We start from the raw sequence: 288358 nt of genomic DNA on the forward strand, positions 1-288358 counted from the left end.
ATAGGATGAATGCTTTGGTTTCACTTTTATATACTAGAATAATTCTTGCTTCCAGAACATCAGAATGCAGTAGAGTGGCCAGAGAAAAGAAAGTTCTTCTGACCTCTTTCAGACCATGGCATCTACAGTTTTCACTTAAATGGTTGATCAGAAAAGCTTACCTACTAAGCACTCTTCTGGTCAAACAAGCCTGTGACTTGACAATCATTAGCAAATGATAGGCTGCATATACACTGACACCTTCATGATAAGAGCTATAATATCAGATAGAGAATATAGGGTAATTCTATGGACATCTCCCAAATCATGATAATAGGGTCCTAAACCATTACAGCAGTTCTTTATTAAACTCTGTTCTATTCCTAGTCTTTAATGTAAATGATAGTTTTCACTGTGCTGGCAATAGGTTCTGTTTAATGCTTCTTGTATGCAAAAAATATTTTAGCCCACGTAGCCTCTTATCCACAACTCATACTTTAGAAGGTTATTTCTTTGGTAAGATGCCTGTAATTTAGTGGAAGTAATAACAGGCTGTGTGCATTTTTCTGGATTTTTAAAATTCTAATTTAAGCGATAAGCAATTTATGCGATACCTTGAGGTTCCTTCACATATTGGAATTGAGAGGAGAAATGGAAGGAAAATGACAAATCTTTTCGATTTTCTTTTTTTTTTTCTATCCTTGTTTATGATTTTTCACTCATCAACTATTTCTCAACATGTGGTTTTCAAGAAGCAGGGTTTGATTAATGAACTGTCAGATACAGAGGATGTCATGAGAATTTTGGTGTTTATTGTTTGCAGCATTTAAATTAGCCATGGTGTTTTCAATATTCCTTATTTTTTATTTACTATATCTGCTATCCTGTTGATAGTAAATATGGTTTTATAGTAAATATCAATACATAGTAAAATTTTGATCTTTAGATATCTGCAGGAAGTTGATATTTATACGAAAATTATACCAGTTATTCAGATTTTCATTTTGATGGAAATCAATCCTTCCCTCCCCTCCCCTCCCCTCTTTCATTCTTTTTTCTTTCTTTCCTTTTTCCTGTCTTTCTTTCTTTCCTTTTTCCTGTCTTTCTTTCTTTCCTTTCTTTCCTTTCTTTCCTTTCTTTTCTTTCTTTTCTTTCTTTCTTTCCTTTCTTTCCTTTCTTTCCTTTCTTTCCTTTCTTTCTTTCTTTCCTTCCTTCCTTCCTTCCTTCCTTCCTTCCTTCCTTCCTTCCTTCCTTCCTGCCTTCCTGCCTTCCTGCCTTCCTGCCTTCCTGCCTTCCTGCCTTCCTTCCTGCCTTCCTTCCTGCCTTCCTTCCTGCCTTCCTTCCTGCCTTCCTGCCTTCCTTCCTGCCTTCCTTCCTGCCTTCCTTCCTTCCTTCCTTCCTGCCTTCCTTCCTGCCTTCCTTCCTTCCTGCCTTCCTGCCTTCCTTCCTGCCTTCCTGCCTTCCTGCCTTCCTTCCGTCCTTCCTTCTTGCCTGCCTGACTACCAAAACGCTAATGCTTTCAGAGACATAGACGCTTCGGTACCAGGCCTAAGGGCACCAAAATTATAGCCCTAGGGAAATGGACATTTATCAAAACCTGGCTAGAATTACATTTTTGGGAATATCAGCAGGTCAAATAGAAGTTCAGTTGTTAATCTTTTATTTTGTAATTCCTTACTCTGGTCATCTGAAAACCTGTATAACAGACCTCTGTTTTGTCATGCATTCCATATAGAAAGCATGCCTCAGTTTAACTTAGCTGGGAACAGCTCTGATGACAGCCACTAAAATAGGATGTTTCTGTGGAGCTTTTATGCCGAATTTATGATTCCTTATTGATGTAATTAGTGGATATTGTATATATGATTTCCTTGATGTACTTACGACATCTCTATGTGCTTGAGTCTTGAGCCCTATAGGACTGTAGAGAGATTTTTCACTTCTGACGCATCCCACTTGAATGTCAATCTTTGCGTTATACTTCTTATGCTAGCTGCTCTACCTGCCCTTGAGTGCATCTTGTATTAATAGAACTTGTGTAAAAGGAGGGGAAGAATGGAGCATGTATTTGATTTAGACTATGGGATTGTCTTTCTTTTGCATTGCATCCTTGAATAAATTAGGGTATCTTCCAAGTAATGAGATGTCTTGCTTATTATTGAAGAGCTTTTCTTCCCCCACCCATGTTAAAAATGACTTCCACATTTTTACTCTGCTGCCTTGTTGCGATACTGTTTGTCAGAATGTGTTGTGCTGTTTGACAAGGGGTGTGCTATTCTCACAATACATAAGCGCTTTAATCTAACTATGCCATGGTAAATGCTTGTGATTCAAGAACCTGGGTGACAACCACTCCTGTATTGTGTAGAGGTATTTGGAAATCTTCCCAGTGACTTTTCAGCGAACACTTAATATGATTCATAATGCTCTGGGCTAGAATCACAGATCTGAAAGAGACCTACTACATCATCACTTCTATTTTCATATGAGACCAGGTTCTATTCCCTCAACAGAGGATGCATCGCGCATTAGATTCACACTACATTTGCTCTCCAACAACTTTCCAAGCCTGACAGGAAAAACGCCATCCTCAGAGTTCTTTAAAAAGCATAAAAAGAAACAAGAAGTCAAGGTGCTGTGTCCCTCTATTTTAAAAATCCTGTGCAGATTTTTGTGTTACACTTTCAGTGGTGTTTTCAACAGCTATTTAACTATATTATCTGTACGGAGACATCTATGTAGGTATGCAGCATGTGAGCCCTATACAGGAGCATACCCTGATGTATGGGTATGTCTGAGCAGATAAAATTGCAGAGTATTTCTCTGGAACTTACTACTGTGACTTACAGGGGGGGGAATAGAGCAGAGAAAAATTATCTATTTCTTCATTAATCTAGCTGTTTCTTGGGTACAGAAAATATATCACAAATACTTTTTTTTTCAATTTCTTGTACTACCTTTCTTTGGTCAGGATAGATCACACTGAATTCACATTCTGTCATCTGTGGGGAGTTGCTGCAATAAATTCAGTTCTACAACTTAAATCCTTTCTTTTTTTTTTCTTACTCTCTTCCCTTCTCCATCCCTTCCCTCCCTTCTCAGGCAGCCAAGGGCAGTTTCCACTTACACAGAACGTCACGGTTGTTGAAGGGGGAACAGCAAATTTGACCTGCAGGGTCGATCAAAATGATAACACCTCCCTCCAGTGGTCAAATCCAGCTCAACAGACACTGTACTTCGATGACAAGAAAGGTAAATTATTTCATGAACTCATGATTCTGCATCAATTTTCTAAGAAAGAAATGTTTAAAACCATTTCCCTTTAATATTTTAAAATGAAAATATTTACTAGGAATGTATTTTTTCAGCTATAATTATGATATAATGTTTTTGGAGGGAGGTTCACTGAAGTACTCTCTTGCGTATAAAATTGTATTTTATTATTAAAGGAAAATAATAATAATTGAAATTCTTGTTGCAAGCTAATTTGGAAAACATTGTTGGAAAAATCTCAGAAGAACATTTATGGGTGGTGAGAGGCTGGCAAGGGAAGAAGTAGTCCATAAACCTTGTGACTAGCTTTTATGTGTGTGTTTGTGTCTATATATGTGTGTATATATATATATATATATATATATGAAATACATACTTTTTAGATATATATATGTAGAGAATCCCACTATTTGCTTCAAGTGCACTGCAGTTTGGTTGTTAGTGCAATATGCAGTTGCCGTGTAGGTGTTCATAACAGCTAATAAACCCGATCATTTTTAGTACCCTGATTTTTCCAATTATACCACGCACAGATTTTTTTTTTATTTTAGTTAAATTAGAGGGGAAGAAAGACAGGAGAATGGCTATTCTTTTAAAAAGAAGGGCATTGTCACTGCAGTAGGATGTATTTCTGGGACATTTATCTTAATCTGAAATGAAAAAGCGTTACATGTTACATATGAGGAATAAATTCATCACGTGGCTTCAAAAATGCAAAAGCTTTGGTGTTGATTTCAGTGGTACAGAAGTTCAACACTATTTTATACTTAATTCTACTGCTTGAATTGATTCTGAAAAGTGTTACATACTGTAGAACATATTTTAACAAGTGCAGGTTTTCCTCTGCTTAAAATTAAAGAAGTGCTGTCCAGATGCTTTGCTGAATGATTACAGACTTTAAAACACCTTGTAGAACTGTAAATGCTTTGTGGATCTCTGCACTTCAATAAAAGTAGATTCTAAAACCTGTCATTTTATACCTGCAGAAGCTGCAATCAAAATATGTTTTTTTGCTATTAATATAATAGCTGAATAGAATCTCTTGATGGTATTGAAGTGGTTCCTTTCTCTTTTATCTAATTTCCTGTAGCGTGTAATCATTTGATTTGCAATTTCTTTGAAATCATAAGTACCATTTGAATGTAGGATTGAAGATGAGAGGTTTAGAAGGTGCAAACTTTTGAGCTGTAAGTCTAGTCCTGTAACCATTACTCATATGGACCCCTTTATTTCAGCTGTAATTGTTAGTGATTTGGGATGGGTAAATAATGTTTGCAAAACTAGAAGCAGAGAGAACTTGTCTGTTGATAGAGCACATCAATACTCACAAAATCTATATCTGTTATAAAATAAGTGACATTTTAAAGGATGCTGAGAAGGATATGGCAGGACTGCAAATAGATTAATTTGAACTTTGTAGCCATTTTGGTATGAATTGAATTTTCTGTGTGCTTTAGCTAAATCTGTACTTTTACAATGAATAATTGAAGTTTGTATTACTTTTTAATATAATGAATTGAAGCAACAGAATATGAATGGCATGCAGCATAGCAAGTGCTTGGAAGCAATTTATATTCCCCACAGGAAACGTGAGGAGCTGAAGTGTGTAAATTTAAAGGACTGCACTCTTTATTGAACTTCTAGCTTGTCCCAATACTCGGAGGAATATTTGATGATTCATTTTACGGAGGGATTACTGTGCATCTGTTAGACAGGACAAGGTTGATGTGGTCAGGAAAAACTTCAGGCCCTTCAATCAGATACTCGGTCCTTCTTATGTTGGCAAAGCTTTGCGTTCTGTGTGACATTTCCAGACCTGTGTGTACTGAGGGGAGCGAGCAGTACATCCAAGTCCTACATGGAAAACGTTCTGCCGTTTCTGAAAATGAAGTTACAGCTTTCATTGGCAATTTTTTCTGCATGTATATGTATGTGTTCTTATAAGTAAGAAAGAGATTTTTCCTTTACATGCTTTTGATGCTTGCATTATTGAGCCAAAATGAAGAGACATATTTATGGCTCTAATATCTTGATGGTTTTCTCAGTAAATTATGGCAAGCACAACCATAAAGGCTTCCTCTTTTTTTATTTTGTTCCTTTCCCACTTCTCCAGCCAGGCATACAATTTGGCTATAAAAAGCAGCTTTCTGATAGATCCAGTCATTACATTTAATTTATTGAGAGCAGTGCCTCAGCCAGAGTCTTTTCAAACCTGTCTCTTAATGTTAGCCAAAACCAACCTTCAGATCTTACTTCTCCCTTCAACACCATGAAAATTGCTGTTTAATAGCTAGGTTTCTCAAACCCCGAAAATTCATGAAAACTGTTGAGAAGGTGTAGGGTACACAATGGTGTAGGGCTAAGTTCTGTGTAGGAAACAGAACCTTAGAAGACAAGCACCACCAATAGCCTTTATATCCATCAGAGCTGAGTAACTGTGGGTGTTACCATGTTCAGAACTAAATCAAATTTGCACACCTTTAATTTTAGTTCTCTTCAGTAAATTATTTTCTATATATGTACTCGTAAGAATGACACACATAGGAATGACAATATATTTCTTTTATGTCTGGAAGCATAACAAATTTTCAGGAAACCTTTCTATTTGATTGCTCTATATTTTAGTAGTTATGAAAGAATCAGGTAGTAAAATGAAGGAATCCAGGTAAGTATCAAAAGAGGGTCCAAACTGTGGCAGAAGATGAGGGAGATGACAGCTGTGAGCATATGGCAGAACAGATGCCACAAATAGAGTAAATTGTCCATGCAGTGAAAAGCCCTCTGCCACTAGATTGTCCTTGGTGGGACCCCTCTCATGTTCACACTTCTTTCTCAAGCAGATTGGTTCCCCTGCCTTGCAAAAACGTTTTCTGACGGAAATAGAACTTGCAGTGGGCCAGGAAAAAAAAAAAAGAGTTGCTTGGTCACATGGAAGTAAATTCTGCTTCCCAGTCCCATGCCTTTCAACAAGGGGTTTATTAGTCTCCATTTTATTCAAAATGGATGACATACATTGTGAAAAGCATGTTCACGTCATTTTGCTTTCTTCTGAACTGTGATGCAGTTGTTGACATTGAAGCTAGGAGTCATATTCTCCCTTTTTCTGTTTTAAGATATTCTATATAAGTATGGAAATATAATGAGCCAGATACTCTAATACCAAAGCTACATGAAAATTATTCTTCTGGTTCTCCTCACATACTACCATGGCCACGTGTTTTTAAGTACAGATTTTGCTCAGTTAGGAGGATTCTGAGGCTGGTAGAGTACACTTCCTCCCCAACCCTCCCAGCAATTTAATATTTATTTAATACTTATGAAGGAGAGAAGGACTGTTTTTAACTCGAGACATTTTTGACACCTGGCCTATACAGTCTTGCATTGATACAGATAGAAAATGAGTTTTGTTTCAGAAAAGGCAATACTATTAATTGAGTGAATATGAAACCACAGTTCAGAGATTCTTTCCAGGTCTTCGTCACTTGAAGCGTTTGATTTGTTTTTTGTAAGAAATCTAGACCTAAGATGTGTTTATGGTGATGGGAATTGGGGGAGGAAAGAAATCCTATTTTCCTATAGGAAAACAAATTATACCTTTATTTTATTAGCTAAGCGAGGTAAAAAAGTTGCTTCCCTCCAGCTCTTATTTTGACACTCTAAAATGTATTAAACCTGGAACTAACTTTTTCTTCATTATTATTTTAACACACAGTAGCTAAAATATGTGAAAAAACAAATGTTCAATCTTGTGGATTTGGTGTCGTTGATGACCTGTCTCCTTCAGCATACTATCTCTCTGTTGTCCTTTCTGGTACTTCTTTTTTTCTGGTTCCTCTACCTTGTAGCTTCAAGGATGTTGTGTATGAATTTGATTTTTAACTTTTCCTCTTTCATTTGAAGCACAAAATCTTTACTGGATGGTGAAAAATAGATAGTCTAGTTGCATAAATGGATAAGTGATCTTAAATTTTAATAAGCTTAACAACCTTACCAAGACCTCCCTCGGTTTCCCACCCCCGAGACAGAATTTTAAAGATTGTGTCTTCCTGGAAAATATGAATTCACAGCTCACCCTAAGCAAGTTCAGATTCTTTGGAAAAAAATGCAAATTGCATGCTGCACGTGAAACGAGTTTTTCCCTACACAATTTTCAATTAAAATGAGTAATTGCCATAGAAACCTCCATATCACTTTATGCACCCAAGTACCTATAATTATATAGCTGCCTTTGGAAGAAGCACAATGTGCAACATGTAGAACTGGCAGATATGTTTTTAAATTAATATAGGTTATTTTGTCTTCACTGGTGGTACTTCTTAAGGATTTGGAGTGGGCAATAAACACAGAGAGACATAAATATGAATGCAGGTGTATAACAAAGAGATTGTAGCATGGAAACACAGAGATGGTTGATAAAGAGAAGACTGAAAAGAACCTTCATTCAGCTTGCTGTAGCAGCTGTATTCTCATATTCCCTTTCGGCAGGGAATATAGATACATACGGAGCAGGATATTGAGTTATAAAGGAGACATGTACAACTGAATGATGGCTGTTGGTGTCCAAGGTGTTTAATCTCATCAATATAAAAATGTGCAATCAGACTTTAAAAGGAAGAGAAAAGGTACCTGGTGTGTACATACCTAACAGTTTTGCTCGGTCAGGCAAGTGTAAGTGTAATATCCCTGCTCTTCACCTTAACAGGGGAGTTTGCAGGTCTGTTGATAGTAAAACAAGTGCTTTGTTGACATTGATCACGATAAGTTTGCCACAAACTGACGCACCAGATTTTGTCGAGACATGTGCCTGATGCTAATCATAGATTGGGTACGTGTCCCTCGTGCTTTCATCAAGCAGTAGCACTTTCATGTCTTACTAAAAAATCAGAAAGCATATTCCAACCTCAGGATTATTCATCCCTCAGCAGCAGAATATGTTTCTTTAGATGACCTTTGATTTTTTACATGTAAGAGTACTTGGCATTTATGTAACTACCTATCATCTTAAAAGCTTTCAAAGATAGTGGTGCACTAGGCAAGGGTTATGAGAGGGCACTGTACTTGCAAAGCTCCCAAGAGCTTCCCTGATAGGCACAATGCCTCAGGTGAGCTTGTGGAAACATGTTTGGGTATAGGAGCTGCCCATAAGGTTCTGCATTTGCTCCCTCTTGGGGGAGGCACTGCTACATTAGAACTTGTGGGTAAATTTAGAGACAGGATGTGTCTCTAATCAAAACGTCATGCCTTTTGGCGTGCCTCGCTGTACTACCAGCTCCATGAAAAAAACTCGTAAACTTTCTCACTATAAAGATATTTAGAGGGAGACTCTGAAATTCACAGTGCACGAGATATGGGATTTTAGTTACAGTGTCAGATATGTCAGTTTAGGAGGATTCATTAGTGCAGAGAACTTTAATTCTTAACCATAACACTGTCAAAACTAAACAGTGATAGAATTGCCATACAAAAGGCGGGCACTTTCAGGCATGGAAGTCGTCTCTCTGATGTTGTAGACATACAACTTCTTCCTAGCTAGCTGTGTTTACCCTTTGACTTGTTTTGTGGAAGCCAGACTCAGAATATTGAATTTAGGTATAAACCGGTTTTACTCCATTCTGTTGTGATTCAGCCTCAGAATCTAATCTACATAAACAAGCAGAGGCACTTGTGGGTTACAAAAATCATTTGAGAATATTTCTGGTTGGGGGGAAATGGTGAACTTCCTTCCTGTAGGACCTTTAATGATTCTAGTAAGCAGTTGAATTTAAAGTGTAGGTGTACATGTAGACAAAAAGTCCTCAGGCAGAAGGAATAGGCTTGTACAAATGGAAGTCAGAGAAGCAAAGAAAATAATGTTTCTTTTTGCAATAGAAAGGAAAATAGAAAATACATGCTTTAGATTAGTTATGCAGACAGGAAGGCAGACAGGCTGTATTGTTCGGAGGACTGAGAGCGTTAGCATTTAAGTAATGTGAAATCGAGTGGCAATGATGAATAGACTTATGTCTCCACCTTCACATGCTCTGTTTCCTATTACATAATTGAGTGGAGATGGTATCGGACAGTAGATGATGACCAAGCTTAACGCCATCCTAGGATACACATATAAATTAGAAATTCACTGTTACTTAAAGTTTAATAGACCCTTTCAATGAGATAATGCCTTGTAGTAAACCTATGACGTAGCATGAATAGCAATGGGAAAAATGCAGGAAAACTATACAGACAAATACTGAAGTATGACTTTACAGCTGGCAAAGTTGGGGGGAAGGTATACAGAAGGACAGGATTTTCTTTTTTTTTTCCTCCCTGAGCTGAATAGCAATAGCTTGTAAATGCCTTATAACATTTGAGAGGTTTCTACCATTTAAAGAAAAAATTGTAGGAGATAGAAATCTGTTTTTCATAGAGAGCTTTCCATTGTGATCTTTTAGAATAGTCCTTCCAAGATCTGTAGTTAAGTTTAATTTTTTATGTCGATCAGATCTGTTGATTTCACAGTTACGCTACACGACTATCAGTAGCTGTCTGGCCAGCTCTTATCTTTCCTTGAGGCCCGTGGTATGACATATAGGGGTAGATAACCTGGGTTAAGTCTTTCAGCTACAATTTTGTTTGTTACTATTGGGTTCTTATGCTCACTCACTGCACTGCAGTGGGGTGGGGGAGAGAATCAGACTCATGGGTCAAGATTAAGACAGTTTAATAAGTGATGGGGGAAAAAAAAAGTGATGGAAGGGCAATCACTCACCCCCTCCCACCAGCAGACTGATGCCCAGCCAGTCTCCGAGCAATCCCTACTTGGGGAAAAGAACTCCTAAGCTGTATTGCTGAGCAAAGCACCATATGGTATACAATACCCCTTTGGTCAGTTGGGGTCAGCTGTCCTGAATGTGCCCCTCCCAACCTCTTGACCACCCCCAGCCCACTCACTGGGTGTGCAGAACGAGAAACAGGAAAGGCCTTGACACTGTGCAAGCACTGCTCAGCCACAGCCAGTGCAGTGGTTTGTTATGCACACTGTTTTGGTCTTGTGTCCAAAACACAGCAACATATGGGCTGCTATGAAGAAAATTAGTACCATCCCATGCAGACCCAGTACACCTTACCTCTGAGCCATGGGTAGGAAATGAGCTTAAATGGTTTTGGATAGTAGTTCCTTTGTGCTTGGAGGAAAAGAAGAAGTTGTCTTAGAGCTTTCAGGATCAAGGAGTATCTCACTTGATCCTTAAAAACCAGGGTTTCAAAAACAGGTTTGCCACTTTTGAAAGCTGAAATGGTTGTGTTCTTGCATTTTAAAAAAAAAGATAACATGATAAAAGACAGCAGGAGTCTGTTTAAAATATCTTGACAGTTATTGTCTGTATGAATATGAAAATTACATTTTAAAAATGTATTACAATGCATTAGAATATTATTTCATTGCAATAAATTAGTAGAACTACTCCCACTTACAGCATTTATTTTTTCATTTCTTAGCAGTATTAAGGGAGTAAATGAGCATATTGTAGAGATGGTTAGAAAGTGTAGGAGTTTGCATTATATTGTGCTGAAGTGTGGGTACGTGCAGAAATTAAGTTTGCCAGCACTCAAGCTAAATGGAGAATGAAGCTGATACATTGGAATATAATGAAGTGAAGCAGTAGTTGTGATGACACTGCTAAGATTACTCTGTTACGAAGTTTCACGGTACTCAGGCTGGTGGCTATTTTTGTTTTAAATGGCAAAGAATCATCTAAGGAGTGAGAAATCTTTTGGGAGGTGGTGGGGATGAGCTGCAAAAAAAAAGGTGGAAAGAAATTTTATAAACCTGCCCTCTCTGCACTAGTTGTTTGCGTGGATGAGCAAAACTTCCTGGGGTTTCTGAAGAAAATGGACCTTTTACATTAAATTCTGAACCCGTTGTTTTCTTTCAGACAACTCTTAGAGCAAATGATAGTGAGGAACCATTTGAGTGCAGAGAAGGGCAAGTGGGAGAATATGATGATAGGCAGTACAGTCAGGAGCAGTAGAGCTCAACATTGTACATCATCAGGAACATGAAGGTAGTCAGAGAAAGACATTTTCTTTTTAATCAGGAACACAGTGAACAGTGTTCCTTAGGGACAGTGAAGATTGGTTTTTTTTCAAGAAACTAGATGACAGGCAACAGTGCTGATGGTTCTATCACAGCGTATTCAGTACAGTAGAGTCATAGGTATAAGAGAATTACCAGATGGATCAGAACCTGAATGTCATATAAGTGATTGTTAGATCCAAGAAAACTTAACTTTGGAGAACAGAAAGAACAGACTTTGCAAAGAATAGCTGAAATTTGCAGAGCTGGTGAAAATTATGCTTCTGAAAGGAAAACAGCAGCAGTGGAAAAAGTTGAAGTGCAAATATTTGGCATATCAGATGGCATATATAAATGGCATATCAGGTTATAAAGAAAAAGGCGATGCTTTAGGATAAAAGCATAAGAATATTTATAATTAAGAGGGAAAGGCAGTCACAGAACATTAGGATACTCTCAGGACAGAAAGATGTGAAATATTGCATATAGAAATAAGAAAAAATCCACACCATAAGTACAGTCATGACTTTGCATCTGGATGACAAAAATGTGACAAGGGCAAACCAGAAATCCCTGGAAACATGAGAATATCTGTATGGCACAGTGCCATGAAGAGATACCTGAGCTAGCCCTTAAGCTAGCTAAGATGTTGCTGGCAGGTCTGTCCAGCTTCCACAAGGTTTCAGCTGACCTAATTCGCTTGGAGAAAAGAAGAACCTTTTTAGCATTATTTATAAACATGGATGTAGCTTAACACATTTAAAATCTAAGGTTCTGCAACACACTGGCTAGTGATACTGGAAACAATCAATCAAAAGCTGACTTTCAAACAGAAACTGAAATTGAATGCAACATCATCACAGCAGCCCTAGACTAACAGCAGGTGGTACAGTCACTGCCATTCCAGCTGCTTTTAGAAGGGTTAAGGTGGAGATTAACTATCAGTTAGTAAATGCTGGAGGAATAAAAACACAGCAGGTCAAGGAGAAATGTAGTTCAGAAGAATGATTCAACAACATATTTTTAGAGAATTACCCAACTGGATGGAAAACAACTCCGGAGGATATGTATGAAGGACAGTGACTACTGTTTAGGAAAATAGTAAAGGAATAGGAAAAGCCCCTTCTATCAGCATGATACAGAATTCCCAGTCTGGATTAACTAGACGTGAGACAACTGGATTCCAAACTGCCCCAAAAGCCAGTTTGGTTACATAGTTGTACCTGTGGACTTCAGCCCTCTGCCTTCTGAAAATTACAGCTTGTCTGAGAAGACGGAGGCTTGCCAGATTGTGTGAGCGTTTCAACATTGCTCAGTCAAACATAGTAGAGAAGTCCCAAAGCTACCTGTGATCCATGATGGCAAGTCTCCACAATGTTGTATTAGCAGGGCTTAAGAGTTTATTGGCTAGAGGAGATAAACTCTTTCTTGGGTTAGAGCTGACTATCATACAGTGAGTGTGACTGTGTCTGCATCATGCTTTCCTTCCCTTCTACTTTCACGCTTGGCAAGGGTGGAGACAGCTTGGGTCTTTTTTCACTGGTAGCACGGATTTGCTTTCCTTTAACCTAAAAATGGAGAAGATACTACTAAAGGGTCACTTTCAGCTGCTCTGTATACTACTGGAAGATTTAATGGTAAAAGACTGGATTTCTTAATGTTTAAAGAATATAGTAAAGCAGAATACCATTTTTCTTTTAAATAATCAGCCTAAAAAAATAAGCCTTTTTTGACTGGCACCATGCGGTAAAAAGAAATGAAATGAGAAATCCTAGTTTTGTTTAGGATCAAGAGCTACTTGTGAAAATGCCTAAAACATCAGAAAAATTATTAAAAATATGTATAATGTATCTACTGAAACAAATTTGTAAAAGATGTGTATTAAATCTAACTGAAATTTTTAATACCTCCTGTATATTACAGTCACACCTTATCATATGAATATAAATCCCACTATATCATCAAAACCAGAATACCTTATTTAAATTTCCATTGGCAGTGGGAAACAAGTTAAAGACAAATTATACCAGATCGAACATCAGATGTTATGGACCCAATCCAAAAGCTAGATGATTAGTTTATAGGAGGATCACAGGCAAGTGAGGATTTTAATATATCCAGAGATTTAAATAAAGGCAGTAAATGTACTGTTTCATAGTGCCTGGACCTGAAAATATTACTATTTTCAATTTTTGAGATGGAAGTGAAGGATCTACCATTATTAGAAGTGCTCATCTCTCTGCTCCCTTTCTGGTAGAAACTTGTTTAAGGAGCTTCCCTTCATGATTGTTTCAGCACAGAAAGTGTAACAAATCATCATGTCCTGGATCTTTAAGGATCTGTGTGCAGAAAAGTAATTGCTGATGAGCTGCTGATACGGGGTGAAAAGCCTCAATAACTCAGTGAGAGACTGTGTGATGTTCTGCTGTGAGCCAAAGAAAATAACTTAAAATTGAACAGAAATGAGAACTGCATCAGCCTGAATGGGATTACTTTCAGAGGTATGTACTCTGGGTAAAAGGAGCTTGAGGAAAAACAAAAACCGAAAAGCAATTGTGTAAATGGAGAAGAAAAAAAACCACCACAAAGCAGTAGCACACAAAGAGTTCAAGGCATGTTAACAGATGTTTAAAAAAAAAATTAAATAAAACCACGCCTGTAACAGCTAATCTAGAATAACTGACTGGTAATTACTGTGATCTGTATATTAATTGTCAAATATTAATAAGTTTTTAGAATGCTGCTTAAAGAATATGTAATAATTACGAGACTGGGAAGAAAAATAAAGCTTTTGAAATGTAAAAGAAAACCAAGATGTAAGTTCAGTATATAGACTCTAACAGAAGTGTTTTTTGAAAGAACAAGATGGATGTGAATTTCCATCATGGAGTCTGAGGAGCAAAAAAGCATTTTTTGTATGTGGCAGCCATAGTAAGACTGGGGCTGCATCCCAAATGGCTTCCAGTTCAGTGAGATATGGACAGACTGTTGGAATGAATATTATCTTTCCTTGCTTGAACCTCAACTTCGTTTTTGAAGCAAAGGCCCGTTGATCAGTCTGATCAAACATTTTAAATGTAACCTGTCACAAGCTATTATTATTTTATTTCTATCTGTAGCTTTATTGTCCAGTAGCAGCCCAAGAGAATAATACCATGCAACTACACTGACAGCTCAAATGCATGTTAAATGGAAGCACAAACAGCTTAAATAGAATTTCTCATTATCTAAAATAACATTTAGAGGAAAAAATAGAATGCCATCTTTCTAGATCGTTCTTCCCATACAGATTATCTGGTCGTGGTTCAGTTTACACCAGTGAACAAAAGCTTGGTTTCTAAAACATGTATCACAATGTACAATCTTGGCACGTGTGTATTCATTTTTTTTTTCATACAGGGCATATTTTCCCTTCTGATATTCTTCAGATTTTTTAGTCAGTTTTGCAGCCTAAAAATAAAGTGGGTGTCACCTGTATTTTTCCCATCTTGAATGAAATTATCATGTGTCTCAGTGCACATCCCATGGTTGTGCTGCTCACTAACACAGAGAAAAAAACCTGTCTGAATTGAACCATGTTGAATGAATATGCCAAACTTGATTGGACTTGAATGAAACTATATGTAATATGGGTAAGTATTACACAGAACTAGTACTTATAATACTCGTAAACAATACAAATAAATGCTGATAAGACTTAAAATCTGTCTTATTCAGAGGAAGAAAAAATTTCAATGACTTGCAAAGCAATTTGTACCATGTGAACATGGAGGTAGAATAGTACCCTTAAATCCTTTTACCTCAGTTACCGATAGAATAAGTTGTGTCAACCACTAAAATGGTAGAAAATGAACAGTTACACTGTTTATACAAGAACCAAACAGTTTTGGTTTTCCTTCCTGTTTGAGCAATTAAGTAATGAGCAAACTTTAAAATTGTTATGATATTAAAAACATATATGAATAATTCAATCTCTTCATTCTCAAAGGTTGCGAAGAAGAATCACGGAACAGTCGCATTCCATTTCTTTTAACAGCATGATAGAAAGTTTTTGTACACAATTAATGCAATGATTAACCATGACAGGGTATGAGAAGTAAAGAATTGCCTCTGTTGAGTTGAACCATGGGGAATTTCTGGAAGATTTACAATTGTATTGGCTCATTGCTTAATCAGATGGCAGAAAGATGTTCTCAGTGTGTATTCCTTTCTTTAATGAAAGAGGCGATTAACCCGGGCCAAATGCTATCTTTAGAGACTTTTTTTCCTCCAACTACCTAGCAAAATTTTATTTAATCCCTATTTTAGTACTCTAAAGATGCACAGTATGTTCTGCTGGTGTACTTGATAAAAGACATTTTTGATATTTTTTAATTTTTAAAGAATAAAAGTTTATCATAGTCACGTCTTGTGAGAAAACCAGAAGAGGCTTGAAGACAGTGCAAGTACTCTGACAGCTGAGCTCTTGGCAAATCTAGTAGCAACACTTTAAATGCTCCTGCCTCCTGTTGTCTGTCCTGCCCCACTGCCAGATGTTAGTTAAAGGCGTTGTGAGAGCAGCAGCAGAAGGGAATTTGCTCTTTGCCCATATAGGAAAATTTGCAGCTGGTTTCCTTCTGATTCTGCTCCTTTGTTCTGATTCTGTTATGGGAGTGGTAATTGCTAGTGCTGGGAGTAGAGTCCAAAGCTGTTTCTTAAACCACCATTGCTAATTCCATCAAAGTACTTATGCCACAACTCTTAAAACTGGTACAGAATAACTCTCCTCTGCAATCCTCTGGTCTGCCTGGGGAACTCTTCTGACAGTTCTGATCCACTGGAAAAGTAGAAATGTCAACTTAAAAAGTCAGACTTGGATCTGCATTAGTCAGAGCTTTCTTAGCAACTGACTCACACATACTGAATTTTCTCCCTGTGCAGATAAGCCAGGATTGTGAATGTGTGTTTTTTTCAGACCTGTGGAAGGCTTTAGTTTCCCCATATTAACATTAAAAAAAAAATTGCTTATCTTTTTTTTTCCTCGCAATGCACGGTGCTTTGATGCTGCCTGGTCAGTTTTTTGCATTTCATATGGCCACCTTTCCGCAGGTGAGCATCTGTTATCGTGGGGCTGGGGCATAGCCGTGGAGGGGAGGGCTTATTCCTTTGTTGCACTGTCCAGTTTCATACTGGAATTGTTCTTCCACTCAACTGGAAGGATCACTATAGAGCTGAGGCAAGTAGGAGCCTTGAAATCATGCAGCCTCCTGTTCCTCTGAGTCAGGAGGCCGAGCACAATCTGTCATGCTCTCACTGGAATCCCTGATCACTAGTTCTGAGTAAAGCGTCTGAGAAACTTCATGGGTTCCAGTTCCTTGTAGCTGCCAAGGACCTTCCCTATGCGTTTTGCATGTAAATTTGTTGCTCACCAGTTGTGGCACAAATTACGTTATAAACAAAATATCAAGGCTTCAGGTGAACGACACATGCCTGATCTTTCACCCTGAATTAACGTCTGTGAAAAGGGAACACCTTTCACAGTGAAGAACAGAAAATATTTGAAAAAAAGTACCAGACTGCTGTACCTTCACCTTCTGTAACAGACATCCTTAGTTGTCAAGATGTCTTGCCTTTATTTGTCTTTCAAGCACAGCTATGTATTCATGACCTGCAAGCTTCTTCACTGAAGCTATCAAGCATTAATGAGGAAAACTTAATATCTTTTTTAAAGCTATCGTACTTCAGAGCTTAACTGGAGTGAGATCTGGACTTGCTATTTTGAAGGAAACATCACCATTTAAATAGTTGTCTTTTCAAAATATATCAAGTATCAAACTTGATTGGGGAGAAGGAGAAATTGCCTGGTGTTACCAAAAACTGTTTTTAAAATTTTAAACAAAATATTTATTTGGTTCAGCTTTGTATATATAAAATGGAAACTTGTTCTAAAATGAAAATACTTCATTTCCATCCAATCACCACAATTAATTTTTCTTTTAAAACAGAAAGTAGAAAATGAGGCATTACTGTGTCAATTAGTGTATTTTTCAATCAATAATATGCTTTTGTCAGCTTGTGGTTTTTAATTAGTTTTGTGTAGAACACATCAGCCAATCTGCACAGGTTACTGATAAAGCATCATTCATTTTTTTGTCTCTATTCACTGACTTCAAATTGAAAACTAAATTTAATATAGAGTTTGGTTTTATTGCCTTACTTCACACACTCATGACAGTTGTGGTATGTTGGAGCAGCGGAAAGGTCCACTTCAGGAATCAGGTTAATATGTGTAAGAATTGAACTAAATTGAACTAAAACTCTGAATTTCAGGCGCTCAGGGAATAGGAGCAAGGCATGCACCTTGGCACCACAGAGCAAAATGCCACCAGAACAATCCGTTTCTTAGAATGGCTCTTCCACGCAAGCATTACCTTACTATCAGAGCAACATCCAGTTCTTGCAGAGGGGGAGGTCCAGCCTCTGGGTTTGTGAGCTGTGAGCTCAGTTCCCTGCTCCATTGCAGGTCTGTTGAGGGCTCGGGCACACCTGTGAATGCCTGTCTGTAGATTGTGAAGGGATAGCTTTACAAGGTAATGTGTGGCTAAATATCATTACTTTATGTTGTGAAAACGTCTGACAGTAGTATAGCTGGGTCATTTCAGTTTCCTTTTGTGTCATTTTCTGGTGGAATTCATTCCTAGTAGAAGGAGAAACAGAAAAGATGGCTGCTGCTTCTTCACTGGAACATCTTAAGGTTTCTCCTGCTTACTTTCGGAAAGAAAGTACCAATAGTGACAAAGAAAGGTACACTTTGCAAGTTCTTTAACAATTTCTTTCGTTGTTCATTAAAAATTAGGATCTTGGACACAACTGTTCTCTAAAATAGGAGAGTAAAATAAGAAGATATATCTTTGTTTTGATGCTCTGCTTTTTTGCTGAACTCTTCTACTCCTACCTCCTGTGGAAATTAAAACTATAATATAAAACATGTTGTGGCTTTGTGTAAAATAGGTCACTTTAGTAATGTTAGACTTTCAAAATCCAGCTTAGTTTGAGTATTGAACTTACAAAGGAGTTGTGCATACTTTTACCCATTTATAGTGTGCTAAGCAGAAAGACATATTTTATCCAGTCTTGCAAACTATGTCCTTGCTTCATTACATTATTCTCTGTCTGACTGTATTCCAGTTAAGGTGATGTAAGAAGAGTTCATTGTAAAGATATTTCTTTCTATTCTGTCTCTGCTACTCGAGCCGGAGTTCATCGCCACAAGATGATGCAGTGCCACATCAACACACAATGCCAAGGCTCCCAATGACAGTCATAAACGCTTTCCTATCATGTTATGTTTGAACCACTTCTTTTGAGAGCCTATAGAGGAATTCAGAAAAGCTAATGCAACTCAGGTCAGCTTGTGCTATTTCCCAGATTTTTAAGCCTGGATGAGCTTGGACTCATCCTCCAGATCGATGTGTCCTAAAGTATATATCATTTCTTTTTCAAAAATGAGAGGATTTACTGTCCAAAAAATGTCAGCCTTGCTGCTGAAGAATTTAAGAGGTGCAGTTCATCTGTGTTTAACAAAATGTGCTGGCAATGATATTGTCAATTTGTAATGAAGTAAGCTAAGGGGTCTGTATACAATCTATCAGTGTATTGCAGCTTCTTGAGAGGATGGTTTTCACACTGGTCAGTAATAAACCCATTTTGCTGGAAAAAATCACACCCCTGTTAATATAGATTATCTCTTTCAGATTGTGACAGAATCTTCCCCTTTCTCCTAAGACAGTGTAATAGCCTACATCTATGTTTATTTTCTCAAACGTGGGAGAGAGTAGCAAAGGGAAAAAACAAAGGCAGTGATATGAAAATGTCCTTATTTGTTTTATGTGCTTTGTAACAATTTGGAAAAAGATATTCAGGCAGTCATATTTTGTAGCGAGTTCCTATTTGTTCTTCTAATTACCAACAATAAACAGATTGTTTTTATGTCAAACTAATCAAGGCACAGTAGATCAGAATTGTCCTTCAAGATGTAATAGAGGCGATAAGGACTAATTTCTTATTTTAAAATGTTGAAATTACTCTCCTTGTCTGAGAGCAGTATGTCACCCAACCATCTCCCCATTACCACTGTTTAACTTATGATAAAAAGGGCCTTGCATCTCACTATACGGGCATGACATGAAGGAGACCTATTAGTAAAGATTTAATAGGCCTGGAATAGAGGGTAATAGAAATTGAATTGGTGTAATTTATGTGGCACTGGCAACACTACGATCTGAGAATCTTCAAAAGCTTTCCCTTCTGCAGTGGTTTGAAATGAGCAGGTGTTTTCAAGTCATGTTCCTGCAAGGTGTGAACTGTCTGTGTGGTTTTTTCAGGCTTGTTCTGGAATTTTGTGATTGTGTGTATTTAATCTGAAATGTTAGAAGAAAACCCATTTTTAGCCAGTATTTCTAGTGAGTAGTAGCCTATGTGATTGCACCATCGGTTAACTCACATTCTTTTCTTCCAAATTCTCACTCATTAATATTTGAATCTGTTGTCCAGTTCCAACCTGTTCGACAGAAAGTGTATCAAATATGTATAAATTCATGGGTATTAGGAGTAGGAAAAATGTGATCTAATTTTTTTCTGCTACTGGGAGAAAGGCAGGTAGAATTTTGTTCTCCAATCGAAGAGGCAGAGACTGACCAGGCAGCTGAGATAGGAGAGTGAGGCAGGTATTCAACAAATGCAGAGCCCCAGGCCATGAGGATAAGTCCCATTTGTTTCTTACCCAGTAGGGAAGGATGGAGAAAGAATCTGAGAATTTTTGTAAAAGGGACAAATTAATTACTGTGGAATAAACGGGTCAGGTATAACTTTTTGGGAGTTCAGCGTTCAGTAGCTCTTTGCTGAACAACTAACTAAAAAATCATGAATAGCTAGCACTTTTAAAACTTTTCCATGTGTTCAAGAAATAAAATTGTAACAGGTTGAACTCCAGGCTTGGTCCTAAGTATAAATACATCACAGTAATTGCTTAATAGTCAGGTCTTGTCCATAACAGGCCAAATCATGACCTAGCGTAGCAGATAGAATTCTGTCCACCTCTGTAACATTTACTTGCTTATGTAAGGAGTGAATTTGGCCCCGTGATTCTAGGTGTGATGAAGTTCTGCACCAGGCTGCAGAAGTCTATAATACGCAAACATGAATATGCTCTTTTTTACTGGCGCTTGAGTAGAACTTGATTGCTCTGCTGTTGAAGTGAACACAACCAAGTGCTCACTGCAAGCCAGTGCTCATTGCCAAGGTAAAAAGGAGTTTAAAGCCTTGGCTCACTATAAAGAAGACAAAATGAAGAAGAAAACTTTTGTTCAGAAATTTTAAGCAATTTCAGGACAGACTTGGAAAAAAATTATCCATTAAATATCCATGTTAATGATGTAAACTGTCTGTGCAAGTAAAATGGCTATTTTGACCATGTAAGGGTGAGCACTTTTATAAAACAAAAGTAGAGCTGAAAGACTGGGCGAGTAAAGAGGATCTCTCCCACTGCTAAAAATTCCTTGGGGGTAAAAATGTAGTAAAGAAGAAAATCAACACCATTAAACAGACTAACTTACTATTTCATGCTTAAACACAATGCCAGGTTTATGAAAACGTGGAGTAATGTGATGTGGAAATCTTCCTTAGGCATGTCCAGATTGCAGCGCTTCAGAACTGAATAATGGGCTTCAGCAGTCATTTTTTGATGTACTGTGCACCAGAGACAGGTAGGCGTTTTTATTAGAACAGGAAGTGGAACTTAAAAGCATAAAAATGAATTATGGAAAACTTCTCAGCTGAAGAGTTTGTCTTTGCGAGATTAAAATAACAAAACGAATCTGATAGTTTGCTTGGGATCTGTGCTACATTTGGCTATGGTATCATGTTTTATAAGATAGGCTTTTATTTGTTCAATGCGCGAATGGAAGCCTTGTGATGGTGGTTTAATAGGATGATGATAATGTTGGAGATTGACTTTGAAGAATTCCCCGAATTGGTTTTAAACCATGATTCCAGAATAAAGGTGCTGGAAGTTGGGTATTTTAGATGAGATTAACTGGGAACCTGACTGTGACCCTACAGGAGTTACAAGATGGATTTTTAGTTAAACCGTAAGCTTTTAACGTACTTTAGAATCATTTGACAAAAAGTACTTATATGTTCATTTTCATTATACCCCTTATGAACATCTATTTTTTTCTGAATTATTTTTATAAATCTGAGACCATGATATAAAAGATGTATAACTACATAGGGGAAATACAAGCACCTTATGCTCACTGCAGACAGCCACACTTCACCACCAAGACTTTCTAGAAGAAAAGAATTTTTGGCAGTTGGCCATACTTTAAATGGTGCTTGACATCAGGAATTTAGTTTTGCATCCTAATCCTAAAACTGAAATGGGCTCCTAGATGTTAATTACTTGCCCTAGGCGCTGAGGCAATGAGTTTCAAGCTAGGATGAAAACACCAGGACTCTCTGGCTTGTAAGTACCCTGTTAGACAAGGTAGTTTCCTAAATGTCAAATATTAGTTTGTAGAAGTAACTGATATGACAGTAATAGAGCATTATTTTTGATTGATGATTCATATTTGTTTATATGCAAGTCCTAGGAATTGCTTATAAAGTTTCTGTATTAAGACCCTTTTTTTCACAGGCAGTTTAACACAGCATGTCAGTACTTTTGTCTTTTGAGGTAATGACTTGAATCTTATTCTGTAAGTGTCACCCAGAGAATAATTATCTTTGCGTTACCATTCAAAAACAGAGTTTGGTTGATTTCTTTTAACTTGACAGCCATGTTTCTTTGGTTCAATAAATGTTATCAGGCATTCTTTGGCTGCTCCTATTGCATCAACTTTAATTAGTTTTTGATTGCCATTAATTTCACAGCTTTTTCTCCTTAATAAATTGCATCAAAAATGCTTTTGTTTTTTGTTGCATCAAGTTTAATTAGTTTTGTGCTTTGCTTACTCTACTTTGCTTGCTCTTTTTAAAGGTACTCCCCCACAGCTTCTTCCTCTGAATATACCTCTGAGTCACCGATTCTGATGTTGATGATTAAAGGAAATTATAGAATCTCTGATTGTTGAACCTGTCTCTCTCCAGAACTGTGAGAGTGCTCCTGTCTTACCAGGGTACACTAGTGAATGTGGTGCATGATAGGAAGGTCACCAATGGGCTTTGCATAATGGTGTAATTTACAGTGCATTTTTGCAGTACATCAGGAGCAGAATTCTTCAATTCTGATCTAAACAAAGAGATGCTGCAAACTTTAGATGGAGCATTTCTTCCAAGCAACTCAGAACAAAAGCAATGTCATCAAAATTAAATTCTGTTTCCTTGGTAATGTGCAAGTGAACTGCTTGGCTAACTTGTGAAATTGGTAGGCCCATGCCATTATTTTTAAAATATAATCAAGTACTTTTGGCAGGCGACGTTTTGTGACAACCAGCAATTCCCACCCTAACAATCTAGTCCTGAGTAACTTAAGTTCAAATACATAGACTTGGAATTAGACCCTTGACGTTCTCTAGCTTTCCTGACTCGCTACTTTATCGGTAAAGTTTGGTTCTTTCCAAACTCCATTTAACCTATTCTGTGGTGGAAAGATGTCTTTTTAATCTTACTTCTGGCATCATCTGGAAGTCTCTGTACTCCTTGTTACTATCTTCACCTTTCCATGGTTTCACTGAAGATTTCTGTAGGACTCAAGATTTTGAGTAATGAGTGTCAGAAAGGTCCTTGAATAACATCAGGAGGTGAGATCTCAGGATGCTGCTTCTCTCTGTAGAAGAAGGTGGGGATTTCAAAGAGACAAAGGAAGCAGCAGCCATATCTTGGAAAAGAACTGAGGAATAAGAAGGAACATAAATGGCTTCAAAGGAGCTCAGAAGAACATCTAAAAGAACACCACAGGACAAGAAAAGAGATTGTCTTGGTTCACTTTCAAGTACATTAAGTTTCAGTAGCAGAATGACTTCTCAGAAAGATGCCGTGGGGGTAGAAACTGGCTTGGGGGAAACTGGTAATTACAGAAAAAGAATTTTATGCTTAAGGCACTGGGTTAGGATTTGTGAAATGTGGTTTTAATTTCTCTTTCTGTCAAAGGCTTCTTATGTAACCTTTGGTAAATAAGATGAAGAATCGTTTTCAAAAATACTTGGGTACTGAAAGAGGAGAGATATCTAAGCAAGTTAAATGTTTAAGAAAGACTTAAGCAAGACCATGAAATAGTATTTAATGAATTAGAGATGTCTCAAATTGGATAGAGGCACACCTTTTTTGCTAGAAAGCTCACAAGATGGGTAGATTTCTACTTCTATTCATGTCCTGAGCTACCTCAGCTACAGCAACTAAGCCCTACTAGTATCCAAGGCAAGGTTTAAGTTCTTTGAGTAACCATCCTCTCTCTCTCTCTCTCTCTCTCTCTCTCTCTCTCTCTCTCACACACACACACACACACACACACACATAAACAAAGAAGATGCTTGCAGGAGGTATTCATGTCTCACCCATTAGTGGGGGCAATGGTAGTGTTTAGCCATATTTCTGTAACATTTCCCTTGTTCAAACATTAAATTAACATTAAAAAAAATCCTACCTCAATGACTTAATATTCAATGCCATCTTCAGTCTAAAAGACTCCAAATGTACATTTTTACTTTCTCAGATAAGATCCTTGACCGTCAGGTAAAAGCTTTTGAGGGCCTTGATCACTTCTTTAAGGAAAAATAACAAGTGCTCTTGCATCTGTCCATTATAAAGCTGTGGTACAGAGAGAATGAATGTTCAGGGTTTTTCATAAGCTTTTATGTGTTTTCAGCATGCGGGTGGGGGTTAGATAGACATTTAGGAACCCTTACCTTTCTGGATGTCTAGGGAGACAGTCTTCAGATGTGGTTTCCTTTTTAGCAAATAAGCATTTTTCTCAGCTTCTGGATGCTGCCTATGGCTTGGAGGATCTAACTTTTCCCTTCTTCTGTCTCTTTGTTACCTTATATACTTATTACACCCTTGAAGGCAGGATCTCTTCCTCTTTGTTAGTGTACAGTGGCTCTAAATTAAAGATGTGGTTTTGGGTATTTGTATAACAAACAGAGCAAATAGTAATTGTTATTTTCCTAGCAGTGCACTTTGAGGCTGCTTTGCTTTATTCAAGTGGAAAGTGTGTAGTATTTTGGATAACCTATAGCAAATTTAATAATACTGGTTTGCTTCGCTATCAAGGTTCTTTCAGAGTTTCTGTAGCTACAGTCAGAAAAGATACATACTTTATTCCACAAATGAAGCTTTACAAGTAACCTTTTTTTTTTCCTTGTGAATTTATGAGTTTCCATCATAGTCTTTCCCTTAGCAACACCACATATAAAATTATTGCCTATGTAACAAATTGCTGACTTATTCTGAACAATATCTACCTTTTCCTAAGACCCAATATTTAAAGTGTAAAACTGCTATTCTGGAAGTCATACTATTACTGTAAAATTTCGTTAGCTTCTTGTAGCTTCCAGAGTCAAAGAGCATTTTGTATCGGACATCTGTCTTAGAAATGAACGGATTGTTCACAGTAGCTTTCAATATATGTCTAGCAATACTGCTATGAATCAAGTGAGGAGGTAATCCAATGTGTGGGAGTGACCTCCACGGTGCTTGATAGCAATGTAAGTTCTTCCAGAGTTAGCTGACAAGTAGCTGTAGGAAAAAAATTGACAATAAATCTCTAAATAACAGAGTAAAAAATAATAATAAAAAAAAAATAAAGAGCGTGCTGTACTCTGTGTTTAAAGTTCTTTCTCAGAATTCTAATTCAAGGTTGCTAGTGCCTAATGTGTCCTGATGCCACATAGGCATTTCTTAGTGCCTGTTTCTCTATCACAGCCTATTTGAAATGTGATCACTTTCCATCAGTAAGATTTCCAGGCTCAGTCAGGCACTTTTCGCTTATTTTCTACTTTTTTCCCCTTCCTTGTTAAATAGGCTCTTGGGCCCCACGACCAGACACAGCATGCTGTCTTTTTCTCAGAAGTGTTTTGGCTGTGTTGCACAAATTCTCTTTTGTTAATGAAATTGAGTTCAATTATTTGTAGCAATTGTAATGCAGCCGTTTGATGTTATTAATTGCAGTGCTTCCTGTGAGTTTGCAATGTATGTTAAAGGTCACAGCTGCTTGCATATCAGAGATTATTCTTCTTTATATACATATTGGACCAGTGTTCCCTTTTTGCAAAGGCACTGTAGATTTGACTATAAGGAAATATTTTCCCAAGGCAAAAAGAAATTTGCAGATCACATGCAAGGAAACTAGTTACAGGATAAACTGCTGTTTGATGGATACAAATCGAGCAGTAGTTGAATGCTCAAGGTGTATATTTTATAATTGGGGATTATTATTTATGATGTATTCCCCAAAAACCAAACAGGGTAAAAAGTGAAAGGGCAGTGGTCTAGGGAGTTTTCTTGTTTGTCTTACTTGAAAGATGCACATGCAGTTACAAACTTCTTTGATCTAATGTTCCATTTTGGGAAAAGATATTTAGAGGTTAAGGAATAGTTGGTTCAAGAGTACAAGTAGTTGTCTGGACCTTCAAATCAGCTCAGTGCAGTACAGACAAGACAGCAAATGAAATCTGGTGTGTTCCACATATTTGGAAGCCAGCGCTAGGGTCTGTCTAGATTGTGGTGTACCCCCACTAGTTAAGGTGTGGGAATGTTCCTAAAGTCTTAAGTCAAGCCCAAAGCCTGCCTGCCTGTCCTCTTACAGCCATATGCCTGTATGGAACAAGTAGTCCCTGTGCTAAGGGACAGAGTAAGAGCAAGCTGCTGCTTCCTTCCTTCTCTAGGATTCATCTGAAGCTTTGTGCTTGGGGATGCTTATGTTGAAGACTAAATAATTCTGGATTGCAGTGCAAGTGCAGACCTGCCTTCAGATTGCTGTGCAGATCTATGTTGCAGTCGTTAATAATTGCAATGAGTATAAAAAAAGAAGGTAGCACCTGAAGTATAGCATGACGATTGATGTCAGAGGACCATTCTCTTTAGTGTCCATGCAACTGTTGTTCCTCTTCCGGTGGCAGCAGCAGTAGGTGGATAAGCTTGGATGTAGTTAGACCTGTTTGACATGTCTTTCATCCCAGTCTTGTTAACTGATTAATATCGTAAAATCCAGCAGCATGTTAAGTCTAGAAGGAATCAGACTGATGTCTTGTCTGACAAGTAATGTGGAACTATAATAAGTGATACACTAAAATATATAGCAACCTAAGCATTGCTTTAAGACGTCTTCTTTATTCTCAGTATCCAATACAATTAAAACACTACTCAGATAAAACTAAATAAAATAACATTCTTCACAAACACTTAAAATTGTGATCCCTGAAATACAAAACCATAACTTAGAAACCTAGCTTTATGGTACTTTTAATTCTAAAATTTTCATGTTGTCTGGCCAACACTAAGTTTAAAGGCTTTCATGTGAAGCTTTGCACTGAGGACTCAATTCCAACAATTCATCATTAACTAATGATAAAAGGCAGGAGGAGAGTGAGTAATGCTTATTATATAATTTCAAATATGCATCTGAAAGAGCTCATCAGTAGTTGGTTTTCTAGGTTTTTTCCAGCATGCTTTTGAGATGGGTAGTAATTTGAGATAAGAAATACTCAAAGAAACTGTAAATACAGTGTCAAAAGTATTTACACAAACAAAGATGTGCTTATTTTCCTGAAGGCTGTTTCTGGGGGTTATAGAGGCATACTTTTTTTTTTATTTTGACCGGTCATAATGTGTGGAGTTTACTTTTCCCCCTCCACTTCTAAGCCTTGGCATTACTCATATTTCTTGTACAAACAGGATCAGAAAGGTTTTCTTGGTTTTTATTTGTAATAGAAAGTTTGGCCTTTTTTATTACTTTCACTATTGACACTTGATGTGTTCTTGTCTCTGCAAATACTGCTGAAATAGCTGTTGTCATCCATTCTGTGATAAGTTTTGGCTGGACAGGTGCTTTAGGGTCAAATGATAGCTCATTCAGCCAAAACTGTGGTAGCAGCAATTGTCAGCCTCAGGCCAGTTCTTTAGTTTATATTTTCAGGGCTGCAATCTGTGATTACTTGTAGTTTTAAACTTTCACGAAACATCAATGCTGAAGTGCTGCTCCTTCTTAAATGAAATTAAAAAAAAAGTATTTTAAAAAAGCTCTGGTGGTATCCTTCGTCTAATCCAGTACATGTTAGATGTTAGCTGTATGCTCAGGGATGCAGAGTGTAAAGGAAATGGATAAATGCTTGTACTCCACGGTGTTTCATAGATGAATCTGATATGGTATAATGTAGCTATGTCCATGATCAGGAACCAATTAAACCTCAGGGAGTTCCAAGATGTCAGGGTTTTGTGCTGACTTGAACACCTGGTATTTTCAGCTGCTGTTTATGGGATTCATCCGTGGAAATTTAGTCTATAGGAGATGACACTTCAGTAAACCCAAACATATGTTGTGTGTTTCCTTCTTATGTTGACAAATTCCCTTTTTCATCTGGTAAGGAACTTTGTAGATTTTGATTTTAAGAGGACTTCAAATAAGATAAAGGAAACAAGAAGATTTGGATACATGGGGCAGCCAGAAGCAGAAAGAGGCGGCATTCATGCTTCGTTAAGTTTGCTGCATCAGCATGGATGACAACAGCAGTGTCTGTCATTGAAAAGTATGCCAGTTCTCATTGAAAAAGTAATGAAGTAGAGCAGGCTTTTTTTAAAAGTTCTCTTCTTCAACAGTTTCAATATTTGGTCCTCCTACTAAATGTCAGCAGGACCTAGAGGAATTGCTTCTACTACTGTTACTTCAAATGAATCAAGTCTTTAAAGAGGATTGTGCTCTTGGTTTTGGCTTGAAGAGTAATATGGGCTGATTGGAGGTGCTAGAATGCAGTATGCATAAAATAATCCCCAACATTTACTACAACAAAAAAAGTTTATTAAACTTCAGATTAACCTACTCACTTCATTCTTATCTGTGGTTCCTTTTCAGTATGTGTTTTCCTTTTTTTTTTTTTTTTCATTGTATGTTGTCTTGTGTGCTGCCACAATGAAAAGTACCATCTCTAATAACAGTGATAATTAAAACAAACTGTGAAAAGGAGAAATGTCCTACAAGCTGCTGCTGTAAGTAGATTGTGACCTTGTTAAACTCCACAAGTAAAAGCTGCAAGTAACAAGGGTTTCTGTCTCTAGATGTGTTAATCATGGGAAGAGTTTCTTTCCTAAGTGGTTTAGAGAAGCTCACCTGTCTTTTTAACTCAACTTTACAATATTCTTAAACTGACAGTAACATTTGGTTACCTTTAAATATGTGATAATTAAAACTTCATGTAGGCTTATGCCTTCAGCTACATCTTACATGTCCAGATTATTGTCATATTTGCAGTCTACTCTGATGCATAGTAGCAGTGTTCAGAATTTGTTTTCTTTTCTAATGTTCTTGCTGCCATTTTTCATTCTATCAGCCCTTCATGAAAATGAAAGGCTATCACACAACAGTTTTTTCTTTCACCTGTCCAAGACTGGTAGGTGTTGAACTGTCTCAAATTTGGAAGTTAATTGGAATTGAGAATTCAGAGTATTGCTTAAGGTGTACACCACAATGCAGGACTCAGGTCCAGTCTTTTCCTGAGCTCACAAACTATTTAATTGCAATCTTTTCCTCTTCTGCCACGGAAAACAGTCACCTGAATGTGAAAACCCTTATTGCCTTATGTTTCATAGTCATTGTAAAGTCCCTGTGACCAGTTATTAAGTGTACCATACAGGTCATACTAGATACTATCTTTAAATAATGTTATTTCAAAAATATATTATTTATTCATTTATTGTATGGTGTATTCATTTTAATAACTTAAATAATCTCAATATTTTTAATGTATTTTACAAAATCAAGAGTTGATGATTATAGAAAAGGAAAAGCCCCAAATGACACTGTAGGTGCTTCAAAAATTTAAGTTTAAATTCCAGTTTTAAAACAATTCTTTGGACAGGCTCATCAGGTAGTTGCAAGGAAGCTGTATCCACCAAACTCAACAGGACTGCGTTTGTACCCTAGTCCTGAGAACTTAAATTATAAGATGCTGGCCCATTTTCAATTACAGTTCTTGAATTCTGAATTTCTCTCTATTGTCAGCTCAAAGAAGGACAGAAAATACTAAAGTTTGTGCACTTTTCACTCTCAACTCTTTTTTTTTAGGAAAAATATTGAAAGAAACTTCATCTTTGTCTCTTATCTGTGTCCCCTTACAGAACACTTATTCACGTTGTGTACCAACAGTTTAGATATAATAAGGCTTTTCTTGTCTAGGGAGTGAGTCACTGTTGTAATTGTCCAATAAGTCATATAAACAGAATAATATTTTTACATTCATTAATATTTTAACTGAATAAAAGCTTCATCATGAGATGGACCATTTTCTTTTCTTACGATATGCATTTCCTTAAGATTTGTTACTGAAGCTTACTAAAGCAGATACGAGAAAGTAATATAATTCACAAAGGATATTTGAGAAGTTTACCACTCAAATTTGAATTTGTTATTATAATATTGCTTAGCTTTACTGAATGTTGTTTATCGTTTGTTCCACTTTTATTAAGTTATTTTGTCATAAATGTGGTGACTGTTGTCACTTTCAAGATTAATATGCACTAAAAGTAGGACAATCTCTACTATAGTGACATAAGACTATTGCCCTGGGACTATGAAGGATTTTGTGACTCACTTATAATCTTTGGGTAGGTTTTTTTTTTTCTGGAATTTTAATTTAATTTCAAGTTTATGTGCCCATTTGCATATTCTTACAGTGATAATAAGATATCATCCGTATGAGTAAATGTTTGCATGATGTGCCTAGAAAGACTGACACAGCTGGCTTAGACCTTGTCCTCTGCTATTAAATAGCTGTCAAAACATCATCTTCCCAGCTAACTGAGATTAAAAATGAAGGCTTTTCCATAGCTTCATTCTTTCCATTGTATGAGTAGCACTAATCTACCTCAGTTGAAAATACTAGCCCCTGAAGCACTCAGGAACAATGACTTTAATTTTTGTACGGACTTAAAAAAATTATGTGTGTCAATAAAACCTACATGACTCATTATGACTTTAAAAACTGGCAGCCATTGTATTAATGGAAATTTTTCCTTCTACATACAGATAAAATAGGAACATTTTATATTTGTTCCTCCTCATTTTAGTACTCTGCACCCTCATTTGTCCTTTGTACAGAAATTAAGTGTGCTTCTAATATATGGCTGTGTAAAACTTACACAAAAAAATTCCAGTTGGACTATACATAGATTCAGGTATTCTGCCTTCTTAATAAAGGCTTAATAAAGCCTTAAAATACTCAAACAGTCCAGTATTTATTTCAAATGCAAAAAGAGCTCTCCTGCCTCCTTTCCAAAGATAGCTCTGCAAATATCTTGATGCTTTTGTCTATTTTTTAAAAAGTCCCCACAATGCTGATTAACAGGAGAGTGAAAGATAAGAAGTAAAGGAGCATTGCCAAAATGAAGGCACCAGCTGAGTGGCGCCACGTCCTGTGCAAAGGGACTGTTGCAGCATGTTCTCAAAGTCAGCAATTTAGTCAAAGGCAAGGACAACTGCAGAATTAAAAGCCAAGCATGGAAAGCATTTTCCCTTTGTTTTTGTTTGTTGCACTGAGCAGTTTCCACTTTAAGCATTTCTGCATATCCCAACCTCACGTGGAAAGACACACTGTATCAGCTGTCTGCATCCCAGGCAACTTAGACCTGTGTGGCTCAAAACTGCATCTTATCTCCTGTCTGGAGATTAGCAAACAGCCAAGGAGAGCCCAGAACAGTTACGTACAATTTTGTCAGTATGTTCTTCCCTCAGGGTGTGAGGCAACATGGTATGTGTTGTAGTAATCTGGATTAGGATTTTCCAAGTAAATCAACTAATAATTTATTCTGAATGAGCGTGATGCTGGTGCCTCTTTAACCTACTTCTAAAATGTATGTCTCAAATCTTTGAAGTGTAATTTTAGAATAGCTTGTTGTCAATAAGAAAATTTGGCAAAACTCTATACTGCACAAGAATAAGTAAAAAATATCCCTTTATATTGTTTCTCCACAAACTCTTTGACTATAATCTTCAAGAATAAGAGGCTGCTAGCTCCCTCCATTCAATGAGCAGGTGCAATCCTTGTGACATTACCCAGGTGCTCTTCGGAGGGTACATCAGTTACCTCAGTTTTGCCTGCCTGGAGCTACAAGACAGGAGCCATACCTTCAGGCCCTGTTCCAAAGAACAGGTAAGGCACTTTGCAGCAGTGTTTAAACTAGGCGAGATATTAAGGGTTTACTGAATGCTGTGCATGTAAAATGCCACTGCCCTCATTTCTCACTCACTTTCCGTAGGGAAATATAGATATATTGATTGATAGGTACATTGAATGAGAACAGGGCTCTGTATGAGAGAGCACCTGAGGTAGAAAGTATTTGTGTAAAATTGCCTTCTCATTGCCTCAGAGAAATAAGCCATTAAATGGTAGCCAACTGAAGTTGTAATTGATAAACAGCTTAGCTGGTGAGCTCTCCTAATCTGTGTGAAACAAAGCAGTATGAGAGAGCGCATGCCTTTTATTTATTTCAGAAGCCTATCTGCAGTAGTTATTCCAATTTTTATAAAGCCTAAGGAGAAAATGACGAGCGCACATACTCACAGTTTTTTCCTTGTCACAGTTGTTAATAGCAAAAATAGGAGCCAGGGTATTTATAAATACACAAAGGTCTCATACTTTGTAATTCTCAGGGCAGTAAAGCAGTGTGGTTATACAGCTTGTGGGAGACAACAGTAGCAAGTCTTCCAAAGATTTTGCATCAATGGAGTGTTACGCATCCCTGGGCCTTGGGCCATACCTAGGGAAAGGTTTTGAGAAAAGGACCAAACATCCAAATTACTTGCTAAAGAGAAGCTATGAAAGTGACTGTGAACTTCATCCCAACCACCATGGTCTTCCCCAACAAACTGTTCATTTAGAGTACTGGTACGAAAGGGGATTTCTCATATAGAAATTACATTTGGGGAAAACAAAAAGAATTCGTTCTTTCTTCTCCCACCTTGTAGAGCACTTCATACAAAAGAATGAGGAGATGCTAACATATGCATCAAATGTCACCTCTATTTCAATCCTCCCCTCTGCTTGATACATAATACTTATCATTATAGAAACCATTAGGGAAAGAGTTGAATGTATTGAGATGGACCTTTTCATCTTCTTTCATTTGGCAGTATGAAGCATGAATGCTTGATGCCCAAGTGTGTCATTCATTTGGCAGTTTTTGCTGACAGAATGGATCAAAACTGTTTCTTCACGAAAGGATTTTAGAGGACAGCAGTTCATCCAGTGTTCTGTGATTCCAGTGTTTACTTTAGTTGCACCTGGGTCTGCCCCTCATTCCTGCATTTTTTTAATAGGTGCTTGTAATAGCCCAAAGTCTGATGCAGGTTGCTGTGACCATATTCTGTATGACCTGAGGCAGCTACATGTTTCATCTGAGAGAATGACTAAGTGTTGATTCTGAACCCCACCTTATTGTCATGGATTATACCATTAGTCTGGTGATGTCTTTAAGAGCCTTAGGCACAAGGAAAAGGTGTAGTATATTGAGTAAATTTCTTTGATGATCTTAGGCAAACTGTGGCATAAGCTGGGGCTAGACAAAGGCAAAAACATATGTCATTATCAGACAGGCTTGATGAGACTGAAGACTTTGCCCACACAAATTTAACATTTTGATATTCAGATAAAAGATAATTAATCTCTTTCTTCACTGAAGGTTACCTCCTTTCTGGTTCAAGATTGTTCTTTTCTTTTGGATATAGTTTCCTAGTATTTTATTCTGTTTAATTTTGGAAGTTACCCACAAAGCATCATCTGCCATTTTTGTACAGAGACTATTCTGTTGTCAAACTCACTTATTTTTAGGAAAGCTTCTATTCTTATTTAGGCTAAAGATGTAGTTCGTCCAAGAAAATGGTTCTCATTTTAGGTACGGTTAGCTAAAATAAAGAACGGGGTTATAGATACACATATAGTTACAGTGAAAGAGATATTATCAGCTGGTCATTTCATACCATCTCAGTGTCATCAGCCAAAAAGAAATCCATTATCACACATAATGTCTTGTGTGTTGTGGACTTAGGAAAACAGACCAAAGGATCAGCTGAAAATGCATCACTTTGCCAGAGGGCCTGCTGAGCCCCTTAATCCTTATACGACTGCGGATACAAGCAAACATTTTAAGGGAATGAATATGAATTAAGTGTTTATTTTTACTCTAATAGAGGAAGTCTAATTTATTTCTGATTAAGTTATGCCTTATTGAGTCAATGATAACTATCTGATATGATTGGCGCAGAACATTTCAAAGATAGTGTGTTATGATGCAAGACCTTATTTTCATATACTCAATATGTTCCAGTAAATTGAAGGTCTCATTTGTTAATAAGAGTGTCACAAATATAAAAAAAGATGCTGGGGGTTATTTATGGCTTTGTTGCAGAGAATGCTTTTTGTCTTGTTTGTAATGTACTAAAACTTCATGAAGAAACAAAAAGAACAATTTCACAGAACCTGCTGTTTTCAGGACATAATATAATTGCATAACAATCACAGAAGAGGAAAAAGTGATGAGATTACTATAATAAGTATCATCAGAAATAGGACACTTGTCAATTCTCCTAACATTTTGAGAGTATCTTAAAACAGACTGGAAAAAAAAAAAAGTTAAATATAAGAGAAAACTGGGACTTTACCTCCTGCAGTTATTTTGCACTCTAATCTAACTATGGATTCATAGCATTAAGAAAATAATTATGATTAGAAAAACAGGTAATAGTTGAGAACCTGTAGTCAAACAATGAAAGCAAATGCTTCTGTAAACTGATTTATGAACCATTTTTTTTTCCATTATTTGCTACATTGAATATGGATTGTAGAATTGTACCTCTGAGACGGTGTTATCAAAAAACCCCTGCTACTTTATATATAAGTACGAAATCACAGCCAGACATAAATGAATTATTTGACACTTCTTTTCATGTCTACATGAGGTCAGTTCCATGTACACAGGTTTGGTACCTGTACAAAATGGACAGCTTAGAAAAGAAATATATTTGGAGGGGGAAGGAAGGGCAGGATGAAAACAGTAGCAAGAAAAGGTTCATTAAAATACCTGCCACAAAATGATTTACTCCTGTTCTAATTGCCAAATAGGTAATTGCTGGCTTTTGCAAATTCTGAAAGTGAAGTTATTTTAGGAAACAATTTTTTTAAGTAATAGAATCTGAAGCTCCATAAAGAGGAAATTCAACATTAGTGCGGGTCTACCATTTACATGCTTTTACTTGGAGCAGGAGATTGGCCATCTTCCCCTACTGTGACATCACTATGTCTGCATCTTGCACAGGCAGCATGGCTCTGAATCCATTGCTCCGTAACCTTCCTATGTCATGCAAGAATAAATTTGATTAACATCTGAAAGCATGCACTTTAAATTCCAGCTGGTCGGTTGGTTGTTAAAGAGTATTTCCATTAATTTTTATTTTCAATGTAAGTATTGGAGTAAAAGGAGAAAGAGCATGTGAAAGTATGAAGGGAAAGAGACAGGGGATCTGAGATATGTGAAGAACAGAGGTGATGTGTTCTTCAAATGTGTTTAATGCAAGTGTCTCAGCATACAGAGTAATTTGCTATTTAGTTCCTTTAATGTTATCTTATCTCTTCACGTGTCTGTCGCTCTAGTGTGTTCAAATAGCCGTTTACAATTTATTTAGGAGAGTGTGTAAGCTATGGCCATTGTTGTGTTTGGTACAACCGTACAAAAAAGTTTACAAACCTTGTAAAGAAGAGCAAAAAAAAAAAAGGCTAATGAAATAATACTCAATATAATTATATATTGGAAACACAATTGAGTAACTACCTTGTTACTACAGAAAAAAAAAAGGGGGGGGACTGAACCCAAATTAGGGCTGATTCCTTCCCCTTCTAAATTCAGGCATTCTCCTTAGAACGCATGGTAGCTTCGCTCCTGCTATGTGCTTCACCACACTATAACAATACAGAGACATGAAAGAAGATAAAATGAAAGCAAAATAAATAAAAGAAGAATATAATAGAGAGACAACATAAAAATCAGATTAATAAAACTCTGTAAAACAAAGTGCATTTATGAAGTACAATGATGTAAGAAAGGAAAAGAGAATGAAAACATGAGACAGGAAAATCGTATGTGGAATGGAATCTTGAAACAACAGAAATAATCATAAAACTTTTAGGGCTTGATTTATCAAATCTGAAATGATGTGCAAGCCACAAAGAGCAAAGTAAAAGAAGCAGCATCATTATTCAAGGAGAAAGTAGCTCAAAAGAATTTGAGCGGCATAAATTGGATTGGAATAGAACAGGACTACACAAAGATTATTGGTGAAGAATTTTATGTCACTAACTTCCTATTTGATGAAAGTACTGTAGTCTAGTATACCTCTGAGATGTGTTTTGAAGAATATTTTTGGCAAAATCAGTGCTACTGATACTTAATGTGAACTGTGGAAGTCATGTTATTAACTTCAAGAAAACAAGTTGCTTTGGGTATATCTACAAGTACTTGAGGGTTTTTTATGTATTTATATACTCATCTGAGAGACTGCATGTCTACCATGCCTTACATTTTGGAAGATAATGTTGTGTTTACTATCAGTTTTCTCTCCTAAGCATACACTGTCTTCCTCAGTGGCCCTGCAAATTTGCATCACACAGGTCTCCGTCTTGGATACAAACAGGTTAGATGTTGCAAATTCTCTTTGTCCATCAGATAATCTAATTACAATTCATTGATACAGTTCCCCTATCCTAACATCAGTAAAAATGATGCCATCTTATTAGTATGTTTTTCACTTCCTTTTGGCTCGAGAAAGGAGAACACAGTCTTGGCAGTTAAATGAAGGGCTACGTAGGCTCCCATAACTATCATTTCTAAGTAAACAGCTACATGGCCTGTGTCTGCTTCTCTGTGAGCTAGGCTACCTTAGGATAAGAAAGGGAAAACCACATACAAAGCTACCTGCCACAGTGTTGATATAATCAGGGATCTGCTACAAGTCCTTGAGAATATGTTTGCTGAAATACCACGTTCTCCTCTTTGGAGCAGGAGGTGAGTGAAGGTGTCCCTCTCAGTCAAACTGTGACGCGCTTGGACCAAAGGCTACCACAGGCAGGAATTGCCTCATAATTGATGGCAGCGCGGCTTCCTGCTGATTAAGATGCTTCTCAGCATGAATAATAGTGACAGATGGTGTCTTGACTGAAAAAGTATTTTACTGTAAATCTGTAGTGTCAGTTTTAGAGGGCTTTTACTGATCCTACTCTTCCACCAGATCTAATAGTGAGAAGTAAAAAGACATCTGTGAAAACAACACTAATTCTACAATTGATACAATAGGTAACTGGCCTATTCCTGGCAGAAGTTTTGTAAAACACAACAGTGTCTGAGCTACGGTATAGCAGCAATCAGCTCTGTCTGCTCATGCCAGGTCAATATGAGACCTGTCTGCTATTTCACAGAACAATTTCCTTTCCCCTTTTAAAAGTAATTAAGTTCTCTGTGATGAATATTTTCTGTGTTGACCAATCTTTTATGGTGCATTGATTCTGGTTGTCTGATTAGCAAAACCATCACCTTACAATGAAAAATAGAAAATAATTTCTGTTTTATTTTTTCTGCTTATGGACTTAAGAGCCACTTTTTATTCTATGCTGTAAAAACTTGTTCAAAGAACTTCAAGTCCCAATATGATTTGCAGAGATAATGAGCATAGGAAAACTACTTAAGTCTAGAATAAATATTGCAATAGATGAATGCTACAGACTGATCAAATATTTAGGCAATAAATGGTCCTGTAAGTTGTTACTGTGAATTCTGATGCATTCTTGCTAGTCCTACTGGACAAATTATTATTATCCACTTTGTAATGGCATAGTACAGTATCTGAAGGATAAAAGGTTTCCTTAATATGAAGATTACACCTTATTAATTACAAGAATAAAACAATTCTCTGTTTTGTTGGGGTTTTTTCAGCAATCAATGTGCCAGTAAAATCAGGTTCAACTCAGTAGATATGAAAAACATGGATATTTCCCATAGTCAATTTCAGCATTGCTGTGCTAGGGGAAAAAAAAAAAAACCAAACAAAAAACCCCAAAAACCCCAAAAAACCAACACAAAACCTAGCAAGCAATCTTGAAAAGTATCTGTATCTCAGTCAGTAGGCAGAGAGACTGACTGAGACATGGAGCCAAGCAAAGCACTGTGCGGAAATACCATAGGTCCCCAGAGTGGTGTAGCCACATCACTGTGCTTACCTTACTGCTGCTGAGCCCTGCTAATGCAGCTAGACTGCTTTCAGATACCTCTGCACTATGCCATTAGTTGCATGCCAGGTCTGATAATTCCTTTTTTGTTGTAATTCCGTGGCTCTACAATGTCCACCACAGAATCACCTTTTGTGGTAACTATACTGCTATTCCTTATTATAATGCGTGCTTTGTGGCACTTTACTTGAGACTATTCAAAAGGTCATTATAAAGAAGTACATTTGCACATAGAAGCACATGTTCATTGTGTATTATATCCTGTTTCCACTGAACTTCTGGATACAGCTTAGCCTACCTTATTTTTTAGTCCAGCCTCATACAATGGCATTCAGCTGTGTTCAGTGACATTCCACATTTGCAGTGAGCGTCCTCCATGCCTATCCATAGGGGATCATGAGATGGTACGTGCTTTGGCCAGGCAACAAAGAAAGTCTGTAGTATTAAACTGCTTCTCAGGTGATGTGCCTCCAAAGTCACCCCCATCTCATCATATCAGGGATTTCACATGCCATGTATGCTCAAACTAAGAAGTAAACCCTTCTCTGAGGCTGTGTGTCTACAAATTTTGTTGTTGCTATGGTGGGGGAGCAGAGGATGGCTGTTTCACAGAGTACAGCTGGGTTGCTCAGATTTTACAACACTGTGCAAATCTGTGGCAGTTGCAGTATTTGCCTATATTCAGGCATGGACCATTGAAAAATGGGATATGGATGTCTAGATTTTCCCCAAGGAACTCTAGGCTGTGGAAACTACTTTCAATTTTCATTAGAAAAAGTACAGGTTCACTAATCCTTAAAATATGCTAAGTTGTATTTTGTCTTCTATCTTTGTATTTTGACCTGTGAGAAAATAAGATGTAGAGTTCTGAGATGTTTATGGTGCTGTGATATTTTTTTTTCCTACTTTGAGTGTGGAATTGCTAAAACATAGGATGTGTGGTGGGTTGACTCTGGCTGGGTGCCAGGTGCCCACCAAGCTCCTCTATCACTCCCCTCCTCAACTGGACAGGGGAGAGAAAATACAACGAAAGGCTCATGGGTCAAGATAAGGACAGGGAGAGATCATTCAGCAGTTACTGTCATGGGCAAAATAGACTCAACTGGGGGAAATTAATTTATTACCAATCAAATTAAAGAATAATGAGAAATAAAACTAAATCTTAAAAACACCTTCCCTCCACCCCTCCCTTCTTCCTGGGCTTAACTTTACTGCTGAATTCTCTACCTCCTCCCTACCCAGTGACACAGAGGATGGGGAATGGGGGTTGTGTCAGTTCATCACACATTGTCGCTGCCGCTCCTTCCTCCTCAGGGGGAGGACTCCTCACATGCTTCCCCTGCTCCAGCGTGGGGTCCCTCCCATGGAAGACAGTTCTCCACAAACACCTCCAACGTGGGTCCTTCGCATGGGCTACAGTTCTTCATGAACTGCTCTAGCATGGGTCCGTTCCAGGAGTCACAAGTCCTGCCAGCAAACGTGCTCCAGCGTGGGCTCCTCTCTCTCCACGGGGCAGCAAGACCTGCCAGGAGCCTGCTCCAGCACAGGCTTCCCACAGGGTCACAGCCTTCTTCAGGCATCCACCTGCTCTGGTGTGGGGTCCTCCATGGGCTAAAGGTGGATAGCTGCTCCACCACGGACCTCCATGGGCTGCAGGGGCACAGCCTGCCTCACCATGGTCTTCACCATGGGCTGCAGGGGAATCTCTGCCCTGGCGCCTGGAGCACCTCCTCCCCCTCCTTCTTCACTGACCTTGGTGTCTGCAGAGTGGTTTCTCTCACATATTCTGCTCTCTCCTGCTGCAGTTTGTTGCCCAGGTCTTTTTTCCTGCTTCTTAAACATGTTATCTCAGAGGCACTACCACTGCCGCTGATGGGCTTGGCCTGGGCCAGCAGCAGGTCTGTCTTGGAGCTGGCTGGCATTGGCTGTATTGGACATGGGGGAAGCTTCTCTTCTCAATACCAGTGAGCTATTCTCTTCCTGGAGGGCTATTCTCTTCCCAGTACCAGTGTTTGTTTCAAGGTGTTGCATGTGGCTGTGTGAGGATAATTTCCATTTACTATCGTAACATTTTTAAGGATGTTACTTTAGCAAAGCACTTAAAATTTTGAGGTAGAAACTTAACTGATCCAATGTCATCTGAGAATCTGTTTACCGCAAGGAATGTATTGGAGCAGGAATTACATCTGAGCAGTTCTGACTGAGTGCTTCCCTTCATTGTTACTTTGGTCAAGATCACATTTTTTCATAGTCGGAATAAAGCTACTTTGACAGGAGGCTGACATCAGGGTGTAAAGAACATAGTGCTTTCAGGCTATCTTGTAATATTTTTAGGCTGCCCTTGAAATCACAAATTTGTCTAAATGCTTTCATTTCGCTGTTGCTGAGTTTCACTACGGAGTGTGGCACAGAGAGAGGAGTAATGACATGGTATTGTGGCTGTATATTTAAATGACAGTCAATGTATCATGTTACTGCTTTAAATGCATCAGACTGAAATGATACAGTGTTGTCAGATTATTTTTATTATAGTATGAACAATAGCAAGAAGTCACTATTTTCTGGGGAAAAAAAAAGTTCAGGCAAAATAAGGGCAGATCTTCATATTAAAATGCAATGGTTTCTATATAAAATTTCTAGGGATGTGCTTGTAAGAGGTACTGGTCTCTTTAAGAAGGCTAAGGGCTGTACTGCAACAGGAAGAAGCAGTTCAGCTAATGCACACTTCAGCAAATAAACCTCCCCTCTATTCCACTCAGGTATTTCATTCACATATTTTACTCTTATCCTGGCCCAGGGAAGACAAGATGGCTGAAACATTGGCAGATTCCTGCGCCTGAAATAACAGTAAAATACTCTGTTATCACCACAAACATGCAAATGGAGTACAGGGCAAGGGGATAGAGGAAGAGTTACTTGCTTCTAAGTTTACTGGCTAGACAGGTTTGCTATGTTACTGAAGTAATAAGGCATGATAGGGTGTACATTTCGGAGCTTTGGGGGGATTCAGTTACTGATACGTGATGCCAAAGACAAATAACTTCAACAGCTGGAATAATGTGCCTGTAGCACAGTGGTGCACACTGACACGTCTCATTATAATATATATAACTGAGTTGTAATGCAGTTGTTATACAGGAAAGAGAGGGGAGTTTTCTGATTATCCTTCACCTTATGAATTGTTGTGCCTCCATTGGTCAGTGTTAAATATACTGCCAAAGCACAACCTTAAAGCAAAGTGATTTGCTGAAACTTGAAAAATATATTTGTCATCAGTCAAAGTCACTGACATAAGGGAGAGGAGGGTGCACTTATTTGCAGTCAGTAAGGAGATCAGAACTGAAGCTTCAGTCTCAAACGCCATAGTAGCAAGCATGTGGACATACAGCAGTGGGACTTAAAAGCATAGTGAAATGCCTGTTCAGTTCAGCTGTTCCAGTCAAAGACTTTTTCTCTGTCCATATTGCTGCTGCCCCAGCACTCAGCAACTGAGAGGTGAATACAGCTGTTAAAACTCAGCTAATTTGTATTTCTGTGTCAATAAAGGAATGTTTTCCAGTCCACTCTGGAATGAGAACTGAATCCCCACCTTTCTCAGGTGCCTTGCCTTTCACAGAATCACCCTAATAACACTTTGCAGCAAGCGTTAGATGAAAGGAAAAGTCACTGTCACCATGTGGGGTTAGAAATCATAGGCTCAGTGAGCTAAAGTGACTCAGACAAGGTCAAACAACAAACCAGGATCCAAAGCAGAGGCAGATCTTGTGTTTCTCAGGAGTACATTCAGTGCTTTGCAGGGGAGCAGGGGGAAACACACATACTGTTCCTCAGTATTGTGCCTCTCAGTGTTAGTTTCTGTGTGAGAGGAAGAGTGACTCAGGAACAAAATGCCCTTCTTATTATTGTGTGTATTTGCTTTTAGAAGAGAACATATCTCTTGGAAGTTACAAAGGTGGACCTTGCTAGCACAGGCCAGTGCAGCCCCTCCAGTGAAAGGAATGAATTTCAAGACAGTGTGGCTCTATAGGGTTCCTTCTTCAATTGTGTGTGGTTCTTGAGTAGTAAAGCAGAATATTTTGAGTTTTACTGGTATTGCATCCTCACACGCACACACGTTTATTTAGGGGAAGATTTTGAAAATGCTGTCTCCTGTATTTTTAACAACACATACTTCCCCATTGAATTGTTCTGCAGAACTCTGAAAGATACTTGGGTCATTTTAGAGTATTCTTTACCAGCTCTTTCCTGCAGACTAATTGGGGCAATAATCAAATAAGTCACTTGTTTTCAGCAACACTTCACTGTATGGGCTGTTCGTTGTTCTTTTCTTTGTAGTTTTACCTGCCTTACAAGATTTATGTGCTAAAATTAAATGATGCTGCTTTAGTCTTGCACTCTACAGAGACTTGTATGATCTTCCATTTTTGGTAGCTAGGCGCTGATGTGGCAGGATGTATTTAGGCTTTGCTTTCTGAGACAGCTGAAAATAGAAATGCTTGATAATATTCTACTATTCACCATGATTCACCTTGATAACACCCAAGGAGTTATGCAAAACTTAGTTTTGTTTTCAGCTAAGTTGGACATTTGCCCAGAAGCCTATACCATTAATAAATTACTAGAGCACTGCAATATCAGCAATTATAACTACTAATCATGAATTTAAACAAGCAATGATAGCTTTAAAAAAGTTAAATCAAAAGTTTCTGAAAGATCACGAAGGCAATGCAGAAGGCAATAACAAATAAGCCACCCCTAAAACCATCAATACATTTTTCAAACACAGTGCGAACTGTATGCCTAGGACTGTGCCCATGTCTGTTCTGTCAGTCACCAACCTCCTTTTATTAGTCTTAGATAGAAGATAAACAACAAGACTGACAGCTTTGTGTCCTTTGGCATTTTTGTGTCACCATCACAGAGTAAGAGGGTATTATGTCATCGCTCAAGCCTGTCAGGTTTAGTTTAGTCTGCTGTTTGTCTTAACAATTGTTTTCCTCATTTTTTCCTGAGTTGATACACAAACCATGTATAGATTGTATATTGTTGATGTTACCAGAATCCATTTTTCAGACAAGAGATGCTTTTAACTTCAACTGTGGAAATGTCACCCTTTTTCTGCTGTACACCAAAATAGAAATTAGAAAAATAAACATCTTCCTCACTTAGTCAGACCTATACAGAACTTTTCATACCTCACACATTCAAGCATCAATTACATTAATATTGCAATTAATGAGAACTTTGAAATGTTTAAAAAAAAAAAGCTGTGTATAGGTAAGTTCATTCTGTATACCTTTCTTGGGGAATCTGTATAGACTTTGGCACTGTGCATTGGTAACTAGTGCCCAGTACCTAACTTTAATAATATCGTTTATTGTATCATGCAATAAAAAAGAATCTTACCTGATGTTTGGCTTTTGAAAACAATCAAGTAGATGTGGTGGGAGGTTGAAGAGTCAACACTTGGCTTTTGTTAGTGACTTTGTAACGCATGGTCATTGAATGAGAACTACAGTTTTTCCTCACTACGGACGCAATAGACAGGTTCCACAAAAAGGCACATGTAGCTGTAGGAAATGTCTGCCTCAAATTGCATGTTCAAGTTCTCTGATATATGTCTGGAAAGAGCAAGACAAATTAAGAGTGGAGTTCTCCAAAGACAGCAAGCTGAAGCAGGGAATAGAGCCTGGACAAGCAACTTCAGCGTAAAGGGAGATATTTAGTGCTTCTTGGGATTCTCCACTTCTTTCTAAAAGGTGGTATTTAAACCAGGTCACATCTTCATCACACTGAAACAAAGACACAAATGGAAGAAGAGACTGCTTGGTCTAGCCAGTAGCCAGGTAGTTAGAGCAGTCACTGCTAATGGGATGGGTGAGGAAGGGTCAAGGTTTTTAACTGCCACAGTCCCTAATACAAACCAGTAACAAGACCTTTGCTCTACCAGCCTTCTCAGGCAGTGTCCTAACCATCTGGCCACTGCGCTTGCCTAACGGGCTTTGCTCGCACCTTCGCTTACTGAAGCTATTCCCCTGCAAATATTCACGGTAGGAAGCATAAAAAAGATGAGTCAGTGGGTAGGAAAATAATGCTCAAGTCTTTGCTTCAATTAATATGTATTTATATTTATATGTCTGTAGTGTGTATTCATACAAAGTAGGACAGTTTCAAAGGAGACCTTTAATGGCAAATGCCTAAAAGTCTGGTGGCGATGGCATGCAGATGGTCAAGTGAGTTGGAAATTCTGGGGTCTACGCCTTCTGAGCAGGGTGCTCTAACCAGAATTTTGGGGGTGACAGCGTATAGGCAGCTTTTGGAGAATCACAGTTTGCCTGCATCTGTTGTACAAGGGGAGATCTAGCAAGTAACCCTGAGAACGTTTAGTGGGTGAGCTCATGCATAAGATAAGTGGAGGAGCACCTTGTTTATTAATTGCCCTGATGCAGACACAGGATCTACCCTCCATTCTCATGTAGTTAAATGACCCAGGAGAATTCAGGCAGTTGCCCTTAGGTTCTTGTACATCCTGAGAGGCTTGAGCTCAGCAACTCAGCTAGGTACCTGTCATTGCATAACTGAAGGATTTCAACGGTCTTCCTTAGGCACAGGGTTTCATGTTTCTGATGTTTGCTATAGTTTTATGTGATAAGTTCACCCACAACTAGAGCTAGATACTGTTCCTTAATAAATTGACAGAAATATCAGAAACCAAATAACGGTGCAGAGTGCCAGTGAGCTTCCCGAGTGTTGTAGTGGCTTTTTGACATGTCTGTCTCGGCTGCCAAATTTATTCCAGTAGAGATCACCTTACAAGATGACACTTGATTTACATTATCTGATTTGTTCTGTAATGGGGGAGATCAGAGTCAAGTCTTTGATTTCATTTTCCCAGGGAACAATATATCTTTAATTTTAAAATGGATGATCAGCAGCTACATTCACAGAATAACTCAGGATATCGCTTTGGCTACCGCAATTCACATTGCAGAGTGGTGTAATCATCATTCCCATCCTACTTCGTCTGTCACAGTCAGTAGTGTTTCATCTAGGCTCATCTGTCTGTCTTGGATCCAGATAGACACGCTGGGGCCATATCCTCCAGTAGGTTCACAGTCCTCCCCCCTGCTTCCCCTTTCTCTGCATTTAAGCAGTCTTCAAGTAACTTCATCTTCTGAAGTGGTATTGAGGGAGACAAAGGCGCTTTTTTTCCCCTTTTTGGCTTTAATCCACTTAATGTTTTATTTCTGTTAGTAGTTGGTAGTTTTCTGCGTTAGAACTGCTTGATTGTTCTTTTTTGTTTTTCTTTTTTCTGTTGGTGGTGGCGGTGGGGGATTGTTTTATTTTGTTTTAATCTATCACTGTTCAGTGATACTTTCCAGGATTTAACTAGAGAAAACTAAGTTTCGAATTTAGGAAACACTAGAGAAAGTATCAGCTCTGGGAATTTTTCTACAAAATTATTGTGTTTTGAGTTGTTTTTATAAATATTTTTAATTCAGGGTCAGTAAGTGCTGTATGATTTGATTTTTTTTTTTTCCTTAATCTCAGAATGGACCTCCTAGAAATAAAGTAATCCAGTATGATTCTTGTCTATCAAGCATAGAGGGTTCAAAAACGTACTCAATAAGTCAACATTTGCAGGTACTTCATGACTGCACCTTTAATAACTGGATTATAGAGCTCATTTTTTTTGTCTAGTAGGGATTTTCTTAAATAGATTTCTTTGGCTCCAGCTGAATCCTCATAACACCATGGGATTGCTGGTCTGAGGAGGAAACATTTTAAATTTCTAGCTAGCAGTAGCATCCTTTCTCAATGAGGAAGTTAACCCTAGGTACAGAGGTAATTTATTGAGCTTTTCAATAACCCTGAAGATCTAAGTTGACAGAGCTTCTAAAACTCAGTTGTTATTATTTCTGACTATGATACTGTAATTCAGTGTTGATGCAAAAGTTTTTTTGGCAGGCTCAAGCTTGTGGTATCTTACAAGTAGCAAAAGCAGCTGAGAACAGATCACAACCACCTAGAACATGATCCTGGAGCATGCAAGAACTTGTCCGTACATACTCACTGCAAATGTCTGGCAGGCTCCCTTCTCTCCAGCTCCTCCTTTTCTGTTGTTCTAATTGAAAACATTTTCACTGATGCAATCAAGGGTTTTTAAATTCTTTATTGTTCTGGGAAAAGATGCTCATGGGAGGGCCTACTCAAAACAGCACTCATTTCCAGAAGAGATCACATTAATCTGTCAACATTTTAACAATACCAGGTAAGACTTATCTCTACGGATGGATAGTCCTCAAACAGTTGTCTTCAGCACAGTTCAGCAGAGCACTATTCAGGATATCAGTTGTTAATTATAAGGAAAAAAACCTTAAAAGCCAAAAAGGAGGAGAGCAATGCTTGAAAACTTAGTTTGGTTTTATTTTTCTGATGTATTCTGATGGAGGTAAAAACTGTATGAATCAGGGAATCATAGAATAATAGAATAGCTGAGATTGGAAGGGACCTCTGAAGACCGTGTAGTCCAACCACCCTGCTCAAGATGGGTCAGCCAGAACAGGTTGCCCCAGACTGTGTCCAGACAGGTTTTGAATAACTTTAAGGATCAAGACTCTACAAACTCTCTGAGCAACCCGTGCAGGTGTCTCACCACCTTTACAGTAAAATTTTTTTTTTCTATACTTAAGTTGAATTTTCTGCATTTCAATTTGCACGCCTTGGCCTGTCAGCATGCACTGCTGAGAAGTGCCTGGCTCCATCTTCTCTACTCCCTTCATCGAGTATTTATAAACATTGATGAGAACCCCCTAAGCCTTCACCTCTCCAGGATGAACAGTCCCAGTACTTTCGGCCTTTCCTTGTATGATACACATTCTAGTCCTTTAATCACCTTTGTGGCCCTTTGTTGTACTCGCTCCAGTATGTCCCTGTCTCTCTTGTACTAGGTGAGCCCAGAACTGTACACAGTAGTTCAGGTGTAGTCTCACCAGTGCTGAGCAGAGGGAAGGATCGCCTCCTTGGACCTACTGGCAGCGTTCTTCCCAATACAGTTCAGGATGCCAATAAGTGTAAAGTAATTTAAATTTGCGGTTGCTACATTTTTGCACTTCTGTTACAGACAAGATAAAGGGTACTTTGGAGTTTATATTTGGAAATATAAAGAAATAAATGAATTTTATGTAGTATTCCCTTTTAAAGAGTTACTAATCAGTATTCCTGATGTATATTTCGTACGCAATTGGTTTAGCCCATTCTTATTTTCTAATTTCTTTCAGCGGCCTCATTCTCATAGAGAAATTATCTGTCACACAGAGGAAACAAAATTGTTTACTACAGAAAATGAGAAAAGTTTTACTAAGAGGGATGCCAACAGAGTTCTTCATCAATTAAAGATTGATAGGGAGAAGAGGAAGAGACTAGATGGAGGAACAAGTGGAGTCAAAGACCACTTATTCCAAGGACTGGTGACACCCATATATGTGTGCAGTCAGGAAAGATTTCAAAGAAAAGGAAGGAAGATGATGCGTAAGAGGAATAAAAAATGAGGAAAGGATTGAATCAGTGAGGCAGGACAAATATTGTCTGTTGTAAGATAAACATGTATTGAGTATACTAAGGAAAAGAGAAAAGAAATTAAGTGTAAAATTTAATTCAGTAAGTTTTGGTTGAAGAGTTTGGAGAACCGTGATTAAAGAAGGGCAAGAGGAGGATCTGAGGAAAGCATCAAACTTGGCAAACAGAGTTTGCAAGCAAAATGGAAAACAGAAGAAAAAAGAACATGGTAGTGTTGAAATATCATTGTGTGCCAGAGGAAGTGGATTTGATATCTGGAATTTCTCCAGAACTGTTGAGTCTACGAGGAGTTGAGTAAGATGGGAAAGAAGATTCAGGTATATAGACAAGAAGTCCATTTTTCTAAGTATTTTTTAAAATGGAGGTCTTAAATTTTGTGCCTGGAGAAGAGGAAAAAGTAGTTGAATGCTAGGTAAAAAGGAGTTAAATTAATCAGCTCTGAAGTGACGAGAGCAGAGAGAAGGAGGAATCAAGGACACAGTATAATTAAAAATGGGATATTATAACTTAGATACCAAAAACATTCATGTATCCAGTGTTGCAGATTGTTACTGCAGCACTCTTTATTACATCTGATGCTGTGAACATATTATCATCCAAATGTGCAATTAATGTCCTTTGACGGGCACTTTGTCGACAAGCCCAAGGAACAGAACAGTAACATTCCCTGCCCTGAAGGCCAAATACCTCCTTTGCTTGTACCATGTCTCAGGCACCTTGTGAAGCAGAAGTGGAAGTCACTCTTGATCCAATATATACAATTCAGTAGTACACAGTAAATTCAGAAGTACTTCTTAGACTGTATCTCTAGTGCTTAAGTGATTTACAGTCTGTTAAAAATAGCCACAAAAAGTAGTCAACATTGGAACAACTCCTTACAATTTTTAAATACTCAGTTCTTCCTTTTGTATGACAATCATGATATGAAAATCTAGTCTTCAAAAGTAATAAACTGAAGACTGGTTAGTTACAGTGATTTCTTAGTGATTCTTCAAACTACACCAGTTAAGAAAAGTGCAGTATGAGAATGAATATTATTAATCACCTGTTGCAAGTGTGAAGGGTAAGTAGCATTCTCTATCTATGTAGCTGTAAATGGTAGCTACTCTATATATTTGCTTTTCAAATTAATGTCTTAAATCCTTTACCTACTGCTACAATTTGAACTGCAGAAGGAAGCAACTAGAAGAATATTTTTCCCCAACTCTTAAAAAAGCAATGCCTGCAATAAATGTTTAACTGAAAAAGCCAGGATACATTCAGCTGTTTTTTGTCTAGACACATATCATAAGCATGGAGAAGTTTCTTCTGGTATACTCAAATATATCTGGTGTATGGGAATGACCCTGAAAATGTCAGATATTGGGAATAAATGCTGCCAATGGTAGCCTGATTCCCCGTGTCTATTACTGTCAGTATCTACTGTTTGTTAAATAACACATTTATTCATAGTACAGTTTTTATTCAGTGCAGCTGTTCTATGTCAAAGATTTGTTTTATTTTTCCACATGATATTCCGTAGTACTTTGTGAATATGTCTGGCAACCACTCTGGACTCCAAATACTGTATTGCTGCACTTGTGAAGTCACCACGTTCTTGGAATGTAGCTGCACAAGAACTGTATTTTCATTGACTACAAAGGGGAGAGTCAGGCAGCCTCTTCTGAGGGACTCAAATCCAAAGCCTTCACGAGAGAGGAAGTCACTTAGGGAAAGCTGAAGAAGATTAATCTTTGTGAATATCCACCAAAGGTTTTTTAGTTGGTGTTTCAGGATTGGTCTCATTCCTGAATTTTGTGTTACGGAGATTCTTTACCCAAAACACATCTAGAATCACAACATCAGAGAATGTTTCACATTGGAATGGACCTCTGATGGTCATCTAGTCCAACTTTCTTCTCCAACTATGTCCAGTTAGAGCAGATTCCTCAGAAAAATAGAGGTCTAGCAAGTTCTGCTGCTAATTTTTTCTTTTGAATTTGAAGTTCATGATTTGCTGCTTCTTCATGCTAAACAATCCCAAGTCTCTCAGCCTCCCGTTGTATGAGAGATGCTCCAATCCCTTAATTATCTGTTTCCATCACCTTTTCTCACTGAGAATTTCCTTTGTAGCACACCTGCATCTGGAAAACTACGCCAAATCCTACAAAAGGGGAAGCATCTGTGTACTTGTGGTTCAGAGGCAGATTGTCTGCTGCTAGGCTATCATAAAACTTCAAAGGGCTCTATCATAAAAGATGTTAAAATGACCAAAGAGCTTTCTGAGAATCCTCTCTGAAATTACACTAGACTCCTCTCAGATCTCTCCTGATACTTTGTTCCATATTTCAGTTCCCTCAGTAGTGAGATCTGTGAGTCATCACTAACACCATTAATATCTTCAGTATTGACATACACATTAGTATTTGACTCTACATTGGTACTGGAATCAATTGCTAGATTGATTGCAGGGACACTCATCAATCATTGATGATTTCTTTGCTGTTTTGTTCAGGTTCTGTAATATTTTCAAGGCAGTGACCTGTTCTTAATTAGCCTCTGGAGGAAGCTATCTTGCTCCACTGACTGTAGCCAGAGTTTAAGGAGTCTGACTTCTTAGTACAGTTAGAACAAATGAGTATTCCTACTGCATGTCCAGCTAATATAGCTTTCTGCTACAGGAAGAACAATGTTAATTTATGTATCTACATGAATAATCAAGAAGGACAGAAAGAACAGGGGCATCTCATAGCTGTTCTCACTTAGAGAGAGATCTTGCTTAGATCATTAGTAAGTGAGGAAGTCCCTCCAAATTCTGCTGAGATAATATGTTTGAACAGGACTGCAATCTTTAGAAATTAGAAGACTGTGAATTGCCAAGAAATACAAAGCAATACCATAAACTTGACTTTACCATGAGTATTATTTATTCATGCCACTAAAAACATTTTCAGTATGATGGGATCATTGAGTTTAGCTAGTGAATGAGCAGAACCATAATGTCACCATCTACAAGGCTAGAGAAATACAGGTATAATTCAGTTCTGTAGCTTCCTTAAGACATAGTCAGCCGCATACACGTACGAAAAACCTTGCACATGGGCAGGTTTGAGGAGAAACTGGATTTCCAGTGGTACCAGAAGTGTAAAATTTGGCCAAGTTGTTCTGTGTTCCCTACCCTTTAGGATTCCTTGCATCCAAAGCTGACTAAAGCCACTGCATGAGGGCCGCCAGCAGTCACTGTAAAGGGCTGTCTCTTGAAGAGGAAAAAGTGACTATACTGTAACTGATGCTCTTTAAAACACATAGATTGTCTTGGTAGAGCTCTCTACTGTTTGGCTAGACAGTTTTTAATACCTAAACAAGCTTAACTCTGCCTCGGTCAGCAGTCATTTAAGTCCTGTTAACACAATGATAAGTGTCAACTTCAGTAGCACAAGGAGAAATTGCCTGATATTGTCTTCACAGAAGAACAAACTTGGAAATCTGTGTGCCTTTGTTCTAGTTTGCAAGAGGATTAGTATTTATTTATCCCTTCTACTTCAATAATGTCATTATCTAATATTTCTCACTTACAATGAACTCTCATTTAGCATGAAACATACTGGTTTGTGTTTTCAGTATTACCGTCAAAATTATACCAAAAAAAAAAAAAAATTGTATTTCTGACTTCTATTAGTATTTTCTTAGATAGTTGTGGACTGTTATTACAGCTCTCCATTGTATTATTTTCATTTTTGTTGTATTACTTATGCAGTATTCCGTCAGTAGACCTTCAGAAATTATCTTCCCAACTGAGAGCTTGTTTCTGTCTCTAATTTACAATATATGACACAGTATGATATATGCAGTTTTGGAATACTGTAGCATTATTTTATCCTTTTACCATAATTGCCAGGATCAGTACAACCCAGAATAGGATTCATCTTTTTAGAGTGGTGCTGCATTTGAACATATAGTTAAATAATTTCCTCTGTAATCCTCAGGGCTTCTTTCCTGCATTACTGCTTTCAAAATATCAGTCTCCAACTTGGTTTATAAGATTACCACATACTTTTATCTATTGAATCTAATTTATTTTAATTCTGTCCATCTCTAACCTTGCCAGATCATTTTGCAATTTTAATTTTTGCGGCTGCATATTTAGCAGTATGATTTTTAAAGATTTTCTAGCCTACCGTGCTGTGGCACATGTCCAGTTGCATTAGTATAATAAGAAATCTTGTAATTCCCCATTGCAGAAGGAACCAGATGAGCAGACCTTGTAAGACAACGTTTCATCCTGACTAATGTGATTTTTGTTTTATTTTCTGGAGGTACAGTTAAACATTATTCCAATGCAATAAAAGAATAAAGCATCTTCATAGTTCAAAACCTGTATGTTTTGGAAGGATTTGAAACTTAAATTTCTTATGTGTAAGTCAGGCAGCCTTCAGACCTTCTAAGACAATAAATACCATCCTTATGATTCTCGAAAGACAAGCAGAACATACGTGCAGTGCCTCTAATACCAGAAGCAGGCATTATAAACAGCCTAGAAGGCAAGTTCTTCTCTTTTTGTATATGCCATAATTCTGGAACTCTCTGAAAAAGAGAGAAACTGAAGACAATATAGAAGATGATTGTGAGAGAAAATGTAGCTCAGTGCAGAAAATCTGGCATGCAGGAAAGTTTTATCGTTTTTATTCCATTCATGAAGAGCATGTAATTGTTTTGGCCTTTTGTCAGTTGGCAGCAGTTGGAGAAACCCGCTTAGCAGTTGTGTTCAAGATCATAAGTCGTTGTAAGTCGCCTTAAACTGTTTTTATTTTACCCAGGTTGCGGGAAATGGAGAATTGTTATTGTTTCACTGAAGAACTTACCTTGCTGTTTGGATTTTCCTCATAAACATCTTAAGGCTGTTCTTTAAATACAGCCTGATAAATAATAGGTAATGTTTTACAGACAGGTTCTGGGTCCCCAGTGCTTTGGCCTTTTCAAGGCAGTAAGCAAACACAGAGAAAATGCCTCTGTTAGTGAGACTGTCAGCACCTCTTCTAATGAAGGGAGTTTGCTGTATCCTTGACATATGCGTTATCGAACGTGCAAAAAATCTGAAAAATGTAAAAAGGAGAAAGCAGCTTGCTGTTGAATATTGTTCTCTAAATAAGCTAATCAAATATTTCAGCAGTATTTCTCAGCTGAAAACAATCTAGTCTTTTCTTATTAGATTGCATGAAGTGGAAAATGACCGGATGATTAGAGGTAGAAGTATATTCCTCTTGACCCCGTTGTTTCTTCCTTTTGATTATCAAATACTTTAGAAGGGTTCAGTAAGAAATAGAAATGCACTGGAATGAAGGTAAAACTAATCTCCAAGGATTATTATGTTGTTCTTCCATTTCAAAAAACTTACTTGATGCCTTCGATGAAACTCAGTGGTGCCCTGAATTCATTAAGTACATGAATAGGTTGGAAAATCCAGTGAAGTTAAAGTATCCAGAGCATCTGAGTGACACAGAACTGTGAAAGACCTTGTTTCGAATGTCTGTTTGAACTCATCTGAGCTACTAATCAGTTTCCTAATGGGCAAAAAATCATCATGTTCCACAGCCAATTAACCAAAGATCTGTCCACAGTATTGTGACCTTCAGTTTGTTTTTTTTTATTTCAGCTGATTTTACTTAGAAATGATGGCACCCGTAAAGGACTCCAATGGTACATACGTCAGCCAATCTAATAGGTTGTATAGAAACTTCTAATATGTTACCAAGTGCTTCTCCCTCTACTTTAGCATTACCTGTGAAAGTAAACGCAATTTCAAGGTTTCTGTCCCAGTACTGAAATCTGCTATGACTCTAAACTGTTTAAGAGATCATCTGTCTTTCTGACCTTTGAACTCGGAAATCATGACCAGCTAGTAATAAAAGCAAAAGTGGTAGTTTCACAAACACAATTCTATGGAGTTCATTTCCAGTGAAAGGTAAAAATGGCCTCACCACATGCAGAAATAGAAAACATGGATTGCTAAATATCCACACTGCCACCCTAGCCTTGTACCCCTCCTTGTATGAAAGTAATCAAACTGCATGACTGGAAATGAAAGACAAAGGAAAAGGATTTTCTTTCCACATACAAATAATTGAGAATTTTTAAAATATTAAGGGTTCATATACTATGCAAGTACCTACTAGATAGGTTAGGCATCAACAGAATAACTGTTTATCGGTTGGAAATGGCAAACTGTTAATACAGCAACAGACTAATAAGTACGTGAATTTTTAACAATTGTAATATTTTGAAAAGAAGTATGAAGGCTTAGAAGTCTAAACACAGAATAACAATAATAGTTTGGGGTTTTCCATTTACTCCGCTTCTGTCTCTTTTTTTTCTTTCCCTGGTGCTGGTGGTGGTGGTCTGTGGCCTGACGGATTTTGATGTACAACTGTAAGTGAGTGCTGTAGATCATCCCTATAGGCATCTTGGTATATTGAATTCATTAGGAACAAAGCAAAAGGCCTTCTCAAGTATATCTAAGTATATCCGGAAACACAATATAAATCCCTTTAAATCTGTTTCAGATTTGATGATGGTACTGCATTCAGAAAGTTGGAATCCCAAAATCAGAGGGATTGTTTCAGTTTCATAAGTATTAAATTTCTGGAGTTTAGCACGACCTGTAGAGTATTGGAAATCTTTCTGGTTCCGATTAATGGTTACATTATTCCCATGACAGAGGGAACGGCTCTAACACAAGGAAGAAAATTTTGTTGAGTGGATCCCAGGATGGCAGCATATGTCAAGTTAGTATTGTCAAAACATCTCCAGATTACTCTGGAGGATTTGAGGGTTTTGTTGTTTGGTTTTTCCCCATTCTTCAAATATGCAACTCAAAATACTAGTAAGATGTAGTTATTCTAGAGAAATAAGGTTAGAGATGCTGCTCTCTAGCTGCTACATCCAACAGGTCCAACTGCCTTTTCCGCCCAGTATGAAATGAGGATTTATTTTTTCCCTGACAGTGTGAATTTCTAAGTTTCTTTTCTCTCTTTGATGTAATTCCTATTCCAGGACTTGGCTACATGACTGCATGTGATCATATCTTATTATTTGCAAAAAATAAGTATACAGTTTTTTGTGATTGTGAACAAGGAGACCAGTTTATTGCAGCTGTCATCAGTCTCAACAACTGCTTATTAATGCAACTGAAATACATGACTGTATCCTTTACTGATAATAACCTAAAGTATGCAAATTAACAAGCTTGCTTGTTTCTGTGTCAGAAAACATTCTGAAAGAAAATCTTTTCCACAAAAAAAAAAAAAGAGAATGACAGGTAAAATAAATGAAGTGTGTCTGCTCAGGAACAGGTATTTTATGCATAATTATTTCACACCTTACAAATTAACTACCTCATATGTGCCTGGGAATTACAGAGAACGGAAATAATGTACTTAAGGCATATTGGAATTTGCTATGCAATTACATTTCTTGTTGCACTTTATATTTATTTTAAGCTCTTGCAACATAAGAATCCAGGAAGGAGACATCAGTGGTGGTATACTTTGTTACTGTTTTGGCATAGGTCTATTTCCCAGAAGTCAAATACATATTCAGCTTATTTACCCTTTTTCTAGGATCTCTGTATCATGCAAACATGTAGGTGTGGAAAGTATTGATAAGGTAATGGTTCAGGAATGTAGGTGAAAGTCCCCAGGAAGAGGCCAAAAAGGTCTGTTTGGCTTATAACAAAGTGAAGGTGAAAAAAGAGTGAGCTTCCAGAAGAGGTTCTGAAAGAGCAGGCGGAGGTAGGAGCAAGGCTGCGAAACCATGCAAGTCAAGAGAGGACGGAGCTTGTAGAGTCTTTAAGGACAAAGCTTTCTCTTCTGTGCTCACCTGGGCTGTCTAGTCACTACTGGAATGCAATAAACAGTATTCAGAAACTGCCCTTGGAATCCTAACGGAGCTATTAGTATAATATTCTTGAAAAGTGGAGGACTACATACAGTCACCTGAGTGCAATACAGCAACTGTATTTTAGTATGAGACACTTTAAAAAGAAGCTTGGTGTTTCCTGTTAACTTTTGTGGGGAGCGAGAAATATTTACTGCTGTTTGTATTGAACAATGCATGGGCATTTCATTATACAGGAAATCCATTTATTAGTGTGTACCAAACTCCAGATTCATGCAAAATGTCCCCATATGTGTCTACTTTTTGGTTTCAGCTGTTAATTAAATAAGAGGGAACAGTTTGTGTTTTACTTTATGGTACTTTATTTAAGCTGCTATGGTAAGGCCTTGAGCTGGCTTGAACCTTGTGGTAAAATTGCCCTGTTTGGGGCAATTCTCACTTCAAAGAGCCAGCAATCAAAAACCTTACAGAAAGCTTTTGAAGCTCATGTACTTTAAACAGAGAATAATAAACTAGATGAGATTGCTCTTTAAACAAGTAGAACACAGATCTGCTGAAAGAGATGGAGTACAGAGTATTGTAAATAAATCTCCTTCCCATCCACTAGCTCCTTGAGGAGTATGTCCTCTCCTTCAAGCTTTTCCTTGCCAGTTGATACCTTTCAGTAGCTGGCTTCTGTTCAAGTCCCACGGGCTTCTTTGCCACATCAACAAGACTTGGAAAGGGTTTACGCTCTCCTGCACGTGAGACCCCTTCTCCACTCACTCTCCGTGCTGGGAGATTGCTAGCTGGCTAGAAGTACTCCTGGCTTCTCCAACTGTTCATTTGCTATCCAAGGGAGCAGTCACCCCCTCCCAGAGCATTCCCCCTGCCCCAGAGTGTGGGAGCCAGGACGAGACAGGTAGGCAGCCACTTTTTCTCTGATCCAACTTCACCCTTTTAGCAAAATATGCATAACATGGAAAAAAAACAGTTCTGGCATCCATCACAGCTATCAATTTTGTAAGAGGAATTGGTGTCTTTCTAAACAGATATAGATAAGGATATAGACATAGATGTAGGAATAAAGTTCAAAAATCAGATTCTAAAAAGACTTCACGTAAGTGCTAGCCTTGTCTAAGTGATAGCAGTAGAGTGTTCTCATTGGTTTGCTCTCAGATCTGCATAGACGGGAAAGCTTATAGATATTTAGGTTGGAAATTGATGGCACAGGTAATTAATTGCATTTAGATTTATCACTTAGAAAAATGCTTCTGACAAACAGCTTTCTAGCAAAGGAGTATTATGTCAGTGCTATTTGCAGCATTTTTCGCAAAGGCTCTGTGTTGGTATTTCCATTACAAAACTCTTTCTTTCTGTTCTTTCAATAAAAATTCACTCCAGGCTGAAACATGGGACATCTTAGCTCAGCTCTTGATCAGTGGTTGTTTTTACCAGGTTTTTAGAAAATTGACCGAGCTGAGGTTTCTATGTTGTACAAAGGTTAAAACCAGTGTGGAGGGGAGGAAATGAGGGAGGGGAGCAGCAGGAATATAGTTGATGCAGGTGGTTTATATTTCAATTGGGTTTCTGTCTACCAGTAGGATCGAAATGGTGTTCTGTTGGCATCATCTCTACACCATTTGTGCTTTAGTGGAATTCATTACAGTTCTTTTTAGTGCATGAAATGCTGCGCATTGCCCCATGTATAGGAAATATTTCAACAGCTACATAAATCCTTATCACCAGGCAGTAGCGATTGAAAATTATAACAAAATAAAATACAATGTAAGATGATAAAGTGCATTTTTTTTATTTTTTTTTTTTTTAAATCTGATTAAGGGGAGGCAAAAATCACCACTTTCAAGTTATGGGGTTCTGAGGGGTTTTTTTTTGTATTTCCTATGTTGTTCGGCAAATTATATATATTGGTGTATGATAATCAAACCATTCGGAAACGCTGGGTCATTTTGAAATTTTTTTTTTTTTTTTTTGAAAGGTCAGTAGTGTGAAATAGACTGCCATTCTTATGTCTGCTCAGTTTGCATCTGACTAGAATTGAAAAGCTGAGAAATATATTCTGAATCCCCATCTACTTCCTCAAAGATAGCAGCAGCCTCACTGTTGTGAGGACTTTTGGCTAGTAAAGCCAGTCATCAGCTTTGCCTGCTGTTCTGGGTTGGTAGAAGCTTGCTTCTATGCACTATTTGTTTTCTTGAGCTTGTTTTTCTTGGCCGTTATGTCAGTGTATTGGTATATACACAGCTTTTCATGTTGTGGCTTTTGTTTTCCCTACCCGTTTGCTTTAATATTTCACCTGTTTTCCATCATTATATGCATTTTATATCATATAGTAGTGCATAATTATTTATTTCTTGCTGTGGCTGGCCAGAAGATGTCTCAGTTATGTTTGGAATGTGTCCATTACACACAGTCTCAGTCACTTCGATATGCCTTGGAGCAGTTCATGGCCTGCTTGCATGTTAGGTCTACTTAAACTGTCACCTTTCAGTCATCAGACCTGCAGAGAATAAGCTTTAGCTGGCCAACCCAGTAAATTCAGCTTGAGATCACTGTAAAGAAACCTGAATGGTAGCCTTAGAAGACAACAAATTTAAGTGACATTTTTGCTGAATCTTCATTGTAGCTGCTTATTTTGGTGTAAATCTTCCTGTATTGACAGCACTTGGAGAGCCTTGCAGTGGGACAGATTCATCTAGATTTAGTGATTTTATCATTGGAAGATATAAATGTTAGGAGAAATAAATCTAAGAGTCTTTGGGGACTTTAGAAAGACGTAGGTGAGAACAGCATTAGGGACTTGAACATCTTAGTTCTTCTCACAAATTGAAGTGTAGCTCTCCCAGTAATTACAATAGTCCCATTTTACTTTTGACTTTCAGAGGCTTACTGTAAAAACACACTCGCTGAAGATTCAAATACTGTCAGGTCAAAGATTTGAATCTAGAAGTATACAGCAAAACTTTCTAGTTACAGAGGCTTTTTTTATTGTTTGCTTAGGAGAATTACAGTGTTTACTTACTTATGATACTAGTATTTCTATGCTGTGGAAAGGCTTGATTAATATATGTACATTCCTGAAACAGCTTTGTTGCAGAGAAATGCAACGTTTGGGAATGTTTTGACTGTTTTTCAATAGAAAATGAGGGTTAATCTAAATATAGGCTTTAAAATATCCAAAATTTTAAAGGATTAGCTAAAGTGACATTTTGAATTTGAGTAAATCTACCTGCTCCTCTTCCCTCAGTGGTTTCAGGCAAACAAAATTTTGTTAGGAAGAATTTTCTGATAGAAGATCAAAATTTTAGTCATAATCAAAAAAGTGAAGCCACTATACTGAATTACCTTAAATCTTTAAATGTATCATATATGCGTGTAGAAGTGGAAGTTTCAATATATTCATAATAAGAAATTCCCTTACAGCATTCAAGAAATCTGATATGAGTATTAATGGACATGAGAAGAATCTGTAGGCAAGCTATGCAATGCTAGGCTTCTTAGTTGAATAATTTCTTAGTAGACAAAATGGAATTCACAGTATTCACCCACATTTGTAAATACATGAAAAAGAAAATGATTTTAGGAAGGAGTTATTTTAGACACTGAACAAAGCTGTTTGGGGGCAGAAGTCAAACTCAGTGTTGTTTTTTTCAGAGGGAGATAAAAGGTAACTGAAGTCCCTTAGTTTGCCGGTTTGTATACATGTCAGTACTCTATTCGGAAACTTGCTGAAACTCTTGTACTTTATTCCACAGAGAAAACAAACTACTGTGCATAAAGACAACTGTGTCCATATGCCTGTCTTCTAGGGCATGATTTCACAGGGCTACTTCACAGAGCCTCTTGTATAACATACCACACTTTGTTCATGTGCTGTTTCCTACCTTGTAACATGAATTTTTGTTTTTCAGCTCTGAGGGACAACAGAATTGAGCTGGTCCGAGCTTCATGGCATGAACTGAGTATCAGTGTCAGTGATGTGTCTCTGTCGGATGAAGGGCAGTACACCTGCTCTTTATTTACTATGCCTGTCAAAACTTCCAAGGCTTTTCTTACCGTTCTCGGTAAGTATAAATAGCTGAGCATAAAGAAGCAAGTGTTAAACTTCTCAGGCTTTGAAAATTATGATAAGAATGAACTTTTCTAAAGCTTGGCAGAAGATACATGTAAATGTCTGATCTTGTTTCCCTGAAGTTTATTGTTTCATATTGCTGTGCTGAAAAATAACATGCCTCTTACTGTTTGCGCTGTAGCAGGATAATGAATTAGGGAGCACACAAATACCACGGTATGAGTGCTCCATAGAATGGACATAACCTCTACATACCAAGCACCAGAAGTGCAAAGGAGGTGCATGTGTTCATCACCTAACAATGTATTGCATAGGGCAAAGGGGAGAAAATCAGAAAGCATGAAATCAAAAAGGGCTTTAGAGCTTTAACGGTTTTCCTTAGCTGTACATTTTCTTGGCTCATTCTGCTTTCTTTTTTTTTTTTTTTGTCTCTAAAGTGCATATTTTCACTGGGTTTGCTGCTTCTTTTATGCTTTATCCTCTAAATGCTCTGCTGTTTTCCCCAAAGGTTATAGATACACATAGAAAAGCAATAGATTTTGAGAGATGCCCAGGAAATAAAGTTTCTGCTCGAAGCTTTATATGATTCTATGAATGTCAGTAGCCCAATCAGCTGAAATTGCTATAGTTCATTGAAACACACCTGCATACCTAAGAGGTTATATGATTTTAGAGATTGATTTTTATTCTTTTCTCCTTTTCCTGTCCCTGAACTTGACTCTTTCTTTCTTTTGTTTTATTTTTATATGTAGACAGGCAGACAGTTGAATTTAATAGGACTAATGTAAGATGTTCTCTGTGCCAGTAATATTCACATTAATCCAGCCAGGGAATTGGTTTTGTGCGTAGGATATGAAATACTTCTCCCTTTCAGTCCCTGTGAGACTGTTTTACAAAAATCTTCACAAGTTTGTCATTAAGGACAAAAAATACTCATTCAAAGCAGAATATTCCGGAATAACAACTGCATATGGTTAACCTTCTTTTCTGTAGAGAGGCGTCTCATGATCTAAACAATAGGTGAGTAGACCAGTTCAACCTTTTAAAAGGCAGGAAGAAATGCAAAGGTGTTACAAAACCAAACAAAAAACCCCATCTATATAATATTTATTAACCAAAGTAACTTGATCTTTCACAGTTTTAGTTTTACCTTCATTTTGGGGGAGGGTTTACAAAATTTTCCCAGCATCAGCTACTTACCTTCCAAGAAAGCGAGCTGCAAGGTTCAAGATGCCTGTCTTTTTTCATTTTGTATTTGTAATTTTCTATTTCAAAGTAACATTTTAAACTCTTGGAACACCTTCCATCTGAGAAGGGCTGTTTTCCATTGAAATATATTACATCTTTTAATGAGATGAGCTATCCTTTTATGTACTAATAATCTCTTCATTGACTGCTCTGTTATGGATTAGAAGATTTAAGTGTCAAAGTATTATAGTAGACACCATTTTCTGTCCTGAAAGAGAGGAGTAGATTTATTACAGAAATGTACTGTACGCTATATACTGTGCTTTGGTTTTTATGTACATAATCTGTCATTTTGGAAAAGAGATGTAAATAAACCAAATTGTGAAATACAGGGCACAGGATCAATTACTGTGACTAATCCCTTTATCTAACCACAAATATAAATGCTTCAAAGCACTGCAGATGCAAGTTATAACAATGACATTTTCAGAGATTTTAAAATTATGGTCATCAGAGTCACTTTGAAATAAGTTATTCTTGTGTTTTCAGAAGCTAAATGGATTTATATATGTACTGATCAGATTTTTCCCAATTCTCATCATGTGGGTTTTTTTTTAAATCTTCCATGGTTCATTGAAAAACAACTATTTTGAAATTTAATATTATGTGTATAGTATGTCATGATCATACAAGCTCCTTCAAAGAACTTGGATTCAGCTGAAGAATTCTCTGTAGCACATGGAATCGTGGTTATACCTATTGGTTTTTTGGTTATGTGTTCTCTGAAGATAAAGTAACTCCTGTATTTCTTTTCATCCTCCCTTTTTCCCTGGATTTTGTATTAAAATCTTTATAACTTCCGCTTAAACATCTGTTCTGAACTTACATCAGTTCAGCTTTTTGTTGCCAGTTACATTTTATTTTCACAGCTAACTTCTAATATACTTCGTCATCCTGCTTGCTGTGCAGTCCAGTTTAAACCTTATAATAACAATTCAGACTAGACTTGCATGCAGAATATACATAGTTTTTAAAATGTAATCTGTTTCCCTTAGAAAACTAGATAATTTCTGTTTTCTTTAATTCTTTAGAATCAATTACAGTTCAGATTGACAGTTTATTTGCAATAGCAAAGAGGATTCACCAACAAGACTAGGAACTAATTATTCAGTTTCCAGAATTTAGAGCATATGAAGAAGTGAACTTTAAGTTGGTTATATATTCATGTCAGCAGTAGCTGACACTATCAGAGACATTTTGCTTGTTTGCTTGTTAGGTGTTCCTGAGAAGCCACAAATTACTGGATTTACCTCACCAGTTATGGAGGGAGAGAGGATGCAGCTGACATGCAAAACATCTGGTAGTAAACCAGCAGCTGATATCAGATGGTTCAAGAACGACAAAGAAGTTAAAGGTATTTAAAAGGACTTTGATATGATTTGATCTAATTGTCAAAACTATACATTATTTAGAAACAAAACTTTTAATGCATGTTTGTAAAGGTTCTCATATTTAATTGTGAAATGAATCGGTGATAGTAGTAGATAAGAAATTGATTGTAAGTCACTGGAGTGGTCATATAACCATCCTTTTATTTTTTTCTTTGAATGGTAAAAACTGATGTTTTGAGTTGCTCTGCGCACTGTTCAGCATAATAAACTCGATCGTAATGTTTCGTAGAGAAACAAGTTTTGGATTATTGTTATCACAGCCATACTACTCACCCCAGATATTTTACCTTTTCGTTTCTTTTTGCCCTTCTAATATGGCATATGTCTGATTTGCTCAATTGCCAGTTTTATGTTACACTCCTGTAAGTGACATGACTGGGTGAGGCAGAACCATCTGGAGAAGAGACAGGAGATTGCGCTTCCAGTAGGAGAGCTACAGAGCCTGCTCTGGTGAGGAAGAGTCAGAATGTAGCAATTGATGGATCTCAGTTGAGAAAGTGGGAATCTCCAGCTGAGGCTGTGGTGAGGAGCAAAGAGAAGATAGGCTTTAAAGGGGATGAATAGACCTTCCCAGGAACTGGGGGCAGTTGGACAAAATCTACTGTAACTGAAAAGTCACTGGGTGAATAAAACTGAAGCTAAAAGCAAGGATTTGCCTTTGAGAATGCAGTGAGATAGGAAAGAGTTGCATAAAAACACTCTTTGTTTCTTTTCCGTCTTCTCTTTCACTTTATATGTTCTTTATTTAAAACTGAGTTTTCTAGTCCATATTCTCATAAATACTGGGATATTTTAAAATCCTTTTTTGGTAAATGGGTAGAGTGACCTTCCTATAACAGAAGTGTTAGTCACATCTACCACAGCCAATTGACGTGCCCATTGTAGAGCAGATAAATAAAAAGGATAAGGTATTGGTATTTATTCATGTCACCTCTATTCATTCTGCTCTAAGACCAGATCGATAAATGATTCAAAATCCACCCTTTCTGTGTAGCTTTTTTTTAAAAAACCCAAATTTTATCTGCTTTGTCTCATATTTGTCTGATATTGTGAATTTTGTTAGCTCAATAAACTGCCTCAAGCAAGGTTACAGCATTAATTGCAGAATCCATTAATCTTGCTTTACTGTTCTTCTCTACCATTGTGTTCAATGTACACAACCTGAGCTGTGATATAAAACTGGTAAATAAAGGAGATTGCAGTTGATTGTCTGAGGAACCCAGTCCATTCTAGAAGCATCTTTAGATTTCTGATGAAAATCAGAACAGTGTTGAAGGAGACAGGAATTTTAGGCTGGAATCATTTGAAAAGTGTTGGAGCACTTTTAACAAGGACAGAAAACGAGGGAACAGGGAACCATTCTTTTCAGCCACTGGGACATTTAAGGAAATTGCTGAAAGAAAAGTAGCGCCTCATCAAAGGTAATTAGAAAGAAGAATTTAACAGTGCAGCTAACACACAAGGCACAGCATAGATTCTGTCGTCCAGAAAAGATGGCAGGATGAATATATATATTCAAGACATGTAATGATTGAAAATCATTCTAAGCAATGCCAGGACTTTAAGAGAACCACTGATACAGTTGGCCTAACAGCAAGGCAATACATCTGAAAAGATGTTATTTTTAAAATTGTGTTTGAAAATCTGGTGTAGTAACTTTGCCTTTCTTTTGGCTGACTTGTAATTGAAGCCAAGCAAGCAATTTGGTGATTTGACTCTAACTAATTTGCTGTCCTCAACATTTCCTGAAGGGATGGATTTTTTTAAAAGGGGATGAGGAAGGAACAAAGATGTGTGAAAAAGAACAGTAAAAGGGAAAAAAAAACCAACCAAAAAACAATAGAAATGAAGAGAAATTACTGAGCACATTCATTACAGTTTAGTTTTCTAGGTCTTCTGAAGAGCACATTGCCATTTCAGAAAGGTTAGAAATAAAATAACCTAACCAGTTTGCAGTGGCATCAGCAGAAGTTACATTAGCTTTGTGCACTGTAAAAGGTGAAATGATAAATCTGAGAAAATAGATATGAAATTATATGCTAATGCAGGTGACATTAAAGGTTAGGAGTTCGTCTGTCTAGCACCAGTAAATCCAATTGTGTTATAGTGTATTATACATGGTGCAAGAGAATATAAATGATACATTGAGTTCAGAGTTGCACCAAAGGGGAGGAAGCCATTCTAAAATTGTAGCTCTGTTGCTGTTACTCAAAAAAGGAGTCATCATCTGGTGGAGGAATACTGTTTGATAGAGTAAGCATTAGTAATGAGGGAGACTGAATGTGAAGCACTGAGGACCATACATTTTCCTTTAGTGCTCTGTCTCTCATACAGGCACCAAATTAACAAAGAAATCTGAAGTTTAGCATTCTGATGACATTTCTGGAAGTTTATTAAGAGCAAAAATATTGGAGAAGCTAAAAAAGTAATTTTTGTAAAAAAAAATATTTTTTTTTGGGCAAAATTTGTTACATGCTATTTCAACAATACTACTTTAATAATTATTTTTGAGTTTCAGGAATGTTTTTATTGGATTTTCTTTTTTTTTTTGCCTAGCAAATTTGGACTTCAAAAATAAGTAAGATAATATCAGTTCATTTTGTTGCGGCAGATTAAGACATTTTGAATTAGTTTATATATTTTTAGTATATGCAAATAATTCAGAGAGGCACTGAACATTTTGTCTTGATAAAACTCTAAAATGAAGATGACATTTTTTTGGATAACAAGGCCATTTCATGCCAGAACTGGATTTTAAATGTAAAGAAAAATTATATTTGCCTTGTAAAAACAGCAAAACTGTCTTTTTTAAAAAAGATTATTGTTTCTATGTGGATGTTACAAGCATGTGCTTTTATAAATAGTAGAAAATGAACAATAAATGACAGATATTCTATCATTTCTACTTATTATTTTCACTGTCAAACGTCTATACTTACATCTATATACAGTGTGTGTATATATATACATATCTATACATATATCTATACTGCTGAATAGAGGAGAAAAAATACTTCCCTTGACTTGCTGCTTGTGCTATTATTAATGCAGGGCAGTTGGTTTTAGCTTTCAACCCTGTAAAGGCACACTCTTGACTACTGTTCAACCCGTCCTCGTGACCCAGTTCCTCCTCTCTAAAGCTATTTTCTATTTAGTCGTCACTCAACCTGTTTCGTTACAGTGTTTTCCAGAGGAAGTGCCTCTGTAATGGATTTTTTTTAAAACCATTTTTCAAGGGGGTATTTAGGAGAGACAGGAGTAGCAAGAAAATAAATGAAATAATGGACTACAGTAGACATTTTTAAAAATTGTAAAATCCCTGGGTAAATATTCTGAATGCTCGCATATGGTAACATACCCAGTACCTTATCTCCACTGCTCTTACATCCAGGAGGGCTTTCTTTCAGTTAGCATATATTAGAGTCACACCTTCATTTTGCTGTGAAGAAACATCTAAGAAGATACAGCTGATAAAGTGGACAAGCTAAGTGTTTCCATTGATGAGGATGTCAACAGTTTATAGAGTAGTATCACCATCCTTTTTACAGAGGTAATTAACTCTAGAGTTCATAGAATCATAGAATCATTTTGGTTGGAAAAGACCTAAAGAAAGGCCACTAAACATCCATTTAGGAAATTAACTGCTTTTGTTTTGCTAAATGATTAAGCATCCAAAACCTCTCACCGAAATTAAAATTGTTGATGTTTTCAGGAGCTGTCTGTCCTCCACCTGAAGTCAGAAGGCAAAGGGATGTGTACATTACTTATAAGCAGAAGGCTATCTATATAGGCGCTTGTTATTAAATTTGGAAGCCTAACACTGGGAACAAAATCTTATGTGTTTGCTTTAAATATTAGTGAAGACATTTGTTCTTTGATTATAATAACTTTGCTTTAGCCCTGGTCAATATTTCTCCCACCTACTGATCCCTAAATATTAATAGTCACCATGGCAGAAATAGAAGTCTCTTAAACCTTAGCAACCCACAAGCAGAAAAGTGCTTGCATGCAAGAAATAATTATTTCTTAGGGAAAAATGGAAATCATTTACCTACGTGGTTTCTCCATCTGTCTGTAGACAATGAAAAAGAGCACCTTTCTGATTCCAGAGGTATTTTTAATCTAAAAAGATGTAGCTTAAGCCATTTAAGATTGCTTTCTAAAATTGATATTTCATGGAAATTTTATTTAGGTCATCTTCTCTAATGGGATTTATTACAATTTGTAAAACTGAAACCTCCCAATTTATTTTTTTTTTAGGACACAGGGACATATGCAAGCCCAGTGCAATTTAATATATATGTTTAAAGCTTTTATTGTAACAAATCAATATAACAAGCTTACTAATTTGCTGAAATAAATTAAAATCAAAAAGTATTACAAGTAGTTGGGAACCAAGTAAAACAATTCTGAAGTACATGTAAGATCTCATGTTGCATTAAAACTTCTTAAAGTAAATTCTGGGTCTTTTGGATCGTCAGTTCTGATCTAACATGTATGTCCTACAACAAAACTTTCTGAATTTGAACCTTAATCTTGAGCTGAGTTGAATACTTCTTAAGCATAGCCGTAGGCCCCCTGCCCTGTAGTATCTGGGTGGAAAACTGTCAAAGAGATTTTTGACTGAATCCGCACAAAAGCAGTAGGCCAATTTAGTATGATATAAAGCAGTGAGAGGAAGGTGTCTTTGAAGTAACTTTCTTTCCAGTCTTCTTGGGACTTGTCTGTAGATTCCAGTAAGTATTGTGACATGCTCTATTTACAGTTGTTCGTCACCATTGATAGCTATACTTTGGTTTAGTTTAGTTCATAAATTAGCATGATTCTAGCTAAACAACAGAATAAGCAATGACTAAAGTAAGCACAGGATTAATGTGACTACACATATGCGACCCTTCGTTTGCATGGCTTCGGTAATATCCACATATTGCAATATTGTGAAAGATTATAAGCATGTACTTAGAAAATTTAATATTTAGTGACACTGTGAAAACTTAAGGGAAGAGAGGGTGGGAGTAGACCACATTTTTTTTCTAATGAACTGAAGAGAAAATTTGTATCAAATTTGACCCTAAACATGTAAGAGATAATGATGAAAGGAATTTCTGTTTGAGTGCAGTAGCATGTAACCAATTTTAAAATTTTCTTATCCAATATATTTCTACTCTGACAATCGGAGCAAACTGAGGAATAACTACAGTCTAATTACTTTTCTTTTAAAGCGATCAATTCAGATCAACAAGTGTGATAGCTAATTTAGCTGTCTAATCGTGGACTACTTTTCCTAAAAATATTGAAGAGAAAATTGTTTGTTTATTCTTTCTTTCAGATGTTAAATATTTAAAAGAAGAAGATGCAAATCGTAAAACATTCACAGTCAGCAGCACACTGGATTTCCTAGCAGATCGCAATGATGATGGTGCAGTTGTAAGTTGCAGAGTAGATCATGAGTCCCTAAACTCTACACCTCAGATAGCAATGCAGGTTCTAGAAATACACTGTAAGTAACACATGTTATATATATTTGTTTCTATAGTTTTGTTTTGTTTCAGAATTTCTGTTGTGGGAAAATTATAAAAATCTTTGGTATTGTGTGGGTAGATAACGTCTTTCTTTTAGCCAGCTTCTCTGTTGTGATTTTGGTTGGTTGGTTGGTGGGGATTTTTGTTTCTTTTACAGCAGTTAACTAAAAAGTTTAATGAGAGCTTTACCAGTGAAAACACTATGGGACTGAGTTCCTGGTTTACTTTGAGAAATGGTGGAGAGGAAACGAATTTGTCTTTTTTGTGTATCATTGTAGCAATGTGAAAGAGTTAAAAATCATGATCATAGTAATTCACAATTTTCCTTTAAAGTATCTAGAAACTTGAAACAAGGGCATGAAGGAGCAAAGTTCGCAGCAGACTGCCTCAATAACTTTGAATCCTGCTAATGAAACTCTGTGTTATGCTGTTAATAACAAGTCCAGGAGGAACAGCTCTTTAAAATTTATTTTTAGGCCTTGTGTATACAGGACGTTACTCTAGATAATCCGAACTTCAGTTGGTTTGTGTCTCTATATATTGGCTTATGTTTTCAAAGAAGATTTCCGGAAATGTGATGTTTTCCACAGTGCATTGTTTCAAAGTTGGATGAACCTGCCTGTGTATCTGTGTGCCATACTCTCAAGTCATGTTGTCCTTTGAATCAGGGTTTTTTTCACTTATAAACTGTGAGACACTCAGGAGAACACCTTTTCACCATCAGATGACATTTTCATATTCACTTGTGTTATACCGACCATTCTTCAGGGTACAGCTGTTTGGATTTGTGCAGAATACCTTGTACTTCTGATTGGCAGCAAAAACAGCCATCTGCAAAATATTGTCAGATCAGGTGAAGGGGAGAAACCATTCATTAATATGTTGCTAGGGTAGGTGTAATCAACTTGTTATAAAGAAGACAAGTTTGTCCGTGAAGCAGATAGGCTTCTGGTCACTCACTGCAGCTAGTTCCTGAGGTACCATGTCAAGAACTGCTGGCATATATAACTTATTTCTAAACAGGCTTATTTCTATAAGCATCTAAGACTCCAAGCACATGTAAAATGCAGTAATGGCAAAAGCACTCCATGCATAGAAGCTGACAGCATTGCTCATAATGCCAACTGCAAAAAAGTCTGAAAATGAGGAGGATGTGGATTAGTATCCAGAAGTAATATGTACTGAAATAACTGTTTTCTGAAACATTCTACCCATCATTTTGCTGAGGGAGATCAAAGCCTTTCTTCACCAAATGGTATTAAACACTTGCCTCCCCTAACATGTTCAAATGGCATCTGTCCTTAACAGCGTTATTTCATTGAATTCTAAATCCCACAACCGTCAGCCACTGAGCTGGCCCATGCCTTCACTTCCAAATTGCTTGCACTTCCTTCAGTGCCCTGCTCAAGATGTTGGCATTACAGCAGATAAACCAAATTGAATGGAACAGTGGATACAGAAATAGGACAGCTGTGTGAGGTTTATACTGAGTCACAGTGGCTACAATGTTATGTGATTCAGGGTAAAGGCCAGGTTCTGGTTTGCATGAGCATCACAACATCATAAGGCAAAGAAGCCTTTCTGTGGCCTCTCATATATAAAGCTTCTTGAATATTTGTTGTTTCCTTCCAATTTGCATCCTAGGTAGCAAGACACTACTTGCTAAATAGCAGTGGGGTGCATCTTCTTCTGTGCCTGTTGCATCAGGTTTTGAACAAAATCCTTTGCTCTCTTCTGTAGATTCATTGAAGTTCTCTAACAAGGACAAACTGCACCGGGCGTTTACAATTACTGATGTGCTTTATGTGTATTGCCCCCTCAGACTGCCAACTTATCAAAAGCCACAATGCACAAGTAATTATTCGCTATCATTCACTGCTTGCTCCATTAATTTTCCACCAATCAATTTAATACTCTCCAGCACTTGTATAGAGTCATTATACATGGAAAGATAAGTGAGAAATGTGCCAAAAGAAGCTCAAGTTTAGAGAGGGTGGAAATACCATTTAAAGCCATGGAGAAAGCCATATTTTATTATTGATGACAAGGAGACTAAGAACAGGCTATTATTGTCCTTGTCCTTAACACCTACATCTCCATGGTCAACATACTCAGAAGTCTCATGCTGGGCAAGTTTCTAAAGGAAATTTTACAAAAAGAGGAGATTCAGGGATGTGGTTCAGCAGAGAGCCTTGAATGAAAAAAAGAGGAGAAGGATGATTTACTAGAGCAATCCCAAAGACTCTGGATGGAGTATACCGCACTGGAACTGGGATGCTTGATTTTATTCTTCTGGTATTGCTTACCGTCATTGTGGGTATTACTGCAGTCACTGGAAGCTGCTGATTTTTTTCCATCAATCCGTAAGACTTCGATCCATAAGACTCCTATTTGTATTAATGAGAGGTGTGCTTACAGGACCCAATGTGAGCTGACCCAATATATCCTCAATGCCACCTGACAGCAGTTCAAAAATAGTGCTGACAAAACAGATGAATTGTGGGACCCCATGAGAAAAGTCAGGAGAATTTGTAGGCTCTGAAATCACAACCAAGTAGTGTGGCATTGCCCCATAGGGCACTTGTTCTGAATGTCCTAGGGGTATTTCAGATGAGTAGAGAGCTATAGGGGAATGATAAGCAACTACCTTAAAATGGTCAAACAGAACATCCCAGATGAGCATCAGTTTGGCAGAGAACAGATGCACAATGATTGGGCACCAGCCACTAGAACTGCACATGATTTTAAGCACCTTCCTGAAATCTGAAGAATTTTGTCTGGTACATGGATGCTTCTTAAGAATTACCAATGTATCATAGAATCATAGAATCATTTTGGTTGGAAAAGACCTTTAAGACCATCATCACAGGTTAGACTAAAAGGGTAATAATAAATCATCTAGCCATTTCTGTCCTGTATAATTATACTCGAAAGTAAAAACTCTTCTTTGTTTCAAGCAACTAGCCCCTGACAATGGACAAGACATTTGTGGCTTCATCAAAACAAAAAAGCAAAGAAAAGGAAAAAACCAGAACAGTAGGAATTACAGGATTGTGTTTGCATCCAGTGGATGATAGGTAGAGAGAAATGAAAGCAACGCAATAGTTGGAATGACAGTTCTTTATTTATGCCTAGTGAAAGATAGAACAAAATTACATCTGTCCTAGACGATGAGACTATATGAAACAGATATTTGCAATGAGTCCATGGAGAGATGTAGATAGAGGTGCTTATGAGTCCACACAGCTGCTTTTATCATCAGCTTTAATAGGAAGTAAACTTAACAAAACGAAAGCCAGTAATGCCATGAGCAGCGATATCAACACAGAATATACTTTATTCCCTCTTCTCCCCCCTACACAATTCTTAACTTTTATTAGTGTGATAGAGCAATCAAATCAGCTTTCCCCAGTAGTATTACAGTACATTAAATGAAGGCAAGGACTAAACTTTTAAGATAAAAAAGTTTTTATTTTCTTTTAATATATATATATATGTGTGTATGTAATAGAAATAATGTCAGAGTCCTGCTGCTGCTCTTTTCTTGTTTGTTTTTTTTTTTCTTTTATGGTTAGACACAGAAGTAGAGATTACCTATGTTATTTATAGCTTGACCAAAAGAAGGATATCTTGAAGGAGACCAAGATCACTCCTTATTTTCACAGGGCTTTTCAAATTAATTTTGCACACTTCAAATATTAAAATAATAGGGATGCAGACTTCAAATATTAAAATAATGGGGTAAGCATACAGTATCTCACTCCAGACTGTGGGATAATTAGCTCCTCCAATCTTTTGATCTTTATTTATCACAAATTTATGTTATGTCTCACTTGTGCTTAATCCTGTTCATCCGTATGTCATGCTCTGTGCACTGCAGAGCAGCCCAATTGCCCAAGTCTTTCTGTCGTGCGGAAAGAGTTGGCTGTAAATTAGTTTCTGCTTGGCTAGCAGAGGTTTGTGGTAGCATGACACTGCGTGCTGAGTTTATTTTTCCTCTGACCGTTACTGTCAACAGTAAACCTAAAATAGACTTGTATCCCCCATGGCTTTGCTCTGAAGTTTGCTTGTCAGCCTAGCTGCCACTGATTATTAGGGAGTGCTTCTTGTAAGTGATAAATACAAATCCCAAAGGGATATTTCATTTCATTGTTTACTTCTGCGTTGAAACTAAACCAAGAATGCATTCTTTGTTCCTGTATTAAAGAATCACAGGTGCAGTACTTCAATTTTGAAAGCTGCTCAGTATGATATTTAAGAGATTGTATACTGTAGGTCCTCATGCACACTCCTGGAAAGACATTTTGAGGGCAAGCACAACTTCTGGTCCACATCTAGGAAGTGAGTGAATTCCGCTCATCCCTCCTCAACATCTCAGACACATGTTGTTTCTGAAAAGCAGCATCTTCACTTTCCTCCAGGTCTTATCTGAGCAGCCAACGTAGCCAACACGTTGCTTCCTACTGAACACAGTGCCATAATATTACGCAGTGGTAATTACCTTACTTTAGCAAAGATTCTCTGACTACAGTAAATTACCCAGCAGACCTCAGTAAAAATTAATTGTGTAAGTCTGCCCCAGAGGCTGCTTTTGAAGCTTTAAAGTAAAATCAAATCATTTGAACTTCAAACCTAATCATCGTGATTCTAAAATGGCAGCTGTGATGTGATCCCTGCTAAAGGACTCAGTGAAATTTTTCTCAAAAGCTGACCACGCTCCCAAATGACAGCACTAATAAGCTAAATATGTGTTATGTAAAGAACTGTCTAGAGAGGCAATTTTGAGTAAATTCTGTATTGGCAGACACAGATGTGCAGTGAATTGTCGGTCTGACAAGTCTATAGCCATCAGCTAACTTGCTTCTACAGGCTATTCCAACAACGTTTGTGTAATAGGCTGTTTCTTCATTTGTGGGTTGTTATTAGATTCTCTGGCAATGAACATCTGAACTTGACTTTAGAATTAGGTTGCTGTTCCAAGAGAATGTTGGAATTATTGTCCGGGAAATAAACTTATTGATTTTGAATTAAGTAAACAAAACTCCTCGAATGCAGCAGACTACAGATAGGCAAGTCAGCAGCGCACTTGTGCAGCCATGTAGAAAATAGTGCGCATCTGTGTGCATGTGTGTGCGTGTGTGTCTAACAGCAGCATACTACTGTGATTTCGGATGTATTAACAAATGGAGGTTTCTCTGACAACAGGATGGGTTTAGAATTTCTGCTAGTGTAAGGTAGAGTAATTTTATCAAAGAGCTACATAACCTGATGCTCACTAAGAGAGTTTAGAGTAATTTTTACTTGGCTGGTTTCAAGTTTTTGTTGGAACACAGTTTCTACAATTACACATTCTGGACAGAAATAAGTGAAAATATATGAAATATTTTATATATATATATATATGTGTGTATGTGTTTGAATATATGAATATGTGAAAATATATTAAATATAGTATATATTATAATATACATTCCTATGGTACTACATGAAAAAAGGCATTATTAAAAAAAGGCAAGAAAAGGGTCTTGCATGGTTGACTGTTAGACCTTTGGTCTGTGAAGAATGCCTAAAACACTTACACTTTCACATCAGAAAACTATTTAGAGGGTGGAAAAATGACTTCCTTAAATCTTAATGTTTAATTCTAATTAATTAGTTACATTTTAAATACGTTAGGTGGCTGTTTGGTGTGACAGTCTCAACCATGGACTTTCTGTCTTTTTGTAGCTCAAAAGGGGCAGATGTGTGCCCATGCAAAAGCACACAAAATTAGGAACCCCTTAGCTATGATAAAGTATGAGGGGGGAGGGACAGTTTTCCCTATTGCTTGCATATGGTCCTTCTGTATTGTAAATGGGTAAAACGTGTCACATTCATTTTCTTTCAACTGTGTGGCTGAGACAGACCATTTGTCTTTTTGGAGCTGTTCAACTAAGACATGAAGATTTTAATTTTCGTTTTACTTTAGTTATTTTCCCCAGTTTCGTGCTTAAAAAACTTCTGTGCTTTTCCAGTTTGGCATGAGTTACCTCCTTTTCTCCTTGTCCTCAGGATTATGTCTTCTATTTTTTTTTTCATTATTTTTTATGCTTTAGGAACAAAGGCACATTTCCCTTTTTTGGAAGCAGCTCGTACTGTCTAGGCAGAGAACATTTTTCCAAAGTGAAGAAAATATAAGAGTTAAAAGACATTTCCTTCACTGATGCTGATGTTCTTTGGTTTCTGATCAGTCAACAGCATTATTGGTTATTCTCATTTGCTTCTGACCATCTCTTCATTATGCTGTCTGACAGTCGCAGACACACTGGCTAAAAGTAAAATCTGGGACTATTTGGCGTGATTACACGCTGCCTCAGTCTTTGAATGGACAGTCTGAGAAGAGATACATCCCCAGAGTCAGGAAATGGTTTACTAACTAGGATAATGAAGTGTCACAGCCTTCCAATTTTTCACTTATTTTTTTAACAGGGCCCCAAAGTGCTGAGCCAGCTCAAATAAATACTGTAGACTGTATGTTGAGTCGGGAGTGAAAATAGCTGGAGTGTTTGTTGAGAACTGAAACTTGCTTTGGCTTTACCATGAGAGAAAATGTTTGTCTGGCTGTATCTTTAGTCGATAAGCTTAAGCACACAATTCTCCTACAACTTCTGACACAGTGAAAAGACCTGGATTTTCTTAGGGCCATAAAAGAAAGAACTCATTTGAGATTTGCACATCCAGGGCTTTGCAGTTCTGTAGTCCAAATTAGCACAATTTGATTTATTGCTATAACCATTTTATCTTAGAATAATTCGAGGTTTTGAGAACTGTGATACCTCAGAGACCTCCGGAATTTGTGGAAGGTGGCCAATATCTCAAGCTTAAGCCTTCTTTCAAGACTAACATAATGGCACAGATGCAGTGGCACATTCACATTTAGGCTACGTGTTCTTTTTTTGAGGAAACAGACTGCTGTCATCATCGTACAGCTACTTAGACCCAACCTTTTGGAAGTCACTAAGTCATTCTCAGACTGTCAACTCTTATCAGTCCTGCTAAGCATACCTGACACAGCCAGGTATGAATAACAGGCCACAAGAGGGAAACCAGAACAATTTTTTTTTTGCTTGAGTGATTTGTCAGGACTGTGGGTGCTGTAAGAACTCTGTCTTTGCTTCAGACACCAAAGAGTGCTGGGTTTTGCTCCAGCACTGGCCAGTCCCAGGGATCTTCCTTTACATGTGTCCTTTATCCTTAGCAATGAAGTTGCTACGTCCCATCCTGAGTAAATGAAGGGCAGTAGCTGGTTAGTGTAAGATACCACTCAGGATCTTGATCACTGGGCTTGGCTATACCAATATTGTTTTCAGGATGTATTCCGTCTCTACAGAACAAGAGGCCTGGACCTCGGGTTCTTAGATCTCAGCTTTTCAAGTGGATTTTTCTATCTGACTTTCACCTCACAACTTAGATGGTCTTATTGATTAAAGCCACTTTTTGTTCCTTAAAAAGCAAGAGGGCTGTGTTTTCTGTGGGATGTGCAGATAGGACCTGGGTCTCTCAGAGAACTTCCCTCTCTGATCATAGACAATTTCTGTAAGCATAAGAAAGCAGGTATTACCTTCAATTCAGTAAAAAACTGCCAGCTGTTTAAATCCTTTAGAAGCTCATGAGGAGAAGCTAGAAGTTTTCATAAATGGCTACCTGAGTCTGACAGAGAGGGTACCATCTCTTGCAACTAATGCTCCCAGCCTTTAGATGTCAACTATCCGAGTGGTGTTCCTGCTTTTCTCTTTCCATGAAAATGTTCTGCTAGACTGCTGTGACCTTGAGAAAGAGACAATTTCAAGATCTTCCAGTTGACTCCCTGTTATATTGTGACACAAGTTTACCCTTTATATGCATTCAGGTTGCCACCCAGGACTCACCTGTGTCGAGATACTCTTCTGGTGTTTCACCCAAACAGTTGTGTTTTGGTGGGGTCCTTTTTATCCCTGAATCACAATGTGAATGTTAATATGGACAATAAATAGATCTCAATGTTATTTCAATACTTTGGGGACCAGCTTTCCATTCTGTCTCCCTTAAAGAAGGGATATTTCCATATTTACCAGTGTAAGATGCAGTTAAAAATTGTAATAACAAGAATGCAAATTAAAAGATACAGCTTCAGTACATGTACACCTCTTCATATTGAATGAAAAGTAAGACGTTATTCTGTTTAATTATTTAGCTCAATAATTATATAAACACCGTGTTAATAAGTAAAATTATCTTGTTTAAGCTTTTCATATCACTGAATGCTTGAAACAAATGAAACATAAAGGATGGTTACTGTAAACAGTAAAGAATAATATCTGCGAACATGAAAGTTCAGTGCCACAATTTGCATGTTTAAATGAGATCAATTAGGTTAATGATGGATGAAAATAAGAAATCCATGATTTAAATGCAAAATAATTCAAAAACTTGTAGGTCCATTTACTGCCAAACTTTCATCTTTCAAAGGGGATATCTAGTTCAAAGGGTTAATGTACAATCCTGACCTTTCCCATCTGGAGGCTTATGTTCAAATACGGTTTACAAGTGAAATATAATCTAATATAATTTATTTCTCTCTAAAATGTTTTGTAGGAAAATCCACAGAGTGGCTTGTCTACTCTGCATAGAAACTTGAAAACATGGTGTGGGCAGGTTATTCCATTTGCTTGTGTTTAAAAGAGGACTCAAGATGGTTTCAAAGGAAGTTTGGGAGGAAAAGTTTAATAATGTTAAAAATTGGATGTTCAGGAAATAAACATAAAATAAATATAATTCTATTTCCGAGGAGTAAGCCTTTAGGCATAGGAAAGAGACAACCTGTGTTAAAAGGACTGAAAAGATGGAGGAAATGGAGCACAGTGAGGTCATCCCTGAACCTGTTCCAAATACCTGTTTGAACCACACCCTGCTTTGCCATGAGGAGATGCTAGCTTCGGCCAGGGTGTTGTCCCACAAGCTGGGTCTGGTACCTGGTGTGTGATAAGCCAATCGTACACACAAGGCTGAGATATTTATTAATTTCAAATCTGTGCAGAGAAGGGTGCTAGGTGGAAATTCCACAAAGCCAGCACCCCCTCCTTCTTTAGCCTTACAGTTTATATACGCTTTTACAGTTACATAACTTAATTACTATGCATGTTGAGGGGATATCTATTGTTATGCTGTTTACTCTAAAACGAAAATATAAACTAAATTAATTAGCTTACACATGTTCAAGGGTTTTTTTCCTGGAAAACTGTTTTTCACTGCTTAATCACCCTCACTGAGATCACATATATCAGTATAAACAAGCGAGACCATCTTGTGGTGTCTTCTGGGGTAGGATGTTCCTCTTTTACCAGTTTTCTGTGTTCTTATTCAAGGGCGTAATCATTAGTAAGGCCTGCATTGCTGATAGACCACCTGATCCATCGGAAAAAACAATGGGCCCTGAGTCTTGTGAAAAACAGGGCCAAAAAAGAAGGGAAAAAAAATCCATTGCTTGCTGTACATCAAGTGCGGTGATGTTTCTGAATTAATGAGCACTGGTGGGCTAACAACTGTTTTCTCTGTGGAGGGGAAGCTGGGGATACAACCTTAAAGACGTTGCTGTAAGCTTTTGAGGTTGCATGGTTAATTTGGTCACGACTGGGCACGTACCATTGTCATCAGTAGAAATCCCCACAGTGAATCAGTCAAGCCACTGAAGGATATTCTTAGGAGGACATAAGAAAGACAACAAGTTAGTTCATCTACCTGAAAAGACCAGAAGACTAGTGTAATGGTGTAAAAAAGGCAGTGCAGCTGATTCCCTGCAATAATAAACCTTTCTCTACATTAGGAGGTAGGTTCCAGAAATAGACAGCCCAGCAGCAGTATCCCCAAGACTGAGTGGCTGACTAATTCTTGAAGCTCCTAATCTGACTAACAGTTACTATAAAAAGGATTAAAAAAATAATTTCTCTGCATTGTATTTGATAAGGCGAATGCCTACATGGATACAATGTGAATATGTTAGATAACCTATGTTAGAGGTATGTAGTGGAACATTGACTGTGCAGAATAACTAGAAAGTGAGTTTTTAAATATACTTGTTATATAACTACTTTATATTGTAACTAACAGGACAATAAAGACTGACTGGCTGAATGACAGCCCAGTGTCTGAGACGTTCCACATCAGGTCCCAGTTGGAGCAAGAATTTTTCTTCACCAAGATCCATTAAGCAACATGCTGCCTTCAAAAATATGCTTAAAATATCTTTTTTTTTCCCTAGCCTAGACTTGGTGTTATTTCAAATGGGACCATCTTGAAAGGAGACTGAAAATTACAGAATCTGTATAGCTCACACCCAGGCTACAACTCTGGTCACCTTCAGCAAGGCAGCCTAATGACAGAAGGACAGAGCTGTTCCAGGCCTTCCCTACAGGACAGTTTGGGGGGCTGTTCATTTCCAAAACTAAAGACTAGCAAGCAGATGAGACAATTTGGAGGAAAACATATATAGAGATTGTTAGTAGGACCTCCCAAGGAATAGCAGTTTGCCCTTCGTGAGGGGGTGGAATATATTTATAAGAAACAAGTCAAATTTTCACGCCCTGATACTACTGCGTAGTTATTTTTATACAGATTAAACTTTTATAGTGTCCGATATCTGATATGAATGTCAGAGAAAGGCTTGAAGGGATATTTGGGTATGCTGAGCATCCAGAGCTCTTATTTAGTCCTTCCACGGTTTTGCATGTGCTGCAACTCTCAAGATAATTTAAGTCAGACATAACAGAAAACTGAAGGCCTTAAGCAAAAGAAACTGAGGATGCATAAGATAAAGTTACACTGAAAGGTCATGCAATGACTCAGAGTTAGGCATTTCTTGATAACGTATGTGATTTAGGCAGAAGTCTTTTTTTTTCCCCTTGCTTTTTTTCTTTACTTCTCTTAGGTGACGTGGCAAAATAAGATAAAATATAAAAAAGTTGGAGAGAGCCCAGTGTAAGGTAACGGGGATGTTAAATGGAACAGAGAGGTTTACATATCTGCAGAGACTGGCAAAATGGTGATTGCTTAGTCTGAAGAAGTGGCATGACAGAAATAATTAAACAAGATAAAAGTTGGAAAACTAAGCTTCGTCACTTGCATTCACTGAAGAAAACAGAACCAAGTTGCCAAAGAAAGTATTATTTCTACCATATCATTCATGTGTGTATGGGACTTAATGGATAACTAAGACACCAGTGACCCATTCTGCAAAACCGTGTAAAGGGGAATAGCTGTATCTGGTGCTAACTACCTTCATGAAGTGGCACACATTTAGAACTGTGGTGACAGTGCCACTCTGTCTACTACTTAATTCAGCAGGATCTACCAATATATCCAACACTATGCTCACATTTTTCTCTGCCAGTTTTAGGACCAAGCACAAACTAGGTAAGAATGATCAATGAATGCAGTACATGACAAAGGAAGGGTAAGGTTTTAACACATTTTAAATGGAGCAGATTTTCACCTTCCAAAACCCCAAGTCATACATTATGTACTACCATATTTTAATTACTTTTTTTCTATTTAGCAATTGTGGTGAAGGAGTCTGGTATGACTGACAGGTGAGATGTTGAAACAGGTACTGTGAATATTTTTAACAAAGTACCAGATAATCAGTGTTCACGGAATTAGTAACATAAAGGGTTTCCTGCGAGGTTGGTGCTTGAATTCAGGCACTCATGAATTATGAGTGTCAGGAGGGAATATTTCACTGATCGAGCTTTCTTTTTGCCCACATTAGCATTTGGCTTGTTGTTCTGCATCCAGTAGAGTGTTTTTACACTCTTCTGGTACAGTCATCCCTTTTTATTTCTTCAACAAGCATTGTTTTAAACGAAATGGAAAGAGATGAGATAAAGGATGACATAATAGTCATCAAAGAATCTCAGATAACAAAGGGACCATGCTGTTTCTGGTCCTGCTTGACTGTAAAGTAGTTTTTAAAGGAGTGTAAAAAAAAAGATACAGGAGTGTCCATGCAGATATGGCACAAAGCATTCATTGTTATCAAAGCTAAGTAGTTAAAAAATTATTATAAAGCTTAATTTTACAGTACTGTTGAATACATTTATTGAAATAAAGTACCATTGCCATGACACAATCAGTTGATCTAGATAGTCTCACCCACAAATACTACTAATAAAATAATTTGTCAAATACATAATACTGAGTTTTTCTCTCGTGTGTTTAAGCAATGAGTCATTCATTATATTCTGAAGCAGAGCATCAAACCTAACTGTATCTCCTGGGATGATTTGATGAAGTTTACCAATGCAGACTTGCTTTGCGAGTGCTTATTCAAAGCAATAGGGCACAGGCAGAAGCCATGCTACTTGTCATTTACAAAAGCAGCCCGATTTTGAGGAATGCTGATTCACAGCTGTAGGATGCATGCAGCTATTAAAAATGGTGAGCACTTTCACAGAGCTGATTAGAGCACTCCTCTCTCTTCTTTCAGATCTCATTTGGGATATCCAATTTGATGTTTATTTTTGCACATACTAGAGTGGTTTGTCCTTGGAATTTACTTTAAAAGTCTTTTTTTTTCTAAGCCTAATTATATAGGTTTTTTAGAAATAGGAATAAAATCATGTTGGAATACAGAATTTTCATGGAATTTTGTAGTTACTATCCATATATGAAAATTATGATCTTCTCATGGTTTCTGAAAAAAAAAAAAAAAAAGGTAATTTAATCTGTTCTATGCTTACTCTGTTCTATGCTTACTCCAGTGCTAATTAATCTGGAAAGTAGATACATCATCATTTTCAGAGGTATCTGCTTATTTTATCTTTGCATCTGGAAATGATGGAAAGGTTCCAAGGAAAGAAGAGAGGAAAAGCACGATGAAAAATGTAGAAGGCTGTGACATAAATAGATTTCACAAACATGTTTTTTGAAAAAAAACAGGCAAAACCAGGTAGAAAATAAATGAATTAGTCTCTCAGGAAATACTTTAAAAACCTTATCATCTGGCAGTCATTTATTACCAGGTAGCAATAATCTTTTATTATCTGACTGTTAGATTTTTATAACATTTTTTAAAATTATAGCACGAGAACTGTTGTTGTTCACTGCCATAGTAAAATATCAGAGAAATTTATGGAAGCTTTTCAATATTCGGAAGGTTTGTAGTCATAAAATAAAACTATGAAGTAAAGACATGCTGTTGGTAGCTCATAATTTAGCTAAACCTGTAAGAAGAAAAGTGCGTTGTAATGAATCAATGATACTCTGGTACAAAGAGGAAATGGTGGTTAGCGTGCAAAAAATTAAACAACCAGGTAAATAAATAAATAATTTTAAAATGGCAGAGTAAACCTGAGTATTATAGATCCAGGCAGGAGATGCTGCTGCACACAGTTAAATGAGAGATGTTTGGGAACAGTCAGTGGGCAACAGCGGGAAATGGGCAACAGCAGGAAGGTCAGGGGCTGGTACTTTCTATCCCTTTTTGGTGACAAAGGAAAATTTGTGAGTTTTCCTGGGCAGTGGCAATTGAAATGATAACCCTCAGTGAAAGAAACCTACCTATTCATCTGATGAGGATAGTAATATTATGATCCACTGCTCTTGGGACTCTTGTTAGAAATAATGCAGCAGGTTATGACAAGAGAAGAGTGCAGTGAGCCTCACCAACCAACCAAAGCAGAATTTCATATATTGCAACCTGTTTGCTGAGAAGATGAGAATCCTCCTATTGTTCCTAGAATTCCCAGCAAAATTTCCTCTAAAGGAGAGAAACCTCATTCCAGTGCATCTGCCAAATTGTCTGGTAGCCATGCCATGATTGTTATACCATAGGTAGGGCCTACATATTTTGTTCTGTGGGCTGCCTGGAGTTTGAGTGACTGTTTTCCGAACTGGCAAGTAATTGGTAAGACATGTTCCTTGTGTTGCTTAGGGTCCGTGAAGGTGAAACCTGGCGTTCATGGGAAGCTCACTGATCACAGTGGGAAGAATTGCTATGTCACATAAGCACAGCTCTCTTCCTGAATGGATCCGATGCCATATTTCATATTACTGGATCCAATGCAAAATCGCATTGTTAAACAAAGCCTTTTTTTACTAGCAGTACTTTTAAGGCTTTTTAAATCAGTATGCGTAGTCACAAAAGGTAATTAAAAACATCTAGTCATCATCCTAAAAGATTAAATAAGAAGGCAGTATCAGTGGTTTTTAGGAGGGATTTAAATAACACTTGTAGCACATCCTGATGTATTATGAGCACTCGCTTCCTCTGACAAACCCAGCAAGTGATGTGTTCTCCCCTCCCTGTATTGCTGTCTTTCCTATTACTGTTAACATAATTTAAGCTCAAACAGTAATTCCAACAAGGATCACAGACTTCATTACAACAAACTCAGCTTCTTACTGCAGGTGGAGAGATGTTCATAACGTAAACTACCGAGAGAGAATCACCTTCAAAGAAAACATGCATCAGAATCAAAGTATTTCAGTGGAGGCTTAGGGTCAAATGATGTTAATGAGCTGTTTTCAATTATTTAGAACATGGGTAGGGACAGGATTGTGTTTACCTTGATTTTGAAATAGGCACTTGACACTTTGGTTACATGGAAACTAATCAGATGGGAGAGCATTGTTTTGGAGGTTTAATAATGTTTGTTGTAATATTATATTGTATAGAGGTGTACATTTTTATTCGCAACAGGCAAACATATAGGAACAGCTGTGCCTCCCTTTCTTTCTACTTTTTTCACTAGGTCTAGCTCTTTTGGTACTAGCTTGAACTTGGAAGACTAAGTGGGACATTGTGAAAAACAAAAAAAAGCACAGAATCCCTCATGTTTTAAGAATTAGATATTTAGACAGCATATATCACACTGATGTGTGCCACACACAGAGGAAAGAATCTCACCGATGGATTTTTCTGTTTGAACCCCAAAGACTCATGAACTAAAATTACTCACGAGATTAATCTTTCTCTATACACCTTATGTATATTGAACCTTATATATTACTGTCACCAAATGGGACATTTTTTCTGTGCCAGGTCTTTTAATATCCTACAGACCAGAAAAAAATACATTCTCTGATCAAGGGACAACAGTGGAAGTGAAGAGAAATGTGATTTCTTCTTGACACTATCACCCGTTTCCTTAGAATGATGTGAACCAACCTTCTCAAAACAATAATTTGAGACCGATAGTTCCTTATGTACTGATTGTTACTTAAACAGGAAATAACTTGGTTTGTAATTATTATTGGACTGCTTTGATCATGACAAAAACATGGTAGACAGGTACAAAGAGAAGATCCAAACATTTTGCAAAATGACTGTATAGCATGCAAAGCCAGGAATGAATACTACAGGAGATTGTCATTGAAATTTTGTAGAACTCACATCTTCTGTTATGCCATTTTACTTTGAGAAGTAGAAGTTACAGACTTCATGCAATAAACACATTCAAAAACCCAAAGACTTGAAGGGGTACTGCACTTCATGTGACATAATAATAATGTGCAAATACAAATGTTCTGGTTGAATATATATCTGTTACCAGTTTGGAAAAGGTCTTCTTAAATTTGGGCTGGTATTAGTAAAATATCTAATACCTGATTCTGGCATTGTTGTTTCATTTAGTTATTTTTAATTATTTTTAAAAATGTTTAAAATTGTTTAAACATTAAAAATGTTGCCATCTTTGGCAAATAAGGATACTCTGAGGGCACCAGCTCAAAGGCATTTGAAAACATGTCAGTAAAATTTGTACATTTGTACATCCCAAGAACGGATGTACCAAAGACAGTTGATGCTAAGCATTGACAGAACTTTGAATTAAGCATCCTAGGAAATGTGTAGGGAATATTAAAGTTTTATAGGGTTTTCTTTTTATGAATATCCTAACTGGCTTTAGAAACCTCTTTTAAATGTAAGGATGAATGGTATATTCCATGTTATGTTGGCACTAATATAAATAGGGACAGTTTGCACAGTACTGAGTTACTTGTGGAGTTCTAATTCATGATGTGGAACGGGTTAAGAATTTTCTAATACCTGTTCTTTTTCAATGTGTCAGAAAATCCTGATTTATCCAAACTATCACATAGGTAGGGAAAAAGCTTTTTCAGATTCAAAGTGAAACCTTAGTTCAAAACCTGAGTGGAAGGGGAGACTTAGAATACCTGGTAGACCTCTGCTGTTTCATGGGAGGTCAGCACACAAGTCCTTGCACTCTTTGAATTAGACCAAACAAGCAGTTACTCCACAGACTCTGAAGGGCTGAATGTTCTGATCCCTGAATTACTGTCAAAAAAGTATTTTGCTGGATCTGATCTACTTAGTGTGAATACTTCAGTACTCAATGGAGTAAGGAACCTGTTTTTCTCATAGACTGCTGCATGAGCTGTAATAACATGTCAAAAGAACTAGTCTTGGTGGGCTGATTACCACTTCTCATAAAAATCAAATTTCCTGTAAGTGAGGGAGTATAGAAATGGCTTCGTCAGACTTGTGGTAGAGCAGGCCTCTCAAATGTAGAGTGCTGAAGTACGGGACCCTTCTTCAGGGATTAATAAAACTGTCTCTATAAGTGAAAAGAAGGAGGTATTCTTGTTCCATTCTGCTTCCTGAACCTTTAGCCACATTGGAAGATATTTGGGGTGCTGAGTTTGATTTTCATAGCAAGTTATTGCATTTATTTTTTTAAAAAAATATCTATAATTCAGCAGAGAACTTGAAAATTAGGAGCCCTCACTTGGATCTCTATATTTGATACAATATTCCTTTGGAAGTTTCTGCACAGGATAGCTGCTAAGACTTTTACTGTTAATCCTTTCAGTGGAAGCCCAACGAAGGCTAAGATTTGAGCAACATAGAGATTTACATTTTAACAAAATGTGCACAGAAATCTAGTGGGAAGTACCGTTTATATTACAGCTAAACATATACATATATATCAGTTTTCTGGAGAAAAGACTGGTGCATGCACCTTTGGATTGTCAGCACTATTTGACTTCTAAGGACTATGAGATCACTAATATTTCTACTCCTAAATACTGTACAACTTCCAATAGTCATTTCTTGAAAGTCTTAACAAAAGGTATGTAGTCCACCCACCCTAACATCTGCCCAAGAAAGGAGGTGATCGTATGTTCTGTTTCTAGGATTATAATTACATTAACTGAAGATGATTACAATAGGGAGAGATTATTTGGTAAGGTAACGTGATGCTATCATAACATCATCATAATGTCACCCTTTTGTCTCACAAAATGATTTTTCTTCTGAATTCTGGTTATTCCCACACACCTTTTGCTGATGAACACTCTAGGATGCTTAGGGGTCATACTTTGATTTAGTACTCAATCAGTAGCTGGGAGTTCTGTGAAAAGGTATCCCCAGAAGCTCTGGTAGTTCAGCAAGCTAAGGACTGAAGGAACCAAGGACTTCTGAAGTTACACAGGAAAAAAAAGGCCAAATTACTTTTTTACTATCTTGGCACTAAGCAGCAGCGAGTAGAGATACATTTTCTGATTCTGTTGGTGACCTACTTTCTGATCTTAAGCAAATTTGTTTACTTTTATGAGTTCAGTTTCTGCTTTTACGCTGCGGTTTTCAAGGGTTTACACATATAGTTTAATATAGCTTATCATATGAGAGTCTTCCAGCAGCTCCCATGTGCTTACTTTATATAAGGGAATTTATTTGAAGAAATTTGTATGAAGATATTTAATCCTGCATGTGACCTTATAAGGACTTGGCAATAAAATAATATAAATACATAATGAGATCTTTCTTACTTTAAGCAATGTAAAAATAGCAAATGCATTTTGGAAAAAAAAAACCCAAACTTTTTAGCATTGAAGACCTGATTAACGGCAAAAGTCTGATGACTGATAAGAAACACATTTATTTTGAAATAGCTTCAAAGAGATTAAATCAATCAGTAAAGCAGTTCCACAAGGTATTAATGTTGCCATTAGTTATTGCTAAGAGTACAACAAAAATCTTGTGAAGTGTTTAATTTCTTTATATATCAGATAACATTCATTAGCAGTGTAAACTGAAATCAATTTTCCACACATATTCGCTGATTTTGTATGTTGCTGAATAAAGATGGTATTGTCTGATCAAAAATAGATAAATCTTCCCAAAGCTTTGAAATGGCTTCCCTGGCCTTGTGCAATGAGATATACCCAATTCCTAGAAAGACGGATGAAATAGAATCACTCAGTGCAACTTTTGCCTTTGGTGTACTGAAACAGGAAAGGATATATTAAAAAACCCCTGCCATAGTTTTAGTTGGTAACCTCTGCAAAGCTGTTATTTCCAGCAAAAAGGCAGATTCTTGGCACATGGAGGAGTGGAAAATGTCTTGCTATGTGTCTAAAGACATGTTTGAGTCTCAGTTCAGAGTGGTGCTGGCAATCAATTGCAGCTCATTAAGTACCTCATCACTCAAGCTAAAGACTGGAGGGCCAAACAGCTCTCACGCTGTTGGAGATGCATGTAAATAAATAAGTCACTGGGTATGGAAACTAGTGTGTTTTACTGTGAAGGCTTGCTGTATTACCTACACTTACATAAACCACTGTGTTTGGGTTTTTTTTTTAATTGGATTTTCCCAATGCTTATTCTTTGTGGAGTTTTTGTCATTTCTGTAATGTCCTTAGAGCTCAGGATAAGGGCATATTTGTAGGTATTGTAACAAAATATTAGTCACCAGTCCCTTGTTTATAAGAATTCTGCTTGAAATACTGATGTACAGTATTTTATTACCATTAAATTGCTGAGCCAAATCCTAAAAAAAGGTGGAAATTGTTAAAGTTCTGGTAAGTTTAACTGATGAAAATTGCTATACTTCTACTGACTTTAGAGGAGGAGCAACAGAAGATGTGACCCACAATAAAACCCTTGATTCTGCTCCTTTGGTTTGTTTTGGTTGTAAAAGTAGAGATTTTTTGGACATAGCTACATTCTGTATAACAAGCTGATGAGAATATCTGAAAATAAATCAACCTCTCTTACTGTATTAATGTTCTTGGTATGGTTTTCTGTCTTTAGACTTTGTTTTCTAGTGGCAGTGGTATTTGCTGAAGATTGGGTGATGTTCCAGTTGTTATGATTAATACTTCTGAGCGTGATAGGTTAAAGCTCACAGTAGTGCCTCTCAGGAGGTAGTGTTTTGTAACAGCATTTTGTGTTCTGGAAAAATATCAGTCAGCAGGGTTTTATTATCTTTGTTAAAATAACATATTTAGGTTAGTTTTGATGCAATTATTCTAGAGATTTCTTATTTTAAATATTGATGTGAATGTGAAAGTGGAGGACAAGTTTGTCTTAAAAGTTTTTCCCTTATAAGTGTACACTTTAATTCTGGAAAGAAGTCAAGCACAGCATGAAAATAAAGTAAAACAAAACAATAACACTGAGAATGAAGCACTCAGAATATCAACTACTTTTTGAAAAAGACTGTTAATAAAATACAAAAATTGTCAATTGTAAGCTGCCCTAAAAGCTATAAATTGAATTAATCTCTGTGTTTCCTGTTTTAAAGAAACAAGTAGTTACTGTACAAGTCAATTAGTAGGGAAAACCACAAGGGAATATATTTCCTACAGTACTTTATTGTGCATTATAAAGTGAAACATAAGACTTTTCTTAATATGTGTTAGTAAACTCTGTTTAGAAGTACATTGAGAACAGAGAGCTGTCTGGGGCATTAGATAAAATAGGAATGGGAACTTCAGTTTGGGGGAAACAGCACCGCATTGATCCATGCAAATGAAATCTTCATTGTCTGAAGTCCCCTCTTCTATTATATGTGGGTCATTTACAGTGATGTGTAAAATGCTTATCATTTCCTAAATATTTAAGCCAGTAATGCTAGCTGGATGGACCTTTAATTTCTTTCTTCACCTGTGGCTATCATGGTTATTTCCATCAAAGTTTAGCTCCTTTTCATATTTCTCTGGAAACCTCTTGATCTCATTGCATTAGTTGTCTCCCTCCCTCGGTTAAATTTTTCATGTATTCCTATCTGATACTAATTTGTTCCTCTGGTTCAGTGTATAGTCAAGAGAGTAATTTATTCATCTTCAGTAGCACCACTGAAATCACAGAAGTGCTTGATGCCCTGATTTATTAAGGCACTTGAGGTCAGTGCCTTAAGCATGTGCTAAAAATGAAGCAAATGCCAGCACGACCTCCAAAGGATTAGTCACCTGCATAATGGTTTGCAGGGTCCTCAAAAATATGAACTTGTGGAACAGATTTGCTACTGGTGTAAGGTTAGTGCAGCTGTACTGAAAGCTAAATGATGCTGACAATGCTTTCGGTGGAATTATGACAAGTCTACACGAAGCCTTTCCCTCTTCTTGTCTTGTGCCATGCTGATACATTATGATATGCCAAAAATAAAAATCAAAGTGAGAAAAATGCTTCCAACATTTTTAATTGTTCATATGCCATTTAGCATTCAACAGGACTATTAGCATCTCAATAAGAAATTATATTGTTGCAGCATATCATTTTTTCCATTTGATTTTGTAGGGTCATACTGTCATGCTCTTTCACATTTGCTTGATAATAGGGTATCTGTGGTGTCATTGCTAATGAAAACAGGAATTGCAAATTGCATGAGACAAAACCTAGATACCCTAGATTTGCCGGTTAAAGTGTTTCTTGTGCCATAGATGAAGACCTGTGTTTTGTATTAGGAAACTGTAGAGGAAAAAGGAATTTATATTTTCCTTTTGAGTCTAAAAATTTTCCTCACTATGACTATGAACCCTTTTTTCCTTTTACTCAGGAAAAAACTGTTTGTATAGCAGTGTTTCTTTCTTTATGGTCTTTTTTGTTCCTTATAAGAGGTGCCCCTCTAACTCATGTAAAATATTTTGATTATGAGAATATACCCTTGCAAACCAGCTGGAAAATTTTTTTGAAGTTAAAGATCTACTTAAAATGTTTGATTCTGCATGAATTCACAGGAGCTATACTGTGTATCTTTTTGCAATTAAAATGATAAAGTTAATTCCAATCTAAAGGAATAAAATTTTAAAATTTTCAAGACAGATTAACAACTTTATATAGTGCTTTTTGCAGATATTTAAAACGTTCTCTTTTTAATTTTTGTTTTTTAAAAAAAAGAATGTTCTGTTTTAGGGGCAGCATTATTGCATTTCAGAAATAATATCCTGTAAAATGCCTGTAACAAGGTATTTTATCTGAAAGCCCATTGTAACTTTCTTATTATGAGTTTCAAGCTTCTGCAACAATAAAAATGTTCTTATTCAAATGTATATTATTGCATTCATTCCTCTAATAGCAACATCCCATCATATCAACCTATAAATAGACAAAGAAACAATTGCACAGAGTACTTGTTATTCATCCTCAATATTTTTTATTTTGTTATAAGATACCAGGCTTTGGAATACTCATATGGAGTATTTGCATTGAATACAGAAAGAAAAAAGTTATTTCCTCTACATATATAAGTGCTTTCTATTTGCATTTCCTTGGGGTGTAAAAAATTACTGGTTTAGTTCCATTGGCCATTTTTATTGCCTTCCTGAAGACAATGAAAATTGCACAAGTCTCCGTATAAAAGCATCTCTAAGTCTAAGTGGAATCTGTGGAATAGACTTTTGTAAATAGGGAAGAATGTACTCATAGATAATTAATCTTTTGTGTGTATATCAACAAGATGTCTATTTTTTTTCTTCCTAGATACACCTTTAGTTAAAATCATTTCTTCCAATTCATGGCCTGAAGAAGGACAATCTATAATTTTGACTTGTGAATCCAAAGGAAAACCAGTGTAAGTGATTTAACAAGTAATATGTTTTTGTTATTTTCCTTATTCTGCTGTGATTGCAGTCTTCAGCTGCAGAAATCTGCTGGTTTTGTCTCGTCCCAGGGTGTAAAGTAATCTCTGGTATAGAAAACCCCTTGAAGCCTGTCTTCATTAAGTGTCTGTAGAGGACTGGTCTTTTACTTTGTCATCTATTTTAGTTTTGAGCAAGAATTCCAGCTGTGAGATTTTTTTTTTTTTTTTCAGTCAGGTATATGAACCTGAAAGGAGTGCAGGCTTAATCAGTCACTGTTTACATCATTGAACTGATGATAGAAGAGAAAATGTCTTATGAAAATCTTCCTACATCAACTAGCCTCAGAGAAAATATATTGAACTTTCTGGATGCTTTGGCTGTCATTTACAGGGAAATTTGAAGTTTAATGATATGTGCAAGTTGGCTGCCTGTTTCTACCAGAATTTGAAAAGATGTAGCCTACTTTAAGAATATAAATTGTTTTACTTGGAAATTAACATCTCTACCATCAGTATTTTTTAAAGGCAGATCTGCAGAGATTAACTCTTGCACAGAATCTACTATTTAAATAAACTTCACTCTTTAAAACAGTACCTTCTCAGATGAGCTGTTATAGATTTACCCATAAAGATACAGAAATAATCCAGTTACTTAATAGTAAGCTAATATGAATCAAGTTTCTTAAATATTGACCTTCTGCTCAAAAGATTAATACATAGTGTTATATGGAGTGGTGATGCACAGCTTTAGAATGGTCTTGAAGATGATAGTGCAGTAATATTTTGGTTCTAGAAAAGGTGCAAATTATATGCCCAAAATCACGTCTCTTAGGGCTGAATTTCTCCCTGGTATAACTTTAGTGACTTTATGGAATTGCTTGGTGTAGGAACCTGAAGTCAGATTTAGGTCAAGTCAGGCATTTAAGTCCAAAATTTCTATTTTGAAAAGCTCTTCTGAGTTTAGTCTGGTGTCATTTAAACTCCGTAAGTACTTTTCATTTTTATACTATATGCCTGTATCATTTTAAAGCATATCCTCCATCCAAATCTTGACTGGGCTGAGCAACTCAGCACCTAGATCATGCTTTTACCCTGCTTTGGACCAGAACACTGGAGGTCCGTACAATTAGTCTTACATGGTGCTCAATGCAATTGGTTTTCTGTGTATCTGTGCACTTCTGAAGTAATACCTTTCTGAGATAGACACCTCCATAGGTAACTCACAAAAATCAGTTGAAAGCCATCTCTTGCTTTTATAACATACTTGAAGGACAAGGAATTGTTCATTTACCTTATAGCCTTTGAGCGTTCCCCTAGATATCAGGAGGTACAGAGTAAGTTTCCCCATTATTTTCAAATTCAGCAGAATTTAAGCATAAGTGCTTAATTTTAGGAAAGAGGTCAGCCCTGATTGCCCCAAGCATGCTGTCGGCTAGGTGATATTTAGGATTTTCCCTAGCTCAGTGTTTTGCTCATGACTAAACAGGCCACAGCTGCATGCCGAGTGCTCTGTTTGGCACACAGACTTCAGGCATCCTAGCCCCAGGCGCTTGATTTTCACTATTCATCTAACATTCGCTGTAGGGATAAAGACTAGAAGTAAGGCAGTCATTACGTGGTTTTATATTTTTAATTACCTCTTGTTTGTTGGGAGGAGGCAGTTTGGACTTTCACTTTTGGAGAATTTAAATAATAAGAAAGTTTGGAGGTTATGGATTGATTTCTTCTTTTTAGTTTTGTGAGATAGACAGCTGGATGATTTGACAGATGGATGTATAATGGGTATGTGGGGAGGAAGGAGGAATACGTGTATAATACCAACTAGGGGTTCTAGTCTTTCAATGATTTCACCTGCCTCTGACTATTACAAGGAGCCATGATGTTTTTCAGCTTCTGAGTGTATGGGAATCATTTCAACTGTCTTTAAACATCTGCACAGTAGGTATTTACATCTGAGCTGCTCACTTAGGCTTCCCTTTGCATTCAGTGGAAGGATTTAGGCACTATTATGACATGACTGGTCTCCTCTACATTAGACAATTACAGAAGAAAGAGCCAGACTGGATCATACCTCTGCTACTTTCTCTCCACTGACTACATGGAGTTTAGACAGTTAATTCAGTCAGATATCTACCTCTGTATTTTGGGATGCCAAATATAGATGTCTAAATACAGACATTTCTATCAAATTTTATATCCATGTTTAAGTTTGGTCAGATGCACCTTGATTTTTGTCTACAGCTTATAACCGCATTTTCATAATCTTTTCTGAAAATGGGCTAACATTTTTTTCACGTGCCAGAGATGTTAGACTCTTAAAAAATTAGATAATTAATCCTCTCAGATATTAGATTTTCCCCCAGACCTCTATATTTGTTAGTCATTTCTGAAGACAGTAAAAAACTATGAAAGTGGTATGGTTTAGCTTGACTTACACAATATTTTCTATTTAGTACATGTAATACTGTACATATACTTTATATGTTACCATGAGGAGTCACTAGTTAAAACATAATAATTAAAATGGAGCTTCAGTTGAGGGGTTTACTGATTATTAATTTTTTTTAGATAAAACTCAGTTGCATCCTTAATGGATTCAAATGCAAAAATGGAATCAAATGCAAACCTTACATGTGGTTTTTAAAGGGCAGCCAAATAAAAACTCCAGACCACAGAATTATCAAAGCAGGACACCTGTATGTTGTAGCCTTTGGGGCACAAATATTTTGCCAATAAATGCACCTCTAATTGTCCATGCCACAAGAAGTGCCAACATCAGCTGCTCCATATTGCTGCATTAGGTCAGTCTTTCACGGCGCAGAGCCAGTAATAAATAGGCATCCTCCTGGGAACAGTTTGCAGTTGCTTAGCATGAGAAACAGTAATGTCATGCTCCCAGCCTACATTATGATTACCGTCTGGCTTGGAGAGAGAGAGAAATCAGAGAGGTCCACAGAGCCCAAATGTGTCAGTGTCACAAGATAAGCAATGAACTGTAGGCTTCATGGAGAGCTAAGAGCCAAGCATGGTCCTTCGTAGCCATTTACACACCATGGGTTAATTTCTATACACTGTCAACTTTATGTCACAGTTACAACAGTCTCTTCTGTTCCCTATAGGCAGCAGTGAATCATATCAGTAAATGAACACTTACTTATAGGCACATTTCTCTTGTATCCCAGAGCAATTTTCACAAGCTTCAAAATGACATTAGAGATGAAAATGGAGAAAGAATGAAGCCAGGTTGTGGCTGTGGTGACATTCATGACACTGGTAGCTGCTGTAGAGTATTTCTTTCCCAAAAGGGAAAAGCAGAATGAGGCTAAAGCTAGAATGTACTTACCCTGTCTTAGATCTCATCACCAAGCCTCTCCTTGAAAGGATTCTCTCCCTCAAACTGTGTGCATCACGGATACCCAGATATTGTGTTTGAAATCTATAGCACAGTCCTAAGGAAAAGCCCTCTCTAACTTACAGTCTTGTAGCAGGGAATGGGAAGGAAGTCTTGCTCAGACCAACACCTCGGGGAAATCAGCTGCCCTCTGCATCTTCTGCTAAAACAGCATCCACCAGAGATATAGCAGTGACATGAGGAACAACTGTTTACTAGGTGTTAGAAGTGGAGAACTAAGGCCCTGCTAAGGATTCATAGTTTAGGGTATAAGATTTGGCTTGACCAGTCGATAGCCATGACTTTGGACAAGAGAAAAAATGGCCTCAGACACGTGGATGAGTGGAGGTAGGCTGCCCGAGAGGTGCTGGGGAGGTTACTGCAAGAGCCATCAGCCCTGGGTTTGCCCCTAGGGGCTCTGATGGCACATGTGTCATGACACCAATCCCATGCACTGGGATGACATACTGACCACATTGAGTCAGAATGGGAGTGGCAAGATGGTGAGGGAAGGAGGCTTCCTCATACATTGCATTCCAAAAGACCTGCCTCTTGCTTCCATACACAATTCTGGCTAAAATTATTGTTGCTAGGATCTAGAATCAGAGCTTGAGTATTCTCTTATGGTTATACACCTCTGGATCTGATGATGTTCTGATCCAGTTCATGTAGCACTGGCGGCACCAGTTAGAAACAACAGTGGAAGTATTTGGAATGGTGTATGCGTAACAATACAACATTTTCAATTAAAATTTTCATTGGTGGAAAGGAAAAAAGAGGAACTATGTTAATCAGTTTACCACAGAGATTGTTTTTAAACAGACTTTATAAACATAACTGACTATAGAAACATACCCTATTATCTGTAATATTTTAAGAGAAGTAGAGATAGCATTGGTGAGGATTGTTTTCTGATCAATGCCTAGTTGGTAGACCAAATTTAAGAGTTTTCTTTTGGAAAAATTCTAGTAGGTATGCTTCTGTCAGCTTAGTCTTTTCCTGTGAAGACTCAGTTGCTGGTTTGTTCACCCTATTGACAATTTAAAAATACTGACATGCATTTTTTTTTTTTTTTTAATTATAGGTAAAAAAGTATTTAGACATTTCTCTGCATAACTTAGGTCAAGACATGCTGTAGCTGACATCACCATTCAACAGCATTCCTCTTTTGGAGATACTATTGTATAGTTTCAAACGAAATTGAAGCTAATCTCTTGTCTTTCCAATCCTTAGGGCTATTTTGTCTGTTCCAATATTTTTGGCTGGATCCCAGGACAGTTGTCAGGCTATAAATTTTTAGTAAATGAACTTGCCTAATACATCTGTAAGGTGTCAGTGGCTCTTTGTAATTTATTTCTTTTTTAGCATAATATAGTTTTACCTAGGCTTTGTTTTCCAAAGAAGAAGATGTATTTAAGCTTCAGAAATCATAGACATCCTTTTCATGAACTCGTATGCGATGTCTAGACTTTTCTGAAGTCATATTGCCTGACAGCATTTTGTATATTTTAAAATATGCAAAAGACAGCTGTAAAAAATAAAAACCAAGGGACAAAATGATCATTTACAGTTGCCTGTGCTTACAAAAGGTTTTAAAAGCCAATGTTTTCTTCTTGCACATTGTAGCTTCTACATACTGTTGTGTCTTAACAATATATTCTAGTGACTGAAAACTGACCCAAAAGTGAACTTGGAAACTGCCCCATAATGAAAAAAAGGCTCAATATTTAATATTCTTACTTAGCGCTCTCACCAAAGCATGCATGAAATATGGGGGTTTTTTAAGTCAGTGTCATTTCAGCAGAAAGGATGTCAAAATATAATGGAATAATTAGGGCACAGGAAACAGAGAGAGTTGGCTGTCTCCTGTGTGCTTTAGAAAAATGTCTTTCCATTCCATGCAGCTAAGGGGAATCATAGTATAGTTGGTTGACTAATGTAAAGAGAATATTGCCCTTTCTTGAAATAAATAGGAAAGATTTTTATTTCAGGAGAACACTTGTACATGTGTCCTTCATTGGAATAACATTATTCATAAGGTCACAAAAAAGTTATAGAGAAAAGCACCACCGGTAAGAAACACTAATGTTATATGTACCCAGTAATAGAATGTATAGTCAAACATTTTAATATCAGAAAAACTGATCACTTTTAATAATGAGGGCACAAATAATACAAGCTACTGTAAACTATGTGTATGGTATCACCACAGAACGGTCTGTCTTAGGTGAGAAACATTTTGCAAAGGCTGATGGAAACAAATGCTGATGATAACAGAAAAATATACCACACCATTCTGTCAGTGCCCCCAGCGAGTGGCTGTTTCATTTGGGAAGGACCTGAGAGGGCTCTAGGTGAAAAGAGAAATCTTAGTGAAGAGAGTTAACTGGGATTCAGTAACCCAAAAGCGGCGGAGCCTGGACTCATACTGGCTCATGTTTAGTCTGCTGTCAGCCAGGACCCCTAGGTCCTTCTTAGCTTAGGTGTTAGATTTTGCATCTGTCCTTGCCGAATTTCCCTGCCTTCCATGAGGGACCTGTTGGCCTGTTCCTCCAGCCTGCAGAGGCCCCCCTGCATAGTGGCCTTCCCCTCAAGTATACTCAGAACAGACAAAGTTTGGTGTAAACAACCAACTTAATGAGAGCACATTCCACCACCTCAGCCAGGTCTTTGATACTAAGCAGTTAAACAGGACAGGGCTCAGGATAGAAACCTGAAGAAATCTGCTTGTAAGCAACAAGCAGGTAGAGTATCCCTTCAGCTCAATCAGTGGTCCGGCCAGTTTTTCACCCACTGAGTAGTACACATGTCCAGGACAAAGGTAACATCCCAGCCTAGATACAAAGAATACCATTGGAGACAGACTGAAGACTTGCTAAAGTCAAGGTAGACAACATACAGAGTCTTCCTCAGCTACAGATGCTGTCGTTTCTTCAGAGTTTTCACATATTTGGTACTTAGAAAATTACAGAAACATTTATTTCATGAATCTTTTTGTCACAAGCTCAAGGATAAAACACATTATAAAGAAAAGAGTAGTAAATCTCTTCATTGCTGTGAATAGTTAGTTCACACTAATTCGAAGTGGAAAGACCTCTGAACCTAAGGAAGGTATCTTGAGAAATGCTAGAAGGGACACATTTGGATTTCCTAATTTTCATTATACAATCAGAAACATCATTATACTTTGCTTCCTGAAAACTATGGCATTATGGGCAGGCTATAGCCTTTGAAGCAGATTCCTGACTCCTTCAGTGGAATAGTAATTATGAACGGTAGCTATGAATGATCGGTATGACTCAGGTCTTATTAGATGCATGCCCTCAGAACACAGAATTAAAATAATTTCTTCATAGGTGTTCATATGTTTCTTCCCCCTAGTATCTAAGAACTTGGCAAATATTTAAATGTTTATTTTTATCACACTGTGGACAATTAGGGTATTCAATTGCCTGAAATTTACAGCTGGGAACTGAAGCTGAAAAAAATCCTAAAATCAAAATTGACAAATAGATCATGTATATTTATGTCTAACATTGAACCCAGTCCCCATTTTCCCAAGAGCATTTGACGTGACCTAGCACCACACTCAGAAGATAGCTCATCATTGGTTTGGATTGTAACAGTGAGTTCTTAGTGCATTTACAAATCTACGCTCAAGAGTCTGAAATCAGAAACTAGTGGAGAAAATTGCGGAAACCCACTTGACATTCAGCTGTTAACATTTTGGTGTAGTAGTTTGCCAATATTGCTTTGAAACTACATCATAATGCCAGGTTTAGATTCTGAATCATTAGTCTAACAGCCAGCTTTTTGTCCATGTACAATACTGTCTTTCCTACTTTAACATGTTACACTTCCCAGCTTCTCTAGCAGGTGAGATGGAGGTTCTGTAAGAAATTATCTCATTTTCTGCATAAATTTTATTCATTGTAGAATACTGTCTGGATTGTGCCATGAATACCTAGCAGCCTAGAAAGGAGTGCTAGTATCAACTCCACCTGTATGAATTATCATAATGAATCTGGAAAAGCACACGTTTCTGTGTTTATAAATCACCTTGCAGAATGAATCCACAGCCCAAGATGAATGCTCAAGCAGTATCAATAAATATTAATGATTTGGAAAATTGGATGAATTTGTCCATATCCAGGATGAAATATTATTCAAGCAAAATATGAATGTTGTATCAAAGTATTTCTCCCTTAAGCTTCATAGATATTTGTTCATATGAAATCCTGAATTGTAAGAGTCTATTGCCTGGTTTCTCTGGAAAGGACTGCCTACAACTGAAATTAAGCACGTGAAAAGAAAGAGGGAGAGTTAAATACTGGAGTTCCACTGTTTTATGTGGACAATCTTTGTCTTAGCAGAAAGGTGGATGGTTTTGAATTTTATCATAACTGCTATGCATTTAACAAACTGGGAGTCTCCCTGGCGTCCTTCGCCTTGATCCCAGAACTAGCATTGACCTTTAATACCTCCCAGTAGCTGAAGTGTCTGTTTTTATCAGACTTAGGCTTTCTGAGTGCTCTGAATTTACAGTTAAGTTTCCAGGAGCACATGTCACACACAGCTTTGGGTAAGATTCTGTATGAATGAATGCTTATGTATGTAAGACAAAGTATTGTATCTGTGGGTGTAGACCTGGACAAAGGTAAGAACCCCTCGTCACAGTTCTCAGCTCTGCGTTCCTCATCGCTGGGGAATAGCTCTCAGGGTAGCTCAGGCTCTCCTATTCCTGTCTTCTGCCTCACTCCCTGTCCTTTACAACTAGTCTTTCGTTAAATTTGGCTTGTTCAGCAATTAGATAGAGCCTATCTCCTACACATACAGAAAGTATCTCTGTCCTGTCTGTCTCTTCTGCCTTGTTCTAGTGTATTGAAAAGTTTCTTTTTTGTCTTATTTTAAACAGTGTTTTTTCATCTTGGTATCTGTACCCTATTCAGGCTCTTTCTGTATTTTTTTCTGTTTGGAGAAGTGTGAACTTCCATTTCTCCAAGAGGAACTGATTAATTTGAGTACGTGATTGTTAACTCGAGCACAACCCACTGTTAACTTGATCTGATGGGATATAATCCGTGTCAGCTAATGTTAATCACTCTGTATCCCATGGTTGTTGTCAACCACATAGAAATGTCTTACCATCGACCAGACTTGTAAGTGAAGTATCTAGATTCTCCACCCATGTAGGCAGCAGTGTATATATAAAGGAAGCTTTATCAGTATTAAACACTACGTTTCAAGCTCTTTCAGTCAGGAAGGTAAAGAGAAAATACATCATGTGCAACATAGACTGATCACATAGCATGTGACAGAAGTTTTGCAGATTGGAATGTACATAACGGGTAACAAAGGCGAACTTTTTCAGTATCCAAGTTCTATGCCCAGTTTATTTTTAAAACAATTCTAGTTAATAGTCACTGATGCCAGCCCAAGTCTCTGTTGAAGCCAAACTTGGCCACAGTTGGCAGTAGTTTGTCATCGTTGCTGTAATTATTTTCTTTGGATAGTTGACCAATTTTTAAATTATTGTTATTTTGAAGGAGTACATTGTAATGATATCTCCTGCCTTGATTTAGTAGGCATCTGTTATATGCTGTGTTGAATGAGTGCTCATTTTCAGTAAAATGTTCTAAAATCTTATGAAGAATACTATATGAATTGTAGAAAAAATCTGCCTAGTGAAACTTTGCAGATAGGTAGTTTGTCTTTGCCAGAAAAAGCCAATTATTTTAAAGGATTATGTAAATATTCAGCTTGTAACCTTCTACACCAGTATTTCATTGACATTACACCTCCACTGTGGAATTATGCCGTGATGTAGTAGGTAACGTATTAAGAAGCAGGTAACATTTTTGCTGAGGTACAGCATGTATATTTAATAGATTAAATTTCAGTTTGTGTTAAACATCCTGGCCGTCTGGGAGGCTGTATCTTCTTTTTGCAGCTGAGACCTTCTATGGGTTTTTTTTCTTTTTTTTCCAGTATTTTGCAGGAAGTAGGGAAATTGGTGTTATAAAAAGTATGACACAAAAAGAAACAGGTGGGAGCATTAGTGCCTGTCTGAAAATTACTTTACAATAAAACTTCCTACAGTGCTTAAGAACTTCCCTTTATTGTTCTATAAAATGATCACATTAACTAATAGACTCAATTCAATAATGGCTTCTCCTCTTCTTTAAGTGTCCCTTTTCTGCAGTGTTTATACATAAAATGGTGCAGAAAGTACAGTGGGAAAAACAACTAAATGCAGCACTTTTAGTGCTCAATAAATCCATTTTGCACGTTTATGGCTTTCAAAATAATTCTTTTTCTTGCTTTCAGGTAAGAACACATTCTAAAATAAAGAAAGTCCATGGAATAGAATAGTAGATAAGATTGAAATACAGCATGGGTAATTCTAATTGAGTACTGGACTGGAAGCTAAAACATGAGGCGAAAAAAAAAAGGGTTAGGAGAGAATATGGTGCTCAATCTTTTAGATACTTCAGTTTCTATAGGTAAGGGATTAGCTACACTTACAGGTAAAATTACAGCAGTCTTGAATCAACCATTAGAACACAAGAAAACACATTAGTATAACTCCTTCAGTGCAAATCATGCTCATGATGTTTACTCTGATACACAATTAGAGAAACAAAATTTGTTCCCTGTGCAGCAGATGTGATCTTGGAACACCCAGTGTCATGGAGAACACCAGCTCATGTCATATCTGCATTTTTACCCAACATCTATAGCAGCATAGTACCCTGAGAACATGTACATGCTGTAAGGTAGCAGGGTAAAACACCATCCTTCTAAAGAAAAAGAAGTGCGCATTTGAAGAACAGCATAAAGAGGGCATCTTTAAATCAAATTAGGATTTTATATTTTTTTTAATTTCTTCTTTGTATTGTCTTTTCATTCAAAAACTGATATATCCTGTTCTGAAGACATAACCTCTCTTTTTGAAGTTGGACACTGCTTTTGGAATTGCTACTTTTTCCCCTATTGAGAATAGTTTGTATTGTTCCTTTCTCCATTGTTACTTTACCTTTTTCAGTTCGTTACTTTCAATACAAAAATGACCTTTATTTTTCACCCTTCCCTAGCTTTCTGGGACTATGTTAGACATATTTTTTCTTAGATTATAATTATCTTCTTTTTTTTCCTCCTATTTTTAAAGTACCCAAAACAGGGAGAAGCAGCTTTCTGTGGCTTGGTCTATTATACATCAATTCTATACATTTACTATGATCTTAAACTCTTGGTTTGCAGAACTCAAGCTCAGAGTGTAACCTATTTTGAAATCACTGAATCACTATGGAGGCGTAGGTATTGGCCTGTTCATCAGTCACTGAAAAGTTGAGCCTCATGTATGAGTAACGTGCAAAAGAGGTGCAGAAAATGAAGACTGGAAGAAAGGGTTTAGTTGACAAACTCAAATGTGACCATCTGCTAGACTGTCCTTCTCCAGAATTATGAATTCTCGGTCAGTGTGCAAATTTTAAAAGGGGTTATGAATGGAGTGAGTATGGGAGGACAACAAGTCAGTCAGGTCTGTTGGAACGTCTGTCTTATCTGTGAAAAGTGAAGCCACAAGTCAGTTGCGGGGTTTTTTTTTAAGCGAGCACTGAAGCCTATCCCTGCACTGTTCTCACCTAACACAGCACTAGCACTCATGCTGCACTTGCACCAGAGACACCCATTCAGTAAATCCAGTGCTTGCTTACATAATTTTCTAAAACTGTATTGGCAATTTTTCTTTCCTCACAAATCTGCGACTCATAGTCTCTATTGGCAACAGTTCTCTTTGCTACAGGACAACCCAAGAGAACTGTTTTGAAAGGTGATGAAATTGTTCCACTGCGCAGCAAAGAGATTTTGCCCCATCACTGAATAGGCAGTGAGACCTGTTTGCAAACCCATTGAATTCTTCCAACCCGTACCTTCTATGATTCTATGAATTGCCCGGTGTTATGTGCATGTATTATTGGTCTTTTTTTCAGTGTTCTTTTGAAGAAGCTCTTTGCTCTCCTTTCCCTAGTTGTAACTGGAAAAATCACTTGATCACAGTTGTTCTTGGTTGCTCTGAGAGAGTACTACTCTGACATATATTTTGAACAATTATGCCAAACAGGTGGCGTATTTACAAAATGTATGGTATTTGTACGGATGGAAGGAAGTGCGTATCTCTCCACGCAAAGAACTTTGTGGCATTAGCCCAGCCAATTAAGCCGCCTGCTAAGGGCTGGAAAACAAAGGTTGGAAAAATATTTTAAAAACCTTTTTAGGTGTGAAAATGTAAGCTTAACACTACTCTGGTGTGTGAGCATAGCCCCAGAACAAATGGAGATGGCAAGGTAAGTGGGACTGTGGTTCTGACAGGCATGGCAGGAAACGGGTAAGAGGAGTAAATTAACACCATTTATTATTCGTGTAAATTGCAAATTATTCATTGTTCATTTTAGATAGTCTGTCTTTCTATTGCAAGGAAAATCTTTGAGATTTCTCAGACCTATGTTTGGCCAGTTAAAATGAAATTTCCAGATTCAAGGCTTAGTATATTGAGTACCACTGTAAAGTATTTCCAAAACTTGTAAGACCTGAGGAAAGACTGAGTATGTGATTCGTAGTCTTGCACAGGAGAGCAAAAGCTGCTGCCTGGAAGGATACAGAACTGCAAAGAGAACTGCTAAGAAACTTCTATAGCTGTTTGCCTTGTTTGTCCCTCATTTAAGAACCTGCTATAAGCAGCTGAGGGGCTGAGCAGCCATGCCAGGGCTCTTAATGGTGGATAACCCAGTCATGGAATGATCTAACTGGGAGACCATGGTGAGTCTACTGGGTTTTGTCTGATGGGGCTCTGAATCGAAGATTTCATCACAGGTGTGTGTGTTGAGCCACATGCATAGCTGGTTTTGTGCATTATGCAGCAGAGGCTTGAGGGAACAGTGTTGTACAAAGGTTGAACAGCACAGGTTATTAATTACCAAAATAATACAAACAAGATGAGAGTATTTAGTGTTTATACATTGGAAAACAGAAAAAATGGCTACTACTTAGTGAAGGACCCTGTAACTTTCTCCTGTGCATCTCCTTCCATGCTTACCGGGAGTTACCCTGTGCCCACCTGTGGTGGGCTGACCACGGCTCGCTGCCAGCTGCCCACCCAACCACTCTCGTGCTTATCCTCCTCAACAGGACATGGATCAAGATAAGGACAGGGAGGTCACTTACCAGTTACTGTCATGGGCAAAACAGACTTGGCTCAGGGAAAATCAGTTTCATTTATTGCCTGTTAAAATAGAGTTGGGCGGTGAGAAACAGACAAAAACTGAAAACGCCTTCCCCCCACACACACCTTTCTCCCAGGCTCCCCTTTGCTCCTTCATTCCCAGCTCCTCTCTCTCCCCCCTCCAGGGGCTGGGGAATGGAGGCTGTGGTCAGTCCGTAACAGCTCCTCTCTGCCACCCCTTCCCCCTCACACCTGCTCCACCACAGTCTCTCCAGGGGCTGCAGGGGAACCCCTGCTCCGACACCTGGATCACCTCTTCCTTCTCCTAGGGCCATTTCTCGCCCTTTCCCCTCACCCGCCACCGCCAGGCAGCGCTTTGCCCGCTCTCCCTCCCTCGCTCCAACTCCCCCCGGCTACCCCCGAGGCGCCGCCATCGTGGCTGCGGGGCTCGGCCGCGCCCTGCGGGGGTCGGTCGGAGCCGGCTGGAACCGGCTGTGTCCGGCCCGGGGCAGCCCCGGCCGCTCCCCGCAGAGGCCGCCCCGCTGCCAGCCCCCGCTGCCAGCCCCGGGCACCCGCACCCCGTACAGCATCTGGGTGAGCCTGGGGACAGGGAGCTCCATCCTTGCTGAGGGCTGCTGCGCCGTCGCGGTGGTGCACAAGATTTCTGTAATGAACTTTACAGCGTGGATCTGCTTCTTAAAACACAAGGCAGGTTTCCGTAGATAGAGACATGGGTTGTTGTTGTCGTTGTTTTGTTTGTATGCTGCTCAGAAACACGGCATTGGTCAAATTGTAAAGATTTTAGCCAGGACTAAGAGGTGCTGGTGGGGCGGCCGGTGGCACCCCCGCGGCGGGAGCGGGAGGCCCAGCCGTGCCTGCGCGGGGCTCAGCCCAGATCTAGGCCAGCTGAGGGGCGCGGGGCAGTCTGGCTCCTCAGGGGACCCTAGGAGGGGGGTAAGTGGGAGACAGGTCAGTGTTTCTACTCACTATTACTATTTAATTGTGATTTTTTTTTTTAGGGGCTTTTTACTTTCTATTGCTCCCCAATATTCCTAGCCTATCATCTTACCTCATATATACAATTTCCAGAATGCTTCAGAGTCAGGTTGTCCCAGGGAGTGACCGTCTGAGGGAGCTCTGAGCACCGACTATGTTCGTCTCGTTCTTTAAAATGTATTTACTTGCAGTTTGCACCTGGAGGCAAAAAACAAAGTCTAGACAATTATATGGTAATCAACATCAAAAAGGGGAACTACATAAAAATGAAGAATCTTGTTAAAAATAAGCTAAAAGGGGCAGCTAAGAGAATTTAATCTTTCCAGGCAGCCTGATGTTAGAAAAATTAAAAAAGAGTTTAAACCACAGGGTCAGTCCGTATCACCTAGTAGAAATACTTGAGAAGGGAAAATTTGTGAGGCTAAACAGAATAGAAAGCAAAGTAATAAAAATGGCAAAGGCACAGTTTGAAGAGCTGAAGTTGTTTTCCAAAGAGATGATCCTTAGATTTTGGCAGATTAAGTATGAAAATGCAGTAAGCCAAACTACCAAAAAAAAAGAAAAGAAAATAAGAAAAAATGTTTGAGGAGCAACTAGCAAAGGGAATTGGAAGTAATAGTTACTTTTTCTTGAAATATGTCGGGAAGTGTGCCAGTACATTTCTAGGATAAACTGAGGATCAAGATATAAGGGAAGCCAGATGAAATTTGCTACATCATCTTTACTGTGGAAGAAACTGGGTATATTACAGACTGATAACCTTTTTTTCTGAGGTGCTCACCAGCAAGATTATCTTAAATGGGCTGTGGAGCAGGTTATGGAACAAATGGACAAAATGAGCAGTAACAAGCCCGCAGGACCAGATGGTTTCACCCCAGCATTTGAAGGGAATTCAGGGATGAGACTGATTAATTATGAACAGTGACAGGAAACTTCATAATTAAAACCACCTTGCTAGCTTGGGACAACAGGGCTTCAGGAGAGATCCCAGAATGTGCAAGTCTGTAGAACTGACATCTGGGCTTCATGGATAGTAAAAAGTGTAGAAAGGACTAGAATTAGCAGCCATCTGAATAAAACCAAACTTTTGGGGGGGGGGGGGGGGGGAATCCCTTTTACAGAGGGGAAACTCATATCTTATGAACGTATTGGAGTTCCTTGAAGGGCATAAAAATATACCTTGTTGTGGCCTATTTGATACAGAAGGGAAATAGTACAGATGTTTCCAAAACTGTAAATGGCAAAGAGAGAGTTGTTAGGGACTGTTGGTTCATTCTCTCTTTGAATAGAAATGTTGAAGTGTAAATTAAGCTAGTAAAAACCAGTTTTGTTGCAAAGCAAGGAGGTCATTTTTCGTACAATGACTTGTAAACTTTGGGAATTTGTTGTCAATGGATATGGCAGGTGGTAAAAATTCGTGGTAATTGACGGGAAAACTGCATAAGTGCATGGAAAGGAAAATCCTTAAGGTCTACAGAATATTTTTAAACTGTGCTTGGTGTCAGAAATGCCCAAGACTGTTGTAGGTCGGAGGAGTGCTGAGGGAGGTAACATCTGTGCTTGGCCTGTTCCCTAGACATCTGCTTATCCCTCGTGTTGGAGATAAGCCACTGGGCTAGCTGAACTTTTACTTGATCCAGTACAGCTGGTTCTGTGCTGTTAAGCGTTGAACATAGACTGTGTGGCTTGCTAGGACTAAATGCTAATGGATCTGGATCCCACTGAAAGCTTGAGGATATCTCCTTTACAGTGCTAAAGTTATTACTGTGAAGGTACTAATGAATAATTTTCTGTGTGAGGTAAGTTTGTTTTTGAACTAAAGCACTCCCCTCTGTGTGGAGATAATGATACATTTGGGAGAAGAAAAGGAAACTCTTGTAAGTAAATGTTTGTCTCCTTTTTTTTTCCTTTATTGTATTACTGTTTCATAAGTTATTTTTAGATGTAAAAGAAATTGATGCAGACCACGGTAGAGGACTTAGCTCTGAAATATAAATAATCATAAGTTCCCAGTGTATTCTTATTAAGATTTCATTATATTATCTTGAATGCGTGAGGCATTTTATTATTTGTGATGAGCTGACAGAGTGTTCTTCAACATCAGATTTTTTGGCACTGGTGAAAAAAAAATAAAGTACAAAAATTTTATGGTGTATTTCCATTCCTTTGGTGCTCCTATAACTGTTATAAATATCAACAAAGATTTGGTTACTTGTTGAGAAGAACCCATGATTCAACTAAAGATCTTAGAAATGTCATTGTTATGGCTAGTTATTAAGGGTATCTTGTCTGGTTAAAAGAGGATGTTCTGCTATGTCTCCCAGACTTCATGATGTTCTCACATGCGTTGAAAGTCAAGGAGTGCATACCTTGGTTAATGAGCGTTGGTACTGAAGACTTCGTATAGTCCTTGCTTGTCATTCAAGTTGCAGCACTGGTACTTTTATCAGCTCTCTGGGTGTTGTCACTGCACCTCAAATGCATGAAGAAGTTTTAGTTTAATGAGGCTTCTCCTTGACTGTGCCTTACATCAACAGCAAATTATTTTAAACAAGTAGTATTTGGACAAGCAAGTAACTGTGAATGGGATTTTCAACTGTTTACTTAATGGAAAAAGCGGAAGTGAATCAGCCACTCTTCATTTTCCTCTTTGATTCTTGTGCCAGCAAGCATTTGACCTTAGCTCAGAAAATGCAGCTGGTGTTTCTTAGATGGGATTTCATAGCTTATTGTAAAAAACAGAGACTGGGCTTTTTATGAGTGTTGGGACACAGCTCTTACGAAAATAATACCCGATAATATGAAAATGTAAAACATTTCAAACAAGTGGTGGTGAAGCTCTTTTTCTGCTATTTTTCTGTTATTTCTGATAAATCAGTATTTTCCGCAGCTTTTGTTGCCCTGGCTGGGGATGCAGTACGCTTGTAAACTTCTATGAAGAAACACAATGTTATAAACAGATCTGAAGACGTGCTGGTTGAGAAGATGTTATTTTCCTCTGTTCTGTGAAATGCACAGTAACTAAGGTGTGCACATCCTATCATTATGCTTTGCTGCTGCTTTCCTATCCCCAGCAGTACTTCATTAACATTAGGAGCATAGTTCTTGGTTAATCCCGGTAATTTTCAGCAGCCATTCTGATGCATCCACTTGAACACCATATTATCTTAATACTGCTGACATTTGCGTGTCTTTGAAATACATTTTTTTGAGATATTGTCCATTTAATCCACTGCAGTTTCTATCGTTCTTTGTTCTTATAGTCATGCTTTACTTACAGCTGATGAAAAAGAATAATCTGCTAATTTCTCAATAGCTCTTAAAGGTTAAGAAGGAATCAACAAGGTGTAAACAGCAGTATAAGAAGCCCAAAGATTTAGCTGTTTGAACACAGACTACATAATAAGAAACCTATAGAACTAGAATTATAGTGAAACCAGGCCATTAAGATTACTATGTTTAATTAACGATTTTTCATGTGAGTGAAATTCTTACATGCCATTTATCATCTCAGCTGTAGTCTGACAGGAAAGAAAAAGCCCCTAGGAACAGCAATAAAATATTTAAGCAAGGTGTGACAATTGTTCTTTATATTCACTTATCTGTATATAGTTTCTCCTCTCCTTCCCCTTTCCCCCCCTGCCACCCCCCGCCCCGCTGGCTCTTACCTGAAAGTGTAGGTCTTAGCTTATGAGGCTGAAAGGAAGGGGATTTGTCTTTCTAATTTGCACATCAATATGTGGCACCGATCCCAGGCAGAACAGGGGAAGGGCATGTGTTACTGACGTGCTCCAGTACTGATCCAGAGTACTTCCAGCTCCGGAATTTAAAAGGAGCTTTCAGGGCATCACTGTTTCTCTGCTTCCTCTTTTACCCATTCCCCTGATGGGAGTAACACCGCTGCAGCCCTGAGTGGCCCTCGCTTTTTTCCCTGTGTGAGATGACCTGGCCGTCGGTCTGAAGCTCGGGCCCTGCTGACTTTCCATGCTCAGGATGAGGCGGTGGCTTCACCGAGTCTGCCTCCCCACTGTGCCTGCAGCAATAAGGGAGAGGCACTTTATGGAGAAGGTCTCCCCCCCTTCACTTTCTTGCACAATCTCCTAAAAGCAAGGCTGTCACTTGCCCTTAATTACTGATATGTTGTTAGGGATATCTTACCCATTGCCTGCGAGAGCTGTTAAACGACCGCATGGCGGATAATACATTGTGCATCTACCTGAACAGCAAGTTGTTGTGCAGTCTGTCCATATCAGGCCTTCGATACAAGACTTGTGATACAAAAGCAGCATTTTTGCTGCTTTATAGAAATTGGAAAACACCTTATCTAATCTGTGGTCAAGTCCAGCCCGACCTGCGGATATTCTCTGGAAAGTATTACCTAGTACTTTGTCCTTGAGCTAGTGTCAGTTAGCTGATGGTGGCAGTCACTTCTGCAAGGCCTCCATTCCCCAGAAAGTAAGGCAGGTTTTATGACATAAGATTTTTTAATGTACTTTTTCTCTTTCTTGCTGCTGTACTGGCTTACACCTCTCCTGCCGCCTTTTTAGCCTCAGGAATCTTTTTGGAAAAGATGTTGTGCTTCTGTGGAGGACTTTTTTTTCCTGGTTAAAATTTAAAAGAAATATAAATTATTTAAAATCTGGCAAGAGAAAATGAACAGTATAGCCATACATACATACCATTGTTTTCTGCAGATGGAAGATTTTAAAGTGCACTTTTTATGAAAGCTGTTCACAAGCTGTAGAGGTTATACTGTTTTCTCTGAACTTAACATGTTTTGAGCCTTAGACTTTAAAATACGTATGAAAAAGTGTGCCTGGTGCAGAAATATCTGAAGACTTGAGAAAGAATAAAGGAGTAGAAATGTCCAATCTGTTGTTTGGGAAGTTGGTCAGGTTCAGCGAATGCAAAGAATTGGATGAGGGATGAAATGAAACACCAAAAGTTTGAAAGTAGATGGAGGATATGACAAAAGTGGGAGAGATTTAGGCACAATGGAAAAACAGAAGATGAGGTTATAGAATGGGCACTATACAGACCAGGTAGCTGAAGGCACTTACTGTTCTCTGCTGTGAAAGCCCATTAAAATTAGCACATGTGCAGTGCTCCCACTCTCTGACTGAGGAAGTAGCAGAGGCAGATGCCCAAGAAAAGGGGTGAAGAAAAATCAACAACCCCTTAGAAATCATGTACTGGTTTTAATCCTAATTTTTATCAAGAAGATGGAGGGCATAAGAACAAGGTTCTTCTCTTCTTTTTTCACTGTGAACATTCGTGTATATCCAAGATGGAGGCAGAGCTGCAGTGCAAGAGACACAGATGTGCAACAGCTTTTTTCTCCCTTTTTCTTTTTTCTCCCTTTTTCTTTTTTCTCCCTTTTTCTTTTTTCTCCCTTTTTCTTTTTTCTCCCTTTTTCTTTTTTCTCCCTTTTTCTTTTTTCTCCCTTTTTCTTTTTTCTCTCCTTTTCTTTTTTCTCCCCTTTTCCTTTTTTCTCACTTTTTTCTTTTTTTCTTTTTAAGACTGGCCTAAAAAGACTACTAGCAGTGCCTAATCAGTGTGTGAATAAAAGTTGCTGTAGAATGGAAACTGGCAGCCTCCTCGTACAAATTGTGTACATATGCAGTATATACATCATACATACATCTAGTGTCAAGTGCAACCATTTCTATGGTATTAGTTTGACTGTTCAGGAAGAATCCAATTTTAAATTTTAAGAGCTCAACCCACGACTACAGTTGTATCAAAATATTGGCAGGGCCTAGTAAGTGTAAGGAAAATTGTGGTCAGTTTGAAATATCAAGGGGAAAAAATGAAGAAAATAAATCTGTTAGTGAAGACAGTGAGATTTTTTCTTGAAGAAAATTAGCCACAAGATCTACCACTTAATCTGATGAAGAAGAAGTTCCATTAGAGAAATTAGCAAGTAGGTTGGATACCAGTAATAATAACAACAATAAAACACTTAAAGACTGTAGGAAATTTTACAAGTCATCTGAAGAGTTCAGCTCCTCCCCCCCTCCCCTCCCCCCAAAAAAAAACAAAAAAGAAAAACTTGAAAATAATTTTGGATAAAAAACAAGTGGTTTTTCTATAGAGTGTCAGGCTTGGAAGAGAACTGGATGTGTATTTGGAAAAATATTCAGTACCGCAATAAATTGGTTTAAAAGTAGAACCGGAATGAAGAAATTAAGGATTTCTGAGGTCTTAGGATGAAACTCAAACATGAGAGTAATATTAATCAAAAGAATAAAAACAGAAGTATTTTTTAATTCTTTTTAATATACCAGTAGTAAAACTAGAGTTTCTTAAAAGAATATTATTTGGATTTATTTTCTTGTTTTAAAGCATAAACTTGGAAACGGAGTCTGAAATCTCTCAGAGATTTCGTTGCACCAAAATAAGACTGGCAATCAGTAAGCAATTAAACATTCTTAAAACAGCTATAAAAACTGAAATACATTTTGCACTTCCATGAGAGTTAAAAATATTTTGCTACAGCTTATCCTGAAAGACAGATGTCTGAAACTACACTAGGCTGAAAAGATTGAATATTTAGAATACTTCATAGGTTGGCCTGCTCTAGAACTTGCTATTAGAAAATATAGTTTATGTATTGGAATGGCATAAAGTATTACATTTTTGCATTACTACAAAAATGGTAGCTGAATCAGGCAACTGTCTTATAAACTGAAGGACTTTTGTTCTTAGTGATATTGATGGTCAAAGTGGATTTAAATACAATTCCGAGTTTAATGCTTTAAGAGCAGGAGGTGTTCTGCATGTAGTCTGTCATTAAGTACTGCCAAAAAGTATGTTAAGTGAAAGCTTAATATTCCTTTTTAAGGAGTAATTCACTGATCAATGGACAAAATATCATTATTCATATTAATCAGAAAGGACTCCACTCCAGAATGTATACTACATTTGGATGGCTAGGATTTTATTGCATTTTCATATTTTAATGTTGTGGCATGTAAGTTCTAGACTCAGGTAATAAAGCATACAATATGGTGCAAGACCTTCTGGAACAGTTTCTCGATATGGCATATTCAAGGGAGAATGTTTTGCAGAAATGATAGTTGCTAAAGATAGAAAAAAAGTAGAAGATAGAAAGATTAATTAAAAACACAGGCTGAATAATTTAAATAGTCAGCATGGTCTGTAAGCCTTAAGCAATAGCAGATGCCTGTCAATCCTGATCTGTCTTTACACACTGGCACACAGTTAAGACCTTTTGTCAATAGTTCAGGAGTTTGTAGTTAATTTCCATTTAAGAATAATCAAGCTCTTTAAGACATAAAATCTGAATTTATCTCTACAGGAGATTCATGTGATTTGTAGAGGCTACGAACTTTGCAAAAAGGTTTCTAGTTCTTATGTAAATTAAAGATAATAGGGTTTCTTATATTAATCAGAAAAAAAATGCAGCCCTTTCAATTCATAGGGTACAATTCAGCAAATAAATTGGTATATAGATTTGAAGTTATTAATAGCAATCAGAGAAGCTGGCTTTCTGAGTGTCTCTGGAAACCTTCCACTATTAGAACAAGATTTAGCTGTCTGTCACAATGGAAAGGTAAATGAGGATTTCCTGATGCCTCTGATAGTGGTATTGACCTATGTGATAGTGGGCTGTAAGGGAAGTAGGAGCTCTGCAGCCAGAACTGCCTTCTAGCATGTCTGTTTGGGCTTGCCCATTAAGTCAAGCTTCACCTTATGCTGATTAGCTTCTAAAAAGAGGGGAGGGGAAATGATCAAGAAAGTTGAGAAATACAATATAGATCATATTTCTCCTCTAGATCAAGAGGACAGTCTTGCTTAGAATGACTTTTTTTTTTTTTCCTAGTTTATTATGACCGCATAGAGGAACTTTTAAAGAGGTCTGCTTCAGAGCTTACTGAAAAGTTCTTTAAAGACAGGTGACATTTGTAAGAGGTTAGCATGTTATTTTTATGGCATGCAATGGCACTTTCACTGCAAGGTGAGTTTAATGACTCTAAGGAGATCCCTTCTGATAGAGGAGAGCAGATAAGATGTTCAGATAAAAACCTTAAAAGAAGTGAATAGCATTATGGGCAGCACTGCTGAAACTGGCAAAACAAAACAGGTAATCTGAATGATTATAGTGGTTTTTTTAGAAATCTTGATAACAAGAACAGTTTTTAAGAAGATATATTTTTAGGTCAATGTTTTCGTGACTTTGCATAGCTAGAGGTACTTGGGGCGATAAATGGCGTTAGCAACCAACTGCGCACAGTTTGGTTTCATGTCTCACTGCATTTATTCTGAGTTGGCCATTTGCATACCATTGTATTGGGGGCATAAGAAATCACTTAAATAAGTAACTGTGTTATCACATACCGTAGTGATGGGTTCCCATGTATTCCACTAGTGAGAAAATGTGCTGAATTAACATTAGTTTTGATGTGTTGCCCAATATCACCACAAAGCTTTTTCTGACATTGACCCGTCAGTCATATTGCACATTTGTGAGCTCTCTGATTTTTCATTTCCTTCAAAGCTGAAGAGCTGGCAGTACTTGCACAACCAAACTGATCCTGACAAAACACTGCTTCTCCAACACACACAGAGTGACTATTGATAATAATTCTCTGAACTGTTTCTGTTTTTTTTTTACTTTTAATGTGGATTGTGGGAAGACAGTGGATCACCCACAGCTGTGAGCACAGGGATTTGGTGGCCTCTTTTTTCCTCCTGCATTAAACTTGCTTTAGGGAGGATGGTACTTCGTGAACAACCTTTGGGGTCTCCCCCACATCTGCCTTCCTGTTGCAATGGATTTTGAGTTTATTTAAATGAAATTCTGGACTACATCCCTGTGGCATCTCCCTCACAAAAGTTTGGGGTTTTTTGGAGACAATCTTTTTGTCCATCTCTAGCTTCCCTGCTGCTTACAATAGTAGCGTACAGGGGTATTTCTGATGCAACTCACTGATAATCTATCTTCTGATTTCACTTAAGTTCCCTTGATGATCTGTCTCATAACTATGAGAAAGCCAATCTCCAAAATATTATTCACAGCAGGGTTTTTTATACTTTTTTTTGGAAGATTGTGAATAATACTGGAATTAGGAAAGAAACTTCATATATAAATGTGTATATCTATGGATTATGCACTTTTCAGCGTATTTGGGTGATATTGCCTTGCCTTCTTGAAAATTGCTAATATAAAGGAAACATTTAAGGGAGAGGAAATGAGAAATGCACAGAAAGCAAAGGGAAAAACTACAGGTAAATAGTTTCAAAGAGGTTAACATTATATTGGGTTGGTGATCAATTGGGAAAAAGCTATCCGGACAGAGACCAACAGCGTTAGAGAGCTGTGTTAAAGATACTAGAGGATAAAGGGAACTGGGTTATCAGTCTAACGAGGGAGGTACAGAAGCAAAGAGATTTATGGCATAAAGAGAACAGTTGGATTCTTACAGGCAAAGGTGGGTATTAACTGACCTGAAAGGAGCCTTAAAATCTGCTGCGAGGAAAGGTTAGATTGTAGGTAGTGGGAAATATGAATACAAAAAATTACTTTTACCACTTAGCAATCTGTATCTGTGGGTAAAAGAATAAATACCTTTGCTTTGAAAAGACTCTTCCTGAGTCACTTTAATCAGTTGCTGTCACAGGCTGCTGAGGGATAAGGACTTTCAGCTGCAAATGTAGTCTGTCGTATCAACATGGTTAGCAACTGTAATCCAGTGAGCCAATCTGAAGGTGAGAGGACTGCCTGATTCATCCAAAGGAAGCTATAGGCAGGGAGGCCTGTCACCCAAGTGCATTAGTGATGGACAAAAGAAAGGTTTTGTCTGTATCCAGGACAGAAGGTAAGGGATGAAGGGGTTTGCATGCGTGCGTTTGTTTGTTTTCTTCTCTTTTCTACTATCTCTCTTTTTTTTTAATTTCTTGGTGTTCTTTTATTTTTTTGTAAATGATGAATACTAACACCATTTGAGATTCCTGTCACCTTTTTATCATTTAAACAACTTTTTCAAATCCATAATACCCTATAACTCTCTTTAACATTTTTTGTTGTTCCTGTTGTCTTTATAGCTGTTAATTCCTATTGAATTTTTGGGATATAAAAAGTAGAAACCTGTACTTTGTTGCCACATAATTTTTAATGTATGTTGGTAATTTAATTCTTAACCATTTTAATAAAATATTGGGATAGGGCATCATAAATATTCTTAGGCTACATTATGTCTGATGAGATACTTAAAAGAGGAATGTAGCGACAAATATAATAGTCAATTCCGTTGTTCAAAGCTTCCTTCTTAAAAAAAAATCTTCATTAAAGTTACTTAGGATATTCTTGACTAATTCTTCTGGGAAGAACACTCTATGAAGGTTACTCAGGCTTTGCAGAACTAAAAAGGTCTTATCTCATGAAAACCATCTATCCAAGCCTTTTATGAAAGGCTAGTGACTGTGGATATTGATGTTTTTGATAGATGAAATGCTCCCAAACCAGCTCATCCTAATATGACTCATCAGACTGAGACTTTATATAAACAAGAGGTTCCCTCAGGATTTAAACTTTCAACTGGATGATTAACTGACAAAGCTAAAAATCTAGATTCTCTGTACAGAGAAACTGAGTTTGAAATTAATGAAGCAATCATTCCCTTAGATGGTTTTTAACATTGCACCAGGATTTCAAGAAAAAATGCTCTGATAAATGCGGTGCTACTTTTTCCATTACTCATTTGAGCATATCCACTAGATTATGTTTTTATGGACTTTAGAGACTGCAAGCATGCCCCTGTTTGGAGAAGTAAAAGGCATTGTTCAAGAAGGCCATACTCAAAATGACGAATTTACTTGTCTTGGTAGTGTTCCACAAATCCTTCTTCTATCTTTCTTGGGTTTGCCCACATTGTCTACAGAATTTTGACAAGATGCTTAGATACTCAGATGGATGATTGTATCCTCAGTGAGAATGAGTATGTAAAAAGCTGGCGCTGGTTTGTTTGGGTTTTTTTCGTTGTTCTGGGAGGTTTTTGAGTGTGATCTTATGGAAATTAAAAGGTTATCCTGTGTTAGTATTATGGGCCAGTAAGTTATCTGAGTGTTTTTTACTAAGATCTCAGGGAAGAGCAGTTTGTATATGACCTTTCTGTACACAAAAATCAGAAAAGGGCAACAAAAATTAATAGAGCCAGGAACTTTCAGGTGAAAATGGATTACATTGCTTAAATTCACTTTCTTCAGAAAGTAGATATATGTATCATTTTTAAGTGAAGGTGAAGTTACGTATAATAGTTAGATAGAAAGATATTGCTAGAAAGGAGGATTATAGGAAAACACTGAAACATCACAGTCCTTTGGTTAAGGATGGAGAAGGGGATGGAAAATAATGAACTTGATTTGAAGTGCTACTGTGTAACTTTAAAGGCCTAGATTATCAAAAATATTAATGTGGACTTAAATATTAATTGTTGACTTACACAAGCACTTGTTGAAAAGGTAAGTCTGTGTCCAACTGTCCTTTTCTAATCAGATCTGACTGGTTTTTAAAACTTTTTTTTTTTTTTTTCAACGCATGCCAGTTCTCCCTTAGCTTTCTCTCTGACTTATTTTGGAAGAAAAGGTTTCTTTGCCCCAGGATTAGAAAGTAATTTTGTTTTATTTACAAATTCTTTAAAAGTTACTTGAAAGAAAGCTCCTCTTCCACAACATAAAACATGAGTAATTCTGCAACATGATACCAGTTTTTTGATATCCTTGTTGCAGTCCCATTTCAGTTTGACTGGGAAAGCATACCAAATTCTGTTGCCTTTTATGGCAAGTTTGGAGGCTAACATGAAGACAGTTAATACCATTTATTTATGCCAAAACCCAGTTCCCTTTTCTAAGTCAGTTACTGAGAGCTTCTGGGCATTTCTACTAGGATTAAACATAAATTATACCAAAATCTACGCCCATTTAGCAGCTCTTCAAAAACATTGTAGAGTTCAAATTTCTTTGGGGAGGCTGGCAGAGAAGTCATTGGTCATAATTAAGGATTTGTAGTATGCTTGTGATTAGTATCTCTGGCTTCTTTCAGTTTAACACAGTCCTGATAGTGCCACTGTGGGCAGCTGCGTTCAAAGCCAAATCAGTAAAAGCAATACTTAGTAGCCAAAGAAATAGCATGGGCTGTCACTATTGAGCTGTGTCTTTGCAAAAATTCTTCAGTACAGCATGCTTAATTTGTTTGGTTTTGTTTTAAAAGGTGTCACACTGGGAGCAAATTAGAATAGGTAAGCCAGAGGCAGAGCTGTGTTTTGGGGAAGACAACAGCATCTCGGTGCTTCAGCTCTGCTACCTCCCTCAACCCAGTCAAGGGTCCCAGTGGTAGCACAGCTCGTTTCCACTTAACCACTTCTACATGGGTCGGATTAAACTAGTTATGTAGAAAACTCTCTCTTCCAAGATAGGGAAGAAGGGAGGATGGACTTTGGCTGCATCGGTACTAGCAGGCTGCATGCTCCTGTTAGGACAGAGCAGGTCATCGATCTGTTTGTGCCATGAAATGTGTGAAGTTGTAACATGGAATTGCATTAGTGGCTGCAGTGCTCATTCTGACTTTGTAGCTATTGTGCTCCAAGAAAGATGTTTTCAGGATTGTCTGAGAAAAGTAGGGATTAAACTGGTAAGTGATTTAACTTGAAGTAAGCACAAATGCAAGGCACAGGCATACCCTGTTTGTTCCAGTCCGCGCAATAATAGATAGCATTATAAGAACTCTTTAGTATGTGAAGAAAAGCTGAAATTTTGCAATGTGTGCACGATGGAGAAAAATGTGCGGTATTAGGACTGTACAAATTTGCTGCATGTTTTAGAATGTCAAACCTAAATATCCCCAGGTTGAGCTAGAAGCCTTTCAAAACGTTGGGTAAGAGAAAGAACCTCTGTCTGGATCTGCACCCATGAGCATGTTTCAACAGGATAAACTATAGGGAGTTCACCCTCCTATGTGTCTTGTGTCACAGAAGGAAAGCTTCCTCATCAGTTTTTCAGCTGTGTTTGTGCTTTGGACAATGAAGGTACTAAAGCAATTATCAGGGAATAGCCAATATGCACTAAATTTATGGTTCCTTTACTTTTTTTTTTGGTGATTTTTTTTTTTTTTTCCCTGATAATAGTCTGAGAAAGTATCAAATTCAAACAGAGAAAGAGGGAGAGAGAGAGAGAGAGGCAGGCCTGTGAAGTACAAGGCTATCATAACTTATAACAAGCTTATAATATGCAGAAGCATTACTTACCATATCCTGCAATATTCATTGCCACTGCTAGGAGATCAGTGTAAGACCGATAAAAGTAAATAAAGTTTTGCACAGCAGGTAGGGAACTTCCAGAAGTTATTGCCACAGGAGACTGGGTTGACAGACAGTATGAGCAGATTCAAAAAGATATTGGAGACATTCATAGGCAACAGGTCTAAATACTAAGTAGATACAAAAGAGAACAAGAGATGTGCCCTCCATCGTCCCCGCTAGAATGATTATGGATGCTGGCAGAGTACCGGGGGAATGGACCACAGAAAATGGCCACACTCACATGCTCCCCTTGTCGCTGACCACAGCAGCCTGCTGGCCTGGGTGCGTGAGCATGTCTTATGTTCTTAGCTCGCTTCTGCCTAACTAATGAATCGTTTAGACCAGAATGTCTCAAAGCTTCCCAGCAGTGCAGGCAAAATTTAATTTTGTGGCTGTGATGGAATTGCTGCTTTAGGCACCATCCTCCCTGAGAGTGGTGAGATGGAGTGAGAGCTGAGCCCGGCCACCGTGATGTGTTGACCGTGGGCCGGCTGCCCAGGAATTGCACTGCTGCTGCCTCTAAGCCAGCACAGGATGGCTTAATATTAACTGTTAATTACCAGCTTCCCCAGCACCCAGAGTATGCAGATCTGCCTCTCTCCAAGCCGTGATTTTCTGCCAGCCATCATTCTGCAACCATAGCTAAGCAGTCTGTGTAAGACTAGAGTTGGTATATTACAATATGACAAAGCTCCCTGAATAATTTATTTCTAAGGCTCCATTTCTTACTTACTTGTTATCCTATGGGTTTTCCCCTAGGATACGCAGTCTAATTTCAATTTAAAATGTGAGTACCATAAATTACCACTGCACAGAAGTTGCTTTAACATGCCATTTATGAAGGTAATGGTGCACATTGTAGCAGAAGTGTTTCAGAGTTTCCACTCCTGGGATTACAGATTCACAGTAAGCTGGTAAATGGGGAACAATGAGGAGTTTGCTAGAAAATTGAACAAATCCACCTTAACGTATCAAAGCAAATCGCACCTTAATGTTGTGAACTCTGAAGGGCAATGTTTCTGCAACAGCATGGACACGTAGATTCCCTGCTCACATTAAGCAGAAAGGAAGTGTGTGTATTGCATTAGATACCAGTTCCTGAAAGTGCACTTAGGAAAAGTATTAAGACATATTTATGGTAAGGTATACCATACAGTTCTTAATCTTTGTTTTAAAATTATGTGAATCTTGTTTTGTTCCCGGAGTATATGATTTTCGAAGAAAATCATAACTTCAGAGAATAGCCAGTCTAGGTAACAAGTTCAACAACAATTTAACAAAGTGTCATCCAAATATTACTAAAATGTGTATAAATCTCTGTTACCTTTCAAGAGAAACATAAGCTATAGTATTTTTACATTAAAAAGAAATTTAACTTATATAGCACTAAATGCATTTCAGAAAAACTCGCTTTGTTTACATGTCTTGCCTAACTTAAAAAAAAATCATGTCATTGCAGTCATTAGGACTATTTTTCTGTGCATGAGGCCACATTTTGGCAAAATGTCTCTCCATAGGTATTTAGGTTTAATTCTTATTCTTAACACTTCTTATATTTAATAGGCTTTGAACACCTGCTTAAATTACTGAAATTAAGTATTTCTTGAGTAAGACTAGCAACTAATTTGGCATCTGCTGATTTTATAACAGCATTTTGTATTTTATTAATTAGTCATACAACTGCATACTTCGATAGGAAAATATAATGTAGCATTCTCCTACCAAATAAATGTGCAAATCTAGAACTGCTTCTGACTGAAATTACTTAAGTAGCATACCCCAAAAAAAAGGATTGATTTTTGGGTTATAGTATACAAAGCTACCAGATACAAGTAATGTAGTGGCCTGTATATATCTTGCTTTACTGAACAGTGTCTAAGGACCTGAGATGCTCTGTCTGTGAGGTAGTCAGGATTCCTTAAGCCAGCTGTTCATTCCCAGTCAAGGACCTGTCTTTTTGGTGATTTCCCTCATGTAAATTTGCAAATAGATCTTGTTACGTATAAGCAAAGACTGCATACCAGTAATAAATACATCCTGCTGTCTGTTAGGCATATCTCATGAACTGTGGAGCTTCATGAGAGTTTTTAGGAAGGACTAAGATATCACTTGCCGATGGGAAGATACATGTGAATCTGCCAGATGGTCAGTTCCCTTCTCTGCAGTGCCCTTAACTTGCCTAGGGGGTTATCGCTGTCAGTGCTCTTCCTTTGGCCTGTTTGATGTGAGTTCATGAGGCACAAGAGCAGAGGTTTTACAAAAGAAGAAAATTCAGGATTTTAAGTCAAATCTTATATTGCTTGTGATAACATGTGTAACAAGCAGTTATTTGAGGGAAGGATGCAGAAAGGGTGGAAAAAGGGATGGGCTGTGACACAATGCAGCAGCAGAAACAAATTTAGATTGTGTTTAAGATGTGCTACTTTGAGACTAATATGCCTGGTTCTTGAAAACCACTCAGCGCATGCAAGTGCACTTGTGAATGGCCTAAAGAATTTTAGAATCCATTTACGTCAGCCTGCCTCCGTGATTTCTGATGCCTCTCAGCCACACAGGACCGTATTGCTCATGACACAAGCAGAAAGCCTTTTTCACTTAGATGGCCAAGCATCTTGTCAAACTGTAGATCCTGAAACCTTGCAAGAACTATTTTTTAATTTAGGAAAGATCTTGGCCACTACCATTCTGTATACTTTATTTCTCTTCTTTTCCCTGCTTGTTCTTTCACTTTATGTAGTATTTCCCATACGGGATGGTGAGGTTGTAATAGTGACAGTTCATTATATCCAGTAACTTAAATAATCATTGAATAATCTTTGATGACAGGTTACTATTCATGAGTTGCTGATGCTACTGTTTGTGATGTATATGTTGCATATACATGCTTCGTGTATCTAACTAAATGCGTTGCTTTGGATCCAACAGGCCAGAACCAGTACTGTGGACAAAGGACGGTGGAGAACTACCAGATCCAGAGAGAATGGTTGTCAACGGCAGGGTTCTAAGCATCAGCTTCCTAAACAAAACAGACAATGGCACATACCGATGTGAAGCAAAAAATCCTATTGGCCGAAACAGCACAGAATATGTCCTGATAGTACATGGTGAGTGTGTTCTCGTTAGTTTTTTGGTGCACATTATGCATATGTAGCGTTTCAAGAAAATACAATTGGTTGCTTATGATAATTGCTGAAAGAATAGCATTAAAAAGCTGGAAGTATAATTGCACTTCTATTGATGTTATCATCTAGTTGTGGGGAGTGTGTTTACTTCCTTTTATCACCTCTCTTCATACAGTTTAAACGAAGCTTATGTTGTAAACTTTTTGCACCCGTAAAAATGTTTTGCGGTATGTCGGTACAGTTTTATAAATACCTGCCTCCGGCACATGATGTTCAGATAAAGCTGGTTACAAGATGTCTTGGTTTGAAAAGACAGGTGTCTGTGGAGGAAGGCAGGAGCCTCCCTTGAAATGGAAAGTGCAACCCCCTTCCCTCCAAATTATTATAATTTTGAAATTAACAGGCCTTCAGGCAAAGATATGGGGAATAGGAATAACAGTTCTTTACTAACATATATATATATATATATAACACAAGGCAGGGAAAAACAAACGACCCACTGGTTTACACTGACAGAGTCAGGAATACAACCTGACACCCTGTTAGGGTGGCAGTAGCAGTCCGATAAGATGCTGGCTGCAGTCCTCCTGAAGTGATGGGTGTAGTTCTGTGGAAGCAGCAATCGGGTAAAAGAGTCTGGTCTTCCTCCGAAGGTCCAGTGGTCGGCAGGTAGCTCTTGTCCTCTGGAACTCCAGTGGGGGGAAAAGCTCCTCTGGGAATCCAGTGGAAGAAAGGCTGCTAGGGTGTTCAAAATCTCCGTTTTTATTTGGCATGGACTGCTTGGCTCCTTCCCCCCCCCTCCCCGGGCGGAGCATCTCACAATGGGATGGGGAGTCGTGAGGCAGTTCCTTGATGGGCCATTAACAGGAGATAGCCCAGGAGCGAGTTACCGATGGGTCAGGCGATAAGGCATTGTTGTGCCCAGTAACAGGAGATAGTCCAGAGGGGGGAGGCAGGGAGCACCGCCCCACCTGGTCTCAACAGCTCCTGAAGATGGTAATAGAATTTTTTTTTTTTTTTTTTTTTTTTTTGGTTCCTTTTGGCACATTTTACACTGTAACCCAGGACACAAGAGGATATATGAAGGGAAATATGGAAATACCAGACAGATGAGTGTTTGGGGGTTTTTTGTTTAGTTTTTTTATAGACTACCAAAGACAGGACATCAGATACTTTTGTTCACACAAGTTATAGCCTGCTACTGAGAAAATTCAGCTCATAGAAGTTAGCTGATCATCATTTGGCCTATTGTTGCAGTCAATCCTCAAAAATATGCCACGTCCTAAATTCATGATGCTTCTTCTAGTAAAATTAAAAAATAAGAAAATTCACATAAAATTACAGTTTGTTTTCCTTAATTAATTAGGCAACAGTATGTCTCACATGAAAAGAATAGCTGGCTTTTACATTAATAATGAAATAGATTGATACAGTTTGGGTACAGGAGAAATTATAATACAAAGTTAGCATTTGCCGTTGATATAGTTTTTCAGTATGGATCTAGCAGTCTCAAAGCATAATGTTCTCTTATCACAGATATGTATGTGATAATTCCTGGAAGACTGAGTTCTGTAATTTGAATTTTAACCTAAGTGAATATACAGGCAAAAGCTCCACTGTAGTTCATGACGGTACTTTTTCTTTTCTCTAGTTTTTTAAAAAATGCAACTTCTTATAACTATGATGAAATAAAATTAAACAGTCTAATATAAATTATAGTCTGTAAATGGACATGCAAATGATAGAGATTTTATTTGCTTATGATGAATTCAGATATAATGATTGTACGTTTCTTTGGTGTTTGTAAGGTCTCAAAAACATTTTTCATTAAAGGTTTAACCTGCCTTTAGGTATTTGGCAGAAAACTTCTAATAAATGCTACTTTCAGCTTTCAGTAATGAGCTGGTTTTTGGCACTGTTGATGAAATGTCGTTTGTCAAAAGAACCCCATAGATTACTTTTCATTTTTTTTCAAAGTTCCCTATTAGTTTATGTGCGATTAGTGGCACAAGTAAGGAGGAGGTCTTTGCATGAGGAACACAGAGCCTGTACTGTTGCGTGAGTATTTCTGTATTAACATAAAAGCTGAACCATCTAAGCTCTACTTGCATTGATTAATACAAGAAAAGAAAAATGTCTTTTACAACCCAGAGGTGGTACTGTATTGGTTGTTGGCTGCAGGCACAGAGTGCACTGCCTTTGATGAGGTACTGGCTCCTGTGCTTACCAAAGTTTGAAGCTCCTGGCGTTTGTGTTTTCTGCCCAACTTATTTATGTGAGTATTTCTGAAAACATAGCCTTTTATAATGGTAGATTTTTCTGTCTGTGGTGACTTCACAATATACCTCTATCAAAGAATATTTCACGATTTCCTGTGTGCCTTTCGCATAATGCCATGCCCCCTGTTGATCTGATTATCTTGCAACAGTTTCATTGCAGTCTGTAAAATCATTCATTATCAGGAAGACATTCTGTTATGTTTGGCAGCGCATTAGACATGTTATCAGGTTTAGCTTGCACATTGCTGACCTTTTCTGTTATGAGTACCAGAGTTTCCCTAATTGCATTTCTGCAATTCCAGTGTTAGAACTGGAGAAGGTAAATGTCAGGTGCTTCTGAGGTTTCTGAAACAATGAGAGTAATGTGACAGAGTATGTGATGATGTTTACTGCTTAACAACTTACTGCATTTCAGAGTTGTTAAGTTTATTTTAAGTACAGAAGAGACTAACACAATTATTTTATCAAGTGTAGCACGATCAGTTATATAGATCCATTTAAGCAATGTCTTATCCCCTCTTTAGCTCATTATATTCACAAATGTCTCTAGTGAAACATAATCCTCCCCAAATTATAGAATATTCTCTCTTTCTCTCTCTCTCTCTCTCTCTCTGGGGGCTAGCAAACCTACTTTTTACCATTTTCTGAGATGCATTCATCCACTTAATAGAGGATGTATTTTTTTTTTTCCCCCTATATCTACCTAAATATACCTGGGAGCACCTTTTGATTGCTCCTCCCTCCGCCTGTGCCTAATGCGTTGATATAATTTTTTTGTCCTACTCCTTTGTTAGAGCTGATTTATCATGTAAGTATGCCTTCTTACCTTGAATGTTAGGTTTCCAAAACCAAGAAGATGCCAGGTTTAACATAAGGGGAGGTACATTCACAAAGATGTGGGAGAGGAGAGGGAAGGAATCTGCATGAGGAAAGAATCTCTTCACAAGAGATTCTCTTAAATTGCAGGTCAAGGAAGTAAGGTCTAGGAAAAGTGACCTACCAGATCTATAAGGAGTAAGGCGTAAGTGCCCTGAGTGCTAGCAGCCACTGCCTTAATGAAGGCACTCAAAGTCCACCTCCACAGTTGTTAAACAGCTAATAGTTTTTCTAGAAAACACTCGAACCCAGAGGAGTTGAAGTGATGGAAAGAAAGAATAATAATCACATGCCCAATTTTAGAGAGATACTAAGGCTGATTCAGTTTTTCCAGGTGAGCTTGTGTGAGAAGGCAGAAGACATTAATGGAAGGTATCCTCTGCAGAGGCAGAGGAGTGCAACCTGATTCACGGCTTTGCTTTGCTTTTCTTTTCCACACTCTGATTTCCCCTCCATTTTTTTTTTCCTTTTATCACTTCTGCTTCAACAGATTTTTTTGTCTTTCTCTTTATTAAGGTTGTAAAATTTTCATCTGGCTTCTATTCCTTCCCACCCCCACCCCCCCATGAAATCCCCCTCTCAGTGGGACTCAATCTACTAATTCTCTCAATTTCTGAAGTTATCCTCCTAACTCGGAGGAGATTTAGACAGCTTTAGCATAGAGAGAAGCTTGCCTAAAAATGGAAGGTATAGTTTATCATAATTAGAGATTAAGGGCAAGCAAAGTATTTATATATATAAATTGTACAAACCAAGCAGGCATTGTCTCATGCCTTTAACTGAACCAACCTAGACACAAAATTATACAGCAAAGTAGTATTTTTTCCACTGTAAATGGTGATGAGGTAATACTGTTTTGATGTTAAGTGGTGGCAGTGGAAATAAATATTGCTATAAGGAGATGAATGGCAATCTAATATAATTAGCATCTGATAACAAAAAGTCTTTTTAGAATTGTAGTCTAATCAAAGAAATCAGACTTCAGGAAAGTGAATATATTTGAATCAGGTAGAAGGCATGGGCTATTAAATATGCTCATGCTGCTTTGCTGAATCAATACGGCTGCTACTTTCATTTTTCTTAACTTTTATTATTAATAATAAACGTCAAGAAAACACTTCATGAAGCAGGAAGGTGGGCACAAAGTCAGAGTTTATAGGCAGCAGTACAAAGGCAAGACATGTAGTTTGCTCAAACATTTGTCTCATAGTAACAAAGGCACAAGCTTTAATGCCTGTAGCTGTTGTCATTTCTGTATTCTAATTGGTGAGCTTAGTGCTTTAGAAGTGCACATTCTGGCTAGATATATTACACCCTTTCTTTGGTAATGGCCTCCAGGCAATTTTCACTCTCTTCCAATTTATTAAGAATTTTTGTTTACCTTTGTCCAAATACTAGTCATTAATCATCAGTAAACAGAGCTAACTGTCAAACTTATGATGCTCAACCCAAAAACATAGATTCTACTTGCAAAGCTTAGGTAATAACTGCATTGATTTAGCTGGAGCTGAGAAAGGAGGTGGTCCATCATAATCAAACTGAAGACATAGCTGTTATGTATATAGCAGTAGTTCATAACGTCTGGAAGTCACTGCTGAAGACTTAGTTCAACATCACATTGAGTGGGTGATAGCAGTCCATGTCATTGGGAAATCTTCTTAATGGCAACAGCAGCATCTGATAATTTGCAGACCCATTTGAAATAAGGTACGTTGGTGAAATACCCTGATTTGCCAATCTAAAGGCATGCATTCAACTGATGGAAATATTCAGAGCTATAATGTGTCATGTATCAATTATCTATCAAAGCAATGTGGAAATTAACATGAATCAGCAGCTGTGGATGGTAAAGGCAGTTCTTACTGCCACAATTATACATATGGTAGAAAGCAATTGAGTCAGTAACTCAGAATCTGGAGAATAAAAAGGGGTATAAAGTATTCCCTTGACTTCAGCCCCTGAATTATTTTGTATTTTGTTCTTGGGCAAGCTATTTTTTGCAAATAAAGGTGTCTGAAAGACCAAGTTACATCCTCGTTAATATTTTGAAATGTATTTTCAAACAGAAGATCTCCTACAGTGTGTAAGACCAAAGGTCCCACTGCACCTTTCCTTTGGACTATAATGTATTTATCTTCCACCTGCTTGTCCAGTCCCATTTCAAAACATTTATCATCTTGGCCTTCACAATAACCTGTGACAACAAGTTTCTGAACTGAATTATGTGCTTTGAGGGAAAAGTATTCTCTTCTGTTTGTTTAAGCCTGCTGCCTGATCTCTTCAATTCCCAACTTTCCAATCTATTTGGCCTCTTTTGTTGTTTCCGCTGTAACAATGCAGTTAAAACCACTTTTATTTTCATACTGCTTCCCTTCAATAGATTCTCAAATATTTCCACCTCATTCTCAATTTCTTACTAATTATGATCTTAGACTCTGCATTTCTTGGATTCCTGTCCCTTGTATCGCTCTCCTTCTTTCATGGTCTCTTTTTCAGCATTTTCTTCATTTTTTTGTCTAGTGGTAAATCTCTGTGATTGACTGTTTTCCATATCTGGAACAACACTATGCCAAATTTGCACCAGGTGCCCTAGTTTATTAACTCCTGCCTCCAGGTACATTTATAGAGGTTCACTTTCTGTAGCCACCCATAATTCTAGCACTGTGTACTTTTACTTCTAGACAGGTTTCTTTTTAAATTGGTAGAAACTCTTTGGAATCCAAAACACAACTGAAATGAAACAAACTCCATTACCTCTATCTAGATTCCTTTATCTTTGTTCGTTTGCCCACTGTCACATTTTTATGATGTTTCATTTCTTTTGTGATGCTCTAAAAGGAGCCCCTCTCCTTCCTTTATTTCTGTAACTCCTTCTCAAAAGCCTTCCTTCCCCCCAAACCACCTCTGTTGTTGTTTTTCTGTTTTCCCTTTCCCAGACTGTGCATGCATGCATACCCCCCCACAAACAAACAAACAAATAAGAGGTATAGCAACTCATCCAGGAAGAGATTTTTTATTTTTATTTTTTTTTTTGCATCTTTATATCTTTTTAAATCTACAGAAGCCGAGGTGTGTAGGAGTAAGGTTTCACTGTGGAAGGCCTAAGAAAGTAATTCATTATAACACTATGTTAAAGGTAGCATTATAAACACACAGAATTTCATTCACATGTTATTCTACGAAGCATAGCCTTTCAAATTGTGTTGAAATATTTTAATTTTGCATATACATCAACATTCTAAAGTGACATAAGGTATTAAATCATGATCATAATGTAAACTTCTCCAGAGGACTCTCCATTATGCTAAAAGAGGTGGCCCAGACCTTAAAGCACAATGCAGATGAATGCTGCACAATCAGATGAATTAAGAAATCATTGTGTAATAACAGCTTTTATTATTGGACTAAAGAAGAATAATGTTTAGTTGACATTTTCAGGTATGAGAATTCTGTCAAGAAACTTATGGTGGAATTGTCGGCTTAATTTTATGGATGAATTGTCCAGCTATTATCCCTGAACACTGGCAAAGCAGCTACTTTGAAATTGCTTTTTGTTGATAAATACTTGAATACTGGGGTCTATAGTTGAGCCGTGTGAACTGATATTTCTTCATTCATGGTGACTTTAGAAAAATAAGATACAATTTTTTTTTTTTTCAGGTAAGCTCAAAATTATTTCGAAAAGGTCAAGAAAATAACATTCCAAACCGCAGTAACACTTTCGGGGAGTCTGTTTGATGCTTCTATGTTTTTACGTTAGAATACTGGTTTTGATGAAAGAAAACTTTTAAAATAAAGTGATTTTGTTAGATAACGTACAGAAGATTTTTTTTTTTTTTTTTTTTTTTCCATACTGGAGTACTTATTGAATTCAGAGTATTTCAGTTGGATTAAATCTTAATTTGTCCTGGCTTTCCTTTTTGCTTCCCCCCCCCCCCCCCGCCCTTTCCTGGTAGATGCAGCAAATCTCTCTCCAGGTCCAACCTGTAACAACACATTCAACATGTATAGCTCATTATTATTTGAATAGAAGTTGTACTTATTCTAAAAACCTGTAGGTTTGGATAATGTCTTTACTGACACACAACACTTGAAAATATTTAATTGTCTATGCACATACATAATTGACTGATGTGAGTTCTTAATTTGGATTCCCTATGTGATTTCTGAAAAGGGAAAGATTACACGTTAGTTTTGAATTATAATGAGGTTTTTTTCTCCGTACACAACAATTGCATAAAGTTACTATTTTGGATGTTGTATATGGGTAGGCCATCTACAATAAAGTACTTGAACTAGACATACTATATATATTGCTGTTCTCTTTTGAAAAGAACTCTTTTAACTGATCTTAAGTGACATGTATTTTTAGTGCTGTTGAGTTTATTGTCGCTGATTTGCTGTAGTAGTACAGCTTGCTCTCTTAATTTTTCTGGACTTCAAGCTTTCCTATTGCTTATACCAGTAACATACTTGAATTTCAGTTGAGCTTTTCTGTTTGAGGGGTCAGAATGTAAAATTACCATGTCTATGAACAACATATGCAATCTTCATGGAGAAAATATAACTGTTAACAGAATAATTTCACTTGACACTGATGGCAAAGTTATAGTCTTAACAGTTACTAATGATCTTCTGGTTTCATCTGTATTATTATTCACAAAACTCAAACGATAAAGAAATTATTAAAGTGACTTAGTAATTTTCTACATTGAAATATTTCCTGCACCATTAGGTGCTACATGGAATGCAGATAAGGGTGTCCTGTCTCTATCTTTCTCATATGGTGCTTCTATAACTTTCTTTTGAGGATAGGTTGTTCATTTTTTCACTCAGTTCAACAAAGGAAAATGATAGGCTACATGGTGGTGTTGTTTAAAATGTCAACTGTTGATGCTAGACTGGTGAGATGGCAGTACCATGTTTTGTTCCAACTGAGATTACAAAGTTTGGGAACATAGCACGAGTCATTGGTTCTGAGCAAATGAAGATAGATATAAATGTTTTGGGGAGATTGCAAACAGCATCCTGAATCTGAGAGATAGGGAGAGCTTCTGTAAAAGTTACGCATCTTTCTCGGGGAGCTTTGAGAAGTTCCATGTCTAAGGTGTCTGATCACATGTGAAGATGAGCATAAGGGCTTAGAGAGAAGTAGACGCTTTGAAATTTGCTCATCTCAAACCATTAATATTTCTAACATCCATAATTTTATGTTAATAACTATTAGTTCTGATTATTCTATTTTTACTGTTTGTAATTTTAATGATTAATGACTTGTGAACTTTTTCTGGAGTTTATCTTAGCCTGCATTTATATATTGTATAAAGGAAAAAATATCCAATAAAGTATTTCTTACAGTATTCTATTAGTATTTTACTTACAGCAAATAAGTTCCCCCCCCCCCCTTGTTTTCAGTATTCTTCCAACTAAAAACAGATCAAACTGACAAAAACTTGAAATTTACCTGAATAAAATTTTAAACTCTTCGTAACATCTTTCTTCATAGCATAGGTTCGGTCTAAATTTGTGGTGGAACCCAAAGTGTCTCTAGCACCTCCTCCAAAAGGGAAACCTTTAAGCTGCGATCACAAACTATTTTTTCTAGCTCTGACTGCTTGAATTCTTGACCCAGTATAACAAAAATCTCTTTGCTTTGTGCTTAAAGTCACATATTTTTATTGCTAAATCATATGATAGTTTTTTGGCATTGGATCGTCCTCTGTCTTGCTGTGCCTTTCTGTGAATCACTTTGACTTTGTCTCAAGGATTCGGAACTGTTTTGACAGCGTTCAAGAAAGCTCATTGCATCAGTCTTTCTGTATGACTGACATGGAAAGAGGAAGGGACAGCAAAAACTAGCCAGGAGGACAATAAGGGTATATCTCAAAAACATTCTCAGGTTTCAGGGAGGAAAAAAAAAAAAACAAACAACCCACAAAGCCATTGCTGGCAAGTATGAGATGGATCTGCCAAAGTTGACAAAGTTGGTTGGAACAGCCAGTGCCATGTGGGGATCTCCCACAACGTCTTTCACAAGGCTGTGTTTCCCTCGCTAGCACTAAGAAAGCTGTAACCCCTTTTGAAGAAACTTACCCGGCAGGTGGCAGTGAACGGATCTCCAGATATCTGCTACAACTTGGAATTGATGTTATGGTGTAAGATGATGTGTCATTTGTAAGAGTGGTCCAAATCATTTTCAGTTAGGATTACTTTTCTTTTCTTAAAAGGCCTGAACACAGAAGAATTAAAGTTTTCATTTCATTTTTCTTTATTTACTTTATACTCTGACATGCCTTTTCTTTACCTTTCCTTCACTGGTATCCTTCACAGCTTGTTTACTTCCCAGTGAAGTGAAGGAAAAAAAAAATAAACCAAAGGAGAGGAGGAAGGACAGAAAAGAAGTTTGATGGGGTAAAACTGTAGGAGTGGGTAAAGTGTCTTATTCTTTAGATAATGCTGTGGGTCATTGCACTAGTGGATTTGATTTTCCCTCTGTGGTTTCTGTGTTTTATATTTTGTGCAGGTTTCCTAATGCTTGATTGGTAGGAGGCAGGGAGGAGTTGAAGGAGGCTGACGTGTTGACGTGCTAGTTTGCTGCTTGATTGAGGAGAGCCCTGGATGGCTTTCATCATTCACAAGCAGGAACTGAAATCTCTTTGCACTGCTTTGTATATAATTTTGTTGAAAATAAATTAACAGATACTACCAAGCATTCGTTGTAATAAATACTGTAATATCCCATTGGTGAACTGCCCTGTTTGATGGCTTAGTAGTTGAGGTACCAGATGTCTGCCTGCCTGAAGGGAAGCTGGATAATTTTAATAAAAAGTCTTGACTATATTGCAAGTGTACCACCATTGTGTGTTACGTAAAGCCAAAGAGTCGTCAGGGGAATTCAACTACATGCATAGAACTCTTCTGAGCAAAAAACCCAGAGCAGGAAAGATTGACAGGTAGAAAGACAGGGCCTTGTTTTCTCAGACAATGTATTGTGGTGATAATGACATAAGAATTAAGTGTATTACTCAAAGACAGTGCAAAGAAGTGCAATAAACTATGTTTTAAGTTGCAAAGATGCCATTAATTTGTCCAAGGTAATTTTCAATAGGATGCAGCTGTCCCACTGTGGTAAAGCATTTCAGGTTAGTGTTGGACCCCGTTGATTTTATTTTGGAATAAAATAATTTAAAATAAATAACATTCTCTGTTAGCTCTTTTTCCTAGTGTTAAAATTATTGCAGTGGGTTTTGAGTTGTTTAAGCAATTTTGGTGATTTTTTTTTTCCTGAATTTCTCAGAGAAATGAAAGTGGAAACCAAACTAGAGATCAGCAATCTGTTTACCTCCATCTAGTTTCAACACTTGTTTCCTTAATGGGGAAATTTTAGAAAATTCTCCTTGGCCCCTTTCTTCTTCCTAGTGCAGTTCTGGCTGAGCTTTTTGAAATTTGTACAGAGTCAAGTATCGTTCTGAAAAATCTGTCATCTTTGTTCAAGGCTGCTGGTGTCTGAATTTGTGTCATATATTAGCTTTTCCTTACAGGTTTTCAAGGGCCAGCTGCCGGTACTTTATTTCATTTAATTTTGAATACTCCTGTTTTATGGTGTAGAGAAACAAGGAAATATGGCTTGTCTGTTTACTTAAAAAGAATAAAAATGAACATCACAGCTTTAATGTGATTTTAAAGCAGCGGCAATGGGCCTAGAATGCCGCCTTAATAATGATAGAATTCTGCTCTTCTGGGGTAAATCGTGCTGGCTTCATTCATACAAGATGTTTGGTGGCTTTTTGGTAATATTTTGTCTTGAATGCAATGAAATTGGCACTTCACATATGAGGACAACTGCTTTTTTAAATACAATATTAAGAGGTTGTGTTTTCTTTTGTGTTTTTGATTTGTTTCGGGTTTTTTTAGTAGAGGATTAAAATGGGACTCGGGAGATTTGTTCTGAACTGCCGTCAGGCTCAAAATTCTGTAAAATATAAGACATTCCACTTATTTTTTCTGTATTCATTTCCCCAGCTGTGAAATAGGAATCATGCTACCTCCTTTTCCCCAACATTTGGTCTGTACTAAGTAATGATCCTACAAAACCTCAAGGCGGAGATCCATTCCTTACTGCATATATATATATTTGTTAATGTACAGTTGTGAACAAAATCAAGACATGTATAGATGTCTCTTTATAAGTAAAAGCTACTTCATTTGAGGATGCAGTCTCAAACAATTTTCTAAAACTTTACCTTTTTATTTAAAATGTTGAATTACAGGATTTTTCTCAACTGATTGCATGCTTTGCACATTTTACTTAATTTCTTTCAGGCAAGTTGCAGTAGCTTCAGTGTTTTGCACAATGCAGTATTTGTAACTAATTAGAAAGGTGGGCTTTTATACCAGATAGGATGACTCCCTTAAAATAATAGGCTTTATTAATGTTACTACTATTAGATGGGTAGGGACTTTTTTAACTGCTAGCAAAACTTATGGTAACTTTGAGAAAAAACAGGTCTTACAGTATACTTTTGGAGTAGTATGAAGTACCTATTGTATTCATGTAACTCCAGAACATGGAAGATTAATCTTTCTGTTAAATGCTTTTTTTGATTTGTTCTTAGAGGTACCTCTTGCACTAATAACCATTAATAAAGTAAAAGTTAGAGCACCTGAAAACAGATTCTTCAGTATTAAAGAATTTGTCTACTTGAGAATTTAGATTTTCCTTGTAGTAAGATAATCTTCAATATCTAATCATCAGGTCAAGTTATTATCAAATTCATCCTTTTATGTTCTCTGTGTATCACCTGGTTTTAGCATGATTAGAAGTTAAGAAATAATGTAGTACAATCTATTTGTTTTCTGCAGTACAAATGTTGCAATTCATGTAATCTGCCCCACCAAAACTGAACAGCAATAGGTAAATCTGTTGTAAGATACTGCATTATGCCACCTCTTATTCCGCTAATTCACTGACAGCAAGAGTGGTGAGCTTTTTAAATGGCTAGACTGGTGACAAACAATGAGTGTGATGGACGATGAAATGAGAGCGTGTTCCAGCATCTCAAGGCCTCCATTGCAAACTTCACTTTCTGTTTCAAGGGAGCTGCAGCTAGAGTGCTTTTGCTGATCACAAATTCAGTGGAGTGACGTGGGGAGCAAAGTGATCCCTAAAGTAAGCACTGAGGGCTTCAAAGGTCAAATCCTACATTTTGAAAGTTATCAGCCGCTAGTGCAATACTTAAATGTTCATGTTAGATGCTTTCCTGTGAAATAATTGATTCAGGTTTCCTGGGGTCCCTATGTGCAACTCCACCAACTGTGTGTGCAACGGACTAGTCTAGTCTTAAGGTGACAAAGCTGTATTTGTGGCAACATCTGTGCTGTGGAGAAAGGTCATGTTTACCTAGCCAGAAAGAAAAAGAAAAAAAAAAAAAAAAGGAAAAATGCATTTTGTGTGTGCGTTTACTGCTAGTCTTTGAATTTTAGCAGGTACTCATGAGCATTACGAAACACATAGACCCAGTGCCCACTAAATCCCAAATTCTGTTCTATGCGAGGGAAAAGGTTCAAGAGGAAGGGTGGGGGCTGCCGCTGCTCAGCATGCTCTGCTTGTTAGTGTCCACACAGAAGGTGGTAGAGGAGGATTTTTTCTAAATATCCCTGCTTGGCCACCTGGCCCAGGGCCCCACAGCACTGTGTGAGAGCTGGCCTGAGCCTGGGCAGCCGCATCTGGAGGGGGGAAAGGTAGTCGCAGAGCTGGTCGCTGCTCTCATCCCTGAGAATGTGTCCTCCCTTAGCACGTCCTACCTACTGCACTGAGGCACTTCCCACTTCCTTCCCGTTTCTTCTTTCTTGTCACCTGCCTGAGAGCCACAGCTCCTTGTTTGCTGACAGCTCGCACGCCTGTCCTGAGCCCGACCTGGCTTTACTGGTGGAAAATGAGCCTTTCGCATACCGTAGTCTTTGTGAGTCCTGCTGTTGCTTTGGCGCACAAAATAATTGAGATATTCAATAGAGGAGTTGTTTCAAGTCAATTAAGGGCAGTTAACTTTTTCCTCATATTTCAATGTCAAATGAGATGGTATAATTAGAAAGAACTTGCTCCTACACCTCATTTTTTCATATTCATCGTATTTTTTGTTTTGTCATAAGCAATTCTGGTCAGAGCATGTGTTGTAAAGTGTGCCATGGTGTGATATCAGGTCATCATTTGAAAGGATGAGCTTTTAAGTGATTTGGGATGATACCATGCTGCCAATATTAAGTACTAATATTGAAATGGGCTTTGTTCTTTTAAGTTATATTCTTAAATTTCTAAGGATAGAACTTGGTCCAGGGATGTGCAGATACCAATTTTTTGCTTGGCTCTTTGAAAACAGAAGGAGACGTTGTCTTTTTGCTGTAGTTTTGTAATGCTTCATCCTCCTTAATTTGCTACTGAAAACTTGCTTTCAAAATAACACAAAAAAAATGTAACTGCCCACCAAATGATCAAGCTTTCTGTAAGAAGAGAGAACTATTGTTCTTCCCATTTCCTAACTTAGGAAAAGCAAGCAATGAGATCAAAATCCTAGTATCTCTTAACACTTGATTTTTTTTTTCATCTGTTCTGACTGTGCAACCAAACTATGTTTAATCAAACTTTAATGAGCTGTCCCACATATTCTAACATTTAGAACATCTACAGACATGTTAGAATCATGGGACTATGTGAGTGTATTTTCTTTCTAAGCTGCCTAGCCATTTTGGCCCAGGTGTACATCTTGCGTTATGAACTCATCCACCAGAAGTCTCTAATAGTTATAACTAGGTATCTAGATCTACATGGAGCTTTGCTAAAAAGGTTTAGGTATTTTTTTAATCACATCTGATTTGCTAGCAAAAATGTCAAGCACATAATTGCTATTTCAGAGTTTCATAAATCTGAATCAATTAGTAAAAAGAACTGCTTGACCTCATGTCCGTAAGCCTTCATGATCATTCAGTCTAAGTGCTAAGGAGCTATTGGCACATGATATTCAAGCTGAACGATCCTTTTGTTCAATCCTGTGTTCTTGGAGCAAGGCTAAATGCAGCTCCCTTTGAATTTAAAACCTTGCTAAATTATTTAGTACTACATACCACAGACTGATTAAATTTTGCACAGAGTAGTGAGATTGTTTCCCAGGTAGGTCATCACTCAGTTCAGTTTACCACTTAAAATTTCTTTCATGCTCAGTCAAAATACAGCAAGGGCCATCCATCATTATCACTTTGTCCTTTAATTTTTCTGTCAGCCTTTGTCAAGCTTGAAACAAAAGCCTTTATATTTTTATCAACTGCAGCTATTGTTTTCTGAATTGTGCTCAGTCATTTCAGAATATCGGTTGTGTTTTTACCAAACAAGTCAAGTATTTTCAATAGGTCAGATCTATCTTTCACATAAGCCCACTAAACCAAACAGAACCATTTCTCATTTCCTTGGAAATGGAGAGTAAAAATGCTTAGGGCCAAATTGGCATTGAGAGTAAATTGTCCAGGCTCTCTGCACTTAAATGGATGAATGTCTTCTGACTTAGTAAGAAGAATGTGGCGTCAATTCAAGAATGAAGGAGAGACAAATAGGAAATTTTGATCAGGCAGGACTTGACAGTGTTTTGAGATGATCTTGTACAACACTATTCTGCCACTCATAAACAGACTGCATCTGTGCCTCTGCTAAAGAGCAGCCTTCAGACCAAGCCAAGCATTGCACGCTCCTCCTTTTCCCACTGTCCGCTTGCATTCAGCCATCAGATTACCTGCTGTCTGCCTTCACCTTGCCAGTGCTCGTGTAGCTTGATGGCATGCTAACGGACAGTAGTGGCCATGAAGAATGCCTTTCTAAAGCCTTCCCCATACTTTTCTCTGCATCCACTGAACTGTGGCATTATGTCAGGTCCTCACTGAAAAGAGACTTCTTGCCTGAGCATTTGAGGCTTGGCTCAACCCCCCCCGTGCTTCTGAAGAGAGGGTAGGAGCCCCACTCTTTCATTGAAAATCCATTTCCAGTCTTACCTGTGTGACCTGTGGGAACATACATGAAAAAAGAGTTGGGACTGGAGTCAGTAACTCCCCTTGGCATGAAGTCTAACCCCTTTTCTATTTCAAATGACTTTTATGGAGACAATTACTTCTCTGTGAATTTTTTGTATTTCAGAGGTAGCAAGGTGATGAAATGAATACCAACTTAAATACATTATTGAATTTTTGACTGAATATTTGGCTGTCAACAAACGTTCATTTTAGGAGTGAGGTTTCAAAATTAATGGTGACAATTATTGCTTGACTTCTAGATCTGTGAGCATGGCTTTTCCATCTTCTTTGGTTCCCCATCTGCAAAATATAGCTATTTTCTGCTTCACAGGAGGCTAAGGATTAATACCTTAGTATTATTGAAATAGCAGTCTGGTGCATTGATTTGGGTCTGGCTACTTGAATTAAAAAGTTCCACTCTACAAGGTCTCTTGGTCATAATGATCCTCAGTATTTAGTGGCGTGAGAGTCATAAACAAAAATTTATTTTTAGCTGAACTTTGTGTACAAACAGATTCAAAAATTGCAAAAGCCAGAAAATGGAATTAAATTTCACTCCAACACAGGTTTCTGGGACAGAAATCTGCAAATCCATTCTGTTAAGATCCTTCTTGACAGAGAGCTCAAGAGGCCAAATCTACATAGTCCCTTGATAGCAAGTTTCTGAGCAGCTGCCGATGGTGAGCTCTGGATAACATAACGTGTGCCTCATCGTTAGTATAAGATAGGTGTGCCATGCAGTAAAAATAATGACCGAAGAGTCTTACAAGACTAGAAAAAGGTTAAATTCTAATTCCTTTTTGTGGCATGCAAAAGAAACAGCACACCATCTTTGAAACACAGTGATGCGTATGCCTTAAACAGAAGCCTGTGTTGTTGAATATCGGTTTATACTTGTAGCCTGCATGATTTTGGGAACTATCAAACCTGATTATCTCCTACACCTACAATACATCATGAGAGAATGAAGGGCACTGCACATTGCTTCTCTTTTCTGAAGTGCATATTCTGCGTCCTCTTATGCAAGAACATTTTCAAGGCAAAGGCAAGTAAGGTTTTCACAAGAATCCATAAATCTTCTTGGAAGAACTGGTCAGAAGCCTTTCTGTTATACTCGGTAGGACTGGGGACTGGGGCGGGGGGGAGCCTGTACACGTAAGTCTTTTGAATGAGAGGCTCTGGTGCTTTTCAGAATACTAACCTATGCCTGGATTTGGGCTGTCCAAAATACGGTTTAAAGATGGGATATGGTTCGAGTGGTCCAAAGTGTGTCATCTGGAGAGCTGTGAGCTATTCTATTACTTTGCCTATACATTCCCGTTGCACACTCTCATGTGCTGATTCCTGGTTGCTATCTTGTACTTTAGTCTTTGTGAGTAATTGTAATGCTGTGAGCAAAGCAGAACAACTGCAGTCCTTTGCATGGTGAATTTCACCTTACTCTGCTAAGAAAGAAACAAAGCCAATGCTATTGCTTGTATTTACGTTTCTTTTGAGAACATATGTTTTTCTTTGAGGCTCCTGACATGCTGCTGTTTTGATGTTTGGCATCAGAGTTTGTGACTTTGATCAGGAAGCTAATTTCTGCACAAGTTTTCACTATTCTTGATCTGATCAGAAAAGATGAATCTGTATTAAAACACTGATATATCCTAGGTCTTGTTAACTAATCTGTTTCCTAGGTAGCCTTTCTTTTAAAATAAGAAATCTTGTGGGAAATACTTCAATCAGAAGAAAAAGCGGAAAGCAATGAACTTCTGAATTCCAGTGACTTATTTAAGCTATTATGTGGTAAAGTACATAGACACTGTGTTTACAGAATGAAAAGCACTGTCATAAAACCATACCTGTATTTGCCAGTTGTAGTTAACTTGCCATTGCATAGTCTTAAGTAAATGGCATATTTAAGAAAGATAATTAATAGAACCATAATTCATACTAATTAGGTTTCACATACAAGAGTGATTTGTAAAGCTTTTCTAATAAACAAGGCTTTGCTCTCCTTAAGAATAGGTAGATTTTTTTTTCTGTTTGATTTAATTTTTAAAAGATACTTATCAGGGAAGGAGTTTCCCTTATGAGAAGCAATTGCATAGTTCAGTACATGTGACATGTATCTTTTTTAACATGTTAATTTATTTCTGATGCTTGTTATTTCTGTTTAATTATTGTGGTACTCGCACTCCAGGTAATGTTACCATTTTCCCTTGTGATTAATGTGGCGACACTATGGGGTTTTTTAAAAGCCTATTTTAATTTTTCTGGCTTGGGAATATTTTGTACTGAGAATAAATATCAGTGTATAACAGATGAAAGAGGATCTCATGCCATTTTCTGTTGGCTTCGAAAGTGGAAAATCCCGCAAGTATAGATTCCAGAGAGAATAATGCTGGTATCAAAACCAGAGGAATACAGAAAATTGTGTGTGACTCATAGGTGTTAACAGACAAGGAGACTTTCGGAGTGGCAAAATAATCTGTCATCCAGTATGAAAATAAGGTAAGCATGCTAATTTGAAGTCTTAAGAGAGTAATTATGCAACGCTGAACTCAAGGACCGTGTGTCTGAAATGTGTTCTGTAGGGCCCAATACTGTAAAGCTCTGAGCTACTTCAGCTTCCATTGATTTCAGTTAGAATTGATAGTACTTAGAGACCAATTGCATTTCTTTCCACAGCAAGGGAAGACAGATCGTGGGTCAGTTTTTTACTCTTTTATTGCATTGGATAGCACTCCTCAGAAATCAGTGTGGAATGGGTTACTTACCATCAACTGCTGAGAAACTAATCCTTTCCTTTTAAGCCTGTGGTATAAATATTCTGAAAAATGTCAGATGCTTTTTATGTCCTCACAGAAGTGCTTTTCTGTAGTTCTCTTCAGGGCTTTTGTTTGTTCTTTAAAACCTGCAATCACCTTATAAGCAAAGTGATACTGGTCTTTATTGGTTTTGGCAGTGTAATCAAAGTACATCTGGTTATGTTCTGCTCTGTACTGGAGCATGCAGTGGCTCACCTAAGCCTGCATACTTGCACTTGATCAAAAACTGAAGGGTTTTGTAGGATGCTGTCATCAGGACTATGCATTTTTTTCTGACTTCTATACGCAAAGTTTTTTAGTTCTAAGCTGTTTTAGAGAAATGCTGATGTGTGATTTAACAATAAATTTTAAGTGTTAATGATGACTGAAAGATGACTGCGCCTGCTAATTAGGGTAAAGATGTTGAAATATACTCTGCTCTGGATCTTAGCAGACAACTGTGTCTTAAACAAATGTGTGGGAAGAAGAAAAGCAATCCGGAAAAAGCAGCTGTTATAGTTAGTAGCATTTTCTGCCCTTTTTCCTTCCATTGAGTCTGTCTGAAAGTGGGTGTTTTAACATACAGCCATTGCTTGTTAACATGTGTCTGTTTATTTTAGCATGATGGTGTTGTTTATTTCATCTCCCACTCTGACACAGCATGTTTCATCTGTATATGGTTTCTACTTTATGAGACATTTAAAATGGCTCAGTGAAGAAATGGATTCTTGTCACTTAAACAGTCACTCTCCAGATCTGTGGCAACTTGGTCATTTTAATAGTGTTTTAAATTCTGGATGCTCGAAGATTGACTATAAAAATTGAGAGTGATATAATGTCAAGAATTTAAAGGTACCCTGTTTTACCAGTAATAATTTATGTTAATCATGTTTTAATTTAATCATTTTCGACATACTTGTATTTACAAATTAAACCATTGTTATGGTTCTCCTTTGTTTGCATGATATGATTTTGTTTTATATTTTTTTTCCACTCACCAGATGTTTTCAACACTTTGCTTCCCACTACTGTCATCCCCTCCCTTACCACTGCAACAGTCACAACCACTGTAGCCTTAACAACCAGCACAACCACATCGGCAACAGCCATCAGCACCAGAGGTATGGTATGCTTCTTTGTTATGGCCTGAAAAACACATTGTAAATAGGAAATTATAGGTTTGATTTTGAAGGAGAATAGAAATTACTGAAGAGAGGATTCAAACACTTTAGTTCAATATAGATATTTAATAGAATAATCCACAGGATGGTACATGGTTAAGAAAGATTTCATATGACCTTGAATATTTTCATTGCTCTAGCACTGTGTATGTGAACTTTGACAGGATGCTTAAATTATTTGTATACATTTGCATTTAATTTTTTTAAGGTTAGTAAATTAACTTTAATGTAAAACGCAAGCAAGCTATTTTTAAATAAACATGACCTTTCAAGACTGGTTATTTTGGGTGCTGATGTTTAAAACGAGATAGGTGTCTTGGCATTGGAATTACTGATGATGCAATCTTGCTTGATAACACAGAGGCATTGCATTACATCACCCTTGTCAGTCTTTTACAATTTAAGGTATTCCTAACTTAGGGGTGTCTTTATCTTACCAGAACTAGAGTAAATGAGCTGAAATGTCTCTCTTCCCTCCCTGCCCCCCCATCCTGTTGGGTTTTTGTCTGTTATAGCTTATTATATGTTTCTGGTAATGCTTTGCTTTGTTATGAGCAAAATATAAAGCTTAATTTTACTGTTGTATTCAGTGACTGATTAGATGACTGTTCAATAGTGAAGATGTGTGTGTAAAGTTTCGCAGATTATTGCCTTCTGTGTAGCTAGTAATCTTTCACGATGAGGGAAATGGCAGAAGGTTCCTATGTGGTCTGTTGAAAGCATTCGTTGTGCAAGGAGAGAGGAAACAATATTCACTTGCCACACTGCAAGTATTCACATGATGAGGTATATTTATCCCAGGAAAGTTAAGACAGAGTTATGAAATCTTTTCTTTCTGGACGCATTGTTACGAGCCCATTGTAGTGACCTGCCTAACTTGCAAGAATAAGCTGAGATAAACACAAGTCCATTGTATAAAGATCGTGATAGTATCAGATCACACAATTTCTTCCTCCATAGGGCACTGGTATTTTAATATTGTGGCCTTCATGTAATAAACTGACATCAAACTCGAAATTACATTTTTACGCTTTAATATTACTTGTAATGTGAAAAAAATATTGTTTTAGTGGAAAAGAGAAAGAGTGTTATAATAGTCCTTTCTCTCCAGAAAAAAAAAAAAAAAAAGGATAGCCCAGTGCTCATAGGTCCCGGCTCGTGGGTCTCAGTAGTTGCAAGAGGAACATTTTTTCAAAAGGAACAGAATGGCAGGAATGGTCATGTCTTTATAAAAGAGTGTTTTGAGTCAGGCAGCAGAAGCTTCCCAGCTTTCTGAGAGCATGCGTACTGGCAGGATAAAGTGTGCCAAGTTGGAATTTACTGTCCTTAATGAATTGTATTCTTTCTCTTGTTACGTGGTCATAACTAAACTATGTCGCTGTTGTGATTGTATATTTATTGTACCGATGTTATTAAGACATTGTGTGGTTTAGGGCCTCATTTTCCTTTACTCTTTCCTTCCTTTACTTCCTTTCCTTTACTACTCTCTGAAGTGTTCATTTTCATCATTTGTGTGCCCGGCATCAAGAGAAAAATCTGGAAAAGGAGAACCCTCCTCTAAGCTTCAGCTCTAATGCGTATGAGAATGCGTGCAATTTGGTGCTATAGTAACACAGAGATACTGCTTTAAGAGAAATTGAAAGAAGGAGATCTGGGGGAAGGTGATCAGTCACTAACATGTGAGCACTCACTTTTCCCAGAAAAAGAAGTGAATGCAGCAAATGGCTGAGAAGATGAGACCACTTCAACTCAAGGAACTGGTAGATATGGTCTCTTGGGCAGATAATCTGAGAGACAAAGGAATGTGGGAAGACTGTTTCTTGAAAAACTTGTATTGAAAGGAAAAAAAATGACAGTCTATCCCAATGCAGAAGAAATATAGGACACATAATAGAATAACGAAGTTGTCTGTCTAACTATTTAAGAAATTGAAAACCACAAAAATGTGAAAAGAAGAGAAGATTACTATAAGCATAAGTCATAAAGTATATCAGTGTGGAAGAAACAGGAAGCCAGGCAAAAAATCAGGGCCAACCAGGTGCGAAAGTGATTGCAACTAGCAAGGTGTGAGAAATTTAACAAAACAAGGGGGTTTAGAAATATATTAGGTGAAAGACAAAAGATATAAAGAAATGTAGTGATCCTATTCACGAAGGGTGAGGACAAGGCTGAAGTACTTGGTGTTTTATCTAGCAATAGAATGACAACTGGAGTGCTGTTTCTGATAGGGGTGTCACGCTGAAAGATCAAAGAACAAGGACAGGAAGTTTAAAGATATGCTCTGCAAAGAAGCAGAAGGCACCAGTTTGTTTGCTTTTGCTTTCAAAAAAAGAAAAGTCAGTATGAATCTAATGAAGAGTTATTTTCCAGGTTCAATGGGGGAAACAAATCCACTGAATTAGTGGCAGAAGCATTTAGCGGGGAAACTTTCTAATGCATAGGATGCAGTGATGCAATATAGCTATTGAAGTTCTGTGACTTCCTTCTTCCTTGCTTTCTTTAAAAAATGCTTGATTCCCATGGCAGAGGGAAATGGACAAGATGCTCTCCGTAGTTCTCTTCCTGTCCTATCTTTCTTGGACGCATAAACAAATGATGTTCACAAACTTACAGTAAATGTTGTGAAGGCAGAGTTCTGCCATCCTGAAATACTAGATTGAACCTTATGTAGATTTTCAGAGCACCTACCCAGCAGAGGTACAAATGGCACAAGAGCCATTTTGGAGAGGATCAGGTTTTCAGTAGTATGTGTTTCTGGCTGAGAAAAAAGTACCATATAACCATATTTTTCTTTTGACACTTCTGCTTTTTGTTCCAGTAAGATTTTTGACACGAAGGACGTAAAGTTGAGAAACTCTTCATATGTTTTCAGCCTTCAAAACAATTTTGTGTGTGTATGTCTTTTTGCTTCCAGCTACACTGGAAGCAGCATTTCTCTTTATCTTCTTTTATCAGACCTTGTTTGATCATGCCTTAAAGAAACAGAAGTTAGTCCCAGATCATAGGGTATACATACTAAAAAATGTCTTTGAACTGGATTTCCAGTAGCTGACATAATAGTCTTGCTGAATGGATTTCACTAATTCTGTTCAAAAATTATGACTTGATACTTATAAATAACCTCAGGTAAATTTTACAAGGCATTCTTCTCTTCTGCATGAGTTTTACACAGTCCACCTTGAGGATATTTTGCTCCACAGGAGATGTCTTCTTTACCAGAATATGATACAGGATATAAAGAGCCCAGAGAGTCTGTAAATCTAAGGCTTTTTACATTGTGATGACTGTACCTCATCATTACCAAAAACCTGAAGTAATGGGGAAAAAAAAAGTTCTCCAAACCATCATCAGTTGATTCTGGAACTGTGTGACCCATCTCTGTCTTAATTTACATGGCATTTAGTAAACAACATGAAAAAAGGCTACTGATCCAGTTGGATGACAGCATGATAATTCATAAACATTCTGTTTAGTCAAACTTTTCACTTTCTCAGACAAATGTATGCTTGCTTTTGTGCTCAGTCCTTCAGGAATTAATTACTCTTTTACTGGTACATTGCCTACTAACTCAAAAAATCTAAACACAGTTTGATGCCAGTGAAGAGTATTGCCCTTTATATATTTGTCAAGGGTATCTTAGAGCCTAATAACCACAGTGAGGAATGTATGACAAAATAAGAATGAAATATACAAGAATAAACAATTCTAAAGAACTGCGGAAAGAATAATTATACAATGTATGAGTAGTTTCCTTTCTGTCAGACTTATGTAATGTTATTTGTGAAAGCTGTTCATGGATCTGTGCTAGTGTTCTCTTTTGTGACTGGGAAGAGGCACAAGAGGATTGTGGATTTGCCCCCAGTAGTGAAACAAGGGATGCCTCCCTTGGAGAAATTCTTTGTTGGCATAAAGTTAATTTAGGTGGTTCTGTGCCAATCCTTCACAGGATAATAAATAATGTGTAATAAAGAATGTTGAGTTTTCTCGGCTTCACCTGTAGGTGGAGAGGGAGTGTGATTAACAGTCTCGGAGAAGCCACCTCAAGTCAGAGCAGCTCTGGATTCAGAGGAGAAAAGCTTGTGCACACAAATGTGCATAAAACCCTCCCACAGGCTGGCATTATGTTAATCACTCACACACCCCCACACACCCCTCGCAATCTTTAATTTTATTTTCTTTTTCTGTCAAGGAAAAAAAAAGTCAAAGAAATTATAAAACTTGGTAATTGTGACTTAGTCTTATTATTGAAGATTTAAATGTCACCACCATCCCCCCAAAATTAACGCTGCAAGAACATCCCAGACTCAGAAGATAGATCCATTCAGTTTGAATGCACGTATCGGGGTGATTCAGTCTCAGCTGACTCACTTGTATAATGACTGTGCCAGAATACTCAAAGCTTTATATAGCAACGCCTAAAAACATCTCCAAAAGTCATTGCATATAGCAGAGATATGTTGCTCGCCAGCAGCTGCACTATGAAGTTCAAGAGTTTATTTAATAGTCAGGGTGACCCCAGAGCGAATGCATGTACACATTTATATGTGAACAAAATCCCTGCTTTATTATAATCCACTTTGCTTTTATTGTTTTTGGCTCTGGTATAAAAGAAAGATTTTTTTAAGGGAGATCTGTGGAGCTAAATTTAGAAGAAGAGTTTACAGTGGATTAAGGAAGGGTTTGAGGATGTGATCATTTTGAAAACTATTGTGAATTTAAGTGTGAATATTTCTATTTAATAGCATAAATTTCAACTGTCTTAGCTAAAACATTACACTACTTTCTTTTTCTCCCATTTTTACCTTGGAGTCTATATGAGGATGAAAAAAAAACACCTAAAGACTAGACTATTTCATTATAGGCAGTTTAAATGCAGAAGCTACTTGTACAGTATTGTAGTCCTCAGGTTTTTTGGTATCAAAAAATGTAAAGCATTACCAGTTCTTTCCTTGTGATTTCATTTTTCTTTCACATAATCTGATTAATATAACTTGGCACTGTGAGATATTGACAGAGAAAGAAGCAAGAAAGCAAGGAAAAGGTACAGAATATGTGAGGGACAAGGGAGATAAGAGTAGACTTATATCTTAAATATAGTTGTGTATGCTTACTTGCATTCAACTCTGATAATAAAAAAAAATATAGTTGTCTAATGTTAAAAGCAGTTTTGTATGACAGCATGCTAAAAGCTAGTTGTTTTATATACTGCTTTATAGCTGTAGTAGTAACATAGAATGTAATTTGTGTCTGGTTTTACTCAAACCAGGTAAGAAAATTACTTTTCGGGTTTTATTTCTTCTTTCTCATATTCCCTTCTCTTACAATAATCTCCTACTGGCTTATCCAACTTCTAGATTTCCCAGGAGGCCAAACAATTTGAGGTTCAAACCAACAGCTCTTTAGATTTTTTTTTTCCCACCAGACATTTAAGTAAGCCTTTAGCACCCATCTTGCAAGAACTTCCATCTCTTGATTTTATGACTTCTTTCATTGCCTATATTTTTCATTCTGCTTGTTTCCCAGCTGTTTAGAAGGTTTGCTAATAAATCCTGGTACACCTAAGTTAGACCATGGTGAAATCCCAAACCTATTTTGCAAGCCTCTTTCCCTAAGTCTTGAAACCTCCAGGGCTGTCTCTGGTCAGAGCAATCTGTTACCCAGGTGAAACATCTGCAAGCTACAGATGAGTAGTAGCTGGGAAGCCTTCCCTAGCCAGCATCTGCAGCCAGCTGATAGAGGGGCCAGGAACAGAAAGCGCCCTTCCGTTCCTTGGCACGCGTATGGGCTGAATAGAGAACACCGGGAAGAGAAATGGTGCCCAGTTTCCCAAGGTCCGCTACTAGCTAACAGGTGCAGAGGGGAGATGCAGGAGTGTAACACTGTCTGCCTCCTTTCCCCTGTGCTCTCTGCTACCAAGGGCTCTGACGCTGGAGGAAAAAGCTCCGCAGCTGTGTTTTGCGTATGGCCTCAGCTCATCAGCAGGCATGTGGCTCCTTGGGACAAATCCTAGGCTTCTGCACAACAGGGAGAACAAACCCAAAGCAGAGATCCAGCATACCTGGAGAGCACAGAGCAGGATGGCAAGATTAGAGTGTTACTGTTTTAGGATCAAACAGTTGGATTTTTTTATATCGAAATATACCTGTTACGGTGAGATTCAAGCATGATGTTTATGGAAATACGAGGAAATTAGAAACCCTGAGTTTAAAAAAAAAGCAAAGCAGATTAGGCAGTCCTGTGTCACTTTCTCCCCCTGTGGTACTTGTACAATGCACAAGAACTATGTCATGCACAGGGGAATCTAAAATACTTTTGCCCAACATGAGCAAGGTGAATTGTTACTAGTTCTGTCTGTTTCTTTATAGATCTCTCAGTGTTCTGACTCCTTCAGTATATACAGCTCATTAGATTTCACTTGCTGTTTAAGTTGCATGACTCTTGCTAATTTCTAGAGTTTCTGGAAAGAGAGAAAAAGAGTAGCGTTAAAACAGACTGGGCGAAAAAAAGCTCTATAGTGTTGATGCTTCAGTCTGTTTTGCCAGCTTTTTCTCAAGAAATTATCCTGATGTGTACCTGCCGGGTCCTCAAGTGTCTGTGCCTTCTCTGGCTCCTCGTGTGTTGAACAGGGCTTGGAGTTTCTAAAGTTCTACAAGTATGTTTTCAAGAGGCTGTGTGGTCCACAGTGCCCATTTTAGGGGAAACAGAATATTTGTTTCTTTCCCTAAGCAACTTTTAATTAGGGTTTCTGCCCACTAGTCAAGCTTGGTGGTACAATTAGTGCTGCAAATTCTCAAAGCTCACAAAATTATGATCAACATAGGAGATTGTAGCATCTCTTCTAACTCAAAGAACTCTTTGATTTTTAGGTCTGATAGATACAGAGCCAGGAAAAGCCTTCTTATAACATCATGAAAGTGGCTTTTGAGAATGCTAGTGCAGTGGATCAGGTACACAGATTTGATAGATGCCAAACAAAAAAAAAATTAGGAGTCCTCAGGTGTTCCTCTTATGCTTTAGCGTCATGGTATAAGGTATCTCTCTGTAGCAATCAACCAAAAAAACTCAAACAAACAAACAAAAAAAACCCCAAAGAACCACACCACCGGCCCATAAAAAACGAACAAAAAACAAACAAACCATCAAGCAGTTTCTTACTTTACTGGCTAGATTCCTGCAGATTTCTAAGTATGTCCACAGAGAATCATAATCATGACAAACAGTAGATGCTCACCTGCATGGTAATCGTAGGCCAAAACCATGTAGCTCCAAGCAAGAAGCTTTACAAACATAGTATGAAATTAATCTACCTCTTTTTGAAATTAAGGCTTGGCATTTTGAATATTGTTGCATCCGAAGATGTTTTCCTGTGGCTCAGAGGAAATAAGACAATAGGGCAGTAAGTAGCATCAGATTGAAGTTACAAAAGGAAGGACTTTTTCATGCGGTGTGAAACTAAATGTGAAACTGCATTATCTCTACATGCTAAAGAGATGGAAATATCCTGATGTTTATATTGTGAGCAGACCAAAATCAAACCCAAGTGTTTCTGTGGGGAATTCCCAGTTCCCAAATACTTTTTAAAAGATGATTTAAAGTTATAATATCAATCCAAGAGTAATTCTCGAGTCAACATGCACAACACTAAAGCAGTCTAGCCTCAAACATAAATTCTAGCAACATGACCCACATCATGCTAGTTACCTTGATTGCCATGAAATGTACTTGGACTTTCCAATTTTTGTCTTTTACAAGCTAAAGCAAAGAAATATGCAATTTAGAAAATTGCCGTTTTCTCTGCTTAACAGCTATTATGATGTAAGATGAAGACTGTAGTCATTATTATATGTTATTTGGTCATATTATTCATGAAACGAGGCTGTTGCATTCTGGAACAAATAAAGATAGATTTCGTACTCTGAATAGTTTACCATGTAAATGAGCATCATAAACGAGACATAGATTACAACACAGGCATGCTGAATACATGAAAGGAAATATCATAATATCATATATTAGGAACCTGCTCTTTGTGTCTAGAACAAATATTTCTAGTGCTAACAAATCCATCCAGCTGTCAGCTTGCAGTAATGAAGTATGCAACTTAAAAAGTACACAATGATTTCCAGCCTTGATGGATTATCACTTAACCCAAAATGCAATGCTGTACAGATAAGTATCACAATTGGTTGATGGTCTGATAAAGATTCCATTATATAGCTGAGCTCCAGAGAGGCTTCAGCAATGCCTCGGGAATTCAAACATTCCTAACCTGAGCTCTGATCACACTGGGTTTTTTCTACTGCATATGAATTATGCAGTCTAGCAATCTCTATTGTAAGCTAGCAGTATGAGAGATTTTCCAAATTAAGAGTCCCTTCTGCTGGAAGCATGCTCACTGCCTGCAATGGAAGTCCTTTGCTCTGAATGTATCCTGAGACTTTCCCTCAGGTGCCACAGCCTGTAGGGTCTTGGCACTCCTTCTGCCCAGCCTCCACGTGTAACAAGCAAGGAAACACAGGCCTGTCAAAAAAGCACATGGGAAAGACTGAAGTCATAAGTATCACCACCTCTGTGTAAAGCGTAACATCGAAGTCAGTGTGTACTGAAGGCTGTAGCCATACTGACCATTTTCATCTGACCTCTAGTTGAGTGGTGACCTCAGTCATGTTTCCTACATTTTATTAATGTGTAGTAATTTTCAACATTCAGATGCAGCAAGACATGAAACCTGTATTATTCATACTAAGTTCATACTCCAGTCATGCTTAATAATCTTGTGACTTCCAAAATAATACTAATAAAAATTTTTGATAGTCATACCTACTGCTTTGAAAGACAGAATTCCATTGATTTTGAGAGACTTTGAGGATCAAGTATTTACAGCTCTACAAGCGGTTTGGCTTGCAAATTGGTTAAATGTGTTTATCCCATCTAGCTGCCAGATAGCTTTGTGGTTTGGATGAATCTGGGTTTTCCAGTCCAAAGAGAGACAGACTATTTGCAGCGTATTGTCAGTGTTGCCTGCAGTGCCCCATAAGTCTGAGAATGACCTGCAGTTATGTGAAGAATTTCCTCTATAGGAGAAAAGGCTGTAATATCCTTTCTTCTATGTAATACCTTACATATAAATAAGCTCATTAATTTTCAGTGGGACTATATGCAGTTTAGTATGTTATTCATAGATAAAATCTGTGATCTGCCAAGTCCAGAAGGACCTGCTGGGTCAGTTAGCCTAAATTCTTGTATAGAGTCCACACTCACAGATTTATAATGAGGAACTGAAACCTTTATTTTATTAAAGAGCATCCACCAGAACATACGGAGATTTAATTTAGGACCTAAGGAAATGGAGAATCCACAATTGCCCTTGGTGTTTCTTTTTGGCAGTTAACTGTCCTCATTGTTACAAACTTGAGCCTTGCTTCTCAGTTAAATTTCTCTGAGGTTAACAATGAATCATTGGGTTCTTGTTAAACCTTTCTCCAGTAAAGAGGCTTCTCATTCCATACGTATTTGCTTCTCAAAAGTGAATATTTGTTGTAAAGAAGACTCTTTTAAGTCTGAAGTCTATGCTATTTAGGGTCTACAGACTCTTGGTTGATTTGGTTTGTTTTAAAGGTGTTGTCAAGTGTATCTTTAATGATGACAAAAATTAGGCAAATAGTTTCTGTTGAATATGTTTCATTGTTGCTGTATTTATATCGAATCACAGGGGTAATGTAGTTTTATTTTATTTAGAGAGATATTTATAGTATTTAAATATAGTACCAGTGAAAACCAAGATCTTTTTTTCTGATGTTACTGTGTAAGGCAGATTTTGGCAAGTTCTGTGCTGTCAGGATACTGATGAAGTGCTTCACTGTTAAAAGCAAAAGTACACAACTAAGTATCCTTACAGTTAACTACAAGGACAACTAAAGCAACTGTTGCAATGCCATGTGGGATGTTTAGAAAAAACTCAAACGGTGCTGCCGTGGTATAAAAATGAGGAAAGGAAAGAAAAAGAGAAAAATAATGCTTATATTTTCAAATTTATTGCTAACACCTTTAATACAAAATGTGCGTCTTTCTCACTAACCAGTGAACTAAAGTCATCAGCTGTGCCTTTGAAGCTGAAAAGATTACTCTCTCTCCCTTGGTTTCTCTGGCACTCCACTTGAAACACAGTTAATAACTTCCAGAGTCAGCCTCACGAAATACAGAATTGATACTAATTATATTAAGTTTTTTGGATGAAAGATGACCTTGGTAAAACTCGAAGCTACAGCATTCCCCAGAACAATAAAATAAAAGCAAAATCTACACAGAGTGACTTTGGAGGTGAATTAATATCACCTATTAATTTTTGCATGCAAAGTTATTCAGATAGTGAATACAAAAAAGGATATCCTTAAGGTGATATTTTATTGTTTTTCAGAGCATTGAAATCAGTTGCCTAGCCATCCCCCTTTTCTGCTGCATTAGTGAGTTGGAGTGTCTGTTCTTTGTTGACTTTGAGGACTGCACCATGGAGAGAACTGGGCACCATGGTGCTTGGAGAGGCTGGCTTGTGTGCACGCTTCACAGGGGTAGCTCCTTCAGGAGCCGAGAGAGGCATCAGTGTGGCTTGGTACTTGGCCTGGGTCTCCTCTCAGACCCTTTCTGGGGCCCCTGTATGGGATGTTGCACTTTGTGGGGGTTATTGTCAACGCATGACGTACACAGTGACAAATGGGCTGAGTAACAGCACGACACAGATGTGTTTTGAGAGCAGAATGCTGAGCGTGTGCCTCGCACATCTTGGCGCACCGTGCCAAAATGCTGACGGTGCAGGGCCTGCTGTGGCAGTAGTGCATGTCTTGGCTGCACTGTGCTTCTGAGAGTAGGGTTAAAATGTGTTTCCTTGTTACAACAAAGAGAGGGAGGGAGACTAGAAAGACAAAGAAAGCATTGCTGAAGTTCTATTACTTTAAGACTCTAAAGCAGAAATCTTTAAAGGCTAATATTTTGCTGCAGTGTGGCCATCACATTGGGTGCAGAAAAGTAGAGTCAAGAAAGCTGAAGTGAAAAAAGGTGAAAAAAGTTGAATAGCAGTGTTTTAAAAATTAGCTTAAAACGCACCATACAGGAAAGAAGCGGAAGAGAAGTCTGGTTTGATGTGTACGGTACCATAAATGGTTGTACTTCATCACAGCCGAGTTAATTTTTTTCTCGTAAAAATTGAGAAAGAGAAAGAATTACAAACTCATCTGCTCTGAGAAATACAGAGTGGAAAACCTTATTCAATAACACTTGACTCACTGTTTGGCTGAGTATAAAAGACTGAATGGGAAAGCACAAATGGAAGTGACTGAAAAAATGGAATTCAGAACTAACACAAGGAAGTACTTTTCACTCAAAGAGAAATACAATTTTTCAATAGCCTACTGAGCCAAGTTTGGAATTGGAGGCACTGGGGTCATTAAAGAAGAAGGGAGATACTATTCTGGAGGAACTGTGTTAACCAAGAAGACTTGCAACAGGCTGAATGGCCTTTTCCTTTTCCCCAAATTTATGTTCTTTTTGAAAAACTTTGATTACAAGTCGTCCTGCTGTGATTTAGATAGCATGAATTTGAAAAGAATGTATCAAATCCTTTCAGTCAAGATGCTTGGGTTTATTTCCAGCCTGAATTCTTGCAAGTCTGTAATAGAAAACCATCAGTCAAGGGAAAGAAGTATCAGGAGTAGCAATTTATGTTAATATACAATTTCCTTTTCCAGCAAAAAGGGTAAGAGGCAAGGATCCTGGGCAACAAAGGCCAGAATATAAATCTTTGTGGGAATATGTTATGGGTAGTCAAAAAAAGAAAAAAAAAAATCACCAAGACTGACAAATCCCCAAGACTGACAATTTAAGGAAACCATTCTTTTTATTTTATATACTTCTTTTCTCATGGCTAACAAGTCTCTGCTGTATACGCATCAGCTCATGGACTGCATTCAGCACCCTACAAAGAAAGAGACAACTTTCATTTTAATGAATTCAAAATGCCCTGTTGGTCTTTAGCATTGACTTTGGACCAGGTCCCTGAACGTTCTTGACAGAAGATAGCTTTTATGGCTATATTAATTCATTAGAGAATGAGAACATCGTAGAAGGTTAATATGTGAAGTCTTTCCACTTTTATTTTTTTTTTTTCAAATGTGATTTTCAATGCAGACCTAAGAGGGACATTTTTAATGTTGAGGTTTGAATTTAACTCAATCGGTATCTCCAGTGCAGGAATTCACTCTGTTCCTGGACTGAATTGCATTCTTGGGCGCACTTTGACATTCTTTGCCACAATTACTGACATCAGTCCTGAACTTATTTATACCCTGCACTGCAGTTTAGTTAGTGTGAGTGCTTGGTTGCTATTGTATGTAGACATCCATATGTCCCACATGTCAGATTGTTCTTTTTTTTTTTTTTTTTGTTAGATAAGCTGTGTGTTTTACAAGACAATAGCAGCCCAGAGTTGTTTAATTTTTTAAAGGTTGCTTGATTTCAAAGCCCTGACCCTCCAGTTCATCTCTGAAGCATCTGTTCCCAATATTTCTGGAGTTAGTAATGCTAAGAAGAAATTAGTCTTCTATTACAATCAGGTTGGCTCTCCTCCACCACAAGACTTTGTGCCAAGTAATTTGTGAGCGGTTTTATAGATTCCTAGTCCCTATGGGACTTTTTTGTTATTGTTGCCGTAAGTCCCTGTATTATAGCATGACTGTGAGGAAGTGTGCTAATTGTTTTTCTGTGGTTGAAAAGTCTGCTTTTTTGCTTCCTGGTGCTTTGAGTAGTATCCACTAATTCTTACCAAATCATTTCTGTGGAAAAAATTGCTGCAAATTGCTACTATGACATTCAGAGGTTTTAGTTTTGATTTCCCATGCAGAATGTGCTTCTCTATATTTATTATGAAATATGAGTGAACTGTAGGGTTTTTACATTTTTCTAAATCCTTCTCAACCAAATAAATGGTCAGGGGAATAATTGATACACAAGAGAAATTCACAGTAGTGTGTGGTTGCCTTCAGCACCATGATAAAATAGATGGGTTGTATGCAGTGCAAAATGTCTTGCTCTTGGTGTATTTGTAGCGTTATGGAGAAATTAAGAACATCAGGAAAATGCAAGGGCAGGAAACTTTTTTCTTCTCTTTTTATAGGCAATGCTTGCGTGCACTTGTATATAATAACAGAATAAATAATGTTCATAATAAGAACAACCCATGGGTCAGTCTAAAACACATTTTCTAATGTGTCTTTTTTAATAAAAAGTGATGAACTGTTAAGCTGTCTGTTCTGAAGACAGGACACAATGAGCAGATTCTAGGACTTTGGATGTTAATGCTACTTGAATACTTTCAGGAATTATTCTTTTACTTTTTGTAGTGTTGAAAATGAGTTGTCTTATGTTACAGTTTACTAACTGTTTATACTGTCCCAGTTTTTAGTCTGTCTGAAGAGCTTTCAAAATCCTAACATATTAAACCATTTTGTGAAGAATTCTTTGAATCTATGGTGGATCCATGGCAGCATTTGAGCTTAGTTCTGTATTCAAGCACAAGCCTAAATCACATTTTTTATCTCAATGTAATGAAAATTAAACATGCTCCACAGCTAGCATGTGCTTTAAACAGACATCATATACAACACAGTCCTCATTCCCTTGGGGATCATCTGATTAAGGTTTTGTAGGATTGGGCATCTATTAAGCCCTTCTCTCTCTTTTGCGTTGATGGCTACAGAATGGTGCTGCTAATTCTTCATGCTTTCACAAACTTTAGTGGAAAACCCAGAGTTCTCCATGTTGATGAATGTTTAAAGTCACAGATGTTTAAAATTGAATGGGTCTGTCATTGGCCAAACAGATGTTTGAGGAAGGCAGTAGGAGAAACAGAGCTGGAGAAATTAAAGAAAATTAGCAGCTTCACAGTCATTAAAATCTGTGCATAGTAACCTCTCCAAGTTCCCTAATGTTGTCCATTTTAGACTTATATTTCTCTATCACACTTTTTGTTGTTATCACACGCTTTTTATTTATATCACTTTTATTATTGATTACCTGATTTTAAAAAGGAAGCCATTTACTCAGGGAAGTATTTTGGATATGCCCATATTTAATTTGCTCTGTTTATTCAGAGTCTTAGAATTGGCATTGATTCATCGAATTGAAGAGCAGCTAAAGAATCTGGGTTTGTCTGGTTTGGAGAAAAGGAGGCTGAGGGACAACCTCATTGCCCTCTACAGCTTCCCGAGGAGGGGAAGTGCAAAGGGAGGTGCTGATCTCTTCTCCCTGGGATCCAGTGATACAAAGGGTGGGAATGGTTCAAAGCTGTGCCAAGGGAGGTTCAGACTGGACATTAGGAGGCATTTCTTTACTGAGAGGGTGGCCAAACACTGGAACAGGCTTCCTAGAGAGAGGGGTGGTTGATGCCCCATCCCTGTCAGTATTTCAGAGGCATTTGGACAATGCCCTTAACAACACGCTTCAGCTTTTGGTCAGCCCTGAAGCAGTCAGGCAGTTGGACTAGATGGTCATTGTAGGTCCCTTGCACCTTGACTATTCTGTTCTGTTCTATTCACCCTTAAGGTTTGTATCGTGGTAGCCACAGCAGATACCTGATGTTGCCACTAGAACTCACAGACCTCCAGTTGAGATAGGTTCCTGAAAAGATCTAAGTTTTCATTTAATATCACACATGAAAATCTAGGTCATCTTTCCTTCCAAATAAATTATAATCAAAGGATGCAAATTGTGAAAGAATATAATATATTTTTTAAAAAGACACACAAACATTTAGAAGTGTTACAGTGGAGGTTTCCCCATCTGTTGCTGGATTCCTTCAATATATGGCTATTTAATGCTTAAAAATACTATTTTAATTCTTTTTGTAAGGGTTAGAAGATGATTATTTATACTGTGTTCAAAAGACGAATGTTGGAAAAGTGCAGTTATTTTAGCCATGTTGCAATATTAACAGTATGCTTCAGGAAGGGGGAGAAATTATAATGGTAGTCAGGCGTTCTCAGAGTCAGTCTTGGTCAGTTGAGAGTTCAAAAAAAACAGCTTTTTTTGTCCTGAACATCAACTTCTGACTTCAGATATTGGTCAAAAATAGCCGTGGATGATTTATTTGTTAGTGAATGTACTAAATGTGTTGAATTTTCTAAGATGATTATCATGAGAATGGATGCTTTTTCTTTTCTGTTAAAAAAAGCCTGTTCTTTATTTAATTTTTAATTAATTGACCTATGTCAATAAATTTATTCTTTCCATCAACATCTTATATTTTAAGATCTCTGTTTTATCCTGTGATATTTCATTACCATTAATTACTGTCTTTGCATTGCCTGTAAGAAAAATACAGATAAAAACAGAAATAAAAGGATGTAGCACTGAAAAAAGCGGTTTTTTAAGGTTGTGGAAATAAGTGCCGTAAAATACATGATGACCACTAACTGTTGCATGAATGGGAACTAATCCTGACTGCATTCCACAGCTACTCTTTCAGCAATCAAAACCAAAGTGATGTATCAGCAGCAGAGCTGTGCTGCATTGGAAGCATTACATACATACATAGTAGGGCAAAAGCATTAGAAAGAATGGGATGTGCAATCTAGTAGTGTGCTATTCAGTCTAAACTTTACAGATGGTATCTTTTTGTGAGGCTTGTACTGAAATCTGAAGAACTTTTCATCAGTTTTACATGACATTAAACACATGTTATAATTACCTGTTAGTTGAATTAGTTTCTGACTACGTAATCACGCAGTATGTTGTTAACATTAGCACTTTCATAGGGGCCTTCCTGTGATCTAGGATTTCTTGTCTTCTGGGCATATGTCGTTAATCAGGCTGTAGATACCAGCCAGATCCTGCAAAAGCTTACCTGCACACTTTGTGCGTTATGAGCACTCCCATGGAGATCAGGAAAGCTACATCTGTTTTTTAAGACAAATGCATGTGTGTCTTTGGGAGATTAAGACCATGTTCAACATTAGGGCTAAACCCCATTCTTTGTCCTTCACTTAAGAAAGTTTATTTGGAAGGCTGTGTAACAGGCGCTGTGACATAAACATGCCCAAATATTCCATTAATTTGATTTTTTTTTCGATTATTCATTGCATACTGAGACAAGTAGAACAAAAATTAGGTTTTTGATTTGTGCTTTTTTCTTGGCACTCAGTCTGTGTTATTACAGATAAATAATTTTCATTATAAGGTTAAAGCATTTATATTGTTATGCACTTATCAAGCCTTTACTCTATTTGCTCATTTTGTGTAACAGTTCATAACTTTGATAAGGTGTGAATATTAAGATAAGACCCAATTTCTGTCTGAAGTGTCCACAGAACCTGCTTCAAAGAAAGAAGAAGTAACAGGACTTCAAACTTGTACTTGTTTTCAAAATACGTATCTGAGCATCTGCAGTGCTGTAGTTGATAATGCTAAATATTGCTGCTACTAGACAGCAATAATACAACTGTATTTTTATGACAGAAATTTAAAGTAAATTAAAACTCAGTACTCATATGCTGAACAGATTGACAGATCTGTAATGTAGTGAGAGTATTTAACAAAAATACATTATTACTTTGCAATTCACATCACCTTTGAAATCACTTTTATGATAAAATTATGAACGATTCATAATTTTCAGTGTTGGAGTATTTATAGAAGTCTGACAGAGATTATGCATTTTTTTCTTTCACATACTAAGAGGATAATCCTCCCGTACCCCTCCTGCCCATTAGTGCTATTTTCACAAGACAATTGTAAAATAACTTGAGATATCACGAGACTGTGAATAGTACAAAAGTCTTTCATTTGGTATCTGAAGTAGTATTAATAATTTCACTACCAAGAAACAAGTCATAGGGCCCTGTTGTGTCACTGACACAGTCATTCGACCCCACAACGTTCTTACTCTTTACTGGGGAGAGAAAGGACAACTGCCAGGCAGAGGGAGGAGGCGGAGGAAGAGCTGGATTACGCTGTGCAGGGAGAGGCCACTAAAAAAGATGTGACTGTTACCAGTATGTGACATTGAACTAACGTAAAAATTTTGTAGAATCACAATGCACAGTTACAGAAGCAATCTAATGAAAATATTAAAAGTAATAAATGCAAGTGATGCATTGATTCTAGAAAACCAATCCCGCTGTACACATGTGAACAGTGACTGTGAGGTCCAAATGAGCTGCTGATAATACTTTGTAAAGAGATGCTGGATCACTGCAGCTTGTTCTCTGAAAACAAGTCAGGCTTCAGTGGCAATACAGAAAGGCAGGTAAAATGGTGGGACCAGCAGGAGAGGAGCAGAAGCCCAAATAGAAATCGATGCCATGGCATTGCATAAATCCATGGTGCACCTTAAATAGTGCACCTTATGGTGTGTCTTACATACCTAATACTGCACCACTGCATCAGAAATACTGCATGAAGTTCTGGTTATCAAGCATCAGAAAGTTATAATAGAAATGAGAAAAAACAAGTGAGAAGGATGCCTGGTGTTTGAAAATGGTGTCCGTGCTAAGAGAGATTAAACAGACTAGCACTCTTCAGCTTGGAAAAGAGATAGCTGGAAAGAGGGGTGGTAGCAGTTAAATTAGAAATTACATGGAAAAAAGTGAATTATGTGAATACAATCACCAATGCAGAAAGTTTCTAGACTCTGAAGTCAGAAAATGGGTGAGTGAATAAGGAGAACTTTATGTATTCCATTTTTCAAAATGAAATTGGACTAGATGGTGGTGCTTTCCAATCTAGTACAGCCATTTCTGTATTTTTCTGCACAGGAAAAGAAGTTACAAATCTCATATGGATCATCATTTAAATGAATAAAAAAGTATCAGCCTCAAATCATAGCTTTAATTATTATTAAAAATAATAAAATTGTTAAATCAAAATGGATTTATAACCATTAGTTATTGACTAAAATAACTACAAGGCTATTTTTCTTGCAATGTTAAGAAAAGTAAATTTGAATATATTGATTTAATAACCACAGATAAAAATCCTAAAAATTGAAGATGACTAAATCACAGCCGTAATATCCCTCTACCTTAATCCAGTTTAGTTAAATGAGATGTTTTAACAATATAATTTACTATGAAGGCCTTATTGATGTACAAACAATGTAAATATATGCTATCCATATCAGAGTTCACTTACAACAGCAAACATAAGTAAAAATCATTTGATACAAATCTTATGAAATCAGATGAAGTCCGTGATCATTACACAAATTGTCAACATTTTCAAGAACTACTTGCCGTTTTCTCATGAGCTGGCCATTCAGAAATTTGTGTTGACTTATGATAGTTTTAGAAGAGGCTTCCTGTCATTTTCTGGCAAAATGAAGTTTAGCTGGGAGAAACAAAGCCTGCTGGAGAAACATCGTGCAGCTTGAGAACATTTTTGTCATCCTGCCCGCTGTGGCTCTAGCTGTACCTGGAAAATGTGTCTCTGATTTCAGTATAGTCTATAATGTTTCGAAAGGTTATTTTTACAAAGTTGTATTTATGTAGCTGTGTAGAATTTAAAGACTAGAACAGGGCTGAGTGTGAAGGCTTGTGAAAAACAGCAAGTACTGGAACTTTTTGTCACTGGTAATCATTTTTTAAAGGTGCCATGGTGTGTTTTTAATTAAGCTTCAGCCCTGAAAACATAAAAGTAAATGGGTAACTTATTATGCTTGTACTCATAACGGTAAAGTACTTCGTGCTTTCCTGAAGGATGCTTTTGAAAAGTGTGTTTTCTTTTACTGTTACAGAATTTGCAAGTTCTCCCTCTAAATTTAAGACTTTATTTATAAGTAAGCCAAATAAAAGTCTAATGGTCATGAAGGAGACAAAGATGTTTGAAAGTGCAGCTTAATTCCCCTGTTGTTGCCATAAATAATAGTGGTGTAACACATCTTAATAAAATGAATTACAAATTTAGACTCTTTATTGCCAAGTCCCACAGTTTCAAAGAAATATAAAATCATAAAAAACAAATTATGAGGTTTCTTCCTTCCCAGTAATGCAAATCTAAATTACAGATGAAAAAGGCTATCCTGCTATATAATTTACTTTATCAGAAAAAATAAAGATGCCATAGCACAGATAATGCTTATCAGATGGGACTCTTACTGCTATAAGGGAAAAATAATGTTTCTCCATGGCCAGCTACTGTGTGAGTTCAGTGGTAAAATGACTATCAAACTAATTGGCAATCACACTACTATAAACATACAAGTCTCAAATACCATGTACGTGTAAAGAAATATTATATGAGTGGCTTAAGGTTGTAATAGCAGTAATGGTTCCGCAATTAACCAAAGTAGTAGGGGAAACCTAAAGACCATATGTTTTAATAATGGTAGGAATAGAGAACATAAAGCATATAGAGGGGTAATACATATTTAGATTTTATAACCACAGATAAAAATACTAAAAATTACAAGATTATTAAATCACAACTGTAATAACCCTTAATCCAATGTAGTTAAACTAAATCTTCTAGCAGTATAATTTGCTGTTTAAATCTTACTGATGTACAAACCATGTAAATATACTGCTATCCATATCAGAGTTCATTCACTACAGCAAACATAGGTAAAACCTTTGGTACAATTCTTATGAAATCAGAGTAAATTGGTGATCATTACACAAATCTACATTTGAGTGTAGTACCAATGAGGGCAGATTTATATGAGTGTGAAGTACATTGTGAATAATTTATGCATATGCATGGTCTTTCCTGCTGAAATTCTCCACATGTTTCTATATTTGGAAGTTACAAAATCCATGAATGAAGCCATAAAAATAGGAATCTTGTATAGTGGATTAAGGAAAATAATTAATGGGGGGGGATTGGGGTGGGGGTGGGGGGTGTCCCTCTGGGAAAAAGAGCTATGTAATTAGAGACTTTTCATTGGCCTTCTTTCTTCTGGTAATATACATAAATTTCAGGCTGATTTTCATGTTCAGGAGCCCTCCTAGGAAGGTCATGCAGCAAAGGTGATGCTGTTCAGACCTGAGGTGCATCAACAGAGTTTTTGTAGTTTATTGTCTTAAAAGAGTAAGCATTGGAAACTGGCACCCAGCTGAAGCTGTGTTCTGGTTCTTTCCACAGAGTAAGGAGAGGCATGCTGCTGTCTAGGTCCCAACCTGTACCTCTTCTGTAGACCAGCAATGAAGCTGCCATAGTTCTTGTTACTTACTAGCATGCCTTTTTCAATTTCTGCTTTTACTGAAATGCTAGGTGTGAAAATCTAGCTGCTAAAAGGATACATATCCTGGTCAGTCCACCCTACTCCCTCTGATACATAGGTAGGAGAAAGTGCAGTTAATTCACATCCAGTCATAAGTCAGACATCCAGTCATAAATCAAAACCAGTGACTTTTAGCCCTGACAATTTAAAAGTGTCAGGATTTTATTGACCTTTGTCAATACTCACTTATTTATAAGTGAGAGAAGAGTCACTGGAAACAACTGGAGAGGTGTCAACAGGTAGAAGTTAATGATCTGTGTGGACATTTTCATCCAAATGATCTCATTATATATACCTTGAGCAGGCTTCTTGCTATTACACATCAATGAAGACTGTGGAATAACAGTAGCTTACAGTGCTCAAGCCCTGCGAGTCTAACCTAGTAACTCTGTGTAGTAACTCTGTGTATGAAATATTGTGGATGTTACGTTGAATACATGAGGGAATATTCAGGTTTGGATTGTTTGGGGGAGTTGCGGGGTGGGGGTATAGAGTTGATTCCTGACCCATCCGTTAAGTATGTCCAATTATATCTTCTTTTGCTAAAGAAGAAAAAAGGTGCTGCAGCTTAGTACTGGAGTAATACCACTGGAGTAACACATCAGATGCTTGAACTGTGTTAAAGATAGAAAACCTATACAGCACTTCTGTTCCACTAGATGATGCAGAAAAGAGTCTGCCCTTGTGTGTATATTCAGGCAATTGAACTGAGCGTAGACTCTCAAGGCATACTTCTGTTTGCATTAGGAATGTTAAAGTTTCATTTCAGCAGAGTCTCTTGCCTGCTTCAGGCAAAAATTGGAATCCTGGCTTGGTCCCAGCAATTTGAAAAGAATCTGATGCCTATACAAATATACATAATGGCAGTCTTAATCATTAGGAATTATGTTATTTTTCTGGTTTTCCCATAATGTTTCATAATGAATCAAAATGAGCTAGATGGTTCTCTAGTAGTTTGAATGCTAATTAAATGGAGACCTTCAGCAGTTTGTGACCACTTCTAATGCTTTTAATTTCTGCTTGTTTATATTTGTGTTTATCAGTGAGTCTTGTGTTGTAGAAAACCCCAGCATAACAGAGGAATCTTAATTTCTCGCTCTGGCTTTCTTTTTTTTAACAAGTCAAGCTTCCAAATCTACAGTAAACTCTTCCTGCTCAGACATCAGTGCAACTCAGACTATGCCAACAGGGTTTTCGTCTCCCTGAAGTAGGGATTCAGAATATTAAGCAGTTCTGAGTAGGATTTACAAGGATTTTACCTGCCTAGTTGCCCCATCATTTGCTCACTTCTTTTCTTCAGTTTTGCTCCAATGGACGGAAAATGAGATTCTTTGGAGACAAAAGGAATTTAGGAACAGCAAAGCAACCAGCTAATTGGGGAAAGAAAAGGAAAAAAAGGGGAAAATGTCCTAAAGTATGAATCATTTGCCCATTTGGTTTTTGATAATCATGCAAGAGTGAATAGAGCACTGGCTAGTATTCTGGCTTAAAATCTAGTTTTGTTAGTTGAAGTTTCCTGCTGACTTAATAGGGGCTGAGTTTCACCGTTGTAGCTATTCCCATCTTTATTTTTCTCGAAGAGGATGTCGCTTCATATCTGCATCCCCTTTTTGATAACATTAAATACTTGGGAACACATGCAAAATGCGAAGCAGAACCCATGAGCTCAGTTGTGCCGTTGCTGTTTTAACTGTTCTGACTGATGCACAGGGCAAAGTTCAGAGCTGGTTCCCTACTAGGAGGAGGCAGCTCTCGAAGTGTAGGGGTGGGACCCAGCAGTTCTGTGCACCAGCGACCTGCGTTTCGCACACCAAGGAAACAGGAGCATTACCTAAAGCTTAGTCTCTACTTTAGTGGTGTTCACGTAGAAAATCAAAGATGCACAGGGACACGCAAGCATGTACTTTATTTGTCTGTTGATATGCTTCTATTTTTCAACACCATAAGAACAGAAATGGGCAATAATGCAATCCAGGGAAAGATGTATGTCATTTTCTGTCAATATTTAAAGACTCCTTTATCGTTTCTTTTAAACGGTGTGTAAACAGACAGCATTTGGAGGAAGCAAGCGTAAGACCAGTTTATAACACTGATTCTAATTTCCCCAAATGATGGAGAACTATACGTGTAAAATAAGACTGGTACTCCTACACTTGCTACTAATAATAGGAGCAATAACCAAGAGAAAGACATGCTCATTTTAATTTATTATTCTTTTAAGGAATCTGAAAATGTACCATGCTTTTCCCCATCCCTATGACATAGAGAGAACAGATGTATCCAGTACTTTTTTCTTGTTCCTGGTTGGTTTCGCGAATAGGCACAGTAACTCCTTCTGCTGCATTTTAGAGCATTCTGTCATGTAGGAAGTTCCACAAATCAGAGAGCATGGCTTCATCTTATGATTCAATATTGTTTATGAACAAAAGTGAATGAAACGGCAAAAATGGAATGAAAGACGTTTGTGTTCGTAGGGCAGATTCTTTTCTCCCATTCCCAGTCTCTCCAGTCTCTTCTGTTTCTTTAAAATTTTTTAAAATGTTTTGCTAATGGTCTTGTATCAAATATGTTAATAAGCACATAATGCTGTAAAGAAAAGCATGGCTTTGCTTTTTCCAAAATTTCCACAACCAGCATAACATCTCTTCTGTTACAGTTGATTTTCAAGTTTGTTTAAAATGTTTCACAAGGTGTAACCTACTGAAATGAGTCTTCTGGTTTTCGGGCTGTTCTGGGAGTGAAAGGTTCCTGTACAATTTCAGTGTAAAAATACTGTTAAAATGTTAGCATTAGAATAACTCTTTCTAAACATGTTGAAAACAAAGTTTTATTTTTTGATTTGAAAGAACAGTTCAACTCACCATCAAATAGACTCAGAGCTCATTATGTTTGTGCTGTTATAATTATCAATCCTTTTATGTCTTAGGCCTTTCTAGTAGCTCTTTGGAAGAATATTTTGGTTTTGATGCACAGCTGCTTGTTTCACACAGGTTCTACCTCAAAAAAGAAGATAAGATATCAAAATGCTGTTGTCAGCTGTGAAAAGCAATCACAGATACCATTTTTTATGTTTCATCAAACAGCACATATTTCAAAGTCTTGTATTGGGGTGTTTCACAACATTCATTTTGTTCTCTTTAAGCAGCCCCCTGAAGTGGTACTTTCGATGTGTCATGGATCCCATACACATTGTTGCTTCTTTAGAGCACAATATTCTGAAGTTCTTACACTGTGTGGTATTTTAATCCTCAAGTAAACCTATCCGTAGTGCTGCTGGGTTGTGAAAAGGTGGAATAATTTGAAGTCGGATTCTGGAAACTGGGCATTAAAAGGAGAGACTTTCTGTAGCACTTCCTCAGTATTTGTTTCTGTGTGTAAGTCCATGGACTAACCAAATTTATTTTTTTAATACATTTTTAGTGTCAGCATTTTAAACAAGGATTTCTGTAATAGCTGATTATAAAGCTTGTCTGGCCTCTAAAAAATCACCAGTCCATAAAAAAAGCGTTATGCCAAAGTATGCATTTTGAAATGATAAATATTATCCTTCCTGATATTCTACTGCTTGGGCTTGGCTGCTGGGAATGTATCAGCACAGAGTTGTTCTTTCCTGCCAGGCTGCACATGCTTCCTTGAGTTTGTTCTCTGCTCTGAGGTAATGTGAAAGACTTCCATTAAAGATTATAAATCTGGTTCCAGAAGTCATCGTGATGTTACTGTGTTTAAATACATGCCAGGCCATGACATAAATATGTGCGTGAGACAAATACCTGTTCAGTGCTTTTCAGAATGATTTCTATATTCTTTGTATTAAGAAGAAACACACCTTCAACTATACTGCAGGCAAGGAAGGTCTCAGAAGTAGTCTGTATTGGCTGAGAAACATCTCTGCCAGCCAACAACCCTTAGTAGTAGTTTTAAGCTGTTTAAAATACTTAAAAGCTTGAAATGTGTATTGAGTCAGATGGGAGAAAGACTGCACCCTTAGACAGAGAAGTGAAGCAAGCATGAAGCATACAGAGTGTTAAACTGTTCATGGTTAAGCCTCTGATGAGAGGCTCAGTCATGATAGTATTTATTTAAAGGGTTGGCTGGTGTAGTTCTTCATGGACATAATGGAAAACCAAAGCATTTGGTTTGTTTGGGCAAGTTTTGTTTCCAGCATATTTCAGCAAAAGGCAAGTCAACTTCTTTTCTCTGCATCTGTTTTGTGAAATGACAGACATCTCTTCTAGCAAAAAAGTCTTGCGTAATCTGCCTGACTATCACCAGACAGGTAAATAAAACTTGAAAAGCAGATGTTTCAAAGGACAAATTTAAGCAACACTAGACAATGTGATATACCTTTAACTGTGCTTCTTAGCTTCTACAGATTTTCTTCTAATAACTAAAAAATAAATTCTCTAAAAAAAGCAGTACTTAGAAGAAAACTTTCCAAGAAGATTTCACATACACTATTTTCTTCTGTGTTCCCATAAAAATGTTAACAGTATAGAAAATTAGTCAATGAACTATAAAATTCTGTCATAAGATGCTAACATGGAGTTGTTTAAACTGCGTAGTTGTGAATGTATTTGAGTAATGTATCCTATCAACTAAATGTAAATGTGCTTAAAACCATTATGTTCTAAGCAGTTGCTGTGTCAAAAGAACACAGCTCTGAAGAGGGAGAGAGAGAGAGATTTTAACTGAGTGTCTGTATCGTATTGAACATACAGTCAGGAATCAAACTAATCATTACAGAAAGTAGCAGAACCTGTTAGTGACACCATGTCCTTCATATATGAAGCATTCAAATACAGTGTTCCAATTCATTCATAGATCAAGTGTTGTGGAGGAGCTACTCACCTGGAAGTAGTTTATGTCTCATTAAGAATGCTGGAACATTTTGATCATGCCCAGGGCCACTAATCATACCATTTCTGGTCAGCATACACTTGCTCGTGCATGAAAGGGAGATGAGACAAGAGATGTGTCAATGCATCCATCTTCTGAGTTATTTGCCTTTCTAGACACAGCTAGTCAACAGAGAACGAGCCCAAAGAAGAGGCAATCTGATACTTAATGCATGATATTAGGCAGTCAGCTATAGAAGAGGAGGTCAATGCCGAATTAGGCATTTCAGGCTGTACTTTGGGTACAATAACTCGTGTTCAGTCTACCTATGCTCCAAGCCAGTTCCATTCAAAAGTGATGTTTTCTTAAATTAAGGTCACAAAACCCTACCTCTCAGACGACTGTCGGCTTCTGGGGACTTGACTTCATTTGTATCTCATAGTGCAAAGGTGGTCATGGCCGTGGCACGTAATTTTGTGGTCGTGATGTCGTTATGATTTTCAGGGGGTTTCACCCTCTTTCATGCATGCCAGAATTGTATTTATTTCACTATTCCCTGTTAATCTCAACAGCCCTAGTGAGACATAATGATTCTACTCCTCTTCATGTTGCATCTTGAATAAAATTGTCTGTGGCTAGTACAATTTTATTTGAATTCAATGTTTTCAAGTGTGTATTCAGCGTTCTTGAGGTAAGACAAATCAACTGGGCCTCAAGCAATTTAGGGCTAGAGACACCTACTTGTTGAGTTTAAAACAGCTTTATGGGGCAGGCAGGTACACAGATGGTCAGCTCAGCCGAAACAGTGCTGCCTCTAGGCATGCACAGTACAGCCTATCAGTTATCCAAGGATGTGTTTGTCAGGACACGTATGTCGCACTGTCCTTTCAATGGCTTAAGCCGTGTTTTTGTGAACACGCTTCATGACTTTATTGCTTAAATTTGACCTAAGGTGTATTAAAGATATTTAAATGTGCATTTGGTTCTCATCCTGTGTACACAGTAACACTGAATAGAAAAAAAAGCAAGAGGTCTCATGGAACCTACTTTTGGCACAAGGAAAACTTCTTAATTTCTAAAGCAATAGCAGGAAGTAACAACAACACAATAGCAAGACATCTGCATAAAACCTGTTATTACCTGGAGAAATCATTTTAAATGACATTTTTACTGAAGCAGTATGAGCATCTTCATGAAAAAGTAACAAAGAAGGATGGTGCTAGAGCTGTGGAAGGCAGGAGACTCGGAAAACTGTGGAAGCACACGAATGTAGTTGGGATACTATATCCTTAGCAGATTCTCTGAGAAATTTTTGTCTCTTTGAGGTCAAATTACCAAAGAGGAAGGGGTTGGAGGGAGCAGGAGGAAAAGGGAGATGGCTGATGGACTCCAGAGTGTTTTCCTACCGAATTTGGGAGCAGAGGGAAATTTCAGATTGGAATTTTTGCAGCAGGATTTTATCTCCCCAGGTTTGTGGAGAAGATTTGGACCATATATTTAGTTGTCAGATTGTTAGATGAGGGCTTCCGTGTGGTAGTCCCATCAGAGGCCCTGCTGTGTTTGAGGCCTACTGTGTACTTGGAAAGGTGTGTGTTCACTGTTATTACATGGAGATAAGCTGCAGTATATTTTTATCTATGAAATGTTTTGTGCATGGAATATCAAGTCTGACAGGCAGAGAAGCAATTTCTATGGTTGCTGGTTCTTACTCACTGCTCTTACAGAGAAACAACACCATCCAGAGTTTTACTTGCATGACAGTTTCTCTAGTGAGTAGAGATACAAGAGGTTTCAAATGAGTCGACCTTGCTGTAAATAAATAGCTATACCTAGCTATACCTGAGAAAAACAAAATTACACAAGTTTTGTCAAGCTGGCCATAAAACACAAATCCTCAGACTGAAAATACTGCAGTTGCCACAGAATGCTGAAATTTCAGCTCATTTCTTTGCAAATCTAACCTCTTGGTAATTGTAAACATAATCTAATGGAAAGTCCATTGGAAGAATTTACTGATCTTTGACATTCTTATTATGTATAATGCTTTGTAAAACAGTGTCTGAAATAATCTAGTGTGATTTTTTTTTTTTAAATGGCTGCTGTGACCCTGTTTTTGAGATTAAAAAAAATTATTTAAAGAAAAAATAAATTATTGTAGGAAGCCAAGGCCATTTATATCATGTAGAGTTTTCCTCTGCTAACACACAGCTGCTTTCTGCGGTATGATTTCTAAGGTTTTATGTGAACTCCAGCTCCCTGATTCAAGTGTGTCCATTACTAGAAGGCAGGAGAAAAGTAATTGGAGAGGCTGTTGAATTTTTGACAGTATGGATATAACAGTGATGGCGACAATGTAAGACAACACAGAAAGAACATTACATCTTAAAGCAATAGTAGGATCTTAGCATCCATCTGCTAGATGCTGGTTTTTTATTAAATCTGTTCATTTTAAGATGCAGATGTCTGGAAAACCTCTTTATCTATTTTTTCCATGTATTCTTCATTTTGGTGGCCTATGACCCATTTCCTATAATTTTAGAATAATACAAGTTGTAAGGGACCTCTAGAGATCATCTGATCCAAGCTCAGCTTAGAGCAGGGCCACCATACATCAGGTTGCTCAGGGCCTCATTCAGGCAAGTTCTACATATGTCCAAGGATGGACCAGCATCTGTGGGTAACTTGTTCCAGTGTTTGACCATCCTTGTGGTGAAAAAGAACTTCTTAATATCTAGTTTGAATTTGCAACATTCCAGTTGCCTGTCATCTCTGTGCACCTCTAAAAAGAGTCTGGCTTGATCACCTCTTGTCCTTCCCAGGTAGTAGCTGAAGATAGCAATGTTTCCTCCCTTAGCTGTCTCTTCTTAAGACTCAAAAATGCAATTCTCTCAGCATCTCCTCATGTATTGTGTACTCCAGTCCCAAACCACCTTGTTGACTTTTACTGTCTACAAGTGCAGGCGGCCACTAACTAGCTGACCTCTGCAGGGTATGAATTTGCTGCCCTCTTTTGGTTTTGTGTATCATTCACCAGAATTGTGATGCTTAACCTGTGTGAAATATGTTATATTATGGCTTATATTTGCAGACCCATGGTAACTTTTGGAACCGTACTAGTTTGTAATACCATGAAGATTTAACTGCTTATACCCTATGGCAGCAATAAAAGGCACAAATATCCCTTGAAATATTTAATATGTTCATGTGCTTCAACAGTTATTAAAGTTACTAAGAGAAATCACCGTACCTGTACACATATTATTTTAAAACAGTAACATTTTATGAGTCTTTTCTTGTGATTGTTGTAGTTGCTTTTGTTGCTCAGTTGTCATGAAAATGGTAGGTTACCTTGTAATACTGTTCACTGAAACCTTGACACCTAGATGCAAGTTTGCTTGCTTTAGGTAATTTTAAAGTTCCAAACTGTATTCTTGCATTTGATTAACATACAGATAAAGGAACTAACCTTTAAATGCTCCCCTGAGATTTCAGGAAGTTAGTGTAACTAAATATAAAGAAATTTTAATCATAATTTTCTAAGTTTAATTATAACACATAAATTATTAGCACTTGTGAGAAAATAGACATTACTGGGATGAAAAAGAAAACTGAAGCCAGGAGACTATAGCTGTGCATTTTTTAAACATTAATTCTCTGCTACCTTCTTGTATCAGTTGACATACATCTTCAATGAATCTATTATTAAAATGGAACAACTTTTCCTGTTAAATTCAAGGTTATTTATGAACCCAAGGCTTCATGTTGACCTGTTTAACAGTGTTTAACAACATCCCTAATACTTCTCTGTTTGTTTCCATAATCTGGAAGTAGATTCATATTACTTCTGTCTTATTCTCCTATTTCTGTTTATTTTTATCTTCATCAGTTACCTGGTGTGAATTACTTTAGTAATGTAGCTGTGTAAGGCTATCTTGTTCAGTCTCGTCTCTCAGAAATAAAGCCATCCAGCTATTAATTTGTTCATTATGCAAACACATAATAATAGGTGCTCAGTTTCCTTTTATCCAAGGAAGAAAAAAACATATCAAACAAAATCTTAGTAAAAATTAAACCCACAAAAGTGCGTTTCAAATGTTTTTAAATACTTTTATATAGAATATTGTTTGTAAGGATAGGTGAAGTACCTGCCTTACCCCTACTACTGCGCTGTCTCAAAATCATTCGCTGTTCTATGAGTCACTCTAGGAGTCAAGATCTTCCATTGTTCATGGGTCTCAGTTTATTTTATGGGAACTGAGGCAAAGTGCACACCCAGGTATTCGTTGCATGGCAAGGATTTAAACCTGATTTTCCATGCTTATTCCTGGAAAAACTAACCTTCCTTCTCAAGGGGTGTCACCAGCATGGTGTCTTGGAGGGACACCTCACCAACCCCTAGGCCTTACGCATTGCTGTGAGCAGTCTTAAGTCATTGCTAGGCAGAGCGAAGGTGCATTTTTATGATTTTGCTGGACTGCAAGGAGTAAAAAACCCCTTTCCACCTTAAGAACTGAAATAGATTTTGCAGGAACAGGCCACATGCTGCCTCCTTGGCCCAGGTGGCAAGAGCAGAGCTTTGATGAGAGGCTGCTACCAGCAAGGGAGATGCTCTGATTATGCGCTGCCCAACACCACGGGCTTGCTGTTGCTTCTGGTGCCAGATGTAGACACGCTGGTGTCAGAGAGAAGCTGTCGCAGTGGGCTCTGAATTCATGAATCTCACTTCCGCAGGAGGAGGAGCAGCTTGCTAAAGCTTTCCAGAGGGCAAGGAAGGTTAAAAACACTGCTTCTCCCAGCCAAAGCAATCCTAGCTCCTTCTTTAGTTTATCTGCGTCTCCTTTGGTAGCCAGTGTCTTGTAAAGGGAAGCTGGGATCTGACGCTCCAGTTCCAATTCAACATAAGCACTTAATGTTGTTTTAAGTCCCATTTGCTGCATACTTACTTGTTTTACTGAATTAAGGGCTGTAACACTGGAAAGCTTGAAATATCCACATTTGGCTTCAAATGCTCTACCTTTCAGAAAGAATCTCTGTTTTTCAGCTGAATGTAATGTCTACTTCGAGTTGGGAATGGTATTGTTATAGATGTTAGTGAGATAGTCGTAACTAAAATTTTACTGACTAACATAAGCTTCTGCATTGAACAGAATGTCATAATGATCAGAATCACATTTTTGGAGTGCCTCTTTATTTTTAATCCGTTTAAGCACAGAGAATACTTCAGAGAGAAACATCATGTCCCTTACATGGCTATAATGTAAAGGGAACAGACTTAGGAAGGAAGGGAAGAAGGAAAGAGATAAAGAAAAGTGGCTCAGCAGTGGCATTTGGAAGAGTCGTGTTAATTTCTACTTTGTTTGGAACATTGTTTGTTGCTTTCACATTTCATGTTCGTGCTTTCCTAAAGGGAGGACTAAGTTTTTAGAGGCTTTTTAAGATGAAGTGTCATTTAATGAACCATTTCGGTTAAGTAAGAGTGGATGCCAAGTGATGTGGGCTAATGAGACAATTTAGGGTGAAGGGATTATATGGAAAATCTCATGCAGTTAAAACAGAATAATAACTGAGTAGGGAAAGGAAGGGAAAGTTACTTGTTGGAGTCATCAAATAGGAGATGAGCAGGATATTTCTAAAGCAAAAAATGCCATGAGTTATTTCCTAGGCTCCTGAATGCATCCAAGAACTTTTTCCAGACCAGTGGCTAGAAGGAATCCAATTTTAACCACTGCAGTACAAAGATGCGGTCCTTTTAACAGCTTTAGATCAATAAGGTCCTTCTGCTGGGCTTTACAACAAGAATTTAAAGGGCCAAAGAAGTCCTTGCCGGTCAGCACCTTGATTTACACAGAGCATCCTATTTTGCTTTCTGGGCAGAATGAATGTTCAACAAGAAGTACAAATGTGATATGGTAGACCAGAAGTATCCATAGTTTGGCTAGGGGAGAAGATTTCTCTGTTTTTAAAAATAAGCACTGGTATTTTGAATTTTGAATTAATTTTTTGTTGTTCTGTGAGTGAGACCCCATCTGCAATATTGTGTCCAGTTCTGGGCCCATTCATTCAAGAAGGACAGGCAACTGCTTGAAAGAGTCCAGTGCAGAGCCACAAAGGTGATTAAGGGGGTGGAACATCTCCCTTCTGATGAAAGGCTGAGGGAGCTGGGTCTCTTTAGCCTGGAGAAGAGGAGACTGAGGGGTGACCTCATCAATGTTTGTAAAAACGTAAAGGGCGAGTGTCAGGAGGATGAAGCCGGGCTCTTCTCGATGTCGGCCAATGGTAGGACAAGGGCAATGGGTGCAAGCTGGAGCACAGGAGGTTCCACATCAACATAAGGAAAAACTTTTTCACTGTAAGGGTGCCAGAGCACAGGAACAGGCTGCCCAGAGAGGCTGTGGAGTCTCCTTCTCTGGAGACATTCAAAACCGGCCTGGACACATTCCTGTGTGACCTGCTCTAGGTGGTCCTGCTGTGGCAGGGGCGTTGAGCTAGATGATCTTTTGAGGTCCCTTGCAACCCCTGACATTCTGTGACTCTCTGATTCTGTGAGTGGTAAACCTCAGGGAGCTGTAAATAATGAGAAAGAACAGCCCTTCTAACCACAATTAGTTGTTCTGTGAATACCTCACACACATTTTTTCCTCAGCCCTTCTTTCTTACCGTAAGTTTTTTAAAAGACCTTCAGTAATGTAGTAAATTTTGACTCTCCACATATTGCAGCCACCACTACAAGGACAGGTGTAAAGTAAATGGAAAAATGGCAGCATAATTTTCTGGTTTTCCCTTGAAATGTCTATTGTTTCTTTTTCAGGTAGCTGGTTGGGATTCTTCTTTAATAAAAGGCCTGAATCTCTGAATTTCTGTTCAGAGAGAGGCTTGCATTTTTTCAGCAAACAGTATAATTTGAAACTATTGACATATTTTGCAGGATTTTTCTGATTTTTAAAGTTCTTCTCAAGAAGCACTCCAGCACACCACTTACACTTACTTCCCCAGCGTTAGACTTTTTACAGCTTTCCAGCATCAGGAAAGGCTCAGGCTACTATTAAATTGGGTTTGCCATCTTCAAATAGCATGAGCACAATCGGCATTTAGTAAAATAAACATGGCCCCATTATTTCTTAATGCCTTGCTTAACAACTTTAAGATTAAACTGCATCTCCCATAGTCCCAGTAGGCAGCACTTAAAGAGTGAGTAATATTTCTGTCTACCGTAGTCAAGTAATCCCAAATGTAAGTAATTTACAGGATGGCATTAGGGACTGTTGCAAGAGACATATTGTAATATGTCACTGCAAATCAGCCTGCCTCTGCACGTTTGATCAACAGCCAGATGGAGGCTTTTATCACATTTATTTAATCTGAAATATACATAGTAATTACAGTGGACCTTTGATTTGTTCAGTTCTCATTGCTGTCTCAAGAGAAGGTAGGAAATGAATCTGTCAGTTGCAAACTGGTGCGGATGTGACCCCCTTGGTAGAATCTGGATGCATTGCAGCCAGCGGTGCTGACAATAGAGATCGTGAGTGCCGCTGGAAATGAATGCATGCTGCCGAGTTAAAAAAAATAAACCCATAGACTGAAAACTGTGTAGCTTTATTTTTTTATGAATGCAAAAAGCCTTTAGGGAAGCAAAGATCAGCCTTATTCTTAGCAAGTCCATTACCAATCAATGGCATTAAGAACAAACAGTCTCTTACTAATAGCTGGATGGTATTTAACTTTAAGACATCTGAAAACAACAAAGTCTTAATGTTCTCAGAGGAGAAGTTGGTTAAGATATTGAATTACATCAAGCATGTCATTATTAAATGGGGAAAATATTGTTGTTTCCATTAGTACAGAGTTGGCATAAAGAACGGATAGCATTCAATTAAACCACAGGCAAAAATGCAAACAAATTGGAGGCAGTTTTAGTGCTTGGACAGAAACTTCACTCATGGATATTGCCATTGTCCCAAAGAATCTACATAAGATTTTATGCCCTAATTAAAACAGCTATAAAAAATGTCTCACATATTAACAGGGGTGCTCACCTTCCTATCAATAATTTACTCTTCTGTTACTCTGTGCATGACAACAGACTGTCTCTGCTAATGTCTCTCACATCTCTGTTTCTGAGATGAGCTGGGTCAGTCAACAGCCTCTTTTGGATCAGTTACCCTAACCGCAAGTATGCCTGGCTAATCTTCTAGAGATATATTGACAGATAAAATATGCTATTAACTGCCAAAGAGGAAATTCTGTTACAATTACTCATACTGAGTAGTCCCACGACAGATTAAATTGCTATTCAGCATGAATAAGGTGTCAGATTCTGGCTGTAAGTGGCTGGTTTGCCAGGGTGTTTTGATGTCATTATAGGCTTATAATTACTCTAATCTGATTTGGTAAGAAAAAATTAGTATGACAAGCATAAAGAATTCATTTGAACAATAGGTTTTCTTCCACCACAGAGTAAGTTTTAATTAGAGCTGTTCTTCAATTAAATTAAAGCTGCCCTTCTTGGTTTTAAAACTCTGATGAACACATTCAGTACAGTGTACCTTGTGCAACTGTGAATCTCTTCATGCCTCTTTGATCCTTACACAACCATACATGTTCTGAGCTAACTTTATGTCTGTGGCTCTGCGTTACTGAAAGCCCTCTCCTCCATAGCTTCTGCCATCAGGAGCAGCTTAGTCTCTGTTGCTACACTTCACTGAACCTCTCCATTTGTTTCATACCGTTTCTCAGCTGAAAGTGTGTCTTTCTTGCACTGCTTGCATGAGGTAGTATTTATTATTTGAGCTCTGCAGTGGTACTGATTAGCTCTCAGAAGCAATCTCTAAGGGAGTTTGTGTAACAGCATAAAAACAAAGTGGCAAAAAAGGCATCGTGGAAACATACTACATTCTAGTAGACTTAAGCTATTGGGACTTCCTTAAGGTTAGCAGAATAACTTCCTTAAATTATTTGAGAATTACTCTCTTAGCAGTCTCATCGTAGTTCGTGATGAGTAGTTCGGATGATAATGTGTTGCTTTTTCATGGTATGTGAAAGATAAGACTGCCAGAGACCATCTGAGTGCTGGGCCCCAGCCGCTGCAATGGCAGGCAGCAATAGATGCCTGCACTCAGAAAACTCTGCTGAGCACATGCTTCTCTCTCCCGTCCTGCACAGTTGTGCTCGTATTCTCTCTGGCAAACGAAAGTCTGTAGGAAGCAACCAAAACCCACAACTATAAGGTACTACAAGGAAGGGAGCAGAGGAGTAAATTGACATATCCAGTCTCTGTGTTAATTAGTGGGTAGTTCATTATTTATGTAGATAATTAACTTCTCATGACAGGAAAATGAGTTGTGCACACACCCCCACCCCTACTCCAGCTGGTGCCTGTCTTTTTTTTGATGAAGAAAACGGAAAAGAGCCAGGGTCCTCCTGTATTTATTGATGGAAAGTCATCAGAACAAAGGTGACACACGCTTAGGAAATGTGTTTTTTCTCACCAAGTAGGAAGTCATGCATCTTGATTTTTCTAAGTAGGGGTGGGTTCTTTTTTTTTTTTTAAGTATCTCAATGGGCTGAAGTTTGCAAACTTCAATCTGCTTTCTTTTTTTTTTTTCTGCGATGGAGCCACTGAGAATTCTGGAACTTCGCAAGAAGCTGAAAATTAAAATGCTGGAAGCAGAGTTGAGGCATCACCTGCCTGCCGCTGCAGCTCACAGTTGAATCTTTCAGGGAGAGAAACTTAACAGAGAAATTCCGCAGTCATCTGGGCCAGTTGTCTTTCCCTAGAGCCTTATGTTTCAGTAGCCAGCAGTTATAGCTGGACAGACTGCAAGTATTTCTTCAAACCCTGAATTGACTGAATTACCTTCTACAGAAAATAGGATGAAGGCAAAAATTTGCAGATTTTAGTTCCTTTTTCCTAAGACAGAGTCTGAAGTAGTTAATGAGTTTATTGATGGACAAAAATATAATATCGTCAATAAGAAAAGGCTTTTATGTGCTCTAATTAGAGGAACTGTTCCCTTCAGGAAACTGGAACTTCTAAAGCAGCATTAAAGGAAAAAAAAAGGAAAAGAAAAAAAAAAATTTAAACTGTGTTGGTGACACAAGGCACAAAATCTAGAATGAGCATCTAAGGACCCTGAAAAATACTTTAAACGTTTCATCTTAACATTGTAGGTATACAGCTCTCTTATTAGCATTGCAAAAAATACATTTACAAAATAAATAGGTGTGAGCAGTGCTTTTATTCACCTTTTGCAAGGGCCACCTGCTTACAAATACACATCAGAAGGCCCTTGGGTTTTCCTCTTCACTGAAAGAAGTCTTATATTCATGAGAGCAACTTGAACTCTTCGAAAGAAGCTGTAGGTTCAGCTGCTGAAACATTAGTGTGGGACTTTTATCTTTCTGGGATATGGGCTGTTCTTAATAGGAATGTATATATAATTCAGTACTATGAAAAAACCCACTTAGAGGCAAAATGGGCCAAATGTGCTACTGCAGCAACGTAGGAAGAAAAGGCTATCAATTCCTTTGAAGGTTTACAAGTAAACTTTTTTTCTGCCTGTCTTCTCTATGGTTGATGATGTTCTACTATTAAAATAGCAGTTTATATATGCTGTATATTAGTACACTGTTTTGTTCTTCTTTGCTTCAGGCACTGAAGGAAAAAGAAGCTTGTCACATATTTTAAGTTCAGAATTGGTTAATAACAAAACGCATTTTCAATGAATTTCACAACCAGCCCCTTTAGGCAGCTACTCTTTGCAATTTAAATGAAGGTGAAGAAACTTTCTTTTCCCCCTTAACAATACTTTCAGAAGTTTCACATACATGTATTTTAGTGGTTAGCAGTATATTACAAAACGAGATTAAAAGTACCTGTTTCAGCACTCCAGGCCAGGCAAGGGAAATTGAACTCTGGGGTGCCCAAATTAAGATGCTAAAATGGGTAAATTCTACTTACCAGCATTTATCACAAACAGCACTACTGCTACTTTTCCTAAAGCAAATGCGTTGTCTGCTATCAGTTCAGTCCTACCACCTATCCATATTGTGAGTAAATTCTTATTTTAGTATTTTTTTCCTAGTGGTGTTAGACAAATCGCTGAGGTTTTGGGGGGTTTTGTTTAATTATTTTTTTTCCAGAGCTTACATTTGTGGGACAGTTAAAAATTATATAGACCCTATGGCTAAATCTGACAAATTATATTAGCTTAAATACATTTTCAAAACCGAGTTTGTTCCGTAAGCTGCAGAAAAAAATCTTCTCTGGTTTCCAATGAGATTGTGCGTCATGGTTGACTGCCTTTTTAACTGAATTATACAAATACTGCAGTGTGAGCTGACCCATTATGAGACAAGAAGGAAGAGGAGCAGAAAGAGTGGATATGGGGGGAAGGGGAAAAAGGTCAGATGGGAAGGGCTCAGATGTTATAAATGCCACCTAACCACGTGAAAAGCTTCAAACAGAATCTGTGCCATATTGGACACTGAAGTACTTGGAATGGAGAAAAACTTCTAATGAAAAATTGATTCTTGGGCACAGATTTTAACTGAAGCTTTTGTCTCTGTTAGGGTTTTTCTAAAGGCATCCTTCCTATAGGTTGTCTGATCTCTAATAAGGTGTGAGCTCCTGCAGCAACCAGTCCTCTCAGGTTAGTTATAGGAAAACAATAATCTTGAGATCTTTACTGTCTCTGAAACATCACTGTGATGGATCCATGGTTCTTAAATAATTTGGACAGAGTGAAAGAGCATGATCACCCAAGTTCTCTCTCCTTAAATTAAGCTGAAGTACAGGGAAATTTCAGCAGGTAATATTTCTAATTTTAACTTACGTTGACTGGTGGACTTCACAAAACCCAAAACTACTTGATTCCCACAGTTTTTCGGGTTGTGCTTCTCTGGCTAGTGCACTTAAAAGTAGTGCATGTTTAGATGTCTCATGGTTTGTGGTTCCTTGCTAGATTTTCTCCAGAAACCTTCACTGGCTCCCACCACTCATTTTCACCCTGTCCTCATCTGCAACAATTCAACAGCCCTTCAAATATGACAGAACAATTTATTTAATTTTTGTGCTTTTTGGGTTTCCCCAGCCTAAAATGCACATTGCTGTACTGATCTGATTTAGAACCAAAAACTCTTGCAAACACATGAAGTATTGGCAAGTTGTATGGGGGGTGATAACAAGTCCTCGAACACGGTAAAAGAAGCAGGAGTCACTTGAAGAGATTTTCCTGCGCCATAAATTGTAACATGGAGCCGTGCCCCAGGATCCCTTGCTGGAGCAGTTCTACTTTGCCTCAGCAATTGATTATTCATTAAATCAGTAAAAGTGACTGTAGGCTGGTAGTTTCAGTACTTCTCTGAGAAATGGGACATCCCTGTTCTTTTCCCAGACTTAAGGAACAGTAATTTACGAAAAATACATCTGCTTAATACATCTTAATTTTGTGAATGCTGTTTAAGCTCCACAGCAAATTAGGACCTTTATTTCCAATTTTTCTTTTAGTAGAAATGGTCAAAACAAATTATTATTATTTTGGATGCCTCAAACCTTGGTACATCTCATGCTCAGAGTGATTTTTTAAAACTTCAGCATCTGAGCCAAAAAAACCATGTTAATAATATTCTGCAATAAAGGGGGCTACTTGAGCATATATTCCCCAAAATATGCCATTTCAATATTCACAAATGTGCTTATTCTCCCTTTGCTCAGGAAAGGGTTATCTGACCCTTTCCTGCAGCCTGCTCAGTCAAGTCAACTATACATAAATAAGAAGGAAACTTATGCAGAAAGAAAATGAAATTAGATGAATAATTAACAGATACTTTATGCAAAAGCGTGGAAAAAATGTTCCAAAATTTCTCTGCTTAACTGATGTGTGAATTCATATAAAAATATTCTACACTGAAACTTTGTCAGCAGGTCATAAAAAACAGCTATCTGCTTATTTAATAGGTCTAAGATTTATCTGCTGTGTTTCGTTTCTGAAGGAATGATACCTTTTTTTCCTCTTTAGTCATTTTAAGTGTGTTATTTCTGTAGGTTTGTGAACAAACAGTAACAGGCAAATCCCAGAAGGTGAAAATGCGTGCAACTTCACAGGCTAGAAATCAGTATTTTGAAGAGGCTTCCTAAATTTAGGACAAAAACAAATAAAAGAGAATTACAAGCTTTTGTGTCATTATCTTGCTATAAGATTTCCTTAGGCTCATCAAAGGATGGAATAAACAGAAAAAGAACTGATCTTTGAAGAAGATGTAGTCTGATTACAAAATTTTAATTTCACTGTTTCAGGCCGCGACTAGTGTAGCTGCCTGCACTCATGCAGTAAAAAACAGTCTATATTTAAAACAAGAACAGAGTAAGTAGTTTTTATGGAAACAGCTCGATTATAAGTATTTATTGCACAATTGCATACTTAAGATTTCATTCACTGGAGTTACATGTGTGGCAGGGTAGGATTTACCTGGTAAAATAAGCCCATAAACCCATGAAGCTTATCACAGGAATCTAAAATTAATCTGAATACTGTTCTGTTTTTTGGAAAGCAAACTGCAGAGTGGTCAGAGCCCAAATAAACACTTAGCGCTTTCAGGAACTTTAATGTGAATTGATAATACAAGTGCCCAGAACACTTGGACAGTTTTACATGTTCACTGTATAAATACCTAAAATACAAAATGGCATAGTTTCCAAACTCTTGTATTTCTGTCTTTCAGATACTGTTCAGTCACATTTTGATGTAGCAATTATTTATACGATGATAGATAGCCCCAAATCTATAATTCACTCATGGGGCTTAGGTCATTTCATGAAAGACACAAGTATAGTGCATTACTCTGTATGCATAATGTAGAGCATATTTATATTTAATGCTAACATTATTTTTCTGTGAGGAGAATATTTTCATGAAGTGCACTTCCTGTTCAGAATATTGTTTGTGTTGTACAGATTTTCATTTTGAGATGAAAGAATGCTTGTTTCCCAAGAAAATGTTGTCCACTTTTGAGGATATTTCTTTATTTCCTTTCCTTCCCTTCCACCTCTTTCTTCCTCTCCTTCCTTTCCTTTTGTTTTAACAAATGTATTGTTCAGTGGTAATATAATGATAAGATGTAATGTACAAGATTTTTCATGGACAAACTTGCCTAGCAATACTTATCAATATAATCTGGCTTTGATACCAAGGTTAAAAGATTATAGAAGAAATACAATACTACTTTTGCATTCCAATGAATACCTAAATTAATTTTAAAGTTAAAAATGTCAACCTATAGCAGCAGTAGAATCTCATTAATTCATACTAATAGGTGGGAACCTTATGTTTATGCTGGCTTCAGGTCACTTCATGTAGTCACATCAGGTATGTCAGAGGAGGAGTGAGTAGCTATATATAGGAAATCACCTGAGGATGAAAACACAAAGGCATATTCATCTCAGTGTATTGTGAGGATTTTTATCTGTAATATTTATTAAAGCTCGCAGAGGAGATATGTTGTAAATCTGGATATCGAGCTAAGGCTGTACACTGCCATCACCTTTTCAAAAAATGCCTCTAGATAAAGTGCTGTGCTAACCCTTCTCTGGATTATGCTCTGCATCATGAAGTATATTATCCCTTAAAATATCTCCTTTCATTCTGTAATTTTACTGCTAGTATACTAGCAGGAGTTAGCTCTTGGTGGGAAAACATGTTCATGCTGCTCCTGGCCGAGTGTTGGGAAAGAGCATCTCCTGCAGGTCACACACAGCACTCGGGGACACCGATGCTCCTTAGTGCACAAAGGAGCACTACCTTTTTGCTGCAGGGAGGAGGTTTGCGGCAACATTGCTGCAGGTGCCACAGAAGGAGGAATTTGCTAGATGGCTCAAGCAGGCTGACAATCCTGCAGCAAGCTGTCACCTTCCATTTTCTCAAGCGAGCAGTCACTCTTCCCTACTCCCCTCGGAAAACAGAGCCTCTGCAAGGCATGGGAAAGGATGGCTGCACGCTCCAAGCTCTTGCCTTGGGGAGGCAAGACTTCAGCCATCTTGCTTTTCCCTGTGAGACTTCTGGTGCACAGAAGTCGGGATCATTTTTAATCACCAAAATAGAGCAAATGTCCCCTTGGACTGATTCTGCGTACTCGGCGTCATGCCACCAACAGCAACACCATGCCAGGAGGTTCGTGGGGAAGGGGGCAGGCACAGCTGACTTTCTAAGGTGTTTCTAGCTTTTTTGAGGCCAATACCTACTATTTGCCATCGTGTCCACAGAATTGATTTGGCCAGCTTCCCCAAAGACCTCTTAGCAGCCGAAAGAGAAAGATCTAGGAGCTCAGAAAGCCAGCAATAAATGACAAAGCCATGCCTGATGGGCTCATGACTGTTCAGAGCAGAACTGTATCTGTAACAGTGGCCATACCACTCACCAGCAAACCTGAAAGTGTAGTTTCCGTATACCTGACAGTTTACAAGAGGAGGGGAAAACATGATTCTTCTATTTCATCTGTATAATGTTATATTTATGTACGCTTGTGTGTATGTAGATATATCCATACATCTTACTGTTAGACAATGATCCTGGTCAGCAGGTGGTCCAGTTACATGGTATCGTGGAATCACACCACCTCGGCATTATCGGAGGCTCTTCTGTCATTTTCACAGACTTGCCCTCTTTTCTGTGTCAATATTTTTCCTGCCTTTCCCTTTTGCAAAGCAAAGAAGTTATTTGCAAGCTATTTGTAGGGTATAAACAGCTCCTACAAGGGAAGTGCCCTTGAAGCAGTGAGAGTAGACCGATTGCAACATACAGTACACGCTAACAGCATCTTCAGAGAATTACTGTTACTTCGTAGCAGAGACATTTTCGTTAAAATAGAAATCTTACCATGATCCTTAGGTTGAATTTTTACCTTCTTTTGCGTATTTCAGGTGAGTCAACAGTCACGGGTTGCTGGTTCATTGTTCAAAAGCTCCAAAGAATTACTCACCCCTAAGTAGCGCCATTTCCCATGATTGCCTCTTTGCAACTTCTGTAAAGCACCAGGCAACAGAACAGGCAAATGATCAGCACAGAAAGCTTGAATCTGGCAGTATTCCTAGCGCTCTGCACAGAGTTAGTAAAATGAACCTGTGAATACATTGTTATATCTATTACAGCTTGCTCACGTTGGGTGTTAATCAAGTATTCATAGCAAATTCGCAAACTGACGCTTGAGACTGAATGATGATCTTTCAGGTTGCCTGATACCTTTATCTGACCAAGTTCATGCAGACTCAGCCATGTGCAGAGGAAGTTGGCGCGGCTGCACTTTATCTGCCTTTTTATTTCTGGTGCAATAGGATAGGAATGAGAGGAAGAGAATATATAAGGGTTCCCCACTGAGAATCAGTTCTATAAATTATGTATTATGCAGACACTATTCTGCTGATGCTATCTGATCCCCAATTGTCAATTCCTTGTTTTTCCTCCTATAAATAGCTATGGCCAGGTTTTCAGTTGTAAAATGACTAGGACAAAACCAGAAACCTTTCCCATTTAATAACCTCTGCCAAAGAAGAATAAGGTAATATTTTTCATAACTGTGATGTCCTCAGGGCTTTAACAATTTGGGAGTACAAGCAGCACTATGTTGTTGATAAGATACTGGTAGTAAAAGTGGGAATAACCGTGTTGAATATTAAAGAGGGAAATGCCCTATTTTCGGGATGATCAGTATAAAACTTGATGATATTGTGGATTTTCATGTCAATTTTTGTCTGTGTAGGACCACTTTTGCTTTTGTTTCTCCCTCTAGATCCAAATGCTTTGGCTGGACAGACCGGACCTGACCATGCTCTTATAGGAGGAATAGTGGCTGTAGTTGTCTTTGTAACGCTATGTTCTATAATTCTCCTTGGTCGATACCTGGCAAGACATAAAGGTAGGACAGATTTAGTGGAAGTTCAGTCGGTTTTGGAAGCAAGGCGTGATTTCACTTGGGAGTGCTGTTCCTTTTTGCCTTCCCCCATCTGCTAAATGATTTGGACAAGAAAGCTCAGTTCACAGTCCAGTCGCAAGTGAAGTCCCTGTGAATTTTACCGTTTTCCAGTGGACTGACTGAGGCAAAGGACATCTAGTTACGTGCCCAAGGTCATCTCATAAGTCAGTGATTTAGCGAGACTAAGAGGTAAGATTGCGTCTTAGTTTTGGCCCTTAGCTCTAGACACTTAATTACATTGATCTCATAGTTTTAATTAGTATAACAGTTCAGCAGAATATATAGAAAGACAGAGCGAACAAGATTTTTCGTTTTAATAAATTGTGCTGATACTTAAACTATGTATTCAACAGATAATATTAGAAGCCAGTGGTGAGTTATCACATCAGTGAGTCTTTTACCAATGATTTCACGGGAGTAAGAGGTTCATTCCTGGGCCAAGCTTTACTTTATTTGGAGATTTCACCTTAAGAATTCTACTCCCTTCATTTTCAGTTCCACTGCCATTAGAGATAATAGGGATGGAGTGATGCTGACTTCTGACTAAGCTTCTCTATGTACCTATTTTGACCTAGTTAATTCCAAAACAATTTCTTGAGATTTAACCTTTGAATGGCTTGTAGACCTCTTGTTAAAATTTGGTTGATTCCCTACCCCTCCTTCCCAAAAAAAAAGAAAAAAGGAAAAGAAGAGAGAGGATTAATGTTGGTATTAGCTCGTTGAATCTCATTTTAGATAGAATAATCATATGGCTAGCAGACATAAGCTGATAAAAACACCTTTTTAATTTGATTGGACTCTGTAAGGGAAAAACAAGATTTTTTTAATGAGCCAGTGAAAGTGTGTCTTTTTTCTTTTACTTTCCTGAATGAACAGTTACACATCTTATGCCAATATAAATAATGCTTCTCACAAAGGGAAAGTTGACTATTGTACACAATTCTTTTTATTCATATCCTGAGCATAAAGATATCTGTGATAGTATAATGTGAGTGGGCTCAGTTAATAAAACCACCTCAATTTTGTAATTCTTGGAAGTGACTATGATACAATTCTGTAAAATTAAAGTATAGATATGATCAAGAAAAAACAGAAATTCAAAAATAATCAGTGGCCATTTTTTTTAAAAAATAAGTGTTTCTGAATATCTAAGTCTTCAAAATTGGTTTCCTTTTTTATGGGTAGCTGTTCCATGAAATAACCAAGATTTTATCACTTATTCTATAATTGCAAAATATATTGCATATTACTGCAGTTAGATAAAAGTGGATTTTTATTAAAATATTTCCTTAATTCATTGTGGATATACTGGAATTTATGTATATGCATTATCAGTATTAATACTGTAAATATTTCTTAGACAAATTAGAAAGTTCAGCATACCTGTATGATGTATACTAAAATTGTGTAAAAATATTTGTCTATTCATTAAGTAATTGGAACATTGTTAGAAATGTACTTCCTATAATGCAAAGCTAAAACAAACCCTAATCTATCTTTTTTTTTTTTTTTTCTTTTCTGTTATACTGATTTCTATAGGAACATATTTAACAAATGAAGCAAAAGGAGCTGAAGATGCACCTGATGCCGACACAGCCATTATCAATGCAGAAGGCAGCCAAGTCAATGCAGAGGAGAAAAAAGAGTATTTCATTTAGATGCAGAGCTAGAATCTTGGAGTTTTACTTATCAGGCTGACTGCTGGAGAAAACTGGCTATCATTTCTCAGAATTCATTTCTGCCATCTTCTGCTATCTTTATTAACTCGCATACCTGCTATAAGTAGCCAGTTTATGCCAACAATCAGCCGTTGACATCATCATTCTATAATTACAGTATCATGCGTAAAGCAGGACATTTCTTATTGCCTAAAATTCATATCCACTGCTCTCTTAACATACAGTGCTTGAATATACAGCCTTAACAATGTTAATCATCATCGTAATCCAAGTTTTCTACGTTTTTAAATGTTATGCAGCTTTCTTCTTTTTCAGTTTTCTTTTATCATGTCCCTACTAGTGTGTCATAGAACAATATTCATAACAAATACTATTAGGTAAGACCTAATTTACTTATATAAAATGTTAAGTCTAAGATTAGAGGTTTACAAAGAATGTTTTATACATGTCTATCAATAATTCAAAAAGCAACTTGTTTTTGAAACGTATGCCCTAGGAAACGCAAACTGAAATCTTTTTAGTATAGTTTCTTGTATGCTTGGATTTGGTGGAAAAACCTATCAGTCCACTGAATTTTTTGTTTTGTTTTGCTTTGTTTTGTTATGTTTTAAATGGTACCTTGGCAACAGTGCCATGTTTCGGTGGTAAAAACATGCTGAATATCTATACAGATTCTGCAAAGTTAGATAATAGTGCTTCATTTGAAACAAATTTGTCCTGCCCTGTTACAGCTTTTGGGGATCGCAAAGATTAGAGAACTTTCTGAGTAATTTCTGGTTTTATAATTTATTTGTTTCACATGAACTCACCTGCCTACTCAAATTCGAACTGTTCATGGGGCACAACTGCAAAGCATTTTAGTATCTGTATATAGTGCATATAATAAATTCAATTAAACATTATTTGATACATATTTAACTTCTTTGGCAGTAGCTAAGTCAGTCACAAGTAAGCATTTTCTAATGTCCATTATATCCCTTTAGATATGACTCAAATCAATATTCTGAGTAGATAACATGTGTTAGTATTTTTTGTCTGTATGTCCTAGCACTGTTCAGCAGCAAACTTTTCTAGTTCTTGTTAATTTTTTCTTTGTTATACAATGGAAGCACAATGTTATATGGAAAGGTAGTTTTAAGCTAACAACCAGTGCACAGCCTCAGGTTTTAAATTACAACCACATTTGATTACTATCCTTAAAAAATACTATTGTGTTGCTAAAATTCTCAATTTTTAATTTGGCAGTTCCAGAGCTGCTTCTCTATGTTGGTTTGCCAAAAAAAAAGAAAAAAAAAAAAAAAAGAAAAAATAGAAGTGTTAAAACAAAAGATATATGTTTTGTGTATACAGTAAATGGACTAATTCTTTATATTAAATTCCTGTCTATGCATTTTGTGAGGTACAAACTTATGTCACCGTGAATGATAGAGAATTCCTGCCATGCTTTTAGCTCCACAGTGAAAGTCTCTGTTTGGATTATTTCTGAATTTTTTTGTGTAATTGACAGCTGAAAAATCACATGCTCTTAAATATGACAACAAAACACTGTAAGCCCATTGGCTTATTTCCTCTTCCAATGACATAAAAAGGTTGCCATAACAGCTCTTGGTAACGGTACTACACTGGAGAATGCGAGTTAGTCTAGTTGGAGCTTGTCTTGCTCCTAAATTTTGCACCTTTGACAAAAGAGTTTTTCTCTCTGAAAAGTTCTTGTGAAGCCTAAAAGCATGATGGTCTACTGTAAAGGACTTTCTCCTGGGATTTTATTTTTGTGTGGGGAAGGGAGAGTTTGGAATATGACATCATGTAGTATGGTAAAATGGAAGATAAAGGTGCTGTGTCAGATTATTTATCAGAAGAGTGTAAACCTTTAAAGGACAATATTAGAGTATTTTAATTGTTTTTGTTGAAACATTTATCTTGTTAATTTCTAAGAAGAAGGGTGACGTCAATCAAAGCAGCACTTTTTTTCAAAATATACAGACATAAATAATATGATGTGGTTGAGTGTTAACATAATAAATCATATACAGTATGACATTTTAAAGAAATAAGTCTGCATTGATGTGATTGCATGCTTGTTTTTACAGTTCACTCCATACCCATCTGTGGAAAAATGCAATAATATGTTAATATAATATGGTAGTTTGAGAGAACCAGGTAGGTGCTACTAGACACATTGAAAACTAGTATAGGTTTACAAGATATTCATGTCTTTCAAAACATACACATGTAAAAGGCTGGCAAAGGAGGTCATTCAGTTTAATACCAAAAATATGGGTTCTTGTCACAAGAGTAAGTTACATTAGCTACAGTGCAGTATCACTTATGACAAGGTTTTATTTCAGGACCTGAGGCCCCCTTCAAGTAAGCATTTAAGCACATGCTCAGCTTCAGGTGTTGGAGAAGTTCCATTGGACTGTAAGGCACTATTCATATGCTTAAAAATAAGTGCTTCCCTGGACGAGGGCCTTATTTGCTCAAGTGGAATACCCCACCAGTGTGGTGTTTACGCCTTTTTTCATTCTTCCTAACTCCAGCTTGCTTGAATAGTAGGGTTGTTATGTGAACCGTTACCCAGCCAAGGTCAGGTAGGACCTTCGAAAGCAGGATTGCTGTTGGGGTAACCATTTCAAACCATTTTCTCCAGTGGCATAGAAACAGTGTTTGAACTTTGCAAAAAGAAGTATAAATTTACTGTTAAAATAGGTTATGTCATTAGTTTTCAATCAAAACTTCTCACATCTGCTGGTTTTAATGCAGTTGATCGTCCATTGTCTTGCACCTGGTGATGTCCCTTGAATCTGTGCAAAGCAGGTGTGAAAAACCCCCCATGGAGCATTCTACCTGGTAGCACTTTGCAGGCCTGTCTGGTCTTCACAGGTTTAAATTACTACACTAGGTGTAAAGAGTCATCCCTCTTTTTTTGTAAGCAGAACAAAGGCTCAACACTGATGACATTCAGTAGGCTAAAAGCCAGTGGTCTGTTCCCTTTGTCCGAGATCCCATTCTGAAATACCGCTTTTATTATGGTATGAGGTATCCAGCGAATGTGTAAAATGGAGGCTCTGAATGGGAACAACCCTCGCTAAAACATATGTGACATCCTCTCCCACAAGCACTTGCAGAGTAGTTTTCTCAAGACCAGGTAGCTAGTTTCTGCCAGTGTACTGTTTACAGTGTCGATTGCTGATTATTTTTAAACTTTTTGATGTAGATTTTTTTAATTATTGTTTTTTAATGCTTCAAGAACATTCTCATGGTTTGAAGAAGAAAGCGGTGCATCAGAAGACAAGGGGTGCGTCCTCCCACTCTTTTAGTGTCATCTGACAAACGAAGAAACAGTTTAAGGAATCTGATGTTTAACTTGAGGCTCAGAATTTAAGCTAGAACACTTTAAAAAGTTTCCACATTACTTAAGGATGGTTCGTCTTGCACTGAGACTCCCTCTATAAAGGAATACGTGAAGAAAACCAACTTTTCTAAATAAGACATGAAAGTTAACATCTTGTGTATTTTCATTACCGTATAATATATATATATATATCTATTTCGATGAAAAGAAAGGACAGAATCATCTGTAATTATGTAATTCATGATTGTAACAGCACTGAAGTTACCATGTACGCACATGTACATTAGCTATTTCAACAGTTACAGTGTAGTTACATGTAATTCCCTGTAACATAGCAGTTATAGTGTAATTTAGTGCCACTTATTGTAAAGTGTTACCGAAAGGAAAATGGAGATCTTACCTTTACAATTCCATTCGAATTAAAGGTAAGTTTATTAAATTAGCACCATAAATCTGATATTGCATTTCTCAATTAAGGAGGTGATTTAAAACTTCATGTTCACACTGCAGCTTCCCCCGCCGCTTACCCAGACTCCTGCAAGTGTCTAATCTCTACACTCCTAGGATCTGGTAGTCTGTGATGAACATACTGAAAACCCAGCTACTTCAGCTTTAATTAAATAAGCTGTCTAATAGAGAAAAACAACAAAAATAATGAGTAATGCTTTTTATTAAGTGGCACAAAGTACACACTAAAAACTATGCAAAAATATAGGTAAATACAGTGTACTTACATGTAAGTATCTTGTACTTGCTGTGTATGGATATTGGATAACCGTGTAATTATAATATGCATTTTGATTATTTCAAGCAGGGGGATGACCCCTAATAGTCACAAAGAAACACTGGAAGGTACATATACAAGCAGTGGATATCCTAATGCAATATGTGTAATTCCTCTACTTGCAACGAGAACTAATTTATAAAAATGCTTATACCACTCCTCATTCTCACTAGCTTTGCTTTCCATTTCTTTGAGGCCCATTAAATATCACTGAAACATCTTTAGGCAAAGTAAGACACTGACTCTGCTAATGGCTTTACTGCCAGCACTCTGTATGTCTGGCAACACTGTTCTGTAATCTATTTCTGGCTCAACAGCACAAGTTTCCTCTTTTTTTCTGTCCTCAAGGGAGCCTAGTATGTTAAGATGCTGAAATATGCTGCCATATGCCCTGGTATTTTTAGCATGAACAACAGAGAAAGAGAAAGAGAAAGAGAGAGAGAGAGAGAGAGAGAGAGAGCTGCACTCATCTGACCCCTATTTTGCTGAATCACCTCACCTGGAATTTCCACTACTTGCTCAGTAACGCCAGGTAATCTTAAATTGTAAGTACAAATGCTTCCATCAAAGTACAGAGGATGCCTTTAATGATAAAGCTAACGTTTTGTAAACGTGAAGTTTTGTATTACTGATCTTTTTACTTCTCGCCACTTGTCCGTCATACCCTTCCAGAAGGAATGCACCGAAAGACAGATAACATAGAACAGCAAAAGAAGAAAATAATTTTGTAAGCCTTCTTGTGGTTGCCATTTCTATGACCCTCTTTTGTGACCTGTGTAACAGGCAAATAGATGTATTTAGTGACTGCCATTAGCATCATTCCACACTATACTATTCCTAGAATATGACATCTACCTCTCAGTCTAAATACTAGCTATGAGATATTTGTATACATTTTAAATACTACTGAATCTTTGGTGTAGTCTTGAAATGAGATCACTGTATTATTTTTTTTTCTGTTAAAAGTAGAGAAAAAAATATTGCCTGGGTTCATAATTCTTGCCCTGTTCTTTACTGATTTTGGGGTAGTTTGAGCTTTTAACAGGGCATAAGGACACAGCCTCAGCTGGTATAAATCAGCTTCACTCTGTTGCCTTAAATGTGGGCCAATTTACACTGGCTGGGGATTCATCCCAAACAGTTTAAAAATAAACTGCTATGACACATCAATATTTAGTCAGCACTAGATAATGATGTGCAATCCAACTGCAACACAATTATTTCCAGTAAGACATGCAGGTTTGAAGAGAAACTTTTAAAAGCACATGCAAGCTTTTGAATTAAATATGCAATATCAATACTCTTGAGATATTGTGACATGTCTCTTACTTATTTAAACATAACATTGCCACAGCATGTTTACATTAAAAACACTCAATGCATGGAAGGACTATTGGAAACAAACAGCAAGAGAAAATTAAATGGATAGAGCAGCCTTTGATGTCAGCAGAGCAGAGTGGAAGCTCTTACCGAGAATAAGACTTCCTACATGGTTTTTCAGAATGGACCTAGTACCTCTAAAGCAAATGGGAGTTGTCTGCCATTAAGAGAAGCTAGCACAGTTCCTTCTTGCTATCGATGAATCTAACCCAGCACTCTGCACTTGTTTTAACTCAGGAGGAAATAAGGGTACAAACATGGTTTAACAGCACACTTCCGTATCACTCCACATCCTCAGGATGCTCCGAGCTTTGTGCGCTTCCAGCAGCCCTTAAGGGAATTCTTCCAGCGTCTAGAATCACCTTGTTGCCAAGCCGTGTTCATTTTCTTCAGCAATGTTTCATGTACTCACAACCAGATGGAATGTGGTGTGGAGCCAGTATGATGGCTCTACAGGACTAAGGGCTTCTAGACCCTCTCAGTAGACAGCAAAGAAAAAATTCTTCGTGGCTTCTGTGTTTACTATAGATCTTCCCTCCATGTTGTGTCTCTTAAGTCATTTATTTTCTGCTGGGCTAAAAGCAGCAGGCTAATTGGAAAGGAGGTAGAAAAAAAATGTCTAACCTCTAAAAGGAGCAGTCTATGTTACTGTTAAAGAAAAGATCAAGGATTTTTATTTCTTCTTTCTTTTAACGTTTCAGGTGCAAAGCCAGGCCTGTTGGGGTCAGAACTTTAGCACTTTCCCTGTGTTCAGGGTCAAGCCAGCAGTGTTTTCTGTGTGAGCTCTGATCTCACATTTCAGCACAAACTACAGACAGCTTTACCCTGCCCTTATGCAGAGTGCTGAAAACCACTGATGCTATTTTCTTCTAAACATACTAATTTTCTTAGTCTTATTCTACAATTAAATCATTGAAGGGTTTTCATACTAGGTTCAAAAGAGGGGGAAGGGGAATAAAGTAAGAACTTGTAAAGAAAATAATGATGATGATCATCAGCTGTTTATGTTGATTATGAAGACAAGGAAAATCTTAAATTGCTGGACTGAATTGTTTATCACTTCCTCATTCTCTCCTTTCTATGCATATTGATTAATGTTAGTAAATATGCAGTCGCACATGTTGTCCTCTTTCAGTGAAAGCAGATTTGCTTATACCCCTATATAGCTTCCATAGAAATATGCAAATGTGAACTACAATCATCTGCTTCTGCCTAAACAGTGAGCCAAGAGAGTGAACTCATGGATTGCTGGATTCATATAAGTCCTGCTTCCATGAAAGTTGGGTACAATACACCTATTGATTTCAAAAGAACAAGGCTCAAGTCCTTAATGCACATGTTTGAGTTGCTATTTAACTCTTTTCCAACAGAATTATAAAGCAATCCTTGTGCATCCTTTACTTCTAGGCTAGATATTTTTAAACCACAAAAACCCTTCAGTTCAGCAGGAAGTTTCCTAGAATAAATAGTAAGGCATAATCTGTGAAAGAACTATAACAACTTCATCTATTCATAGTCAGTGTAAGTGTATTCTCCTAGGAACTCCAGCGTAGTTTGCTCTTGCACTGGCAGTTTATGGCCTTGGGAAGGATATATTTGAATGGTTCAGAAATACAACCACTAACCAGTAAACAAAATCCATGGGAATTAAACATATTGCACTGACAATGAGACACACTTACTTCGTTTAATTTCCTCATTAATAAGTTTAAGCAGACAAAATGCATATTGTAATGTTAGGTACATGACACTTGCATGTTGCTATGCCTATATACTTACAAAGTATTCAATGTGTACTTAGTGGCGCTTAAAAAATGTCATGTACAATTCTTCTAAACATTCTTACAGGGTTCCCATTTGCACTTCATCTTTCAAAAAAGTCTTGTCAGAAAATTGTCTGATGAATATTATTGAAAAAATAAAATTTCAATTTTAGTTATCTGTTGGACATTTCTGAATTGTCTATTCATTTAATATATTTCCTGGTGCTTGCCAGTTTGGCAGTGGAGTTGATTTAGACCAGTGGCTGTACCCACAGACTGTTCACTGAAGAGATTTTGCTGTTTCTAGTATTGGTATAATCATCTATTTTTCTAAATATTAATTCTGAGATTTTAAACAGTTATCCAAGAAAATAATCTGTGAGACACTGGGTTTTACAGATAATTACAAATTCTGTTATTTTATTTGATGTTTGTGTACTATTTACTGTGTATTGCTTTATAGTTTCTTCTGACTGACAAAGTAACAACTTTTGGATGCTGTCCTCACTGTAGGAGAAATTCATCCTTATGAAGAGGTCAGTTGCTGAAAAAGCATTTAAGCCTGTGGGACTTAAATGGTGGCTTAGCCCTCTTGAAGGAGCTAGAGAATTCATGCAAGGTTTTCTACGCCACTGATCATGCTTGAGTTGATGTTATAAAGGGCAAGAAGGCCACCAGTCTCAAAAGGAGAGAGACAAATGTAACTGAAGGAGAAATTCTGAGAGGGTCCATGTTTATGAAAAAGAAACAAGTCCCAGATACCGAGAGAGACACTTAACAGAGTTTGGTATGTCCGTACAAAGGATATCCCCTTGCTGTTGCGCATCTCTGATGGCAGAGCTTTCTTATGACCTAAACTAAGCATGCATTTGACAAATATACAGACCTGTTGGATTTGTTCTTACCTTTGTTACTTCTTTTCACTGAACCAAAATGTGTCCCCGTAAGCAGTTGTTGATATGCAATAACATACCTTTAAAATACAGTAACAATTCAGATTTCCACGTGATCCTCAAAGCCATATGCCCATGATTTAGGTCAAAGCATGCAGGAAATCTGCAGTGTACCCAAGGAAAATGACACAGTCCAGCAAACGACACAATCCACCACTGGATTTGTAGTTTCCTGCAGTCAAGCTGTGATTTTTTTAGTGCTGTCCTGTTTTTCCTTTATCAGCCAAAAGTTTCCCCAGAGTCAACTGCATTTTGCACCGTGCCTTTCCCTAGCCAAGAGTAGATTCTTACAATGATCACCATAACCTGGTATGTCCCTCACATGATTCCTTTTAAAAAAAAAAAAAGGACTCCTAAATCTATAAATGTCAGTAAGGGATCTCTTTCATCAACAGCTAACAAAATACCTGCCCTCCTCCCCACCTTCTGTAGTAATAAGAGAGACACTTTTTTCTGGGTTTTTGGTTTGGGTTTGGTTGGGTTGGGTTTTTTTTTGTTTTGTTGGGTTGTTTTTTTTTGCAATAGGAATATTGTAAGGGAAAACAAACATGATTTCTTTTAAACTGCAAAGGCTGCTTGAAATTTCATTGAATACTGAGAATAATTTCCATGAAAACAGAGTCTCTGTACCAGACTGTCATGGCATTGTATACACTGATGTGAAAGAGAGTCTACTTACCCCTTTTAAGAGTCATCAGGCACCTGTATGAAGATATACACACTTTTTCAAAAGTAGTGTTATAGAGCAACACTTAACCAAGCTGTGTTGGTAGGTGTAAGGTAAAGGTAAGTGCAATTATTGAAATTCAGAGATAATCAAGTGGGGGTAATGAAAATGATTCCTTGCTTGACAGAAGAGTCATAGTACATTGCCTTCTGGTTCTGCTTCAAGCACTTGGCAGCATCCTGAGCCATGGGAGGGCACTTTTGATTAGCTCTGGGCCACTTACTCGCCCTAGCTCTTGCTCCTGCTGAGTTCATAGCAATAGCTTCTCTGCTGCTCAGGGCTAAGAGGCTGGGGCCTTATTGATTCTGCAAGCTGAAAAGAAGACAGAGAGTGTTTTTAAGCAAGCCGGAAAGATTTTTTTAGAAAGAGGCCTCTTCTTTATTCTGTGGCAACTTACAGGAAATTAGCACTGATGTCAGCTGGTAAGAATAGTAACCATCCCTGCTTGGTGTATTGTGGGAAGTACATCCTCTGGGTTGTGCCAGCTGGCTGGCTGAAAGAGGGAGGGAGTGACGAGAGGAGGCAAAGCTGTGCACATGCCAGGAGCATGGGAAACAGGTTTTTCCATCTCCAGGTGTAGGACCAAAGGGAGACTGTTACTCTTCTCTTCAGTCTGTTCACTTCTAGAGCTTCAGCCAAAAGGGGTGCAAAAAGAAACTTGTCCAACCAGCAGAATCTGGTAGCAGAGGTACTGAACAGCGAGAAATTCTCCGAAACACTGATGCCAACACATGGTAAACAGGCAGTGCTTCCATTTTCAAAGACTTTGAGTTGAGAGGTGGGAATTTATAAGATACAAAGAAAGGAAGAAGAAGAAACAAGCAAATCAGAACTTGTACCTTGACAGATGAAGTTGATGAAGTTGAACAGAAAGCACAAGTAATTGAAATGGAAAAAATACCTTTTGTAGGGGCTGTATCAGAGCATTAGCCAGCTCTGTCTCAGAACAAAGAAAATACTTCATATAATTCTGTAATTTTTCCAGTGCATTTTCAGTCTGGAGCATCTAATGCTAACCTAGAGACAAAAGTGCATATACCATAATATGATCCAGTTAAAATACATCATTGTGTTGCACTCAGTAACATAGTATGAGATTATCCTCCAGAACAGCAGTAGGCAACATGACTAAGAGCTGTCACATTTATTTTCTGATGCACTCCCCATGGAGGAGTGTGTGTGCAATGAAGCATTGTGGTTTATTTATTTATTTATTTATCTATCTGTTTTCATATTTCCCCTATGTTTATGTAAGAAGTTTAGATTTTAAAAACACTTTGTACTTGGAGAAGAAACCAATACAGTTTGTGATGGTCCTTTCTTTCTGTGTGATTCAGTGCTCCAGTTTTAGAAAATTCTCCCTGTAAAACCTTTAGTGTGATAGAGGAATAAAGTTATTGGTGATGGTCTACATTTATGAGCTCTAGGAAGCCTTTCAGCTACACTTAAATCTGCTCTTTAAAATAAAGTCCAAGACCTTGGACTAAATTTCAAAAACTATAAGAAGCCGATGTAGGCTGCAGGGAACAGGCTGAGCTTCCTTTTTACTAAGAAGATGCATCCAAGTTTTGCATGCCTTTGAAGGTTCATGAGGACATTCTTCATGGCCAGCTGTATTGCACGGCTGTATCCCACCTGATAGATGACAGAGATGAATTGCTGCCACCACCTTCAAACTCATTTATTGCCTAAACATGGTAAAGGGTAGAAAAGGATAGCAGTATTCCTGTTGGGAGGGTAGCAATGCTGCTGTGCCAGATTGGGGCCTGTTTTTGGCATTCCCCGGATGCAGACTGACCCCTAAATGTTATGTGTACCTGGATGGAATTGAGATTGGTGCCCTCTTCATGCAGCTGGGACATGATTGCAGTGCATCTGACCAACCAGCCTCCTGTCTGCATGGGGAAGCTGAAGCTGATGTAGGAGAGGATTAATCCCACGGTACTGGACAGCTGCAAGATGAAGGTATCATTTCCCATAACAACTCCTTGGGAGTAGTTTTTCTGCCTCGTGCCAGAAAAGCTGATGTTAGTACCTTCCCCTTTTACAGCAACCCTTGGGCAGCAAACGAAAACCTCTCTGAGATCTAAGTCATGTCACAGAGCAGAAGGGGAGAGTGTCACTAGGTCATTACAGAGAGTCTCATTTACACATCATAAGCTTCTCCTCTGATAGGTGGTTTAGGGACTGTAAGAAGTCTTACATTTAATATCAAAGGTTACTGAAACATGAATGCACGGTCTTCTTCTGGTTCTGTATGAAATTAGCAACAGGCTATAATTTAAAGTTTTCATTTTTTGGGTTGTATGAGCTCATAAACACACAGGCACAGACATACGAACATACACACACATAAGTGCAACACTTCATGTATTTTTCTATACCTTCTTCTTACCCCAGTAGATACATTCTATTTGCTCTACTACTGCAAGCTCATGGTTTTCTATCTGTCATAGTCTCTCAGGGCACAGCTTTCTCTTTTTTCGTGTTTGTTTTATAACTGTACAGCTGCCAGTGATGCTTTGTGTGGCATAGGTAAACTAACTCTAGGTTTACTCACTGATCACCAGGAGGCATATTCAGGCTTTCTAAAGGAGGCCCTAAAACATAAATAGGGGGGTGGGAGGAAACATTTTGGATTTTCTCGCTGCACTCAGTACCGCTAGGCCGTATTCACTGAAGTGGGAGAGAGATTCAACGTCGGTCCCTGAGGCTGCTGGTCACTACACCCAGGATGGGAAGGAAGCTGTTGGTTGGGTCGCTGCTTTCTGGCTCTGCTGCAGATTGGCAGAGTGTGTGTGTCAGCAGAAGCACCAGATCAGGGCATTATTTGACCACCAAATCACATACTTTTCTCTGCCAACATCATTATTTCTTTCAGAGTGGGAGGGAAGTAGCATGCCTTGTTTCAATGCCCCTGGGGCCTTGAATCTATGTTTTCATTCAGGAAATGAATCATGATCATCCTGCCTTACTGTAGGGCAAACAGACAATACAGTATTTCCCTTTAATGCACAAAGCTAACAAATAACTGCTCCTGTAAGGATCTGGGAATAGGGGGAAGAGAATGATATAGGCTGGGTGGGGTGGAGAAGAACAAGAAATACAACAAAAGTGAGAAGAAGAAAAGTGCTGGCAGGAGGAAATGCTGCAATACCTTGCCCAGCACCTCACAATTAAAGCATGAATGTAAGGTTCACAATTAAAGAAGGAGGATGTAGCTAAAGATTCAGATAAGACTACAAAAACTGTTAAGGGCTCAGGGAGGGAATGAAAAAAATTTCAAAGCGAAGGCAGAGAGAGGAAAAGACTTCTGAGAGAAGATGATGGCAGACTGACAGAGTGTCACTTGGTGCTGCTGATATGCCTTTAAGTCCCCAGAGCTGGGACTGAGGAGGCATCACATCAGGTCCCTGACAGAAAGGACTTCCACTGTCACTCACAGGTGGCCTTCGAACTGATCAAAGGGTACTGCTAAAAACACACACTGAAATCAGGAGTCCAAGAGGGAGCAGGTCGCCTACAGGCAACACCTTCAGCATAAAATATGTAGTAGACAATACAGCAGAAGGCAATTGCTTGAGGTTCCTGTAGTCACAAGAGACCCCCTCTCCATAACTAACGGGAAATGATGACACTGTCTAAAGCATTCCCTGTTCTGGGGTAAAAGTATACTGGCAGCTTCAACTGAAATAAGCATATTTGAAATAAATATTTACATCTGCATAATTCCCCTCCCTAATCGTACTGGAGACATAAGGAACTCAGCAGCAATTGCTTCAGGCCAATGCTCTGCTTCAGCTATCACAAGAAAATGGCAAGTGCAGTCATAGTCTTTGTCACCAGCTGCCACCCACTTACTTAGGCGCTTGCCAAAAAGACAGAGGGTTACTCTCTGACAATGGCAGAGGCATTCTCACTTCTTTATAGCTAAAAGGAACTCTAAACCCCCTCTGTTAAATACGTACTGAAAGAGGCTAAACCTTGGTTCACTATTAATATGCTCAAGAGACGAAACTTGGAAATCTCTCACCTTCTATACCTCAGGCAGGAATTTTCATCACAGAAATAATCTCCTTTATAACAAGGCAATGAAATTTGTTACAATTAACCAAAAGAAAGGAATGAAGACTACTGTGAGAGTTCCATGAGCCACAGAGTTCATTGTACAAGTCACTAAATTCTCTTGAAAATGGAAACGAAGTATTCTGTAGAAACTGGCATCATTATATACAAAGATAAAGGAAAGCCCTTGCTGCCCTATATCCCTAATGAGTTAGCTAATTTATGGGTTTAGTTTTTCTAATAACCAACAATGACTTGGCAGACATCACATATGTATAAAACAAGGTGAAATGGAGAACCACAGAAATAAGACTGAATTATACCAAAGTTAGCTCAGCTTACAATCAGCCTAACTCCCTAGACTTCTGTGAAATTACACCTGATTCATCTGGATGTAAGTAAGCATGGAACCCAATTACCGCTTTTGTGAAGTGCTGGATGTAGTGTCATCCTGGGGCAAGGAATGAAGAAATGTTTAATTCAGGCTTTTTTTTTTTTTTCATTTTCCTTTCCTTTTTTTTCCCCTTTGAATGACCTCAATGTCCAAGTTCTGATTAGGCAGCATAAGAGATGTCCAAAAAAAAATGCGTGAAGTGTTATAGTCCTGCTGGCTCTGCCCCATGTCTTGTCTAATCTTGGAAAAAATCAGTAACTTGTTAATGCACTGATGTCTTCCAAGAAGCAGAGACATCTATACAGCTTGTTTCTAAGCTAATGTGTAGAAATTGGGAGTGGGAGGATATTGGGAAGGCTGAGTGTCTGGCACAGTCATGTACTGGTAGTGAATTGTCCATGTTTCAATTTAGAAAATGTGCAACTGCAGCTGGACAGTGAAAAAAAAGCAACGTGAAAATAATGGAGGAAATGGTATTTGCTTGTTTGTTTGTTTGTTTTCTCTGAAGGCCTATATATTTACTGGAAGTCATGAGAAAGCGGGCGCTTTTTTTGTGTGTGTGTGATGGACTACAGGAGGATTTGGCAAATATGACAGAGGAAAACTACGAGCAGCTATTCCTAAGAAGAAGTTGTTATGTGAGTGAATTGTGGGCTTGCAGGGAAAGGTCTGGGAATTAAATGTCCTCATAAAATTCACTGGGCACAGCTACTTTCAGTAGCTGTGCTAAGCTCCAAGAAATGCAAATGACTGATTTCTAAAGAATGCAGAGCTCGGTACAGTGTGACTAACCCATATCCCCTTGCTCCTTGCTGGCCAAACCAGCCACTCTAGTGTTCAGTTTGCTATAAAAAACTAACTCCTTTGCTGGTACACAGCTGGCATCAGGAATCTTGTACAATGGGACTGATCTAGGAGCTTCATCTGGCTAGTGCAGGATTACAGCAGCATTTCCTTGGTGGAGAACCAGGCTTTAAAATAAAAGCAAAAGTGTCTCTGTAACTCCCATGTGAAAGGTCCCTTTGCAAATAATTTCTCACCAGGAAACTTTCCCCTGAACTGATAAAAAGTACTAATATAAGAGTGAAAAAATAATAATCTAGAGGTCATTCATTAGCTTCTTGATATTCCCTATTTTTTCCTAAATTTATTCGTATCAAGTAACATTGTTTAGGAAAGATCTGATATTCAAAAAAACAAGAAAACTGGTGAGAAGGATTTAAATGGTATGCAAAGTTTTGCGCTTTTTTTTGCCTTTTGTTTTGTTTTTTAAACAGAAATACAATCTGGAAGTACCTGGGTTTCTTATGGCTTTCTACTGTAATGAATTAAAAAGTCTATTCACACAGACAAAACGTGTGTTGCAAAACAGCATCTCAGACGGGACTTGAGCTGTGATGAATGAGGCCAAGGATTGCCTCATTTACTAATGTGCCTGTGCCTCTTGTTAACCAAAAGTCCCATAGCAGTGTGGCTAGAGAATACAGATCTATATCTGATCTCATCTAGAAATGTATTTGAGATATATATACTGATATTTCTAAATATATTTATCCAAATCCCCAGATATCTTTGAAAAATCCTTTTGTCTCTGACTCACTCTCTGTCTATGTGTGCAAATACATTTTGTTGTCACTATGTTTAGGAGGGGAGGAGTTACTTTAGGGGGTGTTTTCTTCCCCGAAGCACTTAACTGACAGAAGCAAAATCAGCATCAGGATACCTAGGGTTTACTTTTTTGGGTTTTTTGAGCAAGCCTAGTATTCATTCCATGTTTTTCATCTATGAAATGGAGGTAATACTTAAAGCACTTTTTAAAAAGTACTTTAAAGATCATCATGTTGAAAATTAGCCTTTGCCTTTTACTCATATGTTAGTTTAACACCTATTATAAATCCTATTAGATTTACACTTGTAGGAGGTGGTATCAGGAAAGCAAATGTCTGACAACCACTGATGTGTGAAGAAACTGAATTCAGCAGGATCTACTGAATTTGCTAATAATCCCAATTAGATATCTGACAGAGTTGGAACTGCAATACCTGGTCTTGAAACAAGCAGATATCTCTGAATCCTGACACTGGAAAAAGCATGTCCTCCACAGGACAACTCATCTCCTGCTGTAATGTCTACAGTGTCTTCAGCAATGTAAAGCAAAACAACTTTGGAAACAGATGGGCTGTGTGACAGTCAGATGTGTCAATATCTTGACTCAAGAGAACAGAAGGTTGTAATTAAGGTTTTGCTTTAGTGGAGGAGTTTTAATAGCATAGATATTGTTCCTGGTATTTGTTTCAAATAGAAGTCAATAACTTACGGAGAAGTGACAGTAGTGACAGGTATTGAAGTGGCAAAAACTATTGGAGACTTTCCTCTAACTTTGGTGCTTTTATAAAAGGTTTGGATAATCTGGGTATAGCGTAATGCAACACTCTTTGTCCATCCAGAAAAGATAAATTAATGTGTGAGTTAATAATAATAGCAATGATTTTAAGATTCTGCCTGATACTAATATACATCTTGTTGCACACAATAGGAGTTCCTGTACCGACCAGTTTATCTGTTTTTTTCACTTTAGCTGTTCCTTGCTTTGTTTAGAAATAGTTAAATTGTTTTTTCCTGCGCTCTCTGTGTCTCTGATGTGAACTAAACAATAAGTAGTATTAGAAGACAGAGGAGTGTAACAATATGTCTTTATTGGAGCTACTGCCAAGTTAGAAACTTTGCATCAACACTTCTATCTGTCTCTTAGACTTTAAAACTAGTGCTTCAGCCTGTATGGTTATTGCAAAAGACTGCAAAAGCAAAGTTTACAGACATGTATGACAGTGATATAGTTGCCGGTAGCAAATTAGTCCAAGTGAGTTGTAAAGCTTGCACTGACATATATAATTCTTAGCAGGTTTCAAACTGTCTCCTCCAGGCTATAATTAATTTCATTAGATATTCTTAAAGTTAAGGAAAAAAGGAAGAATAATAAGGTAGTCTGTCAATCACAAGTTCTAGAACACAAAAAAAAAATATCTCAGATTAAGTAATCTTTCTGTACTGTGGACTCGATTCTCATCTCACTGACATTAGAATGGTTCTGCTGCACTGATAATGCATACATTTAAGCAGTTGAAGATTTAATTTTAGCACCAAGCACTGAAATTACAGTCTGATATAATTATCTCAAAAGATCTCCTCCAAAAGAGAGATTATGTAACAATCTGTTTTAAATTAATCTGTTCCCAAATAATGTGAAATACTATATAAATAGTGAAATTATGTGTCCATAGTAAAATGTCACTACGTAGTTAATATGCAAAAATACGCCTATTGTGCAATAAAGAGTATTTATGTCATAAGTGAAAGGTGAAAATAGTCATTTACAGCTAGAATTCTGCATTGTTATGGTCAAGTTATGAAGCAACTTGATAGATTCATCACAAAGACAGATCTTATGTGGGAAGGCAACTTCCAGCCTAAGTACCTGATAATAGAAAACATCGTTATCATTAAGAAGGCCCCATTGGCTAATGACAATGTGGCTTTTGTTAATCCTTGATGATTAACAATATTTTTTTTTTTCCCCTGATTCTTCCATCTCAGATTTGAATTCCCTAAAGAAGCTTGACCTACTGATAATGTTGATATTTTTTTTTAAGGGGGGAATTCACAGTTTGGGCACCATTTCTTTTCTCTGGTAACTCCCAGTCCTCCCTTCCCTCCCCACAGGCTTTGCCCATCACTTGCTGGTTTGGCTGATTGGCTTCTCTGATCAGGACACATGGCTTTGTCTTTGCCTTTGCCATGGTGTTATCTGGCACCTGGCTGACATTGGCCTCAGCTGTTCCCTTTTCACTGACTCCTTCACAGGTGTGGGAGAGCAGGCGTGGGAGGGGAGGGAAAGGAAAGGGGAGGAGAAGCTGCTGTTTGTTTCTTACCTCTGCCTACAGCTTACTCTTCTTCAAATGGTGTTCACTACAGTTTTCGACAACCTGAAGAGCCTAATCTCTTTCCTGTGTCTTTTTTTATTTGTTTGTTTTAACATCATTAGTGGATCTTGGGGGTTTGGGGTTTTTTTTTGCTTTCAGTTTCTTTTTACTCTCTGCCTTCCTGACTAATGGGCTTTTGCCCCACTTCCAGCTTTCTGTGATAGCGTATCTGAAGACCCACAATGGCAGCTGAGCAGCATGGCAGTGAGTATAAATGACCTGTGTTCAGCACAGCACCCAAATTTGCTCAGAGGTTATTGCTTTTATTTTCACAAGAGGCCTGTGATAAAGAGTGGGTATTTTATGTCACAGTGAGGAATCTGAACACAAAGGGGGGGGGAACTGGTAAAGGGGTTTAAAGAGTAAAGTTATGTGTTTTGATACCTAATCTTTAGTGTCTACCTGCCAGAGCAGAGTCCAGAGCTTTGTGTTAAATCTGTGTGGGTGGACGTGGGTGCCTAGGAGGTGGATCCTTAGTGCCTTAGCCCACCAAAACCAGATGCATTTAAAATCAATGTGGAATGTTAGACAGCAGGAGATGCTTATAAAATGGCTATGTCTGAACTTCTATTCTTCTCTGGAGCTTTGCCAAATTATCTGAGCCTATAGTAAATCACCTATTCATTTGGGCTTAGTACTGGAACCTTTTACCTGAACCTCTTCCAGAAATCAGGTCAAATGGCAGATTTACCAGGAAGGGCAACGGGGTTGTATGGTCCCAAGTGTCAGTGTTTTCAGTTCTGGCATGAGTGCTTTTCTGTAAAGTGATATGGCTGCAGAGGCAGCCACATTTGATTCAGGGTTTGTTTGTCACTGCTGCCAACTCTTGGAAGAATACTACTTACTGGGTCAGTGACTCTTGAGGTTAACAGCTAGGGACCTAACCCATTCTTCTGCAAAGTCAAATCACCTGACAAAGGAGGGGAAAAACACACTCCTCCTCCTTCCCTCCAGCACTGCTTTTGGTTTAGCTATGTGGTAGCTGCACAGGTGCTGTAAGATGTGGGCTTGAATTACCCCAAGTTTATTGGCCTTTTCCAAGATCTGAAGTGAGTGGATATCTCCTCTACAGCAAGTGACTTCTTTACCCATTTAGACCTACATGAGGTGTGAAGGTACTGTTGGTGCTGTTTTCTGGTGTCTGATTTTTGAGACAAAATGAGATCTGTCACTGGTTCTCCACCTCAGCAAAATGTACAAAGCACAAGGCCATCCATTCTCTTGGCATCAGATGACTGTCTCAGTGGTGAATTGCTTAAGGGTGACCAGAGTACTTCTCACATGGGAAACATACCGGCCTGCCAAAAAAGGAGTTTTATACCCCCAGCTCGGAAAGCTGCAATTTTCCGCTTGGCCCTGCTCGCTTAGGAGTTACCACTAATGCCAGCCTCAACTTAGGGGCTGGCTCAGGAAAGGGGCTGTACTTCAAACAACTATTTGCACCCCCATTCAAGACTTTCTCATGACAGTAGATCCTTTTCAGCTGTCTATGGAAGTTGTCACATGGGTAACAATGCAAACTAATACATGTAGTCATTCTTCTAATTTCTATGTAGGATTACATCGCAGTGAAAAAATAATAGCTAACAGAAATGCTTGAGCAGGCGAAGGGCAGTTGGGCTTTTTGCCACTTTCTCGCTATAGCTCCTCTGATGCCTCTCACTTCTGTTTTGCAATAACCCCTGCTACTCCCATCACACGAATCTTGATCAGAGTCTGTCAGTCATGGTTTCAATGTGCCAGATGTGATGTTATGTTATGCCAAATGTGGCCTGAACTGAGTGCTAGCGTGACTCGCTATCAAACAGTTTTCTCCTGTGAGCCAAACAAGATTTAATAAAAAAAAAAAAGAAAAAAAAGAAAAAGGAGGGGGTGATTTTAGACATGACTGTTTTGTATGTTGGTCGGGTCTGTTGGCTTAGCTCCCTACACATGTTAAAAAGCAGTATATTTACTAGCCTTTGTTTTTACACAAGTGAACAGTGAGTGGCCTCAAATAATATGGGTGGAAAATAGCTTGAAAAGAGGAATTTTTTTTTGTTGTAAAAGCTCATGGATTTTTGGGGTTGTCTGGAGCAATTTCACAGAAACAAGAGCAGATTAAAGGAGGTAATGACATGTTTGTAATTTCATTCCTAAGGCTCACGGTGTCCTTGCTTCTGTCTAGTTTTCAGCCTGGAGATAAATCAAGGGCTTCAATTTCGAAATCTGTCATAGAAGCTTCACAAACAAAAATGCTGACAAAAAATATCTGCTTTTAAATGGCTACTTGCAAGCACTGACAACTAGCAGTCTATACATCTTTCACCTTACAGGGGAGAGAGGCAGCGTGTATTGCCAGAAAAAATGAAGAGGAGAAAGGCAGCGCTCCTAAAATTAAAGTAATTTAAAAGTATGACAACAATAAACTGTTTACAGTCATGTTTTGAATGCTAGATGAAAACAGATTTCAGGTGGTGTATTAACAAAGCCTCACAGCTGCATGACATGGAGGAAAAAATGGATGTGGAGTTAGAATATGAAGTAGAAAGACCATGTGGACAAGCAAAATTCCTTCCCACCCCCAGCTGCCCTTGCAGCTGCTGTGGCTGTTCCACATGTGCTCTGCTGTGCCACAGAGAGAGCTTGTGCGTGACTGGGGAGGAGTAGGAAACAGGCACCATGAAAACCAGTGCAGATTATGCTGGTTAATGCTGAATAATTTGCGGTATCTGTTAGCTGCAGGCTCTGGCTTTTGCAGGATATGAATTCCAATTAAAAGGCAGAGCTGGAGCAGTTGATGGTAATACATAAACTAGGCTAGTTACTTTGCTGAAACTAGGGGTGACAGAGCTGAAATGACAGCTAGAAATGCTTCATCTGGCAGCAGTCCCCTGAACTCCTAGAGACACTGGCCATGGCCCCATGCAGTGTGCCCCCACATGGATTGGTGCCTGGTGGTCATACCTATAGTCTCCTTGGTCTGTGGGATTGAATTTTGTATGAAGATTGTAGAGCGGTATGGTGTTCTTGAACCCAGCCCCACGTCCCCATAGCCTTGGTGCCATTAGAGGCAGGATAGTGTGAATCGGGGCCCCCATGCTATGCCCAGGTTACCTGCCTTCATGAAACATTTTACCGGCTTCAGCCTTAAGCCAGAGGATAACTCTGCATGCAGACTACGTGGGGCTCTGGTCTGGGCGCAAGATCTGAACTAATGTGGCAGAATAAATGCACTCAGCCAACCACCTGCTCTTGCCAGGAATGCTCTCACTCTTTATTCCCTGCAAACCTGTGTACTTGGTGCCTTCTAGTCAGCTTGTCTCCTTAAGGCTTCTGCCTGGGAAGTCCTGAAGAGAGATGTCCAGCAGTTTCCAGATCCAAGGAATGAACGGTACATGCTCTAGGTGGTTGAAGTGTCCTACATAAATTTATTTCATGCACAAGCATGTCATCCTTACGGTGTGTGGCCCCTGAGAGGCACCTATGCACACTCTGAGGGCAGGCTCCATGATGGCTGCCATTCCTGTTCCGGTGGGAACTGTGCTGATATCCTACACAGCAGACAAATGGCCACAGTCTGCCTGGGTCTCACTTTTAAGGCAGAAAGAGAGAACGTGTCAAGGGAAAATTGTATCTAGTGTAGCTCTACAGATGAGAAAGGACAGAGTATAAAAGATAGAGGACCGTATTGTGTCACTAAAGTAAGGATTATTTGAAATGCATGAAAACTGCCTGTGGGACATAATAGCTTTCTAGAGCAGGGAACTTGTACACATACTGCCACCTTCTATCGATGGGGCTATAAAACCTGCTGAAGACTGTGATTGTCTTCATCACTGCAGTCTTTGTCAGCTGGTTGGATCCAAAATGAGTCTGGAGAAGGTGGGTGCTATCATTTTGCTCTTCACAACTTATGCTTCAAGGTCAAGCAAGCCCTGTGAACTTCACTGTCCTAATTTTGCTTCTAGTTCTATCACAGTTGTAAAAGGAGGGGTTAGGAAAAGTTTTTACTTCAAGTAGGGGACTTGCCACCTCAGAGCCATTGAGAGACAGCGCTCAGTAAGTAGCTATTACAGAGGTTTTATTTCAGGGAAAGTTGTAAGGAAAAAATACTTTAGTCTGTAGATCTGGAAAGTAATCTGTGAATAAGGGCAAAAAGTGTTAGTATTTTTAGGACATATTATATGTTCAAAGGGCTGTGCACAGTGCTAATGCATAGCCATTAACAAATTGATCTTCAGCCCTTGTGTGTAGTTAAGTGGGAAAGTTTTACAGAGGGGAAGACTGAGACAAAAAGTCTTGCTCGAGGCTGCCTAGTGACAAAGCTGGCTTCAGAAGTCATCATCTCCTGTCTCCCTGTGTCATTTCTCCAGACAGCACTGCCAAGCAGCAAAAAACCGAATCAGAGACACCTTTCTGCGAGGCTTAAAAAGAATGACTATCAAATAAATATAACAGTTAAAGCAAAAGGTAGTCCAAACAGTCCCGCTGCATTACGAGTGCCAAGGTCTGCAGAGCAAAGCTGCTGATATTTTGGTAAAACTAACACCAAAGACATTAAGTTTTATTATCAATATCAGATCATTGCCCATCTCAGTAATCACTGGACTGTGTGTTTGATAAAAGAATGTTTGAGAACTGCTAGGCTGTTATTATATATAATTGCTCTTTACAATGACTGGATATCTCTAGTGAAAATGAATCAGTGATCTCCACTGTAGCAGAATCTATTAAATAATTGGAGACCACGGCTAGTATCTTTGATGTTTAAAGGAAGAAATTCAATAAGCAGTCTCATCAGGCTTTCTAACACAGCAGAAAAAAAAAGGGCTACAGGCAGAACCATACCAACACTACAGGTCAGTGAAGGTTTATGGATTTGTGTGCCTTAGAAAGGAGGCAGGACTGTTGAACCATCAGATACCTCAGGGGGTGTCAGAGTATTGTTGTGTAGCCTTCTAAAAATATAAATGGTAGGGCCAGACATCAAATGTTTCTCCCCGCCCAGATTTTGTGAGAATATCGTATGTCCTGAGGAGATGTCAGAACTGTGCTTCAGCTGTTTTGCTACTTGACACTGGCACATTATCCTTAGAAGATTCATTTTCACATTTATTAACCCATTTCTACCTCACACTCGCATCTTTCCATCAAAGAAGTGCCTGTTTGTCTTTGAATTAATAGCTTAGATGTATGTAGTGGCCTTCATTTCAAAAAAGCATTCATCTCCCTCTGCTAAATGAAAGACAGCTGGCAGGTACTTAGTACATTGCCCTGGGAGGAGAGCACTTGGCTGAAGAAAGCACGGGGGAAAAAAAAAAAATCCTTATTCTCCTCTAACAAGAGGTACCCTGGGACCTTTAATGTGACCATGGGACTGGCTTTTACTGACTCCTCTGAAAAAAACGCACACAATACACCTCATGATGCACTCTTTATCTGGAAGGCTGAAGGAGGAAAAGGGATCAAGGGGCTTTGGGGATCAAATTATACCTCCCTAATGTTCATAGTAACATTTGTGCTAGCATTGGGCCGTAGAAAGGATATTTGAAGAAACAGTTAAGAAGACCAGGTTAGTGATTTCCTCTGTAAAGATATATAGTAAAAGAGAGCAAAGCACCCCAGCTGCAGAGTCAGTTATTGATTCTGCAGTGTACTGGGGGCAGTTGGCACATGGTGCTGGGACAGAGTCAGAGTAGGCTGCCCCACAGCCGTGTGGTGGCCAGTTCCTGTATTACACCTCATTTATCCCGTCTGCCTTGAGAAACGAGTCTGCCAAATTGAAGGCAACTGGTCAGGAGAAAGCATGAGCACTCTGCTCATGGTGATTTCTCGGTCTCTAGGGCAGGAAACCAGCCTCATTTGTAGTGCTGACCAGTGCTCAGGGTGAGTGGAAAAGCAGTGAGAAAGATGGTTGTTGCCAGGGTCAGTGTGCTGGAGAAGCTGGAGGGACCTTGGTCTCATTCTCAAATCCCTCTATCAGTCCCGAAGCTGTGTGGCACAGGCTTGAGTGCAAGCAATAAATTGGGGTCACCCCAGTGCCTTCATAGACAGACATCTGAATCCTGACTTGCAGGCTATTTGTGAAGCTACTGTCTGCTCTTTTTCTTGATATGGCATTGAAAATCCTCTGGGTAGTGGTATGTGCTATGCAGATCTATTGTACAATGATTGTAGTATGTCAAGGAATCCACGTTCCTGTCGTTGCATGTCAATCCATCTCACATCCATTATCTGTTTGTTTCAAAAGTCATAAATACAAAGCTAGTTTTAAGTGTAAATTTTTCAGTTATAAGGTTTTAATTACTAGCCTTACTCAAAAGGTTCTCACCTTTAGTGAGACACATCTATATAACATGATGATCTAAGCTCTTCCAGAGCCATACCTTTTTTCACTTTGTGTTAAACTGCGGGGGGAAAAAAGTCCAAAAGAGAGACAGATTTATAGTATGTAAGTTAATGCTTTTTCAGAAGTCTCAGATGAAGTCGGATTGCTGTGAAACCGTTTCTCTTATAAAACCTCCTCTTCCTTGTCCACCTTTTTCAAGCTTAAGCAAATTAAACGGCAAAGTCATACACAGATCAAAGAGAATGTTAAACCGTAACTTTCTTGACTTGCTTTCTCTTTTAGGATCAGTAACTTTTCATCTCAGATGTAGTCTTGATTAGGTTTTTTTTCTTACCTCTATGCTATGCTACAGAATTAAAATTGCTTTGCACATTCTTAACTCCCCAATACAGTGAGGAGCTGAAGCCTCCATATTGTAGAAATTAAGCTGTGCTTGCAGTACATGATTAAAAAGAGCAGACGAGTACAGGAAAGCAAGCTATTCCCAAGGGCATATTGAGCTTCAAATATTGATCCATGTTTTAGACACTTCTTAAATCATCCCTTACAGGTGTTGGGTTCTGTAGGAAAATGATAACAAGCTTGTATTTTTGGACCAGCTTCCAAGATATCCCAGTATTTTTGCACTTGAGGTTTACTGGTGCATGCTCAGCCACTACAGGGTAGATCTGTGTTAGAGCGTGGCTGTGGATACACTTGGGATTCAGAGTTTGCAGTTTTTGAGGGTTGAGGCTTTAAATTTCTTTTCCTGTGAGGCAGAGTATGAGCTGAACGCACAGTGGAAATTGGGATATATATGTTCTGCTTGTCTGGCAATGGGCTGCTGATGCTTTGTGCTGCCCAGTTGCTTTGAGCATTCCAGCTACTCTCCAAACAGCATGTCCCAATTATATCTCTTCTTTGTTGGTTTTTCTTTTTAATTGGCTCTACTGTGTCCTTTAATTGAAAGAAATGGTGGTCTTTAGTTTTTATTTTATACTTAGGTGTGTATTTTTCCTTTGGTGCCAAGCAATGGATTCTTTCTTCTGAATTCTAATCTATGAAAACTATAAACCACACTTTGGTTCCCATTTTATCTGTGCCACCTCAGTGTCATGAAATGCTCATAGCTCTCTGGGCTGGGTTCCTCCCAGTGTAAGAAACCAGCTCCCAGCAGGAGTGATGTGAGGGCTTCGGTTCCCCTTTCCTCCAAGTCCCTGTGGGAGGCACCCAGTTAAGAGAAAGGCAAAGGGAAAGGAGCCTTACCTGTGCACCACGGAGCTCTATGGTTCTTGCACCAGGATACATTAGGAGCCATGTGCCTATTGCCACTTACAACAAGCCTGAACATCTCCATGTTGTAATGACAAGAACACCACAGTGTGATTAAAATCTGGATTTGCTTGCTTCTGCACCTCAGCTGAATGTGGCTATTTTGCTACAAAAGCAGACCAAGGACCTTGCGAGATACCCTGGCTTACAGAAAAAACAAGCCAGTGTAAAATTGCTTTTCCGTCCTTGAAATAGAATCACTAAGCAAAAATGATTTGAATAGTTTCTTAGAGGTTTCTTCTCTTAAAACCTCTGCTTTCTGTATTTCAGATGTGCTTTTTATCTCACCAGCACTTCAGTGCAAAGACCATCAAGGTTTTAAATTGGCTCATCTTATGTTTATGAAGACTTTCTGTATTTAAAAAAATTGTCAATTAGAAAGCTTACTGATATATACTGATACTTCAAAAGCAGTAGAGAAAGATGTATGTTTCAGATAGTCAGGACTCCTGGGGTGAGTGGGGTTTAATATTTTGACAGGGAGAAGTTCCATTAACTTCATATAATTAGTACCAAAGAAAGGGGTTTTTTTATTTATTAAAAAGCTTAACATTTTATTGCATTAAACATTAAGATTGAATTTTTTCTTTTTTTTTTTTCTGAAGACATCCATTATATTTGTAGAGTCTTGAATGTGTAGTCTTTGCCATACTCTGCTGTTGTAAAGTTAATATGCACCCCCTATTTATCATGAAGCATCTGATTTTCCTCACTCAGTTCACTTGCCACACTTGGATCTTTAGCTGTTGGGACTTTATAATTATATAATTTTTACTTTTCAGTTTATTGTATAATTTTAAGGACATGATCATATATGTGAGATTCATAAGTAAAAGTCACTGGATTTTTTTTCTAATGCTAGCTTACCAAAATGGAAGTAAACTGAAGTAGTCAGATAGCTTTATGAACATGAACAAGTCAAGCTGACCTTGATCTGCTTTCCAAATGCCATGTAACCAGTCCTATGCCAGTGATGTAGTCCACTGGAGCAGAAAACATGGAGCTGGAGTATTATGTGCTCAGTGGATTCTTTGTTCATGGGTAGCATGGCCTCAGCTGTTCATCTAGCTGCCATGAAGTGTCCCATAGCTCCTACAAATCAACCAGTTGGGGTAGGAAGTGCTTGGCCCTTTGAATGATTCAAGATAAAGGACAGTAGAGAGGCAACTTTAAGCCCCCAGCAATTTAGAAACTGATTTTAGAAGAATATGATGCAGAGGATAAGAGTAAAATTGTAAGATCAGGTGTGATACTGACAGCATTTACAGCACTACTGTCAATCTTAGTGAAATGTAGGTTATATGGAGGGATTTGAAGGAACAGAATGAGTGCTTTGCTGACAAGAAGAGAAGCAATTTTTTTTTAAATATGAGAACTTTGCTTTGAAGTGGATAGCAAGTTTAGAGAAGGAATAGACAGAAAAAAGGAAGATGTATGAACGGTGGTATTATGCTGATGCTAATATCTGTATTATTTAAGAAATAATGAGCCTAATGACATATGTGAAAATTCTTTTGAAAATTATTGCAGGGAAACCTAACAATGTACTTCTCACAGTTAGCAGTTTCTAAACCATATTCTCTGCTCCAGAGTTTCTTTTAATTGATTACCGAATTACCTATTGCCCTGAAAGTACGTGAAGTTTAAATAATTTTTGTTCATTATTTTTTCTGTTTAAAAAGGAAAGGAATAAAAAAAAGTAAAGGCATTTTTAGATTTGTATTTTCAAACTCATTAAACACAGGAATGCATAAAAATGGGAGGCTCTTATTCATCTACTTCCTTGAATTACCATATTTACTTGTTTTACTGATTAAACTTAAATTCTCTCTAGATAGGTCTGTAAGTTAAGTAACAAGACAGAAAACCACATTTTTATCATACTCTTGTATCAGAACACTAAGTTATTTATTTGCTTCTTCATTTAAAAAGTCGCTTCCACAGTTGCACTTACTTGTGTTTACAATGATCCTCAGCCATGTTACCCACAATCATGCAGAAAATACAAGTAGCATAGGTGAGCTAGAAATACTTCTAACCTGGTTAAGTCGGGTGGGAAATCCTTATGAGAGAAGGGTGGAGAGAAGGTGTTTGGATACTGGTTCATGCTATAAAACTTCAATGAAAAGTTTTCAGCTGGTAGGCATCTCTGAAAACTGAAAGCGAGTTAAAAGAGAGCAACAGACACATGTAAACTGTGAGAGTTTAGGACTCGATGTCCTGTTGAGGATTTCTGTCTGTGAATCAGGACTCTCTGTAAACCTGCTCATCTGTTCCTGGTACACTGGTGTAATGCAAAGTGAGGCCAAAGCTTTGCTGCTCAAGTTAAATGTGTGCTGCTGTTCTGTGCTTGTAAGGCAATCATTCTATCTTAATGGCATATAAGTCAGAACTGTTTTCAGTTGTTCAGCTCTTCCTGATCGGGGTTAGAGGAGTGAGCCCAGGCAGTAGCAAACCTCAAAGGAATACAAATAACTTAAGCAACTCTGTTTCCTGCCTGCCAAGTGTGTGGCCAGTGCAAAACAAAGGGCTGGCATGAAAGCCCTGAATTCCTCCCAGACAGTTGCTCTCCGTTAGGGGAAAATAGGATGCAAATGAGACCATCCTGTTAATCTTGTAGGGGTACAAAAATTCATCTCCAAAAAGGACTATCAAGCCAAAAAGTGGGAGCCCAGCTTGTTTTGAAGACCCAAATTTCATAGAGCTGAAAGCAATGGACGTTTTGCATCTTTCTTGCAGACTTCTGTTAACAAGTCTTGCTGATTACTCTGATCTAATAGCTACCTGATACTTGGTGCTTCAATCCAGCTGTGCACAGGCATGTGAATACTAAGATTTTACTCAGTCTGCAGCTGTTGTTCCTTGTGAATTTCTCCTTGCAATTTGATACTGAAAAGATCAGTCTACTTTCATTAATTTCTGTGTTTCAGAATGAAACCGAGAAAACTTAATAACAACTAAGTGTTATTAAGCAGGTATTCTTTATTGCGGTGCCGGGCAGCACAGGGGATAGCTCCTTCCATATGTGCGCTCCCAAGCGTTAGGATTCTTGCCTTATATTTACAGCTTTCATGTTTATTCATTACATTTCTAAGAAAAGGTTGGGTTATTCTAATTATTTCCAGGAATTAATTAACATAAATTCTTCCCATAATCCCACCTCAGTCCGCCCAAATTATGCCCCCTGTCGGGGGTCCTTGGTGGTCGTTGGGGGTGAAGGTCCGAGTCTTCCTTATGGTTGAATGTTTGAACTTGTCCTGTGGCACATGCCCTGTACCATCCTGGGTCTTTTCCAAATTGCAGGACCAGCTCTTGCTTGCTGCCCTCCCTATCTCTCCTGCTTAGTCTTTTGTGTTCCTTGAGCCCCACAGTCTGATTGGAGGATTCCACCTGGTGTCCTTCACTTGGCAGATTCTGCTTCATTCTTATCTTTAAAGTATTAGTTAGTCAGCAATGGATATATGCATAAGGGTTAGTACAAATCAACCTTCCTCCTTATCTCTAAAGGCTGGGTAGCAGTTATTTTCTAAAAGCTAGTTTTCTAAAAGCTAGTTAGCCATTCTTTATTACAAGAAGATACTCTGGTTTTGAGCCTAGGGATTTTGGATATAGGCTAAACTTCTCTATGCAAGAATAAGCTTGAAAAGCAGTCATAAGTTTTTAAGCAGGCATTACCTCTTACATCTCTCCTAGATCAAGAGAGATGTAACAGCACAGCAAAGAAAAAAATGTTCGTGTAAAACTTCCCAGGTTTTCTGACCTTAGAAAAGAGGACAGGTCAATTAATACAGATCAACATTTTTGTAATGCATCCATGTCAATCTAACTGCTTGAACAAACACTGTGGAAATGTTTTATAGAAACCCACAGAACTTTTTTTTAATAGCTAATGTTTTATTATTAAGTTGCATGCTTTGAGGTGGGTCGATGTTCTTTCCTAGTCCTAATCGACTGTTTAGATACTGTGTCTCAATTTTGCCACTGAATGCGAGGGATAGTCCACTTGGACCTTGAAACTAGAAAAACATTGGGTTTAAGAATTTATTTTTGTTCAAATTTATCAGTTTCTCCTTTGTATCAAGAGTATATAATGCCTTCCTGTATCTGGCCTTTCTAATCTGTAAATTTTCCCCTTTCTTTTCTCTTCTTTTGCCTCAAATTCATTTCATTCTTCTGAGACTAAGTTCTCCTCTTGGATACTGACTGAGCTTGCAGTTTCCTTCTAACAAATTGGCCTAGCTACCTAATTAATCTTCACTTTCTCTGCAAGGGGTGCTATCTCCCAACAATGACTTGAATTTCCAATATTTTTTTTTTCTTCACAAGGAAACTGAGGGCTAAATCAAATAAATGACTGATATACCTAAAAATTAAGCATATTCTCCTCAGCTCTGAATTTATAGTTGAGAGCCGTGTGGTGGATGCCCAGATAGGTGAATGGACAGGGTTGCCTTCTTCCAGGCAGGGTGCACAAAGCCAGCTGTGCATCTTAGAGCTACTTAAAATCGGCATGCTGGACAATCAGCTGCCTTTTACTAGCAAATGGAAACCTCAGAAGATGTGATCAACCCTTATGTTGCGGCCCTTCTGTGCCGCATATGCTACTGAGAAAGGAAGCGTGATGATTTGGATGCAAACCACCAAGTCCCACTTCCTAAAACCTTTAGTTTACAGCTCTTGACTAAAACCGCTCTACTTTAACAGGCATCTACTGGAAAAGGTGTGGAGGAAGGTAGATGGTATTACTCCCTACTGTCTAGTAACTTAGTATGGTCATCCTCTGTCTGAGGGAATGAAAATGGATGCCTACCCTTTACCTGAATGCTGCTTTAGTAGCAGCTCTTCCTTTTGAATTCCTTACCACACATATCCAAAATCCATTGGGACAGGAAAAAAACAGTCCTGTCACTCTGGGGAAAGTGGTTAATAGCAGTGGAAAGACCTTGCTTCCTGGTCGGTGGCTGTTTACCATTTGATGTGTGTTATTTGACATATAGAACTCGAGAAAATACGGAAACACACAAATTACCGTTGTCTTCCTCTCCCTCTGCTACAGAGTACAGATGGGCTTACCCATGGATGCACATGCATGTAAGCTCATCCCTTAAGAGCATTACAGGACAGAGTACTGTTTATTTGTAATTTTTCCCCCTTGACTCAAGTATTGTGTTCCAACTCGTGTCTCCGGTTCAGCAAACTGCTAGCCAAAAGATTAGGGCACTTTTTAGTGAAGCAGCAGGAATTTTTTGGGGTTTGGTTTAGTGTTTTGGGGTGGCTTTTTTTGTTTTTTTTTTTTTTTTTTTTTTTTGGAAGGAATGTATAGAAGCATTTCTTTTGTGAGTGTTTTAGCATCTGGTCTAGTGCACATCTTCCTCTTCCTTTTCTCCCCACCTTGCCCTTTTTTTTTTTTTTTTTCTTAGTAAAGAAAATGGAGATGACTACTTTTTTTCTTAAGGCTTCTTACCAACATAGACAAAACTAAGTGTTGCCCATTCCAAAAGAGTAATTTGTGTCAGCCTTTGTGTCATGTTTTCATGTACCAGCCCTTCTCTCTGCCTGTTAACCACCACTGACCTCCTGGCTTTGAGAGGAAATTTCAGGCTTTTTCCCATCATATATGTGTCCTTGCACAAAGTATCTTCAGTCCAGGCTGGTGTTTGCCAGTTAGTTAGGACACTTTATTGGAACTGCATCACTCCCCCACCTTTTTCACAATGACCCATCCTCATTGTTCTCTCCAGTCTGCCCAGCACCTGCAGTGCTTGTTTTCTATGCACCAGTAGCAGGCGGAGCCTGGGTGATCTGGCTTTGCCCCAGGTGGTGGCAAGATGGACCTGCAAAACTATGGCAGAGAATAGAGGGAGGGTTTTCTGTCTGCAGAGGGAAAAGGAGCAGAGGCAGTCTGGGCTGGTTGGACTGGCTGCTTACTTTGGAGCAGAGGAGCTTGCTTAGCTGCTTGGCAAGGGGCATCCTCCAAAGGAGTTGTTGCTTTGTCCATATTTTAATGCCTGTGCAAAATCAGACCTTAGGCAGTTTAAAAATTATGAACTTTATGTAATATAGAGGCCTGCAGGCTTAGGTGATTTCTGAGGGCTGAATTTCAAAGCTGCAATTTGAGATCTTCAAAGACAACTTCTTATTTGACTCATAAGGGTTTTCTCTCTCCTGGTAATTACTTTATGTATGTATTTATATTTCATGCTTTGAATGATATATCTGCCCTCATAAACTCTTTTTTTTTTTTTTTTTTTTTCTGCATATAAAGATTGTTCCTCTACATAACCTGACTTCTTTACTTCTCGAGGCTTCATACATTCATGACATTTTGAGGATACCATTTTAAGTGCTCATTTTAAGATACCAGACCTATAGTAAGGCGGATGTGAAGTCTTAATACAAAGTATTTGCTTTTAAACTTCTTTTTGAAGTTTAGCTGTTTTTATTTTATAGGAGTGAAATGAATAGCAGGGATTTATTGAGTAAACATGCTGTTAAGCTCCTACAGCTTAAGAATATATCTGATGTTCACTGTGTTGACCAGTTTGTTCTGGCAGCTCTAATTCCTAGGTTGTAAGGTATTTTGGCTTTACCCTTTGGAGAAAAAGCTAGGGCATAAAGGCTTACTTCTTGTGTATGGTCAGTAAATATCAATTAAAATTATTCTTGAAGATTTTTGACATTTTTTTGTACACCCTTGACAACCAGATTGACATGAAAGACCATAATAGCTCCTGAGCAGCTGTTAAATTCCATTGTATCAATGATCTGTGAACTAAACACAAGTTGACTGATGGACTGTAGCTTGCTTTGAAGAAGCCATCATGGGCCATTGGGTCAAAAATGGTCTTTTAAGAAGGGGCCTAACTATAAATTCACAACACCTTGAAAGGAAAATTAAATAGCCTCAGGGTTATTTGGATTCTGTTTCAAAACTTCAAGTGCTTTTCAGAGTGTAAACCCTTAGAAATGGAGCTCAGGCTTAATATGTGTCTGTATAGCACCAAGTGTATCTATAGGTGAGTAATCATCCTCCACACTGATGGCATGTGAGTTTACATGCTACATCTACAGCTCTAAATAAGAGGGACTAGTCCCTCACCCTGAGGCCGTATCACATCCACCAGTTCATGTCTAGACCGCATGAACGGAGCGGCCAAATCTGCACTTAAGTGGTCCTTGAACCTGGAATTCCTCTAGGTTCCCAAGACTCCTTTAATATAAAATAGTTTGTGTGTTTTTTCTCAGTTTGAAACCTCTCACATCACATCAGAGATTTTGTAGCAGCCTAAAAGAATGGTTTTCCTTTGTCATGAACCTTCTGGGTTAGTAACAAATAACCGGGTAGAGAAAATAATCCAGTCTTCTGTGAACTCGCCTCTGGAGTGAGCTATATCTCTAGATGGGCTTGGGCACTATGATGGAAAGGTATAGTTGAAATGCTCAAAACACCTGGATGATCAGGGTCCAGCACCTAAGTTAGTTTCCTGGTCCTATTTTAATGAATGATGGTGCCACAGCTACGTGTCTCTTTAGGCCACCCTTCCTGCCTGTACAGTAGCAGCATTAAACTCTTCAGAAGGCTGCATTATCACAGAAATTTTGTTTGTTTGTTTGTCTAAATTAGTGAGTGTGTGCTGTCATGTTCTCTCACACCTGGCCTATTGCATTTTGAGCCAGCTAATAAAATCCCCATTTAGGGCTCTCTTGGGAAGGTGTAGGAAGGAAACAGCTGGCTGTGACAGTGCTTCGTGTGTTTCTGAGAGGTGCTAATCATTACAGAGGTAGGAGGCTTGTATGAAAAAAATCACGAGTCAGATGCAAAATTTTCATAAAATGCAGATGGCAAAAAGAGTTTTGCTTTTGGGTGTTGCAATAGTCCTTTAGATATATGAAACAAGACAGTGGTGGGCCTCTTTGAAAACTGACAGCAGAGCTCTGTGGCAATAACTGTCATAGTGCCAGGAACCTCATGCCAGTGCAGCAGTTGCAGACCTAAAGGTGAAGTATAGAGTAGTTATGCATCAGATTTACCACTACCCTGACAAAATTAGGGAATTCCTCTTTCTGCCTCATTACCTGTCGTTTTTGTCTGTCCTGGGATCAGCTGAGAGGACAACTGTGTGTGTGAGGGCAGTGAAGAGGTTTCTACTGACCTACTGCAGGCACAATTTAAATTACTTCACTTATCTTTGATTCAGATGCTTAAATTGGGCTTTGTTTCCCTCTGCTACTTGTTGTTTGTACAGGTTATGGAGAAAGCACTTTCCATGCTTAACTGTTCTGAAAAAGAATTTCTTGTTCAAGGCTCGAAGAAGAGTTTTCCAAAAGATCATAGTTATTTATTCCCAAGTAAATTGCTGTGAATTAGTAGAAAAAAGTCAGTAAGATTAATAGTCTCAATTACCTACCCTAATTAATATCCGTGGGGAAGTTTTCCCTAGCTACTTACAGAAGTTGTATTTTCAAAGTACAGATCTTCCCATAATGCTAATTGGTTATGAGTTTATGCATCTAGAGTTGCTCATCTTTGGACCTATAATGAGGTTGCATCTGTGTGTCAATGAAAAGTGGAGCAAGCACTTCCTTTTTTTAGTAGATCCACATAAAACTGATGAATGGTGAGTGATTTGCTTAGGAAAAATATCGTGAAGTATGACTACTGCCAAGCAAAACTATCTTCTCAAGTCCTACAGAGAAATCTGAGTAGCAATGAATACAAGCCTTTGTTTATGACAATGTATTAAAAAAGGAAGCTGCTGAATACCAAGAAAAATTTTCTTTTGAAGATATACAGAGAAAGCTGACAAATGCCAACTGGATTTTTCTAAAATAACGGGATGAGGAGAAAGCTAACAGTTACAGTGTAGATCATTTGCCCTATGCTTATTAAAATCTATAGAAGAGAAACTAATTGTTCACTTGCGGAAACTCAGTCAATGGGCCAAAGATATTTGCATGATTATGAATACTCTTGAGCATGTGGTGTTAGTCTATGTTGCTTGGTTAGGCTAAGTATCTTGACTAGTTGATTGTTTGCCAAAAGAAGGGATGCAACTGTTTTTGCTCTTGGTTATGCAGAGATATTCTATGAGCACCTCCCAAAAAGGCATTTTATTAGCAGATACTACTTGCTGCTTGTCTGAGTTAGAGCAGTATGAAAGCACAATAACATTAGAGTTCCAAGCTGAATTTCAGCAAAACAGCTGATTTATATTGGATTTATGCAGCTTTGTTTAACTGATTCTGTTAAGAGAGTTTGATGGGGGGAAGCGGGATAGAAAAAGATTTCCCAGAAATGGTTAAAACTCTTCATTGCTGTGGGTTTGACACTGAAATATCCTACATGAATCTCTGGTATTAAAGGCACTGCAGTCTATAGCAGAGATGTGTCAGATGAGAAACAAGGATTGCTTAAGATGAAAGGGCATGATAGGAACTTGAGCCCTGCCTGTGCTGCCCCTCCTTGCCTTCATCCCTTGGAGCAGACTAGATTTGACTTCCCTGGTCCATGGTAGATCTGTGACTTTAGGGAAGGCATTAAGTGGTTTAAGAGTTGAGGCTTATCCCTTTCTGGGTAATATTTACTTCTTAATTCTGGGGTTTCTGCTAGAGGTCTTTTATCTTTTGGTTGCTCACAACCTATTTGGAACTATGAGGAAGGATATTGTTTTTATTTGCTCACTCTTTACTTTGTGTTTTGGGAAGAGGCTAGGGTGGGAGGCAGGTGCATGGTGCTAACTCTTGCCTGGTTGCAGTGCCTTATGTTGCCAGGATGTTTTTTGGAGCAAGGGTGGGAGGCTCACCCCAATGAGCAGTGGGGCTGCCTCGGGGGAGAGGGACCGTGTAAGGGACAGAACAAGAGGTGGCCAGAGGAAGAAAGCAGAATAAAGCAAAGAGATTGCTTAGGGCAGCAGAAGCACAGTTGTGCTAACAGCCCAGCTGAAGAAGATGCAGCATGCAGGCGAAGTCAAGAATAAAACAATTTGCCAACCAGTCTCTCACTGGCAGACCTGAGCTGCTAGAGCTAGCATTTGCTCTGGTAAGACATTGTGTTAGCGCTCGCTTTTAAGAGGCATTCATACTTCAAAAGTGGTTAACTAAGGGTAGCAGCACAGAACCATTCAAAGTCTTTCAGACATAAAAAAGATAATTTTTGTTGATTTTTTGTTTATCTCTTGATGCATTTGTGATACTTGATTAATTTTTATTTCAGTTTAAACAAAAATTATGGAGGGAACATGGATTCCTCCATAGTTCAGCAACACCGGCCCTCTTACAAATTATTCTTGCCATGCACAGGACTTTGAGAGAAACGGGGGAGTGGGAAATGCCATAAAATTATCTTCTAAAAGCAAAGGCAAATCTTGTCTTGTTCCCGTGGGAGCTCTCTGCTTGCTAACTCAGGATGATCTTGTTTCAGGGCAAAGTATCCTCACCACCTACTTTCACCCAGGGCTTGTATCATCTTTATTTATGACAGATAATCATGCTGTTCAGCCAGGAAAAGGATGTGTCTTGTGTTGTGGCTCAGCTGTCTGATGATACAGCAGTGTCTACCATTCAGATGCAAAATCTGCAAGAACAATGGTTATGATAGTGTTTGATCACAATTTGGTCATAAAAAATGGATTGTATAACTAAAAAAGTAGATCACAGCTCTGCTTTTCAGACTGAGGCTCAGCTGCTCTTAAATGTGCGTTGGCTTGACATATGTATCTGCATTTCTTTTTTGTCTTGCTAAAAACTAGATCATTTATATAAGGCACAGCACATCCCTCCCTCTGCCATCATAGCGCAAGTTTTCAAAGTCACCCTAATATGTATTCCAGGAAGGTCGTACATTGCAACTGTAGTCTTCTCCAGTCACCAGTCTGCCCTCCTAATGACATGCATAGGCTATGCCGTAGGCTAACTCATGGAGAGCGCTTGTAATAAGAGCCAGCTTCCTCTGAAGCCCTGAGTTAGGGAGGAGAGGGGTCTGTGTCCTTTGCTGGGAGAGCAAGGTGCCTGGGTGGAGTGTCTGAGGGTGGTGATGGCCTTGTACCACTGCACTGCTCAGACATGTTCAGAGCAGCCCCTGCTATAGTCTTTGGAGACTCCAAGATTGTGTTTCCAGTGTGCAAGACCTATAGTCCCAATGGACATTTCTCCTAGCACGCTCCAGACTGTACTTTTAGCCTTTTCTGTTCTACCACCTTCCTGCTGCAGTATGGCAGTCCCTGAGTTAACACCTGAAAATATATACTGGGGTGACTTCTTTTAAGAAGAAAATCAACATGCAACTTCCCATCCTGAAAAATCATGTGTCACCTAACAGTCCCCAGGGGCATCACCCTTCCCTAAAACCCCCCATTTCACTTCTTGTTTCCCTTTCGTATATGCTGAAAAGGACGTTTCTGCGCAAAGTTCTTATGCATAATTCAATTTCCAGTTTTGGTTCAGAAGCTGCCTTGGAATCTGAAGGCAAAAGTTTCTTTTGCTTTGCCCCACCTGTGAGGAGAATTTGAATTTCTTCTAGAAGAAACTGCATCCACTGGACTGGGGTCAGCCCTACCTTATTATTCTCCCATCCATGCCCATGCAAAAGCACGCAAAGAGAACTGCATTAGGAGAAGCCTGTAATCCAAGTCCCATCACAGAAATTCTCAGCGAGTCGATCTCGTTCTAGGCAGCTCCTGGTATTTGACCATTTATTTCCTTTATTCTTCCTCCTGAAATAACACATAATGGATGCACCTGTCCAGTCGTGCAGAGAAAATGAGGGCACTGCATGTAAGTTAAGTAATGACTCTCTAGCCCTAAATGTTTCCCCCAGCACTTTGGTCCCCAGCGTGTAGTGCTGCATATTTTTTGTCTCTCTCTTTTGAAGCAAAACTCAATTTAATTCCTTCCAAAGTGTCAACTGCTGTGATTGCTTTATTACGCAGTCTTATGCCACTCATAGCTTATCAGATTTTAAATTACCATATAAATCTACATAGTTAGACAATATAAGAAACATGATTTTAAATGTATCTAATCTCATTTTCAAAGTTAGATAAGAAACAATCAACACTTTAAAATGAAAGTGATACCCCTAGGCTAGAAAATGGGAACCTAACAAAATTATCTACACTAATCATCGTTAACTATAATAATACTTGCAAAACAAAAAACACTGGTGTAATTAATTGTAACACCTAGGGGGTGAAAAGAACCAGACCAAAAAAAAAAAATTTCTCAGATTACATGTTGTTTGCTAATTCTACAACATGGTAATATGAGGGTTTGCTAATTATATATGCTAATATTGCTTGAGTTTTAGCAGAGTAATTGTAGTGTACTGTGTGTATCATAATGCGGTAGGCATGGTGTAACCTCTGTGAATCTGAATGCCCTAAGTGGAGAAAACAAAAATTAAGCTAGCAACAGTGCTTGGCTGGAAATCTGTATACAATTACCTTGAGGTCAGCGAAAAGAAAGCCTGCTGCAAGTACAGACCTGGCGGTAATGCTTTATTAATATATGGGAGGAAGATAGTTTGGAAGAAACTTTTGCCTGCCTTGGGAGGGGAGCTTTGGCAGGAGTTGAAGTGGGAATATAGTACCAAAGAAACAAATCAGGAAGACTTGTTTTGAATTTTATAGGTTGTTTGAAAGCAAGCTCTCAAAAGTCCCATTACTGAGAAAGCATTCAGTCTGATTCCTTAGGCAAGAAAGGAAAACAGAGATAAACAAGCCTGAGGCAAGAGTGGCCAAGATGTCATACAGTAAACATGACTTGGGCTGTGTAGACCTGGCTCTTAGAAGTCGAGTCTCTGAGGACTAGGAAGTACATCGACCAAAGACGTGGTCGCCTAGTGAAAGCTTGACCTCCTATGATCTGAGCAGTGTGTTTCACAGGTGGAGCTTCTGCAGTAGCAGCTGCCCGATGGCATTGGCATTCTGCTGCCTTGTGCACTCGCTTGTAACTGCGGTGCTCAAGGAACGTTTCTAGCTGCTTTTCTATTAGCTCCTGTTCTGAACACACGGTGAGGAGACTGCAGTGCTTCCTCAACTGCTTTCATGTTTTCACTTGGGTCAATTCTGATTGTTAAATATTCAGTGTGTGTCCTGGACTGCAACCCATCCTTTTGTTAAAAGGACAGTTCGACTATGTGAATAAGAATTGACATAAGTAATTGAAGCTTAAAATAATATGACTTGGCCAAATATGTATGAAATTAAATACAAGTAGCCTGAAAGGAAAGGGACTTCTGAGGAGAGCTGGTAGTGCTGCCCATCAATTGGATGGATGGCTTAGTGCTAGAAAAGCCTGTCTTCACCCACATATAACTTCTGGCTTTAAGAGTCACGATGAAGGTTTCTAAGACCTACATTTGTTTTAGAGTGATTAATGTGTTGGGGGTGTGTTTGCATTTAAAAGTTTCAGATGATATATGTTATTCCTAAAAGGGAAAACACAGGATTTTTCTCTGGGTAAGTTAAATACAAGCACCTCACTCAGAAGCTATAGAGCCCCTGTGATAAGGGGAAAAAGCCTGCTGGGTTTACTCAGGGGAACTATACAAATTCCATGGCTGATGCTCCAGAAAAGATCAGCCTGTTGTCAGACGGCTCGATCCCTGGGAGCTGAAGCTGCAGGAGACAGCGCCTGGGCTGGTTGCTCCTGGCTGACACCTGCCTGAGCCAGGCTGGGCAGTTGGCAGACAGAGGCTCAGGCCTTGGAGCAGAGTAGCCTGACGTGGTCCCTGGGTGTCAGGCAGGGGGACAGCAGTCTCCCCACATGGGAGGCAAGCTGGAAATGGGAATGCCAGGATCTTGGAGCATTGCTTCAGGGTCGGTGACTAGAGAGGCTGTGCTGGGCAAAAGCAGATTGTTCTTCCCCTCTCCTCGCACCTCTGCCTCCTGTAGCTGTGCCACTGCGCCACAGCATGCCCCTGCCATGCCACAGGGGGCATGAAATGCCACACGGCTGCTGCCCACAGAGGGGGGAGGGAGAGAAGGGGATGGCCGGTCACGCCTGACAGAAGCTGGCAGTCCTCTCCTCTCTGCTGTCTTCCACTGGCACCTGCAAAGCCCATGGGCTAACCTCGATCCTGGCCCTGCTGGCCGCTGTCAGGGAGGGCAGGAGTGATCTCTGCTGCCATCCTGGCTGGCCTAAGCCCATGCACAGCTGGGGGTGTCGGCAGGCTTTAACGCTGTGTGGTCTCTGCTTGAGCAAAGACATTACCAAACAATTCTGAAAGAGTACTTGTAAGGGTGGTGTGGTCAAGGCTCCAAAGATAATTAGGAAAAAAACATCTTTTTCAGATTTTTGCAGTATGAGACAAATTTCTCAGTGGCTGTAAACTCATTTTGCTCTTTTGCTTTATTGGAGCTATGCTGGTTTATCTGGGCAGATGAGCTCATTCAAATGTAGTGTCCAATATTCAAATCACTAGGCTTGTAAAAAATTGGAAAGCATGGGTACTTATAGTGGAGAACACTTAAAAATTTTTAATTGCAAGAACTAAGAACTTATGCTTTGCATTTTGGCCATTTGTTTTGTTCCTGGTTAAGCTGCATTTCATAAAGGCATGCATAGATATCTTAAAACCTTGTAGAGCTGAATTCTAAGAAGTCTTACACAGTACTCTTTTCCAAAATAAAGAGAGCCTGTAATTTCCCACCACCACCCCCGCCCTTGAAATTCTGTGTATAATATGCTGTTTTACAAAAATAATTCTGGCTGACCCCATTCATTTTTTTTCACTTATGATTATGCACTGTGTTTGAAAATGCAGACCTACGACAAAGTGAACAGGAAGCTGGGCGCTTTTTACTTTGATGCTAGTTCTGCTTTTTAGAAAACTTGCAGAACGTGAACTCAATCTGTCTAGCATGCAAAATTCAGTGCAATATCGGTATACATTTGTATAAAATTTTTACTGAAACCTAGTAGAGCTTATGAACTGCAAACTGGTCAGCCCAATCTCTTTTCTCTAATTATAAAAGTTGATTAAACATTTTCAGATGAAAAGTAAAAGACAGATATACACTATCTAATAGAAATGATAAGTTATAAAAGTGATGGTGCCAACAGAATAAAGTAGGATAAGATCCTATTTTCAAATAGGTATCTGGCATGTCTACCATTTGGACCTGATAAATATTTCATTCATATCTTCTTCACTATCTGTCTGGTTGTCATGGGTCATGAGATTTTTTGTTGTTGTTGTTCTTGTTTTTTGGGTTGGCTTTTATTTTTGTTCCCCTTTCTGACTAGTTCAGATGACCAGCCTCAGAATATGAGAGAGGAAGAAAACCTAGGAAATATATTGCTCTAGTTGCTTCTGTTCTGTATTATGACAGATTTTCTTTCTGATACTCATTTTCTTTCTGACACCTTATCAGATTACTGCAACTTATTTTTAGGCTGGGAAATTGAATGGAAAGTTGAAGCTGGTGTATGAAGTAGGCCTGCTTTATTGATAGTAGATGGAAGAGGCACTTGCTACGCTGTAAATAATGTAAGTCGCCTCCACTGCAAAGCCACTTTCTAGCCTGTCAATCCCCAGCCTGTACTGTTGCCTGGGGTTATTCTGTCTCAGGTGCAGAAGTTTCTTTCTGTCCTCCTTGAATCTCCAGAGTTTTCCTATTGACCTTTTCTCCCATCTTGTCACGGCGGCAGCCGTGCACTTTACTGCCACCTGGTGCCATCCACAGACGGCTTGAGGGATCAGTCCCCACTGTCACCCAGCTCAAAGGTCGATTTTTAACACTATCAGCTCCACTATCAACCCGTAAGATATGCTACTCATTAAAAAAAAAAAAAGTTATAACTTTCAATCAGGCTTCAAACTGTTGACTCTAAAAGTCCAGCCACCTCATAGACCACCCATTTAGTCCCAGCCATTGTAACTTATTTGCCAGGTGACACTGGCAAAAGACTTCAGAAACTGAAAGTAAATTACATTCTCTGCTGTCCCTCGGTTCACAGCGCCAGTCGTTTCATCATAGTAGGTAATCATGCTGCTCAAGTGCAATTTTGTAAATCTGTGCTGACTGTTCCAAATCACCTTCCTGTCCTTCACATGCATAGAAGTGTCTTTCATGAGGGCTTGCCAAATAAATAATTTTCCCAGGTACTTAAGGGTGCCTTTAGTGGCTTATAGTTCCCTGGATCCTAGTCCTGCTGTTCTGATTTATTTATTTATTTCTTAGAGATGGCAGTAACATTTGTGTTTTTCTAGTCATTGGGGACCATGCAAGTTGGCACAGCCTTTTGAAGATGATAGAGAGTGGCCTCATGGCGATATTAGCCAGCATGATTTGGTATGCTTTGTCCTGTTCCGTGGACAGGTATACACTTGGCTTACTCAAGCATCCCATAATTTGATTCTCCTCTGTCTGGTAGTTTGTGTTTACACCGTGACGCTGACACTGGGAGCAGATCTCCTCAGCAAAGACTGACGCAAAGAAGGCATTAAATACCCTGGCCTTTTCCATGTTTTTCTTACATAAGGCAACTCCCCACTCAGCAGCAAGTTCACATTTTCCATCTTGATTTTGCTGCTGAGGTACCTGTAGACTCCCTCCTTGTTGCCCTGCTCATCTCTCAGCTGTTTCAGCTCCAGCCAAGCTTTGCCCATCCTGAATCCAGCCTTGCACACGGGTTATCTCTCTTCCATAGCCTCTCTGTGCTTCCACCTTCCCCGAGTTTGCTTTTCATCTCTGGACTCCCTCAGGGCTTTCTCAGTTCAGCCAGGGTGTGTCTGCCCCACTTTGACAGCCAGCGGCATCCTGCCATTCCCCAGCAGTTCCTCAGTCCTTTGAAGAGGGTCCTGTTGTCACAAAAGGCCAAATTCTGTCGCACATACCAGTGGCAGAGCCAGCCTTTGGGTGCAGTGGAGAAGTCAGTGCAACAACCTGAATATTGTTGAGAAGTCAACAGAGATCTGAAGATGACAGAAGGATCTTTGCAAACTAATTCTGAAAGCAAGCCTATAGACATCCTTTCTGACAAAAACAGTTCAAAGGCTGGTAATATTTGAGCAAAGAATTTCTGTCTCATTACTTGTGTCTATTTTATTCATTAGGCAGGGAACTTTTTGTGTCTTGTATGGAAAAACACATGACTTAAAAACACACAGCAATCAAAACCCAACTTGAGCAAGCTTTTTCTTCTCAAGTCTCCTCCTGACCTTAATGATTCTGAGTGCATAATACTTTAATTTTCCTTCCCTGCTTTTCCTGATGTACCTCCCCTTCCACCCCACCCTTTTTTTTTTTTTTTTTTTTGGCTGGTATTAGTAGCAACAACATTAGGAGCTCAGGAGGTAAACGAGTGAGATCAGTCTATAGCGTATTGTTGTTCCGTGCTGCTCAGGTGAAGTGGGACTAAAGCAGTTTTATATCAGCATTCATCAGCATCCCCAGCAGGGAAGATGACTGGGTTACTTTGTTAATGTGCTCTTGCTGTTCTCAGTTACCAAAACATCTGTTAGGAGTCATTGACATTTGGGCACAACTAGGGCTGTTCCCAACAACTCTCAAGAAGGAAAGGAGAGAAAATGAAAGTAGTATTACCTCAGGTCAGGCTGATAAATAGATACTCATAACCCTGTTGTTTTTTTCCCCTTATTTCTTCGCTGTTTTAGAAAATCTTGTGTAGCTAGTGCAATGTTATATTTAAGAGACAAAACCAGATATAACTTATATAATTCTTACCCAACTTAGGCAATAAGAAAAATAAGCATGCAGTGGAAGATTGGGTATTTTGTTTTCTCTGGGTTTTTTTTGTTTGGTTGTTTTTTACTTCCCCCCGCAGGCTGTATGACTTAATCTTGTATCTTGTATGTAACTTTTGGAATCATGACAATAAACTTAATGACACAGGTGTTTTTGCACAAACTAGGACTGCCAATCTCAATTGTAGTTATCGAGAATGAATTTCAGACTACTGAGGAAATTTTCCACCTTGTCTTGGTTATTTGGGTTGGGTTGGTTTGTTTTTTTTTTTCATTACAGTGTGTAACATAATATGTAGTACAGAAAAATATATTTTGATGAATTTATTTTTGTGGAATTATGGAATTTGTATTACTCAAAATTCAGACCATCTTTGGTATGGCTGAAATGTGTGAGATTTTGCTTGTGGCATTCTGTGCCTGACTGCATTACAAGCTTTGCAGAAAACAATGCAAATAATCCTGCTTCTGTTGTTGCATGTTTTCCCCACTTCAGAGAGGGTTTTCTGATTATTGATATTTATGTTTGACATTATGAAAAAAAAAAAAAAGTTGTTCCCTGCTTTTTTCATAGCCAGTTATATTTTTATTTTTTTTTCTTTATCCACACTTAGAAACATGGTTGGTCTTTCAGCACATCCGTGGTCTCATTGACTTTAAGGAAAGTGCCAGCGATGGGGGTCTCATGTTGACTCCAGCCAACTGTGACATATAGATTGTTTTTAAAGATTATGTGCCATGGCACTGCAAAAAGCAAAATTGTTTTCATGCTTTTACCCTAATATCTGTTCCAAGAGGTTGATGGACAAATCCTTGCTATCAGTAACTTGGCTACATGGTTGGGTTTTGCTTGTTATTCTGAAGATAGAATTGCTGAGAGAGGGACCAAAATAGCCACTTCCATGGAAACAGGGAAGTGGTGTCTTTCCTCACAGAGTACTTGTACACTGATAGATCTTAAAAATCTGTTATGAGGTCCAGGCCTCAATGCCGATAAACTGGCAAACTGTTGCACTCTGTCACATCTCTTTTTTGTGTGTGTGTGAGATCACTGAGAAGATTCTGCCTGGACAAAGATGGCATCTTTTAAATTACTTTAATTTCCCTGCCACTATAAATGCATGGAAAGACCTGGTGTAGAACGACATGTTTTGTTAACTTTGCAGTTATGGGACAAAAATAAAATGTTTTGCTAATTCCTTTAGATTTGTAGATAGCTTGTGGATGACTTTTTTTTTTTTTTTTTACTCTGTCTGCGTACATGTAAGTGCTAGTGCAGATCTTGTGTTAGTTGAGTTGGAAGAATGTTTTTCTGATAGCTCTTACTTTGTATTCTTGTCTTCCTGGGGGACTATAAAAGCAGCTGTGAGCAAGGTTCACTCTTCACCCTCTCTCCCAAAATCCCCTGTCAAGGTGTTACAGCAGAATACATCTCTCTTCCTAGAGATGTATATGCTGCAGGAACATTCAGGAACAGACATGGAACAAGAGCAAATAAATTGTTGCAGTCAGGCTAGTAGAATGAATTAAATAGTGTCCAGATGAGGGTTTGGATAAAAGATTATTAATTAGCCAAAAATTAATCTGTGAGGACTGTGGTATTGCTTTGGGCAACTCCTGAGGCTTGTAGCCAGAGGAGACAATTCCTGGAATTGAGCCAAAGTACGCCGGCCTTCATTTCCACATGTCTGCCATAAGTGTGGTGGGTATTTAGAAAAGCAAAGAGTGAGCAACAAAATGTGCAAAAGACAGAAAGGCAGAATGACTTGCCATTAAAAGAGTGTTTCCAATGTTCCAAATTTGGGTTAATAACTTCTTGTCTCACATATCTCTGTGTTACTGGGTACGATGTTCACAGGGTCTTCCAGGTATGCCAATAAACCTTTTTGTTTAGATAAGTTCAGTCCCCTTGGCTTCAAATTCAGCACCTTAACATTTCCTTTCGAATTGCCACGTTCCTACCCAAAACTCTAGTACTTTGCAGCACGTAGGTCTTCCAGGCGAGATGCTACTAGTCTTTCATCTTTCCTGTCAGCATTAATGTGACTGGAGTGCTCTTTCCCAGCATGGAAAGGTGAATGGAAATTTAAGCATATATTTTTACTGATTAAGAATGGGAGATCCTGTACGCGAAAGGTATCGATTTTGCCACTTTTTCTTTGCAAGATGACAGTTGCCATGTTTGCTCTCCAAGCTGATTTTGAATAATAAGCCTTCATGCCTTTATTACTTGAAGGTTAAATGTTAATGTTCTCTATACGGGACTGTACCTTGAAGTCATTTATAAGCTGAATACAAGATCCAAACCTGTTCCTTATTATGCGTTGCTCTGCCCACACCTAAAGACTTATCAAGAATTATGTCAACTATTCTGATTTTAAGGTTCAACCTAAGCCTCTAAGATTTGATTTAATGCAGTTTTATGTCTCGCTTTGTATTAAAAGTCACAGAAAAGAGGAAAATTTCAATGGACCTGTGACATGACAAAAAAATATCAGTTTTTCAGGAGCCATTATCATTTCTCATGTCATTGCAAACAAACAAGGTATCTTTAATCCAAGGAGAAATGTCATGTAACACTTTTATCTGTGATCTCAATATACATTTTCATATTTAAAAGTATCATGCAGCATTAGGAAGCAATTGCACTGCATACTAAATATTGTAAAAAAGTTATTAAGGCATATATTAACTGGCTGTGAAGACTCATTACTTTGGTTCTAGTTAATATTTCTAATTGCAGTTGATTGTTGATTTGCAGCATTTGTCTTCTTTTCTTTTCTTTTACTTTAAAGGAAATGTGTCTGTTTACTCACCAAAGCTCCATAAATATATTTTTAAAACCTAATATGACCAGGTAACACGTAACAAACAGTGAATGTTCTGTTAATACAGCTGATAATAAATTTCATCCAGAAAAAAAAATATAAAATTGAGACAGAAGTCTCAGATTGAACAAATAAGGAAGAAAAGAGTGAATATTTCTTTTAGCGGAGAGATAAGACCTATTACCGCATTTCACATTTGATTTCACTTATTGTGCAAATAAGCATAACAAAATTGCTTACGATTTTCAAAATAGGGCAAAAACGCACTCGCACACGATAATCTGTTTTGTTACTTCTAGTATCTCAATAATGACCTCAAACTCTTTGCTTGTGGAGATATACAGGGTTTCTTTATATTAAATAGTAGCCTGATGCAAGATCAAAGAATGTATCTATCTATTTCAGTTCAGGAGAGTATCAATGGAATTGATCTAAATGTCCAGCAAACAAAAGCTATGTTTTAGGGATAGCCTGAAATACTACGTGACCAAGAAGGTCCAGGGATCACTGTGACCCTAGACAGTTCTCTGAATCGTTGATCATCCTTTTTTGTTTGGAGGGGGCAAGAATTTTCTGCTGCCCTACTGTAGTAAATTGCAAACTTGTTTTCCAACTCCTGTTTTCTCAGCTGCTTTTATCAGTGAGTTGGAGAGGGGAAGCAAAAGGGACAGCCAACAAGTAGTCTTTCTGTCTTCTTAAGCATGCTGATAAGCCAGGTAGCTCGAGGACGGTTTTCCTTTCTTTGACTGTACAACTTGAGACAGAATTAAGTCTGACTAAAAGGTGTTCTTAAGAACAGAAATTATTTACTATGTTTTATTACCTTTTTATTCCAAAACCAAGCAAAGCTGAGAATGCACAGTGGATTATGTTTTTCCTACTGATTGTGGTTGTTCCCCATACACCACACCACCACACCCCTCCCCAGTTAGAAAATTCCCTTCTACAACTATATGCAACTTCTGAGCCTGTGGGGAAAGAATTATAAAGATGCCCATCATAGTACTTTCAACACTTTCAAACCACTGCTTCAACCACATGAATTCCCATCCATTGCATGATTGCAGCTAGTTAGCTGGTGTTAAATTGTTGTCAGACCTTAATGCAGGTAACATCTACTATCACACAAAGTACTTTGTATACGTGGAGTGATTTTGGCCAAAATGCTTACAGATAGTAAATAGGATGTGTCATACACAGTATGTAAAAAGAGCCCTGGACCACTGGTGCGCTTCCCAAGTTTGTTTTTCACTATCTTCTATAAGAAAGCCGTGTTTTGGCCCTTCCTATCGTGTTTTGGTTTGGTTTGGTTTGTTTTTTTTAATATCAAGGCCTTTAGTTTGTTACTACTCAGTCTCCCAAATGTTGGCTTTTTCCTCCTGTAATAACTTCTTAAACAAAAGAAAAAAGAAGGGGATGGGACGAGGAAAGGCCTTTGACTCTCTGAAACATTTTCATGATCTGTTGGTCTGCCTTCTTTCATTTTCTTCTTCCAGATCTCACCCTTTGTCTTCAAGAGCCTTATTGTCCTCCACGTTTTCCCTTTATTCTAAGTCTATCCTGATCTCTTTACCTTGAAGGTCTCAATGCTCTTTCCACATATGTCTCTTCCCCTGCCCTCAGTCTCTTGACCTTTTCTTTCCCTCAGGATTTCCCTCTTGCTTCTTGCAGATTTGTTACCCCTGTTCCCACGTGGATGGTGACCTGACATGGGTGGCTGCAGGCACCAGCTCCCATAATGAGTGCATGAGCGCTCAGAGGTGGGGGGAGGGGGGGAGCAGAGACCTGCTGGCAAAAAGTCTCTCCCAATTCTTGAGTGTAGCATCAGTAGCATCCCCCTATAGCTCAGGTGGCAAGAAAGAGTGGCTTGGCTCACCACAGGCTTTATTTCCCTCCTATGTCCCTTCTTTTGTCTTCACAGCTGGCAGGAGATGGAAGTAGATATTCTTGCCCCTGAATCAGGAAAAAGGTGTGTGGGCAGAGAAAAGAGCATTGTCCCCCAACCTGACTCCCCGTTGTAATATTTAGCTCTTAATATATTATTTTTCTATAATAACTAGCGTGTAATTCCTGGGGAGGGGGGAGAAGAACTGTGAAGGCATTATTTTTAACTTCCTTGGGGCAGGGTTTGTCTTCTATTGGTCCTATACAGCAATGTGAATATGCGATGCAACATGGGGAATAACATTTTCAAATAAACACAAAAATTATTTCCCTTTGTTAGATTCTTGGCTGAGAACTAGCTGGCTGAGGAGAATGAGCCACTCTCACTTATAAGTGGATGCCTCCAGCTGCACAGGAAAGCAACCTGTGCTATGCTAATTCTGGGGAAAGATAAAGGCCCTCACCCTTCAAGAGCTTTTATGATTACTTACAAGAGGTTTTGCAATCTAAAAAAAAACCAAAAAACAAAAAACCAAAAAAACCCAATCCAACCAAAAACCCCAAACCAACAAAAAATTAAATAAATCTAAATGGAACACAAACAGAAGGAAAATAGGAGTTAAGTTTTCCTTGTTGCTAGACTCTACAACATGTAGATAGTGTAAGTATCTGTAATGTGGGATTTTGTGTTCCCTGCTGTCCCCATCCCTGAAGAAGTAGAAAGTTACTCTCTACTAAAACTAAAGTAAAAGTTAAACTACATGCTGAATCTAATTTGATGTTGACTTTCATGGTGCCAGAATGTTACTCTGTGTGCTTCATCACAGAAGCAGACCTTCCAGAGCTCTGGGGAGGAACCAGAGAGAAGACAGTTTTATAAAATTAAAGGAAACTATAGAAGAGAGAAAAAGACCACATAGTTTCTAGGTAAGGGTAGGAACCATACCTATGGGGGGTGCCCAGCCCAGAGCTCCCAGCTCTGTCAACTTGGAAAATTCCCTGCTGGAGAGCTGGATCAGCAGGATTTAACCTCTTCCAGGCAGCATTTTTCAGCATCCTGACAGAGCTGAGAACCACATCCCTATGCTGAGCAAGGCCTCAGAGTTCTAACAAAAAACAGGGCCTCCTTGGCAGTGTTTTGCCAAGGAAAGTGTTTTGCAGACAGTAATGAGTTGGGACATGAAGGTGGGGGTCAGGCATCTCACCTGGGACCGTAAGACCCAGCATAAGGCAGCATGCCTTTGCCCTGGTAGAGCTGGGACCCTCTGCCCCTACAGAGGCTGTGGCTCTGGATCTGCTATGTTTGCAAACACTTGGTGGGCACCGTGGCTCCTACTGCGTTCTGAGTGGGGTCGCTTCACACTGAAAAACTGTGAAACAAAAAGTATAATTTGCCATAGTCTGTACAGCAGTACTTCAGGCACTCTGCTTGAAAAGAAAGGCAACAACAGAGCCAAGTATCACATCTGGTAAATGCCAGGCTGCTGTAGAAATCTGTGCCCTGTGTTTGGCTCAGACTGCACTCCAATAAATCAAATCTGGCACTTTGTTTGTAAGAGTTGAATTTTGCTTTGGGAAGGATGAGGTTTTTACTTCTGTTTTAAAGCATCAAGTAGCACGTGATCTTCTAGCAGAAGGAGGAGTTAGAGCATAATACAAACCTTAGTCCTGAGGCTGAGAGTAATGACATTGAATAAGTCCTAGATCCCTTAAAACTATGAATTGATGTGGGAATGCTTGGTCTGAAATTACATGCCTAAATGTATGTTCCCACTTCTGTGAGAATGGAGGTAGCCAGCTGAATGAAATGTCCTGTCACATACCATTTATTTTTCCTGGACTTAAACAGAAGAACCACACAGGTGGTAGCTATAACTTTTATTTCTGTGAGAAAAGACCTGATGAAATACAGAGAGAAACAAGATGAAGGAAAGGTGAGCATACTCTGTGTTTTCTGCAAAATGCATCTCCCTTGCATCTTTTCTGTTCGCCATCTGGACATAAAGCCCCACTGCTTTCTGTATTTGAGCAGTTTCAGTATCTTTAGAATCACACTCAGTAACAAAAATCTGAAACAAAGAAACCAAATGAAGTCTGAGTAAGCCAAACTCCCTTCCTTCTTCCCACCACCTTGAAAAAAAGAAGAGCTCACCAAGGTTTTTCTTGAATAATGTGGATCAAACTCCATCTGCAGGCTTGTGAATTTTTTGTTTGTGTTTCCAGAGTTTCCATGTTGGAGCTTTACGCAATTGTCCCAGACAAGGTTTTCCTTCGTACAAACTTAGTATAGAATGCTGCTAAACCCTGGAAGGAAATGCTTTCATAAGCACCCAGTTGCCTTCCATTTTAAGTTCTTCCTTTATGTTTTATGGACCCATCACAACATTAGGTGAAAGTAAAAATGTTGCCGTTTGAATATTTGCTGCTAGTACCTATGGAGGCCACTGGCTTCTGAAGAAAGAGCACAAAGCTCTGAATTAAATCTCACTGTTAGCTCCTGACATGTCAACAATTGGTGAAAAGAGAGACAATAACATTTACATTTTCTCACTAATTTAATGAGAAGCAAAAAGACAGGAAGAGAGAGGTGTTGGTTAGTTTTCCGTTCAGCATTGACTTCAACGCTTTTACAAGGTCAAGCTAAGAAAGGCAGGGAGCTGTACAGTATAATAAATCTAGAGCTGCTTGAGTAGCTGGAAGAGGATGCTGCAGTGCAGAGTTCTGGGAGCATAATCCCATAATTCAGTGGTTCCAGTTCAGCAAGTGCCACACTGCTTTCCACTGAGCTCGGTTACGATCCCAAGCAGTTCCTCACTGTCGTTTCCTATTTGCATCTTCTCCTTCCCTAGTTTTTTTGTTTCTCTGGAATCTTCCCTGTCACATTTCATCTTAATTCTGATTTCTCATAATCTTTCTGTGAGCTGTTTCAACTTACTTTTTTTTTTTCCTGCTATCTCCCACCATTTCCATCATGAGGGGTTAATGAAGCAAACCACCTCTAGCACCAGCACAGTCCCCAGCTCAAAGCTTTTATCTTGTTTCCTCTGTCTCAAAGCAAGTACAAGTTCTTTATATACTTGCTGTCTCTGATATGCCTAATTTTTGCAGCTAAACCAGAACCTCTGCTTCTTTCTTGCATCAAGCCTCCAACAGAAGAGTCTGACTGATGGACTCTTTATAGGACAGTAAGAGTCAATGGAGCACCATAGCCAGTGTATGCTGACACTGGCAAAACTAATGGTGGTTTATACCAGAGATGGATGTAGGCTATTTCAGTTGCAGTCTGACATTTCTTATCTTCCTTTTCTGTTTAATACTTTTACATTCTTAAAGCAGCCAGATTAATCTTCATCTCTTTCTTCTTGTCTACAGTTTCTTGAGACTAGAAACTCATTGCAAATTGATTTTAATCTGAGTACCTCAGGGTTATTACTTGGCTTCATCTTTTATATAAACAAGTAATAAATTGTTGGTTGATATTTTTCTGAGCCTGCAACTTGTACAGGTGTGCGCCATTGCTGTCTTCCCTAATTTCCTGCTAGTTTAACACTGTTCCTCTTGAGCAAATTCCTTTCCCATCTCAGCATTAGTCATGCGTTCTCTTGTAGCCATGAAGCTTTCCTGTTTTTTGGTCAGTGACCCAGCCATCTAATTCTCCTTGGCAATCCTGTCACTCACTGTTTCAGCAAGCATACCCATTCAGAAAATATATTCTTCTGTCAGCATTTGCCAGTGTTGTTCCACCGCATCTCACTCACTGGTTTCACAAATTTTCACATTATCTCATCCCAGTCCAGTTGTCAGCACCTTTGCTGTCCTGCTGATTTTTCATGTCTTTGCATTCCAGCAACCTTTGTGTACTGTAAGATGCAATGAGGTACAGTAACATCAAAAAAGCCGAGCTGATTTTCTGATAGAGACATTCTCAGTGCACTACCACTGTGGGAGTTGATGGGAAAGAGGCAGTCTCTGGATCCTGATGGTCCTTTTGCCCTGGCTGGAATGACCAGCTGAAGAGAAGCTCAGTTAATAACTAGGAGTGGAAACTCTTCTCAGTTCAGAAGTGCACCGTTTTCATGACCTCTTCCCCAAATATTTGTATTTCAATGACAGGCAGGGTAAGAAGTTTTCTAATAGTCAGCACCATCCTGGGGTCATCTTATGTGGCTCATGACAGCTACTATACTTGCCCAAGAGCTACTTGACATGGTAGGTTTGCCAAATTTGCAGTCTGCTACATTTGTAGCTGCAAATATGAAGAGGGCATATAGTTTTCTTTTCAGTACTTTCGCACATGCTCCAGCTTTAAATGAAAACTTTTAAATAACTGACAATTTTATCATAGTATGTTTCTTTCAAAATATTTTGTTACAATTAAATGGAATTTTTTGTTGTTGCTCAAGTGTTTTCGAAGATTTTTAGAACGATATATTTTAAAGTAAATTTTGCACACATGTAAATATATTGTTTTTAAGAACAGTGTGTATTCATAGGTAAACTGTAGTAAAAGAGGTCACCTTGTTAAAACAGAACATTTGGGGCAGGAGGGAACTGAGAGAAGTTTCATGCTGATATTACTGATTATATATTCTCTTCACCTTTTAAGAAAGCATTGCATGTGAGAAATTTGTCCACAACGTTTAAGTTCAGAAATTCTTTAAAAGCATGTGTATACAGTATCTGCTCTTGTAAGAAAGACACTCATTTTTGTGCAGCAAGCTAACTCTATTCTCCTTAGAACTTTTTAGTTTTTACTCTTTCACATGAGAAATATTTTGAATAAACTCTCCTGAGATGTTTGCCAATGTGTATTGAGACAATCTCTGGGGGAAGGGGAAGAAAATGATACAGACCAATATGCTAGTAATAAAAAATAATATTATTATTTAGAAGCTGTGAATGCAAAATTACAAGCAAGGACATGTGGCAAGTGATATAGTTGACTATTTAGCATGGCATGTATTCTTTTGTCTCCAGTCCTTACAAATTTGATTTTGTTTTGTTTACCAGATCTCTAGATAGTCAGTACTGGTGTGCTCAGGGAGAAACTGTTGAGCTTCAACATAAATGATAAAAGAGAAACTATGCTCCCATTTAGACAATGCATCTGTGAGTACATGAAATATTGAAATATTCAGTACTGTAGGGTGATTGCCATATGTTAGAATACAGGAGAATTTCTTTAAATAATAAGAAAAAATAATAAATTCTGTTGATTATAAACTATTTCCTGCAACAGGGAACATATATTTGGTTACAGGAGGTTGAAAGGGCCAATGCTTTTGCCTTTGTAAGGGGTAAAAGGCATTCTGAGGCAAATAAGGTCAATATTTGAAAGATGTTGCTTGCTTTTTTTTTTCCCCCTCCTCCTTTTTATGAATTATGTTTTCTCAGGTAGAATGTGTCACAGTAGAAACAGAAAGTCTCATCACAAACAGACCATAGACCCAAGTCATGCTCCCAGCAAATACTGTCTTACTAGTATCTGGCAATCACACTAATTAGAGTAGTTACCAAAAAGTATAACCTTTTCAAAAATATTTCACATTTTTTCAGAATGTGAAATGTAGAAAAAGGAAATACAGTGACTTAGTAAATATTTTTAATGGGCAGGGAACTGACTTCAAATCATAGATTATAGGGTTTAAAGGGATTTCAGGATGCCCTGAAGGAAGACACTGCAGAAAATGACAAGACAAACTTTGTCTGCACTTACTAAAAAATGCTTGTCTTGCCTGTTCTTAAAAAATTTTGGTGATGGAAAGTGGATTTCGCTAGCTGCAGTTTCAGCCTGTTATTTCTTGTTCTTTCCTTCATGGGCATTGAGGATAAATTATTCCTTCTCTCTCTTCGCAAAAGCCTTTAATATACTTGAAGACTTTTTCAGTTAGCAGCCCCAATTTGTTCAGTCTTTCCTTGTAGGTTATGTGTCTTTGACCTCTGATCCTCAGGAATTGCTGCAAGTAACCCCCATCTTTTTGGTGGGCAATACCCAAAGCTGAACCCGTAACTATAGCAAAATGGATGAAAGCTAGGAAACACAGAAGCAGTACAGTTTATGCTGTTGTCTATAATTCTGATTCCATGTCCACATTTTTTGCCAGAGAATGCCACTGTTGTTTTGTGTTCTTTCTGTGATCCACTGTAATACCGTGTATCTGTCTGGTTTTAGCAGGTTGCTCTCCAGACTCTGTTTGTGCAACCATTATTTTTTTCTGCTGACTGTAGCTGGCTGTGTAGAATGCCATTCTAAAAAGAAGTCCTTCAATATGCAAGATAATTTTAAGTCATCGTCTTTTGTGTTGTGCTTGCTGCCCCCTCATGTTGGTGTCACCTCTAGACCAGTTCTGTTCCATCACTCAAAGCGCTAATGAATGTATTGAATCAAAACTGGTACCAGTTGGACTAGTCCTGATGCATCTTTTGATTTTTAGGAGTGAACACCTGATAAGACAGGCCAGGAAATGTTATACATGTTGTCCATCTAGACTTCTGTTCCCATCACTGCTGCCTGTGACTTCCTCATAAACAGCACAGAGTCCATGCATGATGTGTACCAGTCTCCCTACCATAGGAGGGTTGAGGTGAGAAGACCTGTTATGCCACCATAAAAAGATAGATTTGATAAAACTTATTCTTTGCAATTATTCATGTCCTTTTTTCCTTGCTAGTTCTTAAAGGTTGTTTGATTGTGCTGATAGTTTTTTAGCTACTAGGTTAAGGTGACTGATGTATAATTTCTACCACTTCTCTTTTCTGTCTCAGAAATATATGCACTATTGGGCCTCTTCCATTTTTCTGGTGTTTTACCCATTTCCCCGAGGTTCTCAAAACCAGCCATTAATGTGAAAGAACTTTCAGATGTTTTAAACTCCCCAAAATGAAGTTTATTGGGCTCATGGAGACTGAAAACAAATCGTAAGTTTCTCTGAGCCGTTTATTCCCTCCTCTAGCATTTTGCTGCTGATATCAGTTGTGCATCATTTTTCTAGTGAAGACTGACAGCAAAGAAGACATGGAGTACTTCAACTCTGTCGGCATCCTCTCTCTCTGAAGAGGAGGTCAACATTTTATTATTTTTTTTTTAACCTTATTCATGTTAGTGTACTTATAGGATGATTTCTTGTGATCTTTTGCATTCTTTGCTAGTAAACTGTTTCACATTGCCCCTATGTACTAACACTATTCTTTTATTCCAATCCTTGGTAATCTTGTGTGGCTTCCTCTAAAATGAAGTCAATGAAGATCTTGCAATTTAGCCCACAGATGTGTAATTAAATTTTCTGTCCCTCCTTTGTACTGGGTTAGTTTGCTTTTGCTCCTGTTATAATTTCTTTAAGGAACTGTTAATTCTCCAAAATTTCTTTAGGCTTGTGTCTTCCCTATGGGGATATAGTCTACCAGTTCTCTGAATATATTAGCCTCCTTCATGAAATTCAGTATTTTTACTTTGTTGTTCTTCTCAATCCTTCCTTTTCTAAGAACAGTTAATCCTGCCATTTTATCCTACCCCAAATTACTCTCTATTTACCTGTTTTTCCTTGCTGGATAGAATTGTATTTAAAACACCCATCATTTTAATTGTTTTCTCTATATTCTGTAAAGAAAACAAAAATTTAAAAAAAAAAATCACAAAAATGACTTAAAGAAATGTCCTGATATCCCTTAATATTCGGCAGCTCACAGGGTTCAGTGTCAAGCTGCATATGCAATTTCTGGAGGCTTTGATAAATTCCTGTGTTTAGAAAGAATATCGAAGATCTCAAGCAAATCATGGTCTGTGGCCTTAAACGTTTGACAACATATTACCAAGTACAGATCCTATGAGATACTTTAAACAATGATTTCCTTTTTTTTTCCATTCTAATGCAGACATCTTATGGTATTCTTATTTCTCTTCTGTACACTTGTTCTTTTTGACCAACTGACTGAATTTCATTAATTAATTTAAAAAATAACAGTATAGTGACATCCATGAATCTAGACAGTCCTACATGACAATTTCCAAATGCATTTTCTATGTATACTTATCTAAGATAAAACCTTTTTTCTTTCTTGCTTTTCTCATGTACACACATGTACCATCTTACCCGGTCTTCGATAGAATCAGGTCAGTAGTGAGGACAGAAGCAATAAATCTCTTTATCTCTGGCTTTTATGGAAGCAACATCTTTTAAAATATTTTTTTCTATTGACTTCTTTCATTCTAGGTTGCTGCCTGATTCAAGCAATGGAGCACTGTGGTCAATTGAATCTCCCAAAATCTAATATTAAAAGACGAAAGGGACAGACCTTTGTGTCAGAAGAATAAACCAAGAAGTGTTCAGGAAGCATCAGTAATTCTCTCTCGGGAAAAGTAGAAAAATGCATTTATATTTTACTATTTTCCATCTACACTCGTTACTGACTTCCCTTCATTAATGTTACAGGTGTTTGGTTTTTTTTCTTGTTACAAAGATGATGCCCAATTTCTTCTAGACACTTTTGATTTGGACAGTATAAATGTGTTGAAGCACCACATTTATTTTTTTTAAGAAGGTCTCCTATTTAATAATGTTATTTTGCCTCATACAAAGAGAAAGATAACATAACATTTCTTAAGTGAAAATAAATTTGTTAGACATATGAATGACAATAATAAACATTCTTTAACAACTACAGAAAGCTCATTTTTAGTTTATTCATCTAGTTGCAAATATAGTTGCAACTTATTACTGAAGTGTTCTTGTCTTCCCCACAGTGCTTCCCCTCTAGATGCACTGATGGTGTAATGCAGTTTAATGTCTGGAATGCTCCTCAGATTTTCTAGGTAGAATTTTTGTGGTTAGATTTTTTTGGGTGAATATGATACAGCCAGCACAGAGATTAGAACATATGTGCCAGTCTTGTTTGGTATTGAATTTTGGCATTGTGAAAGCTTCTTATTTTTATATTGACATTTCTAAAGGTGCTTCTATGCAGACAAAACAAATCCAAAGAACTCAGCACAAAAGCCTCCCTTTTCTCTAATTATGCTTGCATCAAAAGCAGTGTTTAATCTGCATTTATTTGTTTCAGATTGAAGAGTCTTATACATTTCCTGTAGTACTATTGTGCATGAATAAGTGAAGTGCCTACATTTCCAGTTTTACTGTAAAGATATTAGCAGGACAGCTCAGTGTACTTTTGCATTTGCATAGGGCTCGCTTACAGAATGCTGCAAAGCCATTCTTTTTTTTTTTCTTTCATGTTGGCCTGACTGTCTTCAGGGCTAGTCATATCAGCACATAAATTATTATTGTGGAATTAATGGCTTCATTTGCCCCTTACTTTCTTGCAAAGCAAGGTCTGAGTTTGGTCCCTATTATAGGTTTACTTTAATGTTGATGCTTAAAATATGATAATATTTTAAAATTATAGCAATGATTACTCCAAGTGTTTCCTCTTTGATGAAGAGAGAGATGTAATAGGCTAGGACGTGTATTTCCTGCAGTCACTGAAACACGTATTTTCTGACACATCAGGGCTGCAGCATAAAGAAGCTTCACACTAACAAAAGTTTCCAGCAGATAACTTCTCCCTGTGACCCTGGTGCAGAGTGCAGGTACCTTCTGCGTCACTTTTTCAAGTCCATGCACATCAGCTGGAAATGAGGGAACATTTGATGACTTTCCTTGAAACTCCATCCTGATGGAGTTTGTCATCCAGATTATAAACCTGATATACTGGACGAGTTTTTAGACAACCCATCTCAAGTGCTTTAAGACAAAGCACCATGTTGGAAGGACAGTGTCTACATCCCTCCAATCCTAAAAACAATGAAGCATAATATTTGGTGTGTGAATACTCTTGACCCCTGCCGTCAGTAGCTGCTGAATCAAAGCATAAATGAGAAGTAGCCCTTTCTAAACGATCATAAACAGAAACTTTATTTAATTCTTAATGTCTTGTTTGTCTATGCCAGTGCTTTGCTGGAGCAAAGACATCCTATTTATACCCAGCTCTGCAGCGGCAGCGAGGAAGCACTGGGAAGCTGTGCCTGGCCACTGGGAGTCTTGGAGAGGTTGTGTGTTGGGGATGACTAATTCTCAGACATAACCTCTCTGAGCCCTACCATGGCAGGGTGAGGCTTCACAGTATCTTGTGAACAATTAATTCTGGGTCACCCTGAGGCATGAAAGGAAGGTGCCTATCTGCTCTTGAGTACAGCCCTCCTTTCCTCTTGCATAGTTGACCTTGCTCTGGGGGCAGATAGACAGCAGCTTCAATGGCTTTGCTCCTGCGTTGTCTGAGTGCAGAGCCTGAAGCTGCAACTCCTTTGCATGAAGGGAGTGCATGAAGGGCTGGTGCCTTTTCATGCTCTTCTGCCCCACTTCATCTGGGACGAGACTCACTTGAGGGCTGCTTACACTCTGGCTCCTAGGATTTACTTACAGTGCTATGCTCTGAGTATCTAGGTGCTGTATTTGTGCATGCCAAGGAATTATAGTTCTGCATTACAGCAGATGTTTTATGGTAGTTCTGTAATTAGCACTCTACACTATTATGCCAGAGGCACAGATTTGATCTCTTGCTCTCTGAGCTGGCAGGAGATGGGAGCACTGCTTAGGCAGTGTGCAAAACCCCAGATGGGCAGGGAAAAGGAGTGTTTTCCATTGCTCTGCAGTGGCCCTTATAGCTAATGATGATGGTATTTTGTGCTCTTATGCCTTTCATTTAAGGATCTCCAAGTGCTTTACAAGCATTAAGTCAGACATTCTGTACCCCAGTGAAATAGCTAGTGTGGGGTACAGAGGGATCCCTTCATCACTTACCTCTGGGCTGTAACAGAGCAGCTGTCGAGCAAGGCAGGGCAGAATTAGTCAACATTTTAGGATGGGCAGTAAGCAATATAGCTTTCAATTAAAACAACTGGGAAAATTGAGGTAGGCAGAATGCAATGGTACTTGCACTTAGCCAGACCATTTGGGCCAGTGTATCTATTTTGAGGGGAAATTGCTGGGTTTCTTAATCCAAACACACACGCCTTCCATCAGCACCAGCCCTTCCCTGCCCCTGACACAATGACAGGTCTTTGGCTTAGTGATTCAGTGGGAAAAGTGCCATTCCCTGACTGATCAGAGGCCCACAGTTTGGCATTGCAAATTTCAAGAGAGCCAGACAAATGATCTGAGCCTCCACCATTCAGAAATTAAGGCTTGCACCAATAAACGTGGATTAAGGCCTTTTTGCTGCAGCCATCAGATCAAGCTTACAAGTCTATTTAACAGCTCCTACCAAGACTCTGTGTACATTTTGGTGAATTAGTGTTGGCTTCCTCTACTTTTTCCTTCAGACTATTTAGTCCTATAATATACTTCCCATGCCCAAATTAGAAGTCTTTTCACCTCAGATGTTCAGCAACATTTCTTTGGTAGATACAGAAAAACCAAAGACATTCATTACATTTGTCAAGCTAAAAGATATGTGTGCAGGTTTTTTATTTGCCCTTTCTTTCATTTATCATCATCTCTTATGTGTTTATCTTAATTTCTTTCCTTAGTTCTGTTTCTTTTTCTTGTATGGATTATTTTGTTGTCATTTGTTATACTCCCCTTTAGCCATGGGGCCAAAATAATTGGCTTATTCTCTTTGCTTTAATCTGGGATCAATGCAGAGGCCTACATTTTAATTTTTTTTTGTCTTTCTAAGTAGTGGATTTTGTGGCTGTGTTTCTGTAGCTGTGCATGCTGAACTGTTTCATGAGTCAGGCTTTTTAGGCTGGTTTTTTTTTTGTTTTTTGTTTTTTTTTTTTTAATTAATATGACACTTAGGTGGACATCTTCACTTTTGTGTTGTTGCTGTGTGGTCACAAATGACAGTGTTAGTTCTTTGTTGATCTCTATTGATCAACAAGTGCAACAGCTGCAAGCAGGTTGATATTTTCATCCCAAATGCTTGAAATCCGATACAAACTGTGGCTTGAAAAGCTCCTGGATTATCATCTCTTTATTTAGCTAAGTTGTTGACTACTTCTACAGAAACAATCAGCAATCACAGGACGTTGCAGAATTCGAGCCTGGGAACTCTGAATACTAAATGACAAATGTAGCCATTCAACATAGTACATCAGAATCATATTACCACTGGCTACCACCAAATTTTCCTCTTGTGCGTATAAAGCCTGGTTAGGTGATCCAAATTGTCCATGCTTGATTTGTTTTGATTATAATATGAACTAATATCAGGCTTGCTGTCTTCTGAAATAGCCTTGTTGTCTTCAATGCAACATGATGATGCTACAGCTTTTCCTTTCTTTGGCGCCCAGCTTACTGACACCGTGGTCTGGTGAAAACAGAGCACAGATGCTATCTTTGCACATGGATGATTTGGGAATAACTCCGTTGGAACCTCATGTCAATTTTTCCAGATCACATCAGCAATTGTACCAACAGCAAAAGTTCCTCTGCAGAAAAAAATACCACTGTGACATTTTAACCTTTCCTTTCTGTAGGCTTCCAGTCATCTGGTGAAATTAGAGATATTACTGTCTCTTTTCTACCTCCTGCGTGTTGTCATGAATGCATTTCTTGGTCAGGGGACACGACGTTGTAAAACCGCAATAACAATATATTTGTTCTCAGTAGCTTTGTCCTTTCTTAGCAATATTGGTACAATTACCTGGCAAAGTTTTCCTGCCATACTTTCACAAAAACTTCTATACACCCCTCTGAATGCAGCCATCTTTCCTTCTCTTGTCCCTGTTTTTATATTCTCTTTTTAGCAAAGCAGCTAAAGCACAGCAACATCTGAAACTGCTGCTTAATTTATTGTAGTACAAAATACGTGGATGACCATGACTACCCCATTAATTCTTTATGCTGTCTCCAATTGAAAAGTACTAATCCAATAAATACAATATTTTTTACATGTCTATCTATTGATCATAGCACGTAGGACAAACTCTGTTCTGGACAGTATTTGCTCTTCTGTTTTGTCTTACATATCAGTTCATAATATTCCCTGTTGAATGTACATGAAGTTAGTGTCTTTGTAACATCTTTTTCCCTCCTTCATAACAACACATCGTGGTTGGTTGGTTGGTTGCACAGATCAGCACTGAAGTATTGTATCTAATTGGCGAGTGTTATGTACCATGCAAATACCTCTGCAGATAAGGCAGCTAGGCAAGCTTGTTAAGTTTTGTTTCCATGGATGGTGGATCATTTTCAAAAGAATGTTTTGGTGTTTGTTGTTGCTGTGTTGAAAGGTGTATGAACAGCAACTTTTGTGAGAAAGATGCATTCTAGTAGTGGCATGTTACAAGGCTCTGATTCAACCTTACAGGGTCCAGTCAGTGAGGCAGAGTATTTGCAGAAGTTGATGGGCTGGGACTGGTGAGCAGCAGCTCATCAGCCACCAGCAGGGACCTCTCCTGTGGGTGGGCTTGTAACTTGCTCTCATTCTTGTCTTAGAGATCAAGTAGACATTTTGAGTTTCTGGAGGCTATAAATTGATATCAAAGACTGCCACATGAACTGATGAGAACAAATGACAAGATTCCTTGTCAATACTTGGAGAAGTTCAATACGTTGACCTATATAACTGAGGGCTCTCATGGGGTCTGCTGTGTAAAACTGGGACATGCTCCATGGGGAAAAAAACCTGAGCTATTATGTTACAGAGCATGATTGTTATATAAATATATATGTATTTGATGTTCCATTGGTGCTATCTTTGAAGTGCTGTGAAGAAGACTATTGCAAATACTGCTGACTTTTGATAAAATGTCTTTTTTTCTAAGGCAGCATAAAGAGATGGACAAGTAAGGATTAAACAGCATAAATACAATTTTATTTCTTTTTTCAAGTTACCCATCTATTTTATTTCTCTCATGTTATTCTTTCACTTCCTTCCATGTTTATTTATATCTGGCTTAGAAGCCAGAGCTTCAGTGTTCTGGGCATTGCACAAATACAGAACAAAGGCAGAGCCCCTGTGACAGAGGCTTTGCTTTTTTTCATCTATTTATTGTAGCCTGTTATAGAAAGGCTGCCTTTTGACAGCTAAAGACAAAACGCGTGTGCACCTGGAAATTAAAAGGAATCTTAGGTTCCCCCCGCCCCCTCTTTCAGTCTTCAGCAAAATAATTTGCTTTAACTTTGTCTGTAAAGAGAACAAACATTCTTGGCATTTTTCAAATTCAATTATACAAGACGTTTCATTCTCTTGTTTGCTTTTAGAAGGAAATAATTAGCAGACATTTCTGTTTTCCGCATGGATCTTAGTATTCTGCAAAGAAGATGACATTATACCTGGGTAAACAGCAAAGTGATTATCAAAACAAAGTCAAATAAAACGAAGGAGACTTTCCCTTGCTTTCAGAAACTCCTGGTACTCTGCAGCATTTCATGTGTAACTGAATCTTTTCTTCTCAGATTAATTTCTGTTATTGTGCACCTGGCTAAATATAGACTAATCGAAGTAGTTTTAAGACTAGTAATTTATTTACGATAATTTTATTGGCCTTAATTCCCTTGTGGTTGCATTGGGTTTAATTTGTACTACAGCAGCCTGTGTGTAGAAAAATAGGTTTAATGATTTTTCGTTATGGAGCTTTATTTTACAGTATGCTTTGTTCTTTAGTATTTAGCAACAACCGTTCCTCCTCTTCCTAAGGTCAGAATGATTTGAGCTTCAACTAGTTATTTAGAGAGATCTGATAAATTTCATCTCTGTGGGTGCTGGCCAGTGATCAACAGAACCCTAGGTTTCAATAGAGACTAATCTTAACTCAGGAGGGAAAATTCAGGAGGGGAAAAGCAATCCGCTCTTCGGTGACAGATCGCTGACAATTTACTTCCACTAGCCACCTCTCTCTTCCTGCCTAAACTGTCAGAGTGCCATGGAAGAAAAAGCCCTTTGTGCCTGTGTGCAGAAAGTGACTGTCATCACCATTATGAATGGTATTTTACATAGTGCTTGTAAAGATCAGCAATTACTTCATCCTTCCTGCCTCTTCTTTGTGCCAGTTTCTCTTCGTGCTGCAACCAGCTGAGGTTCAGCCCATAGGACATCTGCTTCCCCACCACATGAGTACCTCTAATAGGTTGCCTCATACTCAGTCTCCTTCGTTCTAGTAATCTTCCTAAATCTTGGGGGGACAACACAGCTTTCCCTTCTCTCCTCCCAGTAGGCTGTGAGCAAGATTTGTAACTCTGTCTTTGACTTAGAGCCCTAATTCAGGCTAAAGGGCAGCCACAGTTGTTGACTATGGCTGCTTCAACCTCCAGGGAAACCCTGCTGAGAAGAGCAAGAAGGTGGGTGGGAGAAGTGAAGGGATGAATTCTGGGAGGGCAGGAGGGACAGAAAAGGATGGGTGTGTTAAGGAGTACTGTGAACGGCAGTAGGGGCATGAAAGTTGGATGGTAACTGAAGTGGTGTGAAAGAGAGCGAAAATCTGTAATTTCAACACCTCATTTTTTCCTGGACTGAGAGGAGAAGAAAATATTTCTTAGAATGGAAAATTCTAAGAACACTTGAACTTTCAAAAGTTTTTAGGCTGGATGTTAACACTGTGCCTGCCTGAGTCAGACCAGCGCCTTATGAAAACTGAAACTCAGCTCTTTGTTTCAGATCTGGGCTCAAATGACATCCTCTATCAGGTGTGGTAGACTCAGACTTTGTGTTTAACAGTTTAATTGGAGGGGATCCTGTGGTATGTAAATGAAGCTGTAGTTCAACAAAGGTGCCTACAGGGAAAAGGTGAGCTCTGGAAGGAGCAAAATACTGCTCCTGTGAGGTGCTGTGGCAGCTCTGAAAACCCTAGTGGTGGATCCAGCCCAAAATGAAGAAGCATCGTTTGGTTTGAAAAGACAACACTGTTTTTTTTTCAGATCAAGGTCTCTAAAGTAAATCTTCCTTCTTTCCATCCTGGAAAAGAAAACTTAAACCATTGACATAATAGAGTTTTTCCTTTCTACAAGCATCTGGGTTAGGCAAGACACTGATTTCTATTGAATATGCTTGTCACAGTAAAATTCCCAGTCCCTGTTAGTCAGTGAGTCAGACAAGTGAGATGAATAGGGGTGAGTCAGGGGTTTTATGACAAAGCAGTGAGTGAAGATTGATGTGATGAAAGTGTCTCTGGTGTGGGTGGAATGGGTATGAAATGACTTTGCGTAGACAAAGTTTGAACGACAGCAGGAATGGCTTTTAATATAAGAAAGGACAGTCCTTGTGCAAAGCCAGCAAGGATTATGATTGCTCACATTTTTAAGTAGCTTCTTCCCACATTTCTTTTAAACATGATGAGTTTTAAGTTAATGGGCTGCAATAGCCAGATCTGTTGGTTTAGAAAGAACAGAAACCTGCACATAGTTTCCTCATTTTAAAGAAATCATTTCATTTGTGGGTAGGGTTTTTTTTTTTGAACAACGGATAACCAGTATTTTTAGAGAGTTAGCAGATGGACACCCATTTAGTTACATAAAAAATTATTTCCCAGGTTTTGCCTATTAGAAACAGGAGATCTTAAACAACTCATATTATCATATGAATTTAATAAGAACTAGAAAGCAACACATTACAAAACCAAAGGATAGGTATTCCTTTAATTGCACCTCCAGATCAGAATTGTGGGATCTTAGCATCACAATCAAGTTGTTTACCTACAAGAATCAGAGTGGAAAAGGAGATTTCACTGCTGCTTCTTCATGTTTTTCTGCTATTACAGTGACTGTTTTCTGTGCTATTGTTCTCTTCCTTCATTTGCCTTTCATCGCTTTATGCTCTGTCTATACTGTATCCAGTCTAACATTTATCTCATTTCCTTTTTAATCATTTTAGCAATTGTCCTTCTAAATATTCTTGTTGCTGTTTTAATTTCTTTGGAATTGTTTAATGTTGGTGTCCATATTCTTTACTGGTTGTTTCCAAGGAGATTTGGTTTCAGTCTCCTGCGAATTTTCTGAATCTTTCTTACTAATATGTAATACAAATATAATTCTTTTAAAAATGTTTCAGCAGGTTATTTGCTTTTTTTTTTTTTAATTTGCTAAATCATTTACAGTTCACATTTATAGTGTACAATGACTACCTCTCTGGAGCAATGGTAAATATATTGTAGAATCTGGAGGAGGTGAGAGGTCATCTTAAACACTCTCATAACCGGTAAATTTTTTCACTAGAGAACAATGTCAAAACAAACTTCACGGTGTAGTATTTTAAATATAAAGAAGGGTTTGAGACCAGCAAAAGATGCAAGAACTTGTGTCTGTTTTGTACGTACTAAGCACATGAGGAAATGGTGGTGACACTCTTTGGTCTAAAATGAGTTTTTACTGTCTGTTCAAAAATGCACAAACCCTAGTTGCAATACAAGTGCTTCTGTGCTAAATGTTAGTGTCCTCTGAGATACGAGACTGAGGACATAACTGTACTGTCAGAAGTGGCTCTGCATGAGCTAATTCCAAAATCAGAAGAGGTGAGGATTACTGTGTCTCCCATCTAGCGTCCAGAAGCAGAATAGTTTTTTCACTTAGACACAGTGCCTATGGCAATAATTGCTTGCAGTTGAACCTGAGCTGATATGTCCAGCTTTGGCTTGTGCCATTTGGGGTTGCTGGCATCGGTGAGTGCTAAATGAAAGGTCTTAGCACTGTGCCCTGCTGCAGGGTGTTGACATAAGAAGGAAGAGGTGTGTGAAGGTGCCTCAAAACTGTGCTGGGGTGCAGTAACTCAATCTCTGCTACAAAACTTTGGATTTCCTCATTTGCCATTTTTCAGTGCTTGGTATCTACAGCACCTACAGTTACCTCCTAAAACAAATGACAGATATTATTTCCCCAGGGGATATTGACTCCCTCTAAAGCAAGAGACTGAGAGCTACAGACAGCATTTTCACTCCCAGTCAGCAGGTGATCAACCTGAAGATCTTTAGTTCCAAGTTTGTCTTTTTGTTGGTTTTTTTTTTTTTTTTTCTTTTTATTGACTATGATTTTGGGCAAAGCACTAAGTTCTCTGTCATAAAGTTTTAGTCTGTAAAACTTAGAAGACTAATAACCTGCTTCCCAAAGCTTGGGGAATTCTTCTTTTTGAGGAAAGTATGATTATTTTATGTTGTATCACACTGTCTTACATGTTCTTACTGTTTATTGCAGTAAAAGCATGTCTCATGATGTTTCATACTCCTTTTTCTATTAACACTCCAGCTCTTGCAGACACATGACTGTATAAAAATTTCAGCTTTAACTGAAATAAGTTTCTAGCTCTTGTGGTTGTAAAGAAAGAAAACTTTGATAAAGTTACTCCCCAAAGACTAAAAGAAAAACTAGGACAGAAATTAAGAGGACCCAACCCATGTTACTTCTTAAAATTAATAATATCTTGAAGTCTAAGCCATGGTGTGTGAATGTCAGGTTTGGCAGCATTATATACACGAACAGCAACGTGGGACTGTGAATGTTGAGTATGTGCAGCCAGGTTGATAATTAGAGAGTTGTCAACCGTTTGTCTTGAATTCAGAGGAAGCATTTCTTGTTCAGAGAGTGTAACTGAAAAACGTTCCAGGCAAGGGAAGCAAACATTAAGGTTGCTTTATTTTCTCCTCTGCCTCTCCCCTTGGCGTATTGCATCAGAGGGGTTAGATGCAAAGTTTTCTTCCCCTTTTTATTGCAACCTATCACTCTTAGTAGCAATTAATGGCCTTCAATATTTAAAATTTTTGATACATGGGAGCGTTATTTTAAAAACTGCATTTATGTAAACAAAGTGACCTTTGTAACTTCACAAATAGGAACCGTAGATGCCAAATAAGTAGCTATAGTAATGTTGGTTTCATGGCATTGCTACTTTTTGCTTTCCTTTTTTTCCCAACCTTTTGTCTAGACTAGATCTCACATGTTTTAGGTGGTAACTTGTAAAAATGCCTCTACCTCTTCCACACTTTTATGTCCACTAGTGTTTTCATCATCAACCCTATATACTGTCAACATGGCTATGAAAAAACAGAGCAAATAAGATCCTAGTATTTAATAAACTAAGGTTAAAACCCACAAAATCTCCTGCGTACATCATTAAAAAGAAAAGGAGTATAAATGCTTTTGCAACATTGCCTTTTAAGCATTTTAAATTAAAGAGACAAATCCCTGTGTGGAATAAATTGAACATGTACCCATTGAAATCAATGGAGCTACACAGATTTAAAGCAATTTGGTATCTGGCCCTCTATTGGAAATGCTAGATTAAGTTGGAAAGATATGTACTTGAGATCAGTTCATTTCAAAGCATACCTTTCACTTGGGAATCCATAATGACCCTGAAAAATCTGAAATACTCCCCAAAATGTGATTTGCACAAAGGAAAAAAAAAAAATCTGCTTATATCTTTGTACTGCTTTTACCTGGAAAGATATACTTGAAGTAGTTTTCAAAATGACTGAAGCAAATCTGACAATTTATCATAATTGAAAGTGTCTTATGAAAATGTCTTGGAGACTCAATTTCCTGCTGAGAAAGGGAATGTCACTGTTGTCACTGACCTGTGGCTGTAAGAGGCACATGATCAAGACTTATTAATTACAACATTAAATGCCGAATATATGAGATACCACAGACGTTTTATTGGATGTGGGAACTAATCAACTTGCTACTGAAGTAATTCAATTCTGTGCAGGTTTATTATTCAAGCACTTTAAAGCTCAAGGAATGACAGCTGATATATATGAGGGAAAACTAAGAGAGACAGCAATAGTTCCTTTTAATTGTATTTATTGTATTGGATAAAAGAGATATACAGCTTTCTTTTTTGGTCTTGAAGTGATTTGTCTCGTGCTTAATTATCATTTAAGTATCAATGATCAGAGTAGAAAAGTAACAGCCATCCTGAAAAACACAGTTGTCTTCAGAGAACTTCTGTTCCTCAGCTGCTGAGTGGGCTGCAAGGCAAGGGTGCCCCCACAAAGCTGTAAGTTAGCCAACTGCAGTACCTGCAACTTTCCAGAGCTCAGCTTGGGCTGATCTGCCTTGCTGAGCAAGGAAGCTGCTGAGGTGAAGCATGTCCCCTCAGTGCCATCGCAGGCAGCATCTGCCAAGGTTGCCCCCCAGCAGGAGATGCCCCCAAGGCTGGGCTCTCATGGCAGAGGCTGAGCAGTAAATAGTAGCTCGCTGTGCTTTGGAAGAAGTGGGTGCATGCTTTTGCCTCCTTGCACATGAAGAAACTTCTTTAGCCAAATTTACACTTGACTGCCCAGGGATCAGTGCTGTGTGCTGCCTGAGTGAGAGAGCCTGGCAAGCTGGAGTCCCCTTGTTAGCTGAAACGGTGTTTTCCACAGTCTTTGTGGTGATGATGTGGGATTGCATTAGTTTTAAATGATTAAAAAAACAATTATATTCCTCTGCAAGTACAAGCATAACTTGTTAGTGGAGGACAGATGACCATTTCAGTAAGGCAGGATTCTTGATGGTAGATTTTTTTTTTTCCACAGAAATGCATTACATGGCATGTACGAGAAACTGTGCAACTTAGTGAAAACGGAAACCCACTTGTGTTCTTGAATGATGAATTAGATGGGTACTAGATGGTCTCTTCACAGATGGGAATATTGTGGCTTTAGAATAGACTAAACAAGACAAATTGATGCTTCCTCGGTTCTCAGGGACTGGGTGGATATGATTTGAATTCATTAAAACATACTTTATTTGTACTTTTAGTTCGAAAGCAAGATATGCCCTTGGTTTGGGAATGAAACTTAGCAGAAGAATATGGATCTACTTAGTCTCTAAGGCTGGAATTTTATGCAAAATTTGTTTTGTGAGTTTTGCTTTTGAATTTGAAATGCAGAATTCATTTTCGTTTACCCCAAGTTCAGTCATTAATGAACATATTGATATGTATTAAAGCTATTGTAACAGAGTCAGTTTGGAGTCTTTTAGAGTAACTTGAAAATACCCTATTGTTATTTCTCTAGTACGGTAGTAGAAGGACTGAAGTATTGTTATTTTTTTGTAATACAGTAGTGAGTCTAGAGGTAACAATAAAATCAAAGTTTCTGTTTGGGTTTTTTTTTTCCGTATTACGGCTGCTCAGCTCTATTCAGATAGAACATCCATTTGTTTGATCCCCCAAGATTTTCTAAACCAAAAAATTGTAATATCTGTAGACATACTTTCGCTCTTTTCAAACTGGTTTGAATATATACACCTCTTTGGAACATTTACACTCCTCCCTGTGTTACGATGTATTATGAATTCATTCCTTGTGTTAGTACCTAAAGCCTTACCTGTGAATCAGGTAGGAGCTGGGAAAGACAAATGTGCACAGCAGCATTTAAGGTTGCATAAAATCTTGTGACAGTTAAGTCATGTGCTCACACAGATTAGCAGTTAGAGAAAATCTAGAGAATGAATGTAAAACTTCTTTTTACAGGTGATTTAACCAGAGGAAATAAAGAGGAAGTGCTAGCATAATTAGATAAGCATTTCACTTGTAGTTAACTCGTGATAAACACAGTGAAACCAGTTAAATTTTGAGTTGGAATTTTAGTCAGCGTGCTAGCAAGGGGAAGTGTGCCCATAGGGATATTTCTGTTACTCATTCCTAATGGAACTTCATATAGATAAGGCAATGGACGTCATCTTCATACAGTGCCTTCTGGCCGGAACTAGCAATAAAAATACACAATAGATTTAATGCAGCTTGGCTGTCCTCTGACTAGGAAGTTACTCTGCCGGTTGGCTATAGGCAGGGGCAAAGAGTACACTGAGCTTCTTCAATCTTGCTCTTAAGTCTTTTATTACCACAGTGTTATGCAGTGGGCATAAGTTGGGCTGCAAATGATCCACTGAACCTATGAAAATGCAGAACAGAATAATAATGGTGAAAGCATAGACACTACCAGAAATGTAAGCAATCTTGCACTAAAATAGAACTAAAAAAATATATTTGTTGTCACATTTTTGGCACTGATAATTTAATACATGTCTTAAGGACATGATTATCTACTCCTCAAGATTCTTCTATTTGACAGTATCAGATCTAAATCATTTTTAAGCAAAGACATTACTGGTAGGCTGGTGATAGTCGTATGGAATTCCTATTCTAATCAAGGAGAAGTTTGTTTTGTGGTTTACTATAGCAGGTTAGTGTACAAGATAGGTTCTTTTTAAATACGAAACTTCACTGGAATCCACAGCTGGATGTTGTACAGCACCCTATGCATATCTCTGGTGCATATAAAATGTGTTTTTCTTTTGCTGAAATGAAGGTGGAGGGAGCGTGACGGGCTCTGGTGCTAATGGGAACACAAGATACCACACTAGAGTGTGAGCTGCACCAGGACCAAAGTCTTCCACTCAGGAAATATACTTTCCAAACAGGTATGCAGGTATACTATTCTAGAAATATGTATAAGTTCTTGTCTTTCATCCAGAGAGCTGAAAAATATCAAGGCGGTGACAAGTTTTGGCACCATTCTCAATTTTTTAACCAAGGTAGAGATATTGTTGATATTAGCATGGAGCAGTATAGCTGTAGCCATGTGTGGGTGAAGCAGATTATTGAAGAATTTAATCTCTAAAGAAATCTAGCAATATATCTTTTAGAATCTAGCCATCAGCATCTAATAGGTAAATTACAAATGAATTTGAATGAAGACAGACCTGGGTCACCCATCCAAGGAGTGCAATCCAAAATCCCTTTGACCAGAGTCAGAACAAATGTGCAGATTTCTGTTTCATACAGTTAGTTTCCTTTTAAATGGAAATGAAATTATTTCTGATTTCTGCTCATGATGTCTTGAGCAGATTTGTTCACATCTACCTTCCTTAAGAGAGGCGTCTTTCTCCTCTGGGCCAAGTGTTGTACTCCCTGTAAAACAAAGGTTATGGCACTAACATAAGTATTTCCTTGAGGCCAAATTCTACCCGCAGTTTCTTGAATGCAAATCACTGGCATTACACATGAGTAACTGAAAACTGAATTTACCCTTGAGTGCTCAGTTCAGTTAAAATTATTTTGCGGCTTCCTTGCTGATGGCTAAGAAATCATCCAACCCCAGTAGTATAGCTACCTTTTATTCAGTATTTCCTTCACAAATGTAATGTAAGGGTTGCTTATAAATATACATGCTTTAGTTTAAAATTGCTGTCTAAATTCATTGCTTTATATACTACAGGTATAGTGAAAGCAGTATCTGAAAGCTCATAATTAACCATTCCTTTTGTTCAGAGAATGCAAAGCGGTCTATGTTTTCAGATACTGTATCCAAGATATTGTATCCAAATTGTTTTCAGTGATTTTTCACACAATTGTGACTGGTTTATGGCAGAGCTGTACTAGTTAAGTCCTGATCATCATCATCACTGCCAATGCATTGTGTCTTTGCTTCAGATCCAATCCAGCCTTGCTCTGAGCACAAATAATTCAACTCCCCACTGTAAATCCTTTCTAATTAGGTTATTTTTGTCTTTTAATCTCTTACTCTGGGAGCTGTTAATGATTTTGAACTGAGACATGTATAATTTGTAATAATTTAGCTTATCTTGCTTTAAAAGACCATTTGTCTTGCTTTTAATCTTTAACAACCCTGTTTGGCTCTAAGACTGTGTACAGTAAATGCCAAAGGTAGAGACAATTTTGGTTACATTATGCAATTCTTAACCTGGGGCTGAGGCCTCCAGCTGCAAAGTTTATGGTGCCACCAAACTAAACCAAAAAGCCTGGGGGGATTAGATGATTGCGGTAGTAGTATGTTCATATGTTCATTAAGTGCTATGCTGCTGTACCAAATACCAAACTCTGTGTTCATCTCTTGTGTATTTGAACTGGTAGATTCAGCCTAATTTTCCATGATGAAATATCCCAGATATTGGAAATTTCTTGAATCTAAGCTTTCAGAAATCATTGTGGACTGTGGGCTAAATCAAACTGCTTTGAGTGTACCTGGTTTGATTAACTATGCAGAAGTTTGTTTTAGTGGAAAATGATAGTGAATTCCTTCAGTCACATATCAGAATATGATCACTACTTTAGAAAGGGATTGGAAGTCATGGTAGAAAGGCCACAGATTTAATTAGCTTGTCAAGATTCTATCACATTAGGTTGCCAGATGCTCCTCTACAATATGAAACAAATGTATAACAGTCAAGGAGGGTTTAAAATCCCTGTATGTTTGTCATGTGTTTCAAAAAGCCTTGTAGAACGATTTTATTTGTTTGTTTATTTATTGTCCATACATAGATTTAAATGGGAAACTAGACATTCTTTGAAAATTTCTGGAAGACAGTTGTCAATGAAGAAAAGATATCATTCTTTGTTGGACTACATTATAAGCTCTGTAGAAACCCTTGGGAGGTTACTGTATTTCATGTCCCTTCCTATACATCTAAAAACTTTTGACTGCCAACAGTTGCTATTTTTGTTGCTTCTTGGAAACACACATTAACTCTTCTACAGGATCTTCCGATGCATTATGTGTTGCCTTGTTTGTAGTGTATGTCTTGGATATTACCGTGTTACACACAGTTTAGGTTAGTCAACCATTTATGGTAAGGTGGGGCATTTAGCCAATTTGGATAAATGCCTCGAATACAGATGCTCCTTTACTAAAATGAGCTATAGAAAAATTTCCACAGCAGTGTCAGAGTCAGTCAACTAGTGATTGTTTATGAAAGGCTTCATTACATCTAAGAGGGTTTTTTTTTGGTTGGTTTTTTTTAGCAGTTAAATGCAATAAAGGAAAGAAGCTTCAGATGTTTTTGGTTTCTTTAGTCTCCCCACCACTTCTGCCCTATGCAGCCAGACAAGTACATGCCCAGAAACTTTGAGAGTTACCAAGGGTGCCAGTTCACATAAAACAGCACTTAAACATATGTTCATTTCTACTAGACTTCAAGTCAAGCTTGTACGGAAAGTGCATTTTTTTGAGAAGGATGAGCAGTTTTCTGTTGCAGTTGCCCATGACTTCTTGAAAAGGATAGTTTTACACAGCAGTCAAGTAGACTGGATGAATCTGGAGCAACTTGAGAAAAATAGCATCAAAAGTAATTAGAAGATATGACATTATGACTAACTTATGTCCATCTGTGGAGATTGCTGTTGATTTCTGACCAATGTAGTCATCTTTGAAAATCTCAACTAAGTAGAAGATAAATTCCTTGTAAATAGACATATGCAGGTTTAGATATGTCCACTATGTGCAAAACCAGATTAACTATAAAGGGAAATAGCTTTTTCTAAAAAAGTTAAATTTTTTCTTTTGCTATTGCAAGTCTGAAGTCTTGACCTGGACTAAATTCCTGAAGTCAGTAATTTCACAAATGGCTTTGAACTAATGTGAGTTTGCACAATGCACAGAGCAGTTAACATGCAGGGCGTGCTCTGGTGGGGCCCCAGGGGTGAGGTGGTATGGTGCCCTCCCTCCCTCCCACAGCCCCCAGCAAGGTGACCTGTCCTGGGCAGGGGATGGTGACAGGGTCAGTTGCCGCTTGGCCACCCCCAGATGCTGCCCCCAGTGTCCAGCCAGGGAGGCAGTGTCCCTGCAGGGGGGGGGCCTGGCCATACCCAAGTGAAAATGCAGCTCCAGAGCCAAGGGGCATCATGTGCACTAGTATCCCATGTCAGAGCACAGCCTGATCGCTCCGGTTGTTTCCTATTGACAAAATAATCCTGGGTACTGGCTGACTTCCTGCTGGTTGTGTGAACCTGCACAGCATGATGATCCATCTCTGACTACAAACCCTCTTCAGTGCAGGAAGTGCCACTGACTAGGAAGTTGGAAACTATGTCAAAATAGTTCTCTGTGCTGGAAAAGGCTTGAAGAAAATGTGCTCGTCAGAGAATAAATGGAACTGTCCATTATTCAACTACTTTGTTCTCAGTGATAATCACAAAACAAAAATTGTCCCTTGTCCCAAATCCATGTTATTGTAGGATTTCACTGTGTCAATTCCTTCAAATTTCAAAATTTGTTGGAGTTGGACAGTGTGAGAAGTTGAAACAAAAGTCAGAAATTCTTTTCTTATCAACAGGGAAGCCTGATAATAATTCTGGTTCACTGGGGTGAGGAGATGGAGCACGTATGGACACAACGCCAGCTGAATACCCCAGCATTGGAGAACCGCCATGAACTTTGAGGAAGTCAGGTTATGTTCTTCATGCTTGACAGTCTAGAGAAGTTGAGCTGTGCTTGTGGTATTAACTTATTTTCAGACCTTCCAGCACTTCTGCATGCTCCAGCAGGGCATGGTGCTTCCACTGTCACCATGTAGACTGTACTTTCTCTTTCCCTCTCCATCTAGTCTTGTTTGCCTATGTGGCAGAGACTTTTCTGAAGACAGAAGTCCTCTTATAAATGGTAGTTTTTACCCTGCTCGAAATCCGAGAAAAGGCTTAACTGCTGCTTTCTGTGCTTACTCTCTTAACAAAGAAAACAAGTCTCGTTCTTATAATCTCTTTTTTTTTGCTGGAAGGTTCACCCATGTTAAAATCTTCTGGTTTAATGAATATCTTTGGTCAGAGCTTAGTGTCTAAATTTGCTGGAAATAAGCAGAAAGGCCTTTCTTTAAAATGGGAAGAAATGTGTCTTAAAAAGTAGACCTTAATATTCTAGAGTCCTTTTTTATTTAACTTCACATTTGAGAAAAAAAAAATCTTATGACTTATGTCAGGATCTTTTGTTCACTTAATGAATTTTTCAAGGTATTAAAAATAATTTGTGCAATGTGATGACTGTTAAGCTAGTAGGTGAGGATGGGAGTAGAATATAATTTCAATTAATATCCCGTATGAAATAAAAAGAACATTCTCAAAGATTTAGAAAAAATCTTCACTGATTCAGGGAAGAATCTCATCTTTGTTGGAAACTAAGCCATACGACACGGCAATAGCAACTCCACAGAATAGAGACGGGAAAGTATGTTGAAGACCAGTCTTTACGTTTAACACTTCAAAAAATAAACCTCAGTGAAGCTACCAGGCAGCCATTCTCTTCGAGCACACTCACACTCGCAATGTATGTGTGATAAAAAAAAAATATATATATATGTGTGTATCTCCTCATCTTGCTAATTTCTGTGGGTGTTATGATTACAGATCGGGAGGAGCTTAAACCTCGGAGCACAGCCACATGGTGGCTCTAAGCAAGTTTACTTTGGAAGTGTTAAATGTGTGAAGTGATCTTCAATATATGCAAATTAAAAGCTTCTGGGAGTACTGTGCATGCAATGAAAAGAAAATATAGCCTTCTGCAGATGGAAAAAGCAAGCTTATTAGGAATTAATAACTGTCTCAGTCCAAGGGAAATAAGAGAAAATGCTGCATCTAATTCTTACTATAGCAAAATGTAATTAACAGGAAGGTCAGAGGGCAAGGACGTAGTATACAATTAAGTCTTCCTCAATTTTGCACTACACAGGTAAACACAATGCAAGTTTAATAATGAACAAATCCTCTGGTACCTAGCACACATTTTTAGAGCTCTCATTTACATGAACTCTGTGAGGACCTTATTTCTTGCTATAGCATGTTTTGTAGTTCTATATAGAAAATTTAGGATGACTCTGAAGATGTTTTCTTCATATCTTTAGGTTTTCTCTGATCCCCCTACCACTGAAACATTACTGTAGTTCATTTTTCTGCATGTTACTTGAGGTTTAGCACTAATGCAGATAAGGCAAAGCTGTAACAAGGCTGCTGCTAACATGTGAAAGCTATGCTTTGAAGTGATAGTGTAATGAACACCTATGTTAGGTACTGCTGGATACACTCTTTACCTTTCAGATGTCAAGCTATTTTAGAGGCGATACCCAATTTTTTTCGTAGTCTACTGAGACACTTGGTTGAAGATACAGTATTTGTTACATGCCTGTTTGCAAATGCGTGGTGGGAATGGATTCAGCTCTGATTGTGCTTTGAGGAGGAGGTTGGAGTAGGTGACCTCCCAAGGTCACTTCTGCCCTGAATTAATCTATGTCTAAGATTTGCATGCAGATCTCTGTGTTATGTTTTGCTTCTGTAAAAGAACTGTAAAAAACTTTCAGCTAAATATTGGATTTCACCTGCAGTATATTCAAGTTCTCAGAAGTGATCTGTTTTTTGTTCGTGCCCCTCTGCCACCGCTTTACTTTCTCTTGTCTCATTTTCTGTCAAGAGCTTCCAGACTTGCCCTTGATTTCTGCCTTGTAGCAAGTCTAAGACCCACTTTCCTTTCTGCTTTTGCTTTCCAAACTCTCTCTTCTCTATGGCTCTGAGCCCAGGGTGTAATGCATAAAATGCTGCAAACCATAACACAGAGACACAGCACCTAGCAGCCACTGAAATGGGATGCAGTTTTACAAAATAACACTAGCAGAAGGGACTGTATTGTAAACTTACTTTTCTAGGCAGCATCAGCTAAGATTTATGCAAAGAGGCTCTCTAGACTCAGAAACGTCAAGAAACATATCAAAAGGGCAAATTCATCTACTAAATCTTCCCCTAAACCCTCGTGTCAGACCTCCCAACCTTATACTGTGGATAACCATGAATGACAAACTAGCACCTAATCTGAAAATTGTGTAGTCAGATTAAGGGTGAGTGCAAAACTGACCTGGTTCATCTTTTTTGTCATCAGTGGAGAAGGCTCTTGCCATAAAGGTTACAGGATTTTTTTTTTTTTTTTTTTCCCCATGGGCAGGATTCCTTGTGAGCAGAAAGAAGACTGCAATGAAGGACCAATGTCCTTTTTCCAAACCATCTGTGAAAATCCAAACTGTGCTATCTTAAGTAGAACGAGAGGGGGGAAAAAAAAAAAAAGGAAAAAAAAAAAAGGAAAAGAAAGGGGGCAAGTACACTAACTAGAAAATTAGAGCAGAGAATGTGATTTTGCTGAATTATTATCTCTGTTTCTTGGGCTCTTGACCTGTGATGTTTGAGGGGGAATTCTCCCTCTCATGAGATGGGAATAAAAGCCTCTCCAGAAAACAATTTTTGTCTCAATTAAGATAGAAACAAGGATTGAAGAAGAAAGCCATTTTTGTCTCCTTCGGAAAAGACAAGTCTGAAAGTCAGATAGTAGGTTCTTTTCTACTAGATGTATGAGATGTGAGGCAGCAGAAGAATGCTAGTGTGAGACATGAGCTTGCTCCCCCACACCCCCTTTTTTCAAAGGCTCAGATGTGAACTGAATTTCATGCACTCAGCTGCTAAAAAAAAAAAAAAGTGTATGTTTCCCTCCCACCCCCAGTCAGTCCTCCTTTTTACTGCATCAAAGCAAGAAGAAATGAACAGCTGACGTACTAGCCAGCAAGGGGGCGTATGGAGGGTGAATTGGAGTTGCCTTTTGAGAAAAGGGCATGCTGACTATGTGTGACACATCCACCTTTACTGTGGCCCCAGCCTCGCACCTGCCTGCGCTGCCTCAGCTGTCATTTTACCAAAGGCAGCTGGTGCTGGAGGCTGCCTCGCCTTTTGTGCAGGGTGCACCACCCCAGCCACGACTCCGCTTGCTGGTGAGGCTGCAGGGGCTGTTGGAGGTGCACAGCAGCTCAAAGAATAAGGCCCTAATGAGGCAACAGCTCTGTAAAATGTTCCTTTCTTCTTCAGCTTTAAAACTCGTTTACGCTTCCCATATATGTCAAAACATGTCTGATATTATGAGCATGATCTCTTGAGATCATGCTAATTCATGACTCCTTTAATCTTACAGCTCTTTTTATTGAATGATTGTGGTATATTTTATACCCGTTTTTTGCACACTTGCTTTCTCTGGTATATGTCGAGGTTATATTTGTTTTCAGGGATATGACTATATTTTGTCTGACAGAAAATAGGTGGTTAGTTTGAAATATCTGTTATTCTGTGCATCTCACCCTTTCTCCTAGAGAAAAATAGGGAGGTAGAAGATGATCATACTGCAATGCTTATGTTGGCAAGGAAAGGAGTACAGAGATATTTAGTTTATTGAATCCTGCATTAAAAAAAAGGATAAATCCCAAATGAATCGGAAGTCATTTACAAACAGAATCATAGTAAAATTATTGTGAGTTGAACAGTCCTGAAAAAGGTAGTACAGACAGATTCAGTATTTTAAAATGAATATGGGAAAATATTTTCTTGAACTTGTGGATTTGGTGGGGAGAATGAGTTTCTTTAATATTAATAACCTCCACATAGCTTCATAGAAGAAATGGTGATAGGGGAAAAAACCTTACCTATACTCAGTAGTGCATATGTTGAGACCGATATTTACAGTACTTTAGACCTATATTAATTTTACAGAGGAAATCTTGTCCTCTTTTTTTCTCTTTGTGTTCGTACTTATAATTTAATATGATCACTAGGAGCAAACTGATGCTCCAGCACTTACATTTTTTTCTTGCAAATTTCATAGCTAAAGAATGACAGTGATAACCTGACCAAGTTTTTAATTTTTGCACACAACCAAAGCTCAGTTCAACCATCCTACTTATAAAATTAACACTGATATTAGGGAATGTGTTGTCTTCATTATGGTTCAGACATCAGTCTGAGATAGCTATATAGAAGTGTACTGCATTCCTCCTCGTCTGAACACAGTGGCTCAATAAATACATTAATACTAACTGATCATTTTTCTTCTTATAGTGACTGAAGGACTTATGCCTGCTTGTTTTATCAGAAAGAAAAAGAAACCATGCAACTGACTTTGGTAGCAATTTTGCCTGAACAAAGACTACAGGCTGCAGTCCACATGAGATTTCTTTCAGTGCATACCTGTTTCATTTTCTAAAGTTTCTATATTTTGATAGCACATATGGGAGTGACTTAAATTTGAGCTTAAAATTACTGCTTTAAGAGACTAGGCTGCTGCAGTGATGTTGGGCTGTTATGCATTTGTTAAGGCTTTGTTTTGCCTACCTGAATGTTTAGAAGTTGCTAGTGTTTATCTGAAGCCCAGATGAGTAGCTAGGAGAATTTTGCGCAATGGAGTGGAGGAAGAATAGCAGCTGCATTCGTAGAAACTTTTTTTTTAAGTAAGTGCATTCATCCACAGCAGCCATCCTCCACCCTGACACGGGACAAAGGTCTTGCTAATGCTGCTCCTATCCACTGTACTGAAGGCTTTGGGCATGCTACACAACTGCAGGTTGGCAAGGGCATGACACTATTAACCAAAGCTGTCTCTCAAATCTCAACTAACCTCAGTACCAAAGTGGGACTTGCGGTGAGTCCTTACTCCCTTCAGGCACTGACCAGTTCTTTTTAAGTGGATGGAAATGTAGGGTTTCGGGCTTCTAGCCAATTTGCAAAATACGTATTACCCAATATATAGAAATCAAAGAAAACTGCATAGAAAGTTAGATTGAAGATAAAAAAAATATTGCTTTATCACTTAAGTATTAAGTATGTTCTTTTGCTCTATATCTTTTTATGTGTGTGCATGTAAGTAATATATATTCATATGTTTAGGTGTTTCTGACATGTATCCAGCTGGTTTATGCAAATCTCGGCAAAACATGTTAAAAATGGCTATTTATAAATATAAATAGCTGAAGAAGATATTTGCTTTACCATTCCTCCACCTACTGGTGTTGTGCTAAACTGACTGAGATATCAGAGCATACTCAAGAAAATAAAGGAAATAAAAGTATCCCCAGAGCACAAACACTGAGTGCTTAATTAAACAGCAGTTGTGGGGAATGATGGTTTTAAGGAATAAGTAATGGTTTATTTCAGATGGGTGGTGTACTATGCTATTCTGTCTATAAATACACATCAGTTGTATTCTCACCATTAAAAGTATCTAAAACTTAATTTGAGAAGAGCCAATATTATAACATATGTATCTGACTATATGTATATTTAAAACAAAACCATGTTCATGTATATTAATTTAATAATTGTATAGAATTACCTTAGAATGGTAAAATATCAATTAAAATTAAGTATTCCAAAAGCTACAGCTATGTGAATAAATAGAATATGACACTGTCTGAAAAATTACAGTGGGGAAAACAAATACTGTCACAAATGGCCTATGCTCAGCTACTTGGGGCTGAAGTTTACAAGATATGATTTCTTATCACAGTGTAATTGCTGGAGGAGCCCAAGCTCCAAGATGTGCTTCAGACACCCCCATGGAAGCTGTCAGGTCTGAGTGTGATGTGGCCCTTGTTCAAGGGCAGTGGATGCTTCTGACATCTAAATGAAATTCAAGTAAAATCAAACACAACTGTAGGGCCACCCTAGGCTCTGCTGCAGGTAAAAGAAAAAAAAAAAAAAAAGTCCTTTGCTTTCAGAGGGTCTGTAGCCCCAAGACAGCTTTGTTTTTCATTCTTACTACCTTCACAGTACTAATGCAATACATCCTTCTTCTGGGTCTATGATAGGGTTTCATAAAGAGCCCACCCTACTGTGAAATCTGTGAGAATCATAAACGAATTCCCTGGACAGGACTGTCTGCTGTTTTTTTAATATTTAAAAAAAATCAGTAATAATGAGACAGTGATTAACTGAGTCCACTGTTGTCTGGAAATCTTGCCTGTATAATATACATATGTCATAATATGTATGTCATATGTATGCTTAGGACTAGGTCCCTCATTTCCTTCTTGTTGGTTACTGTCTTGTTAGTTAGTCACATTTTGTTAATAGGTGCTAAGAAAAAGTACACTTATTTTAGTGGATTTTACAACAGTGTAACTATGGAAAGCAGAAGTTTTTCATTTCTGTGGCATGGTTCCCTGCAAAGGCCTGGTGGTGAATATTTTCCTCTGTTTTTCTAATTGAAAGGGTGGTGAGGGCACAGTCACCTTTTACTGCTGACATCAGCCAGAAAAGACGCATTTTAGCAGTGGTTTAAAGACTACTTATTTTCCTTTTCTGTAGAAAATTGCATGCATACAAGAGCAAAGCAAAACCTGATACTTCCACCAAAGGGACCTGGAATCCATGAGGGACTTCTACTGCTAGGTGTAACCAGGTAGTCTATTAAATCTAGACTCCTCATCTATGCCTAAATCAAGGGTGAAGGGGAGGGATGTTTTTATTGTCATGGGTCTATGTGCATTGATCTTTTGAAATCTGATTAACAGTAGAGAAATGCAGGTATCTGGACCAAATGGTAGGCACACTGTGTTCTGCTCAGGTTCTCACCTACATGACAAATCACCAGGACCCTGGAATATGCCGTGGTGCATAGCTGTCACCCAGCCCTGGTATGCTCCATGTTTCTGCTGTAGGTACCAAGCCCCATTCAGCTTAACCCTTTCACACAATCATGTAGCTGGCTCTGTAGTCCTACTGTCTGGTGTTGTATCTTACCTTTCTTCCTAGCTGCTAATGCCTTTCCTTTAGATAACTTGACTGAAGCTTGGGACAGGAACCAGTACTCTATTATGCTGGAAAGCCACCCCAGGGTTTAGGAAGAGAGAGACCTGAGGAGTATGCATCGAGTCCTTCGGACTGGTGAAAGGTACCTCCTTTGCCCTGGGGAGGTAGGAGGGAGTAGTTAATAAAAAGATCGCAGGCTGAGTGCCAAGGAAGGAAAGGTGCATTGGAAGACATCATTATAGGAGGAAGAGTGGAGGGGTAATTAGGTGAGTTTGCTCCTGTTCTGTGCTGTAGTTCTGAACACGGTGCATATTCTCAGCAGTGCAGAGGTTAAGAGCCGAAGGTCTAAATGGTCACCCAAGGGGTATGCAATTAGCTTTCATGCAGAGCAAAGCCAAAGCCAGAGAGCTTGCACCTGTGGATTCCTGATGGAAAAACACTCTTGACTGAGCATAGTCTAAAGCGAGATCTTTTTTCCGCAGAGCACGGAATGGCTGTGCGCTGAATACGAGAGGATCAACACAGCTGGTTGCTAGCATCTTGATTAGGGATGGATGAACTAGTTTGGATAAAACAACAACTGGTCTGAATGTGCACAGACCTCAAGCTGAGCCTGAATTTGGAAGGGGCAAAACAATACAAAGCTGATATTATTATTTTCACTCTTGCACGTTAACATTTGTCTGTAGTTCCTGGCTACAGCAAAACAGCTGAAAGACAGTGAAAGGGTGGCACACTTCCTGGCTAACTGGAAAGAAAGGAGGTCACTTGATCTCCCTTCCTATCACCAGACATATTTCTAGGAGAGACATTTTTCTCTGAATCCAGCCACATATCCAAATATCCAAATGTTTGCCCATCTCTTTCAAAGTATTCAACCTAGAGCAGTTAAGAGAAAACTGCCAGTAACATCACTACCCCAGAAAGGGCTTTTTGAAGTGTCTGTGAAGTTCAGGTAGAGAATGTTAGTCTGGGACCACTGAAAATTGCCATGTAAGCCATTGCCACTGTCTTCTCACAATGCTCAGATGTCTACATAAGCTTGGTGGTGTGGCCACGTTGCATATTACAGACAAAGGGAAGTGGTACTTCTTGCTCAGTCATACAAATGACATCTTGGTGATGCTCAGCGTTCTGGCTTTGTTAGGAACATTGTGGAAATATTTGGATTCTGATTTGAAGCGAGCATCCACCTGGTAGTTGTGCTGGAACATGTGTTTTTTGAAAGTGCATCTCAGGATTTCACACAGTAGAATATTAGCATTTTCCTAGAAGATCTCTTAATGAACAGTAATAAATAAAATATACTTCAGTATTCTTGTTGAAGATACTCACGTAGGCTTTTTTTCAGTCGTCTTTAATTTCATGAAGATGGAACATAGGAAATTGTGTTCTGTGGCCATTCATTTAAACCATGGTTAATCTTTGGAAATCTGTATTTTACAGTGAAAGCTGCAATTTAGCATACATAATACTTTTTTTTCTCTTTAATTGCACAGAAGGGATTGTTTCCAGTAAATTAAAATTTCTTTGACACCGATTATTTGGCAATATGAAGATGTAGTATTTTACCTTCACTTCATTTCCTCTAAATTAATCTGATCATGATTAGATTTAAATAATAAAAATAATGAAGTATGTTTCCTTCTCTAAATTACTTCTTTGTCATGTGTGCTTCCCTTTGTATTGAACTTGGTGATTTATTTGCTTTTAGTAGTTCTGAAATATTTGACACTAATTACATTTTGAAATATAGCGTTCCAACTACATTGCTTCTGTTTTTTCCTCATTTCAGATTGGTTTAGAAGTATTGGCTTTGTTATTTTATTGCTGAATATTGAAGCTGAGAGCCATATTACATATATCAGTGTGCTTTCTTTTCCATCTTTAGCTTTGTTAATTAAATTCTGTATCCTCTGTATTGCTCATGATTTGTAATGTCTGTTGCCAAATTCCAGGCTCTGCAATGTGAAATCTATTCCATATAAATATTTTATTTGTCCAACTGTTTTTGAAAACTAGTTCAGCCATAATCTCCAGCATTTTCTTTCTTTGCAGTGTACTAAATGGCCACTATGTTATATATTAAAAAAAACCAAACAAACAAAAACACCAAGGAAAATGTTCTGACATACTCTGTGCAAAAATAACAAATTAAGCATCTATTTCTCCTGCTGCAAGTGAAAACTAAAAAGATCTGTTGTCAAGGTTGCTGGGCTGTATGTGACAGCAGATAAGCAACCACAGCAGATGAGCCCAGTGCTCCTTCTGGTTAAGCACTGGATATGGGACAGACCCCAGTACCGAGAGTGTAAGAGGAAGTTACAAATAATTTTGCATTCTTCAGTTGTAATATATTTAATCCAGAGGGGAAAAGATAAATATGTTGCAGTTGACACTTGCCTGACATCCTAAAGCTATAAACACATAAAGACAATCAGAGTGGGTCAGACCAAAGGTCCATCTAATGCTGTATTCTTACTCTGTAGGAGTCTGTAAGTGAATGTTCAGGAAAGAGTAAAAGCAGAGTAAGGATGTAGGATGCTTCCCTTCAGTATTTTTACTGGTCTCCACCTGTTTTCAGTCAGAGCTGTTTCAGCCAGGGAACTCTATATGCCAAGTCTGATCTCCTTCTGTTTAGTAGCTGTCAATGGATTTCTCTCCTATGTTCTGCCTCCTCTTGAACCCAGATTTTGAATCCCACAGCATTGTGGGGCTCCCAGATACTTCGCAGACAATCGGTTCCTTTTTTATGCGTGGAGCTTGGGTCCTGTCATCTTAATTCGATGACCCCTAGTTCTGATACTATAGAGGAGAAGTTAAACAGTTCATCTCTATCCACTCTTCATACCAGCAAGGATTTTGTAATTTTTTTGTCAGTTACTCCCTCAGTTACTTCATTTCCATGCCAGAGATTGTTAGCTTAGTTGTGCCCTGTCTTACACCTTTGATTTTCTGCTGATATTTTCTGGACATATTTCAAGTTGCTGTATCTGTTCTCAGATTAAGAAATACACAACATTGAAGATATGGGTGTACCATAGATCTATACAATGGCATAATGAAGTTCTCCGTTTTATTCTTTCTTCATTTTGAAATAGTTTCCAACATATGAGTTGTCTTTTGTGACTACTATTGAGCACTGAGCAGGCATTTTCATAGAATTGTCAATCGCAATCAAAAGATCACACTCTGAAGCTGTAACACTCAGCTCAGAAGCCATCGCTTTAAATGTGGAGTAGGGATTATTTTTCTTCCATCTGACTAACTGCATTTTTACCTATAATGAACATCTGACATTTTATTGCTTAGGCTCTTAGTCTCATAAGATCTTTCTGCAATTTTTCATGAGTCTTGTCCTTCCTACTTTAATAACTCAGTATCATCAGCAAACTTTGTCAGCTCACCACTCACCCCCTTTGGGAGGTTATATTTATGACCATATGGAACAGCAGGGGTCCCAGCAAAACTCCACTGATGATTTTTCTTTTGCTGCTTCAGACATAGTCATGTTACATCTTTATCCCTTTGTTAAGACAATTATCTATCTAGGATTTTTTTCCCTTGCATGTAGCAGTCTAGGTCTCCAAAAGCTTTTAGTGAAAGAGTTTGTTGAAAACGTTTTGGAAGACTAAATAGGTTATATGTGATCTGTATCTAGATTTCTGATGAAATCTGACACTGAGAACCCCAATATGTTTTTAAGGCATTACTTCCTCTTTGAAAACGCTTGCTGGCTTTTTCTAAGTAGAACATGTTTGTCCAAGTTTCTATTCACCCTTTCTTTAATTAAGGCTTTTACTAACTGGCCCTGTGCAGGTATCAGACTTCTATCTTGTTCCTTTGTCATCTTTTTCCTACCTTCATTTTATTGTATTTTTCATGGCATCATATTTTTTATCTTCAGGTACCAGCACAGTTTTAGGTAGGAATTTATAACCCACTGTTTGTCTGCTTCATCCTCAAGCTCCCTTGAAACTCCTGAGTGGACACCATCTGGTCCCGGTGAGCTCCTACTGGTCGTTTTGTCCATTTGTGTCATGACTTTTTCTACAATCATTTCAATTTCATATGGATCCTCTGAGTCTCCTAGGCAAAAGGATTACAGCATGGGAGTCGATAGTACTCTCCATAGTGAACGATGGTGTAAAATTTAATTTTGCTTCTCTGTTATGTTCGCACATTCTCTGAGTGTACTTTTTGTAGCCTTATCATTTGTTTGTCATACAGGCTTTTTGTTGGTTTCTTGTCCCTGTTGGAAGAAGGATTTATTATTAGCTTTTGTTGCATGTTTATATTGAGTCTGTCAATTTGATTTTTGTGTAGATGTATGTGTCTGTGTGTTTTCATTAGCAGGGTTCAGTGTTTGAAGGATGTCTTATAACATCCCAACCCTACTGTTTAAATATTCTGGCTTCTTCCTGGTCTTTTGGAGGTGTTTCTTAAGAGGGTTTATATGTTTTTCAGAAAACTATACGTATTTACTTTGCCATTAGCTCTGGATATTTGGAATGTTCAGTGTTTGAAATCCAGGTGCCATGACTGTTCCAGTAATCTGTTGACAAATTCTGAACAAACAGTTAATTCTTTTATCAGCTGTATAGAGTAGCCTATAACTGGTGTTTATGAATTTTTTCAAATTAATCCATTCGTAGTAGAGCTAGTGAAAAGTATCCAGAATTCTAATCAGCTGATTTCTTGTTAATTTGAATCTGTATATAAACAAGTTTTAAATGAAAAAGGATATGGAAATTTCTCAGCAAGGGAGACCCACAGAGACTTCTATGATTGCTATAAACATGAGGGATTCCAGAAGGGATCCCCCATAGGAGCTAATGTATGGAAACCTGAACATTGTGCAGATTCTGTAAAAATTCAGTAGAGCAAAGATGCCAGGTTTTTCTCTGTTGCTTACCCATCTCATCGCACATTTAAAAAAAAAAACCAAACCACCTATAAAAAGAGGATAAATAATGTCAAGGTTAAGTTCCTGTCTTGTCACGACTGAAAAATTCTCTAACACCTCTAACTACTCCACACAATAACTTTTTTCTAAGATATGCAACGTGTATTGAAGTCATACTGCAGGCAGTCTTTCCCACTGCTTTGGGGGGCTATTGTAAATTGAAATATTGCATTATGTTGTCAGTTACAGAACTACTGAAGATTTCTCAGGAGTGCAAATGAAATTCTGTTTTGTGATTTTTGTTCTGGCAGAGGAAATAGGGAAAGGAGATGGGAAGGAGTCCTGGGGACCAGAGATGGGATGAGGCTGTGGGAGTAAAGTGTCTGGAAAGTCTCTTGGAGTAGTGGATGGGTTAAGAGAAAGTGAAATGAGAAGGAAGATTGTCCTTCCCTTCTGGGAAAACAGAGACAGATAGTTGTTCCAAGGGTCTTGAAAGCAGCATTACTAATGAGGAAAGGGATGAGAGTGAATGTAGCAACAGCACCCACCCCATGTTATCTACAGCCATCTCTCAGAAAAACACATTAAACAGGAGCTTTGTTTGTTGTTGTTCAAAATCCTTTGACTCTGAATCAAATTAATGAGCCTTACTTAATCTGAATGGCTAAATCTGAAACCCAGATGTTTTCTTCTATCCAAAGACGAATTCTTCCACAATCACATCCTGAGACTTTCTTAGTTTGTTCATTTACTTGCCTTATTCTCTTAAACAGGATAGGGGAAAGATACTTTACAAGCCTGTGAATAGGGAATTTACTCGATGAGAAGTGAATTCATAAACTTTTACTGAGTAAACAATGGCATCAGCTACTCCTTTTGGGTGTGTTAATTATTGAGCACCCAAGTAGGTAAAAATCTTGGCTGTGGGATGAAGACGAGCACTCACAGGTCTGCCCTGTTAAGCACAGAAGAGCATTTTCACCTTGAAAACTAGACGTATTTATCTTATTTTTTGGCATACAGGAAGTTAGATTCCCATGTTGGAGATTCAGTGGCTATCATGCTCACTGTGCAACATGGAAAAAGGCTGAAGATTGTCTACACAACTTTCAGCTGTGGAATAAGTAAGTGGCATGATGCTCCATTTTTGACCCTGTGGTGGCTTTCTTTTTGTGTATATGGTGGCTACCACAAGCATTATGAGTTTTGTAAATGGAGCTCTAGAGGCTTTCATTAGCCCTAACTACCTACCAGGACATCTTTTTCCCACTCTCACAAAAAAAGCTAAGCAGTATTAGTATCAAAATTGGAAATTAGCATTGAAAAAGGCCTAAAAAACGCAGGTATTTGTTGGCTAAGATCAAAAGATCATGAATTTTTTGCTCACTTAAGTGTCTGTGGCAAAGATTATTCCTGGGTTTCTCCACTTGCAATCCTATTATTTAGAAGCCTAAGAAGAAGTCTGGAGTTGTCAGTAAAAAAAAAAAAGAGGAGGGAGAAAACTGGGGATACCAGAACAAAACAGTTTATGGACCTCTCTTCGTGCATTCACTGGCAGAAATCATAGAAGAGGATTAAATTTAATCTGCTTAGAAAGAGAGGCAAAATTTAAATGAGGTAAAGCACAGAGGGAAGCAAGAGAAGCAGACAAGCAAGATCACTCTCAAGGCAGTTAGTCAGTGAAGTGCCCATTAGTTAACTGCTAACATGGCACAAGATACCGCATTTTATTTATTTTATTGGTAAAGGGAAACCTTGATATGTGCATAAACTACATTTCTGCAGGTTAATCTTAGGGACATGTATTTTCAGACATATAATTAATGGGATCATCTGTGAACGATATAAAATCAGAAGAAATATAGATATTTCATATAGAGTAATTCTGCTCCAATCCTCTGTTATTCAAGAGATAAGAGCTGAAATGCAGCTTGGAGAGAGACCCAGGGGAGTAACGTGCATTGGAATACGTACAGGAGCAAGAACGAGTCTCATTTCAATGGGAAGTCCTCTTGCAAGGTTATGTTAAAGAATGAGGTCATTTCACATTTATTCCAGTTAACACAGCACTCTAAAAGCTTCTGAAGAATAGAAGTATAAGAATTAATTAAAATACTAGGGAAAGGTACTTCTGTCTGGAAGGAGCATAGTGCAACTGATGAAGCTTATGCAGGGGCAGGAGCAAGCAGGCTGTCAATTTCTACTTGAAAAAATAGTTTTCTCTGGATTTCTAACTTTGTTTATAAGTAACAGAGGTGCAAAAATAGAACAGCATACTAGCATAAACAGATGCCTGCCTACAATGCCATGTTTGTATACATTCAAGACACTTACCCTGTTGCTAGTAATGTGTTGATTCATAGTTTAAGCTGGCATTAGGCACCCATTGGATTTCATGCATAGAAAAGGAGGAATTCAGAGAATTGGCAGTTTACAGAGATAACACTAGAGTTAGTCTAAAAAGGGCTCTCTGTTGGCACTGCATCTTGGCAAACAGCACTGCTTGAGTGGAGAAGGGGTGCTCAGCTGAAGCATGGCCTCAGGTCTCTTGCTCCCATGCCTGGCAGAATGCATGTGCTTTTGGGATGACCTGTGGCTACAAAAATCAAGTTCTGAGGCTTCACTGGCACTGTTGGCTCCGTGCTCAAAAGTGGTCTCCTGCCCAGTCTCTTGATAGGCTTCAGAGGAAGCTGCTGACTGAGTTCTCTGGCAAAAAAGGCAAATTTCATGTTCATATTAATCTATATTTTTGGAGATGTGGCAGAGGAAGAGGGGTGGGAGGAGAGAAAATTCTCATGTCAGCTTCACACAGACTGTTGATAATGATAGGCCGATAGGCCAGTCAAGGCCAAGAAGCCCAACTGGTCTCTTCTGGAGGATGAGTTGATGAAAAACTTGTGCATTTATATTTCAGCTCACATTTTCTTTCACTCTCTTTTTTTTTTTTTTTTTTTTAAATCTTCAGGGTCAAATTAGAGTTAGAAAGTGCTCCTCTTCATGTGGGATCAAAACACCTGCTTGTCTTGTTTTGACCTTTCCTGAATAAAATCTTACTAGGTTTAGTATACCTAGTATATTGATCCTGTGACTACAGCTGCACATAAAATACTAGAATCTTATTTTAAGAAACCTAAAGCCAATGAAGGGCAGATTCACTTGCTTCCAAATATTGGTTTTCCACTGGATAAAGGACTACAAGCTGCTTCATAGGCACTCTGACTTACTACTTTTTTTTTTTTTTTTTTTTAAGCTGTTTTGCTGTGCTTCTTTAAGAGGACTTTAACTTAATTTGCCCTCTTTGCTTCTGTATATGAGATTATTTATCTGCTGTCCTCTTTCTCTTTTAATATGGGTATGGCAAAGACTCATTGGATAAGGTTGGATTATCCCCAAAATGTTGCCATTCCTCTTCATGTGGAGATTATACATGCAATCACTAAGTAATAATCTTCTAAGCCTCCTCTAACAGGTGTGGATGGAAATTGCTGCGGTGATTAGAATATGATTAAATAACACTGTGTTCCTTATCAGTTGCAATGAGAAGGAGTTGGGGTGCCTAGACCAATTGAAGAAAAGACATTTCATTTCTGCACATCTAGAAAAAAGACTTCAACTTAGAAGATACTAAAAAGATAGATTGGGGCCTAGCAGTGCTTGTGCTCAGCACCAATTTCAGCTTGCTTCTCAGATATTTGGCTGAAAAATGAAGCCAAGAAACAAGTTTTGCTAATCTTAAAAACATTAATTCAAACATGCTAGTATCATCTCAGAAAACAAGACATACGTATTTGTGACAAAAATAAGGACTATCAGATTAATGACATACCTAATGCTGAAGAGGACTTGTCCATGATTTTGTGTGGGCTCCTCCCTCCTAAAAAACCCCTTCTCTCCACTAACAAATAAGTAAGCCCGAATTTGTATAAGCTATATTATAAGGCAATTAATGGTGTTCTACCACTAAGGTCATTCATCAGCCTATGAGCTTCCCAAAGATTTAATGTATTGATCCTTCTTTGTTCCATTTTCCCTGACATCCAATATCTTTAGCACAGTTGCTAATTATTTATTTTAGTAAAGATACAAATGCTGTAGTGATCATTGCCAACAGTTCAGCACTAATGAGCAGCTCTCTTGTAACTAACCATTGAGTGCATTCAATATAAGAAAGCGAATCGCTAAGGAAAAACTTTAAGCAATGCTATGTTGCTATAAATAATAGTGAGGAGTAAAAAAATTATCTTTGCAATTATTAAAAAGTTTGACTGTCCTCCTGAGAACTGAATCTTATTAAACTATAATTATTATCAGTACTGACACTATTATTATTGTTATTGGGGCAGCAATGTTTTGTTCTTGATGAAATAATAAAGGCAGTGGAGAACCACTGATACTGCAGCAGTTGCTTTCTGGCTGAATAGAGAAAAAGAGAAGCTTTTACTTTATTATAACATTCAGTTCAAGGTAGCCTATAAATCCAACGTATTTTTAATCTCTGTCAGATATATCAGTCATGTCTGAACTCTGTAGAAAATTTTTGAGGTATAAGAGAAATTTGTAGTTTTACAAAAAGTTAATTAATTTAGCAGAGGACAGGTTCTGATTTGGTATAATTTGCTATGGTTTATTCAGCTTCACTAGAAGTCCCATCCTCAGGGTCTGCACTAGATGTCAAGACCCCATTATAGCATCTACTCTGACCACCTGCATATCCCTTGACTTTAATTTCATGAATTTATGAAACAAGGGGGTCCTGTGAATTCTTCTGAATTCTTGGCAGCCTCCTGCAGTTTGAACCCGTGCTGCAGCCTTTCAGCAGGAACTTCAGTTGAATCACTTCCCTTACTTTCTCATTTTCATAGAAATTGTAAGAACTTAACTTTTTGAAAATAAATCAGCTGATTAATGTGAAAGATTGTCATGCATCCCACACTTCCCTTTTGGTATCTCTAGCATTTCTACATCTGGCATGAAGTATGCACTGGAACTAGGTGTATAAATTCTAATAGCTGTCTCACCCACATTGGGACCACTCATCTCCTCCTGTCTCCAAGGACTTCATCAGGTATTTTAACAGTAATTTTGCATCACAGTTCATGAACAGGCAATCTCTGATCTCATTTTCACTTGATTCATTGTTTCAAGGCTGTGTCTCCCAGTGTCTAATATTTATAATACAATCCAGATCTCTAGGTATTACCCTGAATATTTGGCTGACTTAAAATATATACTGGTGGATCTCTGATATTTAACAAAGACTTCATTTCACCCTTTAATCATCTGCTGCATCTTATTGCTACCTATTAACCCTTCTGTGCTCTGCAGATTCCAATGAATTTATGCCCTTGTCCAAGTCATGGATAGATGCTGGAGAAGCATCTGGGTGTAACAGAGAACTTCAAAACATAGACGTGAGAAAGAGAGATGAGTTCTCTCCCCAAAAGAGTCGTCACTTACTATTAGTTCAAATATTCCTGGTGTTTGTGCTTTACAAGTATGTGCCTACTGAGCTGCCCCTTCAACCCAGTACATTGATGGAGATCACATATGAGTCATTCTTCAAATCTTAGTGAAAACAGAGATTGAGATATGTCTCTTTTTGTGAACTTCATAGTTCGTTCAATATTGATATTCTTTCCAGATGAATTTTTATCTATTCTATGTTTAAAAAACATGTGTCTTATTGTATTTTCAGTTCTTGGTTTTGCATTAATTCCTCCTCAAAATAGTTAATTTTAGTTAAATTAGACTGTTTCCTTTTCCCAGAACTAGACATTTCATCAATATATAATTCATACCACATAACATAATAATAATTCATACTACGTAATGTCACAGCTTTATTCAGAAGAGTATCTTATTTCATTTGAATGTGTTGAACACTAGTTCTGAAAGTAGTCCCACTTTTATATGAATGTCATACTGTGAAAATATTTTCCAGTTATGGTCTTTTCTTCAGCCTAAATGCTAGTGGATGTCTCTTGCACTGATTTCTGATGCTATTGTTGCTCTGCTGACAGTTTCCTTCTTGCCTGCTGGCTCAGAAGTGCCAGCAGCCACTTGTCAGTAGGGTTTGCCTTGGATTCAGATAAGCCGTGTATCAACCCCTTTCTACGCTGTGGCTGTTGTACTCAGAGTCCCCTTTCTTTCATTTATTAGCTATGGTGTAATGTATAAGTTCCATAGGGTTGACTCGTTCCATTACCTGCTTACAAATTTACAGTAGAGGCAACTGCCTGTTCAGAGCAGTGTGTGAATGCATTGCTGAAGGCAATAGTGGAGAAAGGGCAATGAAATCAGAAAGTTTTGAAGTTTTAAAAGATACAGTGACTGTTTGTGTGAAACAGCTTTGCAGATTTGTGCTGACAAAGCACAGTTTGTTTCTTTGTTGCAAATGACATTTCCAGAAATGATGCAGACAGGCCTTTTAAATGAACTGATTTATCTCTTTTTTGCCAAAGCACCATCCCATACCACCAAAGAAAGAAAGAAAAAAACCCAACCCAGACCCTATACCCTGCAATCTCTGTGAAAGCATTGGGCATACAGAGCTTAAGATAAAGGATATTTGTTTATTCTACTGAATTACTGTGTGGCAGAAGTGACTCTCAGCATGATCCAGCCCTTTCCTGTATATCATCACAGCTGCAGTATGTGCTTTACCCACATAATCTCTCTGGATTCTGGGCATCGTTGTGGTTCAGCTGACACTCAGCCATGCTCATACAGTGAGTGAAGGCAGAGGAATCGGACTGTTTGGTCAAAACAATGAATTACAATGGTTTGGGGTGGGTGCTGACATGATTTCTGTCTGCTGCCATGAATGTCAAGGTGAGGAAATGTATTTACACAATACTGAGTGAATGTAATTCAGATAAAGTGAAACTTAAGAATCATTTGGGAAAGGAGACTTGATGCTTATCCCGTTCACACCCATACACTTTAGGGAGGTCGTTGGGGCAGTGCTAACATAAAGAAGACCACAGGTCAGATTTGGATGAGTCTTGCAAGTCCTACAACGTCAGATAGCATAAACAATATTTTAGGCATACCAAAGAATTTTTATGATTCAAGCAGCCTTTCTTTCACATTGTCTTTGCACAACTTACTGAATTTCCTAAGAATACTTAATAGACTATTAAGTTTTGTTAAATTAATATTTTATTAATTTAAATTAATTATATCTTGGTATCAGCTTGTTGAAGCTGTTGCTGTGGAGTGGTTGGTATTGAAGAGGAATTCTTGGTTACCTTAGGCAAGGAGAAGGAACACAGATTTTGGTCCCCACCCAAACCCATCAACTATTAATAGCTCAGACACAGACATTGGTATCTAAAATGGATATTGAAGTAGAAAAGCAGATTTAGAAGTTTTCAGATGAAGTGAGAAGACAAAAATCTTCCTCTGGTCCTTTGTCATGCTTCTAGTCCACTGAAGCTTTTTAACTAAAACAGCTCCTATATTCTATTAAGCTTCAGACTAAAATAACCCTGAAGAGAAAGCATTGTAAGGAAATGATGTCCCTTTGTTAAAGACAGTTCCTGCTGAGGAACAGTCTGGCTTGCTTTCTCCGGTAACTTCTGTATAGACACGAATTAATGGAAGTGTTCCCTCAAGTGTGAATGGGGTGGAAGAAAGCGCAGCGGGGAAGACAGCAGCATTCACCTTCCCACCTTCCTCAGCCTCCTGCTCTCCATGTGCTCACCCACCCCTACAGACAGAAGAGCTCTCAGGGCACATTTTACTTGGTGGATAAGAGACTTGTTTCTCCGTCTCCCACCTGTTACTTTAACATTTTGTGTCTTTCCTAAGTGGTAGGCATTAAGAAGCTTCTCTTCCTCTGTGCTGGGTTAGGGATTGTGGAAGCATCTGCCTGGGTGCAGAAACTTCCCTCATGACTCAGAAAGAGCCCATCGCACTGGCACATAGTGCAGTTTCTTGTCTATGTTATGGAGCGAAGGCTGCCGCTGGGAGCAGCTATACCCAAGTGGTAGTTTGCTTTGGTCTGCTGGTCGACTGCTACTGTGGGCTGCAGTAGCACCTCACTGTGCACCTTCTCCCATGATGGGTTTGGGGATCCCTCTTGGGAGGATGGCATCAGGTTGAGCTTCAGGAGGTAACGTGAGCTTGGGACCCCAGTTTGAGGTGTAGTGGGAGGGAGAGGGATTATCCTGGCAGGAAGTGTAAAGAAGTGAGGTAAGAAGGGCAAGATAAAGGAAAAGGACTTCTCTTGTGCCTTTTTGTAGACTACACAGAGCTGGCTAGGGGTGACCACTGCCAGTAGTGGCGATACTTGCTGCAGCCTGTGATACCCAAGCAAAGTAAGCTGGGAAATCTCTTTTTGCACCAGATGTGGAAGAATTTAAATTCATTTTCAGCCTGAACAAATTTAATTCCGTATTTCCCATACCCTTGAGAAGAGTCAGTTATGGGCTGCTCTGGAAAGACACCATGCTACACTCTTCATGGTGGAGTTGTTCCAACTTTCTGAAAAGATTTTAAGATCTCTCTCTGGGCCACAGAGAAAAAGAGAATGACAGGAACATCACTATACAGCCTATTGGTTTGGCATTCCATGACAGAAGAGAGATATAGGTGTTGGTCCCTGCTTCACAGAATGTTACTGCATTTCCCAATACTGCAACATAGATTAAAAAAAAATCTTGGAGATTAATAAGTTGTTTACAGTCAATTGACCTTGAAAGTCTGAACTTAATAAAGTACAGGGTTAATTGTTGATGTGGCAAGAACCGATGAGACTTTTTTTTCATGTTAATAACTTAGACTTCTCTTTAAGACAGCAACACTTAAAAAGAGATATGGGAGTACAGCAAAGGCATGAAACTGCTTTGAAAAATATTTCCTGAGGAACTTCCTAAGGCTTGGCACAGTGCTCTGTTAGTTTTATGGTATTTCTTTCTGTAATGTTTCTTTCTGTTTTCCTTCCAAAAGGTTTCTTTTCACTTTTTTTTGCTGGCCTAGATTATTTCCTCCCATAGAAATATTTACCTGTGCTTGGCAGTGTGTAAGCCTAACTTAGAGACTCTTTTAAAATGCATGACTTTCTCCATTGACTATGTAGGAAGCTGGGGAACACTAAGGTTTCACATAATCTAATTTCAGATTCCTACAATATCTAGATCTGCGCCAGTTTTCTAGACTCTGCTTATCATCAAGGGAGAGAAATGTCAGTATAAGAAATTATTTGAGTCATTCTAAGTGACAGAAGCTAGATCAGAGGATCCACTACCTCGAAGTAAAGGCTTCTCTACACTGACAATGAATTTTCTGTCTCCATGTAGATGTGTACCAAGGTCTAGCCCATTGCTAAATAACTGTGTTTGTATGCATGCATATCAGGCTTTGTTACATGTTTAATGTTGCACTGACTAGTTTCAAGGATCTTTTAAAATGTAAAACATGGTGAAACAACTTAAATGTTTTGGGAACTAGTTAATCAGATATCACTGTATGCTTAACACAGTGCATGATGTTACCAATCAGCCAATCAGTTACTGATTACTGACTCTAAAATGTAACATAATGTCCACTGGTAGGACAGTTGCACAAAAACGTACTGAATGTTGACTCTTATCTTTGACTTTCTAAAATAGTCACTGCTCATTTCACACATCTGTTTATTTGGATTGCTAAAAATATATAGGACGTCTCCTTTTAACTCTTGATGGTCCACATGTATCTTCCTTTGCAAGACACAGGGAGGAGATTGATGTTTCCAATACTGTATGAAAGGAGTGTGAATTGAGCATGAAACTAGAAGCTTTATGACTGATGTCTCCCTGGGACCTTTTTTTTCTGTTTTCCCATTTGGTTGGTAAGTAGGTGGCCAGACAGCAATTCTTCCGGTCAGGGGAAAGAGGAGAGGATATAGTTAACCAGTTTAATAAGAACCACAGCCTCACACAGGGGCATGTGCCAGCTTTCTTTAGGAAAGGCAACAGCTCCCCAGGTATAGGAACTCATCAGGAACTGGGAGCCAGGAGGGGGCTGCCTCTTGCAGTGTAAAATGCTGTTAATCAGCCTGCTTCGCAGTGTCCAGAGGAGCTCAAGAGACCTCTAACTCTTATGTGACTGTCTCTGTGTGAGACAACAATTCTTTCTGAGTTTCTGCAGATGTTTCTCTCCTCCTTAAAATGCGGTAGTCCTGGAAAGGTTTAAAAAAAATTTTTTTTTTTTTTTTTTTAAATAGTGTTTTCTAATGCTGCTCTACTTTATATGTGTTGAATAAAGTGGAAGTCTGCAAGAGTTGAAGCTACAGGCATTTTAGGTCCTGATCTGAGTTTTATAGTCCTACTGTGCTCTCAGGTGCAGACTGGCATCTGACAACTAAACAGTTGATCCCCTTCCATGTCTGGCCCGTAGGCTGAGGACATATGGAGTGTGTAAATTCATTAGGTTTTGAGGTTCTTTGGACAGCTCGACAGCCTTGCATTGCAAGTCCTGAGCTAGCTTTAAGAAGCCATCATGTGGCATGGTACTATGCAAAGACATTAACTGGCCTCCCAAAAACCAAGCAGCTATGATATGCACTCTAAGTAATAAACTGCTGTTCTTCATAGGATAAGTTGTTCTGTTAACTGTGCTGTGCTGCTAGAGTTGCACTGTTTCCAGTTTCAGACCTTGCAGTGGTCAGTGCAAACATAGGTATGTGTGCACCATTCTCTGCTGTGTGCCACGTGTGACCATTTCACAGCTAATGGCAAAAAGAAACAAGGCAGAATAACTGCCCTGAGTGTTCAAATATTGCTTTCAAGGCTTCCAAAACCACAGAAGATTGTGTAAGCAGTCATAAGGTTTTTTGGTAAGTATTTCCAGGTTGAAGCATTGTCATCAAAGTGATGTTTGTAAGAATGATTTTAGAAAATTCCGAACAAGAAAGATATACTACAGCCTAAACCTATTTTAAATTGAGATAGGGTGAATGATAGAATAGCCCAAGCATCTATATTCACACAAGGAAAGAGAGAAGTGGAATCTCACTGAGTGGCAAATTTAAATGTACATCAAGAGGAGAGACAAATATAATATGGACTAAAGCCTCCCTAGAGACACATGCTATAAATCATGGAGTCCCTTTGATAGCATCAGTTCAATAACTACAACAACAAAAAAGATTATTTTTTAATAACTTGGTCTCCAACTAGGCCAGTACCTTGTAAAATCAAGAAAATGACTGACAGGTGTAAATGTCTTTCAAAAGAGACGGAGTCCCTTTTTAATAATGCAAGTTCAACTAAATTATAAATAATTTCATCTTTTTTGCTCAAAGAAATCCCATGTCACAGTCATCACCAATAGTAGCCTGTAGCTCAACACCTATGATGCCAAAATAGCTGCTCAGATACAAGCTTTCCCTTTTTTGTGAGTGCAATGTCCCCATCATTTTTCCCTCTGTCAGTTTAATTGCTTGGAGATCAGATTCCAGATCAGATAGACCCCACAGACAAATATAGAGAAGTGATGCTATTGCTGCAGGAATGGAAGTCATGGGAGCTTCTCACAAGAATTATTTTTCTTCTTTGGGATCACTTTAAATGTTTGTCACATTGCCTTTGGGCCTTATGTATGTTTTTTAGGGGAAGTATATACAGGTGAAAGGAATGTTAACCTGATATACCGTTCAAGTCAGGGCAATCACAACCGCTGTGCTTGATAAAGAGCAAGAATTCTTCCATCCACACAGCGTCCCATTGTTGAAAGACATTGGGACTCCATGCTTTTCATGCATTCTCCATGGTCATGGGCGTCTGGATAAGTGTGATTTGACCTCAGCCCACTGTCTTTCTCCACGACTCTTCTGCACTTGTTTACTGCTAAGACTACCTGCACAACAGCCTAGTACATCCTTTCTTGTTTCAGAAAACCAGCTTCAGAGGAGCTAGCATTCATGCTTCTTCCTTTTGATTAATCCTTAAAATGCTCCCTGAGATGTTCAGTATGGAGAAGGGAGACATGCAAAGGCAGTCCTTCCTGCAAGCCTGCTGCCCCGTTTGAGGAAAGCAAGGGTGTGGGAGAGCTTTTCCTTGGGTATTGTTGCTGGAAGACAGCAACATCTGCCAGTTGTGATATGCTACAGAGTATTAAACAAGAATGTACAATTCTTTCTTGGCATACAACTACCAGATGAAGGCTTGACAGTAAAAAGCTGACAATAAGACAGAAATAAATGAACAATTTTACACACCCCAAGCATTAAAAAATCTTGAGAACATCTTAATACACATGAGCAGTTTCTTAAAAATTATATTTTGAAGTTTGGTTTGTTGTTACCTTTGCTCTTTATTTCTATGTTGCCAGTTTTCATGATGGTAATTTTTTATTCTTGTTCTCAAAAATGTGTAGGCTGGAAATTTGTTTTAAAGAGAAAACAAGATAGCTGATATATTCATACATTCTGATAATTCTGGCACCAAAGATGGCTTGGCACAATAAAAAGCAAACCAACCAACTAAAAAGAACAGGGCTAACAGGACTCCATGAGACAACCAAGGTGCTATGATTGGCAGTCTTGACTGAGCTCCCTCAGCTTATATTTCTGGAATATTTTGCTGATTTGACGAAAGTGTTGCCCAGCAGTAAAAGAAGAATGGCATTTTTTAGCTAGCAAGTGTTTCAAATAGCATGTCAATAATGAAATCTTTCTTCCACTCTCAGCCAGTCTCTTTTTCCCACTTTACGTATCAGCTTGTGACTTACATATATACGAAGTCCCCTTTCATAAGATGGGGATGCCATGCTGAGTAGAAGTATTTCTGCAACGACAAACTTTGATCCAATTTTTGCTGTATTCCCCAGATTAAATTCTCTATTTTCTGTCCTTAGTTGAGAACTGCAATACTATGAGACTTCCCTGACTGGGTTGGTTTATTCAGCAATATTTAACCCCCCTTGGTGTGTGTCTGTGTGAGAATGAGAATTTTATGTGTTGTACAACTATTTACAACTGCTTAAAGAAATTTAAAAACAAGAAACATATTAAAGATGTCAAAAGGATGGTGTGTCTTCCTGGGGGTTTCTGTAGTGTTTCCGTAAAATATGGGTTTGAGAAAAAGGAAAAAAAAAAAAAGAAACCACATGGGAAATTTAGTGCCATTGCCTGACTTGTATAGGAAAAAAGATACAGTGATGTGCTATTTTCCCCCAGCCAGCACATGTTCCTGAGATGTTTCTAGTGGGTAATAGTTTGTTAGTGGGATGATGTATGTTACCTTGTGGAGGCAAGAGTGTACTGTCATTTCTGCAGTTTGTCCAACGAATTTTTGCCAACCATACTATTTTTCTGAATAGAGCATAGCTACCCATTCCACCCTGACAGGGCAGGATATGCTGATATAAATCACACGGTGGTTCCAGAGCTCCAATGAATCTCATAAAATGAGAGGATAGTCTGCTGTAATTAAACTGTGGAGCAATCCCTATAGAAAAACATACTCCCCTTAAGGTATAATATGTTTTTAATAAAAAGGAGAGATCTTAATGCAATGTATTCCATCCCAGCTGCCTGACAGTGCTTAGGTATGCAGGATGTTAAATCAAACCCTTGCAATAATAAAATCTGAATTTTGAGTTGCTGTATTTCTTTTTGACGAGAAATTAATTGTACTGTATCACTGACACACTGAAGAAATGTTGCTTAAAGATCAAGCTCCAACATCAGTAAGCACTTTTTGAAGTTGAAGTTGCACACTTTCAACTACAAGAAGAGGACTTGTTTGCAATCCATCAATTATGTTAGGTAGATTCTCAAAACCACGGCCTGAAGAAGTCCATTGAGGTAGCAATTGGAAATACATTGTTCTCTTAATTTCTGATTGTTTTACTTAATAATTTTTAATTTTAATATACAGTGTGCAGAATTACTGAAGATAACAATACAAAATGTTTCTCATAAAGCAACTAAGCTAATTAAAAGATTTTAAAATTCTACATTTAAAGAGCCTAGCCAATATCTACCACTATCAGAGGCCTTCATTTCATGAAAAAAAAGCCCTCCAGTGAAATTCCATTAGTAGCTAAGTGGACTGTTTTATTTAATTGTTTCCTTTGGGGATTATTTGGTTTTAAAAATGAATGCCACTCTACCACTTGGAAATGTGTGTGTGCATGTGTGGCTACACCCACACACTTGAGAAAGCTTCACATAAGGAAGGACCTGGCCTTTGCCACCTGGAAACAACACATGGAATTACACACTTAAATATGGCCCTCCTTTCTTTCATAAAGGCCAAAATAATTGTCATGTTTGCAGCTGGGAAGGAATTTTCTATTTTGGCAGTTTGGTAGATACTTTTTTTTTCTTTCCCAGCAGGGCTGAGTAAATGGCTGATTCATTCATATCTAACTTTTCTGAAACTAAACTGTATCAGAATACTTCAGTCTGGCTTTTCATGAGGGCATGTTTAAGAAACAGTACTGACTCATTGGCTCTTCAGTTGGCTGACCAGTTTACTATAAAATTATAAACCTGGCTGCCTGTTTCCAGCTTGGCTAGCCAATATCTTTGCCTTTCTAATGGATTAGACTTCTTGAGCAATTCCAGGGGGAAAAGGAAGGTGGACAGTCAGGAAGAAACTTTAACATACCTATATGATTCCCCCCCTGCCCCATTACCATGGTGTCTGAGCAACTCCTATTCTTTACTACAGTTACCTTCACAAAACTTGAGTAGCGTGGAACTCCACGTTATCTGCATTTAACTGACAGGAGCTGAGAACCAGGCTATGTCTGTGCATATTGACAGATTTCTGCTAGGGCTGCCCTTTCATGCAGAAGTGTTGTGGTTAGAGTATTTGAATGGGAAATTCAGCCTGAAGAGGCTGAATTTTCACTACCTACTTCCTATGGGAGTGCTGCAAAGGCAACACTGTTGGGTAGCTGGGCTGAGACAGGAGCGTGGACTTTGTCCTTCTGTGGGAAGTGGCACAAGGTACACCACGGAGTGAAAGATTCAGGATGCTAGGAAAACATATTAAGAAAATGGTGACCTGACATTATGACCCAGTGAGGACCAGTCTCCCTCAAGTGTATTTGAGGGTGCACTCCGTGCTCGAGGGATGCACGGAATTTTTCAATTTGAGTACCATTAAGTGAAATGTATAAACTGATCAGATTGCAGTGCTGAGAAGCGGGAGCAGCTCTGCATGAATCACTTTTGACTGAAGTAAAAATAGGCTGATTAGAATCAAAACTGAATCGGGGCTACATCACGAAGGACTGCCTTCTGCTTAGTTTCCCATCAGCCTTCCTGAGGCAAGGATTGAAGAACAACTTCATTGTTGCTGTTGGTTTCTTTGTGTGTTTTTAAACGGGAATCCGTATAAAGACAGAGCTGTAGTGCCGTTCAGTGAAGATCTAAAATGCCTCAAACAGCAAAGGGTCAAACCAAATTAAATGCTGAACCAAATCCAGTGGAATTCAACAAAACTGCTTCTGAGCAATGGTTTGTGAATACTCATCCCTGCTTTGACCTTTCTCTCTCTGGTTTTCCAGCTGATCGTAAGGACTGATTGGAAGGACTCAAGCGCTTTAGGGACATGGGTGCCACAGAGCAATGGCAGTGTTTGTGCACCAGTATCCTAGGGACATTGTTCCATCAGGATGCATAATCTAAAGAATAGTGTCAGTTTTTTGGGAGGTGAATAAATGGGCAAGGAAAACCAAAATGTTCTCTGATGACTTGATAAATATCATTGTTTTGGGCGATTATTATGGACTTAATACTTTACACCATGACTAGAACCATAGAACGTGACTGTTACCAAGATACTGTCTCTCAGCTGAGAGAAAAGGCTGTATTTCAATAAAGGAATATCGAATTCAGTCTCATCATGCTTTTCAAAACATAGTCATAAGCTAATCATAGTATTCTGCCTATTTGATTAGTTGTTTTCTATCTGCTCAATTTATTATGGGCCGTATTTTCTTTAATTGTGTGGGGACCTAAAGTTGCAGACATGCCAGTATGAGTTCATAAACCTTGAGGATTAAATCCCCATTGATATCCAGTCTCTGAAGCTGCAGCATTCTTTATTCTTTCCCTGTATTGTTGTGAAGTGATCCTCTGAGCTGCTGAAGTGCTTCCAAAACTCATTGAAGCCATGTCTGCATTTTAATGATGGGTGAAATGATCCTTGCCTGCAGTTTGTTAAACACTTTGACACCCTTTTGAATTAAAGGTGTTACAGAAATGTAAGATCATTATGTGGTTTTAGATTCCCAAACATCTCCTACGTGTACTTGAATATTGATAAACCCATGGCTTAAAAATGCTGCGATTGCAACTTTAGAAATTTCTTCTGTTCCAGTTTGTTTAACCAAAGCCTGCTTAACATTAAATATTTAGCAAATTTCTTTCTTCAGAACAGCATACTCATTAATAACTTAAAATATAAACTATCATGCATTAAACATGCAAATCAGACATTTTATTCAGGCTGGGTCCTCAGTCTCCTACACAGTTATGATAAATAGCACCTTCTGCAGTGAGTCACAGCACTGTTTCTGTCAAAATTACTCCCTGAGCAAGGAGTAAGGCAGAGCAAGGCAGCAGAGTCTGGCTGTGTTTGGCCAGTGCCAACTGCCTATTACAAACACCTTTAAACTTTTGGCCTCTGTTTTCCTGTTACCGTGCTCTGGCAATGCATTGTATTTAGCTCACTTCATGGCCTCTTTACATGGGGACAGTGATATAACTTTTTTTAGTGTGGAGTTTTTGGCAGCTTGATCTGTGGCGTATTTACCAAATTACTGCCACAAACCAGTTTGTCCGTTTTAGGAATACTGGGAGTTGAGCACCAGCCAGCCTGGTTCAAGATATAGTTTTGTGAGAGAAAATGATGCTGGAATATGTAGATGCCTGGAGGAAAAGGATCTGTTTCAGAGTGCTGCCAGACTGCATAGAGGTACTTAAGACAAGCTTATCTCGTATCTTAGTCATCAGCACAAGAAGAGACTCTATAGCATTCATAGATAGAAGCTACCAACCTCATGTGGAATTTGGAAGGGTCACAGTGAAATATAAGCAAAAAAATCCTACACAGATTTTTTTCTCAGTGAAACATTTGTAATAGGTTTTTGAGAAGAGTTCCCAAGGGAATTGTGAAGGATGGGTTAAGACTACAAGAACTATTGAACCTTGAGGGGGACTTGGACACTGATGAAAACAGGAATATATTCTGAACAGTGTCGACTTTGAAATAAGCTACTATTTTGTCTAAACAAAGTAGATCATGGAAGTAGTAAGTAATCCCATCCAAGCTTAATTACTTACATAAAAGTTATTAGTCTTTGAAGGGAAAAATTAAGTTTGAAGAGAGAGTTAATACAGCCTGCCAACTCAACTTATTTTGGTGAGGAGGGAAACTGAGGCAATGCATTATCCAGCCCTAAAATGGGCACATTCCTGTAGTCGGATTGAGAGCATTTGTTATTTATTTTACTAAGCCCTGTCATAACGCTGAGTTTTCAGATCGCATCACATCAGGATTTAATAGACATGCTGCTCCTCTGCTTTCAGCACAGCCTCTGAGCTAGTGTGCACTGATAGCATGCCAATGGTGAGCATACAGCCATTTCTCACATTGTATGAGTTTAAAAAAATAATGAAGTCATTTCATCCATACAGTTTTTTACTTAAGATGAAACAATTATTTTTAAGGATTTTTGAACAATTGCCTTAAAAGACTAGGATGGTTTGAATATGTGAGTACTTCATTCTGAAAACGACATGCTTTTAATATTTATTTTGGTTGAGGTTTTGCTATTTGATAAAATCCTTATTTGCAGAAAAGAATTTCAGCAGCTTTAGCCAATGCGGCATCATACCTCCCATTTCAAATTATGTTTAAGCTTGTAGGGCCCAGGCTGTAAGACTGTGAGATGAAGGAAGACTCGTACAAGGAAGGAAAACATTAGCAGGACATGGATTGTACTAGATTCTACCTAGAATTTTAATTCAAATGTATTTTCCTGGAATTGGTAGTCTTATTTTGACTCTAGCATGATATTGGTAAATAGCAGCCTCTAAATTCTGGAAACTCTGATGTCTGTAATATGGTGGCTTAGTTTATATCTGTGCTCTTTGTTTTAAGCATATGCAGGTCTCACCTGGTTATCCTTTTTCCTAGGTTTCATACCAGTGATATGTATTAAAACAGAAGTCTCTGAACATTGCCCTTCAGCTTTCAGAGCATTTGGCTAAATAGCTATCACACTGCAGGTTGCCTTTTCTTTTAAACTATTTCTGTTGTACCTGAGTATAGAAGCTTTTAAGTGCACTACAGCCCTGTGAAAACTGTTGTTTTCCTTAATTCTTTGTTTTCCTTTCATCCTAACTGATTGCCACCTCAGTCAGAATTTATCAGCACTGCTCTGTGCACTGGACTGTGTGACCTAAATTTTATAACCTTGCATCCAAAATCTAATTCTCTGGTACAAACTCATATTTCTCTGTTGATCTTTGAAAGACCTTTTCCTCATTAGCATGGCAGAAAAGCATGTGGAAGCCAAGTGAAACAATATGTAGTTTTACATTACACTCAAATTCCTTGCTGCAGTGCACTCAACTGATCTTCTATTAAAATTGTATTTTCTTCCCATATCCTTTTTTTCTCTTTTGCAAACAAATAATCTATCAGTGCTAAGGAGTTATTTATTTTGTTCATTTTTAATTATTCTTGTTAGGTACCAGCCTTCAATTTGGCCATTTTCTGTGGCTGCTCACTTAGCCACAATGCTATCAAAGCCAAAAGTACATTAAAAATCTCCAGCCACTGTGTTTCCACTGTAAGGGTGTCTTTGTTTAAAATTGCAATATTAACAAGAAATTATATACAATAGGAAAGTAAAACTAACTCTTAGCTTGTGCAGAAATCAGATGAGTGATCGTATTTTCCCAACATGAGTTCTACAGGAATTTAGATTATTTTAATAAATGTGAAAGTAAGGACCTCTTCCAGGCATTTATATATCCATTCTCAGGCAAAGAAAGGTATTTGTATGTAGTTGTCAACACAATTTTATTTGATCATGTCACTTCCTAATAGACACACAAATTCTTATGGGTCACTTGCAAAGTTGCATAAAAAATTTCCCTCCAGAGATAGCTACGATCACCAGCAGAACTTTAGATACAAATTTAAGGTGTTCTTTACAATCATATTTTCCAAACCACATCCAGTGATGAAAAATAGGTTTTCTACTCAATGCATGTACAAAATCCCTCACAGTAGATGATGGTAATAAAACAAAAAATAATGAAGGTAATCTAAAGGATTTTACTGTGATGCATGACATAAACTTAGGCTGGTATATTTTTGGTTTTACTTGGTGAATTTATTGATTGTATTTAAAGCTGATGTAGATGACACAACACCTTCAGAAACACTGAAATGGGAAAAAGGTGTCGCTTCCTAGTCTTATGTTCATCTCTAAGGTACTGTCTGACCCTGGAATGTAACACTTAAGCTGGATCCAAGTTGTGTTCCTACTCAGTAAGCTACAGTTAACATGAACCAAATACAGGTGAGGTTTTTGCTCTCGTTCATATAAGGAGACCACTCTGCTTGTTCTGTGGTACATAACGCACTGCGTATTGAGTAGCTGGAGAAATGATTAGTATTAGAGCTATTTGGGGGAAGCGAGGGGAGCACACTGATGATGAAAATGCCCAGTGTTTACACATTTCCATGTTTTTTGGGTTTTGTTAAAAAAAATTGACAGATCCTGAGGATATGTACAAGGGAATGTGGTCTTTTTTCTAGTCAATATAAGAGAACAGCAATTTTATGGAGTTATAAAGTTAGGAAATCCTAAAGCACTAACCTCATTTTTCCTTTCTTTGCTGGTATTAAAATACACGTAGCTTTACTAGCTTCAGAGAAACTGTTCACTGTTCACAGTTTATCCATCACATGATAATGCACTTGATTAGGTACTTAACCTTCAGTTAAATACATTGACCCTTGCTGAGTTAAGGAGAATTGACTTGTGTGCACGTTGAACTGGATACCTCTGTTGTGTGGTTTTTTCCTTCTAGCTGAGAAGTTCAGCATCCCAAGGTTTCCTGCTGTCTCTCATGGGTGACAAAAACTCCTGCCATGTTCTTTGTCAAAAGTGGCCTGGGAGGCCCCAGTTCCCACCATCTCTTTTCTGTAGAAATGACCTTCAGGTATCTTGCCAACAGGAGCATCTGAGCCAGGAGTATATACCCCTACAGTGGTCAAATACAAAAACTGGTTTAGCTGAAATACGCTGAGATCAGAATTCAAAGATCCATGGCATCATTTCAGTCTCAAGAATGCAAACACCTAGGTTTTGAAATAATTGCATACAAAAGCATTCAAAGCACAAATAATAACGAGACAATACGCAATGTTTGCTATGGCAACATGAGTTCTAAAGCCAGCAATACAGTAATGATGTCTCTGAAGAGAAAAACGTGGAGTTGCTCTGGAAGGCAAGTTG

The 288358-nt window shown here is 38.2% G+C and overlaps 1 protein-coding gene across 2 annotated transcripts; it reads left to right on the plus strand.

Moving 5' to 3' along the window:
- Nucleotides 1-58029: 58029 nt before the first annotated feature.
- Nucleotides 58030-182236, plus strand: CADM2 (cell adhesion molecule 2). Of its 2 annotated transcripts, none has more exons than XM_086462919.1 (8): nt 58030-58045; nt 59124-59276; nt 61749-61886; nt 67253-67423; nt 89185-89275; nt 119136-119314; nt 180396-180521; nt 182118-182236. In XM_086462919.1, the coding sequence occupies exons 2-8, from the start codon at nt 59237-59239 to the stop codon at nt 182234-182236; spliced, it is 864 nt and encodes a 287-aa protein (XP_086319045.1). In that variant the 5' UTR covers nt 58030-58045; nt 59124-59236. The 2 variants fall into 2 exon arrangements, with proteins under 2 accessions (XP_086319045.1, XP_086319038.1); XM_086462912.1 differs by lacking the exon at nt 58030-58045 and adding an exon at nt 138335-138454 and having other exon boundaries at nt 59237-59276.
- Nucleotides 182237-288358: the final 106122 nt, after the last annotated feature.

The sequence above is a fragment of the Leptosomus discolor genome, chromosome 1, assembly GCF_034619465.1.
Source record: "Leptosomus discolor isolate bLepDis1 chromosome 1, bLepDis1.hap2, whole genome shotgun sequence".
In the NCBI taxonomy this organism is placed as follows: domain Eukaryota; kingdom Metazoa; phylum Chordata; class Aves; order Leptosomiformes; family Leptosomidae; genus Leptosomus; species Leptosomus discolor.

Bases quoted from the DNA above. Each gene is read 5' to 3' on its own strand.
- CADM2 (XM_086462912.1), top strand. From the start codon at position 59,237: ATGCCTGTCAAAACTTCCAAGGCTTTTCTTACCGTTCTCG. The intron at 61,887-67,252 runs GTATTTAAAAGG...TCTTTCTTTCAG, and splicing joins GAACGACAAAGAAGTTAAAG to ATGTTAAATATTTAAAAGAA. The intron at 119,315-138,334 runs GTGAGTGTGTTC...TCCACTCACCAG, and splicing joins ATATGTCCTGATAGTACATG to ATGTTTTCAACACTTTGCTT.